The 245,370-nt window shown below is 40.4% G+C and overlaps 3 protein-coding genes and 1 long non-coding RNA gene across 56 annotated transcripts; 2 read left to right on the forward strand and 2 right to left on the reverse strand.

Annotated features, from left to right (window-relative positions):
* Positions 1–12,075: 12,075 nt before the first annotated feature.
* Positions 12,076–23,436, reverse strand: LOC310745160. The gene is made up of 3 exons (XR_014540000.1): positions 22,917–23,436; positions 18,117–18,264; positions 12,076–12,741 (listed from the first exon to the last, which is right to left on the reverse strand). It is a non-coding gene; the product is annotated as an uncharacterized lncRNA (long non-coding RNA).
* Positions 23,437–46,173: 22,737 nt separating this feature from the next.
* Positions 46,174–167,494, forward strand: PAM (peptidylglycine alpha-amidating monooxygenase). Of its 15 annotated transcripts, none has more exons than XM_083576650.1 (26): positions 46,299–46,498; positions 87,609–88,134; positions 89,410–89,530; positions 96,407–96,464; positions 103,462–103,549; positions 108,428–108,513; positions 109,348–109,431; positions 114,319–114,367; positions 116,173–116,240; positions 117,651–117,731; positions 118,762–118,838; positions 120,728–120,831; positions 124,343–124,527; positions 125,812–125,883; positions 133,050–133,367; positions 137,168–137,297; positions 142,224–142,340; positions 144,735–144,807; positions 145,178–145,388; positions 147,763–147,963; positions 151,385–151,503; positions 154,817–154,916; positions 158,800–158,853; positions 163,278–163,481; positions 165,642–165,698; positions 166,684–167,494. In XM_083576650.1, the coding sequence occupies exons 2-26, from the start codon at positions 88,043–88,045 to the stop codon at positions 166,863–166,865; spliced, it is 2,931 nt and encodes a 976-aa protein (XP_083432776.1). In that variant the 5' UTR covers positions 46,299–46,498; positions 87,609–88,042; the 3' UTR covers positions 166,866–167,494. The 15 variants fall into 15 exon arrangements, with proteins under 15 accessions (XP_083432779.1, XP_083432776.1, XP_083432786.1 ...); XM_083576658.1 differs by having other exon boundaries at positions 46,327–46,498; positions 163,281–163,481; XM_083576657.1 differs by lacking the exon at positions 46,299–46,498 and adding an exon at positions 66,637–66,745.
* A 1,715-nt stretch (positions 167,495–169,209) lies between these two features.
* On the reverse strand, positions 169,210–188,157 carry GIN1 (gypsy retrotransposon integrase 1). Of its 7 annotated transcripts, none has more exons than XR_014539798.1 (9): positions 188,128–188,143; positions 184,297–184,437; positions 183,172–183,365; positions 181,126–181,431; positions 180,692–180,877; positions 180,410–180,580; positions 179,481–179,769; positions 177,172–177,506; positions 169,210–169,304 (listed from the first exon to the last, which is right to left on the reverse strand). XR_014539798.1 is itself a non-coding variant. In XM_083576918.1 (8 exons), the coding sequence occupies exons 2-8, from the start codon at positions 184,433–184,435 to the stop codon at positions 177,223–177,225; spliced, it is 1,569 nt and encodes a 522-aa protein (XP_083433044.1). In that variant the 5' UTR covers positions 184,436–184,437; positions 187,947–188,091; the 3' UTR covers positions 176,930–177,222. The 7 variants fall into 7 exon arrangements, 4 of the variants coding, with proteins under 4 accessions (XP_083433044.1, XP_083433045.1, XP_083433046.1 ...); XR_014539799.1 differs by having other exon boundaries at positions 169,216–169,384; positions 188,128–188,157; XR_014539800.1 differs by lacking the exon at positions 169,210–169,304 and adding an exon at positions 170,311–171,229.
* Positions 188,158–188,196: 39 nt separating this feature from the next.
* On the forward strand, positions 188,197–243,536 carry PPIP5K2 (diphosphoinositol pentakisphosphate kinase 2). Of its 33 annotated transcripts, none has more exons than XM_083576549.1 (34): positions 188,220–188,389; positions 188,905–188,985; positions 195,476–195,597; positions 200,454–200,853; positions 202,096–202,291; positions 203,805–203,895; positions 204,608–204,693; positions 204,888–205,042; positions 205,978–206,079; positions 207,325–207,486; positions 209,066–209,187; positions 211,175–211,276; positions 211,519–211,605; positions 212,795–212,874; positions 212,963–213,068; positions 214,282–214,367; positions 215,421–215,546; positions 215,654–215,775; positions 217,045–217,227; positions 218,860–219,001; positions 219,696–219,919; positions 222,689–222,816; positions 223,556–223,670; positions 224,683–224,790; positions 224,871–224,987; positions 226,450–226,623; positions 229,480–229,653; positions 230,736–230,759; positions 231,051–231,120; positions 233,309–233,428; positions 234,234–234,296; positions 238,297–238,446; positions 240,241–240,360; positions 240,874–243,536. In XM_083576549.1, exons 4-34 carry the CDS (start codon positions 200,713–200,715, stop codon positions 240,900–240,902), a joined length of 3,705 nt encoding a protein of 1,234 aa, XP_083432675.1. In that variant the 5' UTR covers positions 188,220–188,389; positions 188,905–188,985; positions 195,476–195,597; positions 200,454–200,712; the 3' UTR covers positions 240,903–243,536. The 33 variants fall into 33 exon arrangements, 25 of the variants coding, with proteins under 25 accessions (XP_083432683.1, XP_083432675.1, XP_083432667.1 ...); XM_083576558.1 differs by lacking the exons at positions 188,220–188,389; positions 188,905–188,985 and adding exons at positions 189,241–189,460; positions 236,315–236,374 and having other exon boundaries at positions 212,795–212,870; positions 212,959–213,068; XM_083576556.1 differs by lacking the exons at positions 188,220–188,389; positions 188,905–188,985 and adding exons at positions 189,246–189,460; positions 192,985–193,028.
* The last annotated feature ends 1,834 nt before the right edge of the window (positions 243,537–245,370 follow it).

Here is a 245,370-nt window from a genome sequence, read left to right on the forward strand (position 1 = left end):
TCTTTGTTGTTACCATGCTTCCTTCTGGAAGGTCCTGGCATATCAACATCCAGATTCTACAACTGATTCTTAGGCACACACTCACATTTTACAACCTCCTGGAAGTTTTACTGTGTCTTTTAACCAGGGGGTGGGAAAGCTGTGACCCTCCAGATGTGGGCATCCAGCTCCCACAATCATGATGGGAGGTGCAGTTCAACAACATCTGGAGAGCCACAGGTTTCCAAACATGTTCTAAACCTTTCAAGTATGTGTGTAATTACCATAACCACACACACGCGACATCTGCTTCCTCCACAACAAACCAATACATCATAAGTATTGGAATAGGTTGACTCGTCAATCAAAATCCTATTGCTTTCTGTGACTTTTCTGCTCTTTGTGTTTGCTATAGTTAGGTAATCCGAGTCCTGTCAGCTGCTGAGATGCTACCCTGCTGAGGGAACAATGCCCTTAGACCTGTTTTTCTGAGTCATGAAGAAGACTGATTGGCTGTTTCTGAACATAAAAGGGCTTTCTGAGCATCTGGAGGCAGCCTTCATATTGATAAACATCCACAGAGTTGGATGGTGAGGCTGGCAGCTGGGATGTGACACAGATTGTTGGGCAGGAAGATGGGAGGACTTTTTATCTGATCCGGAATGAAAAAGGGATGAGATTGGGATGATTTAAAGATCAGGGAGGAAAGAAAAAGAAATGATCTGGAGTTAAGTTTCAATATGAACAAGAATTTGTAAAATAATAATAATGTGGGACTCTGCATTACTGTTGTCTTCCTGAAGATCAAACTGTGTTTGCAAATCCTATTGATTTTGATGGAATATATTTTCACATAATTTATTTTGGATTATGATCTAGGAATAGAAAAACAAAAGTATTGTGAGCTGCATTGTGCTTTCCTTCAAAGCTTTCTTTCAGCTTTAGATTGGCTACTAACAATGAATACAAATTAACAAGTAATCAGCGCAACAGATTTTCTTGGCCATTTCGATGATCAGCCCATACCCAGCTGCAAATAAAGAGAATTTAAAACAAAACAACACCTTCAGTTTATTGTACTTTTCTCTTAAACAGGAAAATGCAAAACTATCCAGGAACCTCTTAATGCTTTGGGAAGTGCAAAGCAATATAAACACAAACTGCATTCAGTATTATCTACTAGCTGCTCATAGCAAATGGGCTTTTTAAAAAATAGATCTGTTACCTATTACACTTGCAAGCAAGTTTGCTTACTCACTATAAAGTCCTATTGAACTCAGGGTGACCTACTTTGGAGTGAACATGCTTAGGCTCAGATTGTAATGTGCTCTTAAAAATGAATTAGCTTTCCCTTGCCATTAACTGCTGTGTATCAACTAGAGATTCAGTGCTTGAATTGATGGAAGCAGCTGGAGCTGCTCAACTTTACAATAAAGAAACCTGGGGCCATCCAATGAAGCTGAGTGAAGACTCAGGACAGACAAAAGGAATCAGTTCCTCATGCTGCTCATAGTTAAACTGTGTGCTTTGCTGCCACAAGTTGTAGTAGAGCTTCTCCTCTTACCTGAGGGAAGACGTTGTGAGCGGGAGCTGTCCCCACATCCTGTCCAATGCCCTGCTGGTGGCTAAGGCCATGGCACGACCCCCGGTGACAACAGGGGAAGCTTTCAGTTGTATTTACATCAACAAGCTCCTCCCACTGGTTGTTAACCTTCAAATGACTCCCCGCTGTGCAGGGTGGAGTCATCTATAGGTTATTTGATCCAGTGCCTAAGCCAATACCACTCACATGCTGTAACCAATAAAGTTGTGGCCGTATTTAGCTCATTAACCTAAATACTTGTGTCCTTGTGTCTTATTTATCCCTAAGCGGGTGGTAGGTCCTCAACTCACAATGGCTGTTAACTTGAATAGTTTTAAAAGCCCATTAGGGACAGATCTATGAAAAATAAGTTTATCAATGGCTACTAGCCATGATGATTGTGAACCACCTCCATCCAGTACAGGAGATTAAAAAAAATCTCTAAACACCACCGTTTGCTGGGGAACATGAATTAACTATTGTAATCGCATCCTGTTTGCAGGCTTCCCATAAACATCTAGCTTAAAACAGGGTGCTGGAATACATGGCCTGATCCAGCCCATTGCCCCAGTGTATTGTCTTTATGTGCCCTAATTTAGAGAGATTCACCCCCCCCATAAAATACAGTTTTACCCGTCTATCATGTGTAGAAGACTCACAAGGAGCTATTAAGCTTCTCAGGACTCTTGTGCCTTTAATCAGAAGCTTCCTCCTCCAGAAGTAATAGCTTCTTTCTCTAATTGTTGGTAATTAACTGCCGAATTGCCTCTTAATTGCCCTGCAATTAGTCAGTGGTGCTGCACTAAACAGAAAACAATAACAGGGATAGAAGCGGCAAGGCAGACAATACTCATTAAAGTTGCAGGTGTCCTTTGTTAAATAGGACGTTATTGTAAGATCTTGGCCAAAAAAATAGCTTTGCCTATTAATATAGCACTGTGTGGAATTCTGCTTTTTTTTCCAACTGGGGAAAAGCAATGCTCTGGCAGTGCTAAAAAGACCTCCATTGGAACTTATACCATATACTGGGTCTCTAAACTGAATTAAGGAACAAAACACTATAAACCTCTACTTATTTTCTGAACTGAAATCTTGTGTTTATCATTTTCTACACACACACACACACACACACACACACACACACATATATTTACAAACACTATTATTATTCTGATAGATCACTGATTTTTAGAGTACCAGTTCAAAATAATTCCTGCAACTTCAACAGCCATTTATTTGTGTTCTGTTCAACCACAGGTGCATTTCTATTTTATTTTTTACTGGGCACTTGCACTTTCCTTGCAGACAGAAATCTCACATCTCCATTGCTTCAGCCTGGGAACAAAGGAGGCTGCTTCATACTGAGTCAAACCATTTGCTCTATCAGCTACTGACTGGCAGGAGCTCTCCGGGTTTCCAACTGGAGACATTCGCAGCCTTACCTGGAATTGCCAGGGATTGAACTTGTATTCGAAGCCAGTGTTCTGCCACAGAGCTACATCCCTTCCTCTCCATTCCAGGAAAAGCACCATATACCCAACTTCTGGCTGTCAGGTTCAAGGGCTATACCAGAATAATGTTGTCATAATCCTCCAAGAGAATGCTTTTTCTGATTCCTTCCTAGCCAGCACGATAGGTTGGCATCTGAGGAGACAATGGAGAAGTGTGCCTTTGGGGCTGAGGTCAAGCTTGTTGGACAGTTGCAAAACAACAACAAACCTCTGGTTACGGGAAACATATTCAATACACACATAAGGCGTAACCGGCTGCATGTTTGAAAAACTAATATATACTATTCATTGTACTGAATTGTAGATTTCAACAGAAGTAGCTCATAAAGTTCAATGAAAAAGTAGAAGACCCAGTGGATCAGTTCATTCGCTAATCAGTTTATGCATAAGGTCCATATATGTGAAAGTGTCTATTCCACCTGTCTGTTCATAGAGTCCAACAATCCACACGAAAGGTTGTTGCAGTTCCACAGAATCCTTTCTATGCTATGCTACTACTATGCTATAAGATCCACTATCCTGTAACATTACATATGAGCCTGTACTACTGATGAAGCCTAGGATGGCGAAACAAGGCTAATATTCTGGAAATCCTTGTCTTAGACTCAGTTGCAGCACCTGCTGTGGCTGTAGAGACCGATGAGAGAGAGAGACATGTTTTGCTGCAGCTAGGGCAAATGAAGGCATCCAGTTGTGCTGCTGCAGATGCACCATGGCGTGTCTTCTCACTGCATTCCTCCCAGCGGTCATTTCTCTCTGGTCACTGCTATGGATACACAACTTGACTGCCTGTCTCCAGGCACTGTGATCATCTGCAAGGGATTCCCACATGGCAGGGCTGTTGTTGCCAACCTTCATATCGCATTCACAGACACCTTTGTAGCACAGAGTTGCTCTACCAATGGGCCTGGTGCCAGCTCCCCACATCCTTAGCTCTAGCCTGCAGCCCACCTGCAGGACTGTTCTGAGGATAAAATGTGAAGGAGCTTATAAGTCACTCTGAGCTCCTTGGAGAAAGTGGGATAGTAATAAATAATTGACTGCATGTCTATTCAGGTTTAAATAAACAGAAACGAACAAGGTAATAGCTGCCGTAAAAGAACATAGCAGCTCTTGGTCCTCCATTCCCGTTATTAAAAATGTGACTACATACTGTAGCAGCAAACTATTAGAAAACCAGGCACAGTGTTTGGAACAAAGCATGAAGTGTAATGTGTTGCTGTTAAGCTGAGAGAGAGAGAGAGAGAGAGAGAGAGAGAGGGAGAGAGAGAGAGAGAGGGAACAAAAGCTAGAAAATAATTCAGGCAAAAGAAAAATCCTGAACCTATGCTTTCTTTATGCCCCTTTCACCTCAGGCATCCCCGAAGACCCATTCAAACAGATAAGCTGTGCACCATGCACTGAAGCTCGACTGATTCAGGCTATTTGAGACCAAGGGAGAAAATTAATTCCAGTATTGAGGGCCCTTGAACATCATCCTGCTTTAATTTAACTGTATTCCACAGAAACTAATTACGGTTCCCCAAAACTCTCTGCTGAGGCGAAAGTGTTAGGTCTGGGCGAGCCTTACTATTAAAGCAGCCTATAAGGAAAACCCAGGTAATCTAACCTTTTATGTTCCTACCAGCACCTGACAGCCAATTCCTCAGGTAAGTCATTTGCAGCCTGATCCTCTGAGTTTCCTGGAACAGGAAAATTTCCGTACTTGCTGCCTGTGGAGCAGGGAGAGCCACAACACAATGCTCTGTCCTTAAGCCACATTGTTACCTAAGGTCTGCAGCACTTACAGGTGGTAAGGACGTGCATAGGGTTAGCCCAGCATTTAGGAAGCTGTTTTGGTCTCTCAGCCTAACCCACTTCACAGGGTTATTGTGAGAGGGATAAAATCATAGAATCATAGAATGGTAGAGTTGGAAGGGACTACGAGGATCATCTAGTCCAACCCCCCAGAGCCAGTGTGGTGTAGTGGTTAAGAGCAATAGACTCATAATCTGGGGAACCGGGTTTGTGTCTCCACTCCTCCACATGCAGCTGCTGGGTGACCTTGGGCCAGTCACACTTCTCTGAAGTCTCTCAGCCCCACTCACCTCACAGAGTGTTTGTTGTGGGGGAGGAAGGGAAAGGAGAATGTTAGCTGCTTTGAGACTCCTTCGGGTAGTGATAAAGCAGGATATCAAATCCAAACTCTTCTTCTTCATCATCTAGTCCAACCCCCTGCAATGCAGGACAAGAGGCAGAGAAGAGGCAGTCTGTATGGGAGATGGTTACAGGTATGGGATCTCAGGGCTGCTCTGTGTTAAGGAAGGAGGGGAAGCCTAGCTGAAACTAAAATTACAGCTCTTTCCCTTTCTTTGCGTCGGTTTGATATATCATCACAGAAACTCTCACTCCTAAACATCCTTCATGGATCAGGATGAAGGTGATTATCCTGTTATTATTTGTCCGGTGCTATTTCATTATATGGCACTGTACAGAAGGTAAATTGAGCAGTGCAAATGATTCCACACTCTTACGAATGCACATTATGATATTATTATTCATGCACACGCCTCTGTGACTGACTCAGATCTCCTGCTGGGAGGCTAAGGCAATAACAGACAATGACCCGCACCTTTTGTTCATGCACAGTCCATTGTTGATAAATCTATCGCTTGTCACGACTAGGTTCACTCAGACCTGTCTGAGTGAATCAGCTGGCACTGCAGTCTATTGATTTCCATTTGTTCGAAGGCTCCTTGACCCATAATAATCCTGGCGGGGGCCATGGGGTGACGAGAAAGAAGGAGGCAAACTTCTTACATCTGGCCTTTTCTAAAACATGGGAAGTTATTTCACTGGCATGTCCAATAAGTTTATTTCCTTGGGACATTCTGAATGCAGAATACTATTACTCTGTGAGAGTCTTGGGTCCAGGCACTTACCCAGGGTTTGTGTTTCCTTTGGAAAGGAGGCACAGCAGAGACCACGTTGTTTTTAGGATATATGGTTTATTTGCACAAATATACTACCTGAGCCTACGATAGAGGGGCTTCCAGCATTACACTCCAATAGGGTTTCATTTCTCCTCTGCTTCAAAAATGATTAGCCCCCATTATGCCCTGATCCACCCCTTCTTCAGCTTTCCTCCACTTCCCATCTGCAACTATTCCTCCTGCAGCTTACATCACCCCCAGCTGCAATCCTGAATGTTCCTCCTTCTCAAAAACTCATTTGCTGGCTAGCACAGAGTCTCTGCTTGGTTAATTGCCCATCTCACTGCCCCCTTTGTTTGAATCATAGAATTGTAGAGTTGGAAGGGACACAAGGGTCATCTAGTCCACCCCCCCCCCCGAAATGCAGGAATCTTAGCTAAAGCATCCATGACAGATGACATGGATCATTAACAACTCTGCCATTATCAGCCTGGCCTGGACACGGGAAGCTGCTATTAAGGGTCTGCCTTCCAGTTTAACTCTCCAAGTACTGATTGGATGTTAGCACTTACTAAATTCAGGCACCCCCAGACTCTGGCACCCCAAAACCCATAACAATACTATTAAATAGCATTTGCCTTCTATGATGATGATAATGAACACTGAGTTAACACACATCCATGCCATATGTTTAAAGCATTATTATGCCACATTAACAGTCATGGCTTCCCCCAAAGAATCCTGGGAACTGAAGTTTGTTAAGGGGGCTTAGAGTTGTTAGGAGACCCCTTCTCCCCTCACAGAGCTACAGTTCTCCTAAAGGTTTATAAATCAATCTCTCTTTTCCCAGGAAACTATAGAGGTTAATTGCAATTCCCTTCACAAAGCTACAAACTACAGTTCCCAGAATTCTTTGTAGGAGTCCATGACCATTAAAGGGGCATAATAGTGCTTTAAGCACATGGCACAGATGTGGTTTGAGTTCAGAGCAAGTCCAGTAATTCTTGAGATGCACCTTTCTGTGTATCTGTGAGCCTATCACAAAACCATGCCTTGGGCATATTATTTCCAATGGCTAGAAGATAGTTCAATCAGATTTTATCTTGCAACACAAAATTCATCCATCTTTTTTGCTGATTCTCATATATTTTCAAAAGCAGATCCAATGAGAGTTGCTCTTTACAGGCTCCTCTGCTTATGCTCTTAACAGTAGATTGGAAAAGAGACATTAGCTTACCTGCATGCAATGAAATGCTTCACCTGCTGATTTCTATCTGGGTGATGAATATAAAATCTCCAACTGATGCATAAAAACAGAGGGCATCATAGAAATCCTAGATCCCTTATTACATAGCCATGATCTGCTGAGTGATTTTGGACAAGGTATCCATTCCTTTCCCACTTAGTCATACAGCTTAAAGCCAGTCTGTCTACTTGTGCCTTAAATGAAGAGAGAGAGGGAAATAAAGAGGGGCGGGGGAGGAGATTGTCTGCAAGGTGCAATCCAGTTTGGGACCCTAGTGGGAAGAGATGGGTCTTCAATCCTTTGTCCACCACTATGGTCTTGATCTGGATCAGGGGCTCTGCACCTGCACCGAAGGAGGAAATCTTCCACTGAAATGAATGGGAGTTTTTCACCAGTGCAAATTGCAGGGGCAGCAGTCCAATTTGGATAAAGACCACAGAAAGGGTTAAGAGTCCTGATTCAGATTGGGATCTGGATAGCCCAATGACTGCCCCCACCTCCCCCTCCACTGCACTGGCAATATGTGCCTTTACAAGTTGGCTTTAAAAGAAAAAGAAAACAAAAAACCTGCAGTTAAGGGCACAGACATGCTGTCTGGCCCTTATTAAATGTGGGGCTGCCTGACAGCCTAGTTTCATTGACAAAGCAATGAAGTAAAGAGGAGTCTTCCTTTTGAATAAGGATACTTTCATGCATAAAAGTAAATGGGTTGAATTTATTGGCAGGAGGACAAACCGGCTGTTTATTGCTGGAATAACACTGGATAGAACCTGAAAGAAAAGTCTGAAGATGGAGCCTTGCTCTAGCCCATAATGGTCAGATTGCTGTACCACTGTGTAGCCACAGCTGCCCTCTTTCTTTCATATATGTTCTTAATAAGATCCACATAGGTAAAGGTAAAGGGACCCCTATCCGTTAGGTCCAGTTGCGGACGACTCTGGGGTTCCAGCGCTCATCTCGCTTTATTGGCCGAGGGAGCCGGTGTACAGCTTCCGGGTCATGTGTCCAGTATGTCTAAGCCACTTTCTGGCGAACCAGAGCAGTGCACTGAAACACCGTTTACCTTCCCGCCGGAGCAGTACCTATTTATCTACTTGCACTTTGGCGTGCTTTCAAACTGCTAGGTTGGCAGGAGCAGGGACTGAGCAACAGGAGCTCACCCTGTCGTGGGGATTCGAACCACCAACCTTCTGATCAGCAAGCCATCCGCATCCATATTGTGGATCAAAAATCCTGGAATATTCGCGAGAAATCCTCAGGATGTGACTTGTTGCACACACGCTTCTTAGTTTATTTTACATGCCATAGAATGCAGCATTATTTTACATGCTGTACAAGCCGTGCTGCAGAAAGCAAGATGGGGATTACAGTGTACACCTTTTGTGTCATTAACAACTGAATTCCTAGAAGTGAGTCTTTTGACTACAAAATCCCTTTTCCAACTTGAAAAGAATCTATTACAGCCTCTTCTCCTTCTTAATCCAAATGTCTTAACAATTCCTCCCCCCCATCCCTTCTCCAGTGGTGTCTGATACTGTGCCAGCTATATTGGTTGTGGGTCTGTTTCCAAGCCCACTTTGAAGTGCCGATGTTGACATTTAAAGCAGGGGTGAGGGATCTTTTTCAAGTCAAAGGGCTACATTCCTTAGAGGGCAGCCTTCTGGTGGGTGCCAGAGGCAAAAGTGGGTGGGGCCAGAAGAAGAAAAGTAGGCGGAGTAAGGGATGCGACTCTTACCTTTGTACAATATCCCATTTCAGCCATGCAAAAGTGAAATGTTTCTACAGACCTCTGTAACTACCATCCAGGCAAGCAATCAAACGGCTTTCTCTACACATTTCAGTCATGCAGAAGCACCTGAGAAGGATGCACATCCTGGCCATTGAGGGGAGTGGCCTGGCTCAGAGAGAGTCCCGATGACGAGATGCAGAGGCCCAGAGGGTTCTCCTCCTAGACCAGTGTGACGATGGATAAGAAGGTGGGGGCTGGTGAGCTGCATCAAACAGCTTGATGGGCCTGATTTGCCCTTCAGGTTCATCTTCCTTGGTGTGTATTTTAAGTTAAAGTAATAAGAGGGGGGAGACAGGTGGACATTGTGGGGGTTCTTGGCAGGCCAACAAAAGCTGTGACCCTACAAGGATCCCCACACACCAGCTATATGTGACAGCTCTTTGTGGCCTTGATAAACTGGATTTTGGTGGTCCTACAGGGTCACTTGTCAACCCCCTGAAAGGTTATACTTCCTGGTAGGTGGGCTGTATTCAACTTGTACCGACCTTGGTATATAGGGTGTCCTTGAGATCTCCCTTTGCCTAAAGAGCAGAAGCCATGCTGTAGAAGGCCCTGTTTGCCTCTGCCACAAAGCAGGTAATATGAGGTAGGTAGTGGGACTTCTTTGCGTTGTGACACTTGATGCCACAAAATAAAATCTGGGTTTCTTCCACACTGAACATGTCCTCTAGATTAGCCGTGCTTTGTTCGCTGCCTTTGTTTGAGGCCTCTGCATGATGACATGAACAGTTTCCTCCCATGTCTTCCCTGTTCAGCTTCCATTTTTTTCAGAGCTCAGAAATTTTGATTTACTTCACACAACACAACAGCTGCACAATTTCCCCAGGTGCATCTGACAGATCACGCAGCTATTCTGGCCTATACAGACTGTTAATGGTTTATATATAGTGCTCCAGAAATTTCCTTCTCTATGCTCCTCTCTAGGAATCAACATCATCCTTTCAAAAATTGCTTTTTTATTCCAGTTCTTTTCTTCCTCTCCTTCAGTTGCTGCAGGGAGTGGGGAATCGTGATTGGAAGTGCGGTAGCCTTTCTCAATATGCACCATGGTCCCCATGAAAATTGTGCTACACAATATTTGGTACTAGGGAAAGGGAGGCTGATCACTTAGCTACAGAATATTATTTGGATTCCAGAAGCCTTGAAGCAGATGTGCTAATCCACTTTCAGTTTAAAGCAGAACAGCAATGATTAGGTGTTGCTAAATCGTCTATGTCTAGAAGCCAGTGGCTATGCAGTGAATATGAACTTGAAAGGTTGCCTAAATGGGGGAAAGGGCTCTCCTCCACTGACTTTTCCTATGTGTCTGCCGCGCTCCTGTGTAGCCTTTCAGCATTAAACAAATATCAGTGGAAGCTGCAATAGACACATGCCCTGCCTGTGGGAATCACTTTTTATCTCCTGCTGAAGTAGAAATTAAGTTCAGGGTGGCAAGCCATTCTACTGTATATAATCAATGCTAGAGTTTCCTTATCTATAATTGCAGTGCAATGATAATAACAATAATAATAAAACCCTCAATTTTATTTTGCATAGAATCTTTTATACCAGCTAAATCCCCAATTGCCTTTACAAAAAATAAAATAAAAATAAAAATCCCACGTTGCACTCACATATTGGGAGACGCTGAGTAGGTCAAGATGCTACTTTTTATTGGATTAGCTTCCTGGCAGAAATGTGAAAGCAAGCTAATTGGATCACTATCTAAGCATCTCAAACTAACATCCTTTCTATGTCTTTGGCTTTGATATGCTAATGAATTAGCCCTCTAGCACAGTCTAACCCACCTCCCCCTCTTCAGGGTTTTGAATATTAGCATGCAGAGGAATAATAACGACAACAATAATAATAGTAAGCAGACTCTTGAAATTTCCTCCAAGTTTAGTCAATAATAGCTCAATGTATTCTAAGCATTATTAGGTGGGTGCATGCTATTTGAAATGTGGCTTTCATTCCTACCATACAGATACCTGGCCGGCACTAGCTATTTCTTTGTTTGTAGACCACCCCATGACAAAAAGCTATCTGGTTGGCTCACAGCATTGAAAGAATATACAACAATACAGTAAGATACAGTGCATCATCAAAGCAATGCAAGTTTATGAAGGAATCCAAGAAAACAAAACTAGCAAAGGTACAGCATGATTTAAGCAACCTGGGAAAGTTGGCATCCAGTGGACTAAGGGTCATGATTTTGAGTTAATGCTCATCCTTGGACAGTGCTAGGGTGCAAGGAAAGCTTGAGGTCCTGTTGACCAACAGCACTGTGATTTGCGTCGTCATTACCTTGCCCACACCATACCATCTCTCTCCCACAAAGCAATTCTTTCCACCATTTTTCTCTCAGTGGGGGATTGCTTCCAGTCTTAGGTCCTAATTGGGAGGAGGAAATTTTCAAAGAAAAATGTAGGATGGTTCAGCTTCCCCCTTTAATATTTGGGCAAGAAGCTGACAGGGCTGATGTTGTAATGGGAAATTTGGTCTTCTGTGCTTAGGCACCCTCTGTGGGTGAGGATCAGAGACACCTATTCTGCACCATCTTTCAGATTCCTGAAGCTGTAACATTGCACGAGCTAGTTTTTCATTTTGCACAGCAAAAACATAAGCAAAGTTTCTTAGACTTATATAATTGTGCACAATTTCATTGGTTGCATTTCAATTAACTTCAGAAAATTAAAGACAAACTATATATTTTTATTGTCATTATTTACTTTAAATATAGACAATAGTAGTACACAACACTGGATTGACATGGTAATCATAAAACATTTTCCATTTAAAGAACTTTCAATTGATAAGTAAATAGCAGCCATGGAAGGCTGTTTTTGCATTGAAAGTCAATCTTACACATCAAGGGGAACTTCATTTAGAGTACAAATAATATAACTCAGTCCCCAGATCTAGATACTTAACAAGGACTGATGGATGGAGCAAACAGTTAAGGACCTCCTTAAATCTATCCTACTATGGTCCAGACTAGGGTCTTACATAATGGTTTAAGAAAAGCATTCATACAATTGCTTATTGCATGAATAATGTCATGCTAACCCATGGTATCAGTTTTTATCATTTAGTTGGGTCTCCAAATGTTCCCCACCATCAGAGTTTAACAAAACTAGGAAAGGCATTGGACATGCATGATCACATCTTGCATCTGTTTAAGGGATTTTTTTGAAGCCACCTACAGGGTTCTGAATTACATTTGGACCCTGACACTGGGTAAGCAGATTTAACCCTTTCATCCCTGCTCTTTTCCCAATGCAAATGCCTCCTCCAATATGCTACCTGACCCGTGAAAGCCTCTGGGTCTTTTAAAGAAGTATTTTTGTCTCCTGCCTTCAATTTTGAGCCTTCTAAATTCCTGAAGCAAGTGAATGCAAAAAAATAAAGCACACTGTAAAGCTACAGCTTTGCTTCCTTTCCTTATTGTGGCCTGCAGTTCATGGATTCTTTCCACCTTGGCTAGATGCTGCTTTGTCTGTGTTAAGTTGTTTTAAGCTCTTAAGAACCAATTCTTTAATTTTTATGTGGGTTTTTCCCCATCTCTGTCAACATTACCAGTAAACTGATTCCTGATTCACATCAGTGTTTATCGTACGACATTGTAACGAGGGACAAAAGGCAACAGTTGAACAGCTCAATGGTGAGATTCTCACTGAAGTATAAGCCATTCCTTTTTGATTCAAATGGTCTAGTGAATTCTTTAATCTTTGATATAAATCCTGGAGGGATGAGATTTCAAAGCAGAAAATGCACCTGCTTGCATTCATCACAAAAACACAAAAGGGGAAATATCCTATTCGTTTACAAATGGAGGCGTAAAACATTTCTTGATTTACTCGCTTGATGGATTCTAAATGTACGTAAGTTTGCTGAAAACCTTTTACACACGCACGCACACACAAATAACCTTTAAAATGTGATACATAAGGTCAGAGCTGGCCAATACATCTTTCTGCCTGAGGGCAACACAGTCTTCCCACATCTGACACAAGCAAGGTGTGACATCAGTTGATGGGTGGGTGTGGTTTGAGCCAAATTGGTCATCTTTCTGGGCCAATATTAGCCCACGAATGAGTGCAGGAACTGTGTGTATGCATGCATACTGAAGTCTAGAAAGTAGTGATTCAACTTGACAGTGGGGAAATGTAGTGACATCAGGAGCCCTTTAGTGCCACTGAGGCACTGATTTTCTGCAGTAGACTGGAAGTGGGCCAGTCACTGTGGTTTCACTGTAGGGAGCCTATTTCAATCCCAAAATGCCCATTGCCACAGCCAAGGCAATACAGTGGTACCTCAGGTAAGGACTTAATTCGTTCCGGAGGTCCATTCTTAACCTGAAACTGTTCTTAACCTGAAGCACCACTTTAGCTAATGGGGCCTCCTGCTGCCGCTGCGCCGCCGGAGCACGATTTCTGTTCTTATCCTGAAGCAAAGTTCTTAACCTGAAGCACTATATCTGGGTTAGTGGAGTCTGTAACCTGAAGCGTCTGTAACCTGAAGCGTATGTAACCCGAGGTACCACTGTAGTGGGTGGTACTTTACTGTGCCAGCCATAGCAGTCCCCAAGAAAATAGTATGAATAGTTCCTCACAGATTTTTTTAAAATCATCTTTCATTAATACACATATTTTAGAAGGTGGGGCATTTTGTATGAATGCACTTGCACTGTAGCACGTGCAAACACACACACACAAAACACTGCATGAAACTGTGGGGAATGTCAAGACCAAGGCAACCACAGCAGCTGAAACAGAATGGAAGTTTGAAGCCATGTTGACATATGTAAGCAGTCAACGCAGATTAAAATACCACTATTCAGTGAAGGGGGGGTGAGCGAGGCCGAATCTCTTCTACAATTCCCTGAACGGTTGACCTATGGAATTTTTAAAACGTTGAAAGGACTCCATTAGTGCAGGGAAGTAATGGTGGCAGTGCAACCAGGAAACACAGGGCAAGAAATGCAGGAAAGCTGAGTCTTCCTCAGCTACATGAGCATCTGCCTCATAGGTCACTATACTGCCTATACTGCTTTGCCAGTTCTTCTGTGAAAAGCTAGCACCAGAAATTGTGTTGGAAGTAAGAGAAATTGTTACCACTAATAGAAAAATCAGGACAGACAGTAACCCTGCTGGATCAGGCCAGCGGTCCATCTGGACCAGCATCCTGTTCTCACAGTGGCCAACCAGATGCCTATGGGAAGACCACAATCAGGACCTGAGCACAACAGGACTTTTTTCAATGCATCTGTGAGGGGAATAGGGGTATCCTAACAGCACTCAGTACCCTTATCAAACTACACTTCCCATAATTCTTTGTGGGAAGCCAGGACTGTTTAAATTGCCATCACGGTGCTTTAAATGTGCGGTACGAATGCAGCCCCAAATATTATTTCCTCGGGATTCTTCGGCAGAGGCAGTATTGTATCTGAAAACTGGGCTATGATTCAATCCCTCTGATCAGCGAGGGGGGGGGAAACAGGTTTTAAATGGCTGGGGCGAGTGCTATTCTGCTCTGAAGTGAGTGGATGTTTTATGTACAAAATAAATCAGCTGCTTTACTCTTTCACTCATGAAAGAGTCCATCTGTCACATTGAAGTAAAGCTGCTTCCCTTGATCCAAAGTTTGAGAAGACTTTTAAAATCTTGAGAGAGAGAGAGAGAGGCCAAGCCGCATGCATTTAAAGAAAAGCCGTAGAATAAATTGGAAGCGCAATGTTTGCTAAAAGTGCAGAGCAAAGTAGCAAGAGAATGGAGGCAATTAGGAGCAGAAAAGCCAAGGCAGGTGGTATAACCTGCTCCTTGCACAGTATTTGAATACTTCGCCTATAAATTTGGAGCTCAAATCTGGAAGAACAAAAGGGGAAGCAACAGTCTTCATAAACACCATGGATGCAAAGCTTATAAAGAGGGGCTCCGTGGCTCAGGAAATCCTCAAGCTGGGAGGCCTATCACCACACTAGAGCCAGGTGGGATGAGAAGGGAAGAGAAGCACTTTCATCTCTTCCAGCATTCCCTTCCCATTCATTCCTCCAGAGTCTGTCATCCCAAGGTAGCAAGGGAGTTGTTGTTGTTGTTGATTGAATTGATATACTGCCCTCTACCTGGAGGTCTCAGGGAGGTTCACATACAAAGATCACAGTATATAAAATAAAAATAAAAGCAATAACCCAATAATACTCCCCCAAAGAGCCATATTTTATCAAGTCAACCAAAGGCCTGATAATAAAGGAATGTTTTTGCCTGGCACCTAAAGGTATATAATGAAGGCACCAGGCGAACTTCCCTGGAGAGAGCATTCCATAGATGGGGAGCCACTGCAAAGAAGGCCCCTTCTCGTGTTGCCACCCTCCTAGCCTCTCAGGGAGGAGGCATACGAAGAAGGGCCTCAGAAGATGATCTCATATGGAAAGAGGCAGTCCTTGAGGTACTGCGGTCCTGAGCCATTTAAGGCTTTGTAGGTCAAAACCAGCACTTTGAATTGGGCCTGGAAACTAATCAGTTACCAGTGCAGTTGGACCGGGATTGGTGTAATATGCTCAGACCGCCTTGCTCTGGTGAGTCTTTACATCTCCATTGGTGAAAAATACAAAATGCACCTCCCCATGAAAAGATTGTTTTAAGTGATGAATTTTAAGTTTCAGTCATTTAACTGTGATCAACTTTCTAGCTGCGTTATCAGAATGCATCACATCAACATGAGCTGGTTTTTTTTGGGGGGGGGGGGTTCCTCTGGATGTAATATACTGCTGTGCCATGTTTCTCTTTGAAAACAGTTTGCCAGAGAGGGTTTTCTTGTTTCTCATTCCATAGCTTGTGCCTGAGTGGATTTCAAAGCCTTTCATGTCATGGGGGAAGGAGAGTCTCTCTGGTCAGAAACACTTGCCACAAGTGCAAACCTTGATCATCCTTGTAAATATCACTGGGGTTTTTCTCGGTTGCCTTGAAAGATTTGTATTAAATCCTGAGCTGATGCCGGTCACATATTGTGCAAGCTGCTATAGGCAGAATTCAAGAGGATAAGTGAGGTGAGAATTCCTTCCCTTCCTTTGATGATGGGGGAAACATGAGGCCTATTTCTAAATCAGCGACGGTGGGACTCAATATTACGTTAATTAAACGCAGAGCGATTTTCTCGAAGATTATAAACGAAATGCTTCAGAAGGGGAAATGGGAATTCACAGAGTTCTAGAAAACTGAGCTCCGAGCGCCTTCTCTCTCTCTCTCCCTTCCTTAAATCCTCAGATTCCATAAAATTATGCAAGCGTGGAAGGGAGCCCCTGACATTATACAATGCTACTTTTTATTCTGAAGTCACTCCAGCTGTGAATAAAGAAGGAAGCCCCGGAGAGGTTTTTCTTTCTCTTTTTTAACCTTGGCCTCCTGGTGTGCTGCCTTGAACTTTCCACAGAGTCCCCTGTTTTGTTGGATTTATTTTGTTAGCTTTTTGCCTATCCCCTAGCTGCTGGCCAGTTCTGGCATCCTCTTTCTTGCTTACATTATACATTTTCGACGTGTTCCCCCTCGGTGTACACTTGCACAAAATTACATTTGAATGAATTACCAGTGCAGTTTAATCCCATAAGAATCCTGTATGCTTGGATGGTTCCCTTAATTTTGCTGTTGGTTCCTGCTTACAGAATTGCCTGGGGAAACATCACATCCCTTTTACACTGTCTCTTCCATATGTATATACCCCCTTTGTTGTTGCTGTTGGCATCTGTCTGTATTGAGAGACAATGGGGTGTCTCACGCCTCAGGGGTGAAGTCAAGCTGCTGGAGAATCACAGCACCTGCTGTGGCTGAAGAGACTAGTAGCTCATAACTGCTTCCTCCTGCATTGTTTTTGCTATGTTAGCAGCCTAAGAATTACAATTTTCCCAAGTTGCTGCCATCCCCCTTTTTTCCAACCTAAGGCTGCAATCCTATACACACTTAAAAAGGTAAAGGACCCCTGACAGTTAAGTCGAGTTGCTTTACTGGCTGAGGGAGCCGATGTTTGTCTGCAGACAGTTTTTCCGGTTCATGTGGCCAGCATGACTAAGCCGCTTCTGGCGAAACCAGAGCAGTGCACGTAAACGCCTTTTACCTTCCTGCCAGAGCGGTACCTATTTATCTACTTGCACTTTGACATGCTTTCGAATTGCTAGGTTGGCAGGAGCAGGGACCAAGCAACGGGAGCTCACCCCATCGAGGGGATTCAAATCACCGACCTTCCAATCGGCAAGCCCTAGGCTCAGTGGTTTAGACCACAGCGCCACCCGCGTCCCTTCACACACACTTACCTGGGAATTAATCTCGGTGGGCCTTAATTCTGTGGGCCTTAATTCTGCTTTGGAATACACAGTTAATTTGGTTGTGGACTAAGCAAGGAACTGTCTTCCTAACACATTAGGAAACCTACAGATTTAACTTCCACCTTCCCTAGCAACAGCTACTGAGCAGGCAAGCCCAACCTTTCAATTTCAGAACATGGGAGAACATACTAAGGGTAATTCAGTGTAATTACTGAAGTGGATAGAAAAAGACAGCCAAGCTTGGAAACGATAACTAAACAGCTCTCTTGTGTTTTGTTTGTTTTTGAGAATCCATGCAAGCGATTGATTTTCAAGTACTGGGTGCACATTTAGAGTATTCAGTCATTAACTTTCCAAAGTGTTGCAAATCAGAACGATCAATAACTTCTGTGAGCACTACTGGAAAATTTGATGAGGCAGGATAAGACTTTGTGGAGCACAGACTAAGCTCTGTGACAGATTTTATTGTAACCGTTAATATGAAACTGGACATAGAGGAAATAAGGCATTTTGTCAAATCTGAATGGTTTAATACTACTGGTTTAGAGAGTAGTATGGTTGCATCTGAATGAAAATACACTTACACTGCAATATATGAACATCTCACAGATTTACTAATTTAGGAGATTGGTTCATTTAAGAGATTAGGCAGCAACTCAAGGGTTTTTAGTGAAATATAAAAACTGGTTTTTTATGGTGTTTGTTTTAACAGTCTTTTCTAGCAGATGCATAATTTAAATTGGATATTAAAATCGTTTCTGTAAATACTGCAATTTTGTATCAAGTCATTATTATACTCACCATCTCAAGAGCCAGGTCTCTTATACCGCAGGAGCTTCCAGTCTATTCATCTGTTTTCTTTAGATCCAGATATGATCCAACTTCTCCAGAAATTTTTCAAGCATCTCAGAAATGGAATCAGCTGCCATCAGCTGCTGCCACAACTTTGCTAATAGGAAGGAGGTGAAGCAGACAAATGATAAAAGTCATACTTGTGCCATTACTCAATTCAGAGCTGATTTCATAAATGTATGTACATGAGTTAGTTGACTCTCCACTGAAGGTGTGATCCGCCCTCCATGAGAAAAAGCATTCTGCCTGAGCATTATGCACCTGACGCAAAACGTATTGTCAGCCATGCTTGGTCTGTGATGGCTGTTTCTCACAATCAGGTTGCTACCCAATATGGCAGACATCCACTGATTTCTGAGCCCACTTAGCTGACCAATTCACCCCAGTTTTGTTTCATCTGCATTTCCTTCCACTTTGTTTTAAGGCACAATCTAAAGTGCTGACTTTTACCTACAAAAACCTGCATTGTTTGGAAACAGGACATGTTCTTGCCCACCCATTCTACTCAACATTGGAGATCTTTTGGTATGCCCTACCACTTTCACAGCAATTGGTTGGGATGCGATATAGGGCCATTTCTGTTTAGGTTATGGAGATTCTGCCCTAGATAAGTTGGTCTGGCTTCCTTTCTTTTCCATGTCAGAACTTTTTGTTTCACCAAGCTTTTAGTGTGCATGAAGGTTTTGTCTCCCCATTTTTAGGCTAACTTCCACATGTTATTCTCAGGAGGGTAGGAGTTAGGCTTATTGATTGGGGGTTTCTTGTGTTGTTCTATTGGGAAAGATGGCATTAAGCAAGCTTTTTTCCTGTTTCCCACCACCAACAGCTACATCATACTCACTGGTGTGGATGGAACATAGTGGAATGAACATATGGGGAAAGTGCAATATTCCTGATAGTGTGGATACTCAATTCCGCTTGTGGCTGACAGCAGAAGAGCAATGAGTTATAATCATTTGGGAGTTACCTGTCTGGAAGCAGCCTCAGCGTATGGTGACTTTTAAAGACAAGCATCTGACAAAATACTGGCAGGCAGAGCAAAAAGGCAAGTTCTTTCCATTAAGCTTGCACCGTATTTATGAGCAGATAACATTTCACCCCCAAACCAAATTAAATCATTACATTAACAATAAAATGTTCACCTGCAGGCATTCAAAGCCCATTAAGCAAGACTGAATGGGAAACGGGGCTGCCCTTTAGAGCATTTCAAACACTGTTGATACGCCAGTCTGCTTGTGTGCAGTATTGATTGCTTGAGTAATGAAGGGTCTTTCCGCCTATGGAAAATTCACTGAGAATCACCCTGGTACTTTGCTCCTAGGGATAATTCTGAGCCGTATGCCACTAAAGAACAAAGGAAGTGCATCACATGTGGAACAGGGAGGAGGGAAAATATTAAAAATTAAATTAAGCTTTAAAATAGAAAACTGCTCACATTGTATATGCAAAAGAGATGAGGAGAGGATTTCAAAACACAATGTTAAAAAGAACTGGATATCTTTCTTCAGATACTTGTTCCGTAATCAGGACTGCGCTTGCACACATGTTTCTCACAGTGTTGGCCATTGTAAGCATCAAAATGCCACATCATTTCTCCTTGGCATTTAATACAGGATTTTTCCTTACCGCAAAAAAAGAAGATGCCAGTGCCATACACCAAAACACATTGCAAGTGGTTGTTCATAATCACAGGGGGGCAGGGAATGTAATCTGAGTACAGTGGTACCTCGGGTTACATACGCTTCAGGTTACATACGCTTCAGGTTACAGACTCCGCTAACCCAGAAATATTACCTCGGGTTAAGAACTTTGCTTCAGGATGAGAACAGAAATTGTGCTCCGGCGGTGCAACAGCAACAGGAGGCCCCATTAGCTAAAGTGGTGCTTCAGGTTAAGAACAGTTTCAGGTTAAGAACGGACCTCTGGAACGAATTAAGTACTTAACCTGAGGTACCACTGTACTATGAACATGCATTATTTCCACAACAAAAATGCAACCTTGAAAAATGTTTATAATTTGCTCTCAACTGAGTAACATCTACGAAGAAACATAAGAAGACTCCTGCTGGATCAGGCCAAAGGGTCATCTCCTGAGCATCCTGTTCTCACAGTGGCCAACAAGATGCCTATTTACAAGTAGGACCTGTCAAGTAGGACCTGTGTGCAACTGTGTTTTCCCAACTTGTGTTTCCCAGCAACTGGTATTCAGAAGCATATTCTAGCAACAGAAGTAGAGCACAGCCATTGTGATTTGTAGTCACTATCATCTATCAATCTGTGCAACCCTGTCTTAAAGCCATCCAAGTTGATGGCCATCACCACATCTTGCAGGAGCAAAATCCATTATTTATTCCATTGCACTCTGTGCAATGACAGTGCTAGTTGCTGATCCATTTGTGGTATTCACCAGTCATTGGCAGATATGTGCAAATAGGAACATCACCAGTCATGAATGATCACGCAATCAGTTATTACAGAGGGGGCTCTACACCGCTTTTCACATGATGGCCCCTATTTCTACAACATAGTGGCCTGACCCTTTCAAATTCCCATCATGCAGAACCTTCTTCTCAGCCATCTTCTCATCAATAAGAACAGGAAGCCTATCAAGCAATAATTCTCACGGGAGATATAGGTACGCAAACCAACCCAGAATCAAACATAGTTCTGGCTAGAAAAAAAGCCCTGAAACCTTAGAATCACCCTCACCTTTTTAATTAATCATAATAGTAAAAGAAAACCCTACTACTCTGCAAAATTGAAGTCAGTGGAGAATTTCATAGCCCAATAATAAACTGGAGGAGCAGATACTAATTATGAAGATAGTCAAAAAGAAGTCAAATGGCTTTTAATCCTGGTCCAGATGCAGTATTAAGAAATGAGTGGGTGAAAAGGACTTTCAATAACACAACATCTGATTATTTCATTATCATACGTCATTCAAAATGTAGGGGTTTTTTGTCCCAGCCTTCAGTATATTGTCTTTCTAATAACCTTATGGTGGTGAACTCTGCAATATATTTTGATTAATATTGTAAGGGTATCAGGGGGTTGCTTGAGAGCAATCAGGCCAATGCCTCCCTGGTCTGTTGTAAAGCCTTGTTATTGGTGCCAAAAAAAACCTTCACCATGCAGAGCGCCACTATTCCGTGGCTCGCTCATTCCCTGGCAGAATCTGAGAGTGGGCGGTCCTTAAACCTTCCTCAGCAGAGTAGTTTCTTGACGCCCAGTCTGCGCTTCCCCTCTCTGCGCAGAAGCCTACTGCGCACGGAGGGCGTGGGTAACGGAGGACCTCTCTCCTCCCCTCTTTGCTCAGGCAAGGTGTCCTGGCACCGCCTCGTCTCCTCCGAGCCCTGCAGCTCCTCTCCACTGGAGCCGTGGCTACTCTCCTCCGCTGAGGAGGTGCTGCTTCCCACGATCTTTAGGGGCTCTCTGTAATCCATCCGGCTTTTCCCCTCTCGCCCCTGAGTCAATGGCAGTTCCCTGACAAATATATATTAATAAAAGGATAAATTGGACTATAGGGCTTTTTGAATGGCTGTTGTTGTTTTTTATTTGATATTGTATTTATATGACATTTTTGAATTCAAGGTGGCTCCCAGGAACAACACAGCATTAGATCATATTTCAACACAGCATTAGATCATATTTCAAACAATAGCAACAGCAGCAGCCACAAGCCAATCATATACGGAAAACCCTCAATGCCACCCAATGCCATTGAGGGAAAACCCTCAATCCCACTCAAAAGCCTGCTGCCATCCAGGCAGTCACTTCTTCTAAGCTTTCAACCACATGGCAGGCTGATCAGTCAGCCTCACTCAACCTTGCATAGAATACACTTTCTTCCCCTACAAATCCCATCACTCTTGTCCATTGACCATGCCTTTCAGGGATTGATGGAGAGCTTCAGGTTCCTCACACCTGAACTTCAGGATAACTGTTTTTTCACTCAAGACTGTAGATGAGGAAATATCAGCTGCAGTGAAGAAAAGTCCAAAACTGATAATGTAATTTCAGCTGCATGGCCTGTTGGCACCATCTTCCTGAACCACCTCCTGCTTCAGTGGCTGCACTCCTTCTCAGCGACTATTCATTCAATAGGCTGCATGACAGGAGTGTAGATTGTGTCTCTTGTCTCTGGTGGGGATGATCATTACTGCAGTGGCCTAAAGACCTTGATGAAAGAAGCATCTTTTATGTAATGCTGCAAAGCTAGGCACCAATTTTGCCCCAGGCTCATTACTTAACAAATTCAAGGGGCCTGTTGACTGGACGTTCAAACAGTATAGCATGCAATTTTCAGTCGCTCTACCCAAAGGCAAACACACCAATGCAGGAATATATTTCTCTCTGCTCATCACTACTTGTACGTGTGTGTGTGTGTGTGTGTGTGTGTATGACAAAGATTATTTTCAGTTTTGGAGATTGTGCTGGAAACTACAATGCTGCTGGTCGCAATCTGAGTTCTGACAGCCAATTTTATAAATCACTTTAGCACAGAGAACATTATGACATTAAGCTAGAAATGTCACCAATTAAGCTGAGTATATGGAATGCAACTTTTTACAGTGTGATGGGAAGGGAATTGATTCTGCACCACAATAGTGGGCTGAGTATCAAGACATGACTGGTAGAGGCACATGTTGTCCAATTAAATTGAGGCAATTCATTATGCAGTCAATCGTGATCCCCACCCATTTCACGCTGGGATTCCTGTTAAAGTACATTGTCTGCTTTTCATCTTACCTTTTCAGTATCTGAAACTACTACTATCTTAAACTATCTTTTTCAGGATCTAAAAACAGGATGTAAAAACTACTGGAAGCATTTCTAAAGAAGACAGGCATATCTATTTAACAGCAAGTACATGTATTCAACTATAATGTGTAGGCCACTTTAACATGAAGTGTAGCAAAAGCCCTCAGCACTCTTTAACATCTGTGCTATTCACACCGAGGACCCATTCACAAGTTCCATTCCATTAGGCTAACTCTCCTGGTAAGCTGAATACATGTATATTGAATAGTTCACTGAATAGAGCCATGCAGTAGGATTTTTCAGTGTCCTCGATGCAGAGTAAGTAACGTTTTCAATGGGTTGAGTCGTAACCAGTGCCTGCTAGTGGAAGAGAGAGAAGTTCTTTCTGATCCATCCTCTTTCCTGCATCCCCCCCCTTCTCTCCCCCAAAATACATCTCTGCACAATTTAGGGAAGGAGCAGGAGGCAGTGGTGTAGTGTAGGTTGCCAGTGCCCGGGGCAAGGCGGGGGCAGGTGGAAGGGAATGAAACAGAATACGCATGTTCATTCAACTGCCTAACAGCATCCGTGTCACCCAGGAAATCGCAGTCACAGAGTTAAGATGAGTCGTTCTGTTGTCTGGAAAGGTCACTTCCTGGTTTGCATGGAGAAGACATTTTAAATGGAGTCCAACAACAGGAGCACGCAGCTGTACTGAGGCAGCACTGGGTATTGAAATTTTGTGCCCCTAATAATTTTGTGCCTGGGGCAACTGTCCCTGTGCCCCCCCCCACTAGACCACTGGCAGGAGGTGATATAGGAGGCTGCAGGGTAGCAGGGAAATCAGCAGGTGTCTGCCCTCATCAAGAGTCTCTGATGGATCATTGGCCTTCCATATTCCACAGAATATGTTTCTATGAATGGAAGGGCACCTTGGATCCAACACAATGGGCCCGGGAAAGAGATGTAAAATTACTAAGACATAGAAGTATGGGATCTTTCACTGTGCAGGTATTATATGACTTCTGTCAGGAATTTTTTATATACTCCAGACCTCGACACAGAGTATAGCAGCTTCAGGCATCCGAGCCAAAAATAATTTTGGCTTATCCCCACCTGATTTAACTGGATGTAGTTCTCCTGGGGGATAACCAGTACAGTACTGTCTGTTTCTGTTCTTAAAATGTATGTGAACAATAAAAGCAAGATATGGCCTCATAAATAATCCACACACATCTACAAAACATTGTTTTGCTTATGTTCTTGTGAAGGTATCCATAAGCCATGTGATATCACTGCAGTAAAATGTGACGCATAGAACCTTTCTTAAGTGAAGTTTGCCCGTGTTGTAAGAAAATAGGCTTCAGATGGACACTGCTTACAGAAAGCATGGATCTTCAGCTCCTCATTCATAAAGAAAGCACATAATCAAATAGAAAGAGCCTGTACACCGCCATGCATTCATTAAACGTTTGCAAGAGAAACATATATATTGGATAGCAGAGGTGTTTGAGGAGGGTAAGGCTGGCAGAAGCGCAGAACCACAAATGTCTCCCTGCCACATTGCTAAATGCATTGTAAAACACCTTCATTTTACCATCTGTAGCAGGTCCAGCAATTTTGTCTTGCACATCAAACCTACTGAGTTAATCACAGCAGATTTCTGTACATATATATATATATATATATATATATATATATATATATATATAACGTGTATAATATATACATATACATATATAACAGACTGTGATGGTCTGTTTTAGATATCATAGTTAGAGATTCTGGCTCCTAATATGTCTAATAGATTTTTTAAAATTTTACTTTACTGCTTTTATGTGAGGGAATTCTCTCCAAATATTTTGCTCTCCTACAGTCCCCACCTGAAAATCCTCTTATTCTTTCAGTTGTTACAACACAACACAAATGAAAGATTCAAACCATTTTAGAAACAGGTCTGGAAGAATCAGGGATTTGGGAAGGAACAGAAAAGGGGTGTTTTAAAACAGGAAGTATGAACGCCTGGAATTTTGTAAATCTCATAAACGGAGGATTGGGACTGGGCTGGGGCTCTGTTTGCTTAATACAGATCCTTTGGTGCCAAGCTCTATCTTAGTACCTTCCTCGGGAACTTTTCCAGATCAAGGTTTGCATTCCCTTCTGGGCAAATTTTCAGAGATCACATGCCAGTGATGGGCAGGGCCAGAAGCAAAATTGGGCAGAGCAACAAATGTAAATTTCCCCTTTGTAACATAGGCTCACATAGCTCTCTATCCTCCATCCAGGCAACCTAAGAATATAAGATCCCAATGACCCATCTTGTCCAGCATCCTGTTCTCACTGTGGCCAACCAGATGCCTGTAGGAATCCCACAAGCAGGACCGAAGTCCAAGAAAACTGTTGCCTCCTGCAGTTTCCAGCAACTGATATTCAGAAGGATACTGCCAGAGCACAGCCATCGTAGCTGGGAGCCAATGTTATATTTATCCTCTGTGCATTTGTAGAATCCTGTTTTAAAGCAACCCACTGCTATGAGTTCCATAGCTTAACTATGCAACCAAGAGAGATTATAAGAACTGAAGAACACATTCCAGCCAGGCAAACAAACCCTGAAGGTGTATGCAAAGTAGAGTCATGGAGGCAGGGAATGAATATAGGGCCCCTTTTGCTAACGTTTTCATATAGCATAATGCTGCAGATGACTTAGCCTGCTTTGTATTCAGAACAATTATAAATTCCTGTTCAAAAAAGGAATGAACACTGCTGTGCTGTGTGCATGTGTAGATAGATGAGCTTTGCCTACTGAAATTTGGAAGGGCACAAACCTGACTTTCAAGGTCATAACTAAGTTTTGATGGAGGAAAGGTATAATATGTCGACTAATCAACCAATCAAAGAACAAGGGAATTATTTTGGCATAATCATACATTTGATTGAGATATCAATTAGTGAAATCCCTGTGGGTCTTATTACACTCAGAATCAGCTCTGTTGTCAAAAAGTGGATCTTGGCTGGAACTTCTGCGGATGGGGTTCCTAGGAGACTGATTTAGCGAGGAGAATAAAGATGAGTCACAGAACACCCCACACCATCTCTCAGCCAGCCTATGTCTGTGTTGGTTACTGAAAACCATGGGTCTGGTCCAAGGCTAGCCCTGACACTTTGGGTGGTATTTAACTTAGCTTTGCTTAGAGTAGACCCACTGAAATTAATGGACCTAACTTAGTCATGTTCATTAATTTCAATGGGCCTACTCTGAGTAAACCTTAGTTGAATTTGGATCCACATCTTCCTGCCCATCTCTTAATTTGCATTACCATGGTATGCCCTGCTTCAGAGAGGTGCCAACAGACATTATAGTTAGGGGTGGGGTGGGAAACACAGCCACCCTTCAAAGTTCGTGCTTCTCTGAATTTTGCAGTATGGTTCGCCAACCAAAAAATGCACATACTAGTGTAAAGTATGCATTTAAATGCATGTGTTAGTGTAAATAATGTACGAAAATACATATATGAGGGAAAATGGCTTGCAGAAATGTGTATAGTGGGAAAAACTACATACATTATGCATTTTAGGAGAAATTCACTCTAGAGTGCTGATCAGTTTTCATAAGGACTTTAAATAACAACAACAACAATAACAATACTAGATTCAGGTAGGTAGCCGTGTTGGTCTGACGCAGTCGAAATAAATAAATAAAAATTAAAAAGTCCAGGAGCACCTTGGATACCAACTAAGTTTGTTCTGGGTGTAAGCTTTCGTGTGCATGCACGAATGCATGTATCTGAAGAAGTGTGCATGCACCCGAAAGCTTATACCCAGAACAAACTTAGTTGGTTTCTAAGGTGCTCCTGGACAATTTTTTAATCTGGAAATGTGGAGAACTGAACTTAAGATTGGAAAAATAAGAAACTGAGAGAAACTGAAACTGCCAGTTCCCCCGTCCTTGCTTATAATACTAATAAGAACTTAACATGGACATATGCATGAAGTGAAAACTGGGTCTCTCTTCTTCTCTTCCCTCCCTCCAACAGCCTCTTTTTCATAAGTTTACTGTACTAATTGATTACAATGAATAATACCGTCTATTACAATATCTCCCACTGCCCCTCCCCTGCTGTTAAAATTGAAGCTTTAATGAAAGTTTGCTTTAATTATATTACCCTACCCCTGCTGTTAACCGACTGTATAATATCTTAACTGCAGCCCTCAAAATGCTCTGCATGTGCAACTCCTGGGGAACATTCCAGGGCAGCCATTGGAAATCAACTCCCCTGCATTTAGAGCTGCTGCCAAGGAGTCCTTGTAGCTCCGATGATATGAATGGGAGTTGCATGAAACCAATGCACAACTCTGGGGTGATTTGTAAGTTACTGGCTCCCCACTTTCATCCCCAAGATAAATATGTGTTTGAAAACATGCATATGCTGTTAGACACATTGCTTGTCTTATCTAGTGTGGCCTTGTGTCCTGTTTTACGGAGGACAGGTCTCTGTTAGAAGGGCTGTCTGGCCCAAGTCTGGTCTGGAGATAAAGAATACTATGGGATGCCCCATATATGGGCTCCATGATCACTGCAGATGGTGACAGCAGTCATGAAATTAAAAGATGCCTGCTCCTTGGGAGAAAGGCAATGGCAAACCTAGACAGCATCTTAAAAAGCAGAGACATCACCTTGCCAACAAAGGTCCGTATAGTTAAAGCCATGGTTTTCCCAGTAGTGATGTATGGAAGTGAGAGCTGGACCATAAAGAAGGCTGATCGCCGAAGAATTGATGCTTTTGAATTATGGTACTGGAGGGGACTCTTGAGAGTCCCATGGACTGCAAGAAGATCAAACGCATCCATTCTTAAGGAAATTAGCCCTGAGTGCTCACTGGAAGGACAGATCGTGAAGCTGAGGCTCCAATACTTTGGCCATCTCATGAGAAGAGAAGACTCCCTGGAAAAGACCCTGATGCTGGGAAAGATTGAGGGCACAAGGAGAAGGGGACGACAGAGGACGAGATGGTTGGACAGTGTTCTCGGAACTACAAACATGAGTCTGACCAAACTGCGGGAGACAGTGGAAGACAGAAGTGCCTGGCGTGCTCTGGTCCATGGGGTCACGAAGAGTCGGACACGACTAAACGACTAAACAACAACAATGGGATGCCCATCTCTCTGGCATATGTAAAGCAACATCTATCACTTGTTTCAGACATCTTGCTAAGACATAGATTTGTTTAGACTTTCCCTGAACCAGAAGATCAGACTCTTGTCTTTATTTGTTTTAATTCCCAGACTTTCTGTTTTTTTATGCTGCTACACTACTGTTGTTATTTTCGTATGGGTGATATTGCTTTATTTATTTTTTGTTGCTTGGAGATTTTTAAAAGATACTTAGAAATGCTTTTAAATAAAAGAAATGAAAAAAGAAAGAGTGAACAGGCCAAACATATAGGATGGCATCCAACTTCCTCATCCTGTCAACACAAGGATTTCTGCTTGTGCAGTGTGGCTGTTACCCCTCTCCTCTCCTACCCTCCACAAATCTACTCCAGGAGGCTGGGGGAACCTACAGAATATACTTAGGGGTGGAGGGCTGATGGAGAGTTGGCGAAAGTCCCCTTGTGCAAGGGGAAAACCTTGCACTTATGGGATAAAAAAATTGTCCAGTAGCACCTTAGAGACCAACTAAGTTTGTTCTTGGTATAAGCTTTCGTGTGCATGCACACTTCTTCAGATACACTGAAACAGAAGTCACCAGACCCTTATATATAGTGGGAGGGTGGGGTGGGGTTTTTCTCAGGAAGGTAGTAGGAGATGGGTGATTGACTCAGTGGGTATGGTAAACCTGTTAACGACTGCAATTAGTCCTACAGAAAAAAGCAAGGGATAGTATGCAGATGATTAGCATTTGTAATGAGACTGGAATCCAATATCTCTATTAAGACCAGGTCTCTCCATAGTTTTCAGTTTAGTGTTAAGTTGTAATTCAGCAACTTCTCTTTCAAGTCTGCTTCTGAAATTCTGGGATGGTTATTGAGCACTATGTTGGATACAAATCATATGGTGCTTCCACAGGGGAAATTGGGTGTCTGGGACAAGGGGGTAGACTTACTGGATTTTTTTCTGGAAAGGAAAAGTCTAGATTAGATGAGGAAAATTTATGGGCTGTAATTACCAAGAACATTATGTAGACGTTGCAAAAAAGAAAAAGGAAAAGAAAAGAAAAAAGGGCTTAATGAGGAGCACCAACCACACAATAACATCCATTTAGAAGCACCCAATGTCTGTTGTTGCAGACCTCTACAACACTGCAAACCTTCTAGTGAATTCCAGTTGCCTGTACTTAATATTTCACTACCTTGGCTTTGTGTGCATCCAATTATCTTTTTTTTTTTTATTAAATATTTATTGGTATTTTCAAAAAACACACAACAAACAAAAACAAAAAAAATAAACAAAATAAAAACAACACAAAAAAGCATATTCGGTGTGCATCCAATTATCAGCAACAGCTGATTCATGCATTTTATATAATCACTCTGGAGACATAACTGGAAAAATACATTACTTCCTAAAACTGGCAGAAAGAGGTAGGATATTTATTTACCTACCTCATAGGGATGTTGTGCTGATTAATTAGTGAATATTTGCTCAGTATTACACATCATTTAAGGGATAAGGCTCCCCCTCCTGTCCCGCTAATGTTGTCCCTTGTTCATTTTAATTGCTTTTTAAATCTGTGTGCACAGATTTAATTGTCAGGATCTCATTGCAACTGAGCTACGTTTATTTTATTTTTAAAAAAACATGCCTTTAGCACTGGAAAGTGCATTGCTCTGAAAACTGAACAAAAAAAACCTTGCAAAAATGCAAGAAGCAGGTGATATAACCCATGGAGCTACACAACTGACAAACATGACCACTGAAGTTTGCAGAGTGCATGGGAAGAGAGCAACTGGAATCATCTGTGTTGCTTTCCTAGCCAGTAAGTATAGCACCAAAAAAATGTCAGGTTCTTCTCAAATTTGACACAAGACCGCATCCAAAAACCTGGGAATCTAGCTAACTAGATTCCCAACTTAACTTCCCAGCCAAACCTTAAGTAGCATTAACTTGGGTTGATACAGGTTTACTTGGGTGCAAGTCCCACAGACTCCAATGGGACTTATTCCTGATAAGTATGCTTAGGATTGAAACCATAAAGAGGGGCAAGCTTATTTGCATCAACATGAGAATCAACCACAACAGTGGGTTAACCGTATGCTTGACACCTGGAGACATTGGGCCCTTTGTGTCTTTGCTCTCAATTTAAAAGGAATAAAATCAAGAATATGGAGAACCCGGAACGTTTCAGTCTAAAAAACAAAAGGGCAGAAACTGAGACATGAGGGAAGAACTTCCAGATCAAAATGATAATTGCACTGGCACATGTGAGTAATAGAACTGACATTTGATTTTAAGTTTAAGCATTAATTCAATGTTTAATTTATTACTTTGTGCATCTAAGCCAAACAGGTTTGCCAGGTTGTAACTGGAGATTCCCTGTGCACCTTTAAACCGTCTGCTGAATCAAGGTTTGAGGTAGCCCTGGTTTCTCTCTCTTATAGTCCCCCTGCAATTCCATCTCCCACCCCCTGCCTGCTCTGTAGCACACTTGAAACTCTGTAAGAGCAGGATAACAACCAGGAATTGAATCAGACAGGAAATCCTTATCATTCATTCATCAGGAGGTTTAAAGTTGCAGCACCATTCTCCAGGTTGTAACATAGCAGCCCTGAGTAAGGGGTCAGATTCTATTTGCATTTAATGCACAATATGGACTGCATTGACTTTTGGTTTGCTTCCAGTACTTTGAGGGTGTCCAGATGTTAAGGGTATATTAATAGCTGTGTAGAAAAGGTGCACCTGCTCAAATGTCCTTTTCTGCACAAAATGGAGGAAGCGTCCCTGTTTTGCATTTGGCTCCATAAATTGTTAACAATTTGATAACTTATAAAGATTTGCATATCTACAGGTTGAAGCTCGTTGGCTCTCTTAAAAATAGCAAAAATAAAAATAAAAATTGCCTGACAACCGGGGGCTGGAGCTTGGAAACAGCAGTGTACAGTGCTGAAGCCTCAAGAAATTCAGGAGCATCCTCAAAGACTTCCATTCTTTATGCTGCTAGCATGTTCTCCCCCTTTATAGAGTGAAAGTTTTCCATATCTCCCCAGAGTCATCTTATGCAGATAAGATGCTCTATATAAACCGAAGGAAAATATGAGGTTGGCAGCCTACTTAATCTTGAGAAAAGGCAATAGCTGTCAGAAATTCTATAGCGTAAAAAGTCCCTAATTTCAGATGTGCAAGGAGCCAAGGTCTGATAGCCACGTTGTTATACAGTGCAAAGTAGATAGATGGCTCCTTCCTTACGCTTGATGTGGTCTTGTCATTAATGGAAGACAATGGGCTTCATGTGTAGCTGGCTATTTCAAGAATCTGAAACCTGTATGTACTAGTGGGAGCTGGGTCACCTAACCTTACAGAAAATGTGCAAGAAGAGAGTGGAATTAAAAGGGATGTGATATCTGCAAGACTATGCATTTCCTAATAATATGGGTGGAGTAATAGGCAAGTCAACCACAGGCTTGCTTTTGCAACCCTGCAGTAGTTGTTCAATCTGTAAATTTGAATTTATTGTAACCGTCTTTTACAACGCTCTCTCATCCAAAGGAAAACTGATCTGCATCTGTTCTATTCAGGGAAGGGAAAATATAAAATAGTGATTATTTTTTTTAGAATTAGAGATGAAAAGGACACAATGATCACTTGGTCTAATGTTCTACTTTAAGGTATGATGCTGCCTTATTCAACAATAAGCCAATTTTCAAATTCAAAGCCCAGCATGAACTGTGGTGCCAACACTGAACGTTCATGTACATGCAGGATTCCATGCTTACTTCAGTGGAAGGCAGATATACCTGCTGTCATCCCTTGTACATGCAGAGCTACTCTCTCTGCTGGAATGAATAAATCTGAATATGCTCATTGCAGCCTCTATGCATCGCACGGTTGGACAATTACACATTAACCTGTATCTACCCAACCATATTGTTCAACCACAAAAATGAATATGTAAAATGACCAGGTGAAGAGGTTTATAACAGGAGTTTGTTCATGTTTCAAGGAACAAGCCAATAATTTAGAAGGCTCTTGCATTCACTTGTAAAGGTTTTCACTTAAAGCATAAGGTCTTCTTTCATGGCCAGCCTTTGTATTAAAAGAAGTTTCTCAATTACGACACTGTTATTAACTAATTTCAGAATAGAAACCCGATGCTGTGTGCTGCTCAATCTGCCTGACCCTTAATTAAACATGCCCTGCACAGGATATTTGGCAAACCTGTATAACAGAATCAACATTGTTATAAAATGTACTTTTCCACTTGCAATGCCAAAAAACTATCCCTTGAGGTAGAAAGTGTGTTTTCTCTTGCCTCGACTGCTCAAGGAAATAGCATGTAAAAGGAACACATGCAGTCCAATTCTGTGCACATTTGCTTAGAAGTAGATTCCGCATATTTCAGTGTGGCTTATTTTCAATTTAGTGTGCTTAAAAATTCAGTAGTAGGTTCTAATCCCTTACTTGGAAGGAAACCCCATTGAACTCAATGGGGTGTACTTCTGAATAGATCTAAATAGGATTGCATTGCTATTTTCCAGCTCTAATAGTATCTGTTTTCAGTGTCACCAGGCAAGCAGTTGTGAAATGAACTGAATTAAAATGAAGCCCTAGAGCTTGGAATTGTGAAAACACTTAAATAAAAACTACAGTAAAATGTAGTGATTAGCTACCAAAGGCAAAATAATTCCATGTGTGTCATCATAATACTTTTAAAAAAGTTAAAAATTAAAGAGTCTGTTTTGAGAGAACTCCCTTAGATTCATGACTTTTATAGCACTCAACATTTAAAACCATTTTTCTTCTTTTAATGACACTGAGATACTTGAGGTCTAAATATAATTTCTTAAACTGACACAGGAAGTGTGACAGACCCCAATTATGACAGACAATCGCCTGTATCTCTTGATTCAAAGGTGACTTATGCTTTGTATTTACATACACATGTTCCACTGTCTACCTCAACCAACCCTTCAAAAGTGCACGGCACAAAAAGCAAGGAGCTGAGAACAAAGCAGAACCGCTGTCCTTTGATTGCTGCTCTCCTCCTTCGCCTTCCACTTTGAAATAGAAAAGATTCTGGCAGCAGGCCAGACCCCTGGCTCCTCCTGAGCTCCAGTGGTTTGCTTTGCTGCAGCTGAAGTAGCATCTGCGATGGCAGTACACAGTGCTCATCCACACATACCTTTTGCCCCACACTGTCTAGACACAGGCCCACGCTTTCAAGCTCTGTGTTTGAACGCTTTGCATTTTTTGCCCTGCCACTTTCCCCAGGAAAACCTGTTCTTTATGTTGAATCAGAACAAACAGCAATTTGAGTTTTCCACTGGTGGCAGTGAGTGGCAATGAGTGGGTTTTTGCAGGAAAAAACACCGGTGCAAAAGGGGGGGTAGTACCCTGACATGGAGCTTTAAAGTTCCTAGAAATGTGGCACAAAAGGAAGTCTGGATGAGTCCTCAGAAACCTCCAGCTTCTATGGGATCCTAACTACAGTGGTACCTCGGGTTACATACGCTTCAGGTTACAGACTCCGCTAACCCAGAAATAGTGCTTCAGGTTAAGAACTTTGCTTCAGGATGAGAACAGAAATTGGGCTCCGGCAGCGTGGCAGCAGCAGGAGGCCCCATTAGCTAAAGTGGAACGAATTAAGTACTTAACCCGAGGTACCGCTGTACAGGGTATATATTGACTGAAATTGACAACTCCCTTTCCACCCACTGCAGTGTAGAACAAATTGCTGTACCACACTGAGGGCTGTAAGTAGCTGTCAACAAAAGGCCCCATGGCTACCACATCTAGGTCCCAGCACAAGGGCTGCCAGTTGCACCCATTGCAATCAGCGATAATTGGAGCCCTTAAACCAGATTCTGTGAGCTGTTGTGACTCCACACCAGCCTTTGGCAACCTGCTGCCTTCCAAGTGTTTTGGACTATAACTCCCACAGATAATAGCTGGGGAGGCAGCAGGTTTGCAAAGGTTGCTCTACACACAGTACCTTACATGATTAGGCCTTACATGTTCCATTTCCTATTTTATAAAATATCAACAGACAATATGGTGACTGGAATGAGAGGGGAAGCCAGTAGCAGCAGCCCAAATTTGAAACCAAGGAAATGGAGCTGTCATGGGAGGAATATGACTGGCTCCAGACTCCAGCTTCAACTGCTTCTTTACTATTTGCATAAAACAACAGCTATATACTCAATTACAAGTGTGACAAACTTTCTACCTTTGTAGATAGGAAAACCTGATGCCAAACTGTTGGGAAAGTTGATTCGAAATTTGCAGGTGACGTTTATTTTAATTGAAACTAACCTTTATATAGGGATTGATTAGCCAATCATGGCGTCAATGTATTGTTATCAGTTTGTGGGTGCTAGACACCCTAGATTCCTGGATTCAGTAAGTATTAGAATTTAATTGATGTTTGGAGTGTTAAAACTGGATGCCAGACATTGGATTTAGCAAGTATTAGAACAGAAGCCAGGCCAGCTTCCTGTGTCAGGAAATCACCTGGGAGACAAGTCATTAAGAAATAATAATAATAAATTTATTATTTATACCCAGCCCATCTGGCTGGGCTTCCCCAGCCAATCTGGGCGGCTTCCAACAAAATATTAAAATACCGTAATACATCAAACAAAGAAAGACAAAGGGAACGAGTCATTAGGAAAGAAAAAGGAAAAACTCTGTGCCAGATGGCAAATGGGAGGGGAGAGGCCCCTCCCTCAACTTAGAGTTTAGTTTGGAAGACAAAGTGGAGTTCAAAAGTAGAGTTTTAGAGTTGGCTGTGAGATGACCTTGGGGGGGGGGGATGTTGCAGTTTGTAAAAGTCAGCAAGTTACCAAGAGTCAGAGCCATGGCAGCTGTCTATTTTGAATCCAAGGATGTGTCTATAGAAGAAGCAAGACCCTCTTGGAATATCAGTGCTATGAGCCCCTCCATCATAGACTCAGGTTGTACATGCATGTGTAAATAATCCACTTACCATAAAGACAACCACAGTCCCTGCTGTGCCTCATTTTCTGAAAGGAAACACATACCTTGGGTAACTGTGCCTGCCGCCTCTGGAATCTTGCACCACTTGGAGATTGGAGTGGTGTGCAACAGTATATTTGCGTATTTTATTAGGATTCAGCATCCAGTTACAATCTGTTCTTTTGTTTTCATTGTAGACATAGGTAATAGCCAAGAATGTTTTAAGCTGCAAGACAGTAACAAAAAGACGAAGTCACCCAAATGACAATAAAACAGAAGTGATTTTTGAAATATAAATATGTAAACATATGGAAATATGTATATAGAACACAAAAGACAAGTTATCCTAGTTGGGACCACTGTATAAATAACAATGAAGTTATTCAGATAATACAGATAATGATTGATGAGCTCTCCAGGATTTTATCACATTTCATACTTCAGAAACAAATCAGAGAATGATTCATAGATGGCAGCCATTAATCCCCTTATTACCTCTTTTTTTCTTTTAAGCTTTTTCTTTCTTTCAGGAATATGTTATTATGATTCTGCTTCATGCAACTAGGGATTTGAGTTCTACCAAGACGGTTGTTACTCCAAGAGCCATGATCCCAAAGTGAATAGTTTTCAGTTCATAGGCAAGAAGCAAACAAATTGAAATGCACGAGCAGCAGCCATACATCTTTTTGTTTACAATTCAAGCATAACATCTAGGAGCAAACCTGATGTTGGTGTTGGGTGATAGTCAACATCAGTCATTGTCAGAATAGACGCATTGAAATCAATTGCTCTAAATAGCTCAACCCCATTAATTTCAATGTGCCTATGTTGAATATGAGTTACCATAGTTGAATACACACTGTGTTTAACTGAAGCATCTATGGTCTTTGAACAGAGTTTTTCCTAAAGGAATATTGCTCAAAATAATCTCAAATTTCCTCCAAGGTAACACTCCTAACCAGCACATTCTAAATATTTTTAGACTAAACCTTGCATTGTTATGCAGTGGACGAGCATTCAATCACATTTGAGGAATATATCAAAACATGGTTTTCAAAGCTCACTCACAATGTAATCCGTTTACACTAATGAAAGGATGAATTGCCTCAGCAAGTTACTGAGAGCTGCTGGGTGCTCAGCATTTTTTAAGACTCAATCCACTTATTTAGGAGCTTAGACAGTGATTCATTTTTTAAAAAAGTGTCACAGAAACCTAACTTCCGCTGTTCTACTGATACAAGTTTGTAAGAACAGAACTACGTGGTTTCCTTGTGTCTAGTAAAGAACAGAACCTATAATAAAATAATATATTTGTATTTAAAATACATAATAATCCACAACATAAACTAAATCTGAAACTCTGGCTTTGGCCAGAGTATAATTTCACCCTATGCAATGCATACTTTAAGAGATACTCTGAAAGAATACTGTAGATTGGTTCCATACTATACTTTGGAGAGATCACTGCTGTATGTACACCAGCATTACAATGGAGTTTCCTGCACCAAACATGGAAAATATGAATGACATACATTCGTCTTTGAAGAGCTGCATACACAACACCAAGAAGTCCAACTGGGCTTGGCCTGGGTACAGTGTTTTTTAAAAGGATGTTCACACTGCATGCATTTGCTGCAGGCAACACAAGTGCAGCACTAGCACACCACTACAATTATGCTTGCCTTATCGAGTGTGAAGCCACCTTAATATATGGCAACATACAAATGAAATTAGGTTTCTTGAGCTGTTGTGATACCACTTGTCTTGCTACTGATCTTTGTGAGAGCTTCTGGAAGCCTCTTTAAAATCACGTACAAATTTTGCATTTGCATAATCTGCACCATGAAAAACTCACAATGTCTGACTGCTTTAAGCAGAGACACTCACAACTCTTTGGGATTGGCTAACTTGATAATTATGTGGAGCTGCTTTCCTCGCAAGGCATGAAAAACAGGAAAACCCATTGGTGGCTTCCTGTTGCATGGGAGATTGATGATCTCAGCCTCTGGCATCAGTGGCAGCTGGGGCCTGCTGGGACTGGCAGGGTGGAAGACTGAGAGGTCAACAATAAGTAAAGCCAAAACTCATGACAGACAAATCCAACTAATTTTAGATTTCTCCCCATCCTCCTGCTGAGTTCTACTGGGGCAAAACTGAGACAGATGAGGATGAGGATGACCCTTGGGTGAGTTGTAAAGTTGAAGGAAAAGAGGTGGGGACTGGTGGAGGACAGTGAGGCTGGTGGGGCAGTTCCCCATTTACATTATGGGCTAGTGTCCACTATGTGGAATCAAAAAAACTAAACTAATTTTATCCTCTACTGTGAGTTAGTTAGTTAGTTAGTTAGTTAGTTAGCTAGTTACTTACTTATTCAGTAGATTTGTATCCAGCTTTTGAACTGGAGTCCCCTCACAGCTTTCCTAAAATAGATTAGATTAATTTAATAACGGTAGACATTAAACAAATGGGGGATGGGAGTAAGCAGCCCAACAAGTGATAGTGTCTTTGCCTACTTCCCTTTCTTTTCTGTTTCATTCTAAGAGGGTTCATATTTGTAACAACACTAGTGTGGTCTACAATATGATCTAGTTGACATTCTCCCATGAACCTCGATATAGCTCCTTGTGTCTCTCGGCAGGGCAGTTGATCTTAGGTCGTCCTTCAGTGTCCAAATATACTAGAAGCATAGTGTTATGAAAATGAACTGAACTGTAGCTGTCAAGAAACATGGCATGTTCCCATTGCCAACTCTGAACAGCCTCAGCATGTTCCACGGAAACCACTGAGCATGAAGATACTAGAAGTGCAAACAATAAATTGTGGAAGTTACAGTATCTGAAATTGCTTTTGTGGGTCTCCAGAACTAGGAAGATAGAAGAACTACCTATTGGTACTGAAAAACATGTATTTTTCTTTAAGACAGTGAAGCAGCTCCTGGGGTCTTCCAGGCGTTGTTGGAATATAGCTCTCATCATTCCTTACTGTTGGCCATGCAGACTGGATCTGATGAGAGTTGGTCCAACATCATCTGGAGGGCTGCAGATTCTTTAGAAGCTTTGAGCATAGGAAAATAATAATGGAGCAGCTTTTTATAGAGTCAGGCTGCCTCGGCCGATGCTATCTGTTTTGACTGGTAGCACCTCGCTGGAATCTTGGGTGCGTTTTTAACTCAAAATTCCAATAATTAAACCAACAATTGTATATAACAGCATGCCACGTACCACGAAGTTGTAACCTACCTTAGGGCCAAGCTAGACCTCACAACAATAATGTGTGAAATAATTTACCTCTAAATTTTTGTAGATAGAAGCTGGGGGTGGGTGGGGAAGAAAACAAAGCCAGATAATGACCACTGAGCAGATGAACATGAGCTTTCACCTTTCCCTGGTGAAATCACTTCCATGCCAGAGGAAGTAGCCTAAATATTGTCCTCATTTAAGTCCTTAGCTGCACACTGTAAGGTCCCTGGTTCATGGGTCAGTCCACTACCAGCCTACATTTCTCCCTCAAGTTGCAAAGTGGAATAATCACTATCATAATTAAATATCTGTAAAAGCCCCTGAAATAAAAGTGAACAGGCTCACAATTATTATTTTTTTAAGGAAGCACAAGGGAAGAGGACTGAGGGGAGGAAAGAAAAACTTTGAACTTGCTTGGTGAAGCTAAAAGCAACCTAGAAAGCAATTAGAGTAAAAAGAAATCTATAAAATAGGCAAGATGAAGATAAGGGTAAAAAAAATAACAGATAAAGAAAATACCATCAAGAAGGTAATGCAAAGGGGAGAAATTGGGTTTTTAGTAAGTTCTTAAAAGAGAGAAGCCTGGTAAATATATATTTTAAAAAGTGTTTGCCACACATAAAGAGCCACACAAGAGAATGCATGAAGATAAGAAATGGCACAACAGAACAGAGATTTAGAAACAAACTTAGTATTTGATAAGTAAATGAACCAATAACATAATAAAAAGGAACAAAGAGGCATAGGTAGATCAGGTATGTAGAACCTGTGACTTTCCAGAAATTGTTGGACTCCCACTCACATTAGCCCCAGAGACCATGGCCAATGGCCAGGAATTATGGGAGGTGTCGTCCAACAACCTCTGGAGGACCCCAGAGTCACCACCCCCAGAGTAGAAAGAAACACATGGTCATCAACTCTGCATTAACAATGCAGGAAAAACTGTATCTGCAAAAGCTCTTTCAATCCTGCTCTTAAGGAAATAGATTCTGGTCTATATGCTGCAATCCAAATCAGAGGACACAATTAGAAGGGTATTCAAGTAAATAAGTATTTATTGCCTTGTAGTGCAATCCCAAAAGTATTATTGCTTATATCATCCTATTTTACCCTATACTTGCCTGTCAGTCTCAATAAAAAATCCTATATTTTACTTGCTCAGAATCTAGAAGTACTGGAAAAGCCTAATAAATTTAGAGCACAATCTCATACAGTGGTACCTCAGGTTACATACGCTTCAGGTTACAGAATCCGCTAACCCAGAAATAGTGCTTCAGGTTAAGAACTTTGCTTCAGGATGAGAAATGAAATCATGCTCCAGCGACATGGCAGCAGCAGGAGGCCCCATTAGCTAAAGTGGTGCTTCAGGTTAAGAACAGTTTCAGGTTAAGTACGGACCTCCGGAACGAATTAAGTACTTAACCTGAGGTACCACTGTATATGTTTTCTGAGAAGTGAGGCCCGCTGAGTACTATGGAGCTCAATCCCTTCTTAATGAGTGTAGAACTGCTGCAGCCATACATGGAAAGGGGGCAATTGACACAACATAGGACATGAAATGCATGGATAGTAGACTAAGAAACAGATTTGCATCATCTCTGAAGAATGGGTACGTTAGAATAGGTTTATAACCTGTGTCCAAATGAACAAAATGTAGGATTACTAACATGATGGGGACTAATAAGTGGAGTGTGTAATCCTACAAAAAAAGGACACTGTTGATGTATTTCATGTCATTTCATGTCAGTTTGATTTTCTTGTGCAGCATAGATTGCAAGATCCCACTTGCAATATTCTTCTTGCTTAAAATATGCTGTAACCTAATGTGTGAAGGTTGCTTGTCAGTATTTTCCAAATTTTGCGGTAAGTCAAACTGACTTCAGCCCTCAATATTTCTCAAAAAACCATAAAGATAACAGACAGCGGGAGGGGGGGAGATATCCCCCATGGGTTTGGCACTGTTGCAGGACACTGGAAGTAGAGTGTTAGAAATGGGCCATAATTTTTCAGCCACTACCTCCTAAACTGCTTTTCACAGCAAAATTCATTTGTGAACATCACCATTTTCTTTAATGGAAAATGTATACAGAATGAGTGACCCTGGTGGTCCTTTGAATTGTTTTATTTTTAAACCACAGTCTTATAACAAGGAATTAATTAGTATGCATCATTAACAGCTGTGTTGGGTAATGGTTTAATAGCTCAGGCATACTGCTTATAGGAATCTCTGCCTCTCTGCAGCTCAGTTCTTTTAGATTCTATTCTGCAGTGATCCATGTCCTTACAGACTGTACAGGGCCACACAAACTGTGACAAGTTAATAGGTCATGGTTCCAAACCAGATCTGTTCAAAAGCCAAGATACAAAAAGCCAGGTTACAATGATCCCATCCTTAAGAGCTGCAGCAGGTATATTATAAATATACCTTCCAACATAGGCTACGTTCATGCTATCTCCACCTCATCAACACTCCACCTGATTAATTATAGTCAGAATCTATAATTCATGACAACTTGATTTCTGTGTCATTGTACATCAAAGCGCTTGTTTATGTTAGCACTCCTGCTGCGCCTTTCATCTTTCTAAATCAGAATATGGGTTGTTGTTGTTGTTTTAATTAGAAATATGAATTATAACAATTTACACTCTACCAGTGTTAGTCCATGTTGTTCAAAAAAGGAATCTCCTAAAAAGCCAGGAACTTCAATTTAATAACTCCTTAGTGATGTTACTATTTTCACTCTGTAAGCTACTAATAAAGTTACTGTGGCCACCCATTTATCTTTTCCAGTTAATCAAATTGCTTGCAGAAATACTGTGCAGAGAAATGGCAGGTGGTACGTGGCAAAATATAAGCAACCTTTCAGCAAGTGTGAAAATTAAAACTGGAAACAGTCAACATGCAACATCTCAATTATAGTTAGTCCGTAGATTATCAGAGGATCACACCAAGCTTTGCATGTTTCCAATTAGGGATAGTTTTTAATTAATACTCACTATACACAGAACAATAAGGTGTGGGGATGCATGCAGGATCATTCTTATACAAATGGATCCTTGTAATCCTGGAAACTAATCCTTAGCCATAGACATTAGATGAGTGCTGTGTAAATAGCTGGTTTCCCATTTCAGGACAGCACCACAAAGAAATGGTACCTGATACTTAATCCTACCAGGAGGCAAGTCACAGTAAGATACTACTGTCTTAATATTCACGTAAGAGACAAAGCCCAACTAAGGCTACAGATTATCTTTCAGATATGTGAGCTATACAAAACAAGGAGGCTTACCTTGAGCCTTGGCTGCCCCAGGTCAGGGATCAGCCATGAAATCTGCAGAGACAATATCATGTATTTACATAAGGATATCCACAAAGCCTGTTCTAATACTTTCCCCAGACACAGATATTTTTATACTGAAGTCTAGAACCTAACACGATTTACTCTACAAATCAGGTCCTGTAGGGGATTGTAACACTTGCTGAAGATGTAGATCCAGTGTGCAGCAGATGTGAAAAAGATGAATTCCATGCTAGGGATTATTAGGAAAGGAATTGAAAATAAAACTGCCACTATCATAATGCTATTATTCAAATCTATGGTGTGACTGCATTTGGAATATTGTGTATAGTCCAGGTTGCCTCCATTCGAAAAGGATATTGTAGAGCTGGAAAAGGTTAAGAGAAGGGAATATAAAATGATCGGTGTGTGTGTGTGTGTGAGGCAACTCCCCTATGAAGAAAGGTCACAATATTGGGTGCTTTTTAGAGAAAAGGAGACTATGAGGGGACATGTTACAAGTCTATAAAATTATGGAGAAAGTAAATTGAAAAAAGTTCTCCCCCCATTCTCGTAGCACTAGAATTTGGAGACATGTGATGCAGATGAATGTTTAAAGATTTAGGTCAGACAAATACTCCTTCATGCAGCTTGCATGGAACTTGGCCTTCAGGAGGCAGTGATGATCATCAACTTGGATGGCTTAAAAAAGGATTACACAAATTCATGGACGATATCAATGGCTACTTGCCATGGTGGTTATGCTGTGCTTTCATGGTTATAGGCAGTAATGCTTCTGAATACCAGTTGCTGGAAACCACAGGTTGGGGGAGTGCTCTTGTGCTTGGTCCTGCTTTTAGGTTCCCCACAGGTGTCTGGTTGGCCACTGTAAGAATGTGACATTGGACTAGATGGGCCATTAGCCTGACCCAGCTGGCTCTTCTTATGTTTTTTTATGTATGTTATGCAGCCAAGTAACCTTGGCCTTGCAGGACATCTTTGGGAGGAGAAAAGGCTAAGGAGCAAACCTTCAAAAATCCAAAGTGGAGTCCCTAAGGTGGTTGGATGGCATCTTGCATGTCTTCTTTCAGCAACTCCTACAGCCAAGCTGGTGCCAAATGTATTGCTTTGTTGTCCTTTGGACCACATCAGAAAGGCCGAGAAGGGGCTCTTGTTGTATGGGCAGCCCAGGACCTCCATACACACTGCCCAGCCTTGAACCCCAGAGAGGTCACTTTGGTGCTGCTAACACAGCAAAAACAATGCAGGAGGCAGCAGTTACGAGTTACTGGTCTCTGCAGCCACAGCAGGTGCTGTGATTCTACAGCAGTTTGACTTCACACACCCACACCTCGAGGTGCACTCCATTGTTTCTCAAGACAGATAGATGCCAACATGTGGGCAAGTCACTTTCACAGATAAAACTGCAGATAATACCTCAGGATTGGATACTGTGATTCATGTTAGAAACCCCTGCTAGATCCTTAGAGCTTACCATAAATTAGCTAGTACTGTGTGCTTCTTTTCTTCACCTGCAGGCAACTGGGTGGAAGTGCAGTTAGGTGCCGCCTATTTTCACATTTGAGTATTCCTAGTTGCCTCCTGGACTTAGCACATGGGGCTCTGAGAGAGATTAACCACTGGGATTCTAACTGCGTTCGCATGTATTATCAGAGAAAGAGGCTACAGGCTTATTTCTTCTGAAACTGCACCTGTGCAAATGTCAAAAGAACTGGGACTGACAGAATGTTTTCAGGATCCCTGCCCTCACTGCTTCATTACACTGGGTTTAACGTCAGGGAGTGATTGTTCCTATGACATTTCTCAGTGAGTGCTTACCAACGTGCAAGATGGCAATCTAGATGTTATTAATTTTAAATCCATTTTTTAAAAAATTCTCTTGTTAGGTGAGATTTTGAATCTAGTTTCTCTGCACTTGAGTAGCATGTCACAGCTACAATAATCTCTTCACTGAGTGGCAGGGTAGTATTCCTTAGCAAGTAGCTTGTCAATAAGAAGAAAAGCTGTTGTTTCGCCTTGTTAAAATTTAAAAACTTGAAAGAGATTTTAAAAAACCACACCGTTAATTTTATTCCAAGGACACAACAACAGAGCTAACATCTAGAGCATCCCAAGCTCCTCTTCCCTTCATGTTGTCACAACAAATCTTCTGCCAGTGATTGATGTTGTTGCCTGCCAAGGAGCTTTTCCACTGAGAGCAATGTTCTCGCCTAGCCTCTGGTGGAGTTCATCCCCCTTCCTGGAGGCTCTCTGCAGTTGCATGGTTCAACAACAAAAAAATCTTGCCTGGAGACAAATACACCAAACTGGGATATGTTTATTTCAAGGTTTTCCCAGCGGAGAATGCCCTCAGCCCCCTAAACTGTTTAGCCTTCAACTTCCAAGTATACTACCCACAATAACTCAGCCATCACCATGATATCCCAAAAGGATATTACATTCATAAAACAAGAGGAGAAACGATTACCCTGAAGTACTAATCTTTTCAATGTATTGCCTACAACACAAAACGACCTTTGAAATTTCATTCAAAAGACAAAACTGCACCCTTCCCCCAATCCTCAAGTTCCTTTGCATGAACACCCAAGAGAGAAACCCAAAAGTCAATTTTCTTCTCGCAGCCCCTCTTTAATCCAATAGATTCACTTTTGTCGTTTTCCTTGCAATACTGAGCACTACTGGCATTATCTGTGACACCTATGGGTTGAATTCTTTTAACCAGTTATTCTTCATTTATTTTCACAAAAGGAGATGAAACAATATACAAGAGTGCACAAACTCCCTTTCTGTCCACTTGCAGGTACATCTGCTCCAGTACAGCAATTAAATATTAATTCCAGAGCAATTCCCAAAAAAGTAATTAACTTTGCTTACGCAAACACTGTTTGCACACACACATATCACCGGTTTTTATAGTGTAGACCCAGAGGGCCTAAACCTTGCTAGATATCTCTAGGTATTGCTTATTTATTTCTTCTTTATTTTATAGCCCCACACACCCCGCCTCACTTTTCAAGCTGTATATAATACTGCAGTTGGCAAGCCAGCCGAAACTTAGAAGTAAAAACATGTACACGTTACTGGCTTAAAATGCAGCAAGGCCATTCTTTTCTTTAGTTTGGATGAAAGCTAGCTTGGGGGTAAACAAACACATCAAAACACAGTATTTCATAAGAAACAGCACAGACACTGTATATATATGGACGGCGGCAAACTTGTGTACATCACTTCCCAAACCAGCAGTGGGAGCGCACTGCTGGTTTGGGAAGAGCAGGCATCCCCAAACTTGGCCCTCCAGATGTTTTGGGACTACAGTTCCCATCATCCCTAACCACTGGTCCTGTTAGCTAGGGATGATGGGAGTTGTAGTCCCAAAACACCTGGAGGGCTGAGTTTGGGGATGCCTGATGTAGAGTAACCAAGACCCTAGGACAGCTCAGTTGGTAGACAGGGTCCTGGGCTTGGGCGAAAGATTCCTGCATTGCAGGAGGTTTAACTCATGGCTCCTTCCAACTCTACAGTAATATGATTCTATGAATATAAGGAGCATCTTCTGGTAAGGCTGAGAGAATGTTGACTGAGAGAATGCACAGCACAGTTTTGAGATGCCTTAAGAAAAACCAGGTCATTATCACTGGCATCGGCTACTACAGAGATATTTACGAAATGATGAGGCTGCGGAGGCTCAGCTCACCTTTACACATCTGATCCTAATTTGTTGTTGTTATTGTTTAATCGTTTAGTCGTGTCCGACTCTTCGTGACCCCATGGACCAGAGCACGCCAGGCACTTCTGTCTTCTCTGATAATATTTGGGGCCAACTACATAGGAGCGCAAACACCTCTTAAGAGAGGTCCAGCATGCAGAGGGGCACTCCCACAAGAAAATACTAGCTTCAGAAGAGGGATTTTCATAGAACCGTAGCGTTGGAAGAGAGCCTGAGCATCATACCCCACCCCACCCCGCAACACAGGAACGGGCAGCTGTTCCTCACGAGGATCGAACCTGCAACCTTGGCGTTGGCGCCACTCTCTAACCAACCGAGCTCTCCTCCAGTTGCACTTTGGGCCAGGTTTACCAATGCCGATGTGGCAAAGGGCCAAGGACCACCTGAAACTTGGCCACATTCCTGCAAGGTAAGAATCTAGCTGGTAAAAAGGAAGCAGCAATATTAGCACGACCCAGGCAAGCACACCAGTTGGTTACACAGTGCCAGAAGCCACGATTTGGCACTGTCTCGCAGTTTTACACGAGGCCACCATGCTATACACCCTCACTTTCTATGTAGGGAATTCGGTCATTGTGTGTGTGGGGGGGTGCATTTTTGTCACGGGGTGTGTGTGGCGGATTTGTCGTCACCTCTGAAAAGAGGCCCTAGGCTATACGGAGCAGTTCCTTCTTAATAACAACAAAGGCCGGTCTTCTTCCCCCTCCTTATCCTTATCCTTGGGAAGAGCAGGGACACTCAGCGCACGCCGACGCCGCAGCCTTTGCCCTACTGTGTGCACTTATCTCCCTCCACCGCAAAAAAATAAAATAAAATAAAAGGAGGGGAAAAGGCCTCCTCGGAGCTCGCCGCCTTTCTGCCGCCCACGGGGGCTTTTTTCCTGTCAGGCTTCCAAGCCTGGCGCGCCTGAGCAAAACAAAAGCTTCCTCCGCTCGCGGCGGCTGGGCCGCCTTGCGTTTTGGGGTGTTTTTTTTTTTCCTTCGCGAGGCGGAGCTTCGCGCGCGGGCTGTGGGAGGGCGCGAGGGCGGGCCTGGCGGGCTCCGGGGGAGGGACGGGGGGCGGGCCGAGGCTCCTCTAGCTCCTCTCGGCGTCAGCAAGGCAGCCGCGGCCGCTTGGGCGAGTCGGTGAGGGGGGGAAAAAAGAGCCTCAGCCGTGGTCGCCGGACAACACTTGAGGCGAGCGGCCTTCGGAGCGCGGGTGAGTAGCCGGGGTGGAGTGGGGGAAAAGGGCACGGGGGAAAAAAGGGGGCTTCGACCTCCCTCGGCGTCGGAGTCGCTGAGGGGAGGAGGAGGAGGAGGAAGGCAAGTTGTTTCCGTCGCCTGGCCAGGGCGGACGCTCCCGCCGCCCCCGTCGGGGCACATTTCTCCTCAGCGAGGGGTCGCCCCGCGCTGTCCGCTCGCCAGCAACTCCTCAGACTTCGTTTCCCCTCTTCCCTCCTGGACTCCCGCCGAGTGTGTGGGGGTCCCAGCTGGGCACCTGCCTCTGCCCGCCTTCCCTCCGCTTTCGGCGGCGGCGTGCGCGCTGCTGCGTGTGCTTTTCCTCGCCTGCTTTTCCCCGGCAGAGAGGGAGGGATCTCGGCGGTTGCTGCTTCTCCCGCTGCTGTAGCTGCAGCTTCTTCTTGTTTTGCTGTTGAGCAACTTTTTCCCCTTCCTCTCCCCGCCGCTTTCCCGCCCCGCGGTGCCTTCCTTGGACGGTGCCCGGCCGGAGGTGGCTGGCTGGAGCCCAACTTGGGCGCTGCCGCCGTCAGTGGGCACGTCAGGATCGGGTCTGGGCGAAAAGAGGGGCGACCCGCGCGGAGGCCGTCAAAGAGCTGGCAGCTTCCTCGGCGATTCAAGGCGGGTTTGTTTGTTTTGCCCATGTTGCTGCTCCATTTCCTCCTCCTGTCCTGTCTGGTGGTTATGGTTGTTTCGGGAGATGCTTTTAAAGATATTGTGTCTGGACCAGGAGGAGAGAGCGTCTGCTGCATCATCGGGCAAAGAAAAGCGGTTTCCCTTGGGAAATAATAATCCCTTTTTGGTAGCGGCTGGCGAGGGAGTTAAAGATCTCTTCAGTAGACAACAACCCCCCTCTTTTTCTTCTTCGTAGGGGTTTATCGCTTGCATAAACTCAGCTGTCCCTTTTCTCTATCCATCCCCTACGCGGTCTTCTATGTTTTCTTTATTTTTTTGAAGTTTCTGACTTCACGCATTAAGATTTAATCCGTTATTTCCGACCCACTGAAGAGACAGGAGGACCAGCGTTATTGCTCACAGTGTGAGTGTTTCTCTCCTTTCCCCCACAATTTGGTAAGGAAGCCGGGAAGTGAAAGGCTGTGCTTTTCTTTTCAAAGTTTCCCATGCCGCCTCCGATTAATCCTAAAACCGCTGCTGCTGCTCAAAAGACTAAAAGGCTGCTGGACGCTTTGGAGTGTATTTCATTATACACAGGGCATGCTTGTTAGTTTTTGCAAAGAATGCTATACGAAGAGAGCCTTCAATCTACAAATGCACCATAACAGCTATCTTAACTAAATTGCACAATTATCAGCCTGTGGGGAAGTAATGCATGTGACTTTCATCATCTACCTCAGTAGTCTTCATAAACTATCACTCCTATTATTTATTGAAGTGCACCATTGTTGTGCATGGTGCTTTATGGCAGGGGCAGATTGTCTCTGGTCCTCCAGTTGTTACAGCTTGCATTATTTCTGACCATTGGCCATGCTGGCTACAGTCATTGTAGTTCAGCAACATTGGGGAGGGCATGGGTCAACCGCTCCTGCTTTACAGGATACAAGAAAACTGCTTTCTGCCCCAAGGAGCTTGCAGTTTAAAAGTCACAACAGCAGAAGCAGGGGAGTGGAAGCAGGGATGCTCACAGGAACAATGTGCAGTTATTTCAGTTACATGTATTTAGGCTTAAATACAATAGGGTGTGGTAATTTGAGGGTTAAATCTTTCCAGAGCCAGAACATGACTTTACTCCAGCTTCTAACATGGTACCACTTTGCATTATTTTTGTTAAGTACATTCCTTCTTTTTCTCTTCATCGCCCTCACCTACTTGTTACTCTTTTTGTCACCTCACTTTTCTTAATCTTTCTTTCTCTGTCTCTTAAGCACAGCTGAACTCTAAACAAAATAAATGAGAGTGGGTGCTGCAGACCCACCTCTGTTGGGGGTACAATTGAATTTGGATGCTGACCCCAGTAGTGTCAGACTCAGTGATCTATGATAAAATGCTTCTTAATATGCCACTTTCAATTTATCAGAACTGCAGTGTGTTTGGTTTCAGGCCACGCTGGGGACTACTTTTGCAATTAATGTTCATTGAAACCTTGACAAGTATAAGCTGCTGAGGGGTAGGTGTGTGGGAGGGAGAGAGAGAGAGAGAGAGCTTGGCCTCAAGGCAAATATACAAAATCCCTTTAAATCTATTGCCTTCATGTGTATACAAATAACTGTGGCCTTAATTCTGCAAACATGCAGACTCTTTTTCCATTTTTGATCGGTGTGCTACTAACCACATCAGGGTTGAAAAATTGGAAATGAAGAGCAACTGAAACCATGCTAGCACTGAACAATTAGTTTCTAATTTTAAAATGTTTGATCAAGCCAAGCTTTTGTGTTTAAGAGACTCACAGCACAAATCTACCCAAAAGTTAGTCCCATTGAAGTCAAAGAGGCTTACTCATACTGAAGGGTTAGGATTGAGGCCTAAGCAATATTGACTCATATTAATCTCCTGGACTGAACATTACCTACTCCTAGGCTAATTGAACTTAAAAGTGTTTTAGAATTTGAGAATAACAGGAATTTATACTACCTTCAAAATTAGCTTCTTTCTCACACAAGGTGCTAGTCTCTTCTCTTCTCTCTCTCTCTCTCTGCCCCCCCCCATTTTAACAGGTTGCAGAAGAGTAGAGAAGTCACAGGCTTGCTAAGAGTTACTGATAATAGGGCAAGATTTTACTCATTTTTATCAAAGTTCTATGGAATGTTTTAGAATACAACTTCACAAATTTCACTGCACTACTGAAATAGTAACTTCTCAATATAAGTTATGGTTTCAGGAAGAATGGTGAATATATGGTTCCTCTTTGATAAGTAGTGCTCATCAATATTAAGCATATATATTAGTGTTTAGTGTTCGTGTTGACCTCTTGGAGCACTTAAGATTAGGGTGATTTGTTCTGGTTTTATATGACCCACAGATTTATTTATTTTTAATCTCAGAGATTATAAATCTTTGAGTAAGATTAAATAGGTACCATAAAATAAATCTGGCTAATTAGTGGGAAACTGTAGTAGAATTGGATAGTATCTGGAACTGGAATAAACATTTATTCTCCTCTGTTCACTCGTACTTCCATTTTCCTCTTTACCTGTGTTTTCTCCTGTATTGAATTATACACTGTAAACTCATTGGGCAGGAACCTATTCTCTTACACTTTCCAAAGCACTATAGAGTACATCACTATAGAATATAGACAGATGAAAGTTCTGGTAGTGGTAAAACTTACATTACTTCCAAAATGTCAAAACTTACCGCAAAACCTGAACCATATTCCATATGGGTAGCTGCTTTGTATGAAGCAATTATCAGAATGGTTATGAATGTGATTGCCTTACCACTGATTGGGCTGCTTTGATGTCCAGTTTGCCAGCATTGACTTAGTACTGAGGGGAATGGAAGGAGATTCACAGGAAAGCTGATGATATTTCAGAATTTATTATGAGTCAGGTGTGAACCTATGAGCCTATCAGTTGGGACAGTGGACTGGTAGAGAGTAAGGTACCTGGGAATTATAAGTCTTAAATGTGGAATATTGGAATTGGTCAGCTGGCTGCACTAAAAGGAGTAGAGCAATAGGCTTTTGTGGTTTTTGGATCCTAAATAAGTGTTTGGGGAGAAAGGTATTCAGAAGGCTTGAATAAGGTGCTCAGCACAGCTTTGCTGTGGACTGGGCATTTTCTGCCTTTCTTGAGACATTTCCAAATCCAAGTTGTCATGGGAGCTCTTTATTGTTTGTTCGTTCATGCTGGGACATTATCTCGCTCAGTTCATGTAGAGCAAAAAAGAGGCAACAGCGCTAGCATACAACAGGAAATAATAATCCAGGATTGCCGAAAATGGCAACATGTTATTCTTAAATCTCTGCACACCTTTCACAAAAATAAACTTCCTCAGGGAGAGTATAACAACAAATCTATCTATTCTCATTTGCAATCTAAAGCATTTTAACATGAAATTACTGGTCATATAATGCTGCTCCTCCATTAACTATGAATCTGTTTGGCAGACCATGATACATCTTTCAGATAGCAACTGTATTTGGTGGGCCATTTGCCTACATAATCTGGGTCTTGTGTGTTTTATGTGCCTGTTTGCCTTCTCTGAACCGTTGCTCTGGCATGAGCAGGAGAAGTACAGTTAGTAAGCTGCAAGGCAGAGGGAGTAATAGACTGCTTGGAAAGCCTGCAGCCTTTCACTGAGAAGAAATGTTATCTGACTCATTAGCTGATTCTGGCAGATCTACTTTTGAATTTACAATGCTTTCCTGAACTCCGGTGGGTGCTGTCCACCAAGAATTGCCATAGCTCAACTTCTCTTCCTTTCTTTGGAAACAGTACATTTGAAGTATTTCAGAGTTCTCCTATTCTGAGTAATGCCGTACGTTTCATAAAGGTTATTATATATTAAATTATATATGTATATTAAATTTGTTATTAACCAGCATAAAGTCACGGAGAGTATCCTACCACCCTTGTGTGAGCATTACAAGTAACCAGTCTTCTTTCCAGGCTGTAGCTGTAGAGGTTGGAGGGGGAGCCTCATCCTCCCAATGTTTGGACATCAGTCCCTGTCTTCTCTCAGCTCCAAGACTGGGAGGAAAATTGAGAGTTCATTATTCAGTATGTCTTGCCATAGCTTGGACTAGCAAATGCCCCACAATGCTTTCCTCACTGAGCAATTATTTGGCTACTTGGAGGAGAGGTGCCTAGTGCACTGTGCTTCAGAGCAACCAAACTAACTAGAGCATGCAGATCTTTTTCTACATCTGTGCTAATAGGAAGGTGGATAGGAAGGCGTTCTTGGTTATTGCATCTGAGCACTCCCTCCCTGTTTCTCGTAAGGGGTTTCCTGGAAAGGTGGGGGCAGGACCCCGCTGATTGCCCTTCTTGATTTTATTAGAAGCACAGACAACCATTTTGGACCCCTTGATATGTAACTTATTCTCTATGAATACTCTTTCTTTGACAAAGATTTTGTGCCCATTGGTGGTGGTTAGCATAAAATTTCATCAAATTCAATTAGTTTTACTGTGGTCTGCTACAGTTTTTCTAATACTTGGGTGTTTTTTGTTTTGGGCTTGGCATTCTAAACTGGAATCCTAGCTTCTTATCTATGACTTTTTTTAAGCTGATAGTTTGCATAATATAATATACACCCTTACCATTGACTTTGGCTAGCATTATTAGCATCCCTGTTAATCAAGATGATGAATTCAACCTATTGGCTAAGCAGGTCACCTTGAGTTTAAGCAGATTCTCTTAGGCCATGCTAGTATTTTCATAAATATGTGCTAATAGGTCTATAAGACTTCTGTTTGGTATTAAACGCTTAGAACTGAGTGCCACAGTCTTATAAAATCTGCATTCCACAACACACACTTTAAAACAGACTGTGTTAAGGAACTTTAGTTTGAAAGCAAATATAATATAGATATTACACAGTTGTTTCATTATACCTTAACTGTGCCCAGCTCTGCAAGACCTCTCTGACATCAGAGCAAAACTAAGAATGAAGTGCCTAATTCTGAGGTCATTAAATCTTCATTTGCTGCACATTTTCTGTCTGGAAGTTTTGGCTCTGAAGGCTTCTGTATTCTGAGCAATTAGATTCATTTTTGAAAGGTTTATTTCAGGTATTTGGAACCTGTGGCCTTCCAGATGTTGGACTACAGCTGCATTTATACCTGTTTGGCACAGATGGGATTGGAGTTTTAATAGCATACGGAGGGCTGCAAGTTCCACATGCCTGGTTTAATTATTGTAAAGTAATTTAATCTCAGGATGGCCAAGCACTACTCTGATTGTCTCACAATCCCGTTGGGATTTGGTGAGTATAGCCTAAGAGTATTCAGAAAACACTGAGGGAAGTTTTTGGTGGCTAGGCATGTTCAGAAAATCCTCACTGAGGGAAGTTTTTGGTGGCTAGGCATGTTCAGAAAATCCTCATGGTTTTGTGAGCTTTACCAATTTACTCCACCACCATCCGGGATGCAAAGAGAGACTAACTAGGATAGGGAGAGAGTGCAGCTTCCTTTCCTGCTATCCCCTCCCTCTCTTAAGCCTTAAGAAAGTCAAAATAGGCTCATATTGGGGAGCAGGGGAATATAGCAGCGGCGGGGGGGGGGGGAGGGAAATTGAAACAGCCAAATGCAAGTGACATGAAGAGTATAATTTTCTTCTTCTTCTTCCTAAGGCTTGTGGGTTGGGATACAATCCAGATGGGTCCATTGCAGGAACTGAAGCACATTTGCAGCCATAACATCTGCCAGCTACTTCCAGACTTTAGGGAGGCCTTTTCTGCCTGCTCATCTTTCCCCCTAACTTTGAGTCCTTGAGGAAATGAAGATGCCTTAATAGATTGAGGAGGGTTGAATTGCGAGCCGGTGCAGGGCTAGTCAAGGAGGCCCTACTGTACCCGCCTCAGTTGAGCTCATCCTTTAACAATGAACAGGTGCTTGTATTGTTATGCATCCCTGACTGAATTATTGTGACACCCTAATTTAACCTGCTCTGTTATGTGAACAATTAGGTCTGCTCAGAACAGTATGTAACTAGAAAGGCAGCAATATTTCAAACAACTCATTCCTTAGTTATCAGCTAGTTTTGCTGGAAGGAGACTTTAAGGAGGCACCAGCCTTTCCTCTTAAGATCCTGCCAGCAAGCTCTGTTACAACAGCTGCTTCCTCCATTCCCCTTCTTCCTCAGTACAGTGGATACAAGCGCTTCGGGTTACAAACGCTTGGGGTTACAAACTCTGCTAACCCAGAAATAGTACCTTGGGTTGAGAACTTTGCCCCAGGATGAGAATGGAAATCGTGTGGCGATGGTGCGGCAGCAGCGGGAGGCCCCGTTAGTGAAAGCACACCTCAGGTTAAGAACAGTTTTGGGTTAAGAACAGACCTCCAGAATGAAGTAAGTTCATAACCTGAGGTACCACTGTATTAGCATTTGGGACTAGTTTTGGCCCAAGGCTGTCAGTTGCTGATTGCTAGGCTTTTAGGTCTCATAAAAAGTGTTTTACCATATTTCGCTGTTTCTCATCCTATGGAACAAATGTGACTGCTAAGTGCTTTATGCACAATAAGTATGATTTGATTTTCTTCAGTTTACTGAATATTTTACTGTCTCTAAAACAAAAGGTAAGGCAATAATTAGAGAGTGGAGTGATCTGTGTAGGTATCCAGCTGTGTAAATCTGTTGCTGGCCTGGCATTGTTGCTAGTCTTTGCTTGCCCTGGGGTAGTGTTCTTGCTTCTGATGTGCAAGGGTGTACAACTTCAGTCAGCTGTCAGCCTTGCAGCATCTGATTATTTCTGCCAATCTGATGTCAGTTTGAGGACGGGGAAAGTACTTACAAGAAGAAATGCTGTGACTTAAATATTACATGCTCCAGACAGGTGGAGAGGCAGTTATCTTTCAACCCCTGGAGCTCTTGTCAAGTTCCATTTTATATGGCTAACGGAGTTGCTCAACATGCATCCAGTACCTTAAAATATGCATGGGATGAATGTGTGTGAAGCTATGTTCTACAAAGGAACTCCCCTCACATGTTATATTGACATACTAGGAGGTCAAGTGGTAACAAAACTAGACTGCTCTCATATTTTAAAAATCTAGTATATTGAACATCTGAATCCTTTGAGAGTCTGACGTTTGACTTTTTAAAAAACCTCCAAAGTTGCAAGTATTAGTGTTTAATACAGAATATGTGCCGTATGTGGTTCTGTATCAAAATCTCACTTGCCTCTGCAATTCTGGTGCTGAGACTATGGAAAGCAGCACCGGATATGGATTTCTTAAAAATCTTACTAGCTTTGTTCTAAAGTGCATCAGACTTCTTTATCCTTTGCCAAATTTTAGATTAGATTTTTAAATCTTCAGCTCTACCTTTTTATCAAACCTTTGTTGCTTGTGTACCAGTCTGCTGTCATGTGGAAGCAAATCCCTGAACCCGTTAGTCGCCCCTCCTCAGTTGATGATTTCTAGTTTTATCTCTTTTTTGCAGCTATTACCATGTTAGGCTAATCATAGCTTTGCATGAAATCACAACTTTATGGCAAGAATATCCTTGCTGTTGTTAGGTTTAATGATATGATATATTTATATATTGCTTTTTTAGGCCTCCTAGGCCTCCAAAGCAGTGAGCAGCCTATTGAACAGCATGTTAATACAACATGTTAATACAACGAAAGATGGAATAAAAGTAAAGCAAACCAACCATTGAAACAATATATGGATATTCTTCTTCTTCTTCTTCTTCTTATTATAAACTACTTATAATAAAACTTTTTTTACTATAAACTCTTTAGTATAATATAGATGGCATTTCTTGCTGGAAGCAGTTTCTGTGCATAGTTTGTTTTCCAATACATGTTTAAAACTTTGCAGGACTATTTGTAAAAGCAGCTATTGCCAGTTTACACAACAACTTTATTTGTACTGCTTTTCCTTGAAGAAATTTATAACCCTCTGGATGTTGCTGGACTACGACTCCAGCCATCCCTGACAGGGCGGTTTACAGTATAAAAATACATAACATGATAAACAAAACGATCTCCCCCAACTCCCAGTTTAAAAGGCCATAGGTTGGCTAATTAAACAAAGGCCTGGAAGAAGAGGAATGGTTTTGCCTGGCACCTAAAGCTATGTAACACATCAGACAAGCGTTCCTGGGGAGACCATTTCACAAATGGAGAGCCTACACAGAAAAGGCCAATTCTTGTGTTGCCACGCTTTGAACCTCTTGTGGAAGAGGCACATGAAGAAGGACCTCAAATAATGAGTGCAGGGTCCGGGTCAGTTCATATTGGGAGATGTGGTCCTTCAAGGCAGGGGTGCACAGTACAGGCCTGTGGCTTAAGGTTTACTCCTACAAAGGTATAACCCTGTCAGTTGAATATTTCGTGATATCCAGCAAATAAAAAAAATCAAGTAGGGGATCTCCCACATCTCTTGAACCTGTCTTGATATTTGTCTGGATGCTTCAATGGTGGACCATATTGCCTTATGACCAAGTAAATCTGTAATTGTACATTTCTTTTTTCTTAACTATGAATGCTTAGTATTTGTTAGATATTATATCTCAAGTCAGCTTCAAAATGGAAGGCTGGTTCTTGACAAGGAAAAATTACTTGTGTGTTACTGGGATCAGTGTTTACAAGCAATAAAATTCATGTGGGTATTGTGCTATATTCAGGTGCAGACACTAATCTTCAGAATTTTGCTTTAACTGCAGTATTTGTCTATTGAGATTATATATCTCTTCTGCTAATATTGGGATGTGATCATAATGACTAAGCACATACTTGTTGGCCTTGTAGGATAAGTATTTTGCTGTTTCTCAACTGTTTTTCAACTCTGGCTATCCTTCTAAATTTTCTCTACAGTTTGTGTTTCCCAAACAAATACTAATAACCTGTTTCATGATCCTTGTACACAGTGATGCATATATAGACTGTTGCTGCACTCTGTACTCTGTACTCCCATCAGAATCGCTTTTGGGAAGGCTGGAGGGAACATGGTTTTACATGGTGGTGCATGTGTATGGCCATTCTCACTGTCAATTCTGGTTAAACCACCTGCATGTGGCCTGCTTCCCACTGGTCTCTACATGTTGCTCTGAGGAAGAAAATGACTGTCTACATTTGTATTAAATTCTGGAAGCTGCTAAGTATAGAACACGAATGCCCAACCTGTGGTTCCACAGATGTTGTTGGACTTCAGCCCTTGGCATCCTTCACCATCAGTTGTGCTGGCTGGGTTGGTTGGGAGTTGGAAGTCCAGCAACAACTGCAGGGTCACAGGTGAAAAACCCTAGTCTAGAGTGAGGAGCTTTTTGTTTTCTATTCCAGTTAAGAAACTTTTGGAAAGGTCAGATCCCTTGAGCAGGCTGCTTAAGTCATCACCGTTTTGGGTAACGTTTGAAATTTGCCAGGCGCCAGGGCCATTTTGTACCTGGTTATCAGCCACTTGTAACTAAGTGAAGATGCCCGGGTGCCAGGATGACACCTGGCATCTCCACCATCTAGGGGTGCATGCCTGGGGATCCTTGGATCTTGCCTGATTTTGGACAGTAGAAACACAGCCTGTAGAATTTTATCTGTTATATTTTATCTGCACAATCAGAATGAATTTCAGGAACCAAAAAGTCGTATTAAAAAATACGACTTTTGAGCTGCCTGGCCCCAAAATGGCAACTAGGCATTTTGTTTTGGCAACTTTAACTCTGGTTGAAGGAGCCATTTGGCACCTAGCTTCTATATCATGAGTTTCTAACAATGGGGGCAGGGTCTTCCAAGCAGTTGCATAAAAAAACCTGACCATCTAGTCATATGCCATTTTCTGTTAACACGGGGGTGGAATACATTTTGAAATTCTATTGTGAAAAATGCTAGTTTCCTTTGGTAGAGGGAGCAGACAAAATGGTCTGTACTTTAGGGAAGAACAACAACAACAAAATAATAACGACAGTAGCATAATAAAGCATTTCAGCTGTTAAACCTGCTTGTGGATAATTGAGATTCTCCAACCTAGACAATTGCTGGGCAGGTGGCTGTTCCAGTACTGTTTGATCAGATACATACATTATATATTTTGTTCCACCCTTTATTCAAATAACTCAAGAGTAGTGACAGAATTTTCCCCCATTGTATCTTCTATCTTTTTATCTGTACCTGTAGAGAAGTAGTAGCTAGTGTGGGTCAGATCCAGTCCCTACAAACCTTTATTGGGCTCAAGAAGGTCCTGAGAAATTTGAATCAATATACAGTGGTGCCTCAGGTTACATACGCTTCAGGTTACATACGCTTCAGGTTACGGACTCCGCTAACCCAGAAATCATGCTTCAGGTTAAGAACTTTGCTTCAGGATGAGAACAGAAATCGTGCTCCGGTGGCGCGGCGGCAGCAGGAGGCCCCATTAGCTAAAGTGGTGCTTCAGGTTAAGAACAATTTCAGGTTAAGAACGGACCTCCGGAACGAATTAAGTACTTAACCCGAGGTACCACTGTATCTTTAAATTAGCTCATTTTCATGTATAAGGATGAGATTGTGTATATTTCCTAATACATTTTAGTGGAAGGGGACCTTTTTATTTTCACAAACTTTATAAAGAGTCCACTCATTTGATTTTACTCTTGCTTTTACTCTGATTATTCAGTAGCTTGGTATTTTCTAGTGTGTTATATATTTATTTCAAAATGCCTCAGGCATTATTGAATTGAAGGGCGGTGTATTCTTAGTTGCAATAACCACATTTCTCATGTTAACATAGTTTGTTGTAATATATTGTGCATTAAAAAATCAAGCAGGGTTACGACAGATTAAAACCATACACTTTCCCCCAGGCATTTGTTTAATTGTGATGAGTTATCGTCACCCATATATGGCTGATGTTTTGCTGTTGTTGATGCAATTCTTGAGGTTACTGTTTTTATTAATGTAGGCTGGGGGTCCATTTTTTGCACCAAATGCTGCATTTCCTAGTGAGCAACCTTCTGGGGACCAAGTGATAAGTGATGTGTACAATGGGCTGCAACCCACCCCTACAAAAGCCCCAGATTTCTGCAACATTTCCTCACGCCTTGCAAAATAAAAATGAATTATTATGAAAATAAAAAATATATAGGCGGTGTGTGCGTGTGCCAAATATCCTTACTCAGGGTGCCATATTACTAAAATCTACCCCTGTGGTTATATTCCAGCCAGGCAACAGTACTGGAGGACGTTGTAGAGTGGGGCCAGCAAGGAACACGGTGTGGGGTGCATATGGAGGCCTAGCGTCAGGAAGGCGAACTGGACCTGGCCAGCAGGCCTGATCTTTATCTTCTACATACACGGATCCTCCTTCCCCTCAGGACTGCCCACCTGTAACTCACGTAACATGACAATGATGTTGGATTACCCAGTTTTGCCTACGTGCTTGGAAGTCAAACTGTATAGGCAATGGCATTCCATTTTACAAACCGTGATGAGCAACTGATTGTCAGGGCTTGCAAAGTACTGTGCAAGGGGCTTTGGGGGTGCTTGCAAAACCCCTTTTGGCCTGGCCATGTCTTTATCAGCCTCACACCTGACATCATGCACGGCATTGGTTGAAGGGCAGTTGAGTGTGGTTTGGCCAAAAGGTTCTGGACAGAAGTGTGCTGGCTTAGAGATTCTTCACCTCTGGCCTAATGTGAAGAAGTGCCTGAAAATTGCATTTGAGCAGGCATTTGGGACTTGCTGACAGTTAGTTGGCTTCAGGAGGAATGTAACTTTTACCTCATGGCTGTAATTAAAAGTAGGGTCATGATCTTAACATTCATAGTTTGCATTTGATGAATGTTTAAAGAGATCTTTCATGTAAATAGAGTAATTTCTTCCCAGTACTAAAGTGAATAATTTCACTTGTGTTCTATTCTTAATAACAATGGGCATGTATGGGCGAATGCTGTTTTGAATGCTTACTTCCATACTGGAGGTGCCAAATCTGTTAGAGCAACTTCAAAGCTCAGTCCTGGAAACTGCTGGAGATGGAAAGAAAGACAGGGCACATACATTATGCTTGCATTCCTACTGAGTAAAATTGAGAATTGGCACTTTGGCTTACTTTTAACTATGTGCAACAGGGCATAGAATGCCTGCCAGATACAGCATATGCAGATTATACTGACTTTGTGGGTATTAATAGAGAAAAGTTGAGATAAGGTTTTGCCTGAAGCCTTCTTCCTGCTGTTTCTGAAATTCACTCCAAGAAAATTCACTCCAAATGTCAGAAAACACTTCTGGGTTGATACCAATGCTATGCAGCAATGTTGCTTCTTTATTCAAATATCCTTAGCTGCTTAGAAAATATCTGAGACTAGTTAGTACTGTTGCCTCTGCAGCAGTTTACTTATTTTAGTAAAATTGAAGTGGATATATCTGCGCATTTGTTCTTAGAATCATAAAATCATCAAATGGTAGAATTTAGAGTTGGAAGGGACTCTGAGGCTCACCTGGTCCAAATCCCTGCAATGCAGGAATCTCAACTAGATCATACATGACAGATGGCCATCCAACCTCTGTTTGAAAACTTCCAAGAAAGGAGAGTCCACCACCTCTTATGGGAGTCTGTTCCACTGCCAAACAGTTCTTACTGTCAGAAAGTTCTTCCTGATGTTTAGTCGGAATCTCCTTTCTTGTAACTTGAATTCATTGGTTTAAGTCCTAGCCTCCAGAGCAGGAGAAAATAAGCTCGCTCCATTCTCCATGTGATAGCTCTTAAGATATTTGAAGTTGGCTTTCATATCTTCTCTCAGTCGCCTCTGTACTAGGCTAAGCATACCAAATTTCCTCAACTGCTCCTCATAAGGCTTGGTTTCTAGACCTTTATCATCTTGGTCTCCTTCCTTTGCACACATTCTAGCATGTCAATATTCTTCTTAGATTGTGGTGCCCAGAACTGGACGTAGTACTCCAGGTGAGGTCTGACCAAAGCCAAATAGACTGAGACTGGGACTTCCCTGATTTGAACACTATACTTCTGTTGATGCAACTTAGAATAGCGTTAGCTTTTTTTTGTTGCTACTGCATCACACTATCACACTCATGTTAAGCTTGTAGTCTACTAAGACCCCTAGATCCTTTTCACACCTACTACTGGCAAGCCAGCTGCCCTCCATCTTATATTTGTGCAGCTGGTTCTTCCTGCCTGTCCCTGTTGAAATTCATTTTGTTAGTTTTGGCCAGTTCTGCACCTATACTTGAATAACCTGATTTGCAGTTTCCATTTTAAAAGAAACAGAAATATAAACAGCATCGCAACAAGAGTTGAGAATATGCTCAGATGTCCTTAGAGGTTCTGCCCTAGAATTTATCCCGGGACATTTAAGGAACACGTAGTACAGTCTGCACCTCATCTTCGGTGATAATCCAGTTACACTTCTATTTCTGGATTGTGTTACGAGCAAGTTGGTACCTCATTAAAGAGGTGCAACTTCCTCACAGTATATTACTTGTGCTGCTTGAACAGACACTTGAGCAGCACTGTCCCCTGCAATCTTGCTATTATCAAACTCTAGTAGGTGCCCTCTAGAGCTAAGTTCTCAGTCTTCAGATATATAACCCTCTTAGAAAAATACTCTCCAGCTGTGGCAGGTTTACAGGCGCAACACAGTCCAAATAAACAAAAATAAAGCACAGATAAACATTCTAGGTCCAAAATGTGAGCCATAGACAAGGTCAGGCAACAGAGGTTAGTCAATGTGACCTAGGAAGTTCTGTTTAGATACTGCACAGCAAGGAGGAGGAGGCCCTAGCACCAGGAGCCAGAAACTGGTATGGTTTCCACCAACTGAAAGTTCAAGAAGGATACCTTATACTCTGGCCTTGTAGACCATCCCTTGACCCAGCTGCTGGTAGTGAAAATGTTTCAGATTCCTTACTCATCAGGTGATCTCTTACTCATGAGCTGTGCAACTACTCTGGATCCATCGATGCATGCTATGTTGTTGCTCTTTAGCATTGACCTTGGGGACAGGGTGGCTCTACCTGCTCCTCTGACAGCTCCAAGGGTTCTTCACCAGACCTCTCCCTAGAGGGCTCTTGAAGGGGATCCTCAGCATGGGTTCCTTGCTTTCTCCTCAAAGTCCTTGACCTCTGCGGTAACTGTTTCATCCTCTGATGACTCCTTGTCTGGTCCCAGGTTAGAGCTAGGCAAGACACCTGCTTGAAATTGCAGATTTGGATAAGTAAATTCTACCTTAGTATAATGCTGTTTGGACCTGAGTATATGATTTTGGGGGGGAGGACTTTCATGAATTTTGGATATTGGAGGCTTCTAGAGAACCATGTTGTTGTTCTAGGCTGGTAGTGTTGAGGGGCGAAACTGTCTGCATGCATTTTGAAAGGCTGAAATAAAGCTTGTGAATTACAATGTCTTAAAGAGTTTGTAAGTTGTAAAATAAATGGTAACTTTGCCCGCCTTTTAAAGCTTGGGATAAAGACAATGCTGTAAGACTGGTAACATTTTACACAGGTCTATGTTAGTGTAAGCTGCCTTGAGAAGCCTATATAGTCTTGAAGGCACTATAGGAAAATAGATGGAATAAATACATGTTTTAAGGGACTTGCATATGATACAGCAGCTTCCTAAACCTTTGGCCAATAGCTCGTTCAGCAAGTACTTTTTGTCACAAGTGTTTTATACTTGTTGGCTTTCTTGGTCTAGTGGTTGTAGCACTTAGTGTTCTTAGGAATACCTATTTGGCTGCATAGAGGGTAGAAAAATAAAGTCTTGTATACTCTGTTTTGTGTAGCATGCTAATTAATTATATGCAATTTTTAAAAGAGTGAGTCATAAGTTAATTCATATCTCTGTACCAAACCAATGTATTTGCTCTTACTTATGAAAAGCATGCATATTCATCTTTCCAGTTGCCTACCAAAACAGGAATATATAATTTTCCCAATTAAAGTTAATTGCACAATACTGAAAACTCATTAATTTCTATCTATGGTAATACGTATTGTTAATTTATATCAGAGAATCATAAAACAAGCTGGGCTGGGGAAAAGTGTGCGCATACACATGCTTGAGCACACAACTCTTTCTTTATTCTGGTTTATGCATTTGGGACTATTAATGCAATAACAATACTGTCACTGCTTGCCAACCTGTCTTCTAATAGCATGTGATTAGCATTTAGTTTTTAGATTAGCTCATACGTAAAGCTAGAACTTTTATTCTTTGTTCTTGCGTCAAAGCATTATCTATGTGCTCCTTGGAAGGTACTGTTCTTTAAGAATGAAGCTGCTTTATTTATATTTGAGGACTTAATAAGAACAGCTTGTTACTTTTGAGGACTTAGAATATTCATTTGCAGGTTATCATTTATGGCCACTTCTGGTCTGAAATTCATAATGTTGGAAGGATCCATGCCCATGTTTATGTGCAACTAGGGATTATTTGCATGTTAGCTTTATGAAACACTGTAATCAACCACCCCTTCCCCTCCACATTCCCCTCTAAAAGAAAGGAGCAAGCACTTTTTGCTGGTGACCTATGACTGGACATCACGTCCAAGTGCAAGTTCTCTCATCTCTCATCTAGATTGGTGTTTGCAAGCAAATTGCCCAGCCACTGCTTCAGTTGGTCTCTCACCCTGCAATGGAGCAGTTCATTTTCGATCTGTTGTCTCCAAAGCTGCTTTTGCCCAAGGCAAGTAAGAGGACACCTCTTTGCAGTAGATTGTGAGAAGCTGTCATAATGTGCATCCCAGTCATTTGGATCCGTAACAAAACCTGCAGCGCAATGTTTGAAAGACATTGGTCACCAAATGGCAATAGTCTCAGTAATTCTGACTGGGGTAGTCAATGGGGTGTTTTCTGTTTGTATAATTTTGACCATTGGTATAGTATTAAAGATCACTTCTCTGTGTGGTTTAGTTGCTTTAATGTTTTATAGTTTAGTGGAAATTATAGCCGTTTTTCATTATCAAACAGAGTTTGACATCAAGAAGTTAAAGGAAGAGAAGACACACTTTGATCTGTAGCTTTTATCAGTACCAAAGGGTCAACTTAAAACTAACATGAGCATGCAGATGACAGCTAGTTTTCCTATCAGTGCAAAGTATATACGTATATCAGAAGCAACTGGAATGAAATACACATATTCCAAAAAACACCAATTTCCTTTCTCCCAAATGTTGCCTTATTCTGTTGAAGGTTTAACATTCAAAATCTAACCAACCAGTTGTCAATAAGCCTGTTCTTGCATATCCCTTAAGGTTCAAAATAATAAAACAATGACCATGACAATTGTAGCACCTTCTGATTTTACACTTCTCCACAAAGAGTTGTTGAGATATGATTTTGGGTGACTTATGATTGCTATTGAAATGGATAGATTCTTTAAAAAAAATCATTCCCTTCGTTAGTTTGATGTAATCTTTCCACTTAAAATTCTTTTGGGAGAAAGAAAAAGTAGCTAATTATCGGTAATATATATAGAGAGAGCTGCTTATTACAGTAACTATTGTAGTCAATTTATAGAGAGCATAATTGATCCAATTAAACAGCCGTGCTACTGACTTGTGGCTGAAGTTATGGAATGCTGCTGCAGCAGCTATAGAGTTGGAACTAAATAGGTACTTAGAGTCTCTGACTACTACACAGTTTTATTTCTATGGTACCTTTCTATAGTTTAAACCATGCTCAAGGCATTTTTCAACATGGAAAAAATACATAATTACAACGTAACAAAAGTAGTCATAATAAATAAAACATCAAAAAGTACACAACAAATATAAAACTGAAGATCGAAAATAAAGATACAAAAAATAACATCAACAGCAGCAGCAAATGCATGCCCCCCCACTGCCCCCCAATACCCCAGCCCAAGCGTTTGTTCAGCAGCCTCAGCTTTTGTAACTGGAGTCAGGCAGGGACCTGCCCCCTCAGGTGGTGGGAAAAGCCTGCAAGGCAGAGAGCAGGTTTTCCAGGACTCACAGCCCAGATGGTCATCTCTCTATATAAGATTCTATTGTCTAACATCTTGCAAGATGAAAGAAAATGTACTCTTTGCTGGTCATGAAAAGGAATTTGTTTAATAAATAACATATGTGTTTGCATCTGTTGTTCCTTCTGGTTAATGTATAATATATATTTAAGTTTCAAAAGCTTTGATAAATCCGTTGCTTACGTAAAATGACAGCAGTATTTGTATCAATGTAAAATGTTGGTCATGCAATAGTGGACAGTTTTTTTTACTCAAGGAAGAGGAATCCTCCATGACCACTGGCTAATTTTAGTGTTTCTAACACAGAACTGATGCGGGTGGCGCTGTGGGTTAAACCACAGAGCCTAGGACTTGCCGATCAGAAGGTCGGCAGTTCGAATCCCCGCGACGGGGTGAGCTCCCGTTGCTCGGTCCCTGCTCCTGTCAACCTAGCAGTTTGAAAGCACATCAAAGTGCAAGTAGATAAATAGGTATCGCTCTGGCGGGAAGGTAAACGGTGATTCCGTGCGCTGCTCTGGTTCGCCAGAAACGGCTTAGTCATGCTGGCCACATGACCCAGAAGCTGTACGCCGGCTCCCTCAGCCAATAAAGCGAGATGAGCGCCGCAACCCCAGAGTCCACCACAACTGGACCTAATGGTCAGGGGTCCCTGTACCTTTACCTAACAAGGAACTAACTTGCTGATTTTGTATTTTAGTTTAACTTTATCAAATCTGAACTGATATATGAAGTCCTGGCAAGGTTGCAAATTTTAGGAATCATTATTGATCAAGTAATTGTGTGAGCTAGCTGAACAGTGGTGGCAGGGAGAGGAACTATACAAAGACCATTTTAAAAAATCTGTTAGTAGATGGAACTACTTATTCCATCTCTTTAATGATGAATCTGAGGCCTTTTCCTAAACTGGAAATTAAGTCTGGGAACAGATGGACAAGTTCATCCCACTTCTCAACTGTTCATTCAATATCTGACTTTTCATAAGTATGAGAGGCAGAGGAGGTATTATGAACCAGAAGACCAGTTCTGTCAGCTTTTGTGTGTTTCCATTTGTTACACATTTTTAATGAAGACTTATTTGTCTTGCCAGTCCAAAGTCTATAAAGATCTCTCTCTCATATACCCATAATGAACGCATCAATCATTCTCTTAGTCTTAACAGAAGATGCTCCATACTTTTGACCATCTTTTCCAAGCTTGCCACACCATATCCTATATCTGTTCCAAAAAGTGTTGCATCTTTACCACTAATAAACTGCATTTCAGATAACCCAGCCTCCAGGTTGTGTTCCTGTTCATATATTCAGCCTTTATCTAATTCTGTCTTGGATGTGTATGTATTCCTTTTCCAGCCTCTCTCAAACTGCTTGCCAGATGGTTGGTATCCTTAAGCACAGTATCTGAGCAGTCACCAAGAGGTTAAACTGCAGAGCATCTACCGTATATGATAGGTATGCTGTTTGCAGTCAGACTGGGTGGTAAACTTTAGTTACTGTTTGCATGCATTTATACATGAGCAATCATAACACAGAGCAGTTTCGGCACCAGAGGAATGGTTCATAAAATAGTGTTTGGTTTTTTATGCTCTGAATATGACTTTGATTTGAAATCATGCTCCTGCATGTTAAAAATCAGCTGCAGAAGATACCTTTTCCAAAAGAACTGGGCATACCTGTGCATGTTTTCTTAAAGAAGACATGCTGGTATCTCCAGATATAATTCCCGAAATACTCTATGGCTCAAATCTTGGCATAACAAAGGAAGTCTCGACATAAGAAAAATCCTTTGTTGTGGTACATGACTGACAGGAGATCTTGTAGAAATTTTTGCTTCATAAATCTTACTATACAGGTTCCTCTTGATCATGTTACTATGTCATTTCACATTTCTCCCTCATTACCTTGAGCTTTGTCCTTTAAGTGATGTATTGCCATACAATACACAAGGCAACAGTTAGGTGGAAAGATAAATAATAATGTAGCAAATACAGTCTTTTGCATCCTAATTTACTAACATGTGACCTCTGAATTAATGATAATAAAGCAAATGAATAACATTTTGCAGTCTGCTTTACAACGCACAACCTCTAAATGAGTTTTTCTTTTTCGTGTTGTTCACAAATCAGTGTCCAGTTCATTTTTATTTTTGAAGCCCTCCACATAGTAACAACTCCCCCTTCCCTTGTTTGCGTTCAAACAACAACACAGATTGGCCTAATAGAAAACGCAATTGAGGAACCCTTACAACATTTCTGCCCCCAACAGTATCATTATTTGGCTTGCATGTTACACAGAACTTGAAGATGTCAGGTGGATATCAGCAATGGATTTGGGCGATGACACTTGTTGTTGTTAAAAGTCACATCTGAATTAATAGATTCAGGATTCATTGAGCTCTCTCAAATTGGTGTCGCATTCACTGCATTTCTGACAACCTTCATTTCCTACTTAGCAAATCGAAACCCAGTAGCCAGAGCCCTGGGAAGTTGTTAAAGCAATTAAAGGCTTCTGTCCCTCAGCACATTGCTTGGTTACCATGGTATCCTCTGCCTCCAAGCCTTTCCTGATGATGTCAGTATGCATAACAGGGGTTATTCACAGCATCTACGTGAAGATGATTCACCCTTTCGGAAAAATCATAAGCCCTTTCCAAAACGCTCTTCTGCTTACTGTTGTGTGAAACATATAGGTGCAACAGGTAAGTGCTTTACTTTATATCAAATGACTTTAAAATCACAATGTGCTCTGAAGGAAAGGCCTTACCCTATCTTTCAAAAGCCTTGTACAAGCAAATAAAAAATAAGTAGGAGAGTAAGCCTAAAACAAAGGTCTGGGAAGTCCAGTGTGGCTTTTTTCCTTTCGGTAGAAAAATAAATGAGCATTCTCTGTATGAACTATTCACTTTAAGACAGCAGGTGTTGCCTTGAGTAATGTACTGTACTCCCTAAATCAAGGGCTTCAGCTTATATGAAAATGAAATATAACATCCCTTTCTATAGAATATATTGTGTATAAATAAAAGTATATTATTATCCTAACTTCAAATGTACTTTGCTGATATTTACAGATGTGCAGAGTTCATTGTGGGAGGGGTGGGAAGCTGATGCAGCACAGCAGCCAAGAGGTATTAATTATGAGCCACAAGTCACTGGTTTAAATCTCAATTCAATTTCAGGGAAAGCTCTCTCGCTCAACCTTCTCTCATTGGCCTACTTTAGATGATGGTCATTTTACTGAAAATTATGTCTAAATTGTTTTTAGAACTTTGGGTGGTGGTGGAGGGATCATGGATGAAGACACACAAATATGACACAGTACTGATGATTATATAGTGACAGTAAACGGTGGCTTCATATTTGTCTGTGGTTAATAAAAAAATTAGAATCTCAGAAAATTGCAGCAAGTTTATGAAGCAGATTCAATCATATTCATTTTGAACTTAGTTGGAACTCTGTTTTTTCTCTCCCATTAAAGATGCTTACAGTAATTAGTATGTTTTGGCTAGAAAGAGAACATTATCACAGTGACTGTTGAAGGATAAGTTGGTTATTATCTTGTAGATGTTTGGGTTCAGGGTAGAAATGTTCCGGGCCTACTAATACTCTTGCCATTTCATGGTCGTCTTGATCACATTGTTTACCCTCTGTGTTTTTATATATCTGAAAATAATCCTTGGGGCATCTGAGCAAGTGGGCTCTAGTTTGTGAAAACTTATCCCCCAATAATGTTAAGTTGGACTTAAAGTGTCATAAGACTCTTTGTTTCAAAACTTTATATTTTGCCACAGCTCAAACGATGAAAGAAACTTGCTCAGAAAAAATAATATAATGTGACTAATATAATGCTAAAATCAGACATTTCCCCAGGTATTTTTAATACTGATTACCAAGGTTGTATCAATTAAATGATAAAGTCAGAAAGGGAAGCCTTTGCAGCTTATGCTTCAAATACTGTGGCTTTAACATTAGCTTCAGCGTTATTCATCTTTCAAAACAAAGCACACAGATGGGTTAGGGTTGCTTTTCATTCTAGAGCTTGTTAGCGTGGACATAGATTAAATCTTCGACTGCCTCATTAAAAATAAAAAAACCTTTCACAGCATCTGTCTTATTTCTAATAGATTTATTACTAAGAGGGAGATGTTTAGTCTTTAAAATCAATTAAGGTTCCTCGCTCATCTGCCTACTGATTCTTTAGCTCTGTGGAAAAAGGTCTTTTTCAAATTATCTTTGAAAGACTTAAGGAACTGATTCTTAACCTACAACAGATTTTAAGCTTTAAATGTCACACAAATGCCAGGAAGTCTACACATACTGTAAGGGAGGTGGTTGCACACCAAATAAGTTGCTACATCAGTTCTTACATATGCATGTATTTAAGGTATTTGTGTAGTGCACTTCATACAAATAAATCTCAGGAAGTTTAAAAAATAAATAAAAAATACTTTATTTCTTAAACCATTCCCTGCTTGAAGTGTCAGTTTTCATCAGTTCTGCACATTATGTTGGCTATGTGTAAGTGTTCATAATGGTGACTGGCAGGGGTAGAGAATTAAATACGTAGGCATCAGAGCTGGCATGTAATACCAGGTGCTATGGGTAAAACTGAAAGAACTTACATTTGTCAGCTTGTACACATATCCAATGTTAGTTATACTTGGAGTAGACCCAATGAAATCAGCGGAGTTAAGTAACTTAAACTCATTTATTTCAATGGCTCTACTCTCTGTGACATGTGAGCAGCGTTCAAAATTCACCAGGTGCCAGGCGCATTCTGCACCTGGCTATTGGCCATTTGTGACCAAGCAAAGATACCTGGGCATCAGGATAGCACCTCCACTATCTGGAGGTATTGGAGGTATGTGCTTGGAGATCCTTGGTTCTTGATTGTTTTCACACACTAGAAACACATACTGTAGAATTCTGTTATATTTTATCTGCACAGTCAGAATGAATTTCAGGAACCAAAACGTTGTATTGAAAAATACGACTTTTGAGCTGTCTGGCCTCAAAATGGCAACTAGGCATTTTGTTTTGGCAACTGTAACCCTGGTTGAAGGAGCCATTTGGCACCTAGCTTATATATCTGAGTTTCAAACACTACATTTGAGTGATGTTCAGCTAAGTTGTAACTAAGGCTGAAGAACTTTGATGGAGCAGAAGAGCAGGATATTGCTGGTACCTAGAGGCAAGGGAAATTGCAATTATCTCTGCATCTGCTCCCTCCCCCTTTTATATGGGTTATATCTGTGTGGTCCCCTCCCCTTTTATATAGGTTAATAAATAGGCGCTAATACTGTTGAGCAGCTGCTCTTAATTATAATGTGTAGAAATGAATCCAAAGTTTACTCATGACTAAGTTTCTCAAGTTTAACAGGTTTCTATCTTTGGTGAAATATTTTTAGTGAAATGAAATTTTAATGAAATAGAAGCTGAAAGCTGATGTCAGGCATCTTGCAGCATAGCTTGAGACCACCTTAAATTATATATTTTCTTAAAATTTGTGCTTGCTGCCCCTTTTATCTGAAAGGTATTTGGATGTATCTATTTCTCCTGGAACAAATGTTTTTCATTCTCACAAATAGTACATGTATCAGTTTAATAGCACACATTTTACAGGTGATGGGAACCTCTCCAGTTCTTTATGAGAATGTGGAGTAGTGGCAGTTAAAGTGAATGGATTTATTTAAAGTAATTAAAACACAGATGGAGCTCATCCCTTCACCAAGTATTTGATTGGCAGATACACTGTGGTCAGTGTTTACTCTAGCTGAATACATAGGCACCATCTGCCTTTACTCTGCTTCCAGGAGGCGATGTTGGAAGAATCGTTGTGATTATCACATGAGTTAATTTTAACCTCCCATCTGAGCTTACCTCCAGCCAAGCATTCTTGACTAAGACAAAAATAGAGATGTCAAGGTTTCCACTTTAATGAAAGATCTGCGGTTTAAAGGGATGACACCAGCATGAATTCCAGAGGGGTAGCCACGCTGGTATGGAACAACATAAATTGAGTTCTGTGGCACTTTTTAAAGAGTAACAAATATATCATTCTATAAGCTTTCATGGCCCAGTAGTCATCCTTTATAAGATGCATAAGTCATTGCCTAAATAGGTAGGTTTCTATACCCTGAGGACAGAGATCCAAGAGGAAAATATATGAGGCCAAATGCCCAAGCAATGCAAGTGATAAGAATAGGTGTTGCTTCTATCACTACTAGTCAGAGCACAAATGAAGACAAGGCTCAGTCAAGTTAATATAACCTTCTGTACTAATTTGATTGTACTATGCATAGTAATGCGACAACAGACACTATTATCACAGGCATCCTACTTTATCAAGATATAGGTTCTGGCTCAAAATCAGGTTCTCACCTCTCTTGAGAAGAGAACCAGCGAGACCTTGCTTAAAATCATTTCAATGAATATAATTATAAAATTGCTACTTGACTAGATCCTTAGTTGCAGTGGGTGTTTTAACTGTTTTTAGCATTGTCCCAAGTATCAGTGCTCTTCCTAGATGCACCAAGAATGTGTGTGTGCTTGTAAGCTATTAAAAGAAGTATGGTAGTGGGAAGAATGGAATGAGATTCCTCTGAAAAGTTCTATGAATGATGTAATGAGAATCCTGTTTAGCCTTGTCACTCCTATGTGAAATGTGCTTTGTTCCTTATAAGTTAGTGTAAGGTTCGTCTTTCCACTGTTTAGGTGATTCTCATATTTCCATACTAAGAAAAGAAAGAAGTTATTGTAAAATGGTAAGTTGACTCCCTTTGATGGAGATTAAAGTTGAGTTGGCTGCAATTGATATTGATAGTTTGGTGGCATTTTACTGACTGACCCTGGTCCATGGATTAATGGTAGGAAGAACCAGCTGCTTTTGCCTCATTTCTACCCTGGATGGTGAAATCCATTGAGCAGATAGGGATTTTGTATGATGCATTTAAAATACATGGTGCCAAATGGTCTCAAGGAGTGGTCAGTAACTAAGAAACAATTGGATTAACAATTGTTCTCTGCTTTCTGAAATGTAGCAGTGCTAGTGCATTCAACTACAATGTATCAACTAACACATTAGAAGTAATAGTACATTGAAAAGCTCATTTTCTTCTGAGAATAAAAGCTAGCAGCTGACGTGATATTGCTGATTGGTTGAATTCTCCCTTCCCATTGTTTAATCCTACGCGTTCCATAGATGTTTGCATAGTTCGGTGCAATAACAATATTTTAATATGTACTTTAAAATGTGAATAACTTAAAAGTAGTAAATAGAACTTTCTTCAAAAGTCCAAGTATGTAGGCAATTCATAATTTTATTTTATATTGAATGCTAATTTATAGTAAAGAGCAGCCAATAAATTAACTTTCAATATAAATTGGCAAAATGGGGCACTACCTAATGAATTGTATTTGTGTGTGAAAGTGGCAACAGCAACCTGCCCGTTGCTCCTTATTTTCTGTTTGCTTACATTTCTTCTTCCTCTTTCTTTCTTTCTTTCTTGTCTTGATGCCACAGTAGTTGCTTGAGTTGCAGATTAGGGCTTTATAAAATGTATGCCTTAGGAGTAAAGTTTAGGGCTAAATACAGATCACTTGGCAGCAAGCGGGTTGATTTTGGCAGGCATGTGTAGGGAAGCTGCTGCTATAGGAAGGAGCTTTGCCAGCAGACAGGGTGCACACGCTCCTTAGGCATATAATCCTTTCTCAGTTGTCAAACTGGCATATTTACAGTCAGTGAAAAGAAAGCCATCACACCCATACAACACCATGCCCAGCCGGTCCAGAAAGTCATTCGAATGACAGTGTGTTTTGCACACAGCCACCTTTTAAATGTTTTATTTCTTAAAGAGATGCTGCAGAGGAGGCCGAGCGATGAGCAGAGCTCAATTCCAGGTGTGGTAGTTATGATTTCTCATCAACTCTGCTCAAGAGAGGCAGGTGGATCTTCCCTGGAGTGTCCCTCTTCTCCAGCAGAAGCTGTGTAAATAATTTACAGCACAGTAAATAGTGATCACTGGAAAATATGCTGTAGATTTGGATAAGTTGGGTGGGGAGCAGAGCTTGGTTCCTTGACAGATGAAGTGCCAGTTAGAAATGTGGCCCACTGCATTCAGAGATTTATCTACATAGGGCTTTATATACCACACCATTTGAGTGCCTACACAGTGCTTGGGCTGCCCTCTAACTATTAAAACCAATTATAAAATGCAATTTTAACATTCTGTAAAAATAACAATGCTAAAAGGTAGGTTCAGTTGATGAAACTGACATCAGATATAAAACCATCTACCCAGTAACAATAGTCTTTGTTATCTGGTGAAACACAGAAAAGGACATAGCCAACCAAGACTCACGGGTGCAAAAGATTTCCATTGTTTGGGTGGAACCACCAAGGAGACTTTTTCTCTTGTCCTGATCAGCTGAACCTCCACACAGTCTGAACACAGGGAACCAAATCTTACAGCATGCACTATAAAGTTGACAAGTAACATTATTTGTTACTATAGAAAAAGAAGTGGCAAGCCTTTCTTTTTGCTGTTGATTGGGAAGGTGGGTTTCTCAGCATCCTAAAAAGACAAAGGAACATTTGTTTCTATACACAGTCAAAATTCCTCACTTCATATTAAAATGCAGGCAATGTTTATACATTTCTAGCTGAGAGATGTGTTGTGACGGGAAGAACCCATGGGGAGTAGATTTAAATGCAGCAGTTCTGTTTACTCTTTGAAATCTTCTTTATAAAATGCTCTGTGTTCTGCATTTGGATTGGTGGAGGTGGAGGAGGACAGTTTTATCTGCGAACAAAGGATTGATAGCTGACCTCGGCCAACATCTGAGGGAAGCCTTCTTCTGAATTGCTTCTCTAGGCACCTTGCTATTCTTTTGAGATGAACAAGGGCAGCCCAACTTGCATACCAACATTTAAAACTGTGTGCCGGTTCTGTGCAATGTTACAGGAGTGAGCAGAATGTCAATAACATTTGTGAGCAAATATATACTTAGTCTCTAGACCAATTGCTCCAAACTTGGTGCTGTCCAAATGTTGTTGGACTACAAATTCTGCAATCCCTGACTATTGGCCATGTTGACAGGGGCTGATGGGAGACGGGACGACATCTAGAGGGCATCAGTAGCGAAGCCTGATTTGGACTCTCCAGATGGGAGGGTTGATGTCCCTCTCTTACATAGTACAGAAACTCCAGATTCAGATATTGTAATAATGCATTTTGCATGGGGCCTGTCTATGAAGACTGTTGAGAAGCTTCATTTGGTTTAAAATGCAGTGACTAGGCTTTAGTCTGTTGCACGTAGGTCAGAGCACATAATTCCGTGTTTTGTTTTTTGGTAAGCCCCATTGCTTCCTATTTGCTCCTGGGCTCAAGTCAAAGTGCTGGTTCTAGCTTTTAAAACTCTAAATTGTTTAGTTCCTGTTTACATTAAAGATTGCTTGGGAACAGAGAACAACACTGGAGGTCAGTTAACCAAAGAGACTACCTTATCTGTGGCGGTTCCACTGTGTTATAAAACTCTTCCTGTTAAAATTAGTCAGGCTTCCTCCTTGTATCCCTTTTGCCAGAAATTGAAGACTCTCTTATTTTGACTGAATTTGAATGCGTGGTGCCTAGTTTTATTGCTGCAAGTTTTAATGTGCAGGGTTTTTTTAGTCTTGCTTGTGTAAGGTCGGTTGCACTATGTTCATTGCTGCTTTTAGAAACAGTTTGTTAACCTAGCAATCCTTTGGCCCCTGGGATGCTCTTGCCCTTCTGGCACCAGTTGATAAGGCCACAAAAAGGGTGTGTGCCAGCGAAAAGGAGTAGGGGGAGTTGTTGGACCCAAAGGATCCAATACCACCAAGTCAACATGCCTCCAAACTGGAGATTAAACTATACCAAGGATCAGCGGGTACCTTCTGTGCCAACTTTTAAATGCCCGCTGAAAACGTTTCCATTGTGTAGTCAGGCAATTTAGAACACACACTCTACTGCTGATGTTTGTTTTTAACTTTTTAATTACAGTGGTACCTCGGGTTAAGTACTTAATTCATTCCGGAGGTCCGTTCTTAACCTGAAACTGTTCTTAACCTGAGGTACCACTTTAGCTAATGGGGCCTCCTGCTGTTGCCGCGCCACTGGAGCACGATTTCTTTTCTTATCCTGAAGCAAAGTTCTTAACCCGAGGTACTATTTCTGGGTTAGCAGAGTCTGTAACCTGAAGCGTATGTAACCCGAAGTACCACTGCATTTTTTGCTTGATTTTGTTTTTATACCTATTGTAAATCACTGCAATATATTTTTATATGAAGGAAATACCGTATTTTTTGCTCTATAAGACTCACTTTTTCCCTCCTAAAAAGTAAGGGGAAATGTGTATGCGTCTTATGGAGCGAATGCAGGCTGCACAGCTATCCCCGAAGACAGAACAGCAAGAGGGATTGCTGCTTTCACTGCGCAGCGATCCCTCTTGCTGTTCTGGGTTCTGAGATTCAGAATGTTTTTTTCTTGTTTTCCTCCTCCAAAAACTAGGTGCGTCTTGTGGTCTGGTGTGTCTTATAGAGCGAAAAATACGGTACTCATTTGCCCTCATTTTGTCCTGTTGGTGAGAACCCAGCAAAGATTTGGATACTTCAGCCTCTGTCTCTTCTCCTCCCCCTCCCAAATTTAGGGTTATTCTGTGCACTCTTCTGGATACAGTTAGTAAAAGAGTGTATAGTTACTTATCTCCTTGGCTCAGGGGTCGCATAACTCTATACCCTCCAACATATCTCCAATGAAAATAGGGATGTCCTAAGGAAAAGCGGGACATTCTGGGATCAAATCAGAAACTGGGACAGCTTTTGTAAATCCGGGACCGTCTTTGGAAAACATGGACACTTGGAGGGTCAGTTGTTCATGTGATTTTAAATCAGAGAATGAATACATTACTGTGGAAACATACAGTACAAATACTTGGCTACGTGTGAAGAACTGTCCTACTAACTCGCTATTCCCACAAGCACATAGAGAGACATGCTTTGAAGTAGGGTTGTCAAAGAAGCTCTCTTTTTGGATGGCTTGGTCAGTAGGCTATCTGTGGGTTCTTAAGAAAGGGATATTATCCAGAAATTGTTTATAGCCTCGTGGCTCATTCCTGCTGTTGTGCCCCTTTTTTGCGGTGGGGAGGAATTGCTGTAAAATTTAGCTTGTGCACTTGGATTCAGTTTCATAAAGCTTTAGAGCTTTTGTTCCTTTCTGCAGGAAGCTTGGTAGCTCTTCATTAGCACCAGTGAGAAATGTTTTCGTCTTAGATTCAAGTGTTAAATGGTCTGAATGTAAACTGTAAGACAAATGGAGCTCCTACAGCTCCAGCTGTGGTATAAATAGCATTTTTCTCTCTCACTTTCAGTTTTGATTTGTAGGCCTTGTAAGTTCACGCAAGCAGTTTTCCGGAGAAATTCTGCCTTTATACATGGTGCTTCAGTGAGGAATAAAATGTTTTGTCCTTGTTCAAAAGGACTACTGTATGTGGTCTTTTTTTTCAAATAAAACACATAAGCGTGCCTTTTCTCTTCCTTTTGAGTACAGCTCTTGTGGGAATGAAACAATGTGAGAAAACAAAGCAAAATGTGCAACATGCTTTTTTTTTTAACCAATATGCCTCTACTGAACGGATCCAACCAGGATTTTCTACGTCCAGTACACTGTATGTGTATTAGGCCCTATGATCTACTCAGAAAATAGTACACAGATTTGCATATGTTTTGTCATATGCAAATTTGTGTCCTCATTTGCAGGTGGAGTGGAAGGCCCCAAAATAAAAGTGTGCCAAAGGAAAGGGTAAACAGCAATTTAGAACCTTAGGCAGACCTGTTCAGAGCTTGTCTGAGGCCCGGGGCAAGTGTATGCCCCATGGGACTGGTGTCCAAACAACTGTTTGTCAATCACAACTCTTGATTTCGCTTACTGGTTACAAGGTGGGAGCAGCCAGGCCAGTTCATGTCACAGAAATTCCTTAGATGGATCCCGACATATTTTGCTTCATAAAGGAATGATCAAGGACTTCTTTTTTATAGGCTGAAAATGGGAAATATTAATTCACGGATGTCTTGTGCCATCATTATATTATTATTAGAGTGTGCTGTTAAGCATTGGGTGCTGCTGAAACACATAATCAAATCAAGCAAACAACATTTAAAGTTAACACATGCACCTTGTGGATGAACTATATAGATTTTGTCTTCCTAAACTGAGTTTTCAAGTTTAAGTTATTGTGAATAAGTTGCTTTTCAAATAGTGAAACGAGACAGATTAGAAAAAACCTAAAAATTTCTAATCATGTTTACAACATACTTGAAATTCTTATAAAGTTTTTTTTTATATATAGCAAAAATCCCCAAACAATAAACTACCTTATCTGCAGCAAACCTTGTGAGAAATCTTGAGTGCAAACTTTTTGCACTGGCACTGGATGAAGAATCTTCTTTTTATAGTAAGAAAATGCTTTGAATCCACCTAGAAGCAGATTTTTAAAAACTTACAATAAATTTTATTGGTGAGAAATTCCAGTGCATGGTGTGATCTGTATCTACATTTTCCAAGGAAAGCAGAAACCTTGGCATTATTGCTTGGGAAGGAACTGTTGCTCTAGCCCAGGCAGCCCCAAACTCGGCCCTCCAGCTGTTTTGGGACTACAACTCCCATCATCCCTAGCTAACAGGACCAGTGGTCAGGGATGATGGGAGTTGTAGTCCCAAAACAGCTGGAGGGCCAAGTTTGGGGATGCCTGCTCTAGCCTGTGTACAGGGGCAACTTGCTGATGTATGAAGGATGGTATTCATTATAGCTCAGTTCTGCTGTATGAACCTGCCTAGAGCAGCTGAGCCACAGCTGAAATCATGTTTAAAGGAAACACTGAGTAGGCTTGAAAATGTGTGTGTGTGTGTGTGTGTGCATGCCCCTAAACCACAACAATAGCATATCTGAAGGATCTCTTTATTGTGATTGAATATAATACAACTGAAGATAGTAAAAACGTCTGCATTATGTCTGCTTGTTTGCATTATCTTCAAGGACACCTTGTAATCTCAATAAGCTTCCCTTTATTGCATCCATGGATTTATGTTATGGAAGAGCAGAGGTATTGGCCCCGTGGTGTAATAAAACTATGCAGTTAATTTAATCAAGGTGCTGAAAAGTCACAGTTCTCAGGATTATATTTTGTTATGTCTTTTTACTATGGAATATTCCATCAAAATCCTGCCATTACGTATCTATAACATCTCTGTATGGCATGGAAGTGATCATCAATAAGTTCCAAGCTTGCAGTCAATGACCTTAAGGCATTGCAATAGCTGTAAGAGAATAAATTATTCCTTAAACGAGAGTAATAAGTGCTAGGTGGTGGTAGAAGATTGCTTTCTGCAAAGGAAATCATGGGCAGAATACAGTAATGTCATCAGCAACCTAAAATGCAGAATGAAACAGCCATGCAAAGGGCTAGGTATGCTGAGCAAGGCAAGTTGTACAGTAAAATGTACAAGAGTATAAACTGCTGAGTAATACACCTAGAAAGTGCAGGTCATCTCTGGCAATCCTGTTCATGTCTGCTCAGGAGTAAAGGCCCAAAGGGGCCTCTCTCTCTCAAGGATGTATGTGTAGGATTGCAGCTGCAGAGGCCACCTTCCGTGTTCAAGATTAGGAAGTGCAATGCATCTGAAAACATTAGAAAGCCCCCTAATGTAAAATATGGTATTAAGACTTTATGCAGGCATGGCCAAACTTGGCCTTCCAGCTGTTTTGGGACTACAGTTCCCATCATCCCTGACCTCTGGTCCTGTTAGCTAGGGATGATGAGAATTGTAGTCCCAAAACAGCTGGAGGGCCAAGTTTGGCCATGCCTGCTTTATAGTGTTAGAAACTGTTGGAAATAGAATACAACCGAAACCGTGCTTCTTCCTGGCTCTTGCCTTGCTGGCTCATCCTCTTGTTTTGCCTTTCCTTGTCCTCTCCCTTGTTGCCTCTTGCAAGGATTCTTTAACAGAAACCATGCATACAGACAGGACTGGCGATATAAATCTGCTGTATGATCCCTAGTGAAGACAGATGTTTTGATATGGCAAAGTACCACATAAATCATATCTGTTCAACACAAATCCAACTGTTTTAATTTTAAACTGTTTTATACCTTAGGAATATAGGAAAATTCTTTGTAATGTGGTCAGGCCATTGGTACATCTAGTTCAATACTGGCAACCCAGACTGGCAGACTAGCTTTCCAGGGTTTCGTACAGAAGTCTTTCTAGCTCTATCTGGATATGCTGCGAATTAAACCTAGGACCTTCTGAATACAAAGCAAATTGTCTACCCCTGAGCTGCAACCCATTTCTGTGGTGTGAATAATGTTCTGTAAAATCTAGAGGGCCAGTGTGGTTACAGCAGCCTTTCTCAGCCTTGGGCCCCCAGATGTTGTTGGACTACAACTGCCACCATCCCTAGCTGGCTGGGCCAGTGGTTAGGGATGATGGGAGTTGTATTCCAACAACACTCAGGGACACAAGGTTGAGAAAGGCTGGCTTAGAGTGTGGGACTAGGAGCTGGGAGACCAGGGTTCAAATCCCCACTGGGCCATGAAACTCATTGGGTGACCTTGGGCCGGTTGTTGCCTCTCATCCTAACCTACCATATAGGGTTGTTGTGGGGGTTAAATGAGGAGGGTCAGAACCGTGTACATCACATTGAGCCCCTTGGAGAAAAAAGTGGGATGGAGGTGTAAGAAATAATTAAATAAACTGTATTCTATAGCATGCGAACCAGTTGGAGTAGGGAAACTTTGCTATGCATTACTTACCGTGGAAAAATATTATGGAAATATGACAATTTGAAAATGTATCCATGCTACTTTTATAGCTTCATTTGAGGATATGAATGATAAATTTAAGATTATATGGATATATATTTTTTAATAAAAACCCTAATCAGGGTTTATTATTAGCAGTATAAAGAATGCATTGAAAGAAGGAGATAAAATTTCTTTGATAAAATTTCCTTGGAATGTAATGCCTTCTTAACAAGTTTATTTTTGTTGCTTTTGGAAGAGATTTCAGGTTTGAGTAATCACTGTTTACCGATTGGCAGTGCTTGTGCAGACTTTTGACAGCTTTTTGGATAATTTCAATATTGCTGTCATGCTGGAATTCTTTGCCTACACTATGTGAAACATTGCAAATATTAAACAAGATGATCCTAAATATAGACAATGAACAGCATGCCTATAATAAAAACTGAATATAATAGTTTTAGATGCATAAAAATTTTATATGCCTATCAGCAATATTGCCTAATGCAACTGTAGACACAACTAAATATTTCTGTTATGGGATTGTGCTAGTTATTCACAATTTTGAAAATGTACTTGCTTTTTAATTAACTGTGCATGGTTATAAGGTCAGAAATTAAATTCATGAGGATTTAAACACTAAAACTATTATCACTTGGATCCTTAAATAATTCTATTTAAGCAAATTCACAGAAGAAAATTTTCCCATCCTCTATTTCCCCCTGCAACCTTCTACACCACCACCACACTGCAAAAAAATTAAAACCTCTCTCAGAATTGTGAGGGACCCTTCTGAATACTTTGGGATGGGGTAGAGAGGGAGAAAGAGCAAATTGGAACAGTGGTGCAGTTAGGTAATTTTTGACTGGATTTAATTACCCTACAGGTGCACTTCTCAATGTGGTAATGTCCTCCTGCTCATTCTCCTGGAATTCTTCTCCAAAGTACTGTACAGATGGCACCACTGAATGAGAAACTTTCCACCCTGAGAAGTTATTGAAGCTTAGGATCTAAGCCATTGAATCCATTGCTCTTTGCAGGCCTATTTTTTTAGATTTTAGATGGAAGAATAGTTTTGTACTGAGACATCAAAATCATGACAAGTGCTCTTAACCTGTGTACCCACTGTCTAGGCAAAGGATAAAGTGAAATTCAGGATTTGTGAGAATTGTGAGTCATTGAGAGATGATGACTTGAGTTGTATAAATATAAAACCAGGTAATCCTGTTGTGGAAGATTACCAGACTAAAGTACTAAAGGTTGCACGATTTTCAGCCTTTGGGGCTTAACCTGGAGAAAATTAGACTTCAGTAAAGTGGTTGTTCATATGCACTTAGAGAATGCTGCTGTAATTTTGTGGTTGTGTTTTCCTTCATAATTTTTTTGAGTTAAATATCAGCAATGTTGGCATGTGCCACTTAAATGTCATTATCCAGATACACGCATTAAGCTATTGTGGTACATTTATGCCTCTTACATTCCAGGTACTGTACTTCATTGTGACCTTTGTTCCTTAGTTGCATCCTGTTCGCTGACTTATTACAGCCAGCTCTTCAGCGAGTATGCTTCTCAGACTTTTGATAGCAGAGGCATGCTCATTTTCTAAATGGAAAATGTTCTTAAAAGGCAAACATTTCGAGTTAACAATTTTGTCTCGTTAGTGGAACCCACCTGTGGTGCTACTGAACGTGTTGCAGTTCTGGACATGGCTCCTGGATGGAAAGGGGAACAGCCAAGAACAGCAACTTATGCAAAGGGCAGTTCATTTGAGGACTTTCTCCTTCTGAATAATCCTGTCTGTCCACTGAGGTCGCAGATGTCTTGCTATCATCTTAAATAGATGGGAATACAGGAAAGGGTGTATCTTTTGTTATGGTGTCCAGTGTGTGAAAATATCTACCTAGCTCTTTTTCTAAAGATTGTCAATTGATACTTAGGAAAACGAGAGAAAGCTCTCTTCTAGGCTGGGTCCTGTGTATTGCCATTCAGTGGTGTAGCGTGGGTTGCCAGTGCCTAGGGCACGTGTTGCACCCCACCCCCCCGACAGCTGGGGTGGAGGCACATGTTTTATTTAATGGAATTTGTATACTCCATTATTGGGGGGGACGGGGACAACAACCACTAAGCAGTTTTATAAAACTAACATTTCCATTAACATTATCAGTAACTTGTTTTTAACTCTGGCTTTTAACTTTTAAAAAAATCAAAATATAAATAAAATCAGCAGTTCAGGATATGTATAATAAGAAAAAAATGCAAATAAAATGTATGCTAACCATGCCTATCGGGGTAAACACAAAAAATTCTTAGTAGCTGCAGCAAAGTTGCCTGCCTAATGTCAAAGGGCGAGCAGTTCCAGAGTATAGGTGCTGTTGCACTAAAAGATTGATTCCTTACAAGTGCAGAATGAACACTATTTGGCAACAGAAAATAGGGATGCTAAGCATTATCCTGTATCTTCACCTTAACATATGAAAGTGACCTCCTGCCCCATTGTCAATGCCCTTTCATTCTCTCTAGTGACTGACTGCTTTCCCCTTTCTGTCTGGGTTACCGTGCCACCTCTTTCAACCTCTTGTTTTGATCGCTGCTAAATTGGTTAATCCTATTTTCCAGACACTTTCATAGTTTAGTCTAAGCAACATGTAATCAGCTTTTCAGAAGCAAACAGCTGGCTGTGTCTCAGGAATAGAAACCAAGGTGCCCTGTTAAAAGTAAGCTGTTTTTCTCTTGTTGCCGATTTAGTTCTACACATTGTGTCTTAGTAGCATGGGGAGTTAATGTATCTTACCAAAGTGTGAGATGCTTATCAAATAACTTTGTTACACTATAAATGTTTTCATACAAAACTTACACAAAAGTAAAAATAAAGCTCTTCCTCTCCTCACAAAAACTACTGTTAAAATTTACTGTGGTGCGTACCTTATGAGTTGTGTAGGATAAAGCCAGTGTTGCTTGAGAAGGTAATTAATCGAGCTCTTGGTTCTGTAAGGTGAAGCAGATGACATATTTGTGCAGGCTTCAATAAATAAGTTGAAAAGCTCTGAAAAATCAAACATTATGTAACTCAGTTGCAACATAATATAGAATGGAATTATTGCTCTGGCTGCTGAATGTCTCTTACTCTGCCTTCCCTGGGTTTATTTCATTGATTTTTAATTTTCTGAAAGTTGTATTTAAAATCTTCTAAGCAACCTGTTTGCATCACCCATTGGCAGTTTTAAACACACTTCTTGTGGGAGGGAGTTCCGCATGCTCACCACTGCCATGTGGTTCGTCTTATAAACCTGTCAATCTGATGTGCTGTACAGTCGTACCTTGGAAGTCAAATGGAATCTGTTCCGGAAGTCCATTTGACTTCCAAAATGTTTGGAAACCAAAGTGTGGCTTTTCATTGGCTGCAGGAAGCTCCTGCAGCCAATCTGAAGCCGCTGAAGCCCCATCGGACGTTTGGGTTCCAAAGAACGTTTGCAAACCGGAACACTCACTTTTGGATTTGTGGCGTTCGGGAGCCAAAATGTCTGGGTACCAAGGCGTTTGGGATCCAAGGTATGACTGTGCTCTGATTAGGACCTCCATGGCTAGTCTTAAAGCCTGAGTTGGCTCTTATAGGTGTGAGCTGTCTTTCAAATGATCTGCTTGGTCCATTTAGGGTTTTAGATAGAGAGCACTTTAAACTGGCCTTGGAACACACTTTCAGTCAGTGCAGCTGGTACAGAACCAGTGTTTATATGCTCTGATTTCTTGCACACACACCCCTCCAAGCAATTGGGAAGCTTCTTTATGCATTTCCAAGCAGTCTCCAAAGGTCACCTTCAAAGATGAACCTTCTAAAGGAAATGCATAGACCTGCTATTATCTCATTTGTCTGATCACGTCTTTCCAAGCCTTATTATTTTATTTATTATACCACCCTTCATCCAAGGATCGCAGGGCGGTTTACAGTATCAAAACATAGCTTAATAAAAAACAAAAGGAAAATGATAGTTTGACAATGCCGGAAAATTTGTTTTGGCTTCTGTTTAAAGAAATGTTTCCAATAGTAGCATCTGACAGTACTGCAGATTGGTAACGAGAAAGTATATGTGGTATTAGCATTCATAGTTGTGCCTTCATGTTCTGTCTTTCCCCTTATCTTAGTCAGGGATCATTGTGTCAGACCAGCAGTTTCTTTCCCATTAGCTTTGCAGTTTGCTTTCTTGTGGCTGGTTTATTCTAATTTCTGGCGCATATTTTTATATAGAGAGTTCAGAGAATACAACTTAAGCACTGCCCCTCTGCAAGCAAGTGCTGTGAATGTATTTCAACATGGCAGGAATGATTCTAAAAAAAGTTCGTTCTGTTCTTAACCACTTTTACTCTAGTGAAAATCTTTCCTAGCCCGTGCTTTCATGGTATTATAAATGTTCACATTGGCAGTGCATTTTTATTTATTTGGTGAATTTATAGCCTATTTTTCAACAATTGCTCCAAAAGGGGGTTGCGTTTAAAGAAAAAAATAAAATGGCAGTAAAGTTTCAGGAATAGCAGTTGTAGATTAAAAACTGACATTCAGCATTTAAACAATACCAGAATTATTAAAAGCTTGTCTGAAGAGAAAGGCCTTAACAATTCATTTGAAGGAGCCAGTCTCTGGGCAGTTGCATCATACTAGCTAACTATTTTAGAGCTTGGGGGCCACCACAAAAAAGGACTTCTTTTGATCAGTTTTGTAATACAAATGTAAGTCTTGTATAAAAGAAATATACATACATGTTTATTTACTGTCAACAGAAGGTTAACCATGAGACAAGCTTAAAAAATACAGGAAAGTAGTTTGATACTAACAATAGATGATTAATCTAAGATTAGTGTTTTGTAAGTATGCTAGCAGTCTTTGTGGTTGTCCATGTTGATAGTAGATGTGCGATTTTAGAAAACTTTAAATATGCAAAGATAAAGCATAGCAGACATCTAGACTGCATTTCTTTTTCTGTGCAAAAGTGTGTGACTCTTTAGAAGCACTTTGCCAGTAGAAAAAGTACATTTCCCTTTATTTTTTTGCTTCCCTTTATTATTCTCTATTTGTGTAATTTCATTGATGGTTTTTTCTTTTTATTATGGACATCTGGAGGTGTAATATCTCATGGGGATCTTGCTGCCTTGTTAATCATTATTGTGCTCTTTGTTAAATGGAGCATTTCCTGAATATTTCCTGCTGGGAAAATGGAGTAGCTTTAGCATAAGACATGGCAGGATACTCTGACTAGCTGAGCAGTCTACTACATTATCCATAACCATTTAAATGCTTTCTGTGCACTCTGGAATTCTCTGGAGGAAGGAAGTCTACAGATTTACAGCGTTCCAGTAGGTGGGAGGCATGCTTTCAAAAGCAATGTTTGTTTCATCTCCATGAATGAAACATGCATTGAATTTCAGTATGTATGTTTTGAAATGGGTAAGTAGAGATGGAAACTACTGCACACACAAAGACGTACAGTAGTCATCCTGAAAAGAGCATTATGTGAGAAATGAGAAGACTGGTTAAAAGACTGTTCAGGGGCAATGTCGTATTCCTGTTACATGGATATGCAAAGCTGTTAAAATGTTAAGAGCTGATACAACTTGTTGAAAAGATTGCAGGTGGATGGCATCTGGGATGTTTAATTTCTTTGGGAGGTTAATTAACTTTATGCTTCGGGATGGTAATGGTATAGACATTATAGGTCCAAACTAGTCAAAATTAAGCATTTTATGTCCACACCATTGCTACCTCTGAAGTGTGAAGTTGCTTAACTTCTGGAAGTCCCAGTTTCAGGTGGGGAGTGAAATAATCTAAAATAGAGAATAAAAACAGATGGGACTCTGCTGTTAACCTCTCGTGGGTTATATACATATTTTGTCAAGGTAATCAATTAAGAAAAGTCACTTAATTATTGTAAGTGGTGGGGATGTGTCTATACAGTGGTACCTCAGGTTAAGAGCTTAATTCGTTCCAGAGATCCGTTCTTAACCTGAAACCATTCTTAACCTGAGGTACCACTTTAGCTAATGGGGCCTCCCGCTGCCGCCGCACGATTTCTGTTCTCATCCTGAAGCAAAGTTCTTAACCCAAGGTACTAGTTCTGGGTTAGTGGAGTCTGTAACCTGAAGCATCTGTACCCCGAGGTACCACTGTACTGAAATTCTTCACAGTAAATAAATGATGGCTTTCTGGTTTAGCTATTCAGTGCTGGATGCTGGGCATGTTTCAAGTGCCAAGAATGGAGTTTAAATTGAGACATTGGATGTTTGTTAAATCATTTGTTGACTTGGTCCAGAAGCACAGAATGAAATCTGTAGTAGTAAACTGATACTGTACTTATGTCCTGTAATGCTGGGACTCTTGTTATAAGTGGAATTGAGTGTGATGTGCCACTCATATTCCATTGTCTTAATGTTCTACATGTCTTTGGGTGTTGCTGGAGTGCTTAATCCTCAAATAAATTCTCATTTTCAGTATGTGTGCGTGTTGACACAATCTACAAGACAATTCCCTCGCTTTAAGACAAAGTATGTATTTTTCAAACAAGCGAAAGTCCAAGCAGTTCACCTATTGCCTACAATTAAGACAGTCACAGAAATTCCCCTTTTCTAGAAGGGTCATATATGGTTTTAGAAGCTTACCTAAGTAAATCCTGTCCCATGACACAGGGGATACATGCTTCACTAACCCATCACCCTCCTGTTTTAAGCCGTCTTCATGCCAGGTTCAACAAAATATTGATGAGCTTCAAATGTTTAAATAGGTAGAATAGGAAGCACACAGGAGTTCTATGCAATCTGTTTGTGCACTTTATATGTAATAGTCAAAAAATGTTTGTGAATTTTCGATTGGGCACATAGGCTGCTTTTCTGTCAATTGTTTAGAATCTAAGGAAATAAGAGGATGACATGTAAAAAAATTCCCATAGAAGAAACATCTAAAGCCACTCGTTGAGTCAGTCCAGCCAAATCTGTAGTGTTTTACCTCGCCTGCTCCTCCACTCATCTGCAGCAAATGTTTAGTTTTTTTTATCAATCTATCAACCAACAGCTTAAGATGTGGAAAAACACAATTCTGCAAAGTAGGAATAAATGCAAATTGGTCCAAGCTAAACTTTGACGATGGAAAGGAAATGTGCAGCCGCTATAAAAGTGAGGTTGACTTCTAATAGGTCAAAACATTTCCCCAGCCTTTCTACTTGACCTTTTTTTCTGTCTCCCCTACTTATTTGCTGTCTTCCTGTGGAGCATCTATTCTAACCCAAAGCAAAGCTTCCGTATCAAGATGCACACATAATGCACCTAAGCAACCGTGTAATCTTGTTGTTGTATCCTTTATCCTCACTTGTTCCCATTTTATTCTATTGTTCCTCAGTTTTCATTTCTAGACTGAAAGCTCTCTCTAAACAGTGCTTCCCTTAGTTGTTCAGCATAGTGCCCAAAATACTTGAGGCAATTCATAAATAATAAACAGAAATCTCTTGATGAAACTTGACCTTGCTGAGATCTGGGTGTGTTTTTTTAACACTTCTGCATTTTATGTTTGTCAGTATGTTACTTTTAAATTTAGGATATCATTAATCACCCACACATTCTCCATGTTCACTTTTCCATATTCGCAGTATTAGCTTACAAGACAAATAGTGCTATGATTCTGATCAGCAGGCATATAATTATCAAATGTTTAATGTAAAACTGTGATGCTATTCATCACAGTCTTAAAAACGTTGAACATTTCTTGGACCACAAAGTGGTGGCAGGTAGAGGCAGAGTTTGGCATAACCAGTTGGCAATTACTGACATCGTTTTCTATTGAGATCTAATCCACCTTTGGAAATTGCTAAATTACTGGCTCAGCATGTTCCTTGGGGCAAGGTGTTTCATAGCTCAACTTTCTTCAAGCTAAATATTAATATTTGCTCTGGAGGCATTGCGATAGCCTACCACACTTCAGGCAGAATATACCCCAGAGGCGTGAGACCTTCCTTCTCCTGCTGAACTTCTCTGTCTCCTGGCCATGACTTCTCAGCATGTAAGAGTTGCTTGTGCTGGCAGTGGTCCAACCAAAAGGCTATATGACATGGCTAGGGGATGGAACTGGCAAATGGGAAACCCTGGGCAGACTGTGGTATTGAGGCCCCCTGAAAGTGTCCCATGGTGCATTGGTGGGTCCTAGCACACTGTTTGAGGAACACTGTTCAAGTTCATTGAAATTAGAACTACTATTTATTTATTTAATATTCACATTTATTTATATGCCGTTTGTTCTATAGCTGGAAGGTCAGACTGTGTGTTTCTGCTAGCAAACTTTGCACTTGCTCTAAATGTTATGGAAAAAGTGGACTTTACTTAATTCTTGGTAAAAGAATATTGTGTATGATACTCAGCACTGAATACTGCCTTCTCTGAAGTAGAGGAAGAAAAGCTAGGTAATGGCTAAATACACCTAAGCTTTCTGAGTCCTGTCACTTGAAGGCATTAGGGAGTTTGATAAACTACTTTTGATAGCATCACCTCTAGCATTCACAGTTCATGTTACAAAGAATATGTACCATACTTGTGAGAATTGTTGCATGGAGTTGTGAAGATGGTGGAGGGGAGAGGGTCAACAAAGTTTACAATACCTTTTCTGAGTTGAGCTAGAGCTTGTGAAACTCCTAATGTGCGAAAAAGCTTTAGCAAGTATTTGCTGAGAACTAATGCTGTAATGTGTTAGTCACCCATTATCTGTTTCTATTTTTGCAGGTCCTGAATGACGAGCGACATGGGTTTCTGCAGTGCCACTTGGAGTCTCTTGCACTGTGGAATGGATTGATTTTTTTTCCAAAATGGAGATTTTACAGTAGGCTGGAATAAAGCACCACGGCTGTGAATTCTGCTTCTGCTCTGTCACTGGACATAGCAAAGGAAAGACTCTCTCCCCTGCCCTCCTCCCTTTCCTACTTCCCCCCCCCTGCTTCCAATGAAGAAAGCACAGTATCATCTCACCTTACTGATTTAGAGCACACCACCGTCCAGGACAGATGGTCTGTCAAAAGCTGTAGGATGCCTGTGGAGAACATCATAATGAAGTAGCAAACTGATAGCAGTGCTGCTGCTTAATTGTCAGGATCACAGCCGACAGAGCTGCACTGCCCTTTCCCTGCTTCCTTAATCGGGTCAGGAACAGCAGGGTGAACATGGCTGGCCTCGTTAACAACTTGCTAATATTGTTCCTTATTTTTCAAAACAGCTGTTTGGCTTTCAGAAGCCCACTTTCTGTCTTTAAGAGGTGGGTTGTTTATCAGTGTGTGCTGCTTAGTGTTGCCGTCTGCTTTTCCTTGATTTGTGTTGTGGCTTTAAAAGTGAAGCTTCCAGCAAAGTAAACAAAAACATTCTAAAAATATAACTGGCGTATTTTTTATTTATTTTTTAATGTGATTATAATTGGTTTTGGTTAATACTGAAATATTCAGTGCGTTACATCATCGTTCTTATACTGTTTTGCAATAACTTTTTTGTCTAAATTCAATGTGAGCTTGACAGGCTCTGTAGTAAGTAAGTAACTTTTTTATATACAATGTCCTTCCCATTAGTCCTTTGAAATCTCTTTTTAAAGTGCATCAGGTAACTTATCAGTTGTTTGATTAGCCTTCTGGAAGATGTCTCCTTGCATTTATGGATACCTTCTTAAGCGGAAGTCTGCTTTATTTGCTCACAAGACAATATGGTTGTATGTACAGCATAGTCCCCGTAATTGCCACATCAAATATTTATCCATGGATATATTTAGTATTCACATTGCATCAAAGGCTGCTTATATCTAGCTGTCCTGAAACTAGCAGGCATGTCTAGGGTTCCCCCACTATATTTTATAGGAGGTTTTTTTCTGGATTCTCCTCCTATACAAATAATAGGGAACAAAATTTTCCGTGACTTCTTTGGTATCCATACAAAAGATGCAAATACGTGTGATTAGACAATTGTTTTCAATCACAGTTCAAGAAGAGAAATGCAGGAAGTTCTTCCCCCAGGCTTATTCAGCTATGCATTGGGAGTTCTGCTGTATATTTGCATATTGAGGATTTCCCCATCTATTAATTCATTCCATAGTTTGCATGTTACAACTAACTGAAGCAATCATGAAGTGTTATCTATGAAGTGACTTCTTGGTAGTCTCCTTGTAAAGAGATCTGCATGGGCTTTTTTGTTGTAAATTGGGGGGGGGGCTGCAAACTTCCTTGGATACATGTGTGAATTGGCATGTTAGTTTGGATGCTTAGTTGGCTGAAACATATCCAAGAACTTGTTTCATCAATACAACTTTCCTTCCTATCAGTACATGGTAAACTTGGGACATGTTAGCCACCATTTGACCTGGTGTATGAAATGATTGTTAATATTTTGCCAGTTCTTAATATTTCAAACTGTATTATGTAATCCACACATGGATTTCTCAAATTATTCTAGCTGCAGCGAAAGTTATTGGAGCACCTGTATGAGTTATACAAGTTGTGAAATGCATTTAAATAAAAGGTACATATTTAATATTTCTTTTTAATTTTAGGTATAAAGATTCTGCCAAGTCACATTCTAATGAATGCCTGGGCAGCAACAGGCAGCTGGTTCCTCTAAGTTTATCAGATTTTGCATTGGACATTCGCATGCCGGGGGTAACTCCTAAGCAGGTGAGAACAGAAGTCCGTATGTGGATCAGCTTATAGCTTTGCTTGTAGTAATAGGAACAAAGGTAGTCATGTCACTTTATTAACAGGTGGAGATTTACAATCGGTACATCTGTCTTGTGATGACTTCAGAATGACCCTGAGTTAAGAGTCCATGGAGAGCTGGATTGTCCTGCTTGTTCTCGCTGTTGCTTAGAATGCTTGATGGCTTCTCAGATGACCATATGCTAGACCCCTGTGGAATAAATGCTTTCCTGTGATTCTCACTAACAGAATCTGTAAAGAACCAGTGACTGTTTCGACATAATATTAATATGAATTGTCCGGTAAAGACTTGTTAGAATTGGAGCAATGTCAACTTCATGCAGATTCGTTTTTGTGGTATCCTATCCTTAGGTTTTACACAAGTGTAGAACAACCTAAGAATGTTCTAGAAGTCTAGTCAGGCCTAAACTAGCTAGAGGCAATCAGATTAAAATAAGTTGATTTTTAAAAGGTAGATCTGAAATGATTTTAGTTGCATAAACTAAATTAGTTGTGCGGAATTTTTCCTTTCGTTCTTTGTAGAACAGTCTAAAGCTGGAGTGGCTAAACCAGTTACCATGGGTGTCTGTGCACTTGCCAGTATCTCCCATGGTGCTTAAAACGTCCCTGTACAGGGCCGCCTTCAGATGTCTTTTAAAAATCACATAGCTTTTTATTTGTTTGACTGCGAGGGCATTCCACAGGGCAGGTGCTACTACCGAAAAGGCCCTCCACCTGGTTCTCTGTAACTTCATCTCTTGCAGTGAGGATAATATACAGTGGTGCCCCGCAAGACGAATGCCTCGCAAAACGAAAAACGCGCAAGACGAAAGGGTTTTTCGGTTTTTGCGTCGCTTCGCTAGACGATTTTCCCTATGGGCTTGCTTCGCAAGACGAAACGTCTTGCGAGTTCTTGCGAGTTTGTTTCCTTTTTCTTAAAGCCGCTAAGCCGTTAATAGCCGCTAAGCCGTTAATAGCCGCTAAGCCGCTAATAGCCGCTAAGCCGCTAATAGCCGTGCTTCGCAAGACGAAAAAACCGCAAGACGAAGAGACTCGCGGAACGGATTAATTTCGTCTTGCGAGGCACCACTGTATTAGGGATCTAGTGAAATAGGCTTTGATAAAGCTCATGCTATAATAAATATGTTGGTCTTTAAGGCACCACAAGACACTTGGCTGTGTTTTTGCTTACCAGGTCAGGTTGTTTTAAACAGTTCTCTTCTTTCAGTTATGCAGTTTCAGGTGCTTCTCTGCCCTAAACTTATTAGGCACTCTACCCCAAATCCTTGAATCTCTCCTCTACAGTGTTGGCAAACATCCAGCAGTCAGTCTTGGAGCCTAATAACCATTTAATTGCTAACCCAGAAAGGCCTATATAAGAGTTTGTGTTTTTATGAAAATTCACTGTGAAGATGATTAAAAAAAAACCACTTAGAAAAGCTAAATTGCGTATACACAATGGCAATTACATGTACATAATTTCTCTTACTTTGCATATGTTTTCCTAGTCATCATGGAGATGGGCAAAAAGCTTTACAGGATTTCAGAGTCCCTGCTAAAAAGAGATTAAATAATGTTTAGATAGAACTGCCAGTCATGAAATTAGTAGCAGCGTTAAGAGCTTCAGAAGCATTACAAGAATAGGATGTTTTGCAGCCGATGAGATGACTCATTGTTGCAGATAGCACTTGCACAAATAGAAGCTGAAACAAGTGATTTAGCTATTGGGGAGCATTTCCTGGAACTTATGATTGGAACCATCTGTTTCAATTTCTTGGCTGTAGAGAAAGAACGCTTCAAGTAGGACTCAAGTAAAAATATTCTGTAAAAAACCTTTTCTGGAAATTAAGCCACACAAATACTTGGAATCTGCAGGTGTAGAAAAATCCATGTGCTGTCCAACTGAAAGTATCTATGGTATAGCAGGTGGAGATCCTAGCCACAAGGCTATAAAGTCAAAAAGTATTGTACCATGGAACAGCAGCTTGGAAAGACTGTGATTTAGCTATGTGTCCATAGTGGCAGCCTCAGAGGCTTAGAATAAATTCCAACGAGACTCTTATGCCTATGTGCAGCTCATTTCAATGAGTTTCCATTAATTTCACATGATATCACCCATCATGGTGATCATCTTGCACAATAAGAGAAGTAAAATTATGGGAGCTTTTTCATAAATGTGTTCTCATTCTTGAATAGTTTGCAGCATGCTCACATGCTTGGAGTAGATTGTAATAGCACAGTTCAAATGTCATGTTTCTGATCCTCCAAACCAGCCCTTAGGAACAAATTATTGCTAAATCAAGCTAGCAAACAAAGGAGAATGTGCAAACCCTTAGCTTGTGCTCAGTCCTCCAGACCATGTTTTGGAATGTGATATCTGAACTGGGCCAGTGACTTGAACTGCAGCTTCTGAAAAGTTAAAATAGCAGTAGACTAAAAGCAGATTAAAACCCACATCAACTTTCTTATTGTAGGAGTGGAGAAAAACAGCCGCTGAGAAGCATCTGTGGGAAGGCAATAGTTTTAACACTTTCATCTCACCTGTGCATGGGATGCTCTAAGTGACTCTCCTATTCTTTTGTTCACAGATCAGTATAACCTGATTCCCAACACATGTATGTCCTAACGTTTCTTTCATGCTAGGATTAATGTGCGTGGAAACCTTTGTAGCATATAGGCATTCTCAGCACCACACGGCTGTCATAGTTTACACGCCCCTTTTTAATAAAAAAAAAGCAGCATCTTGTCGTGGAGGTTTTTCCCTACCTGCTATCATGTTCAGTCTGTCTTTGGTGATGGCATTTGTTAGGTTAATTATTCTAAAGGAATAAAATAAGACTTCCAGGAATCTACCTTGCGTAAATCGTTTGAGAATAGCAGAGCTCTCTGTGTGGGCAAAAAAATACTTGCACTACAGCGTGAAATAATGTAGCATTCATCTGGAATAATTCTAAGCACTGTTGGCAGGGTTCATTGTAGTATGAATACAGATTGCATATGTGCAAAAATCAGTCCTTGAAAAATTGTTCATCTGGGTTGGCTAATTAGAACAATGGGCTTTTTACATAAAGGCCTGTGATATCGTAAAGAACAAGGGCAGCCTTAAGTAATGCTTACTGGTAAGAATGGGGAAAAATATATTCTTGCATCAACCTCCTATCGCTAATTGTGCTTCAGATCTTTGCTGTTCAAAGCTCGGCATTTGCATTTTACATTTTGAATCTTGCTCAAATGTATAATACAGAGGCTATCTTTTACCCTCTGTACAGAGCTACTCAAAGTGATATCAAGGAAATGGGATGGTGAATAACAGAAGAACATGCATCACTGGAAAATGAATCCTTTCATAACTATTTAATTTATATGGAGGCAGTACATGAAAATGGCTGCTGTCATTTAAATTGTTCATAAGCGTGACTTGCTATTCAGGACTTATGAAAAAAAGCAGACTCAACTGGCTGCAGCCTCTAAGTGACAGGATAAATCTGTACAGGATAAATGCTGCCTACTTCTGCTAAGCCACAAAAATCATGCCCCAATTAATCATCTTTGTCCCCAAACCTGTAACTTCTCATTGACCAAAGATCAATGTAATGATATTTTGCATGGGCAAGTTGGAATCTAGAGCTCCAAGCCTCCATTACGACCTTTAAAAAAAATATTATTGCAAATTTATCAGCTTTCACGTGCATAAGCAACCATAAGACCAGAAGCTTTGAACTTGGAAAGGTTTAATCTTTTTATTAGTTTTAATGCATTTAGCATGGGAAAAAATGAATGAACAACACTTTCACACTGAATGCTTGGGAAGGAAAGTAGGAGAAAGGCAATTTAAGTAGTTCATTATTTTCTTTCAGTGTTTGGAAAGTATTTAGGAACTCATCAGGCAAGTGTGTTAAAGAATAAGGTGGTTCACTTTGTGTGTTTGCAAGTGCTGCCAAACCATTAGTGTCTGAGCTTGCATATGTTTGCTTGCAGACTAATATATGAAATAATGACAGAAGATTGCAGAGCAATTGACATTTTCAGTGCTCGTCTATTTTTGTTTATTAATAGAAGTATAGCCATTAGTGTAGATGACTATCAAACACTGACAGCTTGAAAGATAAAGAGCAATGGGTCTTGTACAGTCATTAAAGTTATTTCTCTGTGTGAATTATTTACATTGAAGTGATGAAGTCGGCAGAATTAGAGTGCCCTGTATTATTAGGAAATTATCCCATTATTTGGAGATTTGTAACTTGCTTCAGAATCCTCTGCAGATCCAGAGAGTGGAAATTTTAAAAACTTTTGATTAAATGTCTTGTTTTTGAGGGGGAAATAGTGCTACACACCGCCCCAATCTCTGAGCGGTGTGAGATTCTAGGTTTCCTCACGCTTGCTTAGGGTTTGTGTTTCCTTTGGAAATGAGGCACAGTGGAGACCAGCAAGGTGTTCGAGGGCATATATAATATGTTTCATTTTAGTGCTAGTCATTTAAGCAAATCTCAAAGTCCACCATAAGTGTATTTTTGTTTAATCAATGATCCAGTTTGAATGTAATGATAAACATTGGGTTATAGATACACGCATGTGCCTAAGGTTTGTGTGTTTTTCCTTCTCCTTGCCTCGTCCAATGCAGCCACAAAGAAGAGATTGGAACTTACCAGTTAATGACTGTCTATTGTTGCACCCCATCCCTGCCTACTCTGTGATTAATCTTAAATATAGATGGAGAAAACAAGGGAACTTCATAAACTATGGTTTAAAGTTGGCTTATTTCAACCAGCCACAAGACTTATCACTGTCTGTCTGGGTTCAGACATAACATTTCACTGTGGTTAGCTTAAAACAGAAATAGAAGCTTCCAAACTCTTCCTCGGGAGTTCAAAACTCTCACTAGAGGGGGAGAGGGCTGTGGTTCCTGAGCTCACTGTGATTGGTCTCATAACAATGAACCATGATCTGTCATTGTATCCAGATTGTCCATCACTGGTGGCAAAGAAATTTTAGGAAACTTGCTTAATATGTTAAATTTCTGGGGGGAAATGGCAAGTGTATCTTGCTGCTTCTGCTGCTTCTGCTGCTGCTTCTGCTGCTAATAATAATAATAATAATAATAATAATAATCTTGCACATTTCCCACTTTGTTCAAAGCTTTATTAATTCTTGTGTTCCATGGGGAGTTGAATGGGACTTGACATTATGGTGCAACGGAAAGAGGCAAAGTTGTAACATATGTAGAAGATAAGCTTGCTGTGGTAATACAGTACCAGAATATAGAACTGGAACCTGCAGAACAAATAAGAACTTCATTCTGGGGAGGCATTGAGATCCTTTGGCTCTCCACATGTTGTTGAGCTACAACTCCCACCAGCCTTAGCAAGCACAGATGAAGGGAGTTATAGTTTAGCAACATCTGGAGGGCCAAAGGTTTAAGGGAAAATTTTCTCTGATTTATTTTCTTTCACATATATAGTTCCTCAGTTCCAAATGCCTTGTATTGTATATAGGATGACCTACACAAACAGTTGTCTTGCTTCATGTTTAATATTTCTGCAAAAATTTGGAAGAGCAAATACATATGGCTGGAATCCAATTATTTTGTGTCTTCTTAAAAAAAAGGCATTTGAATTGTGGACTTCAGCTCCATTGTCTCTTAAAAAGCTTTGGCTTTTGAAACAGTAGCAACTTGCAGCCACGAAATTAGCACAGGCACTTGTAAAACGTGGGTCGTGCTGGCCCTACACATCTTGCATTTCACGGCATTGTGTGACTGCTGGGACTTGTGAAGTAACTGATGTCTGTACAGGGTTGTCATGTTCCAATTTGCGCTGAAGACGATTACAAATGTGTGTCTCAGCCGACTTTCCATTGCTTACTTCTAAGGGAAACATTCTCTTGATTAACTTTCATTAATGTTAATTGAAGCGAGGAGTATACAGACACAGTTATGGATTTCCATTCTTGGTATTCTCTATACCCAGAGTGAACTACTTAATTATGTTTAATATTGTATGAGAACAAGGGTATGGTATGGGGAGGATGTGTGACTTGGGAATATGTCCTCTACCTTGAAGTAATAATTGATTTGATTATTCCCCCCGCCCCCCTGGTATTATCCAAGTGCATATCTGTAGAGAGATTTAGCAAGGGCTTAGAAGTGCATTTGGGGCAAAATCCAGCATGGCTTTGTCTTGCTCCCTTTCATTTCCAGGGAAATGCTTACATGAGGAACTTCCTTGTTAATTATTCACTTTTAATGTACTTCTCTGCTGCCCCCTGTCCCCAGCAGCCCACACAATAATATCAGAATGTGCTGTATAGTATCCTTGATTTGCTTGCCACTAGAGGATACAGTTGCTGTGTTCCATTGCAATAGCCCCAGAGTACAGCTATAGCACAAAATGACTACTGCAGGCTGTACATTTGTCTCTTACTTAGCCTGGAAGCTGTTGTCGAGTGTGTGTATTAATTCGTCAGTAGCTGACTCACCAATGTGCTCCTGACATCAAAGAACAATATTTGGAAGAGCATTGAGGACCCAGCTTACCTATTTTAGCCATTTTCTGATTAATGTAGTTGGTTTACTTTGTGTAAATTCTTATACTAGCCAGAAATGCATACCCTCTAGAAATACTGACTATCTAATATACGATCTAATAAAGAAGTAAAAATTATGTTATAGCTAGTTTATCATTAGTTTATCATATAGGCATACTTCTGTTCTAAAAGTTATTTTAGCTGTTTTCAAGGTCACCTGTTGCAAGAAATGTATACATATATGGAAGGTGAACTGTTTGTGAAATTAGCAAATTTTGACTTTTTTGGTAGGGAAATATGCCTAATGTCTTTTCCCCTGTTGTGTCATTCCAGTCTGATACCTACCTTTGCATGTCTGTCCGTTTACCAGTGGAGGAGGAAGCCTACGTAGGTGAGTACCACCTGAGTGTCAGAAAATCATGGACAGAATTGGTGAAAGGCTTGTGTTGCTTCCCCTGTAGCTTAATTTCCCCCCCCCCCATCTGAATTCCTGTAATACATTCATCATGTCTAATGCAGAAGCAAAACTAGAGGGAACCACTTAAGGTGGGGATAACAAACTGTATCTGGAGAGACTCGTGAGTAATAGTACTTAAGGAGCTTCATGTAGATGCCTCTGGCAGCTGGGCTGTAGCGCTCCCATTTGTAAAGTATTGGCTTTCTGTCTGTGGCTGGATACTTAATTCCACTCCATTGCACAAGCTGTTTATTTACCTGCTGGTACGGGCTGTAAATCTCTTTGCACTTACAATAAGCGCTAGGTACAGTAAGATCTTACCTGTTTGCAAAATACACTTGCTTTATGTTGAGGCGTGGATGAGATGACAGGCAAATGACAGGCCCTACCACAACACTATATCAATGTTTAATTTAAGTAAGTAGGCCACTGAAGTAAGCACCATCTGTTTAGTGTGTTCGCTCCGTAATGTTCATTTTTTATTCCATTCTGCTTGCCAACGGTTACCTTCACTAGTAAGTGTAAATAGTAGAATGGAAATTTACAATGAAAGGGTAGAACCTAGAAAATCGTCACTTGTTTTCAACGAGATTAGTTAGCTCTTAACACATTTTAACTGTGTGTGTATGTATTAGGTAGCTGATGAGTGATAAAGGTTTGGCTTTTTCCATATGCGTTGAAAATGCGATTAGGAAACCACTATCATTGTATCACTGTTGTATTGCCATTGGCTTAAGGCAGCCTTGCCTACCCTGGTGCCCCCTAGAACTTGGGGACTACATCTCCCATGAGCCCCAGCCAGCATGGCCATTAGGTAGACATGATAGGCTTTGTAGCCCCAAAATGTCTGGAGGACACCAGGTTGGAAAAGGCTGAGTTAAGGTAAGGGGAGTGCAGCTTTCAAAGAACATGACATCTCTACTTTCAGCCGACATGATTTGGGCACATCTTTATTTGGTGTGATATTTAGTAATTATATTACTGTGTTCTGGTTTGGGGGCTCTGAAGAGCGTAATTTAGGTCATAGGCAGCCTTTAGAATTTATGCTTTGTAGATCAAAGGTTCAGTTTGAGTTCCCATAGTAAGACACTGAAGGATTAAAGAAAATTAGAGATGCCAGCAAAACGTAGGGCATGCACCTGGAAAATTACTTTGAGGCTCATGAAGCTCACTGCAAGGAATAGGCAGGCTATAAAAGGCCCCGAATTATTTTCTGGCTTTGATTTAAGAATTTCCAGCCCTTCCCTTGTCCAACACTCAAATCCCCTTCCCAAACTTTTCCCTTTTTATTTAAAAGCCTCACCTATATTGGCCAACATGCAGTGCATTGTCTGTGAAATAAGAGGAGAAAATCTGCCTCTTCTTCTTGTCCTTGTCCATGGTGCTGCTGAACACATCAGTATGGCAAATCCCAGCAGTTCCTTGGAGCTGTAGTTTATGCTAGGGCTACCACCTTTGTAGAATTGATTTTGGGATTATGCTTGCATCCAAAACTACTTCCTTTTGGCTTCTTTCCTGGATAAGGCTCATGTAAACCCCTGAGGACCTCCCCCCAGCTATAGGGTGGTATAATAATAATAATAATAATAATAATAATAATAGGCAGTTTCTTGTGAGTATAGGTAGTTTTCCTGTGTCTTGTGTTAGGGATGATTTAATATTATCCAATCATGCTTGATGCAGATATGGGGCAGAATTAGCAATTCTATTTCCAGTTGGAAGGACGGAATTCCAGAGTATTACTTTATTTAGAGATATAGTGAGTAGCAGCTGTGGGTGGCTGCTTTGGGCCCCTGGGAGCCTTTAATGATCTGATTTTAATCATTATTTTCATGACACAGAAGCAGTTCTCTCATAGCACATAATTTGGGACTTCTGCGCCAGTTGATTTTTTTATTATTACTTGGATCTTGTAAGATAATTTATTCTATCCAAGTATTTAAGCAATTGTGTGTTTAGAGTTTCTGTTAATTAAAACACTGCAGCAATTATTCTTTAGGGTATATACTGTGTTTAATTTATGATATGTCTACTGTTCTGTGAACTGCTATTTATAAAGACAAAATCGGCATGAAATACATTGTACAGTATTGTTCTTTGGGGTTATTTATAGGCTGGAAACACTCCTGTTAAGATCTAGTTAGGGCTAAGCAAATGGGTCCTTGAGGACAACTACTGTTCTTAACATCTTTTGTAAGGAGTGCACTATCTGAACATTACAAATTAAAATTACTGAAGAATTTAGTTAGAGAGAAAAGAAAAATACAAAACATTCCTATCATAGTAAATAGTTACTTGCAAATATATAGAGAATGCTGGCAGTAAGAAATTTCAGATTGTACAATGGTGGGACTCTCTATATTTTCATGCCACCTGGTCCAAACCAGAAGTCACAGTAGAATAGGCCCTTTGGTGTTGCAGCGCACAATTTATTTTTTTTTAAATGACTAGTTTCACAATCCCACGCACACTTAGTAAAAAGTAAGCCTGTTAAAATTAATGGGATTTATTTCTCAGTGAATGTATTTATGATCAGGTTAGATGTATGTTGCTTATTAATATAATTTTAAAATACTGTAGAAGAAACTATTTTAAATGCTTTCATGCTTGTTGAATCATAAACAATGTATAATTGCTTCTGTCCAGAAATGTCTCATCAGAGGTAAACTGAGCTGGACTAAAGTTATTTCATTCCATATATATAAAAGTGTGGTTATGTAGTAGACTTTCCTCACATAGCCAGGCATTAAGCTTTGAGCATGTGAATGCAGAAGTCTTTTGAGTGGTGTATAAGATATCAAACTTTCCAGTTAACCTTAGAAGGTATTACTTTATTAGTGTGACAAATAGACACGAAAAGTTACCTAAAAAGAAGGTGATTTCCCAACAAAGCAAAAACTAAAATAAAAGCACACAAAGGATGCACCAGAACGTCAGTATGTGCCATTGAAACTGGATATCTCCAACATGTTTTGAATCCAGTGTGTAACATCCAATAGTCACATCCTGCCACTGGAAGGAACCTCTGGTCCAACACGGCTCTCTTTTTCTATCTTTCCCTTCGCTCCCCCTATTAAGTGTGTGGGGTTGATGAGGAAGTCCCATTGCACAAGCTGAAGTCCCACTTGTACGACATTGGATTTTGTCTGTACATTTTGCTAACCAGATGCATTTTGTTGGTTGCTACGGGTAGGCTGTAACTTCACATACTTACTAATGAAATAAATGTAGTTGCTAATCGTAATAAGATATGTCTAGCATCTGATTGTCCAGTGTACAACCTTTTACTTAGAGCCCATTTTATTAGATGTGTAATACTGTCCATTCCAAGCTAACTAGCAATAGTAAGCTCCTTGGTAGGATTTTTTTAAAAAAGCATAATACAGTATTTGACCTTTCCCCTCAAAGTTTTTCTGCTGCACAATGAGACTGAATATGTGTAAAATATATAGAGGTGAGCAGCGGGGAGATATAAGTGTTTTTTTTCCCTTTTGTGCTTCTGAAAAATTAATATTTTCCCATCTAGTCTTTTAAATGTTTGATTATATGGGCAAATAGCAAAACAAGAGAAGTATTTGCTGTATTGTTCAGGGTTTGATACAATCTGCTCTTTACTATTGAACTCTGCTGATAGCTAAAGGGTATACTACCGACACTTAGAAGAATTGTGTCTGACAGCAAGCCACTCAGCCAGGAAATTTATCTGTCATTCTCCTTCCCTTATTTTCACGCATATGGCCAACCAGTAAATAAATGTGGTTTCCCCCCCTTACTGACTGATGGTAAGCCACCATTTGTCAAACAGTTTCATACAAACAAGATAGGACCTATTATAATCTGAAAAGAGGATGGAAATAATTTGATGATATATTGCATTTTTATTGCTTTACTTGACTCCATAGCTGCAGGATTGTTACAATAGAAATCTTTATTGCTTGGTGATACTACCTTTTGAGGAAAACCCATCTAAGTTAGTAAGTGTTTATACATTTATGCCTTTGGTGGCTAATGATATATGGTCAATTTTGTAACATGTGAAAATGATTCAAGTTGCCTGATCTGCAGTGTGTGATTTGCAGAAAAATAAGACTCAAATAAATGAATAATAGTTGGAAAGAATTCGCCTTATCGATGGAAGTAGACAAGCTTTTTTACTACTGCACTGTGTATCAGAGAAAGAGAGAGAGAGAGAGTCCCATTTTGTATCTTGTGTACAAATAACTAAACTATTAATGTACTGTGAGCCTTAAGATTTGCCAATCTTGATGGTAAAGCAAAAAAGCATTGTAGCATCAAGTTGAAAGAAAGGAGATTCCATCTAAACATCAGGAAGAACTTTCTGATTGTAAGAGCTGTTCATCTGTGGAATGGACTCCCTCAGAAGGTGGTGGATTCTCCTTCATTGGAAGTTGTTAAGCAGAGTTGGATGGCCATTTGTCATGGATGTTTTAGTAGAGGGTCCTGCACTGCAGGGGGTTGGACTAGATGACCCTTGGGATCCCTTCCAGCTCTACAGCTGTACAATTCAATTATTCTGTAAGATATGAAACCAAATTTCAGCTCCTCCACCCCACCATTCCACAATTTTTCAATGCTTCCTTTCCTAGTAGCTAGAAAATGCGTATGAAATTTCACCAGTACAGTGGTACCTCGGGTTAAGAACTTAATTCGTTCTGGAGGTCTGTTCTTAACCTGAAACTGTTCTTAACCTGAAGCACCACTTTAGCAAATGGGGCCTCCTGCTGCCGCTGCTGCGCCACTGGAGTGCGATTTCTGTCCTCATCCTGAAGCAAAGTTCTTAACCTGAGGTACTATTTCTGGGTTAGCGGAGTCTGTAACCTGAAGCGTCTGTAACCTGAAGCATATGTAACCCGAGGTATCACTGTATAGTGGTTTCTAGAATAGTGAGTAGGTTTGGGTGTAGTTTAAGAGAAAGAGAGAGAGGGATGAAGGAAGGGTTGTTGTTGTTATTTTTTTAAAAAAAAACTCTGTAGAAGAGGACACTGAATTAGTCACATTATATTTCACTACATCGGGAGATATGTAGAACACTGATAAATAAATACATATAGGTTGAAATCCAGCGGTATGTGAGAGTTTCACTTGTACCTTGGGACTTTCCTTGCCTATTCCCCCACCCCTGCTGGCAGCCCCCCGGTCACCCCGAAAATCTGACTTGCATTAAAATAATCCATCAAATTATACTGTCTGGAAGATGGTCTTTTAAAAGGCAGTGGGAATACAAATGTACCCCTGTAATGGACTATTCTAAAGTTGAGGGAGCCTATGACAGGAGTGGCTCAACTTTGTCCTTGCACATAATGCTAATATATAATTTCTCTTGTGGATGAAATACGTTTTAATATTTAACATTCTTTGCCACCCTTTGAAGTCTTTTGGTCTTACAGTGCTGTCAGTAAACATCACAGTTAGTGAGAGCAATTGGAAAATGATTTTGTAGCATCTTCAGTGGATTGTAAAACTCCAGCTGTCATCGTAGAATTGAGTCTACCCTATTAATGTATTCATCTCTTTTCTTCCCCCCACCCCTGGAATATTCCTTTGTTCTGCTAAACTTCAAAATGCAAAACCGGGGGCGCAATTGTAAAGTACCAGATCTCCTGTGGTCCTGCTCCTACTGTGCCATTAGAATTAAAATGATACACCTCAAGAATCTGCCCTGCTGCTTCCTAGTTAAAGAAACTTAAAATGCTCTCTGTCACTGAAGAGTAAAACTATTGATAATGCTACTCTTGTTTACCACCTTCAAATGTACTCCTCCCCTCTTCTTTCCTCTCTTTTTTGGGTTGGAGGATCATCTGTGAGACTTGAGTTTCATCTACAGTAGAAACTAAAAACATATTCCTTGGAGTTATGTTGTTTACAGTAGTCATTAAAATGTCTTTGTGTATTTCTTATTCCCCTTTTATATTTAATTATTGGTCAAATGTACACATTAATCTACTTTTTGGACTTCATTGTTTAGTAAGATCCAGAAAATTATTAAACAGTCCTGGACAGGACCTCACAACTCTCTCTCCTAAATTTCTTTTTATATTAGAATTAAGACGTACGGTAAGTGGAGACCCCCCAAAAGGCCTTAATTGGACATTTATTAATGGCAGCGTACTTCACAATCCCCAAACAATGAAAGGATATGCATGGTGTTTCAATTACTTTTTCTTATCAAAATGTTTGGTACATAGCCTATAAGGAAATGCTTGCACACAAACTCAGAGCCTTACATGGTGTTTCTAAAATCGAGAAGTTCATTAAAATTTTGTTTGCTTTTATAAAACACGCACACAGAGAGAAAGAAAATGATGTTAATCCCCTCAATCCCAATATATTTCCATTTAGAATTTGGAATCATTATTAGACTTACTAGCTTCCTTTTTGCCTTTGAAATATTATTTTGATATAATGATCTTTTTGCCTCATTACTGAAAAGTTACTTTTGTATGAGAATTTCATATGAGTACTGCCATCTCTTGGAGCAGTGAATGTTTGGAGAGGAGGAACTTGAGTAGGGTATTCTGGTATGTTATCATAGTCGTATATTTTACCTGCAATGAAAAACAGTAATGATTTCTTTAAAATGTACATCTTAATTAGTGTGTAACAAAAGCATAAGAAAAACTTAAAACAATTTTTTTTAAAGTATCATGGCCAATAAGGCATATTTGCCTGCTTTAGAAGTAAAATTGAGAGAGCTGAAACACAACTTGAGATATTAGCACTTCATCCTTGCTGCGATTTTTGATTTCTATTCCTGCTGTGTCGTTATAATGAGCGCAGCATCCCATAGTGTATCTCCATTTGCTGTTGTATGAGTGAAAGAGAACAAATAAGTGTCCTTGTGCAACTTAATGTAGAACCATAAAATGTACTGAGAAAAAAGACATACGTAAGTATCACTTTTGTCTTTCAGTTGACTTCAAACCTCATGCTAGCATGGACACTGTCCATCATATGCTGCTCTTTGGATGCAACAATCCATCTTCAGATGAAGATTACTGGTAAGGAGCACAGGGTTGTTTTCATGGCATTGGTTTAATTTCCTACCTGTGTCAGGAGGGAAAGACGTGTGGTTGGGAGGGGGTGTAGAAGGCTTGATGAATGCATGGTGGGTATGGTGTTTTCAAAAACGTTCATTATGTCGTTTCTGCAATTTGGGTTGCAGATTTTAATCAATAGATGTATCAAACCAGGCCTAGTTGATCTGTGACTTCTTTGATAAATTGAAGGAAACATGAAAATGTATAATTAAAAAAGCAAAACTACCAGACTTTGCTTAGAGGGATGCCCATTTGGTTCCTCCCCACGCATATTACTGTAGTACACTAGAGTAAAAACAGCCATAGTAAAGCTGATGTTGATTGCGATTTGTCCTCACATATTTTAAATTTCCCCCTATGGATTCATTCACTAAAACTTAGTTGATTGATTTACTGTTCAAACTGATGAAAGGTTGTAGCCCCCAATAAAAACTGTAACCTCAGTGCTTCATAATGGGAAGCAAGTTGCAAATTTCTACGTCTTCATACTCATCAATAAGATGTTGCTATTAATAAATCAGAAGCAGCTCTGAAATACCTTTTAAATTTTGATTGGGCCATTAATATTTGAAAAGGACAGTCTATAAAACAAGTAACCAGAAATGCTAACTTGGCCCCAAAGAGTTATGAAATTGGAAAGGTGTTCTGTTCATCTATTACTGAAAAATAGTTCATGTTTAATTGAATTTTATACTAGAATCCATGTGCTCATTTAAATATTCTTACACAATCCTACTATTTTGTAATTGGTAAACTTACCTTGGATAGGTAAGTTTACCAGTTTACCAGTGAGTTTCCGCATAGCCTTGATTTTTGCTTTGTCCGTTTCACAGGTTTATTTCCTCCATATAGGTTTATTTGCAGCATAGAGGTTGTATGATTTGCACATCATGGAAAGCTTGGATTCCTGGCTTATTGTAAGAGAAGAATCCTTGTGTGCACAGCCCATATCTGTGAGCAAGTTATCTAGGAGGGTGGCATATGAACCCAGCATCCTGGTTTGTGCTCTGAAAGCTAACTTCTAACCCTGGCTTATGAACCTGGCTTGCTGGGAGCAACAAACCAGGATGCCAGGTTTGCACATCATGGGAAGCCAAGCTAAATTCAGACATCCTGGTTTGTTTTTACCTGCTTGCAGAAAAGGAGGAGGTGAAGCAGGAGTGAACAGGCTGCATTGTTAATTCACAGTAGAAAACTGTGACATTCATGGGCTTCACAATTACTATTAGTTTTTGCCAGTTGCAATCACCCCACCTCTTTCCCTTCCCTATCTCTTGCCTTCACACTCCATGTGTTTTCTACTACACCAAGGTTATGCCATGTTCTCCCTTCTCACATAGTGCACTCTTTTGCCCCAGTGGACACGAGACATTTATAGTCATGCTAGCAACTACTGGTAGCACTCTGGAAACCACTATGAAATTACTAAAATTCATTTTGTTCAGTCCCAGAATACAAAGATTGGTCTGCTTCACAGTTTGAAAGCATCTGCTCTAAACAAAAGGAGAGACTTACACAATCCTATCCATATCTACTCAGTAGTAAGCCCTGTTGAAATCAATGAGACTTGCTCCCAGGTAAATTGAATCAGGATTACAGCTTTAATCTCTCTGATTTTAAAGACTAAAGTCTGTTTTATACACTACTGAAGTGTCAAAGTTGATTCTTCCACGTGGCTGGATCCCAAAACTTTCCAAAAGCATTTGAATGAAAGACTTTATGGTGAACATAACTGTGTCCGTGTCTACTGTACCATGGGACAGTAGCTCTGAGATGAGCTTTCCAGCTGATCTATTTATCTAACGTGATTCCTTCACCCAAACATGACTGGAACAGTGTGGGGACCAGGAAATAACTGCATTTTATTAATGAATAACTCTATTCCTTATTGTAAATGACAGTAGGAAAGTAGCATCTTCAACATTTCCTTGACATTGCAGATAGGTTTTCTCCTTCCATTTTATCTGTGGAGGTCTGTTGCTGTTAAATTAAGATCCAAAATGTGCTGCTTCTTTTTTAGTGTGTTGTGAATGTTCCTAAGAAAAAGCGTGAAAAAGGAGCTATAGTAGTTCTGCTAGACATTCTACCTATGTGGAAAAAATAAAAACACATTTGATGAATGACTGATTACTGAATCTCATTTAAATGCAACTCTACCTAATTCACACTTTCTCATTCATACACACACACACACACACACACAGAGAGAGAGAGAGAGAGAGAGAGAGAGAGAGAGAGAGAGAGAAACATGATGTGTAAAAATGTGTATGGGGGAAATTGCATACAAATGTCAATGTTGAATAGATTTCTATTAGACACCCTATATCAAAGAAAATTCTACTTCTGCATCTCAGCTGCTTCTGAGGGAGGAGTAGTAGCAGGGCAGGACCTATGGGAGGAGATGGCCCTTTTACACAGATCCTAAGGCTTATAGGTCTTCCAATGTCTTTGAAATATTTATTTATTTTCTTGCCTTTATATCACTCCTTTATTTTGACATGAAAACCAAGGTGAGTGGTATATGTTGCAATGGAAAACACTTCAGATTAGGACCAGAAATGCACCAACAGCTATTGAAGCTGAAATAGTAGCGGGGTGATGTGCTCCCTCCAAAAACTCACTCTTTTTACTAAAGCTCATTAAAGGAAAATCCTACCATTATCTCTCTCTTGGCAGACAGGGCATGGTATAAGTGAGCCACTGTGACTGGCAGCATTATGTAGGGTTCAAAATACTTCTGATGACAACATGGTTTATCCTATGGGGATTATCCAGTTTGGTTGGTTAACTGTGATTTAGATAATACTAAACCTGATAAACCAATGATTTGACTTGGTATAAAATCGCTTCCTATGTTGCGTGTGGATAGGTTTTTTTTTATTTTAAAAATTGAATTGCTAGAACAGAAGTTAATTACTTTCATTATTTGAAGGCATAGCATTGTAACTCATTTTGGAAATTTCTTTCCAAAGAACTTCACTATAAATATATTGGAAGCAGCTACTGACATAGCTGAAAAAGTTAAGTCTCTTTCCCCCACTAACTAAGAATGTATTTATTACTTTCTGAAAAGAGATAAAATCAAGGTTATCATCTGTATGGTCAGCCCAAGGGGAAATGCCAAGCTTTTTCCAGTGGGAAGAAGCAATGTTCAGTCTAATTAACCTTGTGATTCTAAGGGCTAAATTCTTGTGGTGTCAAAAATAGATCTTCAACCATGCTCATCATGCTATGGTATATATGAAGAAGAGAATAGTTGATGCAAATGTCACATGGAATGATAGATATTTCATAGTGTGGGGATTAGTTTAAATATTAAGAATTATACTTGAATACAGGAACATATATCATATTATAATAAATCTTGCATAGTCTTCAAGTCAAAATACAGGGTCTCTAAGGGTTTTTCTTTGTTTCTTTTCTTCTGCGGGTGACTTTTGAAATCTAAATTAAGACACAAGCTCCCAGGACCATTTTCTGTGCAAAAACCACTGTAATGGTTCTCGAGTCCCCGTGGATGGGCACAAAATTTCAGGATGACAAAATTCTAAGCCAGGGAATTTCATGTTTGCAGCAGATTTTAACATTCAGCTGCCCGAGAAACTATTCCACCCACAGTAGGTGCTCATTTGTATGGGAGCTTCTGAACAGAGCAACCTTCCTTAACTGGCTGCCATGAGCCCTCAGTATTGTTGTCGTTCGACATGGGGTGGTAGACTAGGACTCAGGAGGAGGACGGGACTGAATGGTGGGAACCTGAGTTGGAGAAGGAGGCATCTCCCCTTTCCACCACAGCTTCAGTCCCTTTGGAAGGGGATCAGGGTTGCTAGCTCTCCCCTCCAACCTTCCTGAAGAGCAGAGAGCCTCAATACAGGTTGGGAAGGGCTTTGATCAGCTGAGGAGGAGGCTGCAACAGAGGCGGCAGCGACTGAACAGAAGAGTGTAGCCTTGTCACCTAGAATCAAATGCTACCTTCACAGGTGGAAGCTCACATACTCATGGAGTGCATGCTTGCAATCTTGGTATTCCTGTAAGGCAAGGGAATATTGTGATTGAGCACTCCATGCCTTGTCTTTAAAAGCTGGTGGGAGGTGTGGGGAAACTTGTTGGTGCATCTTCATTGCATGAACATCTGAATTGTGACTTCTGAGCACTGTGTCTGCTGCTGACCCTATACTGTTATTTCCCTGAATAAATAACTTTTCTTTATGTACAAGTATGAGCCTCTGTCTGTGCGTGTTGGGCAGGAGCCAGGATAGTGGCTGGTTTAGGGGGACATCTGATATGTGCTGTTACATTCCATTTTTAACACCAGTATTGGACTGTACTGCCTAAGCCCTTAATCAAACAGCAGCAGGTTGCACACACAGAGGGAGCTATGTGTGAAGATTCTGTGTGCTTGCCTGTAAGCTAGCATGGCATAGTGGTTGGAATATCCTGCTAGGGCCAAGGAGATCTAGATTCCAATTCCATAAAGCTCCCTGGATAATATTGGGCTGGATACAAACTCTCAGGCTAACCTACCTTAGATAGTGGTTGTGAAGATAAAATGGGACCATGTACACCGCCTTAAGTTCCATGGATGAAAATGCAATAAGTAAAATATTGACTGCCAAAGAGATGAGTGCTGGTAAAATGCTGGAGGGAGCAGGTTCAAAAGGTGGTGTAAATTTTAGAAGAGGGAGTTAGAAACACATTGAGAGTCATGATTACAAAGGGCATTCTCAGCCTGAATGTAGTGTTTGCGGTGGAGAATAATGTTAACTGCTTAATGTTCCTAAAATGAGAGAGGTGCTCAAGCCAAAATAAAAAAAGCTTCCCACTGTGTGTTTGTTTCAGGGACTGTGATGGAGGAACATGCACGGACACATCTAATATTTTGTATGCTTGGGCAAGAAATGCACCACCAACAAGACTACCAAAAGGTATGAGATCTTTCACACTATGACATTCCAAATGAGCATGTGGTAGTAAGGATGGACATAAAATGTTTCTTGTGTCTCTTCGTGTGTGTAAATGGGTGTGTGTTTGTGTGTTAACTTGTAGTGACTTAAGTGCAATGTTCTATATGTCTCTACTCATGGTTATTATTACTTTCCTTGGGAAGAATGGTGTTGTTCCTCTTGGGTGAACTACTGCAAAGGGCTGTGCATGTTTCGGTAGCTTCCCCACCTTTTTAATATGGGACTGAACAAATGTAATTCCACAGCAAACTTGTCTGCTGCCTTCTTATTATGGAGGGAACTTTTATAGTTTGTGAATGATGGATTGTTGGTGAAATCTATTTGGTTTGCAGCAGGATTCTGTCAAGATGATTCTTTTATCTTGTATTACACCAAGTAAAGTTCTGTGTTCCATATTCCCACCAACAGTGAACTAGGCCACTGTTGTAAAAAAAGAAAAAAGGAAAGGAAAGACATAAAACTTGAGATATCTGGTCTGTCTGCTTCTATTTGCTCTTCTAGCTTTTCATAGCCAGAATGAATGCATAACTCTCAGTTCCAGTGTTATATATCCCTTGAAGGGTACTTGAGGAGTGATTCCCCTAGCAGAATACATGTGAAAAACGTTGCTTGTGCTCTCTCTGTTTTAAAGTTATCAAGGATAATACCTTGTCAACTTCAGTTCTTAATATGAACATTGTGGGATTTCAATTTAAGTTAAATATTACCCACTGTTATTATTTTACTATTCTATTGAAAATACACAAGCATACAATTTATTGAATTTCCACTTGTTGCTTTTTGTTTCATGTTAAGGTGTTGGATTCAAAGTGGGAGGAGAAGAGGGCAGCAAATATTTTGTACTCCAAGTACATTATGGAGATGTTAGTGCATTCAAAGGTATGTATGGTCTTTGGATATGTTAATGTGATGATATGTGTAATAGCTATACTATAATAAGCCTGCAACTTACATGATGTCTATGTTCCGGGGATCACGCCTTAAGCCAAAATCATATATAGTCCAAACACATTGGGTGCATTGGGATTGCCAAAGTATTTTTTCTTGGATGCCCGCCCCTTCCACCCCCTTTTAAATTAGTTTTTTTTGCTAAGTGTGTAAAGCTGTGCACAAGTCAAATGCATGTGAGTTGTGGGCTTATGTACATTTATATATTTGCACTGAATGCTGCCATATTCTTGTGGCTGCAGACAGATGGTGCTGCAAAGTATAGGATGATGAGAGGCAGCCCAGGTAAGCTATAGAGGGTCATCCAGAACAGACTGCAGCAGCAGCAGCCACCCTGCTCCACTGGCTTCACTGACTACCAGCCCTGGGACTCCTTGCCCCACGATCCAGATTCTCAGGCTGACCACATTCTCCCCTCCCCACCAGCTTGCCTGGGTATTTGCTGTTGGCCCTGCCAATTAAGATGAAAAGCTGGCCCAGGTGAGGCGTTGGCAAGAGCAGTATTAGCACAAAGCAGAGGAAGGCACTTACTGCCTGGAGATTGTCCGCTGCTGCCAATGAGGATGAAGAGTCAGACTTGGTAAGGAAATGGATTGATCCCCAGGCCAGTTGCCACATCTGGTCACCTTACTCCTCCCAGGCTGATGGGTCATGGGTCATCCTGCTTGGTTGCAACAGTTGCATGGGGTGGAAAGCAGAAGGTCTAAGCAGTTAGAATGGGACAGGAAGGGGTTGTTGAGCAGCTCGACCCCCCCACCCCCTGTAAAAAAAAATAAAACTAAAGTGAGAAAATGGCTAGTTATTGAGACAAGTTACAATAACAGTGGCAGCTTAAATGTGTTCTAATGCAGACCCTCCTGTATTTTAATTAATTTGGAGGTCATCTGATTTGAAACTGACTATGTAATCAGGAAATTCAAATAGTGTAAACAACATTGTCACTACCTCTTCCTTCTCTGAACTTACTGTTATGGAAGGTAGTATGCATGGTTCCCAGTAGGTCAGTGGCAGCATCTCTTTGAGTGTGTAGAAGCTGTTTCTTGAATTTGGCATATATTGTGCATTAAAAAAAATAATAATTCCCAGCAGTTTGTTAATGTAAAACTCATAGGTGTGACATCATGCCGTTTGTACTCATTTCAGTAGCGATTTATCTTGTGTTCTGACCTTTTAATTTTTAGCAAGTAAAAATAGTTTCCAATTTAGGAACACCTGTCTGATAATGGCAGCAACCTACCAAGCCCTGTTGCTGGCCAGTGGAGGCCCCCATCAAAAGGAAGTTAAATTGCACTGTAATAGAGCTTGGTAGATTTCCCTCTCCCCATCAAGCTTCTGTCTAAAGGCCAAGTTTGCACTGGCATGGCTACAGCATAATCTTTTAACATTTTGTTTCTTGGCCCATTATTCTTTGCTGCAAAGTCTGTGAACCTTGTGCATTACATCCCATTTACAGTACATAAGATTTCTTCCTTCCACCATAATCAACATAATAATTCCAGTATGGAAGATATACATTGCTTTATTTTTGAACTGCCCCAAATGCACAAGCAGTTAAGGGGGGTGAGGGGGTATTGTCTGGCAAGTGATTTCAGCAAGCTCTCTTCATGGAGTTATCCTTATTGCTCTATTTAGCAATATCCCTACCCAGCATCAATTACACTATTTTCTAGAAATCTGACAAAATTTAAATTCCTGATACATAACAAATTATTTAGTGTTTATCAGTCTTTTTAATATGACTTACATTGTTTCCAATGCTTAAAAAAAAATTAAGCTGCAAAAAAGAATATGTTCTTTTGTATAAGGATATCTTTTGACCATATTAAATTGGTAGTTTCTATTTTCTAGTTACATTCATGGCTTTACAGTCATCCTTTTTCCAAAAAAAGTTAAGATGCTCATCTACACATGGTTTTTGCATAGCATTTCATGTAGTGGAATGCAAAGTTTAAGATTAATTTTTTTATCTAGCCAGCTTTCATTTTCATAGTTGTAAAATATATTTAAGAGAATTTATGCAAGTACTTGCACTACATTTCAGTCATAGCAATCATATTCCCTAGTTTCAAAACTATTTGATTATATTTCTTAACACTGGACAAATTTACAGTAATTTTCATTTGTACTATTTTACAAACTAGGCAAAAGTGGAAACTTTGTGTTTCATGCTTCCATATTTTTGAGCTATACTCCTGGAACAATAAGCCTTATCTTAGGGTATTTTGACTTCGTAAACCTTTTAATGTATCTTCTGAGTGGCAGTTACCATTTATTTTTCTCACTGATCAAAGAATTAGAAGCTGATATGCATATCACAGTGGATTTTGCTATATACACTCTGCAATCCAGAAGTGCTATTAAACCACACTAGTAAGCACAGCTTCTTGTTTGATCTCTGTTGGAAGCTCTGCATAGAAAATCAGCTTTGAAAGAAACCTCCTTCTGAGGTGGGATGAATGCATTTTCCTCTCATTGCCACAGGGCAAATGGAAGCTAATAATTTATTTGTCCTGGAGCAATGTGTACTTGCTCTCTAGCTGAAATGCAAAATCAAAGGAATTATCCTAGGCTGAGTGGCAAATAGGGAAGATGATTTTTAAGATGGGATGTAAGGATTGCATTGTGTCTTCGCAATCTGCTTAGCTGATGCAGCACTTGCCAAAAAAAGCAAATGTTATGATCCCATTTCTTCCAGCTTATCAAACCTGCTGAGTAGAGAGCTCGTTAGACATGACCATTTTGGGAAGTGGGTGTCTAAAGTGATGGAAAGTAGGCCCTTACGTTGGGAGATTCTGCCAGTGTGAAAGGGGGTTCTTGTTGATACATCATAAATATTTAACACAGGGACGACCGTGGTGTTCGCAGAAATGAAAGACATGGCAGTTGATCTCATATGCAAGGTTGAAGCCTAGCCCAGATTTTGCTTTTGCTTTAGCACAGCAAGCAAATTTTCTGAAGTTCACAATGATGTGTGAGTTTAGAGAGCACAATTTTCCTTGAGTTTTTGCTTGTGATGTCTAGCTTATTCATAGAGTGCTTTTTAGTAACTCCAGATATAAAGGCAGCCGTACTAGCCCACTTGCCCTGAATGCTACAACATAGCAGTCTAATGACTTTGAATAAAGTAGAAACTGCTTGACCCTATTTTGAGCGAAATGAGTCTGCCCCAAATGGGTTGAAACAGAAGTTGTTCAAGCAAATATTTTCTGCATTCAGCTTCAACTTTGCTATATTTGTTAGTTCTCAGTAATTCTGCTATGTATATAAACACAAGTAGCTCTTTGCATTTCATTTAGCATAAACATATGTACAGCATGTCTTCAGGATTTTTTCTTTTTTTCCCTTTGCATGTATACCTGTCTTTAGAAAAATCCGCCTGTTTGGTTGGGTGTGGATTTCATAAAACCCTAATATCCTAAAGGACACATCAAAAACAAATAGCTGAAATATACAATAGTGCGTTACAAAAATGTTGAATCTGAGGAAGTGACATTCAAGTCTTCTTCAGTCTAAAGCTTCTTCTCTGACTAGTGACATTTGCTGCTTCTGGTGACCACCATCCATGGTTGATTGGAACTGGAAGTTGTGGTGGTTGTTGTTTCTGCTGCTGTTGTTGATGATGACTGTGCCCCATCTTTTTCCTTGACAGGGACTCCAGGCTGCTTACAAATAAAACAAAACAGAAACACAGCTAAAATAATAGGGGGGAAACAATCACTTGTTACCTTCCACAGATTGCAAACCGTTGGTGTGACATCTCTGACTGGGTGTAAAATGAAAGCAGTCAACAAGATTATTTGAGGAAGAACAAGAGATTGTAAAGTTTTCAACGTTGTTTTTTTTTTTTAAGAGCACTGCTTTTCTGCATATCTCTGTAGTGAATGAAACTCCTTAGTGATTCATCTTCCCTCCTGATATGTACTTCCCTGTACTTTCCCCCAACTCACCTCACAACTCTCCCAATGTTGGGTGAAACATCTTTCAGCATTCAATATGAAATGAGAAAGGAAATTTAAAAAACAGGGGGTCCACAGTACTTAGCAAACTTGGAACCATTAGGCTAGATAATTTATTTGTTTAGCAGAAAACTGCTGACCTGTTATACAGTAGTAACGTCCCAAAACAAGAAGTATTGGATGCAAAAGAAAAACGTTCAACATTTGTTGTTGGATGCTTTGAATGTCTAACATAGACACTATGGGCTGTATCCAGTGTTCTTTGCCTGCCAGTTGCAATGACTTTTGCACTAGCAGACAGGTGAGTTTTAATGTTGCAAAGCAGAGGAATCCATTGCAACTGTTGTGCTAGCAGAAACCTGTTTGCTCAGCAGATCAAAGCTACCAGCAACCAACTTAAGTGCTCTCTTGCGCAACAGTGTTCCAGCTGATGCAAAACATTTTTGCCAGCAGGACAAATATACTTTAGCTTAGCACTGCATTGCATATAGGCCTTTGTGGCAATAAAAATATTTTGCACCAGGAAGAAATATGTCTTCTAATGTCTTAGTTTTGCCTCCCTGCTTAAAATATATTGCTTGATTTTCAGTACGAAAAATAATAATCCTTTCTGGTTTTCAAAATATAATTACCAACTTTCAAGCTTCTGTAGTACAGTATATAACATGCATTCTTCATATTATTTCAACACTGAAAGAGAATTTGATGCAAATGCATCACCGGCACAGCAGAGTGACTTTGTTATGTGTATAGCTTGTCTAATAAGAAAACGTTATGCAGAAAGCATTTAGTAATCACACTCATGTATTAATGGAAAAATGTCAATGCTTCTACTTAATATCCATTTTTATGTTTTGTGCAGATAAACACAAAGACTGTTCTGGTGTAACTTTACATCTGACTAATCAAAAGTAAGTATATTTCTAACATCTTTCATGTCAGTTCCCCGCCCCCCTAAAATCTTCTTTTGAAGAGATCAATGTGAACTTTGTCAGAAAATTTATGAGAAGAACAAAACCTTATGTTGACCCTGGTGTACGCTGAAGCATACTGTTTAGGGGTTTGAGTGTGCGTGTGTGTTTAAAGAGACCAATTAACATCTTCAGATTTACTTCAGAATATATTCGATTCTTAAAATTGAGAAAAGGCAAGTTGGACTAAGTGAGATAATCAACTAGTTGACTTTCATGTCTTGGTAAATCAAATGTTTCATACATAATGTGTAGCTGCCCAGAATATTTCCAGAAAGTCTTGTATATCACTCCTTTTTTCCTCTTCATATTTGATTTTTAAAAGTTTGGATCTATCCATCTCTATTTTTCCCTTGACAAACCCAACTTCATACTGGTGTTGTTTATTTCATTCCTCAGATCCCAATTTCTTTGAAGTTGAAAGTTAGCTTGCTTCCCCTTTCCTTCCCCCCCAGTAAATTTCACATCATATGAACCTTTTATGTGCTCATCACATCTCCTTTGCCCAACTGATTACTTCAACTACTGAAAAGATCATTCTGACCTGAATCATGCATTCAACCAAGGGTGGAACTGCAATAGCTTTGGTGAAGAATCAGCTGAAACCTTTCCCTCTGGTATGCACTGAGCCCTCTCACTAGTGCCTTTTTGAGATTTCTTTCTCCACCCTCCCAGAAAAATCTGTGAAGCAGCCCTCCACATAGATAGGTACTGAGAAAGAGGCTTGGGGCTAAAACAGATTATAAATGTGTGGTCATATTTAAAATATTTTTTAAAAGATAAACTTTTCAGTTGTTGGGGATGTGCCCAATCAGCATCAGAAATGTTGCATCTCACCCTTTCAAAGTTTTATAGATCCACACTTTGCACACTAAAGGAGAAACAGGAGTGACTATGTCTGTTTTTCTGTGCAACATCTCTTAGTGCAGAGGTTTTCAACCTTTTTGAGTCTACAGCTCTGTTGACCAACTACATTCTTTCTGTGGCTCCCCTGTGGGGTCAGAAGCCTAGTTATGCCACCCCTTGCCTGCAGAGCCAGCAGCCCCTCACCCCTTTTTGAACACCCTCCCTTGTGGAGTATTCCCTCAGCCTCTTTTCCTCACCCCTCCCCTTGGGAGTCCTCCAGGCAGCAGTCGCTGCCACCCCTAGTCCCTGACCTTCCTGGACTCCTTCTTGTCCATCCACTCCCAACAGGCTGGTAGACTGTCTGGCTGGCTGGGCTCCCTCACCTACTTTCTTGCTTACTCCAAGGCCACCACAGCTCCTGGCAACCAGCACCTGCTGGCCAGCCCCAGAGAGACCATTCACCTAGGGAGCTTGTAGCCAGGGTTGCTGCAACAAACAGCCACAGAAGCCTTTGGGGGCCAGAGATGTGAGAGGGCATCAGAGGAGGGAGGAATGGAAAGAGGGACAGAGGCCAGTGTCGCCCACAGTGTCCCTAACTATCATTCAAGGCACCCCAGGATGCCACCGCACACTGTATGAAAACCACTGTCTCAGTGTAGCATTTTTTTTTATTTAACAAAATTTATATTATGCATGATTGTAAGAAAAGCTCTGTATAAGTCTCCGTCCAATGGATAAATATGTAGTATCCTACTAATTTGCATGGTGTGTGTGTATTTGAATTTGAAAAGTGCTGTATCAGTTCAGCTATTTTATATTAGAAGGAGCCATATAATAAGTGATTCAATGTATTTGATTTGAATTTCTCTCTCCTTCCCACCCCACTTTCTTTTTTTAAGGCAGCCTATGATTGCTGGCATGTATCTTATGATGTCCATGGATACTGTTATACCACCAGGGGAGAAAGGTGATTACAACAACTCCCTCCTCCCACTAATATGTTCAACACTTTCACTGTAGGATATAATTTCATAGGAAATGTGTTATAAAACCTTTGATTAATACTGGAAGTAGTAATGTAACTTATATATCCATTTCAATATGTAGCAAATTATAAACATATTTTATTATTAGACACACCAGCAGTACAATTTAGGAAAACAGATATCAATTCTTTTAGACTAATACATTTTGAAAGCATTTCTTTTGATTTTCATTAAGCACAAACTCCTTTTAAACCAGTAGTAAGTCTACTTTTTCCAAAGCTTGAAATGAAGTGTGTATACATAGAAGAACTGCATGTTTGAATATTTAGATAAATATATATTTCTATTTTTGTTTCTGAATATTAATGTGTCCTGGAATGTATATTGCTGATAGAAGTTTTTGCTTGAATACTTTTTGTATGTGTTTGTTTGTGCATGTGGTAAAGCTGTTCCAAGATGGCGTAACATGCATCTTTAATTATTACTGAAACATGATCAGCATTTTAATATAGCAAATGAATAACAGCTTGGAACATCTTTTTTTCAACTACTCTTAGATTAGTATCCAAATTCCACTTACACTTGGGAATTTGAAAATTATGCTTTATTGTTTATGTGGATGGGCCTTGGGTCACATTCTCTCTCTTCCTCCTGCCCCACACCCTTGTAGGTATGAGTAGGAGGCTGGAAGCTTTGCTTCTTTTAATGGACCACAGTTCAATGTTATATCTGAACCCAAAACTCTGCTTAGTCTTTTCTGTGTTTTATTATTGAAATGAGCTGGTTCGTAAACCAAGTAATAAAATAAGTTTAAGACTACGCCTTTCTGAATTCTACTGTTAGCTAAAACCAGAAGTGAAAGCTTCTGATTTCATCATGGACACACCTAAGGGGAAGAGAGGTGAACGCAAGCCTCAGGTTCATTCATGTAATGCAGCCATTGTGGTCTTTCATGATCCCAGTGTTAGACCATTAACTAATTAAGAAGTTTCTCATAAAATTGTTGGGGAACACTTGTTTGGTGTTTTCTTATTTGTTTGAAATGATCTGTTGTGCCCCACTCAGATTTCCCTGTATACTCCAGTACACATGGGAATCTGCCACATGTTTTGTATATAAGGAAACAGCTGTACCACGTATGTGAATTGATGCAGACACAACATTGTCCCAGTAGAACAGTTCTTAAGAGCAATGTGTCAGTGAAAGATATGCCCATACTAATTTTTAGATGAATGAGTAGAGTCAGTAATTTCACACACTACATTTCACATTGATGTACTTCTAATTAGATGGTTTGAGTTTTTAATTGCAACAATAGTTCCAACTAGCTGCTTCAACTTCAGTATGTACATGCCCTTTCCCCTGATTTCCTTATTTATCTCTTATGACAGCGGTTAATGCAGATATTGCTTGCAGTTATAAAATGTATCCAATGCACGTGTTTGCCTACAGAGTACACACACATCATTTAGGTAAGCCTTTTCATTTATTGATGATTGTCTTTTCAATCTGGTTTTGCTGTAATCCATATTAACTCATAATGTCTGAATTGAATTATATAGTGTCAAAACTTGTCAATCAATTTAAATCTGAAGAACGACAGAAAAGCCTGGTATAAGCATGTTTTATATATCCAGTTCCAAGCTTATACAACACATAAAGTGGCTAAGGCAAGGTTGGGAAATGTGGCTGTTGAAATGTGTTGTTGCTCTCCAACTGGCATCCAGTCTGTATGCCCAGTGGTCCGGAATGATGAGAGCTGTAGTTCAACAAAAACTGAAAGGTTGTAAATTCCCCATCCCTGGACTAAAGGCATGTGATTTAAAGGTGATTGGGGGGGGTTGGAGGGGAGGGGGGAATAAACTGAGAATTTGGGGCAGAGGAAAACAGCACACTCAAAACAGATTTTAAGAAACTAACGTGAGCTCACAGCTAGCCATTAAGAATAGTATCAACTGTTTTTGCAAGATTTTGCGCTTCTTTGAGAGAATTGAGTTGGACAGTTGTTGAGCACCTTCTTAAAAACAGTTATAAAGTGAGGCTCATGCCTTAATTTAATCCTTGTCATTCATTCTTACACACACACACACACCCCTTAATGATGTCCATTTATATATAGACAAAAACCATTTTTTCCAAAGGAAGGAGCATTGTTAACACACATTATGAATAAATGTGTGTCGCACCACATCACATGATGTCAGCTATGTTTTCAGCAGTTTGAAAGCTGGGTGTGCTTTGGGGGGAAATGGTTTGGCAGGCCGAACTAAACCCCTTGGTAGAGTTGCCCATGTCTGACATGTGTTTGGGTGATAAATAACAGAGAGCACTCAAGCGTCTTAAAGTTTTTAATTGTTTAAAAACACAACCAGCAAACCAACTTTTTATACAATATTTGAATTTATTTTATGAAATGAAAGTAGCATAACTGTAACAATCTGGAAAAAAATAATTATCTTGCTAAACATATGATACTTATACTCTTATAATTTTATATTTCAGGAAAAGTAGTAAGTGGATACAGAGTTAGAGATGGTCAGTGGACGCTGATTGGCAGGCAGAGTCCTCAGTTGCCACAGGTATGTTGGGCTGATGTTTGGGTGGCTAGGGTTAATATGGAGAAGCTGGAAGGTCTAAATCCCTTTCTTTGTGTTTCTGATATTATGTACTTGAAATTTAAATGGATACCTTGAATTTGCAGGTTAAGCTTGGAAAGACTGACATTTCACATGTTACATGAATTACTTGGAGTTGAGGAAGCTTTAAGATTTTTTAAATGGACAAAAGCTGTACTTGTGTGGGGCCAGTTCAGCAATCGGTAGCCCATCTAGTTATTGGCCAGAGTTTGGCAGCTGGACTGAGTAGTCAGAACATATCTTTTTGTTTATAATTTTTAGACTGCTTAATATAATCACAATCCAAAATGCGGTTTATGTAAAAAAAGAATAAAAAGAAAGCAACAAAATAGAGATGCATATGATTTACTGCAACAACTTAAGCATTGCAAAACACTCTGCGGCAAAATAAAACTTGTGACCTATTGAAAGTCATAGAATTGAAGAGTTGGAAGGTCATCCAGCTAACCCAACTCCTGCAATGCAGAAATATTTCACCCAACATGGGGCTTGAGCCCATAGCCATGAGATTAACTATCCAAGGCATTCAAGTATTTTTATCCAAAAAAGGTGTAGAGGTTATAATTATTAGACTTGTCATCAGATTCCTCTAATACAGTATTATGTTGCTTGTAGGTCGAGTTGTTGCAATCAATCATATGCATCTCTAGTGAACGAGATCATGGTTTGCTGTATAGTTTTGGTGCAAACTAAAATTAGCGTGACATGACCATTTTTCATGCTTGCAGTATCCCTTTTCCTTTTGCAATATAGAAAGGAATGTGATGAGAGACCCAAGATTATTCTTAAAATGAAAGCCCATTGTTGAAGGCAGAGAAACTTCAGTCAGTTGCCACAGAATCCAACACTGACAATAACATTACAGTGTTTCTGTTTATCATAATTTTAATAGTTTGTCATATTGTTATCAAATGCAGATGCGATGAGATGATTTCTTAATCTAGGTTTCTCTTGCAAGATGCCTGGAGGCCTGCATGAGTTTCACCCTTGCTTGAAAGATGAGCAGTCTCACCTCTCTGAGCTGCTGTGTGTCTCATAAGGAAGATTTGTGTTTTAAATGTGTTGCATGCTAGGCATTGCAGAACTCTCCTGCATTGTAAAACAATAACCAGTGGCTATTTATCTTGCCAGTAAGTCAGGCTTATGAAGTTCAGCAGACTCCATAGCAACCAAGATGACCACTATGATTCATCTTGTCATCAAATGAAAATCAGTGAATCAGATGAAAATCAGTGGAAATATAGAGAGTGCATCTCTAGGCAAGCTCAAAATACAGAATGGCATCTCTCATTGCTGGAAAGAGCACTGGATGCCTGACTGTGAATGCTTAATGTAGCCACCTTGATTTCATGGCTGCAGTCTGCGGTGGAGTGTGCATATTTTCAGGGGGTGCACTTTACTATTATTTTTTAATCTCCTATTTGAAGATGTTCTCTCAGAACCCTCCAAATGAACCCATATTTGAAAAGTAGCATTGCTTAATGAAGCATTTATAAAGGGACATCAATAAAAATAATTGTGTGTACACAGGAACTCTTGAAAGATCTCTTGATACACTTAAGTAAGTAAAATTAAATGAGTAAACTCTGAGTGGTTAAACTGTGACCTCCAGATGTTGTTTGATGATGATGATGATGAAAATGACAACTCCCTTCATCCCTGACCATTGCCAATACTGGCTATGGCTGCTGGGAACCTGAGGGTATCCAGCCCTAAAGTAAGCAAGTGAACAGCGCACGTGGATTGCAGCCATGATTTCCAAAAAGATGAATGAGAGGAAACACGCTTTCTGCTAATCTGAAATGCTTGACCTATTTTGTTTTCTTTCTCAGGCATTCTACCCTGTAGAAAACCCTGTTGAAATTAAGTACGGAGATACTCTAGCAGCAAGATGCCTGTTTACTGGGGAAGGCAGATCTTCAAAAACATTCATAGGGTATGTGTGTCTATACTTTAAAGATCTCAATGTTTTTTAGTGGCACTCCAGAATGACCTGCGGAAAATATTGTGTTAGTGTGTTCTTATTATTATAAACTGGAAAGAGAAGGTTGCTCTCTTCCATTTCTAAGGAAAATGGCATGTAACCCTTTCCCATTTCAGTTCAGCACTCTTAGTGTAGTCAAAGACCTGGTTATCCAGTATAAGCCTACTGCCAGTCAGTGTAGAAAATACTGAACTAGATGGACCAATGATCTTCCTTGATGTAAGGCTACTTCCTAAACATTAAATGGCAGTTCTGCTAGGGATTATGATAAAGTTATTTATTTGCCAAGAATAAATTTCTCCAAGCAGTATGCATCTAGCATTGATGAAAGTCCTGTATCTAAAGTACAGTTACTTGAGCCTTGTTTCTGTGGTTACCGACGTGAGGATTATGAACTCCACATTCTTAAAATTTAAATATTTATAATCTGGACTTTTCATAAAGTATATCAGGGTGGTTTACAGCATACAAATATAATAAAAAGTCCATAAATATCCATAAAGCATAATTTAAAGCATCAATAAAATATCAGTAGATAGTAGCTGGTTAAAAAGAGAAAACTGTATTGTGAAGTCATGTCTAAACAGTATAGTTTTCAGAACACAGCTGAAAGAAGGCAAAGGCTGTTCCTGCCAAACCTCTGCTGTCAGGGAATTCCATAGGGCAGGGCCTGCCACATCAAGGGCTTGGTCCCTAGTAAAGGGCAACCAAACATCGGGGTGCCAGGAACCACCAGAAGTGACCCATGAGAGAATCTCAGTGATCAAGGTGGAGTTGATGGTTTTTAAGGTACTTTTGGACCCAAGCCGTATAAGGCTTTGTGAGTTAAGCCCGGCAGCAAATTGGCAAGTGGTGGAGAGCATTCTGTTAGAAAGACAGCCAGACTGCTACAGGGAGTCTGCTTGATATTCCCCCCCCCCTTTTTTTCAAAGAGAGAAACCCCTCAGCCACACCTTGTATTTAAAAGACAACCCCTTGGAAACATTATCTCCCGCTCCCCCACATTTCATGTTCCCTTATGGTTTCATGTCTCCTCAAGATTGACTTGATATCCAGGGGCGTTTTCACCCACCCTTACAAAATGCTGAAAAAGCGCTACACTACTTCCTGAAGTGTAAAACAATCATAGAGTTGGAAGGAACCACAATGTTCATCTAATCCAATTCCCTGCAATGCAGGAATATGCATTTCTCCCATACAGGAATCAAACCTTGGTGTTAGCAACACCATGGCCTGATTTATGTCTAAATTTTCTGCTTCATTTTTTGGGTGTTCCTGTAGATCCAGAATGAGGAGCCTCCCACCCCCAGCCTGGGGGGCTGTATTTTCCTCAGGGTCATCCTTCTGTGGGCCAAGGCAAAAAGTGGGTGGAGCAGTCGATGTGACTCTTCCAATCTCATACAATAATCTCCATTCCAGCTTTCTTTTTCCTTTCTCCTCCTGTGATGAGGCTGCATTTTAATATTTTTAATGTTTCAATATTTTAATGTTGTATTTTAATCTTGTTTTTAAGTTGTATTCATTCAACTTGTTTTTATTGCTTGTTAGCCACCCTGAGCCCGGCCTTGGCTGGGGAGGGCGGGGTATAAATAAAAATGATGATGATGATGATGATGATGTAAAAACCGGAGCTTTCTGCACATGCACATCTCGTTCAAGTAAACATTCCAGCTGTGCAAAATCACTCAAAGAGGTCATGGAGCAGGGCCTGGAGAGAGTTGTAGGGGCCAGATAGAGAGATGTGGAGGGCCACATCCAGTTCATGGCCCTAAGGTCCCCCACCCCTGCTAGATTAAACAAGCCATCATGACCCATTCCTTTCTCACCCAAAGGAAAGGAATTAAATGCTTCTCGGAGGCAGGGGAAAGACTTGTTGCTCCACTAATTCCTGTCACCTTACTAACAACAAAAACAAACTAAACAGATTAATCTTCCAGAGGTGTGCTATGTCAAAAACCTTGACAGTGTTTTGATACTATTTAGATATGTAGATGGGTTAGATCACTCCTCTATTGCACTTGAGTGCTTTGCTTATATACTAAAGAGGTGGGTATCTAAATCACGTGTTGACGGGTTGCACTCAATAAAAGAAAAAGAAGCTTTAAACAATTTTTTTCAAGCAGCTTTCTGTGGTGGGCAAGAGATTCCACATTTTCAAAGGCTGAAATAGCCATTCACATTTGGGAAGGTCTGGTCTCTTTCATCCCCCCCCCCCCCGCAACAAACTGATGCCGTTATTGTTGCCATGGTGAATAAATGAATGCTGCATGATGCCACAAAGAAAAGTCATCATTGACGTCTTTGCTGCTTCCACCTAGTCCACCCCCACACCAGCTTGATGGTGAAAGCTAATTAAAAGAGCGGGAGACACCTTATTGCAGGCCACTTGCTGTTTTTTGAGTCTGTCTGTCAGGAGCCTGGCACTGCCCAGTGAATTGATAAGAACTGCTGGAGGATATTGCAATTGTCTCTCAAAATAGAACATATCGACATACCAAATGTTAGAGAACTTTATTGTATTACCTAGATTTTAAATAGGTTACTACTATCGCTTCCAAGTCTATAGATAACTGTTACTTGTTAGGTTTCTGCCTAAAGTAAGTCCGCCCTGATGCTTTTCTGAAAAGCAGCATTTAAGTTGTTGGTGTGTCAGTTTGTATGTGTGTGTGTGTATCTTTTCGTTTTGTATTTTGGGGTCTGCAGCATCTTTTAATCTAAATGGAAGATGCTGCACTTAGTGTCCCATGACATAATGAAGCTAAATTTTTAACTTGGATGTATACCCTGTGGCCTGGCAGGCAGGGAGGAGGGGGCCAATGAGGAGCATTAAATAGAAGAGTCCTAAATTAAAACTCTAAATTATTGATGACTTGTAAATGGAATACATCATCTGGGCAGAGGGTGTGTGTGTGTGTGTGTGTGTTTGTTTGTTTGTGTGTGCGGAATCTTCAGGAAGGAAATAAATAGTTTATTCTGCTGTGTTCCCTGTTAGTGATCCTCTTGCATGCAGTCCACCAAGCACTGAGGGAGTTTGTGAAATGCATCCACCAAAAAAGCCATTGAAATTGATGAGGTTTTGCAGCAGTGCGGGGGTGGGGACTTGGGGGTCTGTGTTCACACCTGAGGAGCTGGGAGGTAAACTAGGGAGCTAATAATAAAAGCTCATTGCAGGTTCAAAATTCTAACTGTTCTTAATTTCTAGCATGGTTGATGAAAACTATGCAGACTGGTGTATATAAATGCTAAGCAATCGGCTGGAGATAATGGCCTTTATGTCAGAGGTCTTAATGCATTTTTTATGTGAAATGTTTAAAGTGTACTGTGGTCTAACCTCTTATCATTTGGGCAGTGGCGGTGGTAATTTTCTGTCTCTCCCATGCGATTTAATACCAGCCTCTACAAATGTGTTTCATCCTATGGCTGAAACTACTCGCATGTCTTTCTCTGTTGTATTTTGCTATAGGGGCACAGCTAGTGATGAAATGTGCAATTTCTACATTATGTATTACATGGAAGCCAAACATGCAGTCTCATACAAGACTTGTACAAGGAACATAGACCCAGAGATGTTCAAAAACATACCACAGGAGGCAAACATTCCCATTCCAGTCAAGCCTGATATGACCATGGTCCATGGACATCATGAAGGTATGTTTTTTGGTTTTTAAAATTAATTGATAATATTAATGGAGAAAGAATGGTACGGTTGAGCGAAAGGGTACTTGCATGGAAACTGACCAAACAAATAGACATAGATTTAAGTAATGCATTCATGAGAGCTGGATTGGTGAATCTTGTTCAGCCCGAGAGTCACACCCCCTTTTAGGCCATTTTCCAAGGTGGTGGGCGGAGCCTGAGGCCAGAGTGGGTGGACCAACAGATGCAATTTTTACCTTTGTATAATAGACTAGTTTCTATCCACACACCTCTCTATCCATCCAAACAAGGTGTGAATCTGGATGAGTTAAGGGGTGTGGCCTGGGAAAATCTCCAGGGGACTGTTTTGTAAGTGGACCTTGATCCCAGCACACATGCCTTCTTTGCATTATATTGAATTCCACCCATAGTCCCTTGAGGCATATGCTACCAAAGCAATTTCCATGCTCCTTCTGGGGAACTTTCTCTTAATTTTTTAAGACTAAACTATGTTTTATTGAAACAGGCCAGTATCAGAAACCATAGTTTGAGCTTGGCTTGTTGCAATAAAGTATGATTTAAACTAAACCCGGTGGCCCAGTTCATATAAAGCTGTGGTTAGTTTAACCAGGAAATGGATGCTTCCAATGTCCTCCTTGCAGCCATGTCAGAGGGTCAGGGATCAGAAAATAACTAATATCCTGCTCCAGCCTATTGCTGTAAGGAAGATTTTTGCTTGTTGAATCTGGTCTCCTTGCACTTCATTCCTTTGGCCAGAATTGCAACTGCAAAATCCTCACATTAGTTCCCTCAGTTCACTACTGTTGGCTTGTGTGCTCACAAACTTCCCCCTGTGAATGATAAAAGACTAAATGACCAAGCAGCTATGTGCATGTGTAGACTGAACAGTACATAGGAGCAAACACGGTCTAGGGGCCATGTGGGCTTCAGCCACCCATAAAATATTTGAAGGGGCCGGGGCCCCCAAAAGTTGATGGGCACTGCCATGTAAATGATTTGTGCACCACATCATGTGATTGATTATGTGGAGCAGGGCTTACCTGGGCGCCCACAATATTTTATTCAATTTGGAACCGCTGGAGCAGTAGACTATGTTAAATGAAGCTGTGCATTTATATCAGAAAATAAATTGTTGGATTGTACTGACTCCTTGCAATTAATCTGAGTTACAAAAGCCAGTATGTATATGTGCAGGTATCTGAATTCTATTAACTTCTCTTTTAGCTTTTCGATTTCTTTCTTAGATCATTAGATTTCCTCCTTTCTATTTTTCAGAAGCCAAAAGTGGAGATACAGTTTCTGTTATGCAACAGCCAAAAAGAGATGAGGAGGAGGTTTTAGACCAAGGTATGTATAATACTGGTTTCATAAAATAGATTTCAAAAATGTTTCAAATAGTAGCGATAATTGCATTCTTTGTATTGAGGTTTATCAAAATAGTGGTAGCTGAGATTTCAAAAATGTTTCAAATAGTAGCGATAATTGCATTCTTTGTATTGAGGTTTATCAAAATAGTTCAACAACTAGCATTTAAATCATCCCTACCATTGCATTGCTGCTCCTTGCATAATCATTCAAGAGGAAATAGTCAATTACTGGTCCCTAACCTTGCAGGTAAACTCATTAGTATAGTTTAATCTCATTTGATTTTCTTGTTCACAGATAAATTTGCTTAATACAATTGTCATTTATTTGTGTGCTGGGGTTTAGAAATGCAGATGATTAATTAAATGGTGTATAAATGTCTTCAATAAATAAAGAGTGTTCTTCCTGGAAGAAGAAAAAAGAGATGTTTTTAGTTTTAATTCTTGATTATATATGAAAAATATTAAATACTTATTTTGTTGGAGTTTTGTAACATAATGACCATTTTCAGTTTGACCCACTCATGTACAGAAGGAAGCATCTTAATGTGCAAAGAATTATCCCTGTGCTTTAATATTAACATGTAAGGAGATGTGGAATGGATACTAGTCCTTCTTTGTTGCATTTTAATACTGTATATATACAAAATGTGTGTAACTGTATGCATACAGGCCTACAAACACTTTATTATATCTCACAAGCCCAATGGGATGTTGTTATGGCTGAATCTTTCAGGATAACATTACCTAAGGTTGTATCCAACAAAGTGATCCTGTTAGCACAAATATTTTTGTTTGACTTTTTAAAGGACTCATTCTAAAGCTGCAGTCTCAAGCCTTCTGTTTTACTGTCTTTGCACATGCACCACTTTGTAAGCCAAATAGTGGAGTTAAATAATTGAAAGAGCCTTGCATCTAAATTAGTAGTCTCACCAGCATTGCTGTTAAGCGGGGTGTATTTAATTCATCCAATTTTTGCAGATAGAGAATCAAGACTGAGAGAATGACTGCCCTGAGTCTGATTCCATGGTTGAGCTGCAGTTTGAATCGCAACATTTCCACATATCCAAATATGTGGAAGAATTGCTAGGTTTAATCTTGCAATTCAAATATTTGAGATTGATTTAAATTTTACACACCTATTCCTCTGAAGCGACTTCTGTGGATTTGAAGAGGATCTTGCATGACAATTGTCAAGCTTAGCGGTCCCTGATTAATCTGGATGGTACTCATTCTGGGTTAACTAGTGAGATATGTAATGATTTAACATGGTGGTTTGGAAGCATTTTTTAATCACTGAAACACTTATTCTGCTTTGCCGATTGTAACTTGTCTTGTAAAAACATCCTCCAAACAGAAGCTGCAGTACAGCTTTGTTTAATAACAAATCTCTACTTGGTGTGTATGTGTGAGCGTGTGTGTATATATATCTCTAACATGTTTCTATGGAAACAGGTTCTTTAGCTTTTGTTGGTCAAAAAAGAAAGCAAACCTCTTTAAGAATGAGTGGGAGTTTCTGTAATTTTAACAGGTTCATTTAAATTCTTACACACCATTTTTTTCTTGCTGACTTTAATTGCGGTAGTTCCAGCTAATATATGTTTTAATTGCTGAAAGAATTAAAACCAATTCTAGGACTGGTTCTGGGTGGTTAATCATTAAGGTGTCCTTTTAAAATTATTAATGTCTCTGTGTACCAATACATTTTCCTAAATTATGAGTGAAGTGCTGGGTAATGGATTGCTTTTAAATTTTGCATTGACAATGACTCTCCTTAGTTTCCAGCTTTTATTTCTTCCTCCTTATTGTCCAGTTGGGCTACATTCTTGTATTCATTCTCCTTCAAAAATTGTGTGAGGTAGGTCATTGCTGTTCTTCTCCATGATGGGGGATTGAAATGAATCTTTGTTTATAGTCATAAAAGGAGTGTTGTGACTAAGCTTGGGAGTCGGATTGAGGTCTAAACTGTTTTGTGCCATGTGGAGCTTGAAAAATGTATTTGTATTAAACAATATAGCTACTTACATATAACTGAAACACTGGTTCTGGAAGACAAATGGCCTTGGGCACAATGGTGATGTGAAGTTGTATTCTTTATGAAAACTGAGAAAACACACCCGAACTTAGTTGGATTAAGGTGGAATTGTAGCATTAGTTTGGGGGCTATGGGTTTCTGAAAGCTTATGTAACCAACTTATTCTGAAAGAAATACTTAAGAAATGGTTATCTTATTGGTACAGTGGTAACCTCGGGTTAAGTACTTAATTCATTCCGGAGGTTCGTACTTAACCTGAAACTGTTCTTAACCTGAAGCACCACTTTAGACAATGGGGCCTCCCGCTGCCACCGCGCCGCCAGAGCATGATTTCTGTTCTCATCCTGAAGCAAAGTTCTTAACCCGAGGTAATATTTCTGGGTTAGCGGAGTCTGTAACCTGAAGCGTCTGTAACCTGAAGCGTATGTAACCTGAGGTACCACTGTATGTTAAACACCCCATTTTCCTCTCCTCACTGTACAGCTTTCGTCTGTTTCTTGCATTACTGAAGTAAAGTTGTCTGCATTTACTGTACAAGCCTTTGAGCTGCTGTTTTATCACCCAGGAATCTACTTCATCATCCCTGGATGAGACTTCATATTCTATCTTTTCAGTGTAGGAGGAGTGGGTTGTATATGTAGTTCTCGATGAGAAGTTGAGATTGCCACAGCGCCAGAGTGCCTAAGGCTTCAAGCAATGCAGAATCAGCTGTTTTAAAGTGCCCATACAAAAAACAGTGTGATATCTAAACAAATGAAATGTTTTCCTCTTGAGATATTTCTGTTCTGCCATTTGGACGAGTTCAGTGACAGAACTGAGAAAAATATAGCAATAATATCAGAAAGGTGTTGAAGGATATAAATAAATGAGAGGGTTGTTTAATTCATCTCATTTGGTATTATTTATCATTTAAATTTATTATCAGTCACAAGCCTTCTTTAGGCAGCAAATAATAACATTAAAAAATCTATCTGTGGAAAAGTTATAGATAAAAGCAGTTGGCCAACCCACTTCAGTAGCAACATCAAATTCCATTAAAAGCTGGGGGGTGCGGGGAGAGGCATGTTTCGTTGTTTCCTAAAAATCTGAAATGCAGGATTTTTTTGCCCAAAGTGGGTCTTGAACCGATGACTCATGTTCTACTGACTGAGTTATCCCTCAGGTAATGGAAGTTCCTGAGATGAAACATCCTGACCAAAACAACCTTGTCTTTTGCTGCTGCCCATTTCACCATTTGGGCTTCAGACTTGGCCTTCTTCAGTGGAAGCCGCATGTCGCTCCTATTAGCTGCAGAGGTACAATAGGGGATAGTAGTCACTCATACTTGGTTTATACCCTAAATGAGTGTAAGCCCTCAATATGCCTTCACAGTTGGAAACTTGGCTCTGTTTGGGGATGGATAGGGGCCATTTAAAATTAGTAAATTTTGATGTATTTGAACCGGGGGTTAGACAGATTCGTGAAGTATCCATGGCTGCTAGTAATGTGAATGCATGTGCATACTAGTTGCTACGAGTCAGGAGTGGCACAGAGTTATTGCACTTACATCCTGTTCATGGGCTTCCCAAAGGCATCTGGCTGGCCACTGTGATAGTCCTTTGGTCTAATCAAGTAGGACTCATCTTATGTTCTTAAGGTTGTTCTTTGCCACTGAGACACATGGTGCCATTGGGTATTATTGCTCTTTGGGAGACAGGAATGATGATGATGACAATGATGATAATTTATTTATAGCCCACCCATCTGGCTGGGTTTCCTCAGCCACTCTGGGCAGCTCCCAACAGAATATTAAACCCTTTATCTCAGAGTCGTGGCTCTCACTTGCACAAAACAGCTTTGAAATAACAGGAATGTGAGGTGGATTATCGTTTTGCTGGCTTTTGTAATAATGATGCCAGAAGGGAAGTTTGCATACATACAGCATGATATGTCGACAGCTGTTTGATTTTCTCCCCCCCCCATGCCACACCCTTCATACTTGAGTTTATTTGGGAGGCAATTCCTCATGGATGTTTGGTCAGGTACCAAAGTAGAAGATATAGACACATCACCTACAAAGGGTGCTTAGGCATACAGGAATTGGATTAATCCCTTGTATGAGGAAAGGTATATGTCATAACTGATTTTAAAATGCAGCTGGGACAATGGCGACAGTGGTTGTGCTGTGGTTTTTGTAGCAGTAGAAAGCATCTGATAAGAGTTGGCCATAAATGCAGTAGTATGTGGTTGAAGGAAAGCAACATTAAGGATGTTTTATCAAGCATGTTAGTGGGGATGGCTTAACACATTATGTTCAGCTCCAATTTGCTTTGTTCATTTCACCAAAATTGGCCCTATTAACTCTGATAATTATTTTCTGACAGGGGATTTCACTGGGGACATTCCCCTTCCAAAGGCTGAAATTGGAAATTTAGCTGGAACCGTTGAGCCAGGACTGTTTATAAACATGACAGACTCTCTTAGGGTCATTTTGAAAAGACTTAATTTCCCCCCTTGCTGAGTTCTTAAAATTGCATTTTCCGTGAGAGTCCTGAAGCCTTAGCTTACCATTTACGTTTATTATTGCTTTAATGTGAAACTTTTAAGAAGATTTTATGACATGGTTCCATAAATGCATTTTTAAAAGAAGTCTAAATAATTGAAATCCTTAACCTTTTAATTCATTATCCTCTCAGTCTAATGGAAATACTTGTGAGCCAGCATATTTGCGGAAGTTAATGGTTGTGTCACCAAGGCGGGGATATTTATTTACGGACTGTTTACAGCCACCAATCCAAAACAGAAAGAAAGAAGCATAAAGTGATAAAGGACTAAGCCCTTTCCTCCAGTGCAGAGGCTGAATAGATCATTTGAAGTATTTATATTCCTCCTGCTAACCAAAGAGCTCAAGGTGATTTAGGTTATCTCTAATATACAACAGAACAGAGAAGAGTTGTTAGGAACAGGCACAGATGTGTACAAGTCCCCCTTCTCAACACTGGATATTCCAGCTGCTGCTGCAGCACTGAGCCACAGCAGATCTTCAAGGAAGCAATTGCTTGCTCACCCAGGATGCTTGTTCTGATGTCTCCTGTTGTTTCTGGCTCATGGTTGCTGACACAAGAGGCCCTGGAGGAAGCAAATGCAAGTCTCCCTTAGTCCTTAGATCAGCCTTTCCCAACTTAATGCCTTCCTGTTTGTTTTGGACTTCAGTTCTCATCAGCCCCAGCCAGCATAGCCAGTGGTCAAGAATGATGGGAGTTGTAGTCCAACACAGCTGAAGGGCACCAGATTGGGCCGGTTGCTTTAGATCAGGGTTCCTCAACCTCGGCCCTCCAGATGTTTTTGGCCTACAACTCCCATGATCCCTAGCTAGCAGGAGCAGTGGTCAGGGATGATGGAAATTGTAGTCTCAAAGCACCTGGAGGGCCGAGGTTGAGGAAGCCTGCTTTTGGTGTTCAAGCTGTCACTTGACTTCTGAGTCTCTGCTCTACAGGGACTCTATAAGAAGAAATTATCTGGTCTAGAAACGGCTGCCAGAGGAGCCAGATGTCAGTCCCTTGCAGGGCAGGGCTCCCTCCCTCAGGCTGCCACTGTGGATGTGCCTTGCAGTTTTGGCTCTTGGTGGCAAGATGCAAATTAGAATAAGATGTAGCACAACTGAACACATGTCCAGCTGCCGACAATTGCTGGCTCTTAACAAAATTGTTGAGTAGAACAATATGTTCCTGATGGCTTGCGCTGACGCTGGCCGCACATAAAACCTGCAGACGGCGAAGAGCTTGTTGCTGCTGCTTTGTAAGCAAGCGCGTTTACATCAGCAACAAATTGGATCCCGTTCAAATCTACCCAGCTAGTTTTAAGTGATGTGTAATGAGTGAATGAATACCTCTCTTTCTTCCTCTCTTTTGATTTTTAGTCTTTCAGGCTTCTACCAGACCTTGCTTTCTTATTTTATTTATATGTCATATACTCTAGTGTGCTTCAACAGTTGTAAGCTGCCCTGGTTTGATAACAGTAATCTTCAGATTGCAAGTAGAAGAGTGTGTGAAGTGCTCAAGTGAAGTATTCTACTGTATCTTCTTTAGTTACGATTGTACTCAAATGGGATAGTAGGGCCTAGATCTAGCAAACCTTGCGCTTGCATCACAGTAGGTGCATATTAGCTATTCTTTCCTGAATTCTGGATGCACATTCTGAATATGTTTGATATGCTTATCATTTCTGAAATAGTTGAATTAACAAAGTTGTCGATCTTCTGACTTTTTTATTAAAAAAAAGGCATATTCAACACACAGGAAACAGACTCAAGTGAAACCAGGCAACATAGGAAATGGGGGTGGGGAATCCTTCCTGGCAGTCTTCATATAAACATGGTGCAATTTTCTAGCACAGGCAATCTAGCTAACAACATTGGTTGGGGGAAAAGGATATTGGCTAGGTATGGAACTTTAAATAACACAGATAATGTATAAACCAGAATGTTAGGAATCTGATATAACTAAAGATATTAAAAAAGATATGAGTCTATCAAACATTTCTGTGGGAGAATTTACCAATCTGTAATTTTTCCACCATTTCCAGGCTAATGCAGTTCCAAAAAGCATACAGTAGGGGAAAACACACAACCACAATTGCAACTGGTTCACTTCCAGATTGTATTAACATTCTGTAGAATCTAGTGAAAAATTGAATATATTTCCTTTCAAACTGGTTTCACTTCTGAATTTCTGCTTCCTGTAAATGGAAGGCTATTAGTAGCAAATTTCAGAGGAGGTAAGTACACCAGTGTTCTGATGCTAAATAATGCTAAAATAATCCTTCCTAAAGTTATGCTCCCCCCCCCCCGCCCCATGGGCAGCCTTCCAGAGGCAAGGGGCCTCATTTGCCTGGGTTCTGAAATGCCTTGTCAAAAAAAGGCATTGTTGTGTAAATTTAAGGACTGCAACAGCCTGTGATTTATGTCAAGAGTTCCTGAGCAGCCAGAAGTTTTGAACCAAGTTGGCTTTTAGGAATAACTTCCTATTTCTGCTCTTTGTCAAGCTCACAACAAAATCTTGCAGTCTGTCCGCCTCCTCTGCCTCTTTCTCTTATCTGTGTTTTTTTTCTCTTTCTCTCTCTTTTTCTCTGTGCAGGTGATTTCTATTCACTCATTTCCAAGCTGCTAGGAGAAAGGGAAGATGTTGTTCATGTGCACAAGTATAACCCTACAGAAAAGGCAGAATCAGATCTTGTAGCAGAGATTGCTAATGTAGTCCAGAAGAAGGATCTTGGTTGGCCTGATGCCAGAGAGTTTTCCAATAAAGATGAAAGGGCCAATGCCATTCTTGTCAGAGACAGAATCCACAAATTCCACAGATTAGAATCCACCCTGAGGCCACCAGAGAACAGGCACCTTGCTTTGCAGCCACCTAAACCTGGCAGTGGGAACTGGGAAAAAGAACGTACAGGAGGTGGGTTAGGGTTGTGTCTTTTTATTTTAAAATGTTACCATATCCAACACTATAAACTACTCTATACATTAGCAAAATTGGAAGAGAACATCAAATGATTTTTTTAAATAAAAAAATTGAAGTTTTACATGACATTCCTCTCTTACATCAGATGTTCCGATGAAAAATTCATTTTGTTCATCATAAGAGTCAGTAATCACTGAAGCAATGCTCTCATTATCCTTCCCATTTGTGGCAAAGGTTTAGTAATTTTTGTTTCATGTGTATGTTAGTTGTCAGCTGTACAGTTTGGTGCTATGTATTATGTGAGAGATTTATTTGATACATTATTGTATTTCATACTTTATTTCTAAAAGAAAAGACTAATTTAGTATCAGAAGTTTTATTTTTGGTATATAAACAGAAAACCTGAGCTGGAATTATTTGTTACATTTTTCTAAACTGAGTAATCCAACTTGAACATGGTAAATTCAGTTATTTGACTTTGTTTTTCTTACTGTGCAGCTGGCTTTATTACACACTCTCCTGTGAGGGTAGTTATGCCCTCTGTATTTTTCAGCTTGAATGCCTTGTTGACTAGTAACAATATGTTATGTGCATTTATATTATATTTTCATTGTGCTTCTCTCTTTCTAAATATGAAACATTATAGTTACTTCTTAAGTAATTTTCTAGAAACATAGAGCTGGGATAGGCAATGATGGCATGGAAATAACTACTCATGCGGTAGTTGTATGAGTCATGCAACATCAGTGGAAGGAATTTAATGACATTGCAGCTCTTCTTTCCTAATAATAAGATTTGTACTGATTCTTTCCCTTTCCCAAATAAGGGACAAAGAGCTGCAATTCATGCAAATAAATTTGTCCAAGGATATGCTGTTTGTATAAGTAGACCACCCTTACGAGCAATTATTTGGATAAGTAATTACAATGGCTCAATTCAGACATCATACCTAATAACAGTTTGTACTAACCATAGCTGAAAACCCAAACCATGGTTCAGAACTGTTTGTTTGCACCAGCTCTGCCATTTTCATAGCGTTCACCTTAACACATCCAATCCGTGTTGTAACAACTTATGAAGGCAGAGAGGTGGATGTAATTGTGGTTTATCGATTCAGACACCATGCCAAGCACACAGCTTGCAAACCATTATGAAACCATGATTTCTTAGTTTTTCAGCCAGCAAACCAGAATATGGTTTTCCAATTCATGCATCATGCCAAACTATAGCTTAAGCTTTTTAAACCATGGTTTGGCATAACGTCTTGAATTGAGCCAATATCTGTGTTGTCTTTTATAGTTTGAGAGAATTTCAGCCAAGATTCATGGTACAGGACAGTGACACTTGCCAAATGTATTGTTCCTTGCAGCTTTAAATGATTCACAATCTTCCTGGTTCTGATTTTCTATTTGAAACATTAGTGTGGAATGCTTCCTGTTAACCTGGTGTTAATGTATGCTGTTTTAAATGACCACCAAGCCTTTGGTACACTGTGGAAGTTTAATAAGGCATCTGTGAAACTGATTGCCTGTTTTTGCTACTGTTAACAGAGGAGAAAAGAGGGGCAAATTTCGACTGCAAATTTCTGCACGCTTATCTGAGAATAAGTCCCATTGAACTCAGTGGGGCTGACCTCTGGGTTAATAGTCATAGGACTGTGCAGACAATTCTTATTTACTATGGGCTGTTTTCTCTGTTCTACCAACAAGCAGCCAACAAAATACTTGATAAATATAATTTGAAACTGAACTCAATTGAATTTAAGCCACAGTGGGTATGTTCCACTTCCACTATCAGAGACAGTATGCCTCTGAATACCAGTTGCTTGGAATTGCAGTTGGCCAGAGTGCTGTTGTGCCCGTGTCCTGCTTGCAAGCTCCTCACAGGTATCTGCTGGCCACTGAGAGAACAGGATGATAGACTAGATGGGCCATTGGCCTGATCTAGAAAGCTGTTCTTGTGTTCTTGCGGGAAAAGTGGTTTTCAGATTTAATTATGCTGGTGAATGCTAGTGGAGTGAACAAAATACTGGCTTTTCTGTTGTAGTATTGAAGAATGCTGATTACAGTAAGATATCTCCTCTGTGTGTTTGGAGAGGGGAATATTTCATTGGAAGCTATAAAAGCAATATTTGTGCTAGGACTATTAGAGTAATTCCATAATAGATTTTGTTTCGGTTTAGAATGTTTTTTCCTTACTTATGATTATCATCAATCCACCTATCTATTATTTATACCTTTTGCTGTACAAATCCACAGGGCTGAGCAGTAAAGGGTTTATCAAATAATACAGGACTAGAGTTGTGCAAAAAAAAACCCCAAACCCTAAGAATTATACAGTATTTAGAAGCTTTATGCAAATTTATATGAAATTATTGCAATTCAAATCAGCCTAATTGTTTAGGTTGACAGACTAGATTCTTTATTAGCCGTTATCACCCCACAAATATAGTGCGAAATGATTTTTTTTGGGAATGGTATATATGACAAATGGTGTTAATACTATAAATATGCTGAGGTCTCTTGTGTGTGTTTTTTCCCCACCTCTGAGAGAGAAGATAGCCAGACTAGATACTCAACAGTAAACAATTACAAGGATGATTTATGCTAAATTTGCTTACTTGGCAATAACCCATTCAAATCAGTGGGACTTACTTCCAAGTAAACATTCATAGATCAGATGTTTGGTGTTAGTTCCTTACAGTAATCCTACACTTCATTGGAACTGTATGTCCCAAGAGTAACAGCTTCAGCAAGTCAGTAATTTAAAATCTCTTACAGTATCCTAAAATATCCTGTGTTAGGTAAATCCTAAAGCTGCTTGGAGTTTCATTAAGTAAATAAAAAAAGTGACAACGATGACTACTACTACTACTACTAATAATAATAATAATTGTGCATAAATAGAAGTGGGCCACTGCACTCACTTCTGACTACATGCTTGGAATTGGCTTGTAGGTTACATAATATTAAATGCATGTAAATATATGTTTTATGAAGCATCTGCTGTTTACCAGGTGTTGTACACAGATTAAAGACAAGACACACTATTACAATCTAAAATAGATTATACAAAAGAAAAGGGTATTGGGGGGGGGAGAGAAAGGAAGATAACTCAAACACTAATTATTAAAATTGCAAAGTTCTTATAAAGCCCTACATGGATTGAGTTCAGGGGCAGGAGGCACTAAGTGACAGCTGATCATTCAGCCAAGCTCATGAAATAGCCTTTCTTGGTCCACCTCTCACTCTGCTTCAACCAGGAGTATTATAAATGATAAATTTGAAGGCTGGAAATACTGCTATTCATAGCATAAACCACAAAACAGGAGCTTCTGTATTGGAAGCTACATGCATATTTACGCTTCTAAAGGGAGAAAGTGTTTCATGGTTCTAGATGCTGCTGCTGATCATAAATATCTTTTTTTCTAAGGCTTCTTTTTTGTACAGTCGTACCTTGGATCCCGAACACCTTGATACTCAGACGTTTTGGCTCCCAAACGCCGCAAACCCAGAAGTGACTGTTCCAGTTTGCAAATGTTATTTGGAACCCGAACGTCCAACGTGGCTTCTGCGGCTTCTGATTGGCTGCAGGAGCTTCCTGCAGCCAATCAGAAGCCGCACTTTGGTTTCTGAACGTTTTGGAAGTTGAACGGACTGTATTGTTATATGAACACATTGTAACTATTATATTGCATGCATGCTTGGAGCTTGTTTGATTCTATCTTTAGCCATTGAATTATTTACTTACTTATATTTTTATATCAACGTGTAAACCTTATTCTCCTTTTTCAGATTTAAACATAGAAGAAGTAGTTGATTGGCCTGGAATAAACCTCAAACTCGGGCAGGTTTCTGGGCTGGCCTTGGATTCTAACAGTAACCTGGTCATCTTCCACAGGGGCGATCATGTATGGGATGCAAAGTAAGCACTCGTAAGCCTAAAAGTATATGTTCTTCAGTGCCTCTGTATGTGTCTCTTATCTCCCAACTCTGTACTGACTTCCTCTGTGAGGCAAGCAAGATAGCAGTTTTTCCATATAGGCTGGACGATAGTGTTTTGCACGTGGGACGCAGATAGCACTGTGGTCTAAACCACTGAGCCTCTTGGGCTTGCCAATTGGAAGGTTGCGGTTCAAATCCCCATGACGGGATGAGCTCCCATTGCTCTGTCCCAGCTCCTGGCAACCTAGCAGATCGAAAGCACGCCAGTGCAAGTAGATTAAATAGGTATCGCTGTGGCGGGAAGGTAAACAGTGTTTCCGTGTGCTCTGGTTTCCGTCACGGTGTTCCGTTGCGCCAGAAGTGGTTTAGTCATGCTGACCCCATGACCCAGAAAGCTGTCTGTGGACAAACGCCAGCTCCTGAAAGCGAGATGAGCACCACAACACCATAGTCACCTTTGACTGGACTTAACCGTCCAGGGGTCCTTTACCTTTACCTAGTGTTTTGCATTTCCTGGTTGATTTTAAATTGTATATCAGTAAACTAATTCCAAACTAAGCCTGGTCATTCCTTACGGTGTTAATATAATGAAGACCCATGCAAAAGTTGCTCCAGGAACCTGTGTGTTTGGTATAAGGGTGATTTGACTCAGGGTTACAAGCCTGCCCTAGCGTCTCGAAGAATGGAGGAGTGGCCATTTATCCTAGATTCTCTAAGCTAGAATCCTGGCGGGTAGTATTCAGCTGTTTTACCCAAAGCAGAACCATTGAAATGAATGGACCTAGCTTAGTCACATTCATTCATTTCAGCGGGTCTATCCTTAGAGATATTTAGTTGAATACCACTCTACTAGTGTAACTTGGTATTGGTAGCAACTGGATGGGACTTATTTAGCCTGCAGTCTCCCATCTTGGAGCCAACCTCCTGACTACAATATCCCATCTATTTTTGCTCATCCCGTTATTTTCTTCATGTACCATCTTGCCTGATGAAGAGTTCTGAAAGTTGAAAGTTTGCCACAATTTTTATTTCCTTGCTTATAAAACATTTATGCTGCTTTATGTAATAAAACTCTAAACAGTTTACACAGAAAACAATAAAAAGCAACATCGATATCAGTTCGTATAAAATGACAAACAGTAGCATCCCTAAAAACTAAGGCAAAAACTTTATATCACAGATAAAACTGAGCACTGTACAAAACAATTTAAAATGGATACAATTAAAATGAATTACTTGAGGGAATACAATTTGTGGAGATTTGGTTAGTCCTAATAATGGTATAGCTCAATTGTGAATTTTGGAGTTTTCCCCCATTATTAACCCTTATGGGTACCTTTGCTTTATTTGATATTTAAGTTACTGAAGAAAATTTGAATAAGGCATCTGCATACGAGTACACATTACTAATAACAGGAAGCTTTTAGAATCAGGAAAATGTTAATTATTTAAAGGAGCGGCTTTCACCAAATATTTCCTTTTATTTTGTGATAATAGGCCTCTATTATCAAGCTTGCCTAAATATATGCACATAACCATAAAATTAATGCAAAGTTATTAATTGGGTGTAATGTTCTTTACCAATCATAAATGTGCTCAATTATCAGCCTTAGGAACTCTCTTCATTCTTTCTGGTTGATTGCTTCCCCATCATACAACAAGGAAAGAGGCAAACAAATTATCAGGGCTTCAGGCACTGCACAGAATGCTAGCAATGTATTAATAATACATGCACATAAAAGCTGCATATCCCTACAAGCAAATGCAGCAGACTGCTTGAGAACTTTAGGCAGTTTAATCTTGTGCTGTAGAACACTTAAGTGCAAGATCTAGAGATGTGTGTCTGTTTCCTGTACTCCCCCAGCTTTCCCAAATTTGCAGAGAACATGAGGTTTGGCAGAAGGGGTGCTTAAATCACCATCTTAGAGTGTGTATGATTTTTTTTGGATGGTCTCTGCTTGGGTGGTGAAGAAGCAGATTCAAGGGAGTTATGCCAAATAACTCTGGCAGGTGTTCAGATGTCTCAAGTCTGCTTTTAGTCTGGAAATTACTTTTGCATTTATGTTATCTATCTTGAAAACCATCTGGAAGCTTTGTTCTTGCAAGTTCCAGTGTAAGATTTTGATTTCCCCTTATGGAATACAATGTCTCTTGAACTTCTCTATGGTTCATTTAGCACATGATGCTAAGCCAAAACATGGCCAAGTGTGAGCTCACGTGTGTGGGTTCTTGGATCAAAAATTGCAACCACTTGCTGCCCTTCCTGGAGCTAAGACATGGTTTGGCTTAGCATTAAACTTTGAGTCTAGGTTTGGACATATCTCACCCCAAACAAACCACAAGCCGTCATTAAGCCATCCATTAAGACCTAGGAGTCTTGAGTTTGGTTCCTGTCTTTGCCATGGTCTCATCATTCTTATTCCCAGGCCTCATTCCTTATAAAGGAATAGTAAAAATGGGAATGTGGCCTGGCCCCTATGGGAGAGAGAGAAAGAGGAATTGCAAAACCTTCAAAATTAAGTAGTAGCTTGATTGTGTGTAAAAACTGCCATAGGTCAGTACTTAAGGACCTTATGGGTTTATATGAATATGATAGTCATCAAAGAATATGAGTTTATTATCATTTAATTGCCACTGTGACTGCTTGCTCCTGCCTACTGCTTCATTTCTTCATGGAAAATAGCTATATTTTTAAGAGCCTACCATGCTAGGGAAATAAGAATGCAGAGCATAAGCAATGAATATTGCAGCACTTTATAATCGTCTTTAAATCTGCATTGTTAGATATCCTTTGTTGTGTGTGAATACTTGGGTTTTGGATGTTTGAAAGTAATCCTGAAAACTGCTATTATTATTATTATTATTAATAATAATAATAATAATAATAATAATAATAATAATAATAATATCTTTATTGTCATTGCCCCCTCTCGGGGACAACGAAATTACTTGGATTAAATCACAGGAGTAGTTCCTAAAGCATATTATTCAAGAAACCGATCCAACACTAGTCTAACTTTTAAAGATGCACCTGCTACTGTTGCCCACCCTTGTGATCATTCCCAATGTCCATTGCTGGTGGCCTGACCATGAAATCACAAGACTCCAAAACAGGGGTCAGCAAACTTTTTCAGCAGGGGGCCAGTCCACTGTCCCTCAGACCTTGTGGGGGGCCAGACTATATTTTGAAAAGAAAAGAAAAATGAACAAATTCCTATGCCCCACAAATAACCCAGAGATGCATTTTAAATAAAAGCACATATTCTACTCATGTAAAAACACCAGGCAGGCCCTACAAATAACCCAGAGATGCATTTTAAATAAAAGGGCACATTCTACTCATGTAAAACCATGCTGATTCCCGGACCATCCGCAGGCCGGATTGAGAAGGCGATTGGGCCAGATCCGGGCCCCAGGCCTTAGTTTGCCTACCCATGTGAGTCCAAAACAATCACTTGTTGTTTTTAACTGCACTTCTGTGCAGTATTAATAAATGGCAACTGTTCTGGAAAGCCTGAGGTTACAAAAAACCAGATAAAAGGTATTTGCAACAATATTCACTAAGTGCATGATGGATATTTTTAATTAAAAAGTGCTGCAGATTTCATGTGCAAATAATTTTAATAAAGAAATCAATGTACTAATCAATGAAGTACAACCAGTTGAGTGGCCTGCCACTTTTCTTAATTGAAAGCTATAGCATAAATATTTTATGCGGGGCTTATTCTTTTTGTTGTTGCAATGTACAGGGTTAATAATTTGGTTTGCAGACTCATCTAAAGTCATAAAGCAAGCCTCCTGTTTTTAAAAAATCAATCCCTATAAGCACTTAGAAGCCAGTTAAATAAATAAACGTGCAGAAAAAATATATAGCTCCCAGATTTTGGATGAGAATTGAATTACAATTTTACATGTAATTAGATTAAATGCTATTTACTTTCATGGGCATAGTCAGTTAACACTGTTTCAATCAATGCTAAGCACTTATGCTGGAATGCTTATAAAGGCTTCTTGCACTGATGGAGAAGTATAGCTAATAATTTCTCATTGGGATAACAGTATGAGTGCCTTATACTTATGTAAATGGCTCACAATGAGCCTACTGTGAATTTCAAAATTATTGATACTTTAATTCTCAGTGTAAAATAGACTGGGGGGGGGAGACAAAAACTCGAGCTCATTTTGTTGTCAACTGTCTGTATAAAATAATCAAGTACAGCAGCAGTGGCAGACCACTCTCCCTTCCCTTGCATTTTTCCTCCTTCCAACATATACACCTGATTTCGGTGGTGGCATCTGCAGTGGTTTGCTTATTTATTTTAAAGCCAGATATATGTAAGCAGCAGTGCTTAGAGAGATCATTGTGGGGATATTCTCCCAAGTGGTCAGGAAGCATTACATTTCCCCAAATTTGGTCTTAGGAAACACTGGAGCATATAGGAACACTTCCTGTTTCATGAGCACCTTAGATCTGCAGCCTGCTCTGGAGCCACTCAGAGCTCACTATTATCCAATCTTACAACATCTTTCCTGTTCCTACTTGCTATGTTAATGGTGCACTTGAGGCTGCAGCAGTGAACTCATGTGAGCATACCTCCTGGAAATGAAATGCACAGTCCAGAAGGAGAGGCTGTGTGCAGTAAGATTCTTGCTTCTCTGTTTGGGAAAGGAGGAGAAGGAGAGAAAACCTCCTTTAATGTGCTACACCCTGGGAGAATTGCCGTTTCTTTGTTTTTAGATAGCAAGCTATATTATTAAGACACACATATGGTATGGCAATGTGTGTGTGCCTGTGTGAGTGGAGAACCCACATTTGTGCCACACCTGTTACTGGCATCCACCCAGAAGATTCTGAAACGTCTGATTGATTACCTTGTATATTGATCAGTTTTTCTTTTCTCTGTAGTTCATTTGACAGTGGATACATTTATCAACAAAAAGGACTTGGGCTCATTAAAGAGAGCACTATTCTTGTACTAGATCCCAATAGTTCAGCAGTTCTTCATTCCACGGGAAGAAATCTGTAAGTCTTTCTTACTTTTTAAATTCTTATATTTGCCTTCCTTGTGCTGAATAAGTTCCCCACTTCATTGCATTATATCTATATCTATATCTATATCTATATCTATATCATCTATATCTATCTATATCTATATCTATATCTATATGTATATCATCTATATCTACTGTTTTCAAACATTATAAACTTTTCTAGTGTCTGGAAATAATTTATGCCCCTTCCTATCTGCTCACTGTTTAATGACCCAAATGAACCCAACTCAGATAGAAAGCAAATATTCTGTCCTCAAGAGGCAGAAAGACCAAAAAGGTGTGTTGTGCTTTCCTATTAGAATGGCAAGATAAATGGGATAAAATAATACCTGCCCCAAGCTGGAAAGTAAGATACTAAACACCTACTCTCTGGTTTGGCTATAAAGTGTTTGTATGTATAGTTCTGCTTTTATCAAGAAATGAAGCGTGGGATTGAAACCCTCCCAACATTCTGTTGCTTGAAGACCTTTTTCCATAGCTGCTTTACTTCTGGTAACATAAAACCAGTAGAGCATGGGGCTCTCACCAACCCCACCCCACTTCATGGTCTTGTTTATATATAAAAGTTGATGCAGTCCCCACTTTGTAGCCAGACTAGTGAGTGCATATTTAGTAGACACTTGATCCAAGTTATCCTTCCTTGGGCAAATGCAGATACATCTAACTAAGGTTGGTGTCTCCATGATCACTCAAAACTAGCCTTAACTGCATTTTTAGCCATTTTGGCATTACAGCAAAAATAGTGCCATATTTTCCGTGGAATAACTGTGGACATGTAGGTGGCATTTATCTTCTGGAGCCAGATAGTCTTGTTGTTTGGATTTGGATTTGATATCCCGCCTTTCACTCCCTTTAAGGAGTCTCAAAGCGGCTAACATTCTCCTTTCCCTTCCTCCCCCACAACAAACACTCTGTGAGGTGAGTGGGGCTGAGAGACTTCAAAGAAGTGTGACTAGCCCAAAGTTTGCCACTTTTGTTTAATCTTTCTAAGTGTGTGCTTGCATCTGTGGATTTTGTGTGCTTCTCATCTGCAGAAACACATTTTTGAAAAGTCTTGAGGGGTGCTGCCTGCTGAGCAACTAAGATGAAATGTACTTGGATGGGAATAATTCGTTGGGATGAGGAGCTTGAGATGTGTCATATTTATAAACAAGCATATTATAATAAAGATAGAATTATTGGTATGCAAAAGAATGCCAAAACTGAGCTTCGATCCTACATGGAGATTTTCCTGTCTCCCTCCCCTCTCTTCCTAAAGAAGCCTTTTTGAAGAGTTAACAGCACAGAATGCATACAGTGGGAAATGATCCCAAATCTAGCAAAACAACATTGAGAAAAGGCTACCCTTCACTGGCAGCACACTCCATTTTCTGTTCAATTCTGAGGAGAAGCAGGAAAGTCTAGGGCAGCAGCTGTCCCAACAATGCCCCCGACCCCTCACGAGCGACACAAAATGTGCCACCGGTCTTTATGTTATCTAAGTGTATATGTAGTATCAATTTTCTGCAAAGTTTGGGTAATATGCCTGTTAATGCAGTTTACCTTAACTATGAAACTATGATGCTATGCGAAACTGCTTTTCCTTACTAACATTTCAACCTTGATTGTATTTGAGACCCACGTCTTTCCTCCCAGCAAAGTAACATAAAAAATGACCACTAAGCCTGAAATAATGCCCAGGCGAGATTATATCACTCATCACAAATTACACGGCACATTTAATCCAGTAGGTGCCCAAGGCGCCCACGCAGCCATGTTCCTCACTGCCGTTAGAATGGCTGTGAATGTACTGAAGTGTTGCATTTTCCTGAGTGAAGCACTTATGTTTTACTGTTACAAAATTTGATACCCCCAAACAACAGTGCTACCATGTGGGAAGATGCATGGTATGGAATACAAATACAAAATTGGCACACAGTAAAATCTTTTAAAAAGAACTTATTATTTCCTTTAAGGACACAACAGTGGCTTTTTAAAATTTGGAGCAGGAAACATTGGACAGGGTGATAGAAAGCTGTCTGTCTCTTCCCATGCTCATGTCGAGCGCTCTTCACTCCTCAACAGGAGAAGAGAACAAAATTTAGGGTGTGTACACACAAACAACAACATGGAGTATTAAAAACTGGCCATTGGGTGAAGGTTAGGATGAAAGTCAATAGTAGCATCAAATTAAACCATTTACTCAGGAATGACAGGATAATGCAGCCCGAAAAATAACAGGCATTCAGGGTTCCAGTAAATTAGGATAAGAAGATTTCCTTTATATAAACATCAATCCAGGTGTTTGTATGGTGACTAAACAGAACAAATTATCCTACCTTGTTTCCCTGTTGCTTAATGTAGTTTTCCTTTATTTTGTTTTCAGGTTTTATTTACCACACGGCTTGAGCATAGATCATAATGGTAACTATTGGGTGACAGATGTAGCTCTTCATCAGGTATGCACAACTAGCTTCCAGAAGTACCGTACTAACTGTGTGACTCTGAATTTAGTTAGCTTCTCTTGTTAACAACTTGACAGCATGATTCTTCTCAGACTTGGAGGGATATTTGCCAAATGTTCAACTGCTTCATTTAGCACAACGGCCATGGATTGACATGCAGAAACGCTACTGAATTAACGTTGTTACATGTCTGATGATGGATTTCTTTATTGGGTTCATGAATATTAATGTATACGCAACTGTTCTCTGGAGAAAGACATTTTCTAGAGGACAGGCCTACGATGTAATCTGCAGCGGGTTGTGCAGGTCTACCTATAATATATGATTAAATGACCTGGAACTTTTTGCCCTTTTATATTGCTAGGTATTCAAACTGGCATCGAATGGTGCGGAATCTCCTCTGTTGTCTTTTGGGAGGGCTTTGCAACCTGGGAGCGACAAAAACCACTTCTGCCAACCCACAGATGTGGCAGTGGATCCAGTTACTGGCAATATTTACGTATCTGATGGCTACTGCAATAGTCGTATTGTCCAGTTCTCTCCAAATGGAATGTTTGTCATGCAGTGGGGAGAAGGTACTGAACAGAAAGCTGTTAATTCAATTAATAAACCCACTCTTTCCCTAAATAGCTTATGGTGCCACACAAATGATCCAGTCTAGAAGTTTGGGTACACCTTAAGTCTCTATGAAAACAATTAGACTTAAATGCCTATGAATGTGCCTAATGTTACCGTGTACAGTGGTACCTTGGTTCTCGAAATTAATCTGTTCCAGGAGTCCTTTCGACTCCCAGAACCAAGACGCAGCTTCCGATTGGCTGCAGGAGCTTCCTGCACTCAATCAGAAGCTACGTTGGACGTTTGGCTTCTAAAAAATGTTCACAAACCGGAACTCTCTTTTTATATATATATATATATATATATATATAAATTTTTATTAATTTTCCAACATATATTAAAACACAATACAACTGACAATACATAAACAAACCAACATATAAACACGTATAATTTCATAGCCTCTTTTCCTTAAACCTTGTTTCAACGACTTCCCCATACCTCCCTTTTCTGCATCCCTGTTTTAAACTTTTCCAGCAACCCCTAATTTCAATTACTTATAATTCACTTTCTTTAATCCCTTTTCTCTTACCCAATTATTTGTCACTGCAATTCTGTTTTACATTACCCATGACATTTTAGCAGTCATTAATTTTACAACAGTTCTTAAGATAAACTTTAAATTTCTTCCAATCTTCTTCCACCGTCTCTTTTCCTTGGTCGCGGATTCTGCCAGTCATCTCGGCCAGTCCCATATAGTCTATCACCTTCGTCTGCCATTCTTCCAGCGTGGGTAGTTCTTGTGTCTTCCAATACTTTGCTAAAAGAACTCTTGCTGCTGTTGTAGCATACATAAAGAACGTCCTATCTTTCCTTGACACCAATTGGCCTACCATGCCCAGGAGAAAGGCCTCTGGTTTCTTATGAAAGGTACACTTAAGGACCTTCTTAATTTCATTATAGATCATTTCCCAGAAGGCCTTGATCCTTGGGCACGTCCACCAAAGGTGGTAGAAAGTACCTTCAGTTTCATTACATTTCCAGCATTTATTATTGGGCGTATGATAGATTTTTGCTAGCTTGACTGGGGTCATGTACCACCTATAAATCATTTTCATAATGTTCTCTCTTAAGGCATTACATGCCGTAAACTTTATACCGGTAGTCCATAACTGTTCCCAGTCAGCAAACATAATGTCATGACCAATGTCTTGTGCCCATTTAATCATAACTGATTTAACCATCTCATCCTGTGTATTCCATTTCAACAGCAAGTTATACATTCTTGACAAATTCTTAGTATTGGGTTCCAACAATTCTGTTTCTAATTTTGATCTCTCCACCTGAAAGCCAATTTTCCTGTCCTGTTTGAAAACTTCATTTATCTGGTAATAATGAAGCCAGTCTCTTACTTTAGACTTCAATTTGACTTACTTTCCAGGCAGTCCTTCCCAAGGATTTAAAATGGTAGAAAACTCCACTTCTTTACTTCTTTCATGCAGGTAATACAAATCAAAATCTCCCCCCCCCCAGCTCCTGCTTGCTGAGGGGGAGGTTCAGATCCAATGTCCAAGTCAGTCAGTTTTAAAGCTATTTTCTGTCAAATTGCAGCTTTGTATTTCGTTGCTTTAGCTGTCATGCAGTCCGGGGAAGGCAGACTTCCTTACTTTTTACCTTCCCCGTTTTCAGCCAAATTTCAGGAATTATTTTGAAGTTGTTGTTCAGTCTTACTCACGGATAATCCAATTAAATTCCAAATGTCAGGAAGGAATCGGCGCTCTCCGTCTATGGCGACGCGGCTTCACTCCACGGGCTGGGTAGCGACTCTCAGCACCGCGCTCACCCGATGCCGCTCCGGAGCCTTTAAAAAGGCTCCTTTGCAGTAAGGGGGGGCGCTTAAGGTGCCCGCCGAGTCTCCGTGCTCACAGGCTTCCGCGCCTGTGATTTTAGGGGTCCCCGCTTCGCCGTAGCAGTCAGACCCGAACTCGTGGAGCAGTCTCCCTGAGCGGAGCTCAGCGGGAGACCGCCATTAAACACTGGCGCCGACCGGAAGTCCACAAACCGGAACTCTCACTTCCGGGTTTGTGGCGTTTAGGAGCCGATTTGTTTGGGAGCCAAGACGTTCGACTACCAAGGTACCACTGTACATCTATTTAGCTTCTTGTGGAGAAATTTCAGTCCTCCTCTTACCAGGTTTTGTTGCATGAAATTCAGTTATTAACACCCGACATTTTGAATAGGATGCTTAATGCTTTCAGTGCAGTTTGAAATCTAATATGTTTGGACCATAAACCATTTCAGTGTACAGTTTCTTGTTAGCTTAAAATATCAGGAATTTCTCATTGTAAGTAGTGAGCTGTTGGACTTTAACTGGATGTTTTCTCCTTTCAGAGAGTTCTGTTGGACAAGCTAAACCTGGCCAGTTCAGCATCCCCCACAGCTTAACACTGGTGTCTGATTTTGGTCAACTCTGTGTAGCAGACAGAGAAAATGGTCGGATCCAGTGTTTTAAGCCAGAAACAGGAGAATTTATTAAAGAAATCAGGCACCCACTGTTTGGAAGAGAAGTATTTGCAGTTTCTTATGCCCCAGGTAATAACTTAAAAAAAAACAGCACCTAATGTCATGTATGAGAAACCTGCTTTCTTTCCTTAAGTGATAGTAGAAGTAGTATTCTTATCATAGCATATTGTTAAAATAATAAATGTACTTAATTTGAAGGATTGAAAGTTCCATCAGCTTTTTTTTAAGCCTCTGTGGCAGTCTTTTTGTGGTCCCATGCTGCAATTTGAAAGCAGCAGTTATCTAACTTGACCACAGTTTTATAAAAACTGGATCTAGGGTAGGAAACTTGAGCCTTCTCAAGTTTAAATTCTCAGGTTTAATTACAGAAAGGTCTTAGCCTACTTGCACAATAGAAATCCACTTGCACACCGCAAGTTCCAGTTTCTTTCCCCTCCTTCGAGTCCATGTCTACCCCTAGAGAAGATTTTGGGGGTGTGTAAGAGGGATAATTTTAGAAGTTTTAAAATTATATTGTTTTAAGATCTGTTTTCCACCCTGGGCTCCTTTGGGAGGAAGAGCGGGATATAAATTGAATAAACAGTGGTGCTGGTTGTCATGGTAATGGTTGTATATGCCAACTCATGCTATGTTTGATCTCACCGTTTTTATATGAGATTTTTAAACCTGTTCTCTGTCTTACTATCATAAACAGTAATAGCTGCCAATATCTAAACGTTAAAGGCAGAAATAAATGTGCCTCCTCTGAGACAAACGTTTTTTAAATACATACCACCTTCTTCATCAACGGTTGCAGATTCAAAAGCTATTTCAAGTGTCATTAGAGAGAACACAAAAATATTTCTACACCAGTAGAGGAAGAAATTAGAAATTTTAATGTGAGGACAAGAATGCTGGGTATTAAACCTCTTAATTAAAAATTGAAGCATAAAGAAAGAGAGAAAATTAAAAGGGCAAATATTACAATACAAAAGTACAATATTGTCTAGATAATATTCAGTACTGAAAAGTTTGCAATAATTTAATGAGCAGTTTAAACATAATTGTAGTATTTGAGGAGAGAAACAGAAATATACACTAAAACTGTTTTTTAGAATCATATTTCAGCTTTGTAAATATGTGCTGAGGTGGTAATTCTGTTGCATCTTGTTCAGCCATACTGCATTGCTAAATTTCCCCGAAAGGAGAAACCCACTAGCAAACCATTCACTGTGGGAAGGGGGTACCCCAAAATTTATTTGCAGAGGAAGCTCAGTGTGACTTGGAAATGTCATGATTTGCACTCTTCACACCTTTTTCTACTTCAAAATGCATCTATAGGGCAAATAACTGCTTTGAGATGTGTTTTGGATCAGACCTACTGTGTGGGAACAAAGAATTAGGTCCTGTTCCCCCAGAGTATCACCCCTCCTCTAAATGGGTCTCCCTTCCCACAGCTACTGTTTGTACTAGGAAAGGATGGTGGGAATTCCGTGACAGGTGTAGTTGGTCTCTGTAGTTTGTAACAGAGAAAAGCACTCATGTCCTGGAGCCAGTTCTCAGCCCAGAAGACTGTAATTACAAGATTGTCATCGCGTACGAAAACAGAATAGAGTCTGCCTAAATATGCCAGTAGTGGCAATGTTTTCTCTTTAGGGAGAACTTTTTCAATTGAGGAAAATATCTCTGTTGGAGAGGCAAGTAGAAATCTAGTAATTAGAAGATAGCTGTAAATGAATGTTCAAAGGTGTGAAAAGGCTAGGAACAAGAGTCACAGCTTCTGGTACATTACACAAAATACATTACAGACAGGTGGGCCCATATAAGCCCTTGTTCACAAATCATGTATAACTAAACCATAGTCTAAAATTGTTGTTGTAGCTTTAATTGACTTATTTGTTGCACACTACAAAAAGGTTGAAAGCCAAAAAGGCACAGTATGTAAAACAATACATTTCAGTAAAACCATTCTGATAACAAATTTAGCGAAAAAACTGCAAAAACATCAGCAGAAGGAATATATCACCAAATGCCTAGAAGAATATATGGTTTACAATACTTTATTGTGCCATATAAAGCTAACAATAGAAAACTAAAACAAGAACATTAGCAAGTGAACCTCTTGGTTATTGTAAGATACACTAGAGAAAAATGATAACTACTGAATTTCTGGAATAATCTGTAACAAGTCTTTAAATATATGCCCATAGTTTTTTCTGGACTGATCTTTAAAAAAAATGGCCTATCAATCATTTTACTGGAAAAATGCACTGTGATCATTCTGGTCCTCTTAATGTTCAGTGGTGTGTCTTTAATTATTATGGCTCAAACTCAGGTCATGTCTGCATAAGTTCTCTGGTTCCCTGCTTGGAGCAGGAGAAATGGTTTATTGTGCTCCTATTTTTAGTGCTGAAAACTTTTAAAAGGCTGGCTGCCCAAATACCATGACTATACTAGATATGGATTATGGCTTGGATCCTCAGTAGCGTAATTGGGCAAGATAACTTTTCCATCCACTTACATAAGGCACCTCTGATTTTTTGTGGGCCCCCCCGCTCTCAGCAGTTCTCTGCACCCCATCATTCACACTTACTGTGTGTTCCCCAACCTCATACAGTCGTACCTCAGAAGTCGAACGGAATCCATTCCAGAAATCCGTTCGACTTCCAAAAAGTTTGGAAACCAAGGAAGCTCTTGCAGCCAATCAGAAGCCGTGGAAGCTGCGTTGGACATTTCTGTTCCAAAGAATGTTCACAAACTGGAACACTCACTTCCGTGTTTGCGGCATTCTGGAGCCAAAACGTTTGACTCGCAAGGAGTTCGGATTCAAGGTACGACTGTATAGAGCAAACTTCTTCAACCTCGGCCCTCCAGATGTTTTGAGACTACAATTCCCATCGTCACTGACCACTGGTCCTGCTAGCTAGGGATCATGGGAGTTGTAGGCCAAAAACATGTGGAGGGCCGAGGTTGAGGAAGCCTGGTATAGAGAATTTTGAAGGGAGTGCAGAGGGCTGGAGAGGGAAGGAGGAAACAGGAAAGTTGCCTTGCAGAAATTCTCTTCTCATGCTATTTATGACCCGTAGCAAAGTGACTGACGGATGGAGTATATATTTGAATAATGATCAATGAAAATATTCCAAGAGTCAGCTTAAAAGACGAGAGAGAGTTTGGAGTGCTAACTTCATTTGATTTCTCATGCATTTATTTTTCATTATATTTCCCTTTTCCCAATTGTTTCTAATTCAGAGGACTGCCAGTTGCTTCCTCACAGTCATGGCTGAAAAGTTGCATCTGTTGTTTTGGGGAAGGTCTTGAGTCCATCCTCACTATTAGAATGACTATTTCCAAAGTCTACACGAGCTGCTGCATGCTTGCAAATAAACCACTAACTGGCTCTTTGAGTCAGCCTTTTCCTAACCTGCATTGTTGTGCTTAAGACTGGGTTGTAATAAAAAGGAAGATTATAAGCCCCAAAACAGATCACGGGAGAACAAATGTGTCTTTGCAGGTGGTCTGCTGTTTGCAGTTAATGGAAAGCCGTACCCTGGAGACACAGTGCCCGTGCAAGCATTCGTGATGAACTTTTCAACTGGAGAAATCATTGACACTTTCATTCCACTTAGAAAGGTAACACGTCGTGAAGCATCACTTGGTTTTATTAAAAATGCATGAACACTCGTTTCTTTTTCTTCCCCTTCCACGTCTTCTGCACATTTCAAACTTCAGCATGATTTTTTTTTTTCAAATTACCTAGCAGGTGAAACAAAATTATTCTTCCTAGTTAAATTTTGGATGTTGTGTTGTAAGGCTGTAGTTAACGATCTGTCCCCTAAAAAAGATAGTTTAGGATCCTGATGCCTGGATCAGAGAAACACCTATTCACTGGTCATTGACAGTGAGTTCAAGGACATCACAGCCTGGTTTGGAAGTGATGCTAAGCTATACTTATTGTGCCACAGGAACAAGCCTCAGACTTGCACTTTTCCTTCCTCCTCCTCCTCCTCCTCCTCCTCCTCCTCCTATGGTGCAGCTACTTGCTGGCTTGGACTCTGAAATAAGATGTGCATATGGGTGAATTAAATACTGACCTTGCCACGAGTGTTACCTCTCACCTAAGCTTGAGGCAAGCCGCCTTTTCGTAAAGCTCTGCATGAACTTTCATGCAATCTATCATGCATTGCCTTACTAATTAAAAGAGGAGAAGGAGGGGGATTTTCTAAAGGGCAAGAGGGATGAGGATGAGGACAAAAGCTTATTGGTGACCACAGGAGGGAGTGGGAGCCATGTCTGGCTGGCTTGCATTTTGAATATGCAGAGGAAATGTAAATACGGATTGAATTTACTTGCACTCTTCATGATCACCAGCAATATGTTTAATCTATGTGGATCTTGCTTCCTCAGAAAATAGTGGTAGCCAACAATAAAACAGCACTGGGGCAGGGGGGGCAAGGAAGCATGCTAGTATTGTATCTTTTCCCCTTAATCATTATGTTGTAAATGATCAGTTTAACCTAAGCCATTAGTTACATAAGATGCTTCCTGAAATATGCAGAACTGGATTTGGTCACAGCTGGGATACTGGGCTAATTACAAAATTATACCGAAAGGGCTTCAATTCTAAGTGAGCAATAAAACGAACAAGCCCCAATTGCAAAGCAAGTTGAGAGCATTCTTGGTTGCTGAGTAAGAAGGCTGGTCCTTTTCAGATTTTCTTAGTGATCTCTGTTGCTTTGGAATTTGAAATTTCCATGAAATGAATCTGAAAGAGAGTGAATTTAAGCTGCCTGCTGACAAAGGGCCTACATTAATAGGAACCAGTGTCTGTTGAGGGATCAATAAGCTTCTGTGGTCAGAGAGATGTGAAGGGTTTCTAAAAGGGGAGGGAACTTTAAAGTAAGAGAATGCCCCTCTAGAGAGAGAGAGAGAGAAAGAGAGAGAAAAGCCATCTGTGTGAGTTTCACTCCTGGGTCCCAGTTCTGCTTTGCAAGGCTAGCAGAGCATTCATGAAAGTATTTGGAAACTTGAGTTTTACATCATGCTGCTGGATCTTGTTTTGTGTTTGAATTGATCTTATCACTGTGTTGTTGTTGATTTTTAGCTTTTTAGCTTTTTTAATATTGTGTAATGTCACCTCAAGGGTTTAGACTGGGTTGAAAAGCAGTATAAAAACTGATTAATAATAATAAGAATAGCTAAATTCTGGTTGAAATTGGTTCTCAAGTAGCCCTCCACTAAAGAAGTAAATCTGCAAAATACCACCGTGAACCAAGCTGAAATGATTTCCCCCTCCTTTATTTTCCACAAGGCAAGCTAGCTTTAAATTGTGCCACACACAGTTTCTAACTCAGAAGTTACTTGGCACACAGCAGCTTATTGCTTCATATGAAAAGTCCTTTTATTTAATTAGGCTAGAGTCAAAAATAGACAGGGTTAAAATTTGATTTGTTAAGCCACATAAAGGAAAGAGATTCCGCTAGACTGGGGCCAAGTCACTGCATTATTATTTGTTTTCCCTTTCCCATTTCTTTCCACTGCTAAGTTGTCTAAAACTGCCACCATGCATGTGATGTCAGCATGCCACTGGATTAAAATTAATTAGTACTCTGGGATAGCTGTCTAATTTGAAAACTTAAAGCCAATGTCAGATTGGCTTTGAATAAATTCCCTCCCAACCCCCGCAGCATTTTAATGTCTGGTTATCTAGAATAGGAATCAGCATTGCTTATTGAAATCTACATTTGATCAGTTTTAAAGTAAGGATGCAGGCTCCAGTATAATCTAAGATACTTCCCAGTGTTGTGTGTCCTTTCTACTAGTGACTGGTGTTATCCCTGCTAGGCACAGAGAGAGTTGGTGCAGGGAGAGATTTTATTATTGAGAAAAGGGGAACATGAGCTCTCCAGATGTTGTTCAACTCCAATTCCCATCAGTCACTGCCAGATTAGCCAGTGGGCAGGGATGATTATTATTTGGAGTCCAGGGACACGGGTGGCGCTGTGGGTTAAACCACAGAGCCTAGGAATTGCTGATCGGAAGGTCAGCGGTTCGAATCCCCGCAACAGGGTGAGCTCCCGTTGCTCAGTCCCTGCTCCTGCCAACCTAGCAGTTTGAAAGCACGTCAAAGTGCAAGTAGATAAATAGGTACCGCTCCGGCGGGAAGGTAAACGGTGTTTCTGTGCGTGGCTGTGTTTCGCCAGAAGCGGCTTAGTCATGCTGGCCACATGACCCAGAAGCTGTACACTGGCTCCACCGGCCAATAAAGCGAGATGAGCGCCGCAACCCCAGAGTCGGTCAAGACTGGACCTAATGGTCAGGGGTCCCTTTACCTTTACCTTTAACATCTGGCGAACCACAGGTTCCCCATCACTGGTCTGTATGAAAAGGGTCAGCCCACCATGAGGCAAGGTGAGGCATCTGCCTCAGGCAGCAGGGTTCACAGGGGCAGCAGATCCCATGGTCCATCTTTCTTTCCTCATTGTTCCTGTTGTAGATCTTCACTGGCGGGGAAGGGCATGCCATTTTGGGATCCACCTCTGTGCTGAAATGTCTTGGGCCGGACCTGTATACTTATTATCATTTCAGCGTTTATGTAGCACTTCTTACATGCAGTAATCTTAAGCATCATGATTAGCTTACCAGAGATTGACAGGACAAGATAATGCAGCAGGGCCATGTTGTTTGAATCCTGATGGGTTGTCTGTTGCCATGCAGTTTTGTAGCGAAAAGACTTCACCACAAACCTGCAAATCATATTGCCGTACAATAAGACACCTCTGCTCCATCATTGGGCTTTGTGCACCCTTTCACATATTAACAAAGCTTAAAACATTTCCTGAGTTTAATTCTACACCTAATCGTTGAACGAACGGCTCTAAATGAGCTTTCGTGTTTTACTGTGATGATCTCCAGTTTATAATTCTTTGGCTCTTTACATTGACAGAATTTTGAGATGCCACATGACATTGTTGCTTCTGACGACAGAACGGTGTATGTTGGTGATGCTCACACCAACACAGTGTGGAAATTTGCATCCCCAGAAAGTAAGTTATGTTTGCCTTCAATCATTTCAAGTATTATTTTCAGGCACATACTTAACCAGCGACCCTGCTTTCTTAATCCCTTTTTTAAGAGCATTTCTGCAGCAGGATTTCATAAAAAGGGTTGGACGTATTTTGATGAAGTTCCAAAAATATACAGTACTGGATTTCTATGTTTCTAGTTTAGCACAAGGAGACAGCCTGTTTTGGCTGTACCCTAAGCAGTGGTGTGTTTTCTAGGAAATTTTGAATCAGAAGATTGTTTGATGCTTGAAATTGATTGTGATCTGATTTAGTATGTTTATCTGATTTGTATTAGTAACAAAATAAAGAGTACTTGTGTTAATTTTATGTGCTGAATATTTGAAGCATTTGTATATTATCATCATCATCATCATCATCATCAAATTTGTATACCACCCCTTCCTTTAACCTAAAAATTGGTTATTTATTTGTTATTTATTTATTTTACTTATTTTTCCTTATTTTTATTTTATTTATTCTTATTTATTTTTATTTTATTGAATTGAATTGAATTTATATTCCGCCCTATACCCCCAGGTCTCAGGGTGGTTCACAGAATAAGGTTTTGAGGGTTCCCCCCAACCTTCCAGAGCAAATTTGGGGAGGGCACTAGTGAGTCATTGGGAGGGGACTGGAGGAGAAAGTTTTACGGTGCAAAGGAAAATCCTTGCTGTAATGAAATTATTTAGTTGGCTATCGCTATTTAGTTGGATTTTTTCTGGGGGTGCTCAAGGGTACACAGTACCAGCACCTTTCCTCCCACCCCCCACACATTAAAAGTGTGGCACTTACTGTAACAACTTCATGGAGAGTACCGACACCTATTTTTGTTTCATTTTTTTAAAAAAGCACTAAGTAGAACTAAGATTGGCTGCAGCCCAATGATTTTTAAAATTCATTTTTAATTAGTAAGGGGGAGGGATGTAGGACTCGCTTGTCAATTTTTGCCCTTTTAGAGGTTCACCAAGATGGTTTGCAGCATTAAATGCTGTGCTGCCATGCCTGGCATATTATCCTGTTAGAGATCACTTCATCCCCATCTTGTCCCTCGGCATCTGGCATTTAATGTCCATTGACAAGTCAGCTGAGAATGGTAGTCACTCCACTGGCTGAATGACTTAATTTTCACTCTCCTAAGCCACTTTCACATCTTGTTAGCCTAAATATGTTGCTCCCACTAGAACATTTGCTGCCACTTGGTCATTAAACCTTCTTGGCTGACGGTGTTCCCTTCAGTAGCTCTGTGCTTTTTAAAGGTATAGACTCACAAATCGTTCGACAGTTCTGTTGTATACTATTTATTTGGGGGGGTTCCCCCAAGTTTGTTTTATAGTCTTGTCCCCAAAAAGGCATCTGAGGCAGAATACAACCACAATAAAAACAGTAAAACAAAGAATAACACCACCAGTCAGAATGAAACAAAGCCAGATGAGATTTATATATTTTAAGTACAAATTGCAGAGTAAACTTGCTTCCCATTTGCAACATTTAGAGCCACAAATGCAACTGCTTGCTATGATATGCATGGTTTATATGCCATTTACTTTATTTCTGCTCTGTTTTTGATGCAGAAGGATTCCCAAGGCTGCCTGCGTAAAATAATAAGACACAATCACATTAGGGCCACTACCATTTCGTTCTGAAGTGTAATCCATCACCCCAAATACAGAATTGTGTCCCTTCTCATCCCACTTACCCCGACTGCTGGCAGTTGGTCAGTTGCTTGTCTGTGCACTCCTTATTCCCTCGTCTCTTCCTTTTCAAGGGTGGATTCAGTAGCTATGCCTCAGATGAGCTGCTGAGCAATGGCCACTTGCATCTGCCATACAGGTCTCCTGATTGAAGTATCTAGGAATCTCTGCGGCTGGTTTGGTACCACAGAAAACTGATTATTTCCTCCGCAATGGAATACCCACAACTTCAGCTTTTCCCTAAGACTAAGGTTTTGGAAAACAGCTCTTGGTAGAGGATGGTGTAAAACACGCAGCAATTCCATGAACAATTCTGTTTTGGACCTATGTTTGCAGCAATAAAGATTGACTGACTGACATTCAGAAATGAGGGTTGGTCCTGTTGTTCCCAAGAACTGGTCCCATCCCTTAGCTTAGCAGCACATGCAGTTTACAGGTCCCATATTTTCCTCTGTTCACTGAGTGTGAGCACACACAAATGTAAATACGCATAAGATAATTCAGCACTTGTCACATGGTTCCATCCCTTTTGACAGAGGTGGGGAAGCTCCAACCTGTAAGCCAGTCTTGGCACACCAAGGCGTCCAGTTTAGTCTACAAAGCAATTTTTCCCAAGCCATACCCACCCATCTGGTGACATCACTGGTGGGGACAGGATTGCAAAGCCAAGGCAGCAGGACTTAGTCAGCTGCTGAACAGGAATAAATTTCTGCTCAGTTCAGGCACCCCAGCAGAGGTTTTCAAACAGTGCTGCTCTGTGCTTTGAAGTCCTAACAACTGGAACTTCAAAGCACGGCATCACCTAACATCATAGAGATGTTAAGTTACTGCCCACCTGTCAGGAGATAAAATAATCTGGCCTGGCCCACTGGCCAAAGAAGTTTCCCTACTCCTGCAATATGACAGTAACTTCTTGTCTGTCTCTTCAGTAAACCCCCTAGATGAGCATCTTTGCCATTCTCATTCAATTCGCTCGGTTTAGTGGCTTTAAAAAGCAAAAGGCTTCTTGTATGATTAAGAGTGTAGTCTTCAGCTACAATGGGAAGAATAAAGATGTATGAAGGTAATAAATCTTAATGTCTAAAGGAATGGAGCAGCAACGATGTTATCTGCAGCTTTCCCAAATATATTGATAGTGCCATAATATGTAAGTGTTCTTGCATATTCTTTCTAGGATCTGATGTTAACTAGAGGTTTTAGAATGCCGGGGTGTTGCCAGCCAAAGCCTTGGAACCAAAATGCCACTAAGTCTCAGCTTCAGTGGACAGTGTCTGTGCTCTGCAAAGCTGAGTCATTTCTTCCAAGCCATCCACCATGCAAGCCTATGCCAAAGTATTTAACTGGGAATATATTGTGCAAATGAGGGGCAGGTTCTGGTTTTCATGATGTTCATAAATGTATCTTGAGCACAGGGTGTGGGCTTCCTTGATGCAGAATTTTCAGATGTGGTGAAGTGTACTCATCTAAGAAAGATGGTGCTTTAACTGAGGGATGGGAAAGATCTGGCCCACAGATCAAATTAGGCCTGTGAAGCCACCAGCCATACATACCCACCTGCCCCACGTGTGATATTGTATGTGAGACAGGTAAAGCCTCAGCTGCAGAAGAAAAAACCAGGAGCCTTAGAATTTATTCCCCGTTTTTCCTCTGAATTCAGCACAATTTAAATCCAGCACTGAATGCAAGCCCTGCTGGAACTGGCTCGTCTTAGGAGCTCCCTAATGGAGCAGATCCCTGCCAAAAGTGGGTTTTCATTCAGCGCTGATTCTGAAGCTGTGGCTGCAAAGGAAGAATCAGGAGCATACCTAGAGATGGCCATCATGACATCTCAGGTGGCCTGTGGTGGGTGGGCCAATTCTGGATCTGCCCCAGTATCCGAATCCAGTTTCACCCCCATTTTAACAGATTGGTTTGGGCGCAAGTCATACTTAATCCTGAGGTTACTATACTGGTTACAAAGGCAGAAAACCCTTTGAGTTTTGAGAGAGAGTACTTAGCTACTGTGTCCCATAGATTTTGCATATATTGCCAATTAAGACCAGCCCTGCTAATCTTCTAAGTAGTGCAGGCTTGTAAAGGCAATTGTGTGTCACAAATGGTGGCCATTACGGCCTCTATGAATCACACACATCACAAGGGCTTAAAACTGTTTTTTTGTGTGTGTGTTGCAGAAATGGAGCATCGGTCTGTCAAGAAGGCTGGGATTGAGGTACAGGAAATAAAAGGTTAGCCTTGTCTCAGTCTGACTGCCTTGGGGGGAAATGTGATGGCCTTGTATTACTATAAACAAGATAAAATATGTTTTGGAGATCTTCCTCAACTTAATAGTCACTATGGTTTCTATGTGCAGATAGCTGCCTTGGAAAGCACTTGTGTAAGCAAATTAAAACTTTTATACTTGTCAAGATTTTTCAGTTGTGTTTGTTATTCCTAAATACGAAAGCACTAAGAGTTATGGCGAGTCTCCTTATGCTAAGGAAGGTAGAGCTCAGGCAACTGACAGCAATGATCTTAGGAGTTCCTATTTATGGGCTTCTTTAACAAGGCAAGAAAAGAAAGTCTGAATCTCTTTAATGTTTTAAATACTTCCTAAAATATGATTTAAAAAATGGGCCATGCTTTCAGATATCAATGTACACAAGGTTGAATCTTGGTAAAATCATGCCAAAATTTGGCCTCATGCCTCCTTCCCGAAGCAAGCACTTACTGGGCTTGGGGAAGGAGGCAGGATGGTGACCTCTTGGTTCAGTGCCCTGTGTGGGGGAACCAGTCGTGCTGCCCTAAATCCACCTCTGAATGTACATACAAGCTAATTAACATAGTTGCAAACAACACACATACATGCAATTTAAAGCAGAGAAACCAACATGCCTCCCACCCAAAACAACTTAATGTCTCCTACCTCCCAGTGAGAAGAGTGAGGATGTGTTCAAAGTACATTTACACTTGCAAACAAGAATTTTGAGTACTGCCAATGGGGAATGTGGGAGAGATGATGCTGGAGGTGCCACCTACCATTTCTCTAAATCCCCTACAACTTAAAAGTGGTTTGTTTTCTTAACAATACAGTCATACCTTGGAAGTCGAATGGAATCCTTTCTGGAAGTCCGTTCAACTTCCAAAACGTTCAGGAACCAAAGTGCAGCCCAACGATTGAAGAATGGAGAATGAAGTTAATGGACTATGCAGAACTAGATAAACGAACAGGAAGGATTCGAAACCGGCGGAACCATAAATTCACGGAAGACTGGAGTAAATTTACGGACTATTTGAAAAGTATTTGTGAAGATCAGATGACGTTTGTAGGTTTGCAAGAAGTTTTGTGAGGAGTATTATTGGAAGTATTGCAAAAATGGAGAAGGGGAAGGATGATTTGTTAAGAGATGTAAAGGCAATATAAAGTTAAGAAATGCATAAGAAGTGGTTAAAACGGTGGATCATCAGAGGTGCTGATGGAAGTCTAAAAAAGATTGTATAAGTAATAAGTTTTGTGGTACATTTTATAATTTATATGTTAAAATCAATAAGAAATTCAACCAAGGGGAAGCGAGGAAGTCACTTAATAATGTTAATAAGTGTAATTTTAATAAGGTTATGATTTTTGTTTGTTTGTTTATAATTTTGTGAAAATCAATAAAAAAAACTTGAAAAAAAGAAAGAAACCAAAGTGCAGCTTCTGATTGGCTGCAGGAAGCTCCTGCAGCCAATCAGAAGCCACGGAAGCCCCGCCAGACGTTCGGATTGCAAAGAACATTTGCAAACCGAAACAGTCCGGATTTGCGGCGTTCAGGAGCCAAAACATTCAGAAACTAAGCTGTTCAAAAACCAAGGTACGACTGTACAATCATTTGCAACTTTACGAGGTAGCTTTGTAAATGCTCCAATTATATTGAAAAGATTCAGGATAGATTAATGATAGTAAATGAAAAAGAGTCTGAGAATTGGGCCTTGTGGATGAACACTCTTCGCAACCAGTGTTGGCTGTAGTAGTGGTTAGTGGGACAGTTACTGAGACGGAGATAGGCGAGGCAGAGGGAGCTCAGTGTGTTGTGGTTTCAGCAGCGAAGCCAGTCTTATGAGCGCACACTGCACCCAGCTCCCTGCTTCTTACTCTCATCTCTTGGTAACTGGCAGTGATGCTGGGCACTGGGAAGCCAGAGCCGAGCAACACCATCCCACGGACTGCTACTGATGAGTTGACTGCATTTGAAAGTTACCAAGCAACATCTTTTTCCAAAGCTTCCCCCCCCCCCCCCGCATCAGCCTTGTCAAGAAACTGCATTAGCACAGAAGCATGGCAGGGCTGAAATCTCACGAGGACAGACATCTTGTGAGATTTGGCAGTTCCTGCCTTGCCCAGCTGTGGCAGCCAAAGGCCACCTTCTGGAATTATCATGCCAGGATGAGACTTGCCAAAGCAGCCCTTTTACAACAATGAGCTTCGAAATTCCATTTTATCCGTGAACTCGCTGGGTAGTTGAAAGCTCACTTATAAAAATTGGATTGTTGAGGGACCTTAACGTTGCAAAATTGTCGTGAGGATAAATAAGCCATACGATTCTTTTGGCACACAAATAATGGATTTAGACAAATAGCTTTTCCTCCAGGTGTTGGAATTTGGCTTGTTCAATGAGCCTTGACTATGGACTCCATCATGTATCGAACTCCTTCACACAAACCGCATTTGCCCATGCGTAGCAACTGCAAAAGTCAATGACTGCCTGGGAGGAGGGTGCGTGTATATGTATGTATGTGTGTGTGTGTGTGTGGTCACATCTATTAAAAAGTGATCTAGAAGTTGCTACTCCTATAAGACATGATGCACATGAAAGCACATGCAGTTGATTGCAGCGTGGTCTGTTTTGCTTGTCTTTCATTTGAAAGTTATAATTCCTGTTCCTTTCCTTCTCTGGCAACCAAATCTTTCAGCATCTTGCACTTGCTGCTAATTAGTGTTTTACAGGAGGTTTCCGGGTGGCAGTGACTAGTGGAGACGACAACTTCTGCAGGAGTCAGCGGACAGAGCTCTGAGCTTTGTTGAAAGATCTGCTGCCCCCCTGCCTCCTAGACTGGCTCTGTTTGTGAGCGAATTGGCAGGGGGGCTGTTCAGACTCCTGAAACCTGACCCCTTTATCGGAGCTATTTAATTTCACTTTTACCCTTTATTCTCTTCCCCTCCCTGCTCATCTTTGTTATCCCTTCCCCTCTTAAGGATTAGTTAGGGACTTTTCCGGGGGGCTTCACAGAACTGAGGTTAGGACCTTTTGCGGCCTAAAGGTAAAGGGATCCCTGACCATTAGGTCCAGTCGTGGCCGACTCTGGGGTTGCGGCGCTCATCTCGCTTTATTGGCCGAGGGAGCCGGCGTACAGTTTCCGGGTCATGTGGCCAGCATGACTAAGCCGCTTCTGGCGAACCAGAGCAGCACACAGAAACGTCATTTACCTTCCCGCCGGAGCAGTACCTATTTATCTACTTGCACTTTAACGTGCTTTGGAACTGCTAAGTTGGCAGAAGCAGGGACCGAGCAACGGGAGCTCACCCCGTCGCGGGGATTCGAACCGCCGACCTTCTGATCGGCAAGTCCTAGGCTCTGTGGTTTAACCCACAGCGCCACCCACATCCCTAGTTCCTGCCAAAAAGCCTGAGCAGTTGGTCCAAAGCCACCTGAGGGAAAAACTACCGCTCCTTTGGGCGGTAGTCGTGGCTCAGTCTGCTTTGTACCACCTGGCACAAAAGAAGATTTTTTTCCTTTGCATCTAGAGAAGAGGCTGCAGAGGATATCGCACTGAGTAGGTAGTGGCTGAAGCAAAGCTGTTCTGCTTCACTAGCGGAGCCAGAGCGCAGAGCTTTGCCTGCTCTGAGGAGGTACTTTTGTTGCCTACTCTTCCCAGAGGGTGGGCAGACATCGTACCCGAGACCAGGAACTCAGAATGGTGGTCAGCCCCCTCCCTCCCTTTGGAGGACTCTGCTAGTCTGGGCCCTTCCCCACCAGCTGGGAGGCAGAGGCGCCATCTTCAGAAGAACACTGAGGCGGCCCAACACAACGTCCTGAAGTCACACAATGTCCTGACATCACTGCGCTTGGCTCGGCGTTCAGCCTCAACAATGGGAGCCCCTGGCCCCCTTTAAAAAAGGTTGAGGGGGCCCAAAGAGCCTTGGCCCCCTGGAGCTGGCATGCCTGCTGGGAGGTCAATGTCACAACCTCATCAGGATGCCTCAAAACTGTGAGCCCTGCATTTATGCCCTTTGGTATGTTTCCTATGGTAACTGGGAGGGGCCTGGAAAGGTTTGCAGAATGGGTTTGGGGCCTTGTTGAGTCCCAGATGAGGCAGTCCTTGGTCCAGGCCCAGTAGGGTGGTGCCCACAGTTCCTCTGGTTTCCGCTCCACCATGGTAGGGGAAACAAGGGCAAGTGAGAATACAAGTTGTCTGTAAGGCAGAGGGTGGCAGCTGCTCCAAAGAAGCTCTGAGCTCTGCCTACTGACTCTTGGCCATTGGTGATCAGCGCCATCCTCCTTCAACAGAAATTCACATTTCTTTTTTTCATTTTTTTAATACATGTTATGAAGTGAACTTCCACATTCCCGTGGAGTCCATATGCACAGTGTGAAAAACCTCATCTTTGTTCAATCTCCTTCTTTTCTTAAAGAAGCAGAGGCTGTCATAGAAGCCAGACTGACAAACAAACCCATGTCAAAGGAATTGTTAAAGAAAGAAGAAAAGCACCCCGTGGTCCAGCAGGCCAGCACCGGAGTTTCTGTTGTCCTTATTACGACGCTTCTAATTATTCCAATCGTCGTCCTTTTGGCAATTGCAGTATTTATCCGGTGGAGAAAGACAAGAATCTATGGAGGTAATTAGCTAACGCTTAAATTGGTAACAACAATCCTTTTTCATGTCCAAAACCTTCATGGAACCAGCACAATAAAACTGTGTGCGATGCTTATTTCCCCACTACTGTGCAGCAGTCAAATTTGAGCAGACAAAAGTAAGATGTGCCATGATCCCTGTATCTCTGGCCTTCTTGGTTTGGAAAGTGGCTTTTTATGTTCCTTTCTCTGTTCGGATTAAATTTTCTTGCAGTACTTTAGCAGGGGGCAGTGTTTTGTTTTGTTTTTTACTTTGTGGGTTCATAAAGATTGGGATGTTCAAAATGTTAGCTGAAGAAAGCGCAGCCAATTATGGAGTGGTCTTGCTGTCTTTTGTGCTGGCTCTGAATAAGATCTCTCTCCTTTGGATGTCTCCAACTTACTCTTTAGAATCCGTCTGGGCCTCCCTTGATGTGGAATTCCTTCTGTATGTGCTAAAACAAATAACCCTTCACTTCCTTTTCTTAAATTTCTATAATTTAATGCTTGCAAATAGGCCAGAGTAACAGCACCCATTAACTTACCTATCATAGATGTATGTTCAGCAGCAGCAGCATTTTATCGGTTCAGAGTAAAGACCAAGTGTTAAGACCTATCCGTCAGCTAACTCTGTAAACAAAGCCATGCAATAATTGCAAGGAAACCTTCAAGTGGGATTTTGAGTGCAGAAGGGACAGGAAGAAGGCATGCTTAACCCTTCTCCCATCCGCCATTTCTGCACTCTGCATCAACTTTCCGTGGCCTTTCCCTTCTCGTTCATAATGAGAATTGGTTTAGAGCAGAATAGAGGAGGAAGGAGAGGAAAGAGCTTCCTTTAATGGTGTCTGCTCAAAATCTACCACCACCACCACTGAAAAGCTGTTTGGCTTTACTAAAGACTCGCTCAGGGGCCTTATTACATGCATTTGCTAATAATATGTAAATAACGGAGGGGACTTCTCACATTATCGCAGGTGGAACTTGCACTTGTTCCACATTTTGGCCCATTAAGGATGAGGGCAGAGTGTGTTGCCTTGCTCTTTTTGATATTGTCACTTATCCAAATCTGATCAGCTACACTGTCGTGCCATACTGGCTTCATGGCCCCTGTTGCAAAAGTGGCTAACCTGGGGTCCTCCAGATGCTGTTAAAAGTACAGCTCTCATCATCCCTGACTGTTGGCTGTGTTGGCTGGGACTGATGGGAGTTGTAGTTCAACAGCATCTTGAAAACTCCAGGTTAGCTACCTCTTCCTTATTAGCTGGATCACATCAGGAAGAACTCTTATTTGTTGTTTAAAAACTGTCAAAGCAGCTGCCAAGAGACAGTGAACAGAAATGGTTCAAAATGGTACAAAAATTGCAGTGGGTTTTCTTTTGCGGGGGGCGCTTCAGAGTGTGCTTGCCCCATGTTCATCTACAATAACTTGGATTTGCCCTAGTTTTTAGCTCCTGTAAGCTTAGGAAGTATAGTTTTCACATGGGAAACATTTTATAAATACCAGAAGCAATTCTGCAAGTAGGATATAGCTCAATATATAAAGAGTGCAGCACACGGTGTTTCCAAACAAGTGCTACTATGTAGTTTTGCCCTATGGGTATGACTTTTCAAAAGTAAACCTTGTTGGGAATATTTGAATTAATGTTTTGAATTAATGTTTTGAATTAATGTTTTGAATTAATGTTTTGAAAGGCTAGCTTGGTTTCACTATGACAGATTTAATGAGGGTTTTTTAAGATTGTAGAAAATATAACTTGAAAAAAGGGATATTGCACATACTTTTGTAAACCAAGAAATCTTTAATAGAAATATGTTTAAAAAAAATAAAGAAGTAATTTTAAGGGAAGTCACTTTTAGAACTTAATTCATTTTCTCAGTGGGACAAATCCAGATCTCACGTCTTTTACATTCTAGGGTGATATGCGAAAGTAAAATTCTAATAGTCAGCGGCAGAACAGAATCATTTACAAATAGTGCTGTTACTTTTCAGCTGCAAACACAGCAAAACCACCAAGGCCCAACAGAGACTTTGCCATTTCATTTCCATTTCTCTTCCACATAGCTTGATTTGCACAAATCCTGCTTTATTTTCTGGTGTGTGTTGATAATATAATTCTGCTTGAGGGTGCTTGCTCCTGATGTAGCAATATGTCTCATTTTTATAGCTGATGCCGAACATAAACTTGATTCAAGTTCAGGGGGAATCCTGGGCAAATTTAGAGGTGAGTAAAGGGAAAGCAAAGACCAAGGATGAGGGCAGGAAATAGTCCGGGCACTGTAGCGACACCACATCATTTCTACTCATCGTACGAGACTTGAACATGATGTCTATTGTGAGAATCTTTCATAAACTGGTTTTACAGCCAGTTGGGGCTGGAAAGCAGGACATAAACATAGTCCTTCATTTACAATCTGGTGTTACACTCCTAAGAAGTCAGAGACCCATGAAAGAATAACAATGTTTTTTTATTTTTAATAAAAGATCCATGAAAGTATATGCTCTCTGTGTTTATGGGCTCTTGTGTGAGATATTCCCAGATGTATCTAGCAAGTGAGCATTGCATTGATTCTCTTCATTAGATGTTAAATGCCTGTCTGCCTCCTGCCTAGTACAAATTGTCTGTCCTCTGCTAATGAATTTGGCAGCTATTCCTTAGGAGAATGCTGTAGTGATAGTGTTGAGTCTTCCCCTTATCTACCATGTAAAGCCTTGGGGAGCGGCTGATTTGGTTTGATGAGGAACACAAGTGTGTTCCTAGAGACACAGAACAATACTAAGAAATTGATCTTCTGCAAATCTTCCCTTTATATAATGAAGAAAAATAATGACTGCAATTATTTCTCTCAGCCGAAGTTCAAAATAATCCCTGAGCTAACTTTAAAGGGGGGGGGGTCAGAGAAGAAGATGGAGGCTATTATAGTTAAGAAAGCCAATCCTGTATTGTGACTATGTCACACCTCTCAAGGGAAGGCATGATGGGGGAAATGTACAGAACTGAAGATATCAGCTGATTGCAACAGGCAGATCAGAGGACTTTTTCCGTGAGTCACTTTATACTGACCTCAACAGGTGTTCTAAGAAGCTGCTGTTCTTGAACGAGCACAGCTGCCATCTTAGGAAATCAAAAAGCAGTATGATCCAAAGTAGCAACTTGTGAGAATAATGGGCACATTGAACACTTTCTTAAAGCATGTTTCCGCTTTCAGGAAAAGGTGGCGGAGGCCTCAATCTTGGGAACTTCTTTGCAAGCCGCGCAGGCTACAGTCGAAAAGGATTTGACCGACTTAGTACGGAAGGGAGCGACCAAGAAAAAGATGAGGACGATGCCACAGATTCAGAAGAGGAAGATGCTGTTCCTCACCCTCCAGCGATACCTCCATCTTCCTGAAATTGGCCTTTGATTTCTACCTTGTATGACTCTACAAAGATTGCCGGATTTAGCACGTTTTAAGATTTTGTGTATTTAATTGTAAACTGTACTAGTCCTTTGTGCGACTGTACACAATTCGCCCCCTCCCTTTGGCTTCAGTTTGGTTTTAGAGTGTGACCATTTCATATCAGTGCCATTGTCTTCTGTGAACCTTTTAATAAAGCAGAACAATCCCATTTTAATTGCAGTAATGATTTTGAAAGTAGTAGTATCTGCTCATTTCAGTTAGGGACCTTCTCTATATTTGTAAATAAGTCCCAGCCTCTGCTTTAAGAAAACATTTTTTCAGTTCCAATTTTTTCTTTTGTGCCTTTTCACGTTCAATGCCCTTAACCTATCACAGAACAGAGAAAATTTAGTGCCACAATGAAACAAAGCTGCTAAAACTCCTATTTTTTAAAGAAAAATCACTAGCATTCTGTTGCTTTGAGGGAAAGATTTTTAAAGCCTCTATTTAAAATGGTTTTTCTTCTTCCTCGAGAATTTGTGTGTTTCCAGGATGTCTTATTTTTAGATGGTTATACTGTTAGAACACTATTTTCAGAAGCTGAATGTAATTTGTGTAATAAAGTGTTCGCAGAGCATTAGCTGTCAGAGTGTACTTTGGAATTTTTGCATTGAGGTGGGAGAGGGGAATGGGTCTTTGTATGCAACTTTTTGTAAGCCAATACCTCAAACCACTGAATACAGTGCAAAGTTTTATCACTGCTTTCTACTAGCAGTGGGGAGGAAAAGGAAACCAAAGTGTTATTTTGTATGAAAGATGGAAGATGTTTTGTTACATGACATATTATTTTTTCTTTTTTAAAAAGCAAAACTTAAAAACCTAAAACTAAATTTGCATTACATGTATAAAAAGCAAGCGTTGGTTTTTAAAGAAAAATCTGGCCTGTATATCCAAACTTCAGGGTATGTACTCAAATAAAACATTGTCAGAGCTAAGAGGAAACCTGTGTCTCAACTTGCATAGAAATAATTTTATTTTTGCACATTTCCTTCCCCAATCATAAAGTACAGTCCTGGTTACCATAGCATATGAACACACAGTTTCCACACTTGGCATTTGTAAAGCCCTTTGGAGTGTTCCAAGATATTAAAAGTCTACAACCATTATAGCAACCTTCCGAATTAGGTCATAATTATGCCCATTTTATAGATGGGAGACTGAGGCTGGAGAGGAGTGCTTTGCCATGAGGCCTCCTGTCAAATTCATAGCAGATGGCACAACTTGAAGTTGCAGTGTAATCTGTGCTGAATTCAATTAGATGTGTGCATAGCGAAGCCCTTGGACTTGCATCTCCCATCAGCCCCTGACAGCATAGCCAATCAGGGATGAGGGAAGTTGCAGCCCCAGCAGCATCTGCTGTGGTAAGACGGCAGTCTCTGTCTCTTAACTGTCGTGCTATATTAGCTGTAATATTTTATCCCTAATGAAGATTTACTGCAATGCGTCTGACAGAACATGACAATGATAATTCAGATACATCGGCCAAGTTCCATTTGATGAATAAAAACATGGTCCCTACCCCCCCACCCCGCCGATGCCCATTTAGTAACATTAACATCTTCTGAGAAAAGGTGGCTATGTGCAGGAAACTCTACATGGTTCATTTGAGAGGGGCTGCTTCATCAGTGAGACATTTTCTTGGAGCAAGCAAAAGCAGGCATCGGTGACAAACTTCTCTAGCAATCACAGTATAAACAGGTTTAAGAAAACCGGTTTTTAAAAAAATTGGCGTCCTGTTGATAATTAAATTCATTGAAACAAAAAATAATACATAACTTATAAATAAATTATTATTATTCATTCATTCATTGCCCGCCCATCTGGCTGGGTTTCCCCAGCCACTCTAGGCGGCTCCCAACAGAATAATAATAATAATGCAATAAAACATCAAACATTAAAAACTTCCCTAAACAGGGCTGCCTTCAGATGTCTTCTAAAAGTCAGTTGTTTATTTCCTTGACATCTGATGGGAGGGCTTTCCACGGGGCGGGCGCCACTACCAAGAAGGCCCTCTGCCTGGTTCCCTGCAGCTTCACTTCTCGCAGTGAGGGAACTGCCAGAAGGACCTCGGAGCTGGACGCTCCTTCAGGTATACTGGGCCGAGGCCATTTAGGGCTTTAAAGGTCAGCACCAATACTTTGAATTGTGCTTGGTAACATTTCTAGCAGACAAGCATTCAAACGCAAAATCTATAACTTCGCATCTATAAATATTATAAATGGAACTTGTTAAATTAGCAAATATTAAAACATGCATGTTACTAACCCCCCCCCCCCAGGAAACAGTAATACAGTAATACAGTGTCGATCTTGTTGCATGCAAGCTTGGTGATATAAACGGACTGTCAAGGCTTCCCACATTTCCTTCTTGCTGCTCTTGGAAGGTTAGCACTGGAGAGGAGTGCAGAACATGGCAAATCTTTAGACCTTTTCCCTTTTTCTTCGGAAGAATAGAAGAACCATCCTAACAGCTACAGTTATTTTGGGGATGGAGGGGAAGAGAGAATCATAGAAAATAACTTCTCACCCACTTATACTGGAGAGTACAATACAATGCCAGCTTCTCTAGTGCCCCCCTCCACCTGGTCCTCAGCCTAAATTCTCTACATCAGAAGATTTATGCCAGAGTTGGGGAACATGTGGCTCTCCAGATGTTGCACCACAGTCCCCATCACCCGACCAGTGGCCATGCTGATGGGAGCTGCTGTCCAACAACATCTGAAGGGTCTCTGGTTCTCCATCCCTGATTTAAGCCTGATAATGAGAAGGGCTTTCGGTCTGTGCAGGTGCTTGCCAAATCCTGGGGACTGGGCTGATCCATAATGGGCTGTAATCTTTTTTTCAAGAAATGTGAAGTAAATATGACCAAAAAGCAGGATTAAAAATGCTTTAAATAAATAGTAGAATGCATGTTGTCACAAAACCGTACCTCTCTGTATTGCAACTCAAAAATGTATTATTGTATCCAGTTCAGAAACTTGATTAATGCACCAAATTTAAAATGATTACAGGGGAGTGCAACTGTTCCAAACAGCATCTCATTTCTCAGTGTCAAAAGCCATTTATTTCAGCGTGCCTAACTCGCATTGGATAGAATATGTAATAAAACTGTCATTTCCAAGATGGCAAAGCTAATCTCTCCCTCTCCTCCCACCCTCCAACTCTTAAAACTTGCAATCAGGATCACATTTTGTGACACAATTGATTTCGAGAAACCATTTCCTTAATTTTGCTATTGAGGCTGGTATTTAACTTGTGTTACTCAGAGAAGACCCATTGAAATTAATGAAAATGACTAAATCTGGACCACTAATTTCAACAGGTCTACTCTGCTGAGTAAAACTTAGTTGAATACTGCAATAAATTTTAATTTCTAAATTCATTTTAGCCTTAACATTAGTAAGCCAACTATTCTGTATATAAAAGCTGTATTCCAAGGAAAGTGGATATGAGATTGCAGCCTTACAGCAAAATCCAAACCCAAGAGCCACCAGATCTGAGTACGTTTGGAGTAGGTGAATGTGGCAGACCCAGGGTTATGCCAGAGTAACTCCCCCATCTCAATTCAGCCAGGGGCACAGCAACTCCCTCAATCAGGCTCCATTGATGGGACTTATGCTAGTGTTAAGTCCCCAAAAAGGGCATTCTGGGGCAAGGAGAAACAGCTGCTCCAAACCTCTTTCAACCCAGGTGACTTGACAACTTGGAACTTACTCTAGCAAAAATAGTGGTGTAAGTCAAACTAGACTTTGGAATAAGGGTAACTTGCAGCAGTTTCCTGGTATACATTCATTTAATAATCAGGAACTGTATCCATACGGGCTCACAGACTGAAAAATGTCCTTGCTGGTGACATTCTTGCTAGTTGATCAGCGCTGCCAACTATTAGCAATCTTTTATAGATTGCTATCAGAGAACCAGAAAGAACAACCACCAGTTCACTAATTTCTAGTAGCTGATCTGTGGACTTGTAACCTTCCAACCTATTTTATTTTATTCAAGTATTGCATTTCACATTGTTAAGAAATCCGCTGCGAAGCATCTTCTATGTGGTCGGTTAATACGGGCACAAATATTTTTTTTGAAATCTCTCCAAATATATAAAACTACATAAACCTAGCATTTATATTAGGGTTCATATTTTGGCCTTGCATATTTGTGCAGCAAATCACTTAGTGCTTCTGAACATGAGCTTGCTTAACGATCCCCCCTTCTGTCTTGGTTTTCTCCAGTGTCTCTTTACATCCATCACCACTGCCTGTTGGACTGCAGGGCAGATCCTTTTGACAGCTGCCCACTCTCCTGGTTGTGCAGAACTTCATCAGAAAAAAAATGATGTTAATTATCTCTGGGAATGGCGTAGAACTTACCATATTTTTCCACGTCTAAGACGAGGTACCGTATTTTTCCATCCATAAGATGCCCCCATGTATAAGATGCCCCCTATTTTGGGGGACTCTGATTTAAGAAAATGGGGGGGAGATGTATCCCTGTATAAGATGCCCCCCAATTTTTGACATTATTTTTTAGGAAAAAAACCTAGTCTTATACACGGAAAAATACAGTATTTTTCTTTTAAAAATATGTTTAAAACTGGGGGTCGTCTTATACACGGATAGTGCAGAGGGGGGAGAGGCGATTGGTTGCAGCCACGAGCAGGAGACTGCCTGTGGCTATTGGGCATTTGATTGGTGGCCGCAGCAAGGGCTGTTGTCGATTGGCTTCCCCTGCGGCAATTGGGCGGGTGATTGGCGGCTTTTGCGTCGCTTGCGATTTTAAGCATTGTTCAGTCGGGTGAGTGACTTTCGGCAATCTACCCCAGTAAAGCTCAACTGTGGGCAATTCCCCCCTGCCAAAAAAGCTCAACAACTGTTGGCAATCCCCCCAAAAAGCACAACAACTAGCTTAACAACTGTACAACTCTTGACAATTTCCCCCTATTTTCTTAATTCGGAGTCCCCAAAAACAAGGGGTGTCTTATACATGGGGGCATCTTATACACGGAAAAATACGGTAATCCCTCAATATGTCCTTCCACTCAGAGCTAACAAACTCTCACGCCTATGTTCTGTTCCAAAACATCGGCATATGGTGTTTCACACCTCACACTCCTTCCATGCGGTATCTTGTTGTGGGCGATTGGGGCACAGGATTGACTGAAATGTACGCATTTGCTTTCATGAACACACAAACATGCTCTTTCTCTGTGCATCCGGATTTGTTCGACCGAAGTGAGTGAGTGACACCTAGTGGTTAAGAATAAAAGTAGCCAAGTAGGTTTTTCTTTGTACCACTACCATATGCTCTGTATGCAGAAGATTGGGTTTCCCATTTCCCAGCACCTCCTGTGACAAGTCAAGTCTTCTGCCTGAACCACCCAAGAACTGCTGCCAGAAAGCATTGGGCCACATGAATCAAGGGACTGCTTCAGTATAAAGCAGCTTCATATCTTATATGGTGAATATCAAGCAAACTTGGCATGGGTCTCCCTCTGTTGTTCCCCAGTCCTCTGTTTCAGGGCTTGGGTGGGGGTTTAGGGTACCGTCCTCACCTTTTGGGGGGCAGCTGAGCAACTGCTGCATCCAGAGCCCCACTACTCATGCTAGTGGCGTAGCGGTGTTTGCATCAGCTCCAGGCTGCTACAGGAAACTGTGCCAGATCAGGCTCCTGCGCTGAACTTGCTAATAACCGGACTGGCTTAGGAACAAGTAGATCCTTGCCAGCTCACGTCTGCGCTCCCCCCGGCACACCCCATTTAAGAAGGGTTACACTGGGCATCGTCAGTGCAGGAGGGGGAAATATAATTGGAGTGCCCCGGAGGAAGACACAAGAGGCTAAAGGTTCCATTGCTTTCCATTCACATTCTCTCTTCCTCTCCATCTGGGACACTTGTGTTTTCCTCACCCTCTGTTGTCATGATCTGCTTGCTGCACCTTGACATGGTGGTGCAGAAAAGTGAAAAGGAGGGTGAGAGGGAAAAGGCTGCTGGTCAGCTGGTAAGCAGGTAAAAGAAGCTAGCTGGAAGAAAAGCAGCCAGGGACAGTAAGAAGAGCAGAAGGTGTGTGAGGCTACCTATGTATCTCTCCCTATGTAATCCTTTCGCTCAGTTTTCCCCCTCTGTCCAGAGAATGCAGTGAAACTGTGCAAAAGAAGACAGAGAAAGAGACACGCACAGATCATTATCCCCAAATTGCAGTCAGAAGGGACTGGGAGAAAGAAGCCTGGCAGTGCAGATCATGCTGAATACTGCAGACCACGGGTCACTATCTGACTGCTTTATTACAACAACGCCAAACTGTTGCTCAAAAGTATGATACTCTTACTGCAGACTGGACTGAATCTGAGAAAGTAGTTTACCAGAACCCTGCACTCTTATCCACTGTCGTTTCCCCTTCCCATTGGGGAAGAAAGCAATTTACTGCTGTGCCCCTATTGCAAACTAAAAGAGGGAGGCAGCACTGAGATCGGCTTCAATCACAATGTTATGCACTATTAATATTGGGGGTCAGAGGTGGGGCTGGTACTTGTTTGGACTTCTGTGACTCCTGGTCAAACATCCCCCATACATCTCGGGTTGCAACAATGGTCGACCTGCTTGAATTACCCCTCAGTCCACCTCCAAGGTGAATCCTGAATTCAGTTGAATGCAGAATGTAGGTGTGTCCTGACTGCGTGTACTTTTAAAAGTCAAGCTAAAATACACACATTTCCCCACATGAAGTGACAGCAGAGACTTCTGTCTTTTATATTATCAGAATTGAGCAAAACGCACATATTTAGGACAGACTGCAACATTTTGTGGCAGAGCCCCACATATTAGAGGTTTGTGAGGTCTTGCCTTTAGTCCAACCCATCTAGCTCTTTTTGCTGAAAAAACTAGATTGCTAGAAGTTTGTCCAGAACTCACGAGATACTGTTATATCTGTTATAATCAAAGTTTACTTTAAGGTAAATTATGCTTCCAGTAGAAACCATGTTAGCTGAAGAAAGGTTATGTTAGCTGTTCTGGCACAAGCTGCTCATCTCTCTAGAGCTGGTGAAATTACTAGCTGAGAAACAAGACTTCATTGGCTTGGCTACCTAGAAATTTTCAAGTTGCTTCGGGTGGGCTTAATTAGACCTGTCAGAATTTACATGTCAAAGCTACTGCAGAAACACTAAAGAACCCCCACTGACAGTATCAAGTGGTACAATCCAGAATAGGGAAAACTAGGCCATTATATGAATGTATGTCTTCCATTTCCTCCCCTGAAGTTATATAAAAACCCACCAGGTGGCACAAGTCAGACAGTAAACAACGTTTAGCTAGTGATAAAGCTTACAGAGGTCCTACAATAAAGAAACTGTATTTAAAGACGATTGTGGAGATTTTCATATTCCAATTAAGTTTTGACGGTGAAAACTTTCAGAAGTCACAGGGCTTGTGTTGTACTTTGAGGTTGAACTATTATTTTTTGACTTACTAGTCGCTTACCGGAAAAAAAACCATATAATAATAATAACAACAATGATCATCATCATCATCATCATCATCATCACACTTTAATAAAACAGTTACAGTAACCCTTAAGGGAGAGGGTTTTCTCTGTGGCAACCCCTAAATTGTGGCACACAGTCTCCACAGAGGTGTGCCTACTATATTCATTGTACAGCTTTTACCATGTGCTAAATATGCACCTCTTTAACCCGGTCTATGACAGTTAAGCATTTCATTTCGTGTGACCTACCCTCTTCTACTGAATGTTATGCTGCTCTGCTTCATTTGGAACAGATTTAATTGTTTCTGTGAGGGTTCTATAACTTCATATTATATTGCTGTAACCCGCCCCAGGATCTCATGGCGAATGACCTCATAAGACATATTATAAATAAATAAAATCCAGCAGAAAAACAACAAAAACTCCAGCAGCAAGAATGTACATCAGATAGGCCATTAAACAGCTTGCCCCACACTCTGTAAAATGTGTGGGAAAAGAGATACATTTTAACCTGGTGCAAAAAGGATGTTCAGGTGCTAGCTGGGCGTCACCATGGAGAACATTCTGCAGCTGGGAGCCACAACCCAAAAGGCCCTCTCCCTTGTTGATACACTCGGAAGGGGCTCTCAGAGAAGACCCTCAGATAAAGAACAAAGGGTCCAGATAGGTTAATACTAGGAGAGGCGCTAAGGCCCTAGTCATAAAAGGCTTTGCAAGGTAAACATTCAAAACAGTTAAGAATTGATTGACTTGTTGGCTTCAAGGTTCTCAAAATATTGGAAGAAGCTCATCAACAGCTTTGTGTGTTCCATGCAAAGCCCTTCTGTAGCTCCAGTGAACAAGACTGAGGTGGCAAACAGCAAGTCTTGTCAACAAGCCAGAGGTGATCTAAGAGAAAAGCCCCGTCGCAGCTGCAATGGACATAAGCCACACCACTTGGGTTGATGGAAGTTCATTTCCTAAACATGATCTCCTTGAAGACCTATCAGCATCTGCCTTACATCTAGTGCAGTGCTGTCAACTCTGTCAGCAGTTGTCCAAGTGGTCAGGCAGAAGTTTTTCCAGCTTCCTAAGACTCCTTATTTTTGGGAGTTCTAGGGCTTGAACCCGGGACCATCTACGTAGAAGCCTGTGTTCTGTGGCTAAGCCACAGTCTGTTCTAGTGTATTTGCATGAAAGGTGTACAGCGGGATGTTGTGATTTTATTTGATAAGACACAATGCTGCCGGCAATTGACCAGAATGGATACCACTTAAAACTTCCAACTAATCTATAGTAAGTTACATTGAAGCAAAGCTTCTTTATACTAATGGCGTACACAGCACGAACCACTGTAAACTGTGCAGTAACTGCACCATCCTACTAGGCTAGTTCATATATATTGCTAAACAACAGTTTAGTGTCATGTATGTCAGTTTGCATTTCTTAGTACAGAAAGTATTGATCTGATGTATAGAGATTTTTCCTATTCTAATTAATTCAAGAGGATTCTAGAAGCTTTTCTGTGTGAAAGAAACAAGCAGGAGGTTCGTGATGTTTGGGTTATTCCTTCAAAGAAGCTGAGTACAGCTGGCTTAAACTGGTTCTCTTATCTTTTTCTGTCAAGGTCATGCTAACTATAAAAGTAAGGCCAGAAGGAGCCTGGGTTTCACTTCTCTATCTCTTTTCCTTCTGGTGTAGTGTTCTGTATATAGTGTTAAGGTTTAGTCTTATTATACGTTATTGTAAATTTAAATTAAGTCTGCTGCAACTGAACTTCTTATGGACAGTGTCAATCCTGGATGTACTGTATTGGATTTGTGACCATTATGCTCATTTGCCTTCAGTAGCAGCAAAGCTCTGCTGGATGAAAGACACTTGTGTCTGGTCTATCTTTTGGGAATCCTCTCTCCCTTCTCTTCCTTTGGCATGGCCAGAAAGAGAAGATTTTTAAAGGGAAGTAGTTACATAGGTTATGTGGTTCAGTATGTTGAAAACTGCTTGAAGTTGACTTGTTTCCCTTAACCATAGTTAACATTTAACAAGTTACAGATAGGTAGCCGTGTTGGTCTGCCATAGTCAAAACAAAACAAAAATTTCCTTCCAGTAGCACCTTAAAGACCAACTAAGTTAGTTCTTGGTATGAGCTTTCGTGTGCATGCACACTTCTTCAGATACACTGAAACAGAAGTTGCCAGATCCTTCTATATAGTGAGAAGGTGGGGAGGGGTATTACTCAGAAGGGTGGTGGGAATGGGTGGTTGGCAGATAGCTGTGATGAGCCTGTTGACGACTCTTAACGACTGCAATAGGTCTTACAGGAAAAAGCAAGGGGTGAGAAGGTGAAAAATGGCTCATCACAGCTATCTGCCAACCACCCATTCCCACCACCCTTCTGAGTAATACCCCTCCCCACCTTCTCACTATATAGAAGGATCTGGCAACTTCTGTTTCAGTGTATCTGAAGAAGTGTGCATGCACACGAAAGCTCATACCAAGAACTAACTTAGTTGGTCTTTAAGGTGCTACTGGAAGGAAAAAAAAATTTTTGTTTTAACATTTAACCAGTTTGATATAAAATGAGAAACCATGGTTGGCTGAAAAACAGCTGAAAGTTTCCAGTCTCCTCCTCTATGGCTGCACCAGAGCAGGAAAGGGGACTGCACAAGCACAAGGCTTGCTGCTATTTGGGCATGTGGTGCTAAGCTATGGTTTCATACAACATACGAACAGACCATTTAGCAGTAGCTGAAGCAGTGGTCAATTCTGGACAAAGGAAGCAAAGGTTAGTATTTACACACCTTTGACAAGCTCCGTACCACTTATTCCAATGGAGTCTTACTGCATTTGATTCAAGTAGCCTCTGTCTTATTCTGAAGAGTCCAGTAAGCTGCACACCACTGTTTTGGATTCTTCGGCACTGAGTCAGTGGAGTCTGAGTCTATCAATTCTGTCTCTGCGCTACTGTTACATTCTGAGAAGACATGGTCCTTCCCCGACAGGCCATCATCAGCAACGGGAACAGGTGGACCTTTTCCAGAAAAGACATCTTTGGAGCTCTGTCCTGCGGACGTGTCGGATGAACCGACATAATCATGATCAACCATGACGGCACTCTGCCAAATGTAGCTGCTATCTGCAAGAGGAAAATACGTTTTGATTAGAAGCCAAGTTTCATTTAGGCTAAGGTTACCAGGCGTCCCCGTTTCCTGGGGACAGTCCCCGGATTTACAAATCAGTCCCCGTACAAAATCCATTGAAGTTGAAAAAAATCTGCTAACCTTTTAGTCGGACAAGGCCATTAAATGGTCGGGGAGGGGGAATGCAAGCCCATTGCATCACGCACGTCTGAATCCAGGGACAGGAGCAGCAATACAAAGGTAGCAGCATGTCACCCTCATATCTGTACCCCATTTTATGGGGCACAGTTCTTGAGACGTTCTCTTTAGGAGCCGAGATAGACTACAACAATGGATATGCAGGTGCTTCTTAGAGTGCCCCAACCAATAAAGGAAGGGGCTGAAATTGGCCTCCATATTGTGACAGACCAAAGGATTTATTTTATTTTATTTTATTAAAGCATTCTCTTCTTCCTCTTTTTCTGTCACGATACATCAAGATATTTACACATTGGTAAATAGGGATATTTGGAGGTAATATAAATTTTACAGTTAAGGCATCTTATGTAAAAGCCTTAAATAAATTTTCTAGTAAGATGCATGCTTGCTAAACTGGTCAAGAAGCAGTTAACCAATCTACCCTGTATCAACTCCTCCAGCAGCACCACAAAAAATAAAACACCACACACAAAACAAAAGCCTAGTCATTTTTTTGTCTTGCAATTTGGATCTTTGGACTGTGCAGCTTGCAGCTGTTGGCTCCTTTCTAAATATCATGCTTGGTGACTCAGTGTCGGTTTAAAGGAAATCAAATTGCTGAGCCCATCACAAATAGACTGGAGATGGAAATTAAATATTTCAATTACCTCTTCTGAACTAGGACAGAAAGCCAGAATGCTGACTGACGTCATGAAGACGTTCATTCTCTGCACAAGTAAACAAGATATTTTTGGGAAATGGGTTCAGTACAGGTGCTTTAAACAACATTCAGGGGATTCAACAATTCAATATTTTCACGGGCTAGGTAAAGCAGAACAGTCTAAGTTAATTGGGGGGGAGAGAGAGAGAGAAGACAGGGAGTGCTCTTGACATCTCATTTTGCATTTCAGCAATTCCTTCAATGATTACAGAAGACACAAACATATTCACCAAAATTTAATAATAAATGCTGCCATCCTTCCGTAACCCACTACACACAAACTGCAGCAGAAACATGTACTTCTACAACCTTATCCTGCTTGGAATTTCAGTTCTCTTCTTAGACATATCACTATCTGGACTATATGCCCAGAACAGTTCTCACAATTACTGTAATTAGCAGTGGTGCATTTCCAAGGCTTCCTTAAGCCTCAGCATCCTGTCCATAATTATTATAGTGCGTGTGTTTCAACAGGCAAAAGGCCAACATAACTCTGTATAGCTGGAGAAAATGCACATACAAAAAACAAGTTTCGCAGGGCTGGAAAGCCTTAGGCATGTTTTACAGGGCAAGAAAGCTTCCCCATAAATCTCCATATGTAAAAGAAGAAATGGGAACTATAATAAGATCAAATTGCTTTTAATTGTGGCGGTTTTTTGAGATTCTTCACTTATTATTGCTCTTATTGGGAAAAGTAAGCGCCAATGGCATAGTTCAGCATCAACTATGGTTTAAACTTAGATGTTAACTATGGTTTAATGCATGCTAGCACACACTAGTCAAAAATCCCAGCTTCTCTCTTCCCCACTCTGTACCAGGAGCAGCAACCTGCTATGGCTGGCTTGTCATTACATGTAAGTCTGGGCTCAAGGTTTCCTTCCCCTAAACCTTGGCTCCTATTTGTAATTTGGAAGTGAAAACCACAAGTTGGGTTCACACATAACAGGAATAGGCTTGTGGTTTGTTGCTCTTGGCACAGAAAGGGACTTTTGATCAGTGTGACCAGTTTATTTGCTTTACCTATGGTTTAATGACAACCAGATAATTGAGTATTACTAGACATAACTTTCACCTTGTTCCTGGGATCCTCTTATATATGGCTTAAGATGAGATATTTTGATGGGCCTTTTCAGCCTTGAGCCAGAAGCATCTCTTAATATTGCACAGCCGTTATCAGTAACATAGTCTATAATACAGGGGCCAACCCATTCGGACTGGAAGCGACCATCTTTCCACCAATTCTTCTTTTGTCTGAGAACTTCATGTCCAACTTTAAGGAGAAATTGATTAACTTGCTTTGGTTTCTTCCTGACTTGGCTCATGTTCCCACTCTGCTGTTCCACAGGCATTTTCTTCATATTCTAAGTAGAAAATGAACCTATTAGTTAGAACTTTTGCTTTAAGGATGTACAATTCAGAGACAGATGTGTGAGTTTTCTCAAATGCATCTGATCTGTGCAAGCCAGACTGAGTCTGCAAGATGTGTGGAAATCAGAAAATGAGCATATGGTTTTCCGTTTGCTCCAGTGTATACACATATCCATATAAACTCATAATGAAGTTTTCTATTAGCCTACCTTATTAGTTTTGTGAAACTGTAGGCTATAAATGTCCGAAAGGTATGGCTGATATTTATTGCTTTTCTAAATGATATCTGGGTCTTGCTTTATTTCTTATATCTAATAAGTTCCTGTCTGTAATTGTCTTTCATAAGAAGGGAATTCAGGGTGATGTCAGACAGCTTCACTCCCTAAACCATAGAGGAATAAGCCTTAACTTAAGCTGTACAGTTTGAAGATTTGAATGAGCCTTATTCAGACACATTTGTGCATGATTTAGGGGAGTATTTTTAACCTTTATTCCTAGCTCAAACAGCTGGGAATGATAGACATTTGTTAAATGTGCTGAATTAAAATCATTCACACATTTTCTTTCTCTGAAATACTGTATTCACTGAACATTGAATATTTTTTTCCTGAGAAAGGGAGGGGGTAGATTTACCTGGCAACTTGAAATTGTCCTTTCCTGTACTGCTTTCTCTGCTTGTCTAATAGCAGCTAAGATTCTCATAAACATGCAGTCACTCTCCCCTTCTTGAATCACACTTAATGTTGAAGGTATATAAGGATTTCGTTTAAACATTTGGAAATAGGGCGTGTTGTTGCTAGTTTCCTGTTTTAAAAAAAAGGAAGAAAAAAGAAATGTGGTTATATTTGACACTGTGCTACTAAAGAACATTCAGCTCCAGTTGACACAAAAGGTACAAATGTTCTCCATACATACTGAATCAATCAAGTTGAACGCATATGAAATAGCTTGCAAATGGTCATCCCAGTCTTTGGTGTGCTCCGTGCAGTATTTGAGAAGGAAAGATCTGATTGTCTTGACAGCTTCGGTTTCATGATCAGCTTGAGGGTACGGCATTATTAATTCCTTCGTCCCAAAGTGTTCAAACAGCTCCCTGTTGATCTTTAAGAATAAGACAAATCATTTTAAACCTCCACATTGTTTTTATTTCACTTGGTAACTGAAAACCGTGCTTTGAAATAGTGGCACAGTTACACTATAAAGGTACTGAAATGTTTATGCTTAATTTCTCTTTGAGATACAAAATTGCAATTTGTTCAGATTTAGACATTTAACATACATGTACCAAATAATAAGCTCGACCGGAAGTTATCAAGCACACTTCCCACAGCAAAGTTTGCTCCTCTTACCTGATGAACAAACTCTTCTTCCTGATCTATAGTTATTTTCTGAGGTGGTCCATAACAGAATGATGCACTGACAACTGCCTTAGCCACTTCAGCTGCTGAAAGGTCATGCAGGGGCAAAACCACAACCCACTTAGTGAAGACATCTGTTAGGAGGATGACATACACATTGTTCCGGCTGGTGGCATCAAAAGGTCCCATTAGCTCTAGAGTAACTACAGTCCATGGGTCTTCTGCCTTAATAGAATGGAATTTAGATGCTACAGCAGCTGTATTCTTTGCTACCTGGCAATGCTCGCAAGCATACACCTGGGAGAAAAGTAATGAAAATGGGTGTTAATAGTCCATCCATTTGCATTAATAATGTTTTTGTAATAAGTTATTCGAGTATCTCCTATTATTCTAACAATAGGTTTAAGACAGAATAACCATGCTACATTGCCTTGGGTTGAAACTATCACAAAACATGTTTTGATACTTATAACTACAAACACCATAACAGATCCCCATCTACTCAGATACAAAAATAACGCAGGAAAACTCAACTTGCAATTTATTTTGGTGCATTGTTCTATTCACACTGCCAGTTTTGTAGTCTGGGGGCACTCCTGGATCAATCTGTTGTGAGAAGCCTAGGTGACTTCAGTGGCTACTAATACTTTTACTTGTTTCAGCTGACTAAACAGCTATGGTAGTTTCTGGACCAGTATAGCATGATCAGTGTCGTAAAGCACTGAGAATCTCCACATATGATCACTGCAATATGCTCTGTGTGAGGCTGTCCCTGAAGCTGGTCCAGAACCTGCAGCTAGTGCAAAACTCAGCAGCTCAACTGCTCACTGGTACAAAGCATCATCATCAGATTACGCTGCTGCTGAAAGAATTGCACTGGCTGCCAATCAGCTAAGTTCAAGATTCTGATCCCTATAAAGCATGGGATTAGAATACCCAAAGATCATCTCGCCTCTTATCACTGTACTCTATAGGATGCAGCCTCCTGCAGAGCCTTTCTCATCATGAAGTCCATTCTGTATAATGTTGGAATTGGGCCTTTAGAGTGGCAGCACTTACCCTTCGGAACTCACTCCCACAGTCCCTATTATCTTTTTGGTGTCCACTGAAGGCCTTCCTTTTCCAAGCAGCTTTTCATAAGTGGAGATTTTTATCCCAGTCTGGAAATGTTTCAGACTTGGATTCAGTTTTAAATATGTGCTTACTATTAAATCACTTCAAGCTTCTTTATGGGAAGCGATTTGTATATGAAACAAATGACAGGGTGCCACATGCTACCAACTTACTTCAGTGTTTGGTGTCGCAGCCAATAGGTATTACATTAATACACATTTAACAGCATTGGCAATATTATCTCAGAATGCAACACAAGCATCTGTTGATTAGGTAATAGTCCAAGGGTGGAACTTTCTATTGCTGTTTATATTCTGCTGTCTTATGAAGATTTAGAATAAGTAAAGCCACACAAAATAAATTAAGAATACCCCAGAACCACACATTCTAACCTTTTCTTGCAAATGCACTTTTAGGATCCGGTCTTTCTCTGCATCTTGAACCACCAGTTTTAAGTAGAACAAACTGAGGAAAATGTCCAGTCAAAGGCAATTATGGGGTTGTGGCGCTCATCTTGCTTTCAGGACAAGGGAGCCAGCGTTTGCCCACAGACAGCTTTCCGGGTCATGTGGCCAGCATGACTAAACCACTTCTGCTGCAATGGAACACCATGATGGAAGCCAGAGCGCACGGAAACACCCTTTACCTTCCCGCCACAGCGGTACCTATTTATCTACTTGCACTGGTGTGCTTTCGAACTGCTAGGTTGGCAGGAACTGTGACAGAGCAACGGGAGCTCACCCTGTCATGGGGATTCAAACCACTGACCTTCTAATCAACAAGCCCAAGAGGCTCAGTGGTTTAAACCACAGCGCCACCCGTATCCCATGAGTGCCATATCATGCAAAGAGGACTTTAAAGAATGATCAAGAGTTCATTCACATGCGCGCGCACACAAACACATAAACACAGTGTGACCCATACCCACTGTTTTACATCGCTGGTTACTGATGTCCAATAATATTGGGATTCCACCAGGGTCAGTGTCCTTGATATGCCATGATGTGCACCTGCATGATTTTCATGGCACTTTTCTAACACTTTCCTTTTCTCTTCATCAGAAAGAATCACCAGGCGCATTTGCCTCTTGTCTTTTCCCACATAGAACAGATTGTTATCTAAAAGAAAGCATTCAAATAAATTGTGTAATTTCATACCATTTATTGTATATTGGTTCAAATTTTATTCATAACTACTTCTTAGCACACCTGCTCAAAACAGACAGTTCTATTCTGAAAGAGAGACATAATGTTGGTGGTAATGTGGCCAGCAAGATTATTTTTGAGGGATTTTGCATGGGCAAAATTTTAGAAAATATCAGCTTTTGTTTGCCGAGAATACAAATGTAAAGTTAGCATGACAGGGAATTGTATTTCAAAATAGGCAGACACAAGCTAACATTTATTTTATTTGCTAAATTTATATCTCCCACTTTCAACCCTATTGTGTTCCCAGGGCAGCTTAAAAGAAGAATAAAGTACTATCCCATTAATAAAATAAAGACAAAATAGATGAAGCAATGGCAAATGGAACTGCATCAAATCCAGCACCAGAAATTGAAAAGGAACACAGCAGAAATAAAAATTGTCCTTGTTAACTTAAAAAATTCAAATGGCTAAGGAAATAAAAAGGCTGTTGCTGAAGTGTCAGCAAAGCAGGCACCAAGCACGTTTCCCTGGAGATTTCCAAGATCTTGCCAAAATGGAACACCTTCCATTCCTCAGAAGACATGGGTGGTAAACCTGCGGCCCTCCAGATTTTTTCTTGGTAACACCAGACTCACCACCCAAAATTTTAAATTATACATGAAGAATGGCATAAACATACATAAATATGTAATATTCCTGATTTATATGCTCCTGTGTACAGTATTTAATTTCTTAGAAGAAAATCATGTTCATTATGTTCTTTTTATGTATGATGATGCAAATCCCACTTTACATTTGATAAGCAACAACCCAGCCCAATATTGTTTGGTCTCAGCCTTCACGGATATAAAGGCATGGCACAAAGCACACTGAACTCCCAAGACCATTATATTATATTTACCTCTGAAAACAAACTTTTTAGCTGCTCTTCTTATTCCGCTTCTTTCACTTGCTAATGTTGTGGGATGATATCCACCTGTTTGTTTGTAGTAAGAGATCTGTTTCAGATGGAGTCCACCATTTTTGCCATTACGGACCATTGCTGTTTAAAGTGAAACAAATACAAAAAGTGACTTGCCTGCTCATCTTTGGGGTTTTTTAAAAAGCTTCTGGCAACTAGAAAGTGAGGAGGGGATTGGGGGTTGAGTGAATAGTTAATTTTATTGTTCTTGGTTACGTTCCCCACTAATTAAGGTTTCTCTGCTTGCAAACCCTTCAACTTCCTGTATACAAATTAACAGGATAGATATTAATAGAATAGATCTTACTCCAATAATTGTAAAGAACCTTTGACAATTAATAACCTAAGGAGGGGGTTCATGACTAAAATGAAGTAAATACATATAATGCAAACTACAACTATGTTATGTGGCCTAGAATCAATATCAGTGGCTAAGAAGCAGATTTTAAATAGACTCAATTTCCTGTACCTGCCCCATTTCTGAAACCTCTTTGGGATTTATTTGAAAGGTGATAATTGGTTAATTTTAATTCTGCTTTTCTCTTATTTTCTGTTTCACACGTACTATTTTCACAGTAATAGCACTTCACACACTATTTGAAATATCCATACTATACGCATCACATTTTACATGTAACATATTAAATCTCATTTTATAATCTAGTTTGTTAATTTATGTTTTAGCTCTTAGCATAACATAGTTTTTAAAAGACAGCAATGAGGGAGCAGCTGCAGCACTATTAAGAAATAATGGGAGAGAACTTATATGAGCTAAAATGGAGCCTATTTCAATTGGACAGGAAAAGAAAACACTAAATTCAGCAACAGCTGCTTTATATGGGAAAGCAAATATAATCAAAGCAATCCACCAATAGCACTTTACATACTGTAACTGCAGCCTTCAACCTACCCTCCCAAATGGCAGACTTTCAAACTACCCTGTGCATATATATTCCAAAGTTCAATCAGCTGAATTCAAAGGCTTATTGTATGAGTGGAATTGCAGCTTAAGGCTGCAAACTGGTGTATCTAAAACTCAGGGACAAATCAGACAGGATGGTGGATATCTGTAACTGAGTAGCGTGTCTTTTAATAGTGGGAGGAAGATACTATTACTTTTGCTTTGGACACACTGCTACATACATCAGAAACCTACTTCACCATGTTCTGGATATAAGGTATTCTGAAATACAAATTACTAGTGTGAAAAGATTAACTTCTCTCTGAGGTGTGGCTCTATACTGCCAGGATCAGGCGGCTATCAGTCTGGTAGAGATGTCCAAGCACGGTCAATGGTCGGAGACAATGGGAGCTGAAGTTTATTAAGATCTTGAAGGTCACAGGTCCCCCATCCCTGGTCTAAGTAATGAGGTGTCTTTGTAAAGTAGCTGGGACAGGGAAATAGGGATGAAGATTGAACTTTTTCAGGAAAATAATGCTTTACTGATGAAGTAAAATAAGAGGAATTTTGCAAAGATGGGAGGAAGAGTTAGAGAACCATGGTTAGACAAAGAGTGAACCAAGAGCAGCTGCCTGGTAATGGGGGGGAGTGGTAGAAGCTGTGACATTCAGAGAGCTAAGAAAGAGAGGAATGAAGGAAGACCAGGTTATTGAAATCTTAAACCTATCAGGGGGGTTTTCTAGTTTATCTGAAATCTGACACCCAAACCAGGGTTTCCAGGAGCAGACTGAGCAACAGCTGCTTGCCAGACCACCTCCCACAAATGCACAAAAATACAAAGCTGCAATCTTCAAGGCAGAGAGAAAGTGATATGTGGCCAACAGAATTGTCACAAACAAGCTGTGAAAAAAATAGGGAATTCCATGTTAGGAATTACTAGGAAAAGGGTTTTAAAAAACCTGCCAGTTTTGTACTGCCTTTACACTAATGTAAAGTGTGCAGAAAAGGATACTGTAGTGCTGTGAAAGGTGCAGAAAGAAAGAAAGAAAGGCAGCAGAAATTATCAAGGGGCTGGAAGAACTTCCCTATGAAGAAAGGTTGCATTTGGAGCTTTTTAGTTTAGGGGAAAAGCTGAAAAATTATGCATGGTGTGGAAATACAGATGTTTTTCTCCCTCTCTCATCATATTAGAACCTGGGATCAATCAATGAAAGTGAATGACAGAAGATTCAATAAAAAGTACTTATTCACGCAACACATTGATAAAACTATTCTCTACCACAAGATGTGGTGATGACCTCCAATTTACACTGCTTTAAAAGGGGATTAGGCTTATTCTCCATGAATTGTCTATTAATAGCTACAAGCTGCGATGGCTATGTACTATTTGTAGGCTCAGAGGTAGCATGAGACTGAATATTGGTCAATGGTGAATAAAAGCAGAAAAATATTATTGTGCTTATGTCCTGCTTGAAGGCTTCCTATAAGCATGTTGTTGGCTGCTGTGGGAAGCAGAATACTGGATGAGGTGCACCTTTGGTCTGATTCAACAAGGTTCGTCATGTTCTCAAGCGTGCATGTAATTTCAACTCAAGTGTGCTGTGATTTATACATACACACACCCCAATATTTCAATTCAACTAAATTTGCCTGTCAGAGGCTTTGCAATACTGATAGAACACATCAAAATATGGTAATACAGTGGTACCTCAGGTTAAGTACTTAATTCGTTCCGGAGGTCCGTTCTTAACCTGAAACTGTTCTTAACTTGAAGCACCACTTTAGATAATGGGGCTTCCTGCTGCTGCCGTGCCACTGAAGCACAATTTCTGATCTCATCCTGAAGCAAAGTTCTTAACCTGAAGCACTATTTCTCGGTTAGCGGAGTCTGTAACCTGAAGGGTATGTAACCCGAGGTACCACTGTATGGTGTTGGGTTTTTGTTTTTGTTTTTAAGAAAACACGCTAAATGGTTGGCCCATAGGGCTATCATCTGAAAGCACAAGATACAGCCACTCAGTCGAAATTCATTGCCTGGATTGCAGGTGTAATTTTAGAGGATGGTAAGGGAAAGTCCCAAGAGGTAAACGGAAAGGGAGATGGGTTTTTTTTCTTTTTCTGATAAAAAAGGCAGACAAAAAATCCTGAAGTATGATTATGTGGGGAAAGGGGCACAGCAATGGGAAGAAAATATTTCCAGCATCAAAAATATTTCCAATTCCAACCTTTGCCCCCAATTCCCGTTAAAATAACTTAGTTTGTCCATCAGCACTATGGACGAAACTATATTACAGTCCATTTCTCCACCCTGCTACAGCAGGGAAATCCTAAAAACTCAAAATCGACCATGGTGAAAGCAAAATATATTTTTCCATATATTTTCCAACTCCTATCCTAGTTTGCTCTGAGCAGGCTGCAACACGATGCAACCGAATTATTATTAAAAGAAAAGAAGAAGAAGAAACAATCCAGGCTGCTATCCTCCCAGATGAGCAGCTATCCCTTTCACTACCCGAATTACAGAGTGTCAGGGCGTTAAGGGGAAAAATACAACCACCAGCAGCAACCAGGAAATCCGGTCCGCGGATAAAAGAAACTGTCAAGGCAGAAGCATTCTGGCCTCTTCCTGCTATTCCTTCGCCAGGGTCCCCTTCTCAGCGCATGCGCAGAGCACCTCTCACGACCTCACCAGTATGCTATCGCCACTGTTCGTTGGGAACCAACGCCTCCCCGTCACCACCGCCGCCGCCGCGCCCCCCTTTTCCCCCCCCCCCAGTGAAATTGTTCCCGGCCAACGGGAGGACTAGAGCTTCTCTCAAATTATTCTTCCCTTTCGCGGCGCAAAAGGAGGCACCGGATCACTTGGAGACTTATGTGGCGCTCACGGAAGTGACGACAGAGGAAGGGAGAAAAGCGTGCGGGCACCATAGAGATAGGAAAAGAAGAGTACTACATCCGCCTAACTTACTGTGCTACTAGGAATGTCTACTTTATGTTGATGAGAAAGAGGTGGAGAAGCAGCGCGTTGGTATGAAAACGTAGAAGCGAGCCGTCTGCGTCGAGCTGAGCGCTGGGCGGGTTCTGGAGGCGATGTGGGAACTTTAACTAGAAATAAGATTCCTGCAACCTGAGGTGTGTTTTGTATGGAGTTGTTGTTGTTAATAATAATAATAATAATAATAATAATATCATTATTATTATTACTTTTCTAGAAATTCAGAATAGCTCCACAACGGACAGTGACGGAGGGTGGGGGGAAGCAAGAGAACAAGTCCACTGCAGCCTTTCAACGAGCTGCTTAGGAGCCCTGGTATACAAAATATGTTGGCAACAATATATACTTCGAAGGACTCATTAACACTTAGCTGCATTTCAGAGTTGTTACGAAGCGCCCTCTCTCAAGCACCCCTCTCCCATCAATGCTAGACCAACCCTAGGGAACGTTGCAGGTTGTTGCAAACTCATCAGTCATATGGACAACGGAGCACCCTTACAAGGGAGCAAGCCCCGTTGGAAACCCTGGGACTAACTTCCAAGTAAATGTCTATACTATAGGATTAGCGGGTGAGTCACGTTCGCTCTTTAACTGCGATGTAGAGAGTAATTATAGTGACCTATATAATCCACACTCCTTTCTCAATTGACAGCGCAGTGCAAAGAGCTGGCGACTCTGCTGGGCTTTCGTCAGCAACTCTCTCCTCTTCAGCTTGCAACACGGGGATAAAAATGTAAGTTGCATTTGTCATTTGCAACACGTTGCTTTTGTTCAAGAGCATTAAGGAGCGTGGTTTAAAATGAGGGGGGGGCTCCCTCTCTTGCTTCCGCAGGGAAGGGGTGGGCGGGGAGAGAGAGAGAGAGACGATGCTCTGCTACCCAATCATAGCTGCGCTGAAAGCCCTGGATGTATCACGTTTGCCCCGGAGCGGGGGTGGGAAAGGAAAATAGCATCAAAGGAAACCCGGAAGTTCTTTCTCCAGGCAATAAAATTCCCCGTCTAGACCTTTATCTCTCTACGGAGCCTACAATAGGTGTACTGTGAGGCAAAGCAGCGTAGGCGGGGAAGAGGCTTGAGGGGGTCAAGGGTGGCGGAGGGGGCGTGGCCGCGGCTGCAGCGCCCCCTGCTCCTTTCTCAATGGGAAGGAAGTAAAGCAATAACAGCGGCGGAGGAGGCGGAGGCAGCAGAAGCCGCGGCGGCTAGCTCAGGTGAGGACATCGGGATGGCGGCGGGAGGGGTATTCCTAACAACCCCCCCGCCGCACCGCGTCACATCGCACAGCCCCAAAACTGCTAGTCTGTCTCCAAGGCTGCCCCGAAGGGCACCAATGGAAAAAGGGGGGCGGGCCCAGAATGGAAAGAGCGTGTTGCTGAGGGTGGACGGCACGCGGGGGCCAGTTTCTCTCTGTGTGTGTTGCGCGCGCGCGTGCCTCCGTTAATTACCCTCCCCTCCCCCTCCCTCAAGCCCAACTGCCGTTTCTCTCCTCACGTCGCCTTCGCCTTCCCTGAGTTGCCCACGCGGAGGCGCGAGGGGAAGGGAAAGGGAGCCCTGGCGTCCCCCGTACCCCGCGTCCCGGTTCTGTATGCAGGGCTCCCTCAAGTAAATAATAATAAATGCATATAAATAAATAATAAATGCAGGGCTCCCTCAAATAATAATAAATAAAAAAATTAAAAAGGAGCGGGGGAAAAAGAGAAGGCGCTTTGTTCTCTCCTCCGGTTCTTTCACGTTATTTGCTCAGGTAGAAGAAACTCCGCCTCAGGCCACCTCGACGAACCTATTTTCGCGCGGCTTCACAGACGACGCCTGTCTTCTCTTTAATTCAGCCCGTGTTTTTTAAAAAATTAACGTGGTCTATCTATCTATCTATCTATCTATCTATCTATCTATCTATGTCTTCTCTTTAATTCATATGTGGACCATGTTTATTTTTTTTAAACACGGGCTGAGTTAAAGAGAAGACAGGCATATATATGCGCAGCCGCCCAGAGTGGCTGGAGCAACCCAGTCATGGGGGCGGGGTACAAATAATGAAATAATGGTCGGCGTTGTTCTCATTAACATAGAAGCTTGGGGAGGTTTTTTATGCCGCGCATCGCACAAGTCCATGTGGCTCCTGCTGCTTAATTGGTCCCAGCGGGCGATGGAACTTTTCCCCTCAGCCCCACTTGGGCTGCTATGCTACAGCCAGCGCCGACGAGGCTCTGGGAGTCAAGGTCGTCAGGCTCCGCATTTCCCGCCTCCTCCTCCTCCAGTCCTTGGCGGGCGCTTCTTTCTCTTGCCTCTGCAGCAGCGGGGGCGTCGGCACGTGGAGGCGCAGTGCAGCTGACCTTCGCGTTGCTTTTTTCCTGGCAAAATATGTACAGGGCAGGACAGTTGGGGGACTTTTCTTCTTTTTTTTAATCTGGTGCTGAAGTGACTCCAAAGCAATCCCTTACAATCTATTGCAGCCTAACAGGATGGCCCATCTGGAATTTGTCACAGGGGCACTCACACGCACACGCACACAAAGTTGTACATCTGCCTGCGCTTGGGTACCCAGAGTTTAAATGCATGCCCTTTCACGCACCCTTTCGAACGCATGCATTTGGAGAGGACCCCTAACTTGGCAGAGAGGAGCTGGACCTGGAGTACATGACAAGACTGTGTCAATACAGGACATATCATTTGACATTGAAATGCAGGGCAATCCTGTATTAAACAGGACAGGTGGCAACCCTAGGGTTGGGGGGACGGTGGGGTGGTGGAGTGTGTCTCTCCGCCACCTGCTACAAGCACATAACTACGTATTTGCAGCATAAATTAATGTTGCCACAATAGCTGGGGCAAGCTGCCTTGGGAGTCTGTCTGTTGCACATACAGACCATTGGCTTGATGTTATCCACTCGATTCTTAACTTGCTGCACATTCATTGGTGTCTGATACACAGTGCTATTCTTCTAGGGGTGGGTGGGAAAGGTGTCAGTGCTCAGCAGGAAGTTTTCACAGTAAGCGGCGCATTTTTACAGGCAGCCCTGTATCTAGAGGTTTTTAATGTTTGACATTTTATTATGTTTTTATATCTGCTGGAAGCCACCCGGAGTGGCATGAGGTAACAATACTGAAATAATTATTATTATTATTATTATTATTATTATTATTATTATTATTATATTTTACTAGCCCTTTTCATCTAGAAAAGAGTGCCTTTAACTGTGTACCCAGAATAAAATGATACATAGAATTATAAAAGTGTAGAGTTGGAAGGGACCCTGAGGATCACCTAGTCAAACCCCCTCAAATGCAGGAATCTTTTGCCCAATGTGGGGCTCAATTTCACGACTCCGAGATTAAGAGTCTCATGCTCTACCAACTGAAGGGGGTGGGGAAGCAACACTGCTGATATGTGTCTTTCTGCAGTCCACTCTAAGCTGCTTTCTAACTGTTATGGCAAGGACATTTTAGAGACATCAAGTGACATGGAGAGGGTACCTGGTATACTTGAGCCTGATGCATTAAAGTAAATAAATTTTACTAGAACTCATTAATGGCATTGAAGTGTAACAAGTCTGAGAGAGCCGTTGACTCAGGTATATTTAGCCTGGTTGTTAAGAGATGATGAAGGAAGGCCATTCGCACAACAAATGGTGATCAAATTAACAGCCTGATAAGTTACAGAGTTAGGTGACCCTAAGCTATTTTAAATTGATGTGAGTTTAAGCACACCTAATTCTGCATTGGATCAAGCTATAAAAGGGAGGTATTGCAGTTTCATCCCTACTATGTTGGCTTAAAAGTAAGCCCTGTCTTTTTCAGGATTTACTGGCAAGTTAAAGGTGCAAAACTTAAACCCACTTACCTGGGAGAAAGCCACAAGGAATTCAGTAGAACTTGCTTCTGAATGGAGATGATTAGGGTTGTACCATAAATATATTTAGGATTGTAACCATAGATAGCAGAAATATTAGACCATATGATGACTAGTCTAGAAGCAAAGGATAAACATGAAAGTATGACAGTGACAAAAAGAATGCAATAGATGTGAAACCTTGTTTCTACTTGGATTATGTAGAACTTTCTTTGGGAATAGTGTTACAGAGTTACTTCTCATGCTTCTGAGTTTCAAATAGATTAAGTCCCTGTTGCCTTCTGTCTTCTTCTAAAGTCTATCCAGTGTTAGCCCTACTCAAAGCAGACTCACTGAAACTCATGGATGTGACATATTTAGCTCCATAATTTCCACGAGTCCCTTCTGAGTATAATTGAGTTGTATGCAATGTGTGTTTATGTTCCAAGAAAACTCCTTGTGAAACAAACTGACATAGCCATTTTAAAAATTGAAACATGTAGCAAAGAAATAGTTACATAAAAACAGGTACAAATAACATCTTTAAAAACAATGGGATTAACATATTTTAAAAAATGAAGATTTCTGCTGCATATCTAGAGTTCAGATAACTATTGCATGTGCTCCTCCTGCAAGCTTCCTTGCTGTAGTTTCCATCAGCACATCTATTTTAAACAGAACCAAATGACCTTGAGCAGGCTGCCTTTCAGACTTAAGTTTTTTGTAAAGTGTGCAAACCATGAAAATAGTTTCGATATTTACTAGCAATGCCTTTTGAGCTATTAACAAAGCCAGCAGGATTACTCTGCTTCTTCTTTATTATAATAACATTCATTTAGATTTGCTCTTGAAGTAACTAAAGGTTTATGTTCTTTTTATATTAAATTGCCTAATTCTGCAAAAAAGGAGAACAAATGTATCTACAGTTGCAGTTTCGTTGTGGTGTCAAGGTAACGTGAAACTAGAATGATACAAGTTTGTTTTACAAATAGAGTCATATAGATAATACATATATAGATCACTGCAACGTGTTATACATAGGGCTGCCTCTGAAGACAGTTCAGAAACTTCAGCTGGTGCAGAATTTCAGTGGCTGGGTTGCTCACCACAGCAAGACCGTTAGAGCATATTACACTGATCCTGGCCCGACTGCACTGGCTGCCAATTTAGGTTTCCAGGACCAATTCAAAGTTCTGGTTTCTATAAAGCCTTAAACTGCTCAGCACCGCATCACCTCAAGGACCGCCTCTCTCCATCTGAACCTACCCAGACCTTGCAAACTTCATCTGAATCCCTTCTTCATGTATCTCCTCCATGAGAAGTCTGGAAGGTGGCAACACAAGAACAGGCCTTTTCTGCGATGGCCCCCTGTTTGTGGAATGCTCACCCCTGGAAGGCTCACCTGGTACCTTTATTACATATATTTAGGCTCCAGGCAAAAATGTTTCTCTCTAAGCAGTTCTTTGGCTGATTAGCATTCTGTGGCCTGTCAAATACGTTTGTAGAAGGGGTGCTATTGGTTTATTTTTGTTTTATTACATATTTTGTGTTCTGTTTTTGTTTCATTATGTATTTTGCATTCTCATTTTGTATTTTTATGTTGTGAACAGTCCTGTGATCTTCGGACGAAGGGTGGTATACAATATATGCTGCTAATCCAATTAAAGAGGTTCATTAGGTTTGAGCGAGAGTAGAATAAATAAAACATGGTAATTTCATAAGACCTAATCAATCCAAAATATGTTTAGGATCTCATCAAAGCTAAAAGAGAAAATAATTGAAGGGTGGGAGGCATGTAACAATTTTGCTCCCCAGCACCACCTGCTTTTGTTACCATGCCCGGGACTAGGCGAGTAATAAACAGCAACCACCCAGTGTGGAAGTCCTGGCCTGGCTGGAACTAACATCTAGAGGCTTAAGCAGGCAGTTCTAGGCCAATAGATTCAGCTGCAGAAATTATTATTATTATTATTATTATTATTATTATTATTATTATTATGGAATGTTGGAGAGCAAGAAGAGGGACTTAAATATACCTTTGTCTTCCTGTGGTGACTATTGTAGCAATGTCTATTTTATTATGTTTTAAATATACTGTAAGCCACCTCAAGAACTTTGGTTAGAAGGTTGGGTATAAATACTCCTAAATAATAAATTGTTTGTTTGTTTGTTTGTTTGTTTGCTTGTTTGTCTGAAGATGTGAAGGGTTTTTAAATTTTAAAACAAAACCAAAAAAAACTAGTTGAATTAACTATCATGTCAACAAACAGAAAGAAGGGAAATGCCATTCTCATGGAGCAAGGGCATATTATTTTTTTAAAAACTGGAGTTGACAAATGGCAATATTATTTATTTTGTGTGTGTGGTAGGCTTAACAGCTTTTGTGTTTGGCCATTCAGGTGCCATAGCTGTCAACATTTCCCTTTTTTTAAGGGAAATTCCCTTATTCCAAATAGGATTCCTCGCAAGAAAAGGGAAAAGTTGACAGCTATGTCAGGTGCAAATATTTATTAATTAGATATATTCTTAGTTCTGGCATTTTGATATGTGATCTGAGAGTGAGGCGGCAGATATTTGTAAGGAACCATTTCTGGGAAATTATTTTCCAGCATTAACCACATGTATAGCTGAATCATATGCACTTGACAGTAAATCTCATTCAATTTAGTGGAATTTATCAGAAAACATGCTTCAATTGGGTTGGAGCAGAGCAGTGGAATTTGTGGCAGAAGAATGGAAAAATCCAGAGTGGTGGCTGCGGGACTGGTGTATACTTCCATTGGTGTGGAAATGGACAACTACAGGGCTTGCTTGATTTACCCCCCATTGTGTAAGAGATGGTTTCACGTGTTTCCGTGGCTGCAATGAAGAGGTCTCCAGGATGGACCTCATTCTTTACCAGCAGAGAGAGAGGCCACAATATCCTAAGACCCCTTGGATGCCTTGCAGATACCTTATTTTTATCCTGTTTAAGATAGAATGCATTGAAAAGCAATAAACATACAATGCTTTGTAAGACATGACCTTTAGTTCTGTGCATGCAATATGTCACTATAAATAATAAATCCCTCTTTGGAAGTGTTTATATAGACCTTGAAATTAATATGTTTTCCAGCTTTGATTCATATTCAGTCTCCAGCTTCAGTTTCAAATTCCAGTTAATGTTTCTTTCTTACAAGCCAATCACATGTACGATTACTCAGAACAATATTACTAAGGGTACTATCTGAGACTTAGTCCTGAGTAATTGTGTGTAGGATTAAGCTGCTTTTTTAAAAAATCGCTACTGTATCTTACAATATTGTATCTTCCCATAATCTACTTTTGCATATATGTGCTGTCTTGTCCTTGATCACAACAGAAACCTATTCATGTCTGAATCTTTCTTTTATCCTAGGAGGTGAACTGATGATGAGCACTGTCCAGTGCTAGAACTAACTGAAGAGGGAACTCTTTAGCAAATATGCTGTTCTGTGGCTTTTGGTTTCTACATAGTTCAGCTTTCCACTTTAACTCTCGGTAAGAGAATAACATGTTCTGGGCAATTGTATAATATAAATTTCTGAAGTTGTAAAATTTTCTGCATCATTTGTTTTGATGGCATTATTTTAACAAATATTGTTTTGAAATGTTTGCTAAGTAGTGATTCTTCTAACTAGCAGTGCTTCTCATCTGTGGCAGTATCAACACTATCAGAACAATAAAGGTCCCTTACATGGACATCTGTGGAGAGGAAGAGCTACAATCCCTTGATTCCCAGCTTTCATTTTTTTAAAAGTAAATTTCTAGCATTTGTGGGACCAAACAAGCAGCCGCTATTCTCATTGGTTTTGTGAGAAACAAGCCTTCTCCTGCCATTCAGTGTTTTTAGACGATGAAGTCATAGTCATTACTGACATTTAGGAAAGCATATCTAACTAATAAGAAAAAAAAGGCTAGAATGAAACACCCATTGTCTAAAATCAAGAAACATAACTCCTTGGTCCATTTTAAAGTATTTTATGCTGGTCTTCTCTTGTGAAGTGTTGCAGCCTCATAGAAAACTAAAATTCAAGGTTTTGATATAGCTGAGATTGGGGATTTGTGGCTTAAAGTCAAAACAATAGATAGTAGCAAAGACAAGCTTTCACTGCTCTTATCTCATACCAAAATGTGATTTTTCAGAGTTTGTAAACATTTTAAAAATAATTAATACCAGTTCAGATAAGTCACATCATTATTGCATTCATTTTGCAGAGGGTAAGAAAACCTTGTGTTACACCAGATCTTCAACGCGGGGTTGATAATACTATTTTTGTTGGGGAGAGGGGGTTAAAGTAGTGTGTGAAAACAGTGAAGCGTCGTCCAGTGTTGTTGTTGGGACTTTCTTGTTGTTTTATTTAGTACTTTACAGTGAAAAGAGGGCTGTGAAGTTGATTGTAGCAGAAGTACAATTAAAGTTTGGAGGAGGTGAAGGTAGTCAGGGAAAGAACGAAGATTCAGCACTGCATGGAAAGCCATTGTAGGGAAGTGGTGTCCAGTCTATCCATAGATGCACAGCAGGTCTTTTCCACTGAAAGGAAGTTCTGATATTTCAAACCTAGATTCTTATGAGGTTGGTTTTAATTATGGTTGGCACCCAGAGAATGATTTGTGTGAACAGAAGGCAGTTCTCCATGAATACAGCTTCCCATCTGATTTCTGCCAATTTTACCCTACTACAACTAACTGTGCCAGATCATTTAATGTTCCAGAATGTCCCCCAAACCTCCAGAGAAACCTTTGTGGGGAGGGGTTACAAAGAGTTGCGAGAGGAAGGTCAAAGCAGTGCAAGTGAAGTTCTACTTGTATATCTCATCACTTTGGTTTAAAAGGAAGAGTTGTCTTTACCATGGTGGACTGAGTGCATTTTGGCTACTCACCCCATTTCCCTTGTCTCAGAGGTCCTTAGTGGGAGCTGTTGCTGCCAACTACAAGAAAGGAAAAGTATGCCTCCATCATGGCCTGATGCCTCAGAGGTGATCAGTTTACTCTGTTGCTTAATAGGTAGAGGCTGAAAGTTGATGCTGGGGCGGGGGGAAGGAAGAGAGGAAGAAATGCCATATGAATAATTCTGATGTCATAGGAACACAATGTTATTTTTATACCTGATCTCAGGCTTGAATGTGATTTTTATTCTGAGAATCTTTTGTTTTCTGGTTTGAGGGCTATAAAGTGGGCTAAAGTACGTTTCCGAGCACAATTCAAAGTGTTGGTGCTGACCTTTAAAGCCCTAAACGGTATACCTGAAGGAGCATCTCCACCCCCATTGTTCTGCCCAGACACTGAGGTCCAGCACCAAGGGCCTTCTGGTGGTTCCTTCGCTGCAAGAAGCCAAGTTACAGGGAGCCAGGCAGAGGGCCTTCTCGGTAGTGGCATCCGCCCTATGGAACGCGCTCCCACCAGATGTCAAAGAGAAAAACAACTACCAGACTTTTAGAAGGCATCTGGGGGCAGCCCTGTTTAGGGAAGCTTTTAATGTTTGACGGACTATTGTATTTTAATATTTTGTTGGAAGCCGCCCAGAGTGGCTGGGGAAAGCCATCCAGATGGGTGGGGTATAAATAATATAGTAGTAGTAGTAGTAGTAGTAGTAGTAGATGGGTGGGGTATAAATAATATAGTAGTAGTAGTAGTAGTAGTAGTAGATGGGTGGGGTATAAATAATATAGTAGTAGTAGTAGTAGTAGTAGTAGAAGAAGAAGAAGAAGAAGTTGTTATTTCAAATCATTGACTGATCTATAATACATTTTTATTAAATAGGATGTTTACGTTAAAAATATTGTAAAAGTGCCAATTTTAGTGAGTTGGTCAGAAAAATACAGATTTTCTCCCCCCAACTCCAGTTCCTTAATTTACATCCCTAGTCACTGATAATGCCCAACACTACTAGAAAATGTTAAAAGGTAAGAAGAAGAAGAGTTACTACCTTGGGCACTTGCATTAATTGACGGTATTTGGACCCTAGATATTTAATTATTCCTTCCTTCAATCCATATCAATATCAGATTTTATTGTCTGTTTTATTATATTTCTTTGAATTACTCCTACATAAATCCTTTCTTGTAGTGTTTCCCTCTGTTGGTTAGGCATTATCAGTGACCTAATAAATATTGTCCTTGGAGCTTTATTGACCTCATCCTTTATGCTGCTAAACTATGTATCTACACTCAGTAAAATTCCTTGGCACCAGTTGTCCAATGATGGACTTAAAAGGCGGTAGGGGAAAAAAAACATTGTACTGTTGTACTACTAGAAGCAAATAAATATAGTACATAACTTTTGAACTGTACAAGTAGCTGGATTTCAAATACCAAAATAATAGATTCTGATAAATAACACTGAAAGCATTTCTAACCACATGTTTTTGTTTCCTTTGCCATCATGTTTCAGACCAAGCTGTGGATCTGTTATGTATTTGTTGCCCCAATCTATAGATATTTTTCCATGCCATGGAATATTTAGAAATTGGAAAGAAGCATAACATCTTACAGAAATAACTTAGTTCAGATATCATGTTTCTGATCCTACAAGCCACAACTGGAAGATTGGGAGCATCCTGTGGCCCTCCCTCTTCTCTTCTTGCATTCTTCAATTCCTTCATTTCCCCCCTAGTTTGAGTGAGTTTGGCATTATGTTACATATGCATGAGTTCCTTCCCCTATCATTCCGTTGGCTTAGTTTCTGAATATCCCAGAGTATTTTATGAACATTCTTAAGTGCAGAGGAGGAAAAGTCAGTTGTGGAATGTTGACGAGCAGTTCATGATGTTTTGTGAAAGAGGTGGGAGATAGCTTTGGCTGGAAGAAAAACATTTTTCATGGCTCAACAAGGGCAGTTCCATGGACTGTAAATACAAGATAGAGTTTGAAATCTGTCATATGTCCTTAGGAAAAGGTGAGGAAACTAAAGGGCAGTATGAAGTGTGGGCAGCAAATCCCTTATGTGATCATGTGCACACAACTTAAATCAGTGTGACCTACTTTTCAGTAAATATTCATAATAATTGTAACATGATCATATGTGTGTGTGTGTGTGTGTGTGTGTTGAAATAGGTGCTCTTCAAATGCTTCCAGAAATTTTGGGTTGGACCATGTTAGCCTGTCAAAATACTACTTTATGCCCTACTGAAATTGGTGCAAGATTTGGTTGACATCAGAAACTATACCACTGCTTTCTGTCATGTTAAGAACAAGCAATGAAACCTATGAAGTTCTGGTTTAAAAAACATGCAAGGTTTAAGCATGTGAGGAAATACATGGACATTGACCCCTAGAAAAAACTTCACCCTTGCCAGGCTATAAATAACTCAACAGAAGAGCTGTCAGAGCCAGTTGTTCTGTAGTGATGAGTTCATTTATGCCTGGGATTTTCAACTTTCTTGGATTATAAAATCCTTTTACCTTTTGAAGGATATTAAATCCCTTCTCATTAAATTCACGTTACACTTTATTGCCTTCTCCCAGCTGCATTGGCCTGAGTCATGCATGGTAAACCATAGGGCTGTTAGTCTCCTCCCTGCTTGAGCTGGAAATTGACTGCAGTTTAGTTTTATTTGCTTTGCTTTTTTCCCTGCACCCCACTTTGGAGGTTGTAGGTTCCCTAAGTCCTGAGAATTTGTTTAGCAACTTGGTAACATTTTGGAGCATATCTTCAGGTTCCTAGCCACAGTGCATTTTCCTTCAGAGGAACTATGAAGCTACAATCCATATTCCATTTGCTAGATCCCCAGTGGATTCGGGTTGTTGTATCATGTAAGGGATTCAGTTGGTGGATATAGCTATAGGAACATGGGGAGCAGTGAGAGGAGAACTGTGCCTTATCTCAGAGACTACTTCTCGCTAGTCAGCCATGACGCTTCTAGGTATACAAATGTTGTGACTTTTTATTTGTTAAACTTTTAGCCCCTGATTTTGCTGTTGCATCATGTTTGTATTTGTTGGAGGACAGGGGGGGAAGCCTGGCACACAAATGACTCAATTTGCAATTTAGGTTTACTCACAAATGCTGTTACCACTTTGTTACTAAATGTGGTAAAATGTGACATTATGTTTCTGCATTGCTTTTTCTCTTTGTCTACCATTCCCAGATGACTCTTGTTTTTCTACTTCCATAGTTCTCAGGAGCAATAAGTGGATATGATTCAGCCTGTTAAATGACACTTCCACTTTGTTTACATGTTTATCTTTCAATATAAATTTTATTTTTGGTACTTTGTATTGCTTGGCTATTGTGAATAATAGCTTTGAATTTTGCAGTAAGTTAAGTATTTCTGGGTAGGTTATCTTGAATATCTCTCAGTAACTCATTACAGTAAGAAATATTTTCAATCTTTTTACTTTTCTCTCTTTTACCAGGGTAGAAATTTGCCAAAGTATCTCAGGGAAGCGGTAACCTGCATGGTTCTTCTTCACGAATGTAACAACTCGAAACAATGGACAGATGATATCAATTAAACTGCACTTGGCAGCTGACTTTATCAGAGTAACAAGCAACTGCGTAAGCAGTGCCAGACGGCAAGGATTTTTATTACCCTAGCCACTGGGAATTATGTACAGTGTCTCAGTTCTCAGAGTGACTGCCATTTCTACGTAGATCTTTTCAGGATTTGTAATCATGTCTGTTACTGCAACAGAAGGCGAAATTCCTAGATTTTTTGTGGGTGGTGAAGATCCAGATGAGTTTTTGAATCCATCCAGGTCTGCAGAATTTGAAGCCTTTTATGATCATGAAGATGAAGACGATGAGTATGATTCTGTATGTCCTTTTTTCATTGTTTGGGGGCAAGTAATTGTTTGAGTTGATAAGATACTAAAGCGTTGTTAACAGAGAAGATAGGAAATGAGCATAAAAAGCAATAAGCACTATGGCCCCATTTCAGCAAAGTGTTTAAAGGCTTAGTTGGGTATAGTTGTAAAGAAACACATTGGCATTTGCTAAATTAAAACCAAATTGATCAAGACCAGTTTCAGCAGTTTATACAATATGTAGAAATCAAAATTGATAGCTTTTAGAAGAGTCCCAAAGTTTCATAATTGCAATATTAAGAAACAGGTTCAAACTATTTAGAAGAGCCCCAAAGTTTCATAATTGCAATATTAAGAAACAGTTATGGTTAAACTAGCATCTTAGATTCTAAGATTTGGAAAGATTTATGGAACAAGCTATTTTATTTCTTAAAAATAGCTTTTATTTACGGTTGCTGAATGGTCATTTTGAAGAAGGACAGTTAAAGTAGAAATCATATAGTACTAATATCCTAGTTTCACTCTAGTTTCACTCGTGTTGACTAAAATTTCATTTATTGGATTGAAAGTTAAGTCTCTCACCTGTTTAAATAATAAATACAGAATGTATTTATTTCTTTTCCTAGCTGTGAAACATTTTGTTGCTTCAAGTATCATCATAGTCACGTACTATTGTGGACACATTCCAACACACTGCTGTCATACAGCTTCTTACCACAGCTTCATGGGCATCCTTCACAAGTGACATTGAAATTAATGGGGTTTCTGAAGCTGTTGCTTTGTAAATTTATTCCAGTCAGAAGAATATTTTTACTTGCAAGTGGTACTCTTAGATTTACATGGTTGATTAAGTTTGTTGGAAGGTTGTAGATGGGACATAGCTAATGCCTTTGTGAACAATTGCACTTTTAAGAAAACTTGCAGCATGGGCTTACTATGTTTTATGTTTTATATATTATCATTGTTTCTGCAACCCTGCTTGCCAATTAAGACTGTATTCTTCACAAAGAGTATTAAGGCATATTGTTTCCCTCATAAATATGAAGAATTTTTTACTGCGTATTGCTTAGAGAATGAAACTCTGATATCAGGTTACATTCCCTCCCCCTTAAGCATAATAAATGTTTGTGAAATGAGCCTGTTGTTTAATACTTAGTAAGAATATTGCATGGTCATTGTTCAGTTAGCATATGGTGAAAAGCTTTGAAACCCAAATTTATGTTACTGACCTTTGTCAAATTATTATTACTAGCCACCAGAAAGACAGATCATGGTTGGAATATGTTCTATGGCAAAGAAATCAAAATCAAAACCAATGAATGAAATCCTTGAACGCCTTTCCATGTTTAAATATATCACAGTAGTAATATTTGAAGAAGATGTGATTTTGAATGAACCTGTGGAAAACTGGCCTTTATGTGACTGTCTCATTTCTTTTCATTCTAAAGGTAATTACTCTCTTGTTTATTATTTGTTTGTTTGTTTATTTATTTATTTAATATCCTTCCCTTCCTTCCAAAGGAAGTCAGGGTGGCAAATATATCAATAATAAAACACATGAATAATCACAATAATGTAAAATGTCCTCATATTGCATGTATTAAGTTTGAATCTTTTTGCCTTTTTGGAAAAAAATGTAATTTTAATATTAGAAAATAAATTGCCTTAAGCAACACTACTTTAAAATGTATATATGTGTGCATATATTAATTCAGTAGTTTGTAGTAATAGAAGAGACATAATGTTTCAATTAACTTGATATTTCACTGTGGTCTAAACCACTGAGTCTCTTGGGCTTGCCGATCGGAAGGTCGGTGGTTCAAATACACACAACCATGGTGAGCTGCCATTGCTGTGTCCCAGCTTCTGTCAACCTAGCAGTTCAAAAGCATACCAATGCAAGTATATAAATAGGTACAGCTACAGTGTGAAGGTAAACAGTATTTCTGTGTGCTCTGGCACTCGTCACGGTCCTCCGTGTGCCAGTAGCGGTTTAGTCATGCTGGCCACATGACCCAGAAAGCTGTCTGTGGACAAAAGCTGGCTCCCTCAGCCCGAAAAATGAGAGGAGCGCCATACCCCATAATCAACTTTGATTGGACTTAACCGTCCAGGGGTCCTTTACCTTTACCTTACCTATATGCTACAAAGCAGTGTCAATTTGTTTCACACTGCAATAAAAAAACACTTCCTTGGAAGAAAATCCCTTTATTTATATGGAATTTACTTGGGCATTGGCATGTTTAGAATATTACACTCGGGGTAAAGTACATATAATGGAAACCCCTATTTATATTTTAAATGCAATGTCTATTCAGGGGGAGGAGAATTTAGAGCTTTTACCCCCCTGGGGCTTCCCTGCTCAAAACTAGGATTTCCAGCTCTAGTTTGCAAAGGGTTCATGCTTTCTGTGATGGTAACAGAAAGTGGGTGTACTATTTATGTATTTTTTAAAACCAATCGGTCAGCCACTTACTGTTTTGTCAGCAGGCAATAATAACCTTGTGCTAGTACCCTTTTTGGAGCAAGGGAAAAAACTACATACGATATACATCCACATTCCTTAACTCACTTATTAGTGAGCAAGTCTCACTGAAATAAAAAATATATATTTCTAAGCAAACATGCTGATAATTGTACTGCAATTGGTGCATCAATGCCTTCTTTTAAAAGCAAAGCCACTTTGGGATGGGAGAAGTCCAATGTAGTGAAGTAATGGGAACTTATCCTTTCTTAGCTGACTAAAACAAGGAATAAAAACTATGGAAAATTTCTAAGCTGGTTGGATCAATATGAATAGACTCACTTGAAACCAGATACTATTCACAGTTGAAGGGATTGCAGATAATTTGCACAGCCTCTTCACATAGGTCAATTGGGAAAGTAAGAATTCCAATTCATCACCAAGATTTATACAAATGTAATCATTGTGAACTAATATTCTGTAATATTTTTATTTAGGATTTCCATTAGACAAAGCAGTTGCCTATTCAAAGCTGAGGAATCCTTTTGTTATTAATGACTTGAATATGCAATATCACATACAAGACAGGTAAGTAAATAGCCATAAATAAATATCCCACACTCTAGTTGTTGAAGAACAAGTGCTTAGTACGATATTTAAAAGGCCTCAATGAAATGCTGTCTCATAAGGTTGATTATTATGGAGGTAAAGTAGTTAACATAAAGAAAAGAAAGCTGGTAAAAAGCTGTAATGTAACTAAAATGGAATAATATTCAGCTGAGAAATGTATATAGAGTGTTCACCTTAAAACAGTAAATAATATTAAGTTTATGAAAGGTACAGTAAACAGAACAGGATGCAGTTTAGTGTCTGTTCCAATTATGTGTTCCTGCACAGATTATAATCATGAATTATAGTCATGAAAGCAATAGAATGTAGAAAAGAATATGCCTCATGGGTAAATTGTGCATATTTGTCAAAGCTAGACACTCAGCAGATACAAGAAATGCTCTAGGCTATACTTCAATTCCCAATTAATGAATGAATGTGTCCTCCTTATCTTCCTTGAGGAGAGGTGGTGTAAACTTCTGTTCTCATTGTCTGGACAGATTTAAGCTACTTCCCTGAAGAGTGGTATGTTCACGTGTACCCACTTTATACCAGAACCCGGGTAGTGGAAGTAAAATCCATTACTACTTTGATTCCATCCTTATATAGTGATTATGTGACTTTTTAGAGAAATGTTTTGAATGCATAATTCATTGATAATATTCATTTTGTGAAAAAAATATTCTTTTAGGAGAGAGGTTTATGGCATTCTCGAAGCTGAAGGTATTTTACTTCCTCGTTACGCAGTTCTAATCCGTGATCCAAACAATCCACAAGGTAATAGCTATTATAATGGAATTTTCAAAAGACGCTGTTCTAAACATTTTTTTTTTCTGATTAGTAATCTTGCTTGGTTGATGCAGTGCTATATTAGAGGTTCAAGCCATTCTCCTCCTCCTCCAGGTTTGATGAGATTTTGATCTCTTAATTGTATCTCCGGCCTAAAGTCTGCACTTCATGTTATTTTCCAGAATGCAATTTGATTGAAGGCGAAGATCATGTGGAGGTGAACGGAGAAGTTTTCCAAAAACCATTTGTGGAGAAGCCCGTCAGTGCTGAGGACCACAATGTTTATATTTACTATCCAACATCTGCTGGTGGTGGAAGTCAGAGGCTCTTTCGAAAAGTGAGAATATGTTAAACTGAAGAATAGTAAAAATGGTTTTTTAGCACTGAAATGTATTTATAGGATGGAAAGAACTAGCTTACTCAGTTCTTAGGAGAATGTTGGAAATAGCATTAGCTGGAAGGTTGCAGCTAAATTGTGTACATTGGACTTGACCCATAAGGAAGAGTGAAAAGGGAATGGGGAAGAGAATATCTCCATTAATAGAAATGGTTATCCACTGAATAACATGACAGAGGATGGCTCTGTAATATGGAAATGTATAATGAGCAAATGATGTAGTTTTCATTCAGTTAGTCTTTCATTTGTGTGTCACCTTTCCACAAAAAAATTGTGTTCAAAATAGCTCACAACTTGTCTTACACCCAGTTTATCTCCCCATCTCTCATTTGGAGCAATCTCACACACTGTGTATCATCATTTTCTGAGAGTTTCTTTTGTGTCATTCCATTAGTCCACCTCAATAGCTCTCCAGGGCTTCTAACAAGGCTTTCCCAGCCCTACCGAAGTGCCAGGTATTAAACCATTGGATCTTTCACATACAAAGTTCATGTGTTACTGAGGCAAGGTTGGACTGAGTGATGGTGTCTTGGAATGGGCAGAGTAGCATGGGTGTGGAGAATGTTTACCCCTTTCTATTTCTATGCTCTGTGAGCTTGAGAGACCTCAGGTTACTTGCCTAGAGAATCTTCTGGGTCTGCTTATGTCATGGCAGAGTCAGCCTATCTAGGTTTTTCTCTTTCTTCCTTACACATTTCTGCCCTTTTTACACCACACTAAACTTTTATAACATAAGGTTGCTTTTGGTTTTACTTTTGAAGTGCTTGGGGGAAAATAGGCTAGGGAGGGATGACGAAAGAAGTACAGGGTTTTATGGATCTGAGAAGGCTTTGTCTTTGTATGAAATAATATTGATGGGAAGGTTTGTGTTTCAGATCGGTAGCAGAAGCAGTGTTTATTCCCCTGAAAGCAGTGTGCGGAAAACTGGTTCATATATCTATGAGGAGTTCATGCCTACAGATGGCACTGATGTGAAGGTATGACAACTGCATATTCTGGTTTATATTTAGAACAATCAAGTACTTAACGAACTCAGCAACTTTAGATGTGAGGCATTTATCTCTGCCTGAAGCACTGCTATTATTAAACTTAAAATAGTTTACATATCATGTTTTGTTTTCTCCAAGTAAAAGGAACACTTCATGTTTTAGTTTGTCTCTCTCTTTAGATACTCTTGTGATTACAGTTTACCATTCAAAAAGAACATAAACGTGCTGCCATATTGTTTACTGAATGTGTATTCAGACAAATACACTTTTCCTGAAATGAAATTATTCTAACATTTCAATCCAAAGCATACTTTCTTGAAAATAAAGTACATTGTGTTAGATCAAAATTCCAAGAAAGTGTATAGGAATGGATCTGCATTCCTAAATCATAAAACTATGCTTCAAATACTGAGATGCTTTTGACTGATCTGTACAGTCTGGAAACAGTTGTCTTCAGCTATCATGGAGCATTTCTGTGAGCAGTTGATGTAGCTCTTGGTGGTCTGCAAAGCTGCCTAAACATTCATTATCAGTTAATCATACAGCAGCTGGATTTTGTTGTTTTTTTTTATTTGTCAAAATTCTTTGAAAACTAAGACAAAATATTTCTACATAGGAAAATTACAACTTGTAACTACAGATTGGCATGAGGCTTTTCAAAATTAAGTGTTTGGAAGTTTGATAATTATAGATATAATATAATCCTTACAAATCAAGTGTGCCTACTATAATTCTTTGTTGGTTCATCCTGAACAAAGGGTTGGATTCAGAGAGCTATTTTAGGCTAGACGAGGGAAATCTTTTACTTTTTTATTTGAAGAAACATACCACTTTTGAAACTCCCATAGTACATTATCTGGCTGCCATGTGATGTGGACAGGGAGCAGTTTAAAGAAAAACAAATCTAAATCCCTTTGGGTATGCAGAGCTGATTGCACATTCTTTGAATCCTGGCCAAAGATTGTAAGCTATCTGATTAGGAGTCATGTTAAATAAATTGGTAGTAGCAGAAGCTGTAATATGAAACTTTCAGCTAGATTAGATTGCCAATTGGGACATGGATACAGTATAGCATTGGAACTTGTAGCGCTTTTCAGTTTGTCACTAATCTCCCCATGATGTGAAAGTAATGAGTATGACTCTAGAGGCCCAGGAGCTGACTATGAAATAAAAAAGTAATGAACAAAAAAAAAAGTTTTTTATTCTGTTGTAATTTTTTATTTCCAAATAAAGGTATACACAGTAGGACCAGATTATGCACATGCAGAAGCTCGTAAATCCCCTGCACTGGATGGAAAAGTAGAGCGGGACAGTGAAGGGAAAGAAGTACGGTATCCAGTCATCCTTAATGCAAGGGAGAAGCTTATAGCTTGGAAAGTATGCCTAGCTTTTAAGGTAAAATGAATGAAGGCTGAAGAAAGTGGTCTTTGTTTATACCCCAGAGGGCATCTCCTTAGCTTTGAGTTGTTATAGAATTGTTATCTGCAAGCCCAAGCACAGTGAGGCAGTGGTGGAGCACACAAGCAAAGGATGAAACAGGAGACAGGTGTTGGATTCAAGTTAGACCACATCTTTATTGATTATGGATGCAACAGGTTTGGCATAGGCATCACTCATGGCATTAAAAGGATCCACCAGCCTGCTTGCTGGTTGATGAGGCATTGGGGTTGACCAAAATTTAGGGAGGGAGGTCGCACATATGGGGAGCTCCCACTGATCAGCAGCAGGGGGTGATTGGGCATCTGGATAAAAAGTGCAGCCCTCCATAATCCTTTAGGGGATCCTCTTATGGGACAACTTGAGAGGCAGTGTGGTGTAGTGGTTAAGAGCGGTAGACTCGTAATCTGGTGAACCGGGTTCGCGTCTCCACTCCTCCACATGCAGCTGCTGGGTGATCTTGGGCTAGTCACACTTCTTTGAAGTCTCTCAGCCTCACTCACCTCACAGAGAGTTTGTTGTGGGGGAGGAAGGGAAAGGAGAATGTTAGCCACTTTGAGACGCCTTCGGGTAGTGATAAAGCAGGATATCAAATCCAAACTCTTCTTCTTCTTCCCTCTGCCCATCCTCAGTAGTGATCCAGCCTAATGGCTTTTCTACCGTAAAGTTGTGATGATTGCTCTGAAATAGGCGAAACCTGCAGACCTGGCCAAACAGTGTGATAAAATGATCCATAGCAAGGTCAAAGTGGGACTGTCACTCTCCAGCAGACAACCCATATACCAGTGTATTAAAGGGAGGATGGGAGGGCAGGCCTGACGCCCACTGTGGTGACTCCACTCTCCATAGCTCACCTTAAGTACTCCCAGAGTGATTCTGGCTGAGTGAAGTCTTCACCCAGGTCTGCCCTGGGAGCCCCGCTTTCCAGTCTCCTTGCCTCCCATGTAGGTGAGAAGAGCAGAAATACTACATTGCCAGCCACACCAAGGTTGGCAGCCAGCCACGCACTCCCTTGCCACTGTGCCTAGGCTGCAACTGCTGCTCCCAGTTAGGCAGCAGAGGGGGAACAAGACCTTCTTTCTCTCCTCCTGACTAGGAGAGAAAGTATGCTAAGACATATATGTAAATAGAACCTACATTACACAAACTTGGGAGCCAGATAGAATGTGTGTGCTTTTTGCATGATTTGTGACTGACCTATATTTTTGGCTGTTTGAACTGAGTCCTTTGCTAATATTTATGCTACTTTATAAGATTGAAATACATTTACATGGTACTATGTATTGTAAATTATTTTATTAATGTATCTCAATGCTTGAAGGGCTAAGATAAGGGTTAGACTTTGGAAGGGCGTAAAATCCAAAGCTTTTTAAAAATGCAGTAGTGAGACCTGTGAGGAGAAGCTATTCATTAAATACATTTGAAGTTGAACCTGATCCTTGAGGAAGAGATGAGTTCTTGTTCATTTATCTTTTACTGTAGATAATTATCTGAAGTTTTATAAATTTATAAACCTTGTGATTTATTGTCTTGACAGCAAACAGTTTGTGGCTTTGATTTGTTGCGTGCAAATGGACAATCTTACGTCTGTGATGTCAATGGCTTTAGTTTCGTGAAGAATTCTATGAAATATTATGATGACTGTGCTAAAATCCTTGGGTAAGATTTTATGCTATTTGTCAGACCGTTTCCTTTTCATAATTTATTTAAAGTAAATAGAATATCCGTGGTGGTATTCAGTGCTAGTCCTATTCACAGTAGACTCATTGAAGTTAATGGACATGACTAATTCAGGTTAATAATAATAATAATAATAATAATAATAATAATAATAATTTTTATTTATATCCCGCCCTCCCCAGCCAAAGCCGGGCTCAGGGCAGCTAACAACAATAAAACAGTACAAAAGTACAACACAACACAACACTCTAAAATCATTCATTATAAAATTAATTCAAATCAAGCCACTGGCAACCATTGAGCCAGAGCTCCGCGAAGATTGCCGAGGGAGGGGGTCAGGCTGTGCCCTGGCCAAAGGCCTGGTGTAACAGCTCTGTCTTGCAGGCCCTGCGGAAATATGTCAAGTCCCGCAGGGACCTAGTCTCTTGTGACAGAGTGTTCCACCAGATCAGAGCCACAGCCGAAAAAGCCCTGGCTCTAGTTGAGGCCAGCCTAACCTCTCTGTGGCCTGGGACCTTCAAGATGTTTTTATTTGAAGACCGTAAGTTTCTCTGTGGGACATAGCAGGAGAGGCGGTCCCGTAGGTACGAGGGTCCTAGGCCGTATAGGGCTTTAAAGGTTAAAACCAGCACCTTAAACCTGATCCTGTACTCCACCGGGAGCCAGTGCAGCTGGTATAGCACCGGGTGAATGTGATCTCGCAGTGAAGACCCCGTAAGGAGTCTCGCTGCAGCATTCTGCACCCGCTGGAGTTTCTGGGTCAGTCTCAAGGGCAGCCCCACATAGAGCGAGTTACAATAATCCAGTCTGGAGGTGACCGTCGCGTGGATCACAGTGGCTAGGTCAGGGCGAGAGAGGTAAGGAGCCAACTGCTTAGCTTGGCGGAGATGGGAAAATGCCGCCTTTGTTATAGCTGCAATCTGCGCCTCCATGGAAAGGGAGGTGTCGAAGATTACACCCAAACTCTTAATGGACGGTGCTGGCACTAATTGCGCCCCTGCAAGAGATGGGAGTTGCCCCCCCAATCCCATATCGTCCCGTCCCAGCCACAGGACCTCTGTCTTTGAAGGATTTAGCTTCAACCGGCTCCCACGTAACCATCGAGCCACAGCTTCCAAACATCTGGTCAGTGTGTCTGGGGCCGAGTCAGGATGGCCATCCATCAACAGATAGAGTTGGGTGTCATCAGCATACATAATTTCAGTAGATCTCTTCTGAGTAGGACCTAGCTGAATACTATCCTCAGTGTGGTTGACCTGTTGGAAAATGTATCTTGCAAAATAGATCTTTTAGATAACACAATTAATTCAGATAAAATGACAGTTATTTAGGATGCCCATAATGAGCATGCATACCCAGTATAGTTCCTGTGCAACTTTGCCAAGATATCTGTTAGAGAAATAAAACACCAAAACTTTATGCTGTGTTTGGGGAAAGGCAAAATGTGCAGTACTCAATAAAACACAAAGAGACAAACCATCCCTGGTTGTTCTCCTCCCCATCCCCAAGCTTACCATGCAGCAGGATGAGTCCTTTCTCCTTTCTGTATTTTAAAAAGGGATTATTATTTTTTCATGGGTGTTAGGCATGCTGGAAAGCGAAGAATTCCTCAGAGGCATTCTAAGGAAAGGAAGAGGGCAGGCAGCTAGAAGCCATGGCTTCACTAGCACAGCCGGCTGCTCAAAGTAAAACACTGGCACACAAAGGCAGAGGGCCTCCACAAGCATAAAGGAAGTGTTCAGGGCACTGAGATCCACTTTAGGCACTTCAGGATTAGGGGAAAATATTTTAGAAGCAGCATGATTGGTTATTAAAGAATGGCACGTTATTTATGGAACATAACATACGTGGGTATGGTTCATTAAGGGGTTAATGCATTTTCAACTTGTTTTTATTAGACAAATTATTAATTGTTATTAATGTAGACTTATTAATTTCAGCAAACACTTATTTCTATTCCATTTAGAAATATCGTAATGCGAGAACTTGCTCCACAGTTTCAGATCCCATGGTCCATACCTTTAGAAGCAGAGGATATTCCTATTGTGCCAACTACATCTGGAACAATGTAAGAGAATGTTTTTCCCCCCTCTGTCTAAATTATGCAACCTGACTATGTAACATTTTCTATTTTTCTTATCTCTCAGTATTCGCTCACTTTCAGTTTAGAATAATTCAACAACATATTCATTGAAATGTTTCGTTAATGTTTATATGAGAAAACATATTTACATGTTCTCTTTTTCATACTTTTTTGTTGCTGTTAATGACAATCAAACTTTGTGCTTTTAAATCTTTGTATGCTTGCAGGATGGAACTTAGATGTGTTATTGCTGTTATACGACATGGCGATCGAACACCAAAACAAAAAATGAAAATGGAAGTTAAACATCAAAAGTAAGTAATTGGCTGGGGGGGATGTAATGAACAATTTTGATATTTTCCCCATTGCATGTAGTAAGATAATTGTTTAAACCGGGGGGGGGGGGCATAGATGTGCACCTGTGTTGCGTCTATTGACATTTAATTTGATTTTTCATCTGTATTTATGTTTTAAGAGGCTGTAGCATCAAATGTTTTGTTTTCTCTGCTTCTAAAGTTTAATTTTACTTCTCTATTTTGTAAACTGCCCTGGAAGTTCCACTGAAGTAATTACAGTATATATAATTTTTTAAACAAATAAAACAGAACTCTTTGGGGCAGTCCTATGGCAAGATTCACTGGTATGAGCCACTTAGGATGCAGTGGATCTCCAGTCCAGCTTGCTGATTTTGGGCTCAGCTGGCTCAGCCAAAGATACCCTAGTATTATAACTTGCTCAGATGGCTGAGGAGAAGCTGGCTGAGTCAAGGCTGGTGTAAATCCCACAAAAGGGTTATGGCATCCTAAGCCCATTCAGCTTGGTCTTGTAACCTTGCAATCCAGTGCAGAACACTATTTTAGGGGCTTGTTTTCTGTCGCCAAGGCTTAGGCAAAGCAGCAACCCTGGTTGAACTTTACACCAGCTTAACTTTGACTTGCTCACTTTACACCAGCTTCATTATTTTCTAAGTGTATATTATTAGTTATTTCAAAACTGGCTTGAGAATGGCTTATAAACATAAGCCTTGGTGAATGTTCAGGGAGCGAAAGCCACAGAATGGTGACCTGAGATACTGTTCCGTAGAGACTGCATATACAACGTGGTGCAAAGTCTTTTCAAGACCGTCAGTTAATATATGGAAAGTTCATAACTGAATACATTGTTTTGTGTTAACATCCACATGCTTCCCAAACAGTCATTTGCTAGATGTGAAGACATGAATAATCTGGTTTGGAGTTGATTATTATTATTATTATTATTATTATTATTATTATTATTATTTATATCCCACCCATCTGGCTGGGCTTCCCCAGCCACTCTGGGTGGCTTCCAACTAAATATTAAAATACAGTAATCCATCAAACATTAAAAGCTTCCGTAAACAATGAGCAATTCTCTTCCCTATTATAAAAGTCTAGAACAAGAAATTAATACTAGTTTGGCCTAGTGTCTTCTAGCACAGTAATTCACTGCATTTCTAATCATTCCATGCTTATTTTAAAGGTTTTTTGATCTTTTTGAAAAATGCGATGGATACAAGTCTGGGAAGCTAAAATTAAAAAAGCCGAAGCAATTGCAGGCAAGTTGGGTTTTTTTAAAAAATTATTTTCTTTTTTACACTCACACCTGTCTTCATAAACTGCTAATATAATTTGCCACTCTTTTAGGAAGTACTTGACATTGCAAGACACCTCTTAATAGAGCTAGGACAAAATAATGACTCTGAGATTGAAGAAAACAAATCTAAACTTGAACAGCTGAAAACTGTGTTGGAGATGTAAGTATTTAATTTGGAGATCTTACTGCTGACACTGTTATCTTTCTCATGTATTTATATATATATATATATATATATATATATTTCTTTAAGGAACAAAGAGAGTTCAACCACATTATTAATATGAAATATGGGAACTAATCCGTGTTATTAGTCAGTTTCTGATGCTTTCAAACTATTACTGCATCTTCAGAATTTTAGGTAGCATGAAATCTATTTCTAATGAACCACTGAATGCCATTTTGTGCATGTATATTCCTTGTGGAGACATATAAACGATAACTAAGGCCTACAGGAGAATGGTTGAGGGAATTTTGGGGAGAGCGCCTTTTATCCTGCTTCTGCTGATCTTTTAACTCAAGAGTTGCCAATGAGCCTTTCCCAGTGTCCATAGGCACTGGTGGAGGAAGAGGGGTGCAGGGGGAGCGCCCAACCCTGGAAGCACGATCGCATTGGGGTGCCATCACAGCTGCCCCCCCCCCGCCCATGCTGGGTGCCATGCCCCCATGGGCGGTGCGCCATGCCCCTGCCTGCTCTCTGCCACTGTCCATAGGGTCATCTTTCCCATTGAACTAGGCTTGAAAGAAGCATTCTACTGCAGCCAGTAGAATAGGTTGTGGCATGTGCTTGGTTGAAATATGTGTGGTGTCCATGAGAGTTTTTTCTGCTTTGCAAGTATGCCCACAGACTGCTGCTTTAAGAGATTGAGCACCAGCTCAGCACCAGCCAGCATGGTCTAATGGTAATAGGTGATGGGAATTGTAGTCCAAGATATCTGGAGGGCACCCAAGTTTGGGAAGACTGGCCTACACTAACCTGCTGTGTGAATTTCTGCTTTGTTAAGCTGTTCAAGGGTTACTATCAGAGAATCAAGTGATAGAGCTTTTCCTGGACACTACTTCAGACTGCAGGTGGAAATTGGGTGCTTGAATGCTCTACTATGAAAACAAACTCCCTTTACAGAGAAAATTGCCAGTTAAGTAAGAATGTTAAGTAAATTCATTTTGCCTAACATGCTCGCTGTGCATATGTAGGAAGTACTGAAACCTGCAGGATAAAGTGGTACAGTGCAGGAAAGGCATTCTTCATCATGGCAGCAATGCAATAGCTTCACACACACACACACACACACTTACAAGGCTGCATGATATATATCAAGTTCATTTTTAATGTGTGCTCCTTGCCTCCCCCATTCTCCATTTGTTGTTCTTAGGTATGGACATTTTTCTGGCATAAACCGTAAAGTTCAGCTGACATATCTTCCTCATGGTTGTCCCAAAACATCTAGTGAAGAAGAAGGTATGGATGCTAATTAATTCTAGAAGTTGGTCCCTCTGTTAGCTTAGTGTAACTGAATTTTGCTTTTTAACACTTTTATTGTCAAAAAAGCTGAAGTTGGAAACATGTAGGGTTTTTTTTAAGCTAATTAATTACATTTTGTTCCTCGCTCGCTCTGGTCATCAGCAAAATATCAACTTTTAGGGCTGGTGTGCATCCTAAACACACTTGCTATGCAGTAAGCTCACAGAACACAGTGATACTTACTTATGAATAAATATGAATAGGGTTGTGCTGTAAGTACAATGTTTGACTTCTTAATTGAACATCAAACACTCTCCTTCCAGTGCTTTATTGCAAGCAGCTTTTGATATTCCTCTGAATTGCAGAAGCAATTTGCCATACAGCATGAGCAGCTGCTGTTTCAGAATCTACAAATCCAATCCGAAACTCATCCCTGATGCTCTGAATAGTATCACTGTTCTTTGGATCCTCACATTTTTATATATTAGTCTTAGTCCCTGACAGGAATGTACATGATAGCCCACCATTCATCATATTAAAATGTTTAATCAACTGAATAATCTCTAGTCTCTCTTCCATTTTTTCAGTGTTGTAAACATACTGTATTTGAATCAGACAAATACTGTTGGAAGTGTGACTTTCTTACCCCTTCATTTCAAGCAGCCTTTCCAAGGGTCCAGGGCTCTGTTGAATGGTGTGGACTGTGGTGTCGGGGGTTGAGAGAGAAGAGGGGATCGCCAAAAAATGGGGAGATGTGCTTTCCCCCTACCCAGGTGCCATAGCCTACCCCATTCAGCAGGGTTTCTAAACTTTTGGGAGAGGCTGCTGGGATGAGGAGCGGGTAAGAAAGTTATATTCCATCCACTCATTTCTGTTGCTGCTTCTTTAGATCCACCCCTCTGTTTTTCAAGTTACTTCAGCTCACCAGAAATGGAAAATTATCTGCAGAAAAATTGTTCTAGCAAATGAAACTTAGGTGTAAATTAGTTGCTCTTCCTCAGTTTTTATTTACCTATTATTTTGCATTGTGGTATTTTTGTATGCATTTAGATAGCCACAAACGTGAGCCATCTCTACTCTTAGTTCTAAAATGGGGAGGAGAATTAACACCTGCAGGCAGAGTTCAGGCAGAGGAACTAGGAAGAGCTTTCCGATGCATGTACCCAGGTGGACAAGGTAATTTATTTCATTTATTGGTGGCAAAGGAAACCATTTCTTTAGACCGAGAACTTGGGGGGGAAAGAAACAGAAGCAAGATTATAAGGTTGTTTTTCTTTTGGTAGGTGACTATGCTGGATTTCCAGGATGTGGTTTACTTAGACTGCATAGTACCTATCGGCATGATCTGAAAATTTATGCTTCGGATGAAGGCAGAGTTCAAATGACTGCGGCAGCTTTTGCAAAGGTACTATGAAAATTATAATTTCAACTGAAAGATGGGAAAGGAATACAGGCTGTTTATAAGAAAATTTCGGAGATTGTACAATGAACTTCTTTTTTTAAAAAATGTTTTAAATATTAAAGACATGCAAAATTAGCTACTTGGCCTACTTTCATATCATACATGCTTTCCTCTCACTTATGATTAGTAGTTCAATGCTCAGGTGCCAGGTATGGCGCGTGCATCCTGCAGCCGGTGGCGGGGCTCACTGCGTTGAGCCTCTCCGCTGCCTCCCCCCCAGTTGTAGGGCGGCTTAGGGAGAGGCAGAGGGCAGATGTAAGTCACACGCCGTTTCAGGCAGCGTGGAGCCTGCAGGCACCCAAGCCACCATGTCACTCCCAGGAGTGACAGCCCCCGCAGTGTGGTGCCCAGTGCCAGCTGCATTTGTTGACTGAACTAAAATGTTTCATGAGCCCAATTTTTTTATTTTTTATTTTTAAAACTCATATTTCCTCCCCCCTTAAAACTCATATTTTGGTCATTTTGTCACCCCTCTCAGTGATGACACCCGGGGTGGACCGCACCCCTTTCCTCCGCCACTGCTTGGCACATGAGCGCTCATGCGGGGGTGGGGGGTGGCAGTCATCTCAATATTGGGGAGGGCTCAGCCCCCTTCCCACCACTAGTGAGGGAGCCAAAGCCCCTTCTGACCCTATAGTTGGGGCCCCTGCACCAGTCATTCTGTGTGTGAAATTTATAAATTGCTTCTTTCTTGATGTGGTAAAACAGGACGGATAGAGACTAATTTTTCTTTCAATTGAAAGCTCAAAGTCTGGGGCCTCTACTCAGGGGCACCACTGAAAGACTTCATGGGTGCCATGGTGCCTGTGGGCACTGGGTTGATGACCCCTGCTCCAAGCCATATGCTCTAATCAAAAGTGGACACCACAATCATAGTTTTTCTTGTATTACCTGCCTGCGCGTAGACCATAGTGTAATAAGCACTAAAAAGCAATAACTATTAACAACAGGTAGAAAGTTACTAGCATATATGCATGATATGTATACAGTTATTTGCTTAAGCATGAATTGAACTGGTGAGGGGATACACCAGGTGTACCCTCTTGAAAGTTTGACTTCCTGCCAGTGGAGAGGTGAGTGGTGACAACCCACACATGACCCCCTTTCTCCCTACAGAAAAGGAACTTATCCCGTTAAGTACCAATGTTCACTTTTGTGCTTTAGACTATTTGCCACATTTCCTCTCATCACTCAGTTATTTTGTTTACCCAGGGACTCCTGGCATTGGAGGGAGAGCTTACTCCTATACTTGTCCAGATGGTCAAAAGTGCTAATATGAATGGGCTACTCGACAGTGACAGTGACTCTCTTAGCAGCTGCCAACATCGTGCGAAGGCACGCCTTAATGAAATACTCCAGAGAGACAGAGACTTTACTGATGAAGACTATGAAAAGGTTAGAAGATAACAAAGTACTATACGGTGCTCTAAATACTGAATGTGGGAAAATGTTGAAAATCAGTGGATTCTCTTCTAGCCACCTTCTGAAACTCTCCTGAATGGAGCACAAGGAGAATTGGGGGGAAAAACCCACACATTATAACTGGAAAAGTGTTTTGATGATAATTGAAAGATCAATTAAAATAACAAAAGCAGTAATAAACTGACACTTAATATATTTGTTATAATGAATGTGTGCTGAGCAGTGATATGATTATTTTTCTGGTATGTTGCTGTCCATGTCAAAGCCCCACTCTTTAAAAGGCAGGAGAGTAGTACTATAATAATAATAATAATAATAATAATAATAATAATAATAATAATAATTTATTATTTGTACCCCGCCCATCTGGCTGGGCCTCCCCAGCCACTCTGGGCGGCTTCCAACAAAGATGAAAGATACACTAAAATGTCACATATTAAAAACTTCCCAGAAGATGCCTTCTGAATGTCAGGTAGATGTTTATCGCTTTGACATCTGCTGGGAGGGCGTTCCACAGGGCGGGCGCCACTACCGAGAAGGCTCTCTGCCTGGTTCCCTGTAACTTGGCCTCTCGCAGTGAGGGAACCGCCAGAAGGCCCTCGGAGCTGGACCTCAGTGTCCGGGCAGAACAATGGGGGAGGAGACGCTCCTTCAGATATACTGGACCGAGGCCGTTTACTAAAGGCATCTAAAACTGGAAATAGCCGTATGCTTCCTGTCCTTCCTTAAAAAGTTGGTATTTCAAGACCACAGGGAAAATATGGCATGAAAATGGTTGGATGATGGCATCATGTGGATGCCCTGGAGAAAGTGGGTGAGTGAAGCATGGCAAATCCACACTAAATGTCTAGTGCAGAGGCACCTTGGTTTGAACAGTCTTAGATGTATTAAATGGTATTCAACTAAGTTTTACTTAAAATAGACCTATTGAAATTAATGGGCGAAACTTAGTCATCTTGATTTATTTCAATGGATTAGCTCAGAGTAAAACTTGGTTGAATACCACCCACTGTGTAAAAAGTAATTTTGGTGCGTTAAGGAAGGGTTTACTGGGCTGGGTAATGATCATGAGCTATGACGAGAGCAAGAGAGCAGAACTGCGGAAAGTGGAGTGATTCTCCTCAGTTTTTTCTCCAGCCTTGGCAAAAGCAGTTCAGTCTTCCCGGTTCTCTCTATTCCTTGTCAGTTAAGTGTTTTTACTTAGTCTTTCATTATTCTGTTGTCGCTGTGTGTTTTTTCCACCACGCTGTGTTTTTTCCTCCACTTCCCACAATTCTGCTGTCCTACCTTCATCATAGCTCATGATGATTACCCAACCCAGTGAACGCTTCCTAACCCACCAAATCTATGCTTCAGATAAGACCAAACCTCTTTTTTAGTGCCACAAGCACCATTTACTTCATTGGGACTTAATTTCTTTGTTTCATAACATTTATACACCACTTGATTGTAAAAAACAAACAAAAACCCTGAAAGCGATCATTTATTGAAAATCAAATTATGATTCTTAAGATTTCCTGTTTTGAGGTTATAGTATCTTATTATCCTTCAGACAAAAATAAAAATGAATAGAACTAATGAATTCCCTTTTTATTTGATATTCAGCTCACACCATCCGGCAGTGTTTCTCTGATAAAATCAATGCAAGTCATTAAAAACCCCGTTAAGACATGTGATAAGGTATATTCCTTGATCCAGAGTTTGACATCTCAGATCAGAAGACGGATGGAAGATCCTAAGTCTGCAGGTAAACAATTATTTTAAGCATACTGTAATGTTAATGCTAGCTGTGAAGGCTTAGGCAGTTTTAAGAATTTTGAGTAGACAGTATTGCTGTCAGTGAAATTTAGCTACTAAAATATATACTAATAGTGAGTTATTAGTGAAGAAAAGATAGGGTGCCAAGAGATTTATGGTGACCCAAAAGAAGAGTGGGTGGTATGGTATGCATTGATAAAAAGGGCCAGTTGAGAAATATGGGTGCAGAGAGAAGAGAGTCTATGCTATGAGATGAAGACAAAAAAGGAAGGGCAGAGTTAACTAGATTGGAGAAAACCCATGGTGCAGAGAGAGTTTGCACTGGGGTGCAGGGAGAGGAAATGAATTTAACAAAAATAGTTTTAGAAGAAAACAACTAAAATTGAAAAAAATGTTCTTTCTGTGGCCAATGTAGCAATCTATCCTTCTTTAGCTAATAAAGCTAACCATCAGAACAATATGAACTGTGCAGTCCTTTGCTAGAGCTTGTTTAGCTCATGACTTTTGTCATGTAAGTAGATGGCATTCTTTAATCTGAAAAAGGGTATATTTGATGTGAAAGCAAATATACATGAGATAATTCTAACTAGAATATACTAGATCATAATTTTTCCTAATGTTTCATTTGATTTTACTTCAAGTTACCTGATTTGATTATTCTTCGCTAATAATTGTCTGCCTAGATATTCAGCTTTACCACAGTGAAACGCTGGAGCTAATGTTGCGTAGATGGTCCAAGCTTGAAAAGGACTTTAAAACAAAGAATGGAAGATATGACATCAGTAAAATTCCAGATATCTATGACTGTATTAAGTATGATGTCCAGCATAATGTCTCTTTAAAACTAGAAAACACAATGGAACTATATAGACTGTCAAAGGCGTTAGCTGACATTGTTATACCACAGGTATGTACCTTGCAACTACTCTTAAATAGTATTCTGCAACAACTAGATGTTTCATACTGGTTATACTTGCTAATCATTATGGCAATCCATAGCTTAACTATTTCCAAACAATTTGTGGTCCACTAACCAGTTTTTATAAATGGTATGTATTGAAAGAAATATTGTTTGTTTCTGTTCCTTATTAAATTAAATAAGGAAATATCTAGAGGATATGTAATCTAATACCGTATTTTTCGCTCTATAACACGCACCTGACCATAACACGCACGTAGTTTTTAGAGGAGGAAAACAAGAAAAAAAATATTCTAAACGAAACAGTGGATGTATGATTTTTGTGGTTCATGCTGTGGCCACAGACGTGATCCGACGGTGAGTTTGGGGTAGCCCAATGCAAAAATCCTGAGGATCCACGTGGAGCCATGCTTTGTAACCACGTTTTTGCGCCATTGCAGCCCCATGAAACAGTGGGTGCGTGTGTGTTTTTTGGTGCAGGCTGTAGCCATGGATATGCTATGTGATCTGATGGTGAACTTGGGGTGACCCAGTGCAAAAATCCTGAGGATCCATGTGGATCCGTGCTTTGTAACCACGTTTTAAGTGGGGAGGGAAGGAAAAGCATTCAAGGGACAAGGAACACGCGTGGGGTGTGTGGAGAAGGATGCTGCTAATAATGCAGAAGAGGGGTTTAAGGGGAGAAGGAACATGCGTGGGGTGTGTGGAGAAGGATGCTGCTAATGATGCAGGAGATGGGTTTAAGGGGAGAAGGAGCTCATGTGGGGTGTGTGGAGAAGGATGCTGCTAATGATGCAGGAGAGGGGTTTATGGGGAGAAGGAACACGCGTGGGGTGTGTGGAGAAGGATGCTGCTAATGATGCAGGAGATGGGTTTAAGGGGAGAAGGAGCTCGTGGGGTGTGTGGAGAAGGATGCTGCTAATGATGCAGGAGAGGGGTTTATGGGGAGAAGGAACACGCGTGGGGTGTGTAGAGAAGGATGCTGCTAATGATGCAGGAGATGGGTTTAAGGGGAGAAGGAGCTCATGTGGGGTGTGTGGAGAAGGATGCTGCTAATGATGCAGGAGAGGGGTTTATGGGGAGAAGGAACACGCGTGGGGTGTGTAGAGAAGGATGCTGCTAATGATGCAGGAGAGGGGTTTAAGGGGAGAAGGAGCTCATGTGGGGTGTGTGGAGAAGGATGCTGCTAATGATGCAGGAGAGGGGTTTATGGGGAGAAGGAACACGCGTGGGGTGTGTAGAGAAGGATGCTGCTAATGATGCAGGAGAGGGGTTTAAGGGGAGAAGGAGCTCACGTGGGGTGTGTGGAAAAGGAGCTTTTCGGTGAGCTGAGCGGGGAGGGGGGAGGGAAAGAGCACTGTTGCTTTAAAGGAGCCAACCAGACAGCAGCCACTTACAGCAGTGTAAGCAGCTCCTTTCCTCTCCCGCTTTGCTCCTTCTCTCCCTCTTTGCTGCTTTACGCAGCTAATGGTGAATCCCCTGCAACCCAAGTCCTGCTCAGCGGATCAGCTGAGACGCTGGGAGAATCGTAATTTCCCCCTCTCCCTCATCCCGTGCCCTCCTGTCCCCAGCAGCCTTTTTAAAAACTTTTTTACTGGTTTTCACTGCGCTCGTGGCTCAGAGCCCTCCTGTGCCCTGCCGTCCCTCTGCAGCCTCATTGCTCCGTTTAGAGAGCGCACGGACCTTTGCTAGCTGAGGCTGCAGCAGCTGTTGCTGGCTACACGGCGCTTTTCCGGCTCGCTATGGCTCCCGTTTGTCCCTCCTCGTGTGTAAGCGGCTGCTGCCCACTTTGCTGCCATGGCTCTCCTTCCCTCCCTCCTCCTCGGCTCCTCCCCCTCCTCCTGGCTGTAAAGCAAGCAAAGCTAGAGCCGTGCAAAGCCCTGCAAGCGGCTCCCGCTTTGCTTGACTGACGGCAGCCATGGCTCCGGTCGAGTGCATTCGCTCCATAACACGCACAGGGATTTTCCCTTACTTTCTAGGAGCAAAAAAGTGCGTGTTTTGGAGCGAAAATTACGGTAATTACATAGACATATATTTTATATATATTGGCTAAATCCAATGCAATCCTGTACATGTCTACTCAAAAGTAATTCCCACTGAGTACAATGAGACTTACTCCCTGGTTAAGCAGGCAGAAGATTACAGCTTAAGTTACTTTCACTTTGGTCCCAATAAAATAAATGGGGCAGATTAGTCATTGCTTAGCTCCTACTGAAATTAGTAGGACCTAATCAATGACTAACTTACAACATTTATTTTAATGGAGCCAAAGTGCAACTAACTCCCAAGCCATAATAAGCGAGTGACAAGTAGGTTCCTGCAACCAATCGATGTAAGACATTAAAAACCTATCGAGACATGTGATCTAGAATTTGACATCAGATCACGAGGTATGGAAGTTTGCAAGCAAACAGAGTTGTGACCACCGTATTCCATTCTCCTCCCATCTTGGTTTTAGCCCCCTCCCTTTCAACAGTCAGTATTGTGTGGGCACTTGATATACTCCTCCATGGGTTCTTTTGAGAGTCTCCCCACCCCTTAGGATTTTTCCTAGTGATGTTTTGTGCTTCTGCAAACCTCAGGATTACCCTGACTGCACATGAATGGTGCATATTTAGCTGCATAAGTGATTGCGCTCAGAGAATTGAATCTGAAATAGAAAGAACAAATGGGGTCCTATAGCAAAATATTGTAGCATGCCATGCATGTATTCAGTGCACATTGTAGCTTATTTTTAATTATGCTCTTCTCATCCAGGAATATGGTATTACTGCAGCTGAGAAAATAGAAATAGCTAAAGGGTACTGCAATCCACTACTGAGGAAAATCCGGTCCGATCTTCAAAGAACTCAAGATGATGATACAGTTAACAAGCTCCACCCTTTGTAAGTTCCTTTTTGCTTGGAAAACTTGGGAGTGGTACTTTCTTGTTACTTTTATAGTGACATGAATTTAGCCATTTGTTGAGTAAAAGTATGATAACCAAATCCTTCTTGCTGCCTCCTCGCCCCCAAGGCTGCTTGCCTGCCAGGGCAGAACCCACCAACTGTCCTGTTATGCTGCTGCTGCTTTCTCATCAGCCTCCAATGCTGCTGAGGCCAAAACAGAAGCAGCAGCAGAACAAGACTGCTGCTGGGGAACTGCCCTTTTCTCCATCCTCACTGTTCCTTCATGGCATGTCTTGGCCAGCCACCACCCGTGCTGCTTGCCTGCCTGCCTGCCATTAAACGGCAGTAACCACCACCATATTTTTGTAAGATAAAGAGTCTTCATAATACTCCCAGCCACTCCAACTGCAGCATTAACATTAAAAAATGTAGTCTTTATAATAGTCTTTTAAAAAAGACTATTATAGTAAGAAAGACAAGATATATTTTTTCCAGGGTGGGGGAGGTGATCTTATGAAACAGAAAGGGAAAAATAATTGGGGGGAAATATGGAATTTGTTCATTGCACAGGTACTCTTTCACCAATTTAAGAAAGTTTGGGAAATTATTCTGGATTTTTTTGATCTTTAGAAATTTTAATGATGGGGAGATGCACTTTAAGCTCTCTTGCTTTCTCTACAGGTACTCACGAGCCTGTATAATACTTGTTTACTGTCTCAGATTATTTTGCTCTTAGGTATTCCAGTGGGGTTATGTCTCCTGAACGTCATGTCCGAACTAGGCTATACTTCACCAGTGAGAGCCATGTCCATTCCTTACTATCAACTCTTCGCTTCGGTTCTTTATGTGATGTAAGTGATATCCTCTTCTGGTTGTTTTAGTTGAGTTTTGTATGCTCATCACTTTTGGAAATGTGCAGCGTACTTTATTATTATTAATTAGGTAGAAGTATTATGTGGCAACTCAAAATGCCACTCCCATGGGAATAAACTTTTCATTACAGAAAATCTACTGGGAGAGCTCTGGGTGGATTTGGAGAGCCATGTCCTAAAAACATTTTGAATAATGCAAACTTTATACTACTATGTGTAGTTGGGGTTTTTCCCCATAGGCAGAAATAGTTCTGTTACCTTTCATTGACTTTGCTTTGTTCTGAAACGTGTGGAAAAGGCTACTGTGAGTTATTTTATCTGTTCCATGTTTTGAAATATCTGCCACTTGACCTTTTAAAATCTATACGATATTGTCAGACACAGTCTAGCACATTTCTCTGACTGATGTTCTGCAAATTGATCCTTATGAAGAGAGGTGCAAGCTATTTGTAGAAGGGGTTGCTGCTAAATTGCTATAGAAATGACAGAATTTCAGTTGTGGGCATGCTGGTAAACCTAAACTCTGTAATCCTCCTCCTTGCCTGTAACCACATGCACAGCATGTGTAACTGCACTTTTCCATCATCACCACTTGTTATCTCCCCCCTCCCCAACCCATTGTTATCATTTTTAAATTATATGCTCCTTGAAGTATTTTTGCCTGTACAATTTTGAAAATGCTTTGTACAGTATTTCAGTTTGCTTTACAAATAATAATAATATTTAAATTACGATAGGTTTTGGGAAAGGATGTAAAAGTGATGTAACATTGGCCTGTATAAGAATGCATTTTATTATAGCGCCGTGCAATCCTGTGTAGGCTTGCTTAGAAGTAAGTCAGTTGTGCTTAATGTACTTACTCCTTGGTGTTTCAAATTGCAGCCCTTGAGTTAGAAGCTAACAGTTAGAAGTTAACAGACTGTAGAGATTTAAAAGAAATTGTCACTCATATGCTTACAGTACTAAACATGTGAATTTCTTTTGATCTAAGCCATCAAAAGACGAACAGTGGAAACGAGCTATGGATTATCTGAATGCTGTCAGTGAACTCAATTACATGACTCAGATTGTGATCATGCTGTATGAGGATCCAAACAAGGTAAAGAAATGCTAAGCACATAGTCAAACCAGTATTATATACTTGGAAACATGGTTTAACTCCTTGTCCATTTTCTTTAGGAGCTTTCATCAGAGGAGCGTTTCCATGTGGAATTGCACTTCAGTCCAGGAGCTAAAGGCTGTGAAGAAGATAAAAATTTACCGTCAGGCTTCGGATACAGACCTGCTTCACGGGAGGTAAACACTCTTTAAAATGTTTCTTACATACATGAAATTTGAGCAGGACTTTTCACAGTACAGTGGTACCTCGGGTTAAGTACTTAATTCGTTCCGGAGGTCCGTACTTAACCTGAAACTGTTCTTAACCTGAAGCACCACTTTAGCTAATGGGGCCTCCTGCTGCTGCCGTGCCGCCAGAGCACGATTTCTGTTCTCATCCTGAAGCAAAGTTCTTAACCCGAAGCACTATTTCTGGGTTAGCAGAGTCTGTAAGGCTGAAGCGTATGTAACCTGAAGCGTATGTAACCCGAGGTACCACTGTAGTTGAATGCTTAATATTGTACCATGGCATAACACAGCTTGTGTTGTTGTACCTTTCCCACTTATTTGTAGAAAATAGCACATTTTAAATTTTGAGGAAAAGCTGTGGCCAGCAGTCACAACATGGCTGCCATGGGGATGTGGCATGTCACAAAATTAGAGGGTGTACTGTCATTGCTGCTACCCTGGACAACATTATGTTGTGGAAGTTACACAGTGTCACCTCCACAAAACAATGCTGTCGCTGTCTTGAACAAGAAGCATTCCCCACTACCAGGAAAAATGTACAAGGTGGCCATATCACACTCTCTCTCCCCCCTCTCCCTCACATTGCATACACCACACACATGCAGACCAAGGACATACTTGTATTTCTCTCGCAGACACATGCCACGTGTACACAGTCACACACACACAAATACCTCCCTCTAACTCTAACTATCGTGCACGTGTGCACACACCATACATACCTACATCTTTCTTTCTCTGCCCAAGTACATTTCTCTCAATCACACACAGAGCATACTTGAGCACCCCACCTCACACCCAGACCCATGTTCAGAAAAGCCCTTACATGGGTGAAGGAAATGTTGGGAATAAGGTCTTCTTCCACCCAGCCAAGAATAGCTCCACTGGCTTCTGCCTGCCATGGAGCCCCCAGTTTCACCCAACAAAAGGCCTTCCCATCAGCAGTTGTCTGCAAGAAAGCACCAAAACAGGGGGCTGCTTGGAGGGACTTGGCCAGCCTGTGATCTGCTGAATCCGTAGCTGGTCCCACTTGGTGGCATTGGGCTCAATCTGGGTCTGCTCACGATGCCAGCTCCAGACAGAGGTAGGCAAGAGCAGACTTTTGCCTGTCCACTGTCTTCTGCCCCAGATGGTGTGAACAGCTCCCTTGTTGGGGTATGGATTGCCCTGCCAGATACTAAGAAAATGGACAAATCATTGTCTTCAGAGTTGGAGACAGTTGCTAGGGCCTGACCAAATGTGCTTTGGTGTACATTTCCATAGCTCCATAGGAAGCTGCTTTATCCAAACGCATGTGGTACGTGGTTTGTTGCTATTGGTATCCAAGGGCCATAATCCTTAATATTTGAAGGAATTATGTTTTCCACCTGCCGAATGTTTTGTGTCACATGAAACATCCATTTTCTTCCAGAATGATGGCTCAAGGAAAAACTCCCAGAAAAATGAAAGTGATGAGGAATCACATGCTTGTAGAAGGGATGAAACAGATCGATCTGTAATGATCTTCAAGCCATTGGTGTCAGATCCAATTCATATACACAGAAAGTCGCCTCTTCCAAGACCCAGGAAAATTGGTTCATCAGAAGTAAGTTTGCTGTTCCCATGCTTAACTACTGTAGAAACAGGCTCCTGTTTTAGAGAGATTTTCACATTTCTTTTTCTCTTTTTTAATGCATGGCAAATACATAGCTGTAGTTCTCTTAGGACTTTAACATTGCTTCAGACACTTCCATAAATTAATAACCGAAAGATACCACTATTCAGAGGAGTTTGGATCACTTAACAAGGTCTAAGTTAGTCTTCAGGCTGACTAATCTACATTGCTTGCATATACAATCTTACAAAATGTATTATTCTACAATAAATAGTTAAAGACATTTTTTGCCCTTTGCAAGAATGTTATGGTTCATCCCAATATATGTATATTTCCTAATATAACTGATTGTTGTAGTGTACTCTGAAAGATAAGACATTATCTTATCAATATGAAATATATGTCTTCTGTCCCAAAATCTTAAATATTCTGAATCAAGGTTGATTCGGAGGTCTGTCATATTTACGAGGGGTACTTCAGAATACTGAAGTAGGTGAGGAGAGAGTTTCTCTTTTTACCAGTCATTTTTCAGTAACAGAATAAAATTGCAAGAAACAGTATGGCCCAGTTCACACAACACAGTAAACCGTAACTGATGGTTTACCATGAATGCAGAGATCACTCCACTTTTGCTTTTCTTGTACAGCCAGCAGGAGCAATAAACCACAATCCCTGGTTTAGTGTTGCATCTGAACCTAGGAATCATGGTTTGTTCTATTCCAAACAAATCATGACATTAAGCCAAAAACAAACCATATTCCTAGTTTGGATGGAATGCTAAGCCAGGGAGTGTGGTTTGCTGCTCTCACTAGCCTAGAGGGAAGGAGTGTTCTGCACATTCATGATAAACGATCAACTGCTATATACTGTGATATGTGAATGCTGTATATGTTACAATTTATTTTTGGTGTCATGTGGGCACTAGTTTGTGTAACAGCCCTTGTCCCTTGACAAGTCAGGAGCAAAGACTTATGGGGAGTGGGTTGTACTATCTCCAGACTTACATGCTACAAAATGAATAATTCCAAATAATTTGGCCATTTGATATTATTGATTGAATTCTATACTATTATTTGGCTGTCTTGAGCTGTGATAAATATGAAGGCTAAAAAAACTCATTTTGTATCCAAGATCTTGTATATATCCTATGGGATTTTTATTTTTATTCTATTTTATTTTATTTACCTTTTTCCTCTGAAGCAAAGATCCCATGTTGTATCTCAGTTTTTCAAAAACTCCTCTCCGTTTCATAAGTGCCATGTGTTGTTCAGGACCCAACATCTAAAATTTCAAGTACTAAGCCTCTGTGTGTGTGCAGAATTATTTATGCTGTTATTTGGATCTTAGCCTAATTGTACTAAGAGATGCCTTCACAAATTGTGCATCAGCTCACTACCAGTCACTGGCATCATACCTGCACTCTGGTAGGTGGTTGCTCAAGGCTACAGATGATCCTGCCACCTTTTGACCATCCCACTTTTCAGCAGGCAGCCTGGACTCTTCTAACAGCAGGCAGGTCACTTGACTTAGTTCTACCCTTGTGTTTCCAATTCATCAAACCTGTAGTGAATAAAGTTTATAGCCTATTTAAACCAAGTTCTTTTCCCTCCCCACCCCTCCCATCCAGCCCACTCTCTCCCCCAATGTGGGCACATGCGTTTGTTACTGATCATGACAGTCTTTATCAGAGAGAAATTATATATATATTTCTTAAGGATCCAAAAATGTTTTAATTATTATGATGTTCCAGGTTTTTTATGTGATGATACAGGAATATCCTAAATAAATGCTGTGGGTTTTTCCAGCAGGCAAACATTAATGTTGAGCAGTATTCTACATATCCTTTGTAATTTTTCACACATAGTTGTAAATTCTGCTTTTCCCTGTCAATAAACACTGTTTTTATTTTGCTGACTTTACTAGCCTGAAACTTTAATATAGAAAGATTTGGAAATCATGGCTTCATTTTTACATTATATTTTTCTTTCTTCTTGGGACATTCTGTGTATTCATTGATAGGAACATGGAGAGATTCTTTTTAGCTGAATTTAGAATTCTTTCCCACTTCAATAAAATACCATTTTAAAAAGATTAATTTTTAAATGGTGTGTAAAGCAACGTGAAGCTGATTCTCTTCTATTTGGAGAAAGTGAACAAAAATCAAACAACTTAACCTTGAAGATCAAGGCTCCCTAAATATATATTGAATATAAATGTATCTGTTACGTTCTTTCAGTGTGGTCCTGACTCTGTTTCTTGTGAATGTCTTGATCTAGACCTAAATTATAACAGCATTGTTGGTGTGCCAGCCTGTCCCTGGTGTTTGGTTTAGTTCTTAGAGTTGGTCCTGGAGCTTAGGCAGCATGTATAATGTTTATGCAGAGGATAGATGTGGCATGTGGATACAGAATGAAGATTAAATTTTACTGGTGTGTTTTGTTAGGGGAAAAACTGAGACACTAAAATTAAGAAAATATTGTTAGTGTCATCAGAGGCCAGTTACATGTTTTTGTGAAATATGTGCTTTATTAATAGTGAACGCAGCACAGACAGAGAATTTGCTATGTTTAGCGAGAGGAACACAATTAACGGTGACATTTTAAAAATATGTACATATTCAGTTTCCTTGTCATTAGTACTGTTTAAGTGTCTTTAGTGAAAATTGTAGCTGAGTAATTCCAGTTGTTTGTATTGTGTGATTTTATTATAGGAAACACGGCTCATTACTGTATAATGCTGTTAAAGTTATTTAGAAAAGGGTGCAGACAAAACTGTATTTCATTTTCTTATCATTTGAATCTAACGTTGCATGCTTTGCTGTTTTTTTGCCCCCTTTCTCACTTCCAGGAAGAGAGCCCCCTGAGTGTGTCTAGCCCAGAGTGTATTGGTACCTGGCTGCATTACACCAGTGGTGTGGGTACTGGGCGTCGAAGACGCAGATCAGGGGAACAAATCACTTCTTCCCCTGTCTCCCCTAAATCATTGGCTTTCACATCCAGTATTTTTGGCTCATGGCAACAGGTTTTTAAACTTTACTTCATTAAACATTACTATGCATTCCAAGCAGAAAACAGCTGTCTTTAAGGACATCTAATCCCTTGTTCTGGATTTTATTCAAAGAAAATTATTTCACCTGTCATTAAAATGTGATTTTTTTAAAAAAACACTAGTTACTTCCAAGAATGCTCGGGGGGGAAAAAAGCAAGTGCATGTTTTTTTTTTTCCTACACGTTTCACTGAATGTAGTTGATTGTTTGGTTTTCAGTTGGTTTCTTTTTAGCACTGTAGAGATGGAAATAGTTAGTTCCTCATGAAATAGACATCAGCTTTGGCTTAGTTGTCCTTTAAGACTTTTCTTTTTTTTACTTACAAAGCAAAACAAAAACAGCATTGAGTAATTTGGTGGCAGGTGCATTAAAATGATTGTCTAATAAATGAAACAAAATGTGATTTGAAGTAATTGGATTGGGGTCCAATATTGGTATTCCACAGTTGGGATTAGCGTAGATTGTCTTTTCAACGGCCTATTAACTGTTCAAGAAAAAAATTGTTAGTACTAATCATTATTTCTCTACTTGTGAACTGGAGGTATCCTTTCTCTCTCTCTCTTTGTTTTGAAGACAGTTCTTCATCCATTGTAATGTATAACATTGTGAAATTTGACATATTGGGGGAATTAAGTAAAATAGTACATATACTGAACAGTAAAATAGAATAGTGTACAGCTTTTATCCAACTCAGATATACCCAAAGTAGACCCACTGAAATTAATGAAACCAAATTAGTCATATCTGTTCATTTCAGTGGGTCTGTTCTGAGTAGGACTAATGTTGGATATAAAACAAAATACTTACAAATGGTTGTACTAAACAATGGATGGTGCCCTGTTACCGGAAACCCTCCCCCCCAAAAAAGAATGTTATTTTGATGTCCTATTGAAACTAAAAATTGCTTGGATATAGAAAAAAAGAGTTTTAGGTTAAAGGTTGTGAACATCAGACGTTTACCCTGATAAGAGCCTGTGCATGGATCAGTGACTGTAAGGTGACCTCATCAGCCTGTCTGTGTTTCCTTTTTCCCCCTTCCTCTCCCTTCCAATACAGGCGCAGTTTAGGAGTGTTCATTTGGTAAACTAAAATGACACAGTTGTCTGTGTTTTCATATCTTTCTTGGTGTCTGTCCTGTTTTTGTCATCATGAATGCCTGCTTGCACCACTTCATTGCAAGGATCTCATGAGTGAACTGGATTCCCTTCAGCAATATTGCATGACCTTCCATATTGTTTTGGTATCTCTACTAATGCATCATATGGCTTATTAATACTTGTCTGTCATGAACAGGCTGCTGTTTCAAGCTTAATGGATTCTACAATCCCACTAGTCTGTTTTTGTTCTTACTTATCCATTTCCCATGTCTAGGTCCCAACAGAAACCAACAGTTATTTCCGACCACCAAGAACTATTGTGGAGCAAAAGGCAAGCGGTATAGGTACGTATATATTTCCTAAAGTCCTGCTCCTTTAAAGTAGACCACTCAGTTTTCAGTATTCAAGCTTGTAGATATTTTAAAAGTTAACTCCATTGTTTGGATAATGTATCTTGAATATTTTAATACAAATAAGTCATTTGGTCATTGAATATAGAATATCAGTTGTCATTGTTGGCATGAATTTTTCACTTGAACCCAAACCATATTGTTGTTTTGACAAGTTAATAGAGACCATTTTAAGAGGATTCATCTCTAGGCTTTTGAGGGCTTGCTCCTTAGTCAGATGGGAACAGTTGAAGAGATTCTCCTGGTAATCAAAAACCTTTATTTTTCTCATTTTTTGTTTTCCATATACATTTAAGAACAACACAAGAGTAATGTTCTTTGCACTACCCCAAATTCCATCAACTACAGCTTTCAGAATACAGGCTTGGCTATTGTAACTGTTTTATTACAGCAAGCATCAGATTTATATCTCAGCAGCATTTTAGTACTGTAGAATGAATACTATTTTCCTTGCACTGTAGTGTATTATACTACATTTGGTAGTGTATACTACCGGTACTTTTTTGCTCTGCAAATGTTTTAATATTATGGGTAACACTTTCATAGCACGTCAAACAAAACAAACACAGCATTAAATGCAGTCTAAGATAAAAATTTCTCCAGTTGTCTACTTAACTCTATATTCTTTCTATATACACAATCTTTTTTTGTTTCTTCGTGTTTCAAAATTTTACCTACCAAAATGCATACATCAGATGCTCTTGATTACTGGAGTTTAATTTTTCTAATGTTCTTCAATCATTGCACAATCCTGTTCTCTGTGATATTCCACATAAATATACTGTGTTGGCCCGAATATAAGCTGCACCCAAATATAAGCCGCACCTTTAAAATTGGAGAGGGAAAACAAACAAAAAATCTGAATATAAGCCGCTCCATTCCTTGCTGCTCCTGGCTGCATATTTGGGGGGGGTGTTCCGTTGCTAGCGACCTTTCCCCTTCCTCGCGCTTTCCCTTCCCGGCCTTTGGGGAGAGGACTGGGGACTACGCACAGGGCGGATGCCGCTTTGCCATGCTCCTGCCTGCATATCGTAAGGTCGCGAATATGAGCTGCACTTTAACTTTTCATGGTTGGAATTTGGGCAAAAAATGAGGCTTGTATTCAGGCCAATACAGTACATGTTGATGAAAACTGATCTAAAGGCAGGTATTTCTTAAGTTCCAAAGCTTCTCCACAGATTAGACATTTATATTGATGTGTTTCGTCAGATGTGCTACTAATGTTTTCCTCACCGTTTGGTTGTCAGTGGTAATAACAGAAATTTTGAATCAGTGGTTCATGATTAGAAAGCAAATAGATCAGGTTTCAAAGGGCAAGGATAGGAGAAACCTCTCCTGAGCAAGTGCCATTGAAATGAATTTTATATTGGTAAGGGATTGTCCAAAATACATTACACCCAAAGTAGCCCTTTTCTTAGGTTTTTAAATGTAAATTAAAATATGATTATGGGAGGAGGATACCAATATTGTAGTACGTAGAGAATTATTCTTTGTAAACAAGGTTTTTAATATCAGACAGCAAAAGTCAGTACACCAGGGTTTGTTTGTTTTTAGAGCAGCCATTAACTTTTAAAAATACATTGAGAAACTCAACACATTTAATGGGATATGTCTGCACAAGCCACAAGTGGAACGCGTGCAAGAAAACTTGATCACATCCCATGAATTTAAGTGGAATTTCCACATGAAAACATGCTGATCTCTGTCTTTTGCAGAGTTCAGTGCTCATTTTAACAGATTCAGTTATAAACTGCAAATATTCAGTCTTGTGTTTCTTCCTCAACCATCCCTTTTTGTTTTACATTGACCTATCAGGCAGTGGTTTTTTTTTTCTTTATCAAGTCTAGCAACAGGAAACAAAAGGAAGTTCCCTTCATTAGAGTTCAGCCTTCTCTTTGTATATAATTAGTAAGGGGATTGTGATAAATAGAAGCACAGTAATTTGTGGTAGTTACATCCTGAAAGTACCACTGACTTTATAAGCATATTGTGAACCTGTTCAAGGCTATGCCAGAGGCAGCCTCTTGTGTGGTAAGAGCGATATGCTTGCATGCTGCATGCATCCCCGATGTGAACAGAAGAACACCTGGTTGCTGTATGTATTTTCTCTAACTCCCATCAGGGTCTCACTGTGCGAGCCTGTTTAGCACTTCAGTGCTCGGGGGTTCTTCAAGTGCACCTAACCTACAGGATTATGCTCGTATTCATCGTAAAAAGCTGACTTCTTCTGGCTGCATAGATGGTATGTGCACACCTTCGCACATGCACTTACACCCACCCACTCATACGCACACATTAAACCTTGAAAGAAAGTCCTAGGCCTGTTTACAGAGTAGAAGCCTATAATACCGATCACTAATATTAATTTGTAGAGGGTTGTAGTGTCCCTTTATTTCTCAGAAATTAATTGTGTTTAATGGCACACCTATGGAAGGAGGGCTTTTCCCCTTCCGTAACAAACCAACTTAAAAAAAGGTTTATGTTCAACCTATGTTTAAAACCATTTAATTTGGTAATTTTTTCCTGAAATGGAACAAAAAGCCATTTATTGAGAACTAGAGAAATCAAAGGAGATTCATTAATATTTGTAAAGTCCTAAAAAGAGGTACGTTTGTTAAATTATTTTTAAAATTAACCTGAAAGTGTTTGGCTTGGGGCTTCAGAGTAACAAGCAGAATAGAAATGTCAGCACCAGATTTCCACCATTTTACAATGTTTGTTAACTTTCTTGAGGGTAAGAAACATTCAGCTTTCTCCTACTGTCACATCCATGATATTCAATTCTAACCATGTATGTCTGTATGCCAAAATCACAAGCTCACCCGTATTTGTCTTCCATACACTCCATTAAACCTCTAGTAGTAACAACCAGCAAAGTTTTACCTGCTTTTAAACCTGTTTTGGCCTTTGCACCTCTCCCAATCCCTTCTGCATGCCATTCAGTTCTAACCTACTCTTCATTGTTTTCCCCTCTTCTGTCCTTTCTTGAATTATCCCTCTTTTGGTAGCTGTTTTGAATTTCAGGTACCTGTTTTTCTCTTTCTCAGACACCACACGTGGTTCTGCTGTTAAAAGGTTTTCTATCTCATTTGCTCGACACCCAACCAATGGTATGTTTTGCTTTTATTTAAAAAAAAAAAAGTATTCCCTTGCTTCATCCCTTCCAAACTATGGGGTGTATAGTACTGTCCACCATCATCCTCCCTGATTCCAGCTGATCACATGGCCATATTGTCAATTATTAGAAGTTCTGATAATTTAAATCCCTTTCCCCTTTTTAATTCCATAATCTAATCTTTTAAAATTCACACTTTCAAAATCTTTTTTGGGACGGGGTGGGGAATTAAATGAATTCCATGTCTATTTTTACGCAGTCTTCTTAATGATACAACCAATTAGTACACATAGTGTATGGTTTAAAAGCTTTCTGATCCTAAACAGCTCCTATTCCTTCCCCCTTCATATTCTTTGGCATCCTGCTATGTTGGATATCTCTGTTCTGAACTTTTGGAACTCAGCGTAAGAACTGCCTTACTAAACCAAACCAAAAGGTCCACTTTCTCTAGCACTCTATTTCCAACAGCAACCACCAGATGGCACTGGGAAACTCATTAAGTTGGGCATGAAAGTGGTGGTCTGTCCTCTATTTGTCCCCCAGTGACTGGGATTCAGAGGTATACAGCCTTTGAACATGAAGATTCTGATTATCTAGCATAGCTAACAACCACTGCTAAGCCTATTCTCTGTGAACTCAGGATTTCATTATAAATAACAACAGGAACTTGCTATCATCCTCTTGAAATCACATTAGACTTAAAATAAAAGTTAACTGAAAACAAAGTTCCCTACATTTCTGTCAGTAACCAAATGATTTGCTTCAGCTTGTTTAAGTTTCCTTCCTTTCATACAGACAGCTTAAGTGCTTTCTGTAATGAGTTACTTGCTGCTATGTTTTCCTCCTGAGGTCTAAACGGCCTCGGTCCAGTATACCTGAAGGAGCATCTCCACCCCCATTATTCTGCCTGGACACTGAGGTCCAGTGCCGAGGGCCTTCTGGCCATTCCCTCGCTGCGAGAAGCCAAGTTACAAGGGACCAGGCAGAGGGCCTTCTCGGTAGTGGTACCCGCCCTGTGGAACGCCCGCCCACCAGATGTCAAAGAGAAAAACAACTACCAGACTTTTAGAAGACATCTGAAGGCAGCCCTGTTTAGGGAAGCTTTTAATGTTTAACAGACTATTGTATTTTAATATTTTGTTGGAAGCCGCCCCCATCCTGCTCCAACATATAACACATTTTGCAAAGCTTTGCCACTGAATTGGTCCTTTCATCACAGAAACTGAGCTGGCCACTCCTCCATCATAGATGAGACAATAATGCTGCTCTCAGTTTCTTTATCCTTATTCAAAAAATTTCCAAAGCCATTTATTAACTGAGTTCAGTGGTAAGGTAATATAATGTCTTCATGAAGCTGTAGATTTGTGTCTATTCCCAAATCATCATAATAAAATGATAGGTTTGCTTCAGTCACAAGTAATCTTTACTAATATTACTACAGTATTTCATACCTACATATAGAATTAGTTGTGACAATGGGGAAAAAATGTGCACATTGACTCTAAAATTAAGTCATCTAAAGAGAGAGATGCTCAACTTAGTATGCAAAACAGCTGAAAGTTGAGGTATGAGAGCTAAAAAATATTTACAAATAAGGGGGGAAATATATCATGAATAGCTGGCAGAGCACATTTTATCCAAATAGTATGTGCTTAAAATTTGTATATTTTTATCACAGCTGTGTTGATACAGATTGCTGTGATCTGATTAATATGTATCCTCACAACTTTCACAATTTACTGCATGGTTATATGTATTACTCAGAAGCCTAAATGTACTTCCTCAGGTAACTTGGGATCACTCCAGCTGCTTTGAAAATGAGGCGTGGCGTACTGTTTGCTCTTAACCTTTCATTGAGGGCCTCCTCTTTTCTTTGACTTCCATAACTTTAAGATAACAATGCAACTTCTAAACCATTTCAGTCTTCCCCTTCCTTTCATCTTGAGTTCAAGATACATGGTGAAACAAGTATCTACTGACAGTGCTTTACTTATTTTCTGGGCCTCTGTGCAGAACATCCAGACCTCTTTAGGTGCTGGTCGGTTTCTTCTGAGGAATTTCTAGGCGCCAGTGGTATGTCTTTATAGCTTTCGAATGTAAGACGGCAGGGTGGCTTTCTAAGTTGCTGCGCTAACCCTTTCATTGTCTTTCATTTTGATGGAAACTGGTATGTTAAGATAGAGGTCAGCTCATGTTAGCAGATCAAACATTTGAAGGGATACTGTCCAATACGTAGATGTCTTTTTAAAAATAAAAGAACACAAATGAATAGGTTTTTACCATTTTCAATTTCAATCCAGTGGAAATGGCCTCTCGGCACATGTCTCAGGGTATTTCTCCAATGCTTGATAATCCAGTTATGAAGCTGCTAAAAGATGGGTGTGTGCACAAGTGAATAGTTGGTTTTTATTGCCCTAGGTAAATAAAGCTAAAAGAAGTATGCAGAAATATAAATGACACTATTGAGCTTCAGATTTAACTGTTTCAAAGGATATTTATTGGACATGAGGGAATTATAAGCACCAAAATAGACACGAGCACTTAAAGAAAATAGCCTGCCATAGTCCCATGAAATTGTTCCTTACATAGATACTCATACACATTTGTGGATTTTCTCCAGTCAGGGAAAGCTGCAGTTCTCGTGGAATTTACTGTAATGCAAAGAAAGGGTTCGCGCTTGCCTGCATGCGTAGTGTTGTATTCTTAGAATAATTATTATGCATTAAACACAATTAACTTGAAGCAGACACAGAGGCTTAACTGCTACAATTCAATCAGATATCAAAATGTTCATTTGCAAAGTTTCCTTCTCTAGAAATTTAAGGAGAGAAAAGTGATTTCAGATAACAAGAATTTGAATTCTTTAGTTTTGGAGTTCACTATAGTTTACTTCATATTACATTTAAATGTACCTTGCACTAAAAACATGAATACTTTTTCATTAGCAAACCTATGTCATTGAAAAAAAAGGTCTTGAGAGAAATTTAGCAACTTAAGTAAAATTACAGTTTTTGTTTTCGGAATTATAATAGTGAAACTTTATATGGACAATTTTTTTGTGGGGAGCTGTCTGAATCAGTTCACAAGTGCTTTTTAAAGCTTATGTACGCATATGGAGTTTTAAATTAACGTTAGTTCAGGTATGCATGGTTGATTATGTTTTTACTTATGATGCCTAACCCTGGATTTCAGATTTATTTGTGGCTTGACAGTAACTGTTATAAAAGTAATGAAGCTGGATGTAAATAATATTAAGGAAACTCGTCATAATCCTGGAAGAGGGTTGTCCTTGCTTTCTTCTCAGAAAACAGTACTTTCAGACTTAGATGACCAGGAGTTTTGACTTGAAGAGCCAGCTCTGATGCCTATGGAAGTGACATAGGGACATGCTGAGCCTTTACTTCATTGATTTCTTAAGTCTGTTTTATATAGAAATTTATAAATTGAATGAAAACCTAGATTAGAGTTATCGGAGAGTACAATGGATAAGTAAGTCTACATCTGTGTAAGTGGTGGTTAAATTGCTGCCTTAGACTTATTTAAATAAAAATGTTTTTATATTATGTATATGCAGAACCATGAGCTTCATATATAGGAAATTCTGACACCCTTTAGTCCAGCTCCATATTGTTTCAGTATCCGAAGTGTTTACTGTGTGGTTGCATGTGTTTGGATGGAGCCAGAATCATGTTTGAGGCTTTTTGGTTCCATCTTTCTCACTGCAGGCCTGCATGTGCCATGTGTCTACCTGAGAAAACTCCCTTCAGAAAGTCAAGCGATCATTCTGGAGCTGCTTCTGATGCAGTGCAAAAGGAGCAGAAATCTGGAGAGTTGCACTGGGTTCAGAAGTGCTTTGGTGCACATGGCACGGGTCTCTTTGTATTTTGGCCTTTTAAGCATACTTCTGCAGAACATATCTTTGCCATTATAATTGCTCAGTTGCTTCCTTTTATGTTGGAAATATGTGGTGTGTGTGTCTGTGTTTTCTTTTTCAGGCTTTGAATTGTATTCCATGGTGCCTTCAATCTGCCCTCTAGAAACCCTCCATAACTCCTTGTCATTAAAGCAGGTGGATGAATTTCTTGCTTCCATTGCTGCCTCTCCTTTGTACGACAGATTTCAAGCCGCATCCACATTTTCTCTGCGTAATTACCTTTTATGTCTTTTATTTCGCAAACTGCAAAACACTGCTGGCCATAGGCAATCCATTGAATACTAGGATTGAGTGTTTTCTGGTGTGGGACTGATAAACTGTTTCAGATTTAATCAAATAAGTATTTCCTCATTTTCCCCGTGAATTGGCATATAACCACACCACCCACACTGCAGCTGTCTTCTTGGCTGTTCTTGGAAGTGTAAGAGAATGCAATTTAACTTAAATTAGTCACACAATATGACTTTAACACATACCCTGCATGTATGCTGTGCAAAATTTCTGTATGATGACAACACTTATTTGTGCAATTAAAAACTGCTAAGATCCAAAGAAGTGGGGTTTCCATTCTACCCCTCCACTCCACACATGTCCCATAGCTAAGCTAGAAACTTTGTTTTAAAAACTTAGGCAACTTCAGATAGAGTTGCTGAGGTGGGGGAAATGAAGATCCTGCTTGGCACATACGGTGGTACCTCGGGTTACAGACTCCGCTAACCCAGAAATAGTGCTTCAGGTTAAGAACTTTGCTTCAGGATAAGAACAGAAATCGGGCTCTGGCGGCGCGGTGGCAGCAGGAGGCCCCATTAGCTAAAGTGGTGTTTCAGGTTAAGAACAGTTTCAGGTTAAGTACGGACCTCCGGAATGAATTAAGTACTTAACCCGAGATACCACTGTACCCCTCTGTATACTTGAAGTAGTTTATTGGACCCTGAACACTATGATTTCTATAGCCCATTATTCTCTTTCTGTTCAAACACTGCCATGCAGATTTCTTGATATTTCTGAAACTCACTGTAAATGATAATTTCCCAAATTCCATAGTAGGGCAATACCTTTATTAGGGCATCCAAACTGGTACAAAATAGTGAGAAAGCTTTTGAGCTGTCCAGAATTCTTTGTCAGGCTAGATTTTAAGCAGAGCGAGAGGTGAGGGGATCAAAAAATGGTCCTAGTGTTGAAGCCATGAAGCCTGCATTTTGCTTGGTCTCAAGATGGAGCATGGGAAGAGGTAACAGACTTAATATATTTCACATTCCAAGGTGCAATGCAGGTTTCAAGTTACACCTGCTAGGATGAAGGAACACAAAATGTCTGATTTTGTAAATTTATAATTCTCCAGACCTGCCTCTAACTTTAAGCAAAATTCACAAGTTCCTTGTGGTAGAAAACAGCAGTAAAGAGAAGCATAAAAAATTTTAAATTAGCAAATCTTGGTGCACTAAGTCAAAAAAGTGAGTAGAAGCTGAGTTAGGCATCTTTACCTAGTACTCAGAGATAATATGCTCTGAGGAAAAAGTTATTTATTCAGGCAGTATTAGACCCTCTTACTCTAGTTTATTATCCTACTCTTCAATAGCTAAATTTAGTAGTCTGCAAGCTATACACAAAGAAGAAGTACATAAGAAAAATATCAAAATACATATTTGGCCAGATACCTATTTTCTGTGCATGCATGCCAACTTCAGTTAGTGAGACAGCTTTCAGGTTTGTCTAAATAGGTTTCTTGGAAACAAAAAAAAAACTGTTTAATAGTTTAAACATGACGTTGACAAAAACCTATAGATCCATATTGATGAAGAGTAATATTGGAGCATAATATGTTCACTGTATTATTCGCATAAAAACAATGTACACACTTTTCAGAGGCAATTGTTCGAAGAATAATACAGCCTTTGTTGATACTTTATATACAGTAATCTCTGTTTCTTCAGCATTGACAACATCCAGTTACTTGAGAAAGAATAAGATAAAATAGCTTTGTAACTTTTATTAACCCTTTTAGCTTCGCCATCATTTCTGGATGCAAGAAAAAACTCTTTAAATACATACACCCCTGCAAAAATCCAACCAACGCCACAAGAAGACCCTTTGAGTCGGCGAGAATGTTCCTCGACTACGTCAAGTAAGTAATACTTGAAAAAAACCTTTTCACATCCATCTTAATTATTAACAAGAACCGTCTGAGATTGTTTGCTTTATACTTTAAGAAATTTGAGAGCATTTTGGTGTGGATTGGTCTTATTTTTCTGTCTCATTATGATGCGTTAGATAAGAAGCAGTTTGGGGGCTCCAGCGAGATCTCATGGATCTCTCACAAGATCTCACTGGAACCTGCAACCACATGATTTCAGTAAGTGAGGCTTCGGCAGAGGGGAGGCAGCAACTTCCCATTCACCTCAGACAGTGACCAGGGAAAGGCTGCCCCTGGCTCCCATCCTTCTGATTTTATTTTTGTCAAGTTTCAGAGATATCGTAATATTGGGCATGACATAGCCAAAGTTGTATTGGTTTCAGTGTTTTAAGTTTCTCCTCCTGAAAGCTAACAGACACTAAAATGCTTGTTTGTCTTGATCATGTCTTTTTTTTTTATTACTATTCACCATAAGAAACATGATTCTGTTTTGCTTGTGTGCAGGTACCAGTGTTTCTTCGCCTCCTGTTTGATACATCATAAAATGCCAAAAAAGAGTTAAAACAATACTTGTTTAGCACTGGTGGTTAAACTGTCTCAGAAGAAATGAAGCAGTTCGAGCAAAACTGGAAGGTGCTGCCAATGCCATCTTTAGCAGTGTATATTTCTTTGTAGACAAATAAGTTAGCTTTAAAAGGCTATTCATTTCTCTCTGTGTAAGTATGTGTTTCCCTGTATATAAAATAATTACTGAAGTGCACATATAGTATATATTCAGGAAAGGTGATTTCTTTGTTTCTAAAGTATGAAAAGCAAAGATGTTTACACCATTGTTTTAAGGAAATGGTTATCTTTTAACAGAGAAACTGCACACGACATTTACCATCTTTGTTGTCCTAAATTAACGCACAAACCAAAACAGCCTAACATACTGGTTTGCATTATAAAGGAGCAGCTAATAGGGAGATAGGAGAGGGGTAGAAAAAGCCACCATTTCCTTTTTGCCCTACAGTAGACCTTAAAGCCCGGACATGAAAACTTATTCATCACCAAAGCACATTAATAGGACTCTGCTTAACAGATGCCTTTATGAATGTCAATCTGTGACAGCATCTCAGTGGTTGGTTCTTTCCCCTCTGGTAGAAATGCGTAATGGAGCTGGATGATAAATGAAAAGCACTTAAGCCCTCATACTTTGAAGGTACACACACCATTACCTGAAAAATAAAAGGTCAGATTACTTTGAGCCACTTAAGTGCTAATATAATAATTGTAATATTAGAAAGGTTCATTGTTTGAAAGAAAGCTGTGTTATTTTATGAGGAAGAAACAGCTTAAACTCATTTCACAGAGAGTTTTCATTGGAGCCTGGCTCCAGTTTTTGAAAAACAGCAGAAAACTGTAATATGAAATGGCTGAACAGCTATACCTTCTTTGGAACTTCTCAAGGCTCCGAGTAACTTAAAGGCAGATGAAATAGTAAACATTAAAACAAAAAACACCTGCAACACGAGATACCATTGTTTTGTAGGGAAATATTTTGCTTCCAATTCTGAAGGGCCTGGCATATGCCCACTACCAAACTTAAGGAACTCACTGATCTATGTCACATCTTTTCTCCTTCATCAGCAACTGTGCTGGGGGGAAAAGACATTGGTCTTGACTCCTCTCCATGGTAGTCCTTCTTAAATGGGCTAAAGTCAGGGATAGTATTTCAACCTTATACCTGAGTGCAAAATATTGTTTTTTGATCCCTACCCCAGCTTAAATGTGGCTTCTGCAAATATCTCTGCCTTCCTGTTGCTTTCAGCCATATGGAGGTACAGGTTAATAATTCTGGTACTGCTTAGGTGATTAAAGGTCTCTATTGTATTGTATTTGAGAATTAAGAGCTAATTACTAGTATGTTGCCTAAACTGACACCTGGCACACTTAGTCTTTACCTGGGAGCATCTCTTTTTTAAATACATTTCCAAAGAGAGCAATTTTTGTTTGTGTATAGATATGCTGGGTGCAGATGACATGCCCTTTAATTTCCTTGTTCTTTGTATGTTTACACCAGGCCCTTGACATTCAAATATACTTTGGTTGTTAGTGTCTGTGCTTTATGAGCTCCTCTCCTAAAAGTAATTTCCTGTTTACACTTTTCCTAAATGCTCTTCTATTTTGTTGCAAAGATGACTTTCTTCAAGAGATTTCTGCAGAATACTGCTTAAAGCATAGTTCACGTGTGGATAACAGGGCTTCATCAAAGCAGAAACAGCTGGTCTGTTAATATTCCATGCTGGGAACTTTCTATATGTGCAGATTATATTGTCAAGTTTTGAAATTAAAAGAAACTATAGCATTACCAAATCTACATAATTACTGTTTCAGCACTGAACACTTGAACATAAACCAATACAGCTAATGTCCCCATCATTGTCCTTCTCATCTCTGCTGTTAGTTAAAGACAGCTGAAGATTTTATTAGCGCTATGAAAATCTTGAGAAATCTTGGTGTTCTTTCAAAACATATTCAGGTTTGTCAATTGTCCTAAGATTTCCTTTGTGACATGATTAATTGAATGCCTTTTATTTTCATTATAAAATATAATGGATTGGGTCCAGGCTTAGTCAGTTTGGACCCACTGAAATCAATGAGGCTTAACTAACTTGTCCTATATCTCTCAGTGAGTGTACTCTAAGTGTTAATTAGTCTGAGTCCAACCCAGGGATTAATATTAATGTGATTCTCATCAACAGCAATATTTTCCTGTTAAATACCAGGAGACCTACCTTCAAATATAATTGTTATTGTTTTCTTCTGTGTTTTTTAAAAAGGCTTTGATTCTCATCCTGGCAGTTGTCCATGAAAGTGGATTTGCTAATTATACTTGCCATTGCATTGCTGTGCATATTTCATATGAGGTCATATGATAAATTCTTAAGTATGGTTTAAGATACCAAATATATAATAGATTCGTAACTTCTCATTGCAAACATTTCATTATCTATAATGTAAGTTTATAATATGGACAATGTTTGTCTTGCTCACCTCTGAATGTATAAGTTATGTTTACCGTTTTTCTATAAGAAAATGTTATAATTTGTGTGCATATCATTCCAGACAACCAAAGCTTTGGCATATTTTTGATCTGCTCTTAAATAAAAGAGTCAACAGGAACAGATATTGTCTGTTCTGTGTATTCTATAATAAATTCTTAACTCTCACTTTACTTTTCTGTTCTAATAGACTAAAGTGTTTAAAAGAAATTGTGGTAGACATGCACCACTTTATACTGGAAAACATTTAGGCCTGACACATTAATATTTTGCATGAGAAAGGTGACTTGGAAACGTCCTTGTGTTCTGCGCCCCGGTAACCACCTGTTAGATTGCTATGATTGGTTGTATCCAGTGGTGTCCATGTGTAAGCAGAATGGATTTCCACTTGCACTTTCTTCTCCGAACGCCTGCTTTACCCCAACCCTACTCTGTAACCCAAAAAAATCTATTTCAGAGATTTGGAAAACTTGGGAGATTTTAAGGGATGGCATGAAAACTACAGGAGGGAGGTGAGGAAGAAGAACGCCACTTGTACAGTACTGAGTTTCACCCAATAACGTGTTGCACAATGAGCTTTGAAAATGTCTGGAAAAGTACTGAATATGGCAGCAAAGACTACTGACTGGGAATGCTGATGCAAACATATTATGCCAGTACTCTTATCACCTTCACTAGCTTCCAGTACATTTCCTAGCCCAATTCAAAGTGCTGGCTTTGGCATTTAAAGTCCTTCATGGCTTGGGGCCTCAGTATTTGAAGGATCACCTCTTCTTGTATGTTCCTGGCCATGCTTTGAGATCCTTGAGGGAAGCCCTCTTCTGATTGCCCCTGCCAGATGCTGAGAAATGTCCTTCTCTGTGGTGGCCCCTTGTCTGTGGAACACCCTGCTGAAGAAAAAATCATCAGGTAGGGATGCAGGTGGCACTGTGGGTTAAACCACAGAGCCTAGGGTTTGCCGTTCAGAAGGTCGGCGGTTCGAATCCCCACAACAGGGTGAGCTCCTGTTGCTTGGTCCCTGCTCCTGCCAACCTAGCAGTTCGAAAGCATATCAAAGTGCAAGTAGATAAATAGGTACCGGTCCAGCGGGAAGGTAAACAGTGTTTCTGTGTGCTGCTCTGGTTCGCTAGAAGCGGCTTAGTCATGCCGGCCACATGACCTGGAAGCTGTACGCCAGCTCCCTCGGCCAGTAAAGCGAGATGAGTGCCACAACCCCAGAGTCATCTGCGACTGCATCTAATTATCAGGGGCCCCTTTACCTTTATTACTGAAGGATTTTTTGCAAGCTCCACTGATGTGGTTTTGTGTCCAAAATACTAATTCTAACATCAATGCTGATTTACTCTTTTTCCTTTATTATTTTTCGTAAGAAAGGGCCCATAAAAAGTACTTAAAGCTTGCAATCAATTGGCAAACCACTGCTGCAAAAAAAGGTGATTGTTATATGTATATATTTTAATTGTACTGCATTCATTTACACACATGGGTGTAACTGCAAAAGCACACTAACAAAGAAGAGTAGTGATAGGTAAACAAACCTGCAATTTACATGTCTGGTTATATTTCATCTGTAGTTGTTAGACTGATAGTAGGAGTCCAGGTGTGTACCCCCCCCCCCCCCCGCAAAAAAAGCATTTACTCAAAGAAATGGTCAGTATGGTGTAGCATTTGAGCAGTACTCCACAAAGGCAATACTCTAGAAATAGCCCTTGATATGGTTACTAAGGGATATGTAGAATACATTACCTTTTCTACTATCATCAGTACAGGTAAAGTGTATGTGTCAATGCATGTATGTTAAGTTAATGTACATGTCTGTTTTGCCTTGTTCACATATAATGGTAACAAACTAACCAAAGTGGTTTCCTCATGCACAAATAACAAGAGGTCCCCACCCGACCACCTGTACTTTCTCCTTCTGCGGGTTTTGAGATGTTTCTCTTATAGGCTTAAAATT

The sequence above is a fragment of the Podarcis filfolensis genome (assembly GCF_964270895.1).
Source record: "Podarcis filfolensis genome assembly, chromosome: 11".
Lineage (NCBI taxonomy): Eukaryota > Metazoa > Chordata > Lepidosauria > Squamata > Lacertidae > Podarcis > Podarcis filfolensis.

Coding starts and splice junctions, on each gene's coding strand:
- PAM (XM_083576650.1), top strand. CDS start 88,043: ATGGCTGGCCTCGTTAACAACTTGCTAATATTGTTCCTTATTTTTCAA. Junction 124,528..125,811: donor GGTCCATGGACATCATGAAG/GTATGTTTTTTG, acceptor TCTATTTTTCAG/AAGCCAAAAGTGGAGATACA. Junction 158,854..163,277: donor TGAGGTACAGGAAATAAAAG/GTTAGCCTTGTC, acceptor CTTTTCTTAAAG/AAGCAGAGGCTGTCATAGAA.
- GIN1 (XM_083576918.1), bottom strand. CDS start 184,435: ATGGTCCGTAATGGCAAAAATGGTGGACTCCATCTGAAACAGATCTCT. Junction 180,878..181,125: donor AAGAAGAGTTTGTTCATCAG/GTAAGAGGAGCA, acceptor TTATTCTTAAAG/ATCAACAGGGAGCTGTTTGA. Junction 177,507..179,480: donor AAGAGGATCCCAGGAACAAG/GTGAAAGTTATG, acceptor TTCCTCTTGCAG/ATAGCAGCTACATTTGGCAG.
- PPIP5K2 (XM_083576558.1), top strand. CDS start 200,713: ATGTCTGTTACTGCAACAGAAGGCGAAATTCCTAGATTTTTTGTGGGT. Junction 219,002..219,695: donor GGAAGATCCTAAGTCTGCAG/GTAAACAATTAT, acceptor TTGTCTGCCTAG/ATATTCAGCTTTACCACAGT. Junction 238,447..240,240: donor CGCATCCACATTTTCTCTGC/GTAATTACCTTT, acceptor TAACCCTTTTAG/CTTCGCCATCATTTCTGGAT.